Below are 243793 nucleotides of genomic sequence, written 5' to 3' on the forward strand. Positions count from 1 at the left end.
CAGCTGCTGGTGAGATTCAAGCAGCGGGAAGCGGGGAGAGCCAAATGTTATGGATCCCTCAACCGCTGTTATTTGTCCCCATGTGCATTGCTGGTATTTTGCATTAAAATATATGTTGTTAAATTTATGCCTTTATATATATATATATGTGTAATATGGCTGAGTTACGGTTGCTGTGGGAACTATAACTTTCTTTTTTCCAAGAGGCTGTTATATGTCTTATTATGTTGTATCATCTGGAGGTTGGCTGGAAACAAGATTGCTGCTGTTAATCCTTCAGCTTGGAGGGCTGATTAAACCCAGCCGTCCCCTCCTCGGGTCTGTAGCTGCACGTAGGGTCTGTAGCTGCATGTGGGCAGTCCTTGTATCACAGACTCTAATTAGACTGCTCGTTTGGGGCAGAGTCCGGGCTCCGGAGAACAGCATGGCTTAAAGCATCGGTGTGAGCTGGCTTTTACGGGGCGCGGGCGGTTGGCTGGGGACAAGTCCAGCCACGGGTAAACAGGGTCAAGCTCCTGCTTCCCCCGTAGTGGCCGGGGCTTGGGCAGGATTTGGGCTGGGTCCCATCCCTGCCAGCCTGAGCCTCTCCGTCAGGGAGCTGGGAAGCCAGGAGAAGGGCAGATCCAAAACCCCATGGGATACAGCCCCATGAAACTGCCCACTCCTGCCCGCCCTCCGTCACTTCCCGTTGCCATCAATGGGACATACCCAAGCCCCACGCCATGGGGTTTGCTCCCGGGGGAGAAACATGTCCATGGCCTCTTCCATACCTGGTGCAGCGCAGCTCTGCAGGGGACGTGCCCTCCCACCTCGCCGGGTGAGTGCTTCGGGAGCATCTTCATCCCCGCACGCAGAGTCAGGGCAGCACTCGGAGGCACCGGGACGCTGCTGGGACCCCCATCGCACCAAACCCCCGCTGAAAGCAGGATTCGCTCCCGAAAGCCCGGCGCTGGGTCCTCCTAACGCCGTGGCAGGGTTTGTTTGTGTTTCGGCTGCTGCGAGTCACCGAGGTGGCTGATTAAAGGCTTTAATGGGCCATGGAGCGGGTTGATTTGCTGGGAGGCTGCTGTAAAAAGATAGGAAGGCTGCTTAGTGCCTCGGTCACTGGAGGTATAAAAAAAGGATGGATTTTGCTAGCACATGTCCACTCTCCTCGTAATGAAACGCAAATTGCTCGCCAAGAAACTGCTCCGGGATATAGATGTTTGTGAGAGGCTAAATGGGCTTCTTACCGTTTAAATATTTATTCCTTTCCTTGCGCTTTTTTTTTTTAATTTGCAGAAGGCACTGGTGTATAAAAGCTTCAGTGCACAACATTTAAAGGGAAGGGAAGTAATTTCTATCTGTTAAATGCTGTCCCACCGGACCCCTTCCGTGGCTGGTGTAACAGCTGCATCTCCTATGGTGCCCTAAAGAGCAACACATTTGGGCACTGAGGGACCCGTGGGGATGAAACTCCTGGCACTGAGAGGCAACGCTGACTCCAAACTCCAGCGGAGACCCGAGCAGCAGCCCCCGAACGGCATGCAGTGGGGGGGACCCAGCAGCGCTGGCCCCGGAGGGATCCTTCAGCATGTTCACACGCCCCTGAGCCCAAGCAGGGCTGAGAGCTGCCAGCCCCCAAACCCACCTCTAACCTGGGTTTGGGGCTCCGGGAAGCCTGGCAGCGCGAGAGGCTTTTCCTTTAGAGCATCGATCCCAGGCAGGCTCAGCCCCGGTGCCCGAGACCCCGGACCCAAGGGCTGGCCCAGGCCGTTTCCAGCCCAGAGCCACCCCGTCACATCTCCCCATGGAGGGCAACGTCCCCCATGCCGAGGTGTTCTCCAGAGCATCGTGGCCTCCCATCACTCTCCTGCTGGGGACGATTTATGCCAGACATAAATAATCCTCCAACTGAAGCTGCAGGAAGGAGTTATGTACAGAGGAGGGATGAATCCCGCTGCAGGGTGATGTTCCCCGCATGACTAATGGCTTTGGTAGCACTATTTTGAGTCTGTCCCCGCTGTGAGGAGGTCGAGAGGCAGGGGATGGGGACAGGACAGTTTTGGGGTGTCCTTGACCCCGAGCCCCCAGGAAGAGGCTGGTGAAAGAGTAGGAAGAAAATGGACCTTGGGCTGTGTCTGTATCGGTTCAGATCTCTCCCAGGTGACTTCTCAGCTTTCACGCTGCCACTCAGCCTTCAAGAGCAAAGATTTCCTGATGAAATTAAAAGGAAAAACTGGTATAGTTGCTGCTTCGAGCCAGGGCCTCATTAAAGCCCGAATTCCCTCTCACCGGTGGGGTGAAGGTTTCTCCCCATCTCGCTACAGGGTGATCGTCAAAATTAACCCAGCACAAACCCAAACGCAAAAGGTCGGATGAAGTTGTTGGAAGATGAAGCCATGCCCTCCCCGGCTGCCCCGGTTGCACACAAACAGCCTGGCCCTACCTGTGCAAGCCCTGCTTTGCTCCTGCCCGCACATCCCTCCCTGCCCAGCCGCAAAACACGGGGCAGGCAGCGCGTGGCGTTGATGGAAAAGTACTGCAGTGAAATGACAGAGATTTCCCTGCCACAATACTGATATTTTAAAGTTATTTATGTACTAAATGTACCAGGGTTGCTATTGTCTCCGCAGCTCCATTTATTGTAAGGCATGCAGCATGAATTTAACATCGAGGGCTTTGTGCTGGGGAGGGCTGCCTGCGCGGCACGAGCATTGCGAGAAGGAGCGGTTGGGGCCAGCTGCCCTTCCCACCCCCCCAGCGCTGCCTGACCTTGGGCCAGGTGCTTACTGATGCTTTCACTAGGGCAAATGCAGAAATCAAGGTTTGCTCTATAATTTGCTTTTCAGGTGTAGTAAAAGGCAAGCGGAGGTTTGGAGGAGAGCCGAGGGAGCGGGGTGGCAGGGACGCAGTGACGTTAGGGCTGCAGCTGGGCGATGCTCCCACTCCCATCCTGGCCTCGGGATGACAGCAGGGTTGGGAGAACATCAAGGAGGGCACCTGAAAGCAGGAACGTGTCGTGCTGCCTGCCCTCCCCGTGACTCGGTTTCCCCATCTGCAGAACGGGGCGGCTGAGCTCCCTTGGGTGGCTGCAGCAAGCGTGGGTGCGGTGTTTGGCAGCCCCATGGCAAAGGCACCTCGCAAGCCCCATCCTGGGAGTCAAGCCCCAGCATGCACGGAGCCAGCTCCCTGTTCCCAGCGCTCGTCCCAGCTCTGCTTTCTTTGTCACTAAGCGTCGATCCACCTCAAACAGCTGCATTTCCAGGAGCCCTGGCTGTTTGCGCTCGGCGTGACATCACTCTGCTTTGCAGTTTACCTTCTGCTCTTCAGACGAGTTTATTCCTGCCCTTGAATCCCCGTTTGGCTTGCAAGTCACTCCCAGCCCGTTGTGCCTCCGTGTGGCCCCAGCTCTGCTCTGGGCAGCGTCGCACTGCCGTGGGTCTGCCTCGCATCGCTCATCACCTCCTCTGGGTTTTTTTCCTGGTGACTGGCTGGTGTTGGGATTTGCACCACCTGGTTTGATGCCCCTCGCCTCTGCCAGTCGCCTGCGTTTCCTTCTGCCTGTTCCACATTATTAGTCCTTTTCTTCTCCCCCCCTCTCCAATCCCCCTTAGGTTATTTGTTGCAGTTTCGTTTTCTGACGTTCTGTTGTGTTTTATTTTTCTCGGCATCACATCTTCGGGGATTTCACTCACATCATTTCAGCCTGAATTTGCATTGACATCATTATGTTTCTTCTTTTCATCCCGCTTGATTTTTCTTTGGAGCCAGCGCTGTTTCAATGTTCCCTGACATGGTTTGGGGACCTCTTCGGCCTTATTCTGGAGAGTTTGCCTTTCGTGGCATGCAATTTCTCACGAGCGTGCGCTTGGCCTCAGGCAAGCGCAGGCAGAGCCTGTTGTAGCGTTTCTGGGCTGAGCTGGGGAAACGTTCCCGAGTCTGCAACAGAGGCGGCTGCCGGCTGCAGGGGCCGTGTCCCGGCTGGGAGCAGGAGAGCTGCTTGCAGCCTTGCACCAGCCCCTACCGAGTCAGCACCTTCTCTCTGCCCCATTTACCTGTCGCCAATGCCGAGATAACAGTGCCTGTCCGCTCTGGCATCCGAGGAGGTAAAAGACTGTCACTGTTATTGAAGTTGAGTGCTACGAGACAGGAGCGATTGCCATCATCACAAGGAGAGATCCAAATTCCCACGTGATACTTCTTTGGGTTAAAGCCGAGTTGGTCGGGGTGCCCCACGCAGGCAGGGGTCACTGGTGCTCCCCCCTGCCCCACACACCGGGGCACCCACCCCTTCCACGGCCATGTGGTGGTTCATGTGCCGTGATCCTCTGGCACGACCTGGCTGCTCGCCTCCGGGTAGGTACCAGGGCTGGTGAGACGAGGATGGGTGGGCAGGGATGCCACCTGAAGGCTCCAGGGTGTCTGTCCTTCTGGTCCTCACCTGCTGCTTGCGCTTAGGAAGCCCGATGAGCTCCCTGGCGTCAGGTCCTTCCTTGCTAATCTTAATATCCAGCCCTGGAAAGACACCACAGTTATACACAGCACAAATTGTCTGGGCAGGGACACGCGGGGATGTGACAAACCAGAGTGAGAGGGAGACATCAGCAGTAATGCAGGTATCAGGTCAGTGCTCAAGTGGGGAAAGAGCACGTAGGTTCCCCAAATCCCTGCCCGGTGCATCGTCTGCCCAATTAACAGTCCTCATCAGGGACTATTCCCTTGCTAGTGACCTCCTGGGGATGGACAGACTGACCACCGCCTGGGACACACCAGCCATCACGTAAAGCCTGGGAACATCCTGAGGTGAGGGGAAGAGGGACCTTGGTGGCAAGAGCATGAGCTCCTGGTGCCACCACCCAAGCTGCAGCCCTGCAAGAGCCTCCGAAAAGCAGCAGCAAGACCCCCCGTCACATCACCCCAGTGCACGTGGGTTGATGGGGTGTCATGGGGGTGTGAACACGGGGGTTGCGTGGCCACTGCTGTCTGCAGGGAAGGACCATCGCCACATAACCCTGTGCCGGGCTTTGCTCCGGGGCCAGGTGCCCACCGGCTGGGAGCAGGCTGAGCCTTGGTGTTGTGCTGGTGGTGGTGCTGTGCACAACTAGGTGCTGTGCCTGGAGGTGGAGGCTCTCAAGAAGGAGAGCTCCACCACCATGCTGTGTAATCCCGACTGCCAAGCGCATCCTCCCAGCCTGAGCCCCCCGCAAGCCTGCCAAACGGAGCTGGAGCCTCGTCCTACCCCAGATCCTGGCGCTTCTGAGCTTGGCTGGAGACGCCAGATTTTACCCTCAGTCAAAAAAAAAAAAAAAAAAAAAAAAAAAGAAAAAGATGGAGGATGCACGGAGGGAGCCAACAGGAAAAACATGATCAGACATCCTGAATCACAGAAAAAAACTACAGCATGGCATGTCTGAGCAGAACAGCATGTCGTTGCTAGCAGCCCGTGTACTTCAGCTACGGCTAAGAAGGAGAGGGATCTCGGCACAGCGGCTAACGGGGGAACTGCGAGTCCCAACTTCGTCAAGTACATCCGAGATCCACATTTAGACTCTCTGGGAAATGCTGGCTGAAAGGAAGCTGGCATGAAATTTCCGTTTGCAGTCGCAGGGGCTTGGGGAAATCAATCTCTTTAGAGTCCTTTGGAAACCTCAGTCTGATGGCTTTAAATATTTACTGTACTCCTGCACACCAGATCCCAAAATTGCAGGGCACAGTCTCCCAGGCAGCCAGTTGGTTTAGATGCTGCAAGCCTCCAAAACAGTCTGTGCAGGTACTGATGAAAAACAATCCTTAATATGATTGTGATTTGCAGTTGCAAAACTGTGAGAAGCTTTTGAATTTGGGGAAAAACCAGAAATAATTCTTGTGACTACAGAGCATTAGCGTCCTTCCCGCGCTGGGCTGGCGATGAGAGCAGGACAAGGAAAGCCCACCCCTCAGCCAGCTGCGCCCACCGTCTCCCGCTGCAGGGATCAGCAACAGAAACACCCGCCCAGGATCATCTCCTGGTGCTTCTGTGGTTTTGGATGACTCGGATGGGGAAACTGGAAAGCAGAGATAATGCTTGTCCTGCTGTGTAGCTAATGACATCGCCATCTTGGAGGCTTTAAAGTGGCCAGAGTGAGCATTAGGCGTCTTTGGGATCCACCGTTTTTTCTCTTAAGCATAACAGCAGGTAACATCTATTCTTCCCCTTTTGAAGATGCCTCTGATGTCCCTGCCTTCTTCAGGGAGAGCCCTTGTTCAAACCTTAAAAATTCAACAAGACACTGGAAAGGAAGCTTTTGTCACCTTGTTATGGCCTCTCCCAAAGTGACCAGCCCATTTGCCCACTCCCTCACCCTGCCAGCACAGGGAGCGAGGGCAGGACAGGAGGCTGCTCTGCTCTCCAGGCCACCAAAATCCATCACGATTGCTATGATCTGCTTCACCTACACCTGGAGCCCAAATGCCGCAGCTCATCGCAGCTCTGAGCCACCAGCAGCCCCCAGAGCCAGATGCCCATCGGAGGCAGCTGCTTTGGTGAGAGGCACAAAGAGAGACATCAGGGACCTGCAGATCCACGGCTGATGGCAAAAACATTGTACTCCAGCTACAGCATGTTGGATCAGGCTGTCAGGAGCATATCTGGATGGAAGCGTCTAAAGGGGACTTGCAAGGAAAGCCTGGAGACAGAGCAGAGCACAGCAAGAGGGTGTCCAGCATCTATCTGTGCCGGCCAGGCTGCAGAGGAGGTGGCACAGGGATGTCCTGGTCTCAGTCTCTCAGCCAGACTGCCATAGGTCTGTCAACGAAGAACACATCTTCATGTGTTTCAGAGGCACATGATGATAGCGGAGGGTTTGGGCGCCCTTATTCTTCCAGTCCAGAGAGGTCCTGAGAACAGCCAGAAGATACTTCAGTGGCTCATGAGGGATGTCCCACTGAAGTCCTGCTGTTAACGTGCAGCCTTCATCCTCCCTGAAGTGGGTCCCGTCCCAGCAGACAGCTCCAGCGGATCCCCTGTGCTGCCCTGCACCACAGCAGAGACTCCGACCAACTTGGGGGTCTCCAACTTTTGAGATCACTCTGAAATCAGCAGCAAAACAGCTGCAGGACACTCAGCAAGGAGTGCAACATAGCAGCTGGTCAGCGGGATTGTGGGTTAACCCCTTTGTTAGAGGGAGGATGCTGCTGTTTCACTGCTCTGTCCAGCACCTGCCTCCCCTGCACCGAGCAGCTGAAGGCAGCACCCCAGAGCAAGGGGTTCGGGTCGGCCAGGCTCAGCCCCTGCAGCCCGTCTCAGCCTTCAGCAGGATATCCCAGGCCGACTGTAAGAAATGAAGTTATTTTAGCAAGAACATGCAGACCTGAAAGTGAGATAAATTCTGGAGTGAATTCATTCATCATCTCTGGAGAGCTGACAAGTGCGCTGGCGGGCCTGCCTGGCAGGGAGAGGACTGTGCCGGGATTGCTCCCTAAACAAATGGGGCTGACCGGTAAGCTCTGGGCATTGTCCTGGGCACACGAGGTCCCAGCGAGGGCATGACCTAATGCAGGTGATGCTGTGATGTCCCCTGTCCTCCTCCCCAGGGGAAAGCCCCCAGCAAAACACCCTGCCAGGACTCAGGGCAGCAAAGCCCGCGGGGCACTACTCGGACCGATCTGCACTGCTGGAAAGTAAAGGCAACAAATCTCACCTGGTGCTCGGTGGGCTGAAGTTTGGCTCTGCATGAAGCCAGCAGGCAGGGTCTTGCTTCAAATGTCCCTCGCCATGTGGCCTGGAGCCTGGCTGCAGCCAGGGTGTGCTGCCTGCCCTGAGGTGCACGAGCATTGCTGCAGAGCATGGAGAAAGTGCAGAGATTTAAATAAAAAAAAAAAAAAAATAGAGAGAGAAGGATGGTTTTGTGAAGGAGGTCTGGACTGGATTCAGCTGTTTATTTAGCCAGGCCAACACGGCATCAACTGCTGCCTGAGCAAACAATCTGCTTAACGTGTCCTGAGGGGAAAGGGCTGAAATGTCCTTAAGGCTCACCCCGGCATTTTACCAAAATGTTTATTCCTGGTCATTATAAATCTGCTGGTTGTGCTGCTGGGCAGGCTCTAGCAGGTCATCACCATTGTTCTGAACAACCAGCAGCTCCATGAAACAGCAAGCTCTTCAGTCTCACCCCCCCTGTGCTGGATGCACCCCCAGGGCCATCGCCACCCGAATCGCAGGATCAATACCCCTGTTCTGCAACCACACGGAGCCCCAGACAGCTGGTGGCACAGGGACGGACACAGCCGCCGATGGAGAGGGCCCATGGACCAGTGACTGCTTTGCATCTCCGCAGAGTCACTTACACCAACATGGCTCACGCTTGGGGGTAACTTACCCCACTTTGCCTTGGTGTAAATATCTGCCTATGGGAGAGGTCAGGCACGAAGTGCAGCCCCGGCCAACCCACCTCCGCCGGCGGTCCAGGGAGACAAACGCTTTTGGTGGCAGTGGCTGACTGCAAGCGTTCAATAATGACCATCCAGCTCCCCCCAGAAATGAGGGTCTCGAACATCAGAAGGGTTAAGCCTAAATAAATGCTGGGTCTCATTCACCAGCCCTGAACCCCAGGGAGGTCACACTGCCAGGATTTTCCCCTTAATTTTAGGGGCTAGCAATGGTTTGCAGATTTTTTTTTTCCCCTCCAATGCCAACTGAGATTATCACATCGAGATCCACAAAGGTACATTGCTGCTTTCCAGACCATGATTTACAGGAGATGCACATGGGAAGCACCAAGCCCACAACGCCTTTAGGGTTTGACTCGTTTGCCTGAAGGTCCCACAGACGTGGAGATGCGCCCCGCACTTGTAGGGTGCCCTGGGTCCCCCCAACAGCCGGCTGCACACCCCAGGGTGCATGTTCAATGCCACTCCTCAGCTGTGTCCACAAATACAGCCTGAGCTTTACCTGAGCCAAAATACCAGAACCATGAAATCCACAGCAAAACCATTGTCGATGCTGCTATTGATTTCAATGAGCATCTCCAACATGTTTGAAAGCTAGAAGACAAGGAACAGCCAGAATATAACATATACAGCCAGAATCTAACACCCTTTCTGGTAAATACACCGGGATGTAGGCTCAGTTGTACAAAACGCAGGACTGTATGTGTCTGACAGCTATTGCGGTCACTGAGAAGCCCCGAAGAAACCAGCTGGGAAACTCACCGCCTCTGTTTCAAAGTTGGCTTATTGATAAAAAAGGAAAAAGGAAGAAGCCTTAAAAAAACCTCAACAGTAAAACCCCAGCCTCGTTCAGCCTGGCTCTTTCACCAGCACTAAAAAAGGGGAAGCAAAGGAAGGTGAAATAAAACCAGAGCACTGCTGGAGCCCTGCCTGTCCCCAAAGCCGCCTCACCCATCACTTTCCTTTCCCATGGCTCTTGCTGCCACTTGCCTCCCAGCCAGCGGTAATCTTGATTTTAAGGCTGAAACCCCAAACAAAGGGGCAGGTGAAAAAACACATTGGCAAAGAAGACAGAAACACAAGGGATGGCTTCAAGCATTTACTTTTTACAGAGATCTCACCCTGCTTGGATGTGCCTCCTCTGCAGAGCTAATGGCACACGGTGCTCCCCGGCGTGCACCGCCCCGGCACATCCACAGGGATTTCCCAGACACGCGCGGCAATTCGGGGAGGGCAGCAAAGACCCAGCCTCTCAAGGGCTTGAACCATGTGCTTGCCACGGCATGGGGACAGAACACGGGGCCGTGCATCCCCAGCACTGTGCATCCCCAGCAAAGGCAGAGCAAATCTTGTACCGAGGATCAGAGTGAGCCCTGCTCTGCAGTCAGAGCCCTTGGGTCCAGAGAGCCAGGAAAAAACAGGCTTATCAAAGACTAATTAGGGGCCATCCTAACTCCTCTATCGTCAATAAAGTTTTGCTATTAACTGCTATCAGGGCTAGATTTTACCCAAGGAGATTTCCTGTTAAAAACCAGCTTAATTAAACAGGTAGAAAGTCCTTGTAGGTCTCCCTACTCCCATGCCAGCAACCCAGGCAGTCAGGTTACAAACACGCTGCCTTACAAACCTGCAACGGGGATCGAGGGGAGATAAAAGGGACAGAGAGAGCCCAGGGGCTCCAGCTTACACACAGGAGCAGGGAGGTGGCTCCCTCATGCAGAGCCAGCGATCCCAGAGCATAACACCATCCCACACCTCTTCCCTAACCCATACCCACCCCCCCTCAGCCTATTCTTTTCTGCTCTACCCAAGCATCCCCCACCCATAAAAGCCCTTCCAGCTCCTGTCCTCGCCCTCCTCCAGTCCTTAACCACCTGGCCTCCTCCAGCAGCCCTTCATTTCTTTAATTGATTTTCCTTCCTGTGGATATTTTAAGCACCTGCTGTACCCAGATTGTTTGCTGTCTGATGGAAGCAGGCAGCTTCGCTCTTATCTGCCAGGGTAGACGCAAGCCAAAGCCAGCAGGGTATAGGCCAGCTCTCTTAAAGCTGGGTAATAGCTTTATGTAACTGGAACAAAAAAAGCCAAATTCAAGAAAGCTCCTTTTATCCTTGCCCTGCCACAGACTGGAGGGTTTGGATGTGCCAAGAGCTCTGCTTACGCTGCGGTTCCCCGGCTGGCAGCAGCCCTGGGGTTTCAGGCTTGTGGGATGCACAGCCCACCCCGGGTGCTGAGTGGGTTGAGCGCTTCTCTCCCTCCGGACCAGAGAAAACCGTGCTTTGCCTGCAGCCTGGGAAAGCACGAACTCCCAAGGCTTACGTTGGCACGGGGGGTTGCTGCAAAGCTCCAGTTGGGATGTTTGAATTCAGGATCTGGAGGACATATTTTGCATTAATCAAATAAATGCATCATGTGAGGCATTTTCCATTTAAATATCTGAAACAGATGCTAACTAAATGATCAGTATGACACGAGCAACGTGGTCTGGGTCTAGAGGATACGGGAAGCAGTGCAGAGACTCCCAGGCTGCGAGCTGTGTGCTCGGCCCATGTGCCAAGCAACCCGCCGAGGACAGAGCCTTGACTAAGTGCCGATTAATCCACAGATGTAGAAAAAGTAATTCTTCAAACTTGCTGCCCAGACTGAAGAGTAGGAAGGGAGCTCTTCTTTGCAAGACCCCCAAATCCACTGTACAACACATAGTCATCTCTTACAAAGAGCCAGAAATAATTAATCCAGCTCTAACTTTTCACATCAACCAAGAGTTTTTTCGGTGCTGTGGTGCTGCTTGCTTTCCCCTGTTTGCATTCATAGAGGAGCCTTCCCTGCAAACTTTCCTAGTGCAATGAAGTTAAGCCGCGAGGACTTACGCTCCTGAATGCAATAAATAAGGGTAGCTTGAATTGGTAGCTGAGCTGCTTATTGCCTGTGTGGCAGCCAGATACCCAGGGAGAGGTGATAAAATAGTTCATTCGGGATAAGCATCCAGCAGGACAGGAGTTCAGCTAATCCTCCCCCGCACTTGCTGCTTCTGCAAGGAAAAGTAGGAACGTGGCGAGAGCAGGATTTCTTGTAGCAGTGTTGGGTCTTTCCAGGAAATATTCAGAAAATACAGTTTCCTAAGCTGATCTGGGAGGTCGGAGAGACTTGGAAATACAAAATAATTGCTGGAAAGGAATCTGAAAATGATAGCTCCTTTTTCTGCATATTGTTACACTTCACTTCTCCTGATGGAGAGTTCAAGAGCCAGCTCTTTTTCCTCTTTTCATTAACTCCTATGACTACATATATTTGAGAAAAGCTTCCATTAGTCACAGTTGCTTTCCTACTCATCCTTCATGCCTTTCAGCTACAACATCAGGCTAACCAGTACCCGTATAAAAATAGATTTCTCGATGACAAGTATTTCCCTAAGTCCAGCTATGATCTGAACATCGTTATGTCTGCATAGCGTTACCTCTTTCCGAGAAGTCACGATTAGTGCAAATGCAGAAAATAATGATTTGGGACGGATACCTAATACCAAACAAATCCTCGCTCCGACTCCTACCATCTCCAGTTGCCAGTGAAGAGCACCAAGCCATGAACGAGCACCCTTCCAATTATCTGGAAAGTAAAAGGTCTGGCAGAGGGTATCTGCACACTGGGAAACTCAAGTCTCCCCCAAAATAGCATCAGCCATCTCTGCCACCCCTTCTGATCTCGAACTGCCCTAGCCGTGGGCAGGCGGCTGCTCTCGGCACGAGGACCCGAGCAACTTTCCCATCAAGGCTTACATTTTAAAGGTAGTGGTTTCCATACTTGCTTCCTAGCGAAGACCACGTTTTAGTGCAAAGCCTGTACGAAGGGCAATGAATCCGCCTTCTGCGACTGCAGGGACTACCTTTCCCAGGCATGAAAAACTCACGGTGAAAGTGAATACTAGGAATGGACAGCTTAGCAGCTGGAGAGGAGGGAGGAAAAGCACTGGGAACATCTGACGAGCCAGCTTTTGGCAAAAACTGCCTGAGAAGCTCTGCTCCAATGAGTTATCACTTGCCCTTGGTCCTGAAAAGCGAACAACATATTTTTCCCTTCCCAGCTCTCCGCCCACGTGCAGAAATGCAGGCGTGGAGGCAACCGGACAGAAGAGCGGCACCGCTGAGGCGCGTGCCAGGGGTGTAGTGCCCGCGAGCCGCTCCAGATGCACGCTCTGCAGTGAAGCGAGCTGCCCAAAGTTGGCACTGTTTGCAAACAGGAGGATCTGTTGGCTCTCCGTGTTGTGCAGGCTGTTCCCCTCCACACTTGTTTAGCTGGCACCTCAGCCGTGTTACTGGCGTTCCACCCTCGTGGGCACAGTGCCACTCCGGCAGATGGGCGTCGTTGCCGATCTACAAGAGGAACAGCGTGCACATCAGTTGTCGGTGTGTTAGAGGGAGGATTTATGTTCAGGAATGTTAAAACAGCAGCTCACGCAGTGCCCCGACCCCTCCGGCAAAGGAGCTGAGCTGCTGAACCCCCCGGGCGGGATGAACGCTGCGAAGCCACCGTCAGCTCCTCGTGCCACTGCAGGGCACTTGGGGGGCACGGCGGGGTCTGGGAGCCGAATGGGAGCACAGGTATTGCCACGCATCTCTGTGCTCCTGGCTCTCTGCTAGAGAAATCACTGCACGAAGCCTTGTAGCTCTTTCCCAAGAGCCCAGTCCTCCTCTGGAAGCAGCCACAGGCGCTCCCACGGCTTCCATGTCAAGGGAGTATGAGCATCCTTCTCTGCTCCAGCAGAGCTTTTCATAGATGGCTACAGCCCATCCTGACGCTGTGCGGAACACGTTCGGCGTTGGCCTCTTCAATTATTGTAGCTGTAGCAGCTGGATCCGAGGAGTGACCTCAGAATAACAATAGGCACATGCTGTGAAATTCCTATATTAAACAACAATAAAAGAAATCTTTATTGCTGTTACTAGAAGTACTAACAGCAGCACTTGGTTCAAGCTGAGTTTTAAGGCCAGGATTTTAAAGCGTGCCTGGGGGCATACGTGCCAGTCATGCATGGCAGTGCAGCTCCATGAGACTCCTCTGAAAATACCGGCCCCAAAATCTTAGGAACTGCCCAGTGTTTGGTCTCCTTCTGCACTTTTTATGTCACTCTTGATTTGTGCAATGAAAAAAAAAAAATTCTAATTTTCATGCACCGTTACACCAGGGAATGGAGGGGCAGATGCAATCCAAAAGCCAGGACACCTCTCAAAGGTTACACATGACTCTTTTAGGAAAAAAATTCTTTTTTCTTAGTGTCATGATAGCTTAGAGTCCAACTCGCGCCATGGAACCGGCATCGTGGTCATCCATCAGCCAGGAATGCCCTGCAAAGGTAGCAAAGCACATGAGAACGAGGCGCTGGAAAGGGTCTTGGCTTCGAGGTGGATGTAATCAAGGACCTTGTGAAATCATGGTGCTTCTCTGATAGCTGAATCAAAACAGCCCTGGAGCGGTCCTATCATGCCCGCAGAAAATGAACGTGCCCTGCAGCTACACTCAACACTGAAGACCCAATATGCCATGACCCTAAAATAGTATAACCAGGGGATTTTCACATCTTCTAGGAAATCATCAGCACCTATTCTGTTAATACAATTATTGCTGACTTTTCTTAAAAACAGACCCAGTATTATCTTGCTTTTTAAGGCACAATTGCCGAAATCATCCCTTCAGTAACACTTACATGGGCAAAAGCTGATGAGCTCACCCTGGTATTTGCTTCTGGATGCTGCACTGAACCGATCCCTGTGCCGTTTTGGTTTGGTTCCTCCAACCCACCGGCGAAGGAGGCCTGCTCTGTGCAGCGTTAGTGCTCGGGCATTTGGCTGAAGGGGCTTGTAGGCTTTCTACAGCTTTATGTGTCCTCACGGAAAGCTTGAGAAGACGAACGGATCATTTCTCTTGCAAGTGCTTATTAAAAATATGAAATGCATGATGATTGCCTGCCAACCATCCAATTACTATTTCTGCCCGCGACACAGAGGGATGGCAAGAGTATCTCCCAGCCAGGCACAGCGCAAATCAAAGAAGCACAAATTCTCTTATTTCTGCGGGCTCAGAGCTTCTGGCCGAGGACTAGCGGTGCTGGATGGACTTGTTCTCCTCCAACACGAGTAACTGGCACAAGGGATTGTCAGCACTCAGAAGCTGAATAAATGAGCAAATTTAGATTGGAAAAGGAAGGGGAAGCCTGTTAGATCTTGAATATAGATATCATAGTGTCTTGGTAGATACTATGTGAGTTTTAGCTGCCTTTCCTTAATGAAGAAGCTGTACCCGAGCCAGGAGGAGCCCTGCCGTGCCCTCCGCTTGTGGATGGAGGGTAGCTGGGTTTTTGTAATTTGTCTCTGCCCTAGGGATTCTCCGTTTCTTTGGCCAGGCCTCACTCACCATAATGTTACAGCTCGGGAGGTCGCTGCTGTGCTGGGGGAGGGCACTGGTTTACCAAGTGAGTGTCCGGTCCTGGGCAATGGTCCACCCTGGCTCCTGAGAAGTGCAGGTCTCCATCGGCGCATGTGGCAGCTGTGCAAGGCTTTCCTCGAAGCGGGAAGAGGCGATTAACTTGGGCCCTGGAGCATGGTCTTTGATTGCTTCTGTAATGTCGTTAGTCTGCAAAACCGCAGATGTTACAGGTTGCTGGGGGGCAGTGCAAGCTTGCAGGAACAGAAGCGACAGAGAGGTGTCCAAACCCACACACGGGCTCAGCAGCAGAGACAGGGTTAGAGCAGAAATCTCCCCCATTTTTTTCTCATTCTGTTATCCTACAAATGCTAATAGTGACAGGGGAAGAGGAAAACATCCGAAAGCCAGTTACAGGATGCAGTCGGTGCCCATTGCCATGTGCATACTGGGCACTGCTCATGGGACTCGCCACCCCCCAACAGCCCCCCCACATCCCACCAAAGGCCTGTCGGCATTTTGAGATGGGAGGGGTTCAGTACATTTCCTAACGCCACCACTACCAGCAGACAAAGTTATTTCCAGTCAGCAGAAGTTCCACAAGCAGGTCAAGCTCAGATCATCTCTCAGATGGGGCTGGCTGGGGAGCAGGAGCTGTGGAACACAGGCATCATAAGGACAAAGCTGTCCTCCCCCACATCCACCCCAAACACCACTGAGTCAACCCACGACTTTGCTGGGTTCTAAGGAAGCAGAAAGAACAAGCTACGATGTGCCTAGCCTTGACTTTCACCCATGACATGTAGGAGCAGAGCCAGCACAGATGCTGTGGTCCCCTCAGGTCCATCCTTGGGACCGCGGAGCTGTTTGAATGGGGGACACAGCCTTTACCATGCAACAGGCTTGCGAAGGGGGTTGGAGGAGCTGTGGCTTGGGGCTGGTGTTTCTTGGCTGTTTTCCCAAGGCAATGGCAATGCAGCAGGGCTGTCCTTCCCTCTGTCCTTTCCTACCCATTGTAACTGCATCATGTCAACCCAACAAGAAAGAGCCTCCCTCCAAGCGGGGGGGGCTCTGGTCATCTTAAGGGGAGGCTGCAGCCCAAAGCGCTGGAGGTGGTCTGGTTTTAAACACTGTGTGGAGACCGTCACAGTGTCACTGCTGCTGGGAAGGGCCCCGGTTCCACACACCGTCCTCTCCGATGGAGCTGGGGGGATGCAGGTCTGACGTTTCAGTTGAACGTCGCCCAGGATGGCCCATCTGCCTCTCTCTCTCTATCTGACCATGCATGCCCCAAAGTTTCAGGCACTTTTCCCCGGTCTGCTAACAGTTCTTGGCAAAGGGCTGGCTCCCACCGCCGGCTCGCTGCAGTTTTTACATCTGCATATTTCTGTTTTTACAGCCTCGCAGACATCGCACTGTGCTGCACTTGTATCAATTCTGGAGGTAGTCATTAGTTGCAGTTGCTTGGGGAAGGCTGCTGAGCTCAGCGCTATTAGATTTATTATATGGTCAATCTCATAAAGCAAGCTCTAAACTCAGATACCTTAACTCGGGTCCTCCATTTGTCAGACGGTTAAATCTATGCAGAGATTGCGGTCCTCCACCATGTAACAGCGCAGTCAATCCTGCCGGGGAGCCAGGGATGGATGGAGCGACCCCTCCACCTGCAGCGCTTAATGGCCTTCTTCAGTCAAAATCCTCCTCCTCAACAGTCCTAGAAACTCTTTTTTTTTGGCTGGCAAGTAGGTACTAAGGTCCTCACACGGGAATAACCCTACAGGAGATCATGAAGGAGTTGCCAAGCAGTGAAAACAGCTGGGTATACCTGAGAGCTCAGCTGCATTGGTGCATACATGGGGAAGATGCAGCCCTGTGAATAAAGGCTTCTACCATTAAATATTCTCGTTTCTATTTGCATTGTTTGGGCCTGAAGCCCTTTGCTTCTCTGCCATGCTCCTATTCCCATCCCCATCAGACATGGTGGGCTCCGTACATGTAAGGCACTGAGCTCCAGCACACATTTTTGCTCTTGCGTGGTGATGGCAAATATCTCACTGTACCTGCCCGAGAAGTGCAGCCCTGTGACCCAGCCAGTTTGGGGTTGCCAAGCATCTTCAGTAATTAGCCACACCAGTTTCAGGAGTTTTCCGGCCTTGTCTGGCTTTGGACATATTTTAGCTTTAATAATTTTTGCAAAAATTATTTAAGAAACTTTTGCTATAACTGCAACTTTCTCTAGGATCAGATGACTCGCGCAGCTTGTCTGAGCTGTAAAGCAGTCAGATGTCTCTTGTCTACCCTGTTGCTTTGGGTTTATTTTAGTTATATTATTACCGACTTCTTTTAGCTTAAGTTTTGCTTAGCTTTGTGCAATTGCATGATTTTCCCCTCCATTAAAGAACTCATCTCATACAGGGAGAAGTTCAAACAAACCATAATAATCATGGCACAACTAATTGCATAGACCAATGGGAGAGGGGAGAGTGTAACCCACAAACAGGCATGAACTAGAAATGTATAAAAATAACCCCGAATGAACCCAAAACCGAAGGGGGACGGCTCCCACTGTGCTCCTCCAGGCAAAGCCTGTGGGAACCTGACGGCGCACCATGACACCACGTTGGAAGGGTGGGAATTAACACCGGGGAAAGGGATGGACACGTGGGACCGGGGTTTCATTACCCTTTTCTTTTGCTTTGTACTTCCAAAGCAGAAGAGACATCACCGCCAATAAAGCAGCTCGGTGAGGGACAGTTTGTGGTAGGCTTCACTGGTGCCAGAGTTAATCATTTTTATTTCTTTGAGCCTAAAATTAAGAGAAAAATGACCAAAATCCATTAGTTTGGGAAAAAAACCCCACCCACCCAACCAGATGGGTCTGTTTTTAGTTTATAATTAAACTCACCCTCTTGGATGGGAGTGAGAGCACACTTTTTAATTGGAGAGGGAGCAGGAGGTCCTTTCCAGGCTGTTTGCCGGCAAGGAGGAGTTTTGCTCCAGTCATGAGCAACTGAAGAAAGGCAGAGGCATTCGCAGTCCTCCCGGCACGCTCCATTATCCTGACAGCTGGAAATGGCCTCATTTTAAACACGGTTAGCTTTTTTTTTTGTCCTAAGGAGCATAAATCTCTGTGACGATGATGCCATCTGTCCCTCTGAGTACGTATGCAGTGATGTGTCTCTCTGTCTATCCCTCCCCACGGTGATTTTGGACAGAGGGGGAGAGCGCTATCACAAATGTACACGGTGACAGCAGACCTGAATGGGCAAGAAATATTCCCAGATCAAAAGGTTTTCCCAGGACAGGGTAACATAACCATCACTGGCGTACAAGGACTGCTGGAAGAGCTGCAGTGCCATCTCCCAGGAGGCTGCCATGCCCTCGGGGATGAGGCACAGCCACCGCAGAGGTGCCGTCAGAGCCCCGGCTTTGCGTGCATGCTGCATGGAAAGCCCCTGGTACGTGGGATGTCTGAAACAAAAAGAGGAAAGGGAAAAAGGAAAAGGGGAAAAAAAAGGAAAAGGGAAAATAAAAAATAAAATAAAATAAAATAAAGTAAAATAAAATAAAATAAAATAAAATAGAAGGCCCAGCAAAGCAAGATTAGCTGATTAGCATCCGTCTCCCCCTGAGTACCTAACTAAAGCCATAGCTGGAGGGATTGCTGCTTGCAGGATGTGGCATGGTGAGCAGCGTCTGCCTGGGCACGGGAGCGATCCGGTGCTCAGCCCCCTTGAGACCGGCTTTCTATGGACTGGGCGTTTGCAAACAGACACACAGACCCGTACTGCTGTCCGGCGCAGACCAGCTAAGGAAGTGCTTTGGGAAGTGAGTCCAAAGTGAGCGGCTTTGCACGCTGGACGTGTCAGCCTGGTCCTTGGCTGGGCGATGCTGCTGTGCTCTGGGGACCGGCGCTCAAAAATTGCGCCCCATAAGCCCAAAACTCCTGAATGAGAGCAAGAAAACTAGATTTACCTCCTGGCTACAAAGGCTCAGCCACCAACTCGTCTTCCCAAGGCTTGCTTGAAAACCCAAGGGGACAAGAGCGCCTTTGGCGAGAGACTGCCTGAAATGAGTGGAGGGTCTTTTTTTTTTAATTAGAAACATGACTTTTTAATTCTAAATGGGACATCCAGAGTCTCCTTCCACCTGATGAATGGCAGGTGCTGCGTCTTACTCCACTGGCTCGGCTTTTCATTTAAATATTTCTCACGGAGGACATACTTGGGTTAAAAAGACTAAATGATTCAGATGCACATCTGTCTTTCTGCTCCTGGACAAGCTGCACCCAGGACGCCCGAAACCACTGCTGGTGATTTGAGTGGTGGGACTGGAGAATTCATCACACCTCCTCATCCCGGTGCTCCTGGGCAGAGGACGCTGCTGGTGTCTCCCACCCCGCGAAATGATAACGCAGAGCATCCCTAAGGCAATTACTGCCCGGAGATAACACGTAATTTGCAATGTTGCCTTAAATTGGCAGCTTCGTGTGAAACAAGATAACAGCTTGTACTAATGAACGTGTGATTTATAAACTGATGGGTCTAACAGTGTTTTTAATGTGACATAAGACCTGTGTAAAGGCACATTAGGGGTACATGTTACCTGGGGCTGATCTCATGTCACGTCTGCCCGCGCCGCAGCAGAAACCACTTGGCTGTGGGTTATCGCCATTGGTAGGAGAGACAGGGTTGCATTGAATTGACTGTATCTGATAAGTTTAAGTCAATCTCTGAATTCCTAATTAGGGGATTAGCTGGAGAAAGGATTTCCTTGCAGAACACTTAATTGTTGTTTTGCTAATTGTCAAGAACCAGTAGTAAGGACTTGCAGTTGCATATTAGTAGCAGCATTAGATGCTAGCGCAGCTGGTTTAACAAAGATGTTATCGCTCTCCTAAAATAATTGACATGAAAAAGCCCCAATATTTTCATTTTTTCATGAAATGCAATGTTCCGTTTCCCCAGGTTTTGTTTTCAAAATCTGAAACATTTTCATAATTTCTGAAATGCAATATAACAACGGAACAATTTCCTTTAAAACAAAAGCTGGATCTCTTCCAAGTCATTTAAGTTCCAAAAGTTTGAATTCTTCAGTTTAAAAAAAGATACAAAAATTCAGTCCAAGCACTTCTAACGAGAGTATCACAATTATACTTAGCCTGCCACTCGGGATTTCTCTTTACAGTGGCTTGATTCATGGGGGAAATTAACTTGTTTAAAAGTAACAGTTTTTAATAGAAATGTTCTGCTGACTGTTCTCCTTGCACGTTAGCTGGGATCTGTTTTGGCACAACGTCAGGTCCTGGAGGCTGGGACGAGCTCCTTGCTCTGCGCCCGCCTCGTGCCTGCCGAGCGGATCCTGCCCACAGCCTGCTACAGCAACACAACTCATACCGAGAAGGCTACTGTAATTGTTTCTTTAAAAAAAAACCATTTAGAGTCTTGAAAACTTCCAAAGTCAGCACTTGAAGAAACATGAAATGCAATGAATTAATGAGAAACAGAGAATGAATCATTAAAATTGCATCACCGCGACGTGTTCCTGATCGCATCTCCCTTAATGTTCTCACAGTCTGAACAATTGATTAAGAAAAACACTGCAGTACACTAAAAATTGGAAACAGTTAAGAAGAAACAGGATTAGCAAAGTCTTACAGCAAAGGTCAATTATTTCTCCCAATTTATTGCTAACCTGACATCTGTAAACAAATCACTAGAGGAACTCCCTGAAGACTACACTCCGTCCGACAAGACATCCTAATTAATGAGGACGCGCTATGCAAACACAAACAGAAGCAAGGAGAGATAATATCTAAACCGAGCCTTAAAAAGATACAGTGGAAACGGTTACCCAGGAGGTTGCGGGGGATCAATAAACGAGAAGAAGGTTCAGGAGAGTCAGAATTTGCCGTGGGGTAAAGGCGAATAATCTTTGTGGTTATCAGAGCTAAGATGGCAAAATGAATTAAATGAGTTCAGAGAGGACTTAGTGAGACTGGCTTAAAAATGAAAGAGGGTTGCAATCATCCATTGCGCTTCGCGGCAGCTGAGGCCTCAGCCAGGGTTTTCGGGTGCCCTGCCTGCATGGCTTTAGATGCTCTTGGGCTTCGTCAGCATCTCGCTGACCTTCAGCATCTCTGAAGGCCAAGTCATTGTGCTTGGAGAGCGCTCCAAGGAGGTGCCCGATCCCGCCGTTGTTCCAGCCGAGTTTCCAGACCCAAAGGTTGTGTTTTTTCTCCTCTCTGGCTGCCGGCCGGCGGCCGTGCCTTGAGAGCCGCACGCACGGCAGCATCCTCTCCACCAGCCAAATCCACCGGCGGACGGGCACGGCGCCCGCCCCAGAGCCCTCCGTGAGCAAAGCTGGATCGTGGCAGCTAATATTAAAGATTCCTCTTCATCAGCATCCCAACGATTAAATATGTATAGAAGCATCTGAGATCTAATTTATTTCTTTTGTGTTGTAAATTCCTTTTCTCATTGGCTTTTTTTGAGCTGCTTATAATTAAGACCTTCAGACAGAGCTCAGCGTGGCTAGGAACCAGCCATGGTGGCCTTATATGTGACCCGTTTAAAGTGCATCCCCCTCCCCCTCTCCTAGTGAACCAAGAGATTCTGCTTTATTAATTCCGGTAATGATTTGATTTCCTTCTTTCTTAATGAACAGAGTGACACTGCATTGAGTCACTGATGTGCAACTTGCTGTTTTTTCCCTCCCTTTGGAAAGTTTTCAAAATATTTATAAATTTTAAAGGGAGCAGAGAAAGAAAGAAAATAAAGTTGCATTGTGCTTATTTGGCTAGTGCTTCCTCTTCTCTTTCTCATCTGCGGGAACTGTAATTCATCCTATTGTCTGGGCTGCCACGGGGCTGCCTTCGGCAGGCGGATGGATGCCCAGTGTTACCTCTCCCCTCCGCTCACCCCTCCTTGCTGAGCAGCGCTGCCGCGGGGCCGGGCAGGGACGCAGCCAAGCGTGAGGTGCTATGCTGGGCTAAGGGAGCCCGCCTGAGCGTAAGGGCCACCACACCAAGGATCAGAGGTCCGTGTGCCCACTGACCCACACCTCAGGGGTCGTCTTTAAAAAGGGTTATTGTGACTGTGTTGCTTCGGGAAGTGCTTTGAGGTCTTTGGGCAGACATGAATCCAACCCAACGCACATACAGCCCAAAGGAGCTGCTGGAAATCCCCATACCAGAGAATCCCCCATAGCGATGGCATGGGCAGCGTTCCTCCGTAGGGTCCTCTGCTCCCCTCCCAGCCCCTCGCTACCCCAAAATGCCAGGGAGGAGCAGTCTTTTCCTCTCGCCTGACACAGTCGGATGTGAATAACCAAGAAAGCTTTAGGAGCTATAGAAATGCCCAGAAAGTGTCTGCATCCAGACACTGGTGGGTCCTGTGGAACTTCTGCTGTAGCGTCAGGGTTAGGAGCTGCTGGTTTGCACCGTGTCCCCGGGACAATGCTGCACCTGGGATCCAAGCCCAGCCAGGAGGAAACCACACGAAGGATTTAAAGAGCCGTCACCTACATGGGGGAAAAACGCAGGTACTGAAGCGACTGTGGGAGGAGATGGCATCAAACATGCTCAGCAAGGGATGCACCAGGCTTGCGCAGAAAGTCATTACCCAGCTGGATGCTGCAGCTGCAGCTGAGAGGTGATGAACTTTCCAGTCTTGTCAGTCCAGAAAGTCAGCAGAATAGCAAGGATGGCAGGTAAAGACTGCCAGACACAGTGCCAGCAGAGATGAGACTCTGCAAGAAGCACTTGGAGGCGAACGAATGCCCTGCGGGTTCAAAGCAGACTTACCAGGGGACTGCTCCAAGGCAGAGAAGTCTAAGGAGGGTGATGTCTTTGGCAAGCTGAATCATGCTCCTGGGGACCGTGGATGGATCGGATGGACCTTCGGGTGTGATCCGGCTCTTCCCATGTGACATGAGAGACTCTCTGAGTACCCGGAGCAGACCTGAATCCTCAACCCTCAAATGCAAACCCCAAAGCTCAGGTCTTCAGCGGGGCTAGGGGCACGCAGGGAGTGTGGCGTTGGGGCAGCATGACCCAAACAGTAGATGGAGACCCCCAGCATGCTGTCAGCCCGGGGCTTCTCAGAAAGGGGTTTTCCATCTCTGTTCCTACCTAAGACAAGCAGTGAGAAGCTATTCCCGTTCCCCTGTGCCCAGGGCTGGGAGTGAAAGGGGGAGACCAACACACCAGCTGGCTCCTGACAACCCCAGGACACTCCGAACCCCAACATCCTCCACCTCCCGGCTCTGCCCGGGCTGAGTCGGGGCTCTCGGCTCCCGCCCAGCGCGGTGCCTCCAGCTCCCTCCACGCCAGCTCCTGCAAAATCTGCCGGCAGAAGCATCGCTCCCTCCTACAGCCACGGTGCGCTCTGCAGCGAGGAGTGACTCTCCCTCCAGATGGCTGTAAAGGTTAACAAGGAATTTTTTCAGAGTTACATACAAATCAGATTGTCTTTTTTTTTCTGAGAGGGAACAAAAACAACCACATAATTTCAAGCCCACACAGGCAGCGCAGCCTTCCAAGGTGGTTCAGTTGCTATAGACGACCGCAGGCAGCCGAGCTGTCACGCTGAGCCCCGCGGCATCGCGGGGACCCACCATGAGTCAAGGGATGGGGGTGAGCCGTGCTTCCGTCCCCTCCGCGCTGCCTCCCACTTGGCACCCGGCTCCAGCCCGGCTCCTCACCTCCCTCCCGGGATGTACCGTGGAGGGGGACGAGCTGGCTGCCCAGGCTGCCTTCCTACGGTGTTAGGAGGAGCTGCGCTTCTGGAGAGCGGTGTCCGGCCCCATCTGGCTGTGCCTGGTGGAGATAGGTGGCCCAAGGTGACACCTGATTAAGTGGATGGGGTGGGTTCCTCCGCAGGGTGCTGAAAAATGGAGGAACTGGAGATTTGGGGCAGAATCTGAAATCTGATGGTGTTTTTGTCATCCACCATGGACACTCAGCTTGGAGCTGCTCTGTCGCCGTTGCTCTGCTCCACCTCCCCCCAGGCACCTTTCCTCCCCACCACATGGGAACCCCACTTGGCTTGTGGCCAAGCCAGTCCCCACAGAAACTCATCATCCCACCTGCAAAACGTTGCCCATGGCCGGCCACGGGGCGGCTCCTCGGGGCGCTCTGACCACCCCACTAGCCGATGGCTCATGCCTCAGCTCTTGGGGACCAGAACCACCAAACCCCTTCAGTTTGGTCTGCAAATCACCCAGCACATCTCTGGGCTCCAAGTGGAAAGGGGTAGATGCAGAGATACCTGATTTTTTATTGCCCTTCGGGGCTGACACTAACAGAGCACCGGGTCTGTGATGCTGCAGAGGTCCGTAGCAGATGGGGACTGCTGTGAACGTGGAAAGAAGGGAGATGTTTGTGTGTGAGAACTCCAGGGGAAACACCACACGAGCTACAAGAACCGCCTGTATCGATAACCCAAGGACACAACCGGCAGCGACGACGCTGGGAACCCCCGAGGAGTGGTTTGCACCAAGACCTGGCTGCGGACAGCTCGTCAGCGAAGATGAGCAGCCTGCTCCAGCGCTGGATCTCCCTGGGGAATGGTACTACAGCGGTTCTCGAGGAAGGCACAGCCTGGTGGCAACGGGACTAACATGGGCTTTCCCGGTGGTGACAGACCATCTGCATTTCAGGCAGCGATCTCCCAGGTCCCCCAGGGACATGAATTTCAGACGTAGATGGAGTCGTTTTACCAGCCTGATAAACCTCCCCAAAATCTTCAATAAAATAAATTTTTAGAAGTTTCAGATAGAATTGGGGTCAGATATGGAAAGGTCACTGAAGATATTACTAGCCACGCGAAAAAATGTTGCACTCGAATGAGACCAACGCAGTCATAAAGGATCGCGGGACACGCTGGCGCGTCTCAATCATTTCGTACTGCTTCACTCCCAGCAGACACAACACTAAGGGTTGGCCAGATGTACAAAACTTGCCAGTTTTTTTGCCCAGGGTTGCGCTGCTGGCCCTGCTGAAGTGGGCTGTCGGAGCAGTGACGTGCCCCTCATCATTTTACATGGACAGAAATGCAGAGGGCACAGAGGCTGGATTTGGGGGCAGGGAGGAAGAGGAAGAACATTTCTTCCTCCCCTCTGTCGTGGTTTAATCTCAGTCGGCAACTAAGCACCACGCAGCCGCTTGCTCACTCCCCCCTCTCCCCGGTGGGATGGGGGAGAGAATTGGAAAAGCACAAGTGAGAAAAACTCGTGGGTTGAGATAAAAACAGTTTAATAATTGAAACAAAATGATAATAATAATATAATAACAATAATAATAATAATACACAAAGCAAGTGATGCACAGTGCAATTGCTCACCACCCGCCGACCGATGCCCAGCCAGTCCCCGAGCAGTGGCCCCCCCGGCCAGCTTTCCCCAGTGTATGTACTGAGCATGACGTCCCATGGTATGGAATGTCCCTGTGGCCAGTTGGGGTCAGCTGTCCTGGCTGTGCCCCCTCCCAGCTTCTTGTGCACCCCCAGCCTTCTCAGTCGGTAGAGCATGGGAAACTAAAAAGTCCTTGGCTAGTGTAAGCACTACCAGAGAAAAGGTGATTTATCACCAGGTTCCAGTGATTCCTCTGGACTTATTACAGGGGATAAAGAGGAACAGAGAGGTTTGATTTTGGTTTGCAGAAGGAAAACACACACTCTCAGCTCTGCAGGGGCTCGAAGCATCATCTGACGTTTTTTAAGAGAAGTACTTCTGGACAGATTGAATCCTGCCATTCTTGCCACACAGCCTTATTGATCAAATAAAGCTGATGCCTAGGCTGCTTGGATGGAAGATGCTTCTCCAGCCCTCCCTTTTGGATGCCAATATAGGAAAGGAATGGGTTCATCGCATTCCAGCCTGGACACAACTGCTCTGCAATGTAAGCCTTGCGAGTTCAAGGCAGACCCTCAAAATAACCAATATGTTCACCCGGAAATTTTTTAAGCTGTTTAACAGAACCTGGATCACATGTTTTCACTGGCCTGTTAAACCCCACAGTTGAACGGGGAAAAGCAGGAAGAAGGGCTAAAGGAGAAGATATAGTTAGTTATTATTAATAATAAGAACAAGCAGACCACGTGCCACATTAGGGATATGCTTATAAAATGTGTTCCTTCGCTGTACATTCGCAACGTGTGTGTCTTCTTTTTTACCATTGATGTGCAGCATAATCCAAAATCTGGCACTGTGGGTTTTTTCCCCCAAAGCCTGTCCTGTTACCCAAATCGCTTTGGCTTAAAACATTAGTTCCCTTGGGCGTCTGTTATTCGCAGACCTCGTGATGCCAACTGAACAGCTTCCAGGAGCTCTGATGTCTCTCTTTTTGTTTTATTTTTTTAATACTGTGAATCACTTTATTCCATCCACCTTCTGGAACAATTCCCTGGAGAGTATTGATTCTGCCGAGCATCTGCTCGTGCAGGAAAACCATGGCTGTTCCTCCACTGGAAGTTTTCACTCCTTACAGTCATTAAAGGCCCTTCAATCCCATTTCCCAATAAATCCTGGGGGCTATGTATCAAAACAAGTTGTCCTTGCAGATATCTGTTGCTTGGATTGCCTGAGCCCGTCCCCACTGCTCCCAGATGCTTGATGCCCACCGGGACCATGGGCAGCCGCAGGAGCTCTTCTCTCCCATCCCTTTCCATGGGTCACAGTTTTCCCGTGGGTCCACGGGTTTCCCCAAAATTTCTCCTAGACCCTACACGGAGGCTCACCAGAACAGGAGAGGACGGGAGTGAAAAGTGAAATGACAGCTTTTACTGATGCTCCCAAATTATTTAGGATATTAAGGACAAGGGCTGACTGTGAGGAATTGCAGAAGGACCTTGTGACGAGTGACTGGCCAAGAAAATGACAGGAGAAATTCAGTGTGGATAAATAGTGGTGCACGTGGGAGAAACCATTCTCAACTTCAGAAGTAAAATGATGGGCTCTGAGCTGACTATTAACTCTCAGGAACAAGATCTCAGGGTTATAATAGATAGTTCTCTGAAAACATCAGCTCATTGCTCAGCAGAGCTCGGAAAAAAAAAAAAAGCATCTTGAATGTTAGGAATTACTCAGAGAAGAAGAGAGAGCAAAACAGAAAAAATCACGCTGTCGCTGTATAAATCCCCTGTGCACCTACACGTTGACCGCTGCGCAGGTGAAACGGGATGTAGTAGAGCGGGGAAGGCTTCGAAGAAAGGTGGGAAGGATGGTTAAACATGCTGAACAGCTTTTGGGCAGGGAATGAGGACACAGGTGGGGAGCTCCAAGGCTGGAGCTCCACCATGGTCTTCCACCCATGATGACAAGCCTTTCCCACCTGCTGGGAGACAGCCGGTGGCCACGGCGCAGCCCCTGACTCAGTGGCTCCTCATCAGAGGGTGATTCAATCCACACAGGTGCTTCCCCTGGGTTTCGCGTTGGTATTTCTGCCGCCCCCTCCTCTGGCCGCGGAGGAGCTGATGGCCGTCACGCACGGCACCGTGCTCCATGGGCGCCGCATATCCCCCGCGCTGGGCAGGCAGCGTGGGCACTGGGGAAAAGGAATTGGAGCGGCTTGGCAAAAGAGCAAGGGATGGGTGCCAAAAAAAATAAAATAAAAATAAAGGAGGAAGATCTAGCTTCACCTTCTGTTCCTGTAATTCTTCTGTGCTAGCAAATCTGGTGGGAGGAGGAAAAGGAAAAAAGGCAGAAAATCCAGCCCACTGATGGAGAAAGGATTATTGCGCTGGAAAGGGGGAAAAAAAAAAGCAAAAGAGTGTGGAGCTAAACCCATCCACCACCATTTGAAATGCTCAAGTCCAAATTCCTCTTCCCAGCCCTAACTCTTGGGTACGCCAGACGCTGGGGGAAGTTTTCATCTTTATAGAGAGGGGGGATGAGACCCAACACCAAACACCTTCTGGCATTTGGGATTAGGGCAACAGACGGCTGAAAAGAGAGGGAGAGATGCGGAAAGACAGAATGATGAGAGCAAGGGAACGCTTGTGCAAAGGGAACACTTGTGCAAAGCGGCACTAACGAGGACAAGGACACGCAGGATGCACCCTGGGGACTTGTCACCAGCCGGGGTGGCACTGGCGAGGAGCATCACTGCCGGCTCGTACGTGCACAGCGCCTTGCACTGCTCCCGCCAGCGCGCCGCCGCGCTGCCACGAAGCAGCTGCTCGTGGGAGTGCGTTAACGTGGAGCGAAACCACCGCCGTTGCGGCAGATGGAGCACCAGGCGGGAGCGAGGAGCGGATTTGGGCCAGTGAGATGTTAACAAAACTGTTGCTTCTGCTAACAGTTATCTGCAACTGGCTGGCTCCGCTGCGTGATGTTGTCTCTGCCCTTCTACCTGGAGGGCTGGCATGCTTTTCGCAGACAGGCTCTGATGTCTAAATACAGCCACTCCCAACTATTTCTGCATTATCCATGAACACAGGTTCCCTTTGCAAAGGGAGGAAAATAATTGAGCGTGAACACGTATATAAGCGAACAGCTCAAAAACAGCGTTTTTGCAGGATTCGGCTTATCTGCTGCTGGCAGGTTGGCGTGTTGCCATCAGGAAGGATTGCAGGGGAGCGGGAACCAGGGGCCTCCACAGAGCCAGGCTCCCCTTCTGCTGGGTGTGACACAAGGAACGAGACCGTCTTCGCCTTGACAGCTTGTGCATAAATAGAGAAAGCAGGTCTTGGAGGGAAAAAAAGAGATGCAGGAGTGGAGAGACATGCCCAAGAACGTACACCGATCAGTGGCACGGGCAGTCCCACCCTAGCGAGCTGCTGTTTCCCAGCCTTTGAATGATGCATCCCCTGAGGTCCTCCTTTCTAAGCTCAGGCACTCCACAGGGTCCTCCTGACAAGGACAGAACAATCCTGGTAGGGAACAGTGGATGATATTTGCAGCTCTTGAGGACTGGGTATAATGTATATCTTCATTTGGTATGCATGGTTTAACTAGGGATATTTATTGCTGGGGCGACTGTCTGATCCCAGCACGGAGCTTGTACGTTCATGGGGCAGCAGACGCCGTGCGTAGCAGGAGGACGAGGGCTGCTCACTCTGCCCTTCACAGGGGCATCTTCATCCATTCCCATTATTTCTTCTTCGGGTCTCCTCCGGCACCCCCGGTGCTGCCGAGGAGGAATCGCGGCTCACAAGAAATTATGAGGAAGTCACTTCATCCCCGTATAAATTATTAATTTTAATCACATGAAGAAATAATAGACTCTGCTGCACACTAGCCTTTGCCCATCAGACAGAGTGTCCTTGCGATGCAATGACTAGATTCACCCTCCTTGGAGATATTTGCAGTATTTTGCTGTGTTCTGGAGCGGGGAAGGAATTTCAACCCACTGCTGGATATTTCTAATTTCCTGCCAAAAAAAGTTTCTTGTGCCTGGAGTGAATTATTTCCCCTTGGTCTCCTCCTGTCAAAGTCCTGCCCTGAAATCAGGGAAACCGCCTTTAGGAGAAGATGTTACTCACTGCGTGGAAGCCTGCGAGAAAGCCTTTAAAATTTGCTTTGCTGTTTCAGATTGGTCCACACGTGAGCTTTAGAGAGCAAACCACCAAGCAAAACCTTGCATCAGCGCAGCCGATGGTCCCGCTCCCGCCTGCTCCGCGGGGGCCGCCTGTGCACCCTGTATTGCACGAGGGTGCCGTGCAATAACACGCTCCCGGTGTGAAGCTGTGGACGAGCTGTCCTCGAGCTGAAGTTCATCGAAGCGGGATGCAAACCCGGCGTGTTGATGGAGGCAGACAGAGTGCCTTGCGGCGGTACGGCTCGCTTGGGTCAGTTCAGTCGGACACTCCAAACTAAAATCAGGCACCTAAAATCACCCGAAGCCTGTAAAAAGCCTTCGCTGTCCACATCCCCAGAGCAAGCTTGGATATCTGTTCACCATCTTCCTAGCTTGCTTCCAGCGAGCGGGCAATACGTATTTACTGCTTTAATCAAATCTGCGAGGTCAGCACGAGACGAGAGGCAGCTCTCTCTGTTTCATGCCTGGAGTGCAGAAGGAGGGAGGAAGCATAAGCCCGCTCAGCGTGACCAAAGGATTTCCTTTTTTCCAAAAGGGAAATCCAGACGTCCTCTTCCGAGCTGTCCTGCCCTGCGGCCACGCTTCCCATCGCTGCTTCTCCTGCCCACGCAGCACACAGGGACCCAGGACCATCTTCTCTCCCTCTCCTTTTGCAGAGCTCCCTTAATTGCCGGGGTTGCAAAGGGTCCTTTTACAGAACCATTCCACTTCGCTCTTCCGTTTCTCCATACATCAATTTTTTTTTTTTTTTTTGTTTCTCTGTGGTTTCACAGGGATGTATATGGGATTATGAATAAGGCATTGTGAGCTGAGCTGAATGTGTTATTTAATGAACTGTATGAAATATTAAACCATGCCTGATATGAAGCATGGTGAATTCTGTAAGAAATAATATATTACACTTGGGGAGGACTGAAGATAATCAAATATAATGAATGAATTTAGAATCAGGACACACAGAGCTTAGAGAAGTTAAGTTTTGTTCATTGTGAGCCTGAATTATATGTGACGACCGTTCAAGGCAGGTTCTTCCACCACATGTTTTCTCCTGTTGTGAATGACATTATTGTATTTTTCCATTTAACATAAATCTATTTTTCGGAAGGCTGCTTCCACCCGAATGGCATCAGCAGATCCCATTAATCATGGTGCTCTCAATCACTCAGAATTATTTAGAGCCTCTTTTGTGTGTCTCTGGCTCCTTCCCGATTTCTGATTAATCTTAAACTAAACCAACTAAATAAATAAAACTGCAGGGATCCAAAGAGCATCCCTGTGAAGATCTTATTTAAGTGAGACACGTGTTGGCAGCTTAAGAGCTGATCCCATGCGGGTTGGGAAATTTCTGCTCCTGGAGGTTTCAGGAGGAGGAAAGAAGCTTTTTGGTCCAAAGCAGGAGGCTCTGCTTGGAAAGGAGCTGAAGTCTTGACCTCAGGAGGGCTCAGCCTTCTCCATTTTGGGATCTTTTCCCTTGGGTGTAGCCCATCCCATTTGATCCTGAGCCTGTTCTACTCTACAAGAGACACCTGATGGGCCATGGTGGCCATCTGCCGCAGGGTGGCTTGTGCCATCCACGTGCTGTGGCCAACTGCAAGGATAAGGCATGGAGGTGGGCCTACTTTTGGGCTCTACTCTGGGTTTCCACGCCAGGGCTGGATGCCAAACTGAGCCAACCTACTCAAGAAATGTGAGAGAATACCGCTGCTCTGACATTTCCATACCTCTCCGTTTCCCAGGTGACAATTGCTATAGCAATGCCACCCCCTGCCACCTGCGAGGAGCCAGCTACGCCCCAGCAAAGCCAGCCCTCCAGGTGCTTCTCCAGCAAAAACCCAGCAAATCTCCAGCCGGACGCTTGCGTGTGCAAAGGTGCTGCTGTTTCTACGGCTAGAGCAGTGACGGTGAAAAGGTGACGGATTTTAAAGCCAGAAGATTTAGCACACCTATGGGCCGTGCACCAAGCACACTGCAAGCAGAGCCAAACTCCTACCCGATACCTCCTGGCAGAGACATACCTGGAGTTGAAGAGAATTGGAAATAGTCGTTTAATTCCTGGTGTCATGGCCAGGGTATGCTGCAGTAAGCAAGATGAATATAGCGTTCGCATGGTAGAGTCTTTCCTTGACGGAAATCCCAGGATGCTTGATGAAGCATTCCAATAGCGCATATCCATATGTTAATCCGAGTCCTACATCTGTATATTAGTGATATATTTTTATTGCTGTTATTCACATCCGTATTTGGGGCTTAGAAATATCATATACGTCAGTCACAGACATCACAGACATCACAGACATCAAGGCCTCCCTTCTGTTAGAGTTACATGGCACGCCCAGTGCACTGCCGTACGTGAGGACGCTGTGTGCTGCTGCAGGGCTGTCCAAGGAGCCAGCTCAGCCTCAGCAAGCAGCAGAGGTTAAGTTATGTACTTGCCAGGTTTGGGGTATTAGGGCTAAAACAAAGATACGGTGTTGGGCAAAACCACAAGGATTTCTTTAAATGTGTATCGTGGGGGCCGATCTCTGACGAAGGGTGGCTGCTCTGCCTCCTCTCCGAGGGTGCAACGTCCCTTTGCTGTTCAGCCGGCTTTGGCTCTTGCTAATAAACTAATTGATTCAGCTTGGCTATCCGGAGTTCTGAGTAATTTCGGTATTGAACCTCAGCTGTAATTAATTCAGTCAATACAGTCAACACAGACCATGGGCAATGCAGGGATGCCGGTGCCGTGCCGGGCAGCTCGAGTCCCCCGTGCCCGGGCTGAGCGCAGAGAGGGGGACACTGGGCAGAGCTCCCAGGTGGGGCAAACACCCCAGGAAAACTTGGCCGGGACACCAGGGACTCCTATCTACTCAAAAAACATCCACAAGACCTCGAAAGATCCAGCACAGATCCAGCAGCCAGCTTCATCTGAGATACCCATGCAGCCCAGGTCGAACAATGAACGCATGCTTTGTTTGGAGTAGTAATTTTAGAGTTTGGAGGCAAAATAATTTTGAATGCAAGAGCTTAATAGCCCTGAAATTGGGGCAAAAGGCAAGTGCTCTTGTGGGGACCCCACCCAGCCGTACCCCAGTTGCCATGCTTTCCCTCGCCGGGTGCAGGGAGTTGTCCCAGGCTGCCTGCAGCCGGAGCACGAGGCCACCACGGGCATCCAGGAAGGCAGGACAGGAGCCGAACGAGTGCCTGTCATGCCCGGAATGTAACTCCTGAGCCACGAGATGGGTTTTCTGGAGCCTTGCGAAATCCTGGGTGACAGGGCCTGTGGAGTGACAGCATTGTGCCTTGTTCAGAGGAACCCAGCAAGGAAGCCAGGGAGGAGGAAGGACTTTTTTTGCCTGGAGACATAAAGGCTGCTAATAAATAATAGAGGGCAGTGTTATTACTTTTTTATCTTACGAAGTCAGACCAGCTTATGAAACCCAGACTGGAGCAGAATGCTAATCGGCGAGACTTGGCAAGATGAAGTTACCGCTCCTGACCCACACAAGAGTTAACTCGAGCCAAAAGGAGAAGAGCTTCCCTCCCCCAGTGTTTTCTGTGCACAGAGCCTGTCTCTCTACAAATGACTCTGCTCCTACCCTGGAGCACGCCTGGCCGCCAGGCAGAGCCTCCTCCCAGTTCCTTCCTTGATTATTGCTCCTCTGATAAATACCAAGGACACAAGGCGAGCCTTGAGACGCCGGGGACCGCTGGCTGGGGCTGAGCGTGGCACACGTGCTGAACCGGACACGGTCCTTGTCCCGCAGCGTGAAACCACCGTGGGAATAGTCAGCAGCCGGGGACTGGGAATCCATCTGTCCGTTATTTAGCCATCATGCTTTATCTCTTTGCCCTCTTTACCAAACAGGACGAATGGTTTCTGGAGGCCAAGGATGATGCTCATCATCGCTGGAGGTGGTGATGACTGCCCTGCCTGCGCTAACGTGCGCTGCATGGAGCCCTGCGCTTTCCGCACGCCTGTGCTGGGGTGCCAGCTCTGGGAGATTCCTGGAATCTCCAACAAGTGCCGTGCACTCCAGCAATTAACGCTTCGTTAGCTTTCTTAGACATAGAGGGGCAAACAGGTCAACAGAGGAAGCGCAACAGAACAGCCGCGAGGAAAGGTAGTGCAGTTCAGCAGGAAGGGGCAAGCGAGGTTGAGAAGCAGAAATAAAGCAAACGAGCTATTTGGGATGAGAATGTTTCAAAGTTTGATTATCCAGAGGTAAAATATCAGCTCGCTTGCTAAAACCTCCCGATTACTTTGTTGATCACATGCAAAGTGTGCAGAGCTGTGGGTTACAGCCCATTACTGTGCCCGGCACTGTAACGTCAGGGGCTCGGGGGTGTTTTGCTCAGAGTCTGGGTAGCAGAACAGCAGCAAAGCGCTGCAAATGTGTTTTGACTTCAATACTGCAGTTATTTTTCAGCTCTCAGACTCCTGTGCAGGATGTGGCCCTCCAGCTCACATGCCTTTCATCACGCAAGCTGATTTCAGATAATTCCCCAAGACTTGTTTTTGATAAACTGCTATTTAAGTGTGCTATTTACAGATGGTAGAAGGTGCTATATTAGGAATCTGTGGAAAGCAAAATATTCTATTTATTCACATAGGAGGCACATCTGATCCTCGGCAACGTCACCTTTGCCGCTGTGCCGGCACTGGCTGTGGGGACGGTCCTTTCACAGCAGGACGAGCCTCGCCCTACACGCTCGGAGATGTGGCACCAGCTATTTTCACGGCAGCATCTCCCTGCCGGTGCAAACAGGAGCTGCGGGTGATGCTGGCAGAGGCGAGTGCGCGGCGCGGCCGCTCTCTGTCGGGATCATGTATAGGCTTGTAATGTCACCGCAGCTAGCCCAGGGGACTGGTACCCACGCCACAGCGCTGGCCTCGTGGTCCTGTCTATGGCAGTCCTATCTTCACAAAAGTCCTTTCCTGGCCCTGCACATGCTCCAGGGACACCCCAGGCTCCCGGCGCTGATGCTCTCCGCTCTCTCCCTTGAGACACAGACTAATGCCAGCTGCAGGGAGACTTGTCTGTCTGCCCAGAGAAATTACAGGGCGAGTATTGAAGCACTGTCATCCTCTGAATGATTTTGCCTCCTTCCTTTGTAAGCACGGCACACACAAGCCGGCAGGACTATTTTTCTAATTATTAGATTTTACTGGAAATCGATAAGCAAATAAGATGATTTTTCGGTCCTAATACCTCCATAGCTCTTCTTGCAGGGCCCAGGTATTGCAAAACCCGCTCCAAGACTCTGACAGCGTTGTGATGGATAGTCCATGTCTAACTCTGCTCAGGATGTTTGCTGGCAGGTGGGGTTGGATTAAGTCATGAGTATGAGATGGGGTTAACCGTGACGTGAAGATGAAGCCCGAGGTAATTATCCACTAAGTTCTGCAGGAGTTTGGGATACTGGATTCCCTACAAGCCCCGCTGCCTCCTCAGAAGGACTTGCGTGCATCTCTCGCTCTGAGAGCCGCCTGAATTGCCTCTTAATTTGAGTCTTGTCAACACAAGAGCTAAATGAAGAGCCATTTTCTATTTGAAGGAGAGCTATAAGAGAGAGGTAGGCCCTTCTCAGCGTGCGGAGCCAGGCAGCTCATTAGCGGGGCCAGCGTGCTTTGCAGCCATTGCAGCTCTGCTGGCAAGCTGGTGCATCCACGGGCTACGGCCCTGCACCGCCGGCGCGTCCCGGCACCTCTCGGTGCACAGCGGTGCTGAGCCAGGGAGAGGAGATGAAGGGCAATTCCCACTCCTCCAGCAGGATTGTTTTTCTAAGTACTAGACTTCCTGGAGATCAATAAGTATATAAGATCATTCTTCATCTTACTGTAAAGAACAGCTGTTCTCCAGAAATTCTCAATATATATTAGAAAAAAAATATATATATTAAAAAAAAATATATGTTAACGCTGCAAGGGGGTCTGTTTCAGAAGTCTAGCTTATCTTTTTGCTGAAGCAGTAGAAGAAAACAGTAAAATAGAAGTAATTAGGGAAGGAGGCAAGTCATGAGCAGCGCTCAGCACAGTGAAACCCACGCGAAGGCGCTTGCCCTGCTGTTTACGGTCCCCTAGGGCTTGCTCCCGCTCACCCCGGCTACCTGGGGAGTGTCAAGTCCTTGGATTAGGAACACAGTTTACGAAGAGACCTTGTGAAGAAAAGAAAAAAAAAAAAAGAAAAAAGGCTGGGCTGATTTAAACAAACCTGGAGTGAATAAATTAGTGGGGGAGCGGAAACGAGTAGATGGAATTACACAGGAGCATTACATAAAAGCAGCTGACGTCTGACTCTTGCAATTAATTCAAATTGGGCTGAGCCTGGGCTTTGGGGAAGAATAACTGGTGGGTGGCAGTGAAAGCGAAGAATAAGCAGTTGTGTACCGAGCTGGAGGGTGGTGTGTGGCCGTGGTCCCTATTAGGGCTGGGTTTAATCAACAGTCTTGTTCAGTACCTGTAAGAATATATCAGTGAAACTCCCCAGTTTTAGGGGCAGCTGGGGGGGCTGGAGAAATAAAGAGAGGGGGCACAGGCAGAGCGGAGACACAGAGAGGGAGGCATGCTTGCACCTCTCTGCTGGCTCCTTGGCTTACACACAGCCTTTTCTCTGTTTCCCCTAAATCTGGAACAGGGACTGCCTGAGGGTGACCTCAGGATTTGGCCAGCAGGGACATAGGGACTCTGGGCTGGAAGGGACCTCCCGGGTCACCAAGCCCATCCCCTGCTCTTGCAGCCCTGGCATCTCACAGGCATCATCTCTGTTAGTGGCTCAGCTCCTCCTGGTGGAAAGCGGTCCAGCATCCCGGCTGCCGGCGATGCACGTGGGGCACTGAGATATGGGAACAGGGAGGTGACCCTCAGCTGCATCTCCTATAACCTGGAAAAGAGGGACAGTGCCGTGATCGCCTGTGAGAGGCCATTACATGTCGCAGCTCGGAGCCAAGTGCAGTGATAAAACCCACCTCGGGCAAGATACCAGCGAGCCCTCCTCAGCCTCTGAGCACTAACACCCGTGATGGCATTGCTACTCGTTATCTCCGGGGCTTAGGAAAGAGGCTCAAGGGCAGAGCAGTGTCCTCCCACCAGCAAAAGCATCCCCTTGGATCTCAGGCACACAGGGGCTCCCCGTCTACGACAGCCCCTCGGGGTTTGCCATCACGCTGCTGGGCTTCCCCCCGGCGACTGCCTGTTCTGCTAAAGGCACTTGATCCACGCGCACGAGACAGCTCCCACCGATGTCAAACCTAATGCCGCTAATCCTATTAGTTTCTGTTCAACCTGCCTGAAGTGTCCTGTTTAATCCCAATCTCCAGTCCTTCAAGTGCTCTAACCTTTAGATGGCTTCTGCTCCACATAGCACACCCGGGCATAAAACCTGCCCGTTCCTGTGAGCCGGAGATAGAAACAGGGACAAGATAATTCTGATGACCAAGAAGCTTTGTGCAGAGATGGCTAAATTTGGGGTGAACCCAAAGCTTATGAGCAAGAGTCCCATGGACTCAGCCAGCCTTTGGGCTGGTGCTTCAGCCCAGCTCTGAATTCAGGACAGCACTCCTGTGATCTAACACGTTGAAGCAATCTTCTCCTGCAGACTTTATATTTGATAATCTCAGATCTGTGGGAGTCTCTACTTCATAATCCATATATCTTGTGACCCTCTGGAAGCCTGACAACTATTTCATGCTCGGATGGCTCCTTGCTCATCTTTGTCCGTGCAAGAAGAGTGTGTCCTGACTGGCACAGGAGTAACTTGTATTTCCATCACGCCAAGACAGTGATTAAATGCCTTCAGGCAAGCACAAGGCGACTTCAACTGGGTTTGTTCTTTGGGGACTGGGAGGACTGGGAATGAGGCCAGAGAAAGCCGCGGAAGATCCTGGCCGGGCAGAGGCTGGAAAATGATGCTTAGAGGTAGGTTTGGCACCTTCGGCAAATTTCACTGGAGTCTGTTGGAAAACTGAGCTTGTCTGAAAACCAGGACTGCTCCCTGCTCTGGTGAGCAGCCCCAGGTGTCCCCAGGGTCCCCTGGGCTGGCGAGGTGCCTCCTGGGTGGCCATGCCAGGGCATGGGGCCTCCGAGCCTCTTGTGCCCCTCCTCAACCTGCGATGCCCCCGGGGGAGGGGGGGGAAATGGGATGGGGAAACTGAGGCACTGCTGGACCCAGTTGCTCTCCTTGACCTGTTCTTGGTATGGCTGTGCGATGTGAAGCTTCCTATGGCTCAACCCCTGCTCCTGGCACTATAATCTGGCAGAACCTCAGCGGTCGCACCGTCCGGCACTACCCAGCCGGGTACAGCAGCTCTCCCCGGCCTCGGCGCAGGGGCTTGGAGCAGTGCCCAGGCAGGATGGTTTAGGAGCAAAGACGGGTTTTGCTCTGCGAGTACAAAGCTCCCAGCCGCAAATAAAACCCACTAATAGAAAAACAGTACAAAGGGAGCCAGGCTCTCGGGGCCAGGCTGGAAGTGAGAGCAGTAAATTGGAGGATAAAACAGAGTTGCCGTAGCTGCTGGTCAGCCCATATTTCACCATTTTAAGTTGCAGTAAAGAGGAACCATTTTTTTCACAGTTTCATGCTATCATCGCTAAACCTTGCATATGTAAAGAGTGAGCGTCTTTTATATCCTCACGGGCTTTTCAGTCAATTGAATGCTTTTAATACGCTCCCTACCCCGCTTTCCTTGCTCGCGATGCTAATGTGCACGCTTCCCCGTGCTCGGGAGTCAGGCACGCTGCCACTGAGATGTCTGCTTGGGCCTCCGACACCCATCAAATGCGATGGAAATCAAGCATTTAAAGCGAAGTTATGGCTCTGGGCCCCCTTTTACTTCTGATTTCCTAATGTTAACCTAGGTATTTCTCCTTCGGGGACTGTTGCCATCCCAGGGTGCCTGTATCAGATGCATAGCCCAAGAGGAGAGATGGGCATTTCCCCAGGACGCCGGCTGCGGGGAGCAGAGAAACCTCAGCACATCATTCGGAAACAGCCAGGAAAGCTTTGGTTGCGCACAGTGCTCTGCAAACGTGACCTGTGCAGTCAGCAGTGCCAGACCAGGAGATAAAAAATAGATCATATTTCAATATTCTCACAATTTTGAAGCCAGTCCCTTGAATGCCAGGGACAGACTCAGGGTTTCTGAACTCTGTCCCTCTCCATGCTGCTCTTTATAAACATCAATAAGCCTCCCGGCGCTCCCCAGACAGACATATTATCCCATTTGTAGCTGCTGCAGATTAAGACCCAGCGGTAAGTGCTTTTCCAGGGGCTGTAACAAGGACGGTTGGCATAGCTGCCGTAAGAGGTCAGGATTTTCTACGTACCTCCCAACTCCACCTTCCTGCAGCACTGCACAGCTCCACCACCACAGCCCTGCTTCTGCAGCCAGCCTGGGGTCACCGCCAGCTTAGCTGGGGGAGTTAAACAAGGGGATGTGCTGCAGGGGGATCCCAGCAACACCCCAGCAGGAAAAATTCATTTTCCCAGCAGCGGCATACAGTCGCAATAGCCCAAGCTTGGACTCGTGGGAGTAGAGATGAACACGTCCCAGATTCTGCTGCCACAATCCCAAACCCCACGGCCACCTGCACCGGCTCCGGACGTGCTTGCAAAGCCAAGGCAAATCAAAGGAGGGGAACGCCAGTAATATACTTGTACAGGAATTAAAGGAGAGACCTGGCCATCGGCCATGCCATAATACAGAGGATCTTGTTGCTACCTGTTTTTTTATTTTCCATGTCAAACCCCTGGCTAGCAGCGGCAGGCCTGATTAGCTCCAAAATGTCAGCAGCAAGCTCCCATGAGCGTGCAGCCGCTTGCTGGCCTCCAGCCCTCGCTTTTCGGCTGCGAGGCTCTAATGAGGACATCAGTGACGCTCTTTATTAAAACAAATGACTGAAGGCAGCGTGCCGCTGCCCAGCCCATGCTGTGCTTGCTGGCGAGTGAACAGTGACCCCGAGTCCCGGCAGAGAGCGGCGCCAGGGCGGTGGGTGCCATAACGGGGGCTCTCCGTCTGCAACTGTCCTCGTGAAGATGCGGGATTGCTCCGCAGATCGATCCCTCCCTCCCCCCCCTTTCGTCCCACCTGCCAGCTCTGCTCTTAAATTCTGTTGACTTTGGTATTTCACCTAATTTCCTTGCTCTTATGAGAATAACATGGCGAAGTTTAGTCTGAGGTGCCCTCTGAGGGCTCCTCTTGGGTGTCTACAGGAGGCTGGAATCTCTTCTGGTAGAGATATCTGACATCATCCTGGTGCGGGAGATGGAGATGAGACTCCATAGCACTTACTGTTCCTCCTTTGTCCATCCACCTCCTCCACCCAGACCTTCCCAACCTCCTTCCCAACCTCCCTCCCAGACCCTCCAACCTCCTTCCCAGACCTTCCCAACCTCCTTCCCCAGAGGCCAAAGGTTGTCCAAGGACTTTGGTGTTGACCATTGGCCTCGGAGGAGCTGTTTCCCCAGGAAAATAAAGCATCACGTTGGCTTCATACGTATGTCTGGTAGAACTATGAAATATTATAAAAGATTTAGATTTATCAGTCCGGACAGATTGGCCTCTTTCGTTGTGCCTATAAAAGCTCTGAATGATGCCATCCATCAACGGGCAGACAGCATCGGCTCTGACTGAGGACCAGGCAATTTTGCGTCACTGGGGCCAAGTGCCAATTCCTTAAGTAATCCCAGGTTTCATTAAAGAGGCAGCCGGAGGAGGGCATCGCTTTGAATTTTTTTTAAGTCAGCTGCAGGACACTTACAAATTACTGTGGAATTGATGGTGGGTGACTCGTTAAAATTAATTATGGCCATAATTAGGAATATTCAGGAAGAAAACCACAGGAAAAATGGTCCATAGAAGGATATTTTCTATAGTCGTATTTTAAAATGAAGCAAAAATTTGCAGCTGCTTTATTAATTTAAATAATAAGATATGGCTTTTCTTGCATAGCTTCAGAGGGTTCCTAATGGAGGGGGGCTGCTAGATGAGGCATTTCAGAGGAAATCAAATAGCCTTATAAATAAATGAGTTTTCTTTTTTCAGGGCATAACTGTTTTCATTCTTACAATATTCATAGAGCATCACATTACAGGGGAAAAGAGTCAGGAGGAGCCTCCAGGCTGCTTCTGCATCCTAAGGACAAACTTGTTCTCCAAGCTGCCGGCTCCTTGACACAAACCCATCCTGCCTGCGCTTGCAGCAGGGCAGCTCCGCGCAAAACCACGCCGTGCTGTAGTCCTTCGGTCTGCGCCTGCAGCCAGCGAGCAGGATGGGGAGACGAGGCTGTGCCTGCGGGTACGTGGCTGCTCCTCACCCTCCTGCAGCATCCCCCCACCCCGAGCGGAGATCTCCAGCAGTGCCGTGTGCCCGCTCCAGTGGAAACTGGTGGCAAATCAATGCCACCCTGGGGTCATGAGAGCCACAGGTTATGGCTCTTTCAATGGAGAGGCAAGGTGAAAAGCAGACCCTGGGTACCAGCATCCCCACCTGCAGGTTACCGGGAATTAGGAAAACCACATCACTACTGCGTCCCGCTCGCCCCGGTGATGGGGTGGCCACTGCAGGCAGCAAATGTCATGGGGGTTGCGTAGGAACGGGCACAACGTGTCCCCCAGCGCTCGCTGGCAGACCCAGCCCTGGCAGGAGCACTGTGGGCCAGCAGAGCTGCAGTAGCCAGCTCCTTTGCAAACCTTCTTTGCTAGCCACAACCCCCACCAGCCAAACCCCCGCTGTCACCATGCATCCCACTGCACGTCCCACCGCTCTGCGGGCTCGTAGGTGGCCGCACAGCCCGGCCTTTGGTTTAACGGCCGTGCTAATTGAGAGGGAGCACTGTGGCATCCAGCTCTGGGTAACACCACAGCCGCCAGCAGCTTCAGCACGACTTACTCTGCTCCAACTTTGAAACGCTCCAGGGTGAGGAGGACCCGGGCAGTCCATTTCAACAGAAATGTTGCCCTTTATGTCCAGACATGAGCTGGTAGCAAAGGCATCACACCTGCTCACGGTGGGGTCAGCGCTCACGGCACAGGCAGAGCAAAATGAGTGCAAACAGAGCCAGACACACGATTGTGGGGTCCACCTCAACCTTCCCACCGCAGCAGCAAATCCCGCACCCGCTAATGGCATCCCCAGCAGGGCAGGGGTCTGGATTCACCATTTGCTCAGTTGTCTTCTGCATCGAGCTATGGAGATTCTCTTACTGCTTGAACTGGTTTATGGGTCCTTTGTACCAGTGAGGTACCACAAACACCTGCTCTGTGAGCACCTACATGGCAAAGCCATCACTAGGCACGTGGCATCTCTCATGGCTATTTACTGATCACACCGTCCCTGCTAAATTTGGATTGTGGAGTCACAAGCAGGAAAATTAGACCTTTGAAGTGATTCGAAAGCACTAGACCTACAATAAATACAAAAGGCGGCTCAGACTCCTGAGGGATCTTCCTTTAACCAACTACCGTCTCGGTCCAAAGCACACAAAGCCTATATGACCTCAACACCAAGAAACCAGCTAATGGCTGAGGACCTTTTCTTCCTGTGAGACCAGGAGATTTACGCACATAACAGAGATAACCACAGCACTACTATCATTTGGTTTTGGGATATGTACCTCGTTGATGAGTCCAAGACACGCTCCTGGGAATGGTGAGAATCCCTGCAAGGCCACTCCAGATTTCCTCCATTGGGACACCAATCTCTGGGGAAAAAAACAAAATTAAATCAGCACAGAAAATTAGAGTGGAGGAAAACAGCCCCGCGCCCCAGCGTTCGTACCTTTTCCGGATACCAGGCCAGCGTCTGTGAGCGCTCCTCCCCACCGGACCCCCAGGGACAGTGTGCAGGGCAGAGGCTTCTGCCTACCACTGATTGCAAACCGCTGGAAAATTTATACCAAGAAATCGCTCTCCAAAATTTCCTCAGGGACACGTGGCTTTTCGACAGCGAGTGGAGCGCAGTGCCTGGGAGCTGTGAGCCCTCGACTCAGGGATGCTGCCACCCGAGTGCGTGTGTGTCACGGATCTGTTAGCCTGGGGATAAAGGTCTTGGGGATGCCCCATGCGAAGAAAAGCCCAGGCTGTGCTCCTGCACATCCCGGCATGGCAGTGGTTTCCAGACCTGACTCCCTCCACACTGCTGCACTGAGCTGGAACAGGTCTCTGCCCCCACGCCCCACCACCCCTCCGCAGAGCAGGGATGCACCCACTGCTGCCTCGAGTGCCTGAGGAGAATTACAGACACAAAGATGGCAAACTACAGCTCCCAGGGGATCCACGCCAAAAGGTTAAGGAATTTTAGCTTTATTTGGATTTTTCACTGGTGGATTTTCAACAGAAAGAGCCTGCTTTTCTATTCTGCGCGTTCCTCCATTCAACAGCCCAATCTCCTCCTGACAAAGAAATTCATTAGGACACTTTCAAGCTGATCCCAACCATGGCAGCTAGTTGAAATTGCTCAAATCCTCTCCAGAAAACCTTCTCCAGCTCCCTTTGCATCCCCCTGGTAACTGATTCGAACTTGTAATGACCTATGAGCCTCCTGCCTGCTTAGTCCAGCTCTGGCACTCCCCGTACCTGTCACGGCAGAAATATATTCTCACAAATTTATTTCCAAGCAGTATTTCTGTACCGAGGTTGTTTCTCTCAGCCACTCTCTTTCATGCAATAATTGTAGGAGAATTTGCAAAGCTGCAAAAACTTTTCCCCATTGATTGCTCTTCCCATGCGAAGCAGGCAGGCGTAGGAAAGAAGGGATTTGAGCAGAAAGCATCCGCTGCTATGGGGGGTCAGGTGATGTGCCAGACCCATCAGGGCACGGAACAGCAGTGGGAGATCCAGCATGGCCATGAGGATTAGGAGATGTAACTGGCCACGCTCAAACCATGGTCCCCAAAGGAATGCGGGGTGGCTCATTAGCCACAGAAGAAAGGGCTAATTTTAGATTGGGTGGCAATTAAAAAGCATTGTATTATCCTTCCTGTGCTAAAACAGGCTGTCAAAATCTTTGGGTAAAACAGTAGTTAAATGAGGGGCTGATGGAGAGTTACAATAAGGAAAGACAATGGCATCATTATATTTGGATTTATCTTCCTGAGACAGGATTGTCCTCATTATTCAGGAGCGGTGTACCCAAAAGCCACTAATAAGGCTCCCTCCCAGGATGGAGATAAATCCCAAACCTTTTGAAGACTTTTGAATGTAAATGCTCTGCAGCATTCAAAGTGCCCTTTGATTTCGCCGCACGCATTGCTCGTGCCAGCACTGCCAGTCCTGCTGGAGGTTAAACGGGCTTCAGGGACTTCATGGTCCAGGCCAGCTGGGACCAACGTCTCGCTGGGACAAGGGGGCCAGGTTCCTACATTGGATGGACATTTGGATCAGCCCGGGAGGGAGCTGGGGAGTCCCACCTGCACGGGACCCGGCCACCCGAATTGCCGTGGATGCGGTGGCTGTGGCGAGGATTGAATGCCCACGCGTGACAGGATCAGCTCTGTGTGACGTGGAGGCTCTCGATTCAGGGCAGATCAAGGGCATTTGGCAAACCATCTTCTAAAGTGCAATGATAAAGAAAATTGGAGGCATCCAGGCAGGGGGAGAGAAGTTTGTAGGGTGATGTCGAACTGGCCGGTGCGCCCCCGTCCTCCCCAGCGAGCTGAGGGGGGTGGGAGGCAGGGGAGGGCAGCTCAGCTCTTCAGAATGCTTTGTAGCATAATTAAATCGCATTGACCAAAAAAACCCTCCTTCCCATTCATCATGCAGAAAAATCTATGCTTCAAAGTAGGACGCTTCCTTTTTTAATGTTATAAAATAACAGGGTAAGTATTATATTCAGTCCATAGATGGGAGGTGCTGTGTTGTTTCAACCGCTATGCTTTCCCCTTTAGCCTGCTCAAAAAAAAAAAAAAATCCCGATAAAAGCCTTAGGTGTCGATATAGATTTGGAAAGGCAGATCAGCTTGGCTGCCTGCAGCAAGGTGGAAAACATGAGTTTTTCTTTCCGCATTTAAAAGGGCTCGGGGGGTGCAAACAGCACGGGGCTGGCTCCTGCCTCGCCAGTGCTGGAGCTGCTGGTGTCCCCCAGCCCGACACCAGCCTGCTTTTCTACGTGTTCAGCCGGGCTGGGATGTAACTCAGAAGCTCCTCCTAGCAGAAAGGATGCGGTGTCCATTTTCCAACCTCCTGGTGGAAACCAAATTCCTTCAACAGCACCAAAGGTGGCAAATCCCAATGCCGAGGCACAGCCCGTTTCACCCACGTAGGTCTGCTGCCCGTTGGAGCTGCTGTTACAGGAAAGCTGGAGGAGGACGGGAGCCTGTAAACATCTTTTTCTAAGAGGTAGAGAAACCACGAAAGACTTTTTAATGCGGGGAACAGAGAACTTTTAAGATGGGAACGTCCTGCCCTGCCACCAAGAAGGCAAACCCAGAGTACACGCAGGGTGGGAAACACCAGCAAATCTCTCTCATCTAGCCAAGGTCAGGGTAATTTTTAGTAAGAAAAAATACATCTACTGAGGGCTTCAAGATGACTGCCGTGATGGATCCACAGGAGGCATGCGGGGTGAGATCGGGGAGATGAATTAGAGGAGGATATTGATGAATTGTTTTCACTGATGGAGCCTTTGTGGAGAGCAGAGCTGCCCATACAGCCCGATGCTGATGAAGGTGTTTCGCTTGCAGTAGCTGGACTTGGGGCATTTTTCTGGGCCTTGAGAGTCCAGAGTGCAGCAGATTTGGTGATAAAACCCCCTAACCAGTATCCCTGCTTCTTCCTCCTGTGGCAAACCATGGCCACCACGCTGTGCCCACGGCGCGCCGGGTCCCCACGTCAGCTCACAGAGATCTCACAGCTCCTCTGGGCTCAGCATCACCCAACACCATATTAATCCGGTAACAAAACCCTGTGGTTAATTTATCTGACTCTGCCTCGGGATCTTCCCTGGAGCAGTGCGGGAGCATGCAGCATCCAGACCCAGCCCCCTCATCCCGCTGCCCAGTCCCCTGAGCCACGCACCATGGTGCTCTGTCCTCCAGACTGTTTATCTTAACAAAACCATTTAATCTTTGCCGTTTTCTATTTTGCCATTCAGGAATGAAAACCTTTTAAATAAATATTTAATGACTCCTCGTGGGTGCTGGGATGATAATGGGGCTGGTAGGCATGCGGAGCCACGCACCCGCAGATAAAACCTGCAGCAAAATGAGGTCTCTTGTTTTATTGTTCCCAATGTTATAAAGATTGACTCTGCTATTAGAGCTTCCTGGAGGATTTCTCCAGGATAAAATCTCCGACTAGCAGAATTTAATCAGTTAGTGATGAAAAATAAATTTCAAGTGGCAGCAGCTTTTAAATATGTGTAACTTTCTTTCTGAAAACATGGTATCTGCTCTGCTAATAAACCATCCTGCAGACACGACCTGCCCAAACCCGCACTACGCGCAGCAGGCATGGCATCCCTCGTTACCAGCCCAGAGGGGTTGCGAGTGCTCTGGTCTATCATTCCATTCCCTATGGACAAGCCAGAGCATACCTCAGCAAAGTGGTCCAGCCCAGGGACAGCAGAGCAAATTAACAAGGAACTAATTAACAGTAGCCTGGCACTATGCAGGCTTTAGGTGTAGCATGCTTGGACAAGAGAAAAGCCTTATTTAAGGGCAAAACCAGTAGGGCTGGTTTTTGTTGGGGGTGGGTTTGCTCCATCCTCAGCTCTAGGATTTGGGGGGGGGGCACAGCCCCTCTCCACCCCCCCTGCCACCAGAGAGAGCTTTTGTGCTTGGTGCGATTCGAAAAGCACAACCCCAGAAGACAATGTCGGGAAGGGAAGGAGGAGAGCTTAAGCCACGTAGAGGAGCAGATTGAGGCTGGCGGAGCAAGCGGCCCCGGCAGCGCCAGATGCTCCCACAGGCTGGGAAGCATTTTAGCTGCTGGCCTCCAAACACAGCAGCTTTGAGCTAACGGCCCTGGCAGCCTCCCGCGAGGAGGAGAGGCTCCATCTGCACCCGGGCCAGACCAAGGACTCTTGCAGCGGCAGATGAGCCGTGCGAGGGTGGGGGTCTCTGCCCGGGGGAGGCTGTCCCAGCTGGGGGCTGAGGTGCTCCCCTCCTCCTGTCTTTCTCCACTCCATCCCTGGCTTGACCAAGTGAAGTTCAGCTATTACACAGTGTCAGGAGATGAATTACATGAAATTATAATTACATTACCCTTGCCTGCTCTGGGCAAAATGCAAAAGGTCATCTTCCCTCCCCTTGCTGCCTGATCTTTAATATGTTAGGCCACTTATAGACACTGCCATGACATTTACAATAGGTCCAGAGAGAGATACTGCACGGGCACTTGCACGTTTTTCCTCTTCCGAGGGACTTGATTTGGTTGGGGAGAGCCAGGGCTGCACTGAGTCCCGCTGCTCTCGGAGACGGGGTTTGCTGGAGGGTGCTCAGCACCTCGCTGGCACGCTGAAGCCAGATAGGTAAGCCATTTCCTAAACCAGAGGGACTGCAGGGTTTTCTGGGGGCAGTCACCCCAGCTCACAGCAGCTTTCTCATCTCTCATCTTGGAAACTGCTATGACTTTAGGAGCAGCAACGCCTGGGTGGGTGCGCAGCACTGCCGGCGAGGCCGGTTTGCAGCACAGGAGAGCCCAGAACTGCGCAGAACATAGGGCTGCACATGGCTATGCACCCGAGAGACCTCTGCAGAGGCTTTCACCACTCCTTCACCCTCCCAAGATATATCCCTGAGGATAACTGCACTGTTGAAAGACTTCAGGTACCTTTCAAAGATACGTATGAGCTGACACTAAGGTTGCTGACTGGTGTCTTGATATGAGGTGCAGCACTGACCACCTGAGGCAGGTTTTGCAGCCAGCGCCAAGCACACGCTGCCGTGTAGCCTCAAGCCAGCATTGGAGGTTACTTCAGGCGTGCCTGGGAGACCTGAACTCGTAGCCACATCGACCAAGACAAGACACCGACGTCATGGGTTTGGGGGTAAAGCCACCCCACGGTGCAGGGCACCCGTGCTGCAGCGAGTGCAGGGCTGGGGTCCCTCCGGGGGAGGCGCAGCTCCCGGGCGCGCAGCCCACTCCCGCTCTCGTAAGGTGAGAAGCCAATTTCCTGCTTTTCACAGCAATTTTCTTCAACTCCAATGGCTACAAGCTGCTCTGCTGATTGTAAATAAATACAAGGGGAGCTTGGCCCAAAATAGAAAGCAGAGAAACCTCCCTAGCTCAATAAACTATAATAAGCACTTGCAGGCAGAGAAACTGTAATTCGCAGGGCCAGCTCTCCCTGTGGGATGCAGGCTTGGCCAGGCTCCGGCTCGCTTCCCTTCATCACGGTCCATCAAGGATGAGAAGAGGGGGGCCTGGCCCCAAAGCGGCTGTCTCGGGCTGCCCTGCTCCTTGCCCCACCGATGCTGCGGGCTGGAGGCTGGTCCTTGCCCGGGGCTGTGCTGGGAGGCAGGGCTGAGCACCGCCGCGCCCCCGGGGGTCTCCTCCGCCATGTGTGTCCCTGCCCAAAGCCAAGGGCACATCCGATTTACAGCTCCCCACACCAGAGACACCCATCCATAGTGCAGCCCTTGCAGAGGGCTCAGTCACAGTTGTTTCTTTAGGCACCATAAAAAAATAAACAAATCTAGGTGAAACACGTGCCCACATGCACATCCCTTCTCCTTCCCCCCTCCTGCCATGTCCTCTAAGGCCAGGGCTCCTCCTCCACCTCCTCCCCATACCAGGAGTCCCCTCACTCCCTGCCCTGCAGTAAGCAGGATCCCCCCTCTGCTGGGACGCACCGGTGAGTGGGTCACCGTCCCCCATGTCCCTCACGCCCCCCAGGACCTGCAGGCAGCTCTGGCCCGGGGCGCTGGCGGTGCGGAGAGCAGCGGGGAGGGACAGTAGGACACTGCCTGCACAGTTTGTTTACCCCGTCAGCAATGCCACACCGAGAGGTTTAGTGACACGGCTCCCGGCAGGGCGAGCATCCCCACGGCGGCTGTCACCCCGGGAAGGGCTCTGGCTCGCCAGCCACTGGGTCCTCTCTCCCTTCGGTGCCTAAAGCAGCTCTCAGAGGTGCGCGGCTTTCCATGCACGGAGGCTCCTGCGGGAAGTTAAGAGTACAGGCAGGGATTTTCCAAAGCAGCCAGTGAGTGCAGGCAGGGATTTTCCAAAGCAGCCGACAGATTTGTGTGACACACCGTTTTAAAAACGAATGAGACAAACTCAAGCAGCCTCCGAGCTCTCAGTTATCCTGGCTAAGGAGGAGAGGAGATGCTGGCTGGGCCAAGGGCTGGTGCTGCCGTTCCTCTGTGAGGACACGGACCCAGCTCCTGCACGGACTAATGCAAAGAGAAGTTTTAAGACGCAAACTCCAACCCAAAACAAAGACAATTTTAGACGGCAGGGCGTGATTAGCCACGGGAATAAGTCACCAAGAGGTGGTGGGATTCACCATCTCTTTATTTTCCATCAAGTCCCAGTGTCTTTGTCAGCCAGGACCTACTTTAGCCAAGCACATGTTGAGCTACTGGTCCTTCCTGGGAAAAATCTATGAATCTCCGAAAAACCAGCTGCAACCTAATGGCTCATGAGTCTCTGGAGGGGTCTGCGGATCTGATTCCTGCTTTGTCACTGCTGTGCCTGTCTGCAAACAGCCACTTCCCCTTCAAAATGGATGGGACTCTTTTATGGGGACTCTTAAAAAGCCTGGAAATCATAAAAGAGCTCTGCCAGCCCTGTCCCAGCGAACCTTTGCTAACAGCCCTCCAGCTCCTGAACGCGTGAGCCGTCACGCAGTGGGGGCCAGCTGGCTCCCGCCAGCCCCCGGCAGTACCATGCTGAAGGTACGATGCTCGAGCAGGGCTCGTGTGGATCAGCACAAACTGCTGGGGCACAGAGGAGCTCTCCTTCTCATCGGAGATGCACTCAGGAAGAAAGCTGAGCCAGGCGGGCAGGAGAGTGAGACCTGTCCGAGGGGTGGCCTTTCCCACCACCTCACCACAGCTGCGCCGGGCAGGGATGTGGGGGGCTGATGGGGGTAGCGATCTTGGGGGCTAAACCGAAACCCTTTGGTGGGGAGATGCATTCTCAGCTTGAGCATCATGGGTCATGATTTCTCATTTAAAGGGTGATGCAGATTGCACGGAAGAAGGTGTCCCCTGCTGAGCACATGCCCTGCCTGCATAGACATTTACTCTGCGGCTGCCCAAAGACCCAGAAAGCAAAGGCGCATGACTCCCACAGACGAGGACAGCTGATCCCCTCCAAAGATCCCTACCTAGAAAGCCCTTTTTTTGTGGCTCGGAGATGCTTCCCAGCTTCAGGGCACTGGGGGCTTGGAGTGGGCAATGCCACTCACCCAGCAGTAAGAGGCAGGTCCCAGGCAGCACGGGCAGCCTCCCGGCTGAGAGCTGGCACCCCATGGCACACACTGCCTTTGCAATGACCTCGACCTTCAGGAAGGAGATGGTCCCCAAGGGACACCCGGCCCTAGCAGACAGGAGGGAGGCCCAGTTCAGGCAGCACTGCCAGACCCACGGGATGTCTCACAGGGCTGCCACCAGCAGGGAGGCAACAGCAAAATATCCCCATCGCAGGCTCTGGAGAGACAAACACGAGCCGGCGAGCGACTTGCCTCTCACAGGCAGCCTCAGGGGTGAACCAGAGAGTTGAACGTCCACCATGGTGCTCCATGCACAGCTTCACAAGAGCACCTCGCCACCACGATGCTCCATGCAAGGCCTCACAAGAGCATCTCACCGGCCTCTCCCTGCTTTTGGTGCTCATCACATTCAGGGGAAATAACATTCTTTCATCTTCTGTGGCTCTCTGTGGTCCTGCCACGGTCCCAAGAGATTTTGTGGCCCCACCAGCTTGGGACCAGTGAGGCCACCATGCCTTCTGGCCACCTCCATCGCTGGCAGCTCTGTGCTAGCCTGGTATGATATTTTTAGCTGTTTGACTGTAGCAAGTTCCTTCAAGCTTGTGTTTGCTATTGTCGCTCTCCTTTAATAACTTGTAATAGGTTTTTCTCCTCTAAGATAAGACCTTAGCAGCAGCGGTTTGCCATCATATCAACAGTATCAGGCATTCTCCTCTGCTGTAGGTACACTGAGATAAAGATTTCAGTCTCCTTTGAGCTACGACGTAGACCTTTCCACAATAGTAAATGGTGATATTTCCATTCAGTAATGTATTTATATCTTCCCAGTGAGGTCAATAACAGAGTATCCCTTGAGCTGGGAAAAATGATGAGTGATGTCTAGTAATTACAGGGACCATAAGGCAACAGTGAATCTAATTTTGACATTAAAAGTATGATGAGCACCTCCATTGCCTATTTTATTTGCTGGTTTGGACGGTGAGGTCCACCGCTGTGCAAGGAACGGATGTCTGTACCCAGGGCACGTTTTGGGGTTGTTGGAATCTAAAGCAATTAACTGCTTTTGCCTCTATCAGTTTCCTGGCTTTGTGCCTGACCTTGCATACGATTCATCTTCCTCATTTGTGTTAGATGTTTGCAAGTCATCTTGCTTTGAGCAATGTAGGCTGCAGTGGGGATTGAAATGTCTGATATTACCGTCCTTCCCCTCTTCCTTACCACTGAGCCAGCCGGAGCACTTTCAGAAAGCATGGTTTATAGCTGCACATTGCGAACAAGCAGTAAGACTGTACTCTGAAGATGAATTGCACAAAACAACTCTCCAATGAGGTGCATTTTGCATTTCAAACACCATCACTCCAAATGCCCAGCTGCCTTTGCCAGAGGAGTCGATGAAAAAATTTTTTTCATTCCCGTTTCATACAAATACCCTTGTTCGTATTTCAGTGTTAGAAATCCAACGCTTTTCCACAGCGGTAAGACCTTACCACCCAGGCTTTCCAAATGCAGGGCGGAGGAAGCCAGCAAGAGCTCCAGCAGATCTGCAGACAACGAGGCTTAAAAGCCAGGCTACTCGATTTCTGCCACTTGTTTGGAGAACTGGGTTAATATATTGAGATTTTGGTAAATAAAAGCATGAGGCTTTATTTCTAAAGTCGTCACACATTTTCAGCTTTTTGTGGTATTTTTCATACTTTTCCCTAGAAGTCATAGAAGACATGCCGCTGCTTTTGGAATGATGCAGAATCACAGAAAATAGGCTGGAAAGGACCTCAGGCGTTGGCCCTGCCTCAGGGTAGGGTTAGATCTGTATTATTCCTGAGAGATGTTTCTCCAAACTCTTCTTAAACACTTCTAATGATAGAAACTCCATAGCCTCCCCAGGCAAAACATCCCAGCACCTAATTGTCCTTACTGTTACAAGATTAGAAATCTCCTTCTCTGCAATTGCAGCACTAATTCCCATCTTGAACCTCTGCAGGTTGAACAGAGAATATTCCATCATTTAGATCGTTAGGGAAAATACCAACTCCTATTAGATCAAGGACAGATTCCTGCAGAAAGTCACTCAATCCATCCTTTCGTTTGACAGCAAATCATTGACTTCTCTTGTCTGGTTTCCAACCATGTTTTGCACCTCTCCCATGGTAGTTTTATGGAGACCTGCTTACCAACCTTGTTAAAAGGAATATTACATGAAACACAGCAAAATCCTAGCAAAGCCAAGACATCTGACATCTCTGGCTTCTTCTCAATCCAAAACATTTAGTCTCATCACACAGGGACATGAGATTGACTTGACACGCGTGTGTTTTTTCTTTTTGGGGGGATTCTCCTTTTACCCCTCTGTAAATACAGATGTTACCTTTGCCTCTGCCAATCTCCTGGAGCATTGTAACAGCCCTGAGATGGCTTCTGCCAGTCCCTTCGCTAACTGAGAATGAAGTTCTGGCCTTCGTCAGTTTGAAAATACTTTACTTAACTGCAACTGATCCTTATTACCCTTTATAATCCCTGTTTATTGCACAGCATTTCACACCCTGAGCTGTCTGCTTTTGTCCCTGCCTGCTCATGCCACCCAACTTGCTGTTGGGAACATGACCCAGCTTTTAGTCCTTGCAGTCTTTCCTCCTCTCCCCCAGGTCAGTGATGAGCTAGAGCTGACCTGAGACAGCCCCTGCTCCATTTCCCATCCTTCTGTTTCCTAAGGTTTGGATGGTTCTGCTATCTGCCCACAAAAAGACTTGCTTCACCTTAAGGCTGAGGTCAGCAGCCTCACAATATGCGACCGTATTTACTAATCACTCATAGTTTTTCAGTAGGTCCCACATCCCTTTCTTCTCCAGCGCTTGCAGCAAGCATGCGCATCCTTAATACATATAGCAAAACCATCTCCCTTTTCCTCTGTTTCTTCTTCCAAGACAAGTTGCTCCTTGTTCTAGCACCATCCCATGCACAAGAATTATTTGGCCTCGGTCACGGGCTACCCAACTGTGCTGTTAAAGAGCTTTCCTGGAGATCTCTTTGTCTGTATCTGTTTGGCTGCTCTTTCAAAGTCTCTGGGGAAGTGGACTGACATTACTTCATCAGTCTTACGGGTGAAAAGCTAAGCCACAGAGTGAAAAACTGGTTGGCCAAATCCAAGAGCACAACCCCAAAGTCCTCATTTCCTTAGACTTGCTGTCCTCAGGTGGTTAATGCCACCTTAGGAATGCTGAACAAAGCCCCAACACATGGATTTTGGTTGTAACCTCCTCCTTCACTCCTTACCAGGCAAGAAAATGCCACTAGATGGAAAAGCGTGGTACACATTCGCAGCTCAGTTGCTGTGGTCCTTCTTCTGCCAAGCCAGTCAAACCAACAAACCGCTGTCAAATATATCTTCTTCCAGTGGCTGGTCACATTGACACGTGCAGAAGATATTAATTCCAAGCAGCTCATCATCCATTTCAGTCAGGAGAGATCAAAAATAGTGTTTGCTACAGGAAGTTCGTGGCTGTGACAGGCTTTTGCTTGATGAGTTAAGAATAGGTGCTCGCAGGATGGAGAGAGAAGGAAGAACAGCTGAAATCTGGGGGCCTTGTGCAGCTGCACGTGAAATCCAGCACAAGCTATCGCTGAAGCACACTGTACCAGGGGACGTAGACAGCTGGGACGTAGCACTAGGATCGTATATTACAGCTGGCAACATTACAAACAACTAAAGGACAATTGTCCTGACATTTTCTTATGGCACATATAGTTCTTTTTAATAAGCGTTTCTTTCATAATTGCATCTGTTCCCCAAAGGATTTACTGCGGATTAGGAATCCCATGCGAACACAGGGAAGCAAACTGTGATTAATTATGCTCAACTTGCTCAAGGTGTGTTGTGGGTAGACACACGGAGGCTAAAGATGAAAAAAAAAAGGGAAAACAAAGTAACTGGGCTGTTTTTTTCCAGTGACGAAGCTCTGAGTAGGGAGAAATCCTTCAAAACTGCAGTCTTCCCAGGCAGTTCAGACAACTGGTGTGGCTTCCTGCCCCGCAGCATCCAAACATCTTTGGTTTGGATAGACCAGCCAAGTTCAGCAGGACTGCTGCCTGCTTAAAACCAAGCATTGGAGTGCTTTGCTAGAGCTGGGTTTAGACTGGGTGGACACGGAAAAGAGAGACATGGGAAAGCAGAGGGTCTGACTGCCAAGAGGTAACCTGCAAAGGTGGTCCTGCTGCATATCGGAGGTTGCCACCGATAGTCCCTGGAAGCCAGGGGGTCGCCTGCTTACGAGGACAGTGACATGTCCCTGTTTAGCAAGCCCCAAAAAGGAGCCAGAGAGAGAAGCAGGACAAGGCTCCCCTAAGCTCTGCTACATGGCATTCTCTATTTTGCAGGACCCGTGGCCACAGGAGGAAGAGGCCACACTTGGCCAAGTCCCCCCGCCTCTCCCCAGCAGCGCCCGCAGAGAGCAGCTGGCAGAACAGGCGCTGTTCGTTAGTGGTGCAATCCCCGCATGCACCTCTGCTAGCTAATCAATAAACCATTTTTCTACTCAACCGAGAGCCATTTGTCACCGACATGATGAAAAATACCCTGCTCATCGGAAGACGGTGCCCCCAGTCACCAACAAACAGTCAGAGCAGACCAAGATTTCTGAAGTCTCTAGCCCCATCCATGGTGGCCTCATCCTCCTCCTCCCAGGCAGCACCTGCTTCTCTCCCTCTCCTTCCCGCATTGCCAGAAATAGATGCCACAGGAATATTTTATCAGAAAACAGGGGGGATCCCCTCCTCTCAAGGCCCCTTACCTTCAGGCTTAGCTGGGAGGTGGCCCCTCCGCAGGCAACTTGGTCTTAGGAGCTATGAACCATTGTGCAATTACCACCACATTGAGAAGAAGCTATGAACCATTGCGCGATTACCACCACGTTGAGGTCCATAAGAGCTCAGAGATACCTTCAGCCCACTCTGCAGAGTCCCCTTAGCTGGACTCGGACACCCGCCCGTGTCCCCTAGCAGCCCAGTCGAGCTCAGGATGTCTGCATACAGATGGCAATACCCTAATTACAACTTCATGGTCATTAGTTGAGGAGCACAGGCAGATCTCTGGTCTTTGGGGAGAAGGGTGCTAGTCCTTGTGGCTTCCTGCTCTTGCAAAAATGGCACAGCTCACTCTGAAGTTGCTCCAATTTTGTTTTCCGAGCACTGCCTCAGTCTGCTTCTCAGTCATCTGCTGCGGCTGCTTTCTGCGTTCCCAGGTGTCACCTTTTCTGAGAGGAACACTCCATCCCACACGGTGTGTGATGAAACAGCATGTGGGAAGCAATGAAAGGGTTAAACACGGAGTTGGAGTTTGAAAACTATTTGATCCGAGCAAGAACATTATTTTAGGATGGGGAATTTCTCCCTCTAATAAATATATACGGGAAGGAAAAACCGCTGCCAGTAGAATTACTCATAATGTTATAAACGAAAATGGATTTGGGGATGCTGGGTTTTTTTGCACAGCAAGAAAGACTTTTAGACCATTAAGCTAGAGACATTCATTACTTTCTCTCCATACGGCACAAAACAAGGATTCTTAGGTCTGAATGCTCAAGAAGGCTACACAGTGGTTTTTTGAAAGTTATGAAGGACACAGCTTTAAATTAAATGAAAAGCAAGAGAATGATGAAAATATATAGAGACTCTCACTCCCTGGCTGTTGCATTTCACGTGAGTTTGGCAGTGCTCAACTGGGGCGTGCTCACAGGAGAGGCTGAACTGCTCTCGGCAGTCTCAGTGTACAGCTGGAAGGTGATGCCCGTATTGTACCCAAAGAATAAAAAAGTATGATGAGCGCGACTGCAATTATTGCTAATAAACACCACCACCGCTTAATGGTAACTAGGTGGACCCCACCAATTTTCAAGCACGGAAAACCAGTGCTCACCAGTGCTAAGAACCCAGGGACATCACCAGGCACTCATGCAGGTAGAAAAGCCAAAAATACAAGTGAGAAACTGGGGGGAACAAATTTACACCCCCGGAAAGGTGGCCCTGGTCTGGCCAGGGCTGCCCAGCGTGCTGCGAGGCCGGCAGCCGCGGTGCATGTAGCACTGGAAGGATGGAGGACTGGATGTTGTTTTCAAGATCTGTCAGCTGGGCACTACATTGCAGTAGAAAAAAAGAAATGAAAGAGCAAGGCAAACAGTTTAAATGAACCCAAGAGGCACATCCAAATTACAGAGCAGGGAAGAGGACAGTCATTCTGGAGACCATGCGCTGAAAACATTAAGCAATAAAAATAACGTAAAAACTCCCCCGTTTCTTTGTAGCATCGAGTGTCAGTGAGCAGGGAGGAGCTGGCTGCCGGGTACGTGCACTGGTGCCGCTGAGCCAAAATGTTCTGTACCGTGCTCTGATACAGTAATATTCACAGGGGGAAAAGTTGGCATTTGCTGCAGGAGGTCGTACTTAACGAAAAGTGGGATCAGTCTGTGAGAGGGACCGAGGCAGAGATGCCATCCATCATTTGAAGCTGGAGGGATGGCTGGGGGCAGCTCCGAGCAGAGGTGAGACGCCGCTGATAAGCACAGTGGCTTCCCAAAGCTCTCACCCTGCCGAGGCCAGCCAGCTTTCCCGGAGGCTTTGGCGACAAAGGGCATCAGCGAGGCGGGAGGGAGCTGGGTGAACCACCGCGTCGGGGGCAGCCCCGCGGTGGGCTCAGCCCACGCTGCTGCAGTGACGAGGGCCACGAGCGGAGGCGGTGGGAGGCTGAAGGAGCTGGCTGGGGCCGCTCTGGGCCACCCACAGGCATCCAGAGAGGTTAGCAACTCTCTGCCAGGTGACCCGTGGCAGCCCCATGGACCATGCAATTATATGCTCAAGGCTGAGAAAGAGGAGATACGGAAAAGCCTAAGAGGGATGCAGGGCTCATAGCTTCGTAGGTAGGACCAGTCTGAACTCCTCTGAAGCGTTTCCCCGAATTAATGCTTTTTGAACGTGACCACATCATTTGAAAAAGCATCCAATCTTAATTTTAAAATCATCAGTGAAGGAGAATCCATCACAAGCCTCGGCAAATTGTTCCAATTGCTGATCACCCGTCCTGTTACCCTGGATTTGTCTAGCTTCACCTTTCAACCATCAAATCTTTGCATGCTAAATTGAAAAGCCCTCTGTCAACAATTTGCATCCTTTAACCTTCCCCCGGAGAGCTGCAGTCACTGCAGCATGAGGAGTTTGCTCTAACCTTGAAACTGCCTCTGAAATTACAGCACGAAGAAACTCAGTAAGAGAAGTTAAGAGGGGCAAGCAGGAGATTTGAGGTCTTAATAGACAAATACTAAAAACTGATATGGAAAAAGGCTTTCTGAAAGAAACCTTTCCTTGCACTGGACTGGTGGGCTCATGGGCACAAAGCCTGGGGACATGGTGCGGACACCAACAGCTCTTAAAATCATAGAATTATTTTGGTTGGAAAAGACCTTTAAGATCATCAAGTCCAACCGTTAACCTAGCACTGCCAAGTCCACCACTAAACCATGTCCCTAAGCACCACATCTACACGTCTTTTAAATACTTCCAGGGATGGGGACTCAACCACTTCCCTGGGCAGCCTGTTCCAATGCTTGACAACCCTTTCAGTGAAGAAATTTTTCCTCATGTCCAACCTAAACCTCCCCTGGCACAACTTGAGGCCATTTCCTCTCATCCTATCGCTTGTTACTTGGGAGAAGAGACCGACCCCCACCTCGCTACAACCTCCTTTCAGGGCGTTGTAGAGAGCGATGAGGTCTCCCCTCAGCCTCCTTTTCTCCAGGCTAAACAACCCCAGTTCCCTCAGCCGCTCCTCATCAGACTTGTTCTCCAGACCCCTCACCAGCCTCGTTGCTCTTCTCTGGACACGCTCCAGCCCCTCGACGTCCTTCTTGTAGTGAGAGGCCCAAAACTGAACACAGTATTCGAGGTGCGGCCTCACCAGTGCCGAGTACAGGGGCACGATCACTTCCCTGCTCCTGCTGGCCACACTATTTCTGATACAGGCCAGGATGCCATTGGCCTTCTTGGCCGCCTGGGCACACTGCCGGCTCATGTTCAGCCGGCTGTCGACCAGCACCCCCAGGTCCTTTTCTGCCAGGCAGCTTTCCAGCCACTCTTCCCCAAGCCTGTAGTGCTGTGTGGGGTTGTTGTGGCCCAAGTGCAGGACCCGGCACTTGGCCTTGTTGAACCTCATACAGTTGGCCTCGGCCCATCGATCCAGCCTGTCCAGGTCCCTCTGCAGAGCCTTCCTACCCTCGAGCAGATCAACACTCCCGCCCAACTTGGTGTCGTCTGCAAACTGACTGAGGGTGCACTCGATCCCCTCATCAGATCATTGATAAAGATATTGAACAAGACTGGCCCCAAAACTGAGCCCTGGGGAACACCGCTCGTGACCAGCCGCCAACTGGATTTAACTCCATTCACCACAACTCTCTGGGCCCGGCCGTCCAGCCAGTTTTTGACCCAGCGCAGAGTCCACCTGTCCAAGCCATGAACAGCCCGTTTCTTCAGGAGAATGCTGTGGAAATGGTGTCAAAGGCTTTACTGAAGTCCAGGTAGACCACATCCACAGCCTTTCCCTCATCCACTAAGCGGGTCACCTGGTCATAGAAGGAGATTAGGTTAGTCAAGCAGGACCTGCCTTTCATAAACCCATGGGGCTTTCCCTCCCAGAAACTGCAGATGACCTGAAGAGGCTGGTATTTGCATGCACCTCGCCCCACTGCTGAGGCTTCAAGATTTTGGTTGCATGGCTGATGGCGCAGCAGGCTCCCGGGGCTGGCTGGTGGCCGTAGGGACATGAGCCCAGCCACATCCCAGTACAGCGGCTCTGGGAATGAGACCCGCGGTGCACGGTACAGCTGCTGCAGGGGGATCGTTTGTTATTTTCTCATGGTGTGTGGCATCACCCACTGCACATCTTGACCAAAACTGGCTCTGGGTCCCTTCTTTGGTGCAACACGCTGGGCTGGACCCAGCAGGGAGGGATGAGGTGGCCTTCGGGCTGCTCTGGTGGCTCCCCCAGCTCCCTGCCCAGGTGAGCTGTTGCATGACAAGGTGACAACAGGGCTGGGGCCATTGGGGTCCCCATCCTTCCTTGCTTCTCCCTAGGCAGTGCCAGGAATTCACTTTGAGGGAAGCTGCTGGGCTGTTTTCTGGCTAGGTCCAACTTTACCCTGAGTCATCTCCCCCTGGGCAGCTGGTCCTGCTGCAGAGACCTGCATGGCAGGGTGCTTTTTGGGGATGGCTCCTGTTGTTTAACACCAGCTCCTTGTTTCCATGACGATGACTAACACGGTGGCTGACATCATGGAAAGGCCCGGCACGGTGACAGCATCTGCTAGCACGTTACGGTTGTTTCCCCTCTCCGTGCGAGCGAGATGCTCGTTTGGGGGCGAGCATCACCCACGGCAGGGATGCGGCAGGTGCCATCCTGCTTTCATGCTGGAGCCGATCTTAAGAAGATCCCAAACTACGGGAGTTTGGTACCTTTGCAGGCTTGGTGGAAAGGTCCCAAACCCAGCCCTCTGCCATCCGGGTAACACAAGTGCTGCACAAGTATCGTGACTATATTGCAATAATTTACACAGCACCTTTCAGAGCACCCAGACCGCAGAAGGGAGGCAGGGAGCATGGCAGTTTGAAACCAGACAAATCAACACATGCATCTATTGGACCAAGAGGGATTAATCGTAACAGGAAAAGCAAAATGCTCCTTGTTGAACCCGAGATCGAGCCGTGGTTGGGGCAGCCCTTCCAGCACAGACCCAGTACACTTGCACCCAGGCAGCCCCAAGACCCCTAGTACCTGCCACGGAGCCTGGCTGGGGCTGAGAGCAGAGCTCAGGTGCAGGGTAAGTTAGTCAGGCAATGCCCAGGATGGGAGGGCTGCCCTTTTGGTACCCTTTTTTCAGTGGAGAATGAGATCTGATGTCTGAATTCAAGGACTGAGAGCTCAGCTCCTGACTGCGGTGCTTTAAGCTGAAAGCAGTTAGATCTGGAGGCAATTACAGGCGTCATGAGTGTCCTTGGTGCTCTGTGGTCTCAAGGGATGTCTGGAGGGTCCTATAAAGAGCGAAGGGGATAAGTGAAAGGCTTGGCTGTGGATCGCAACCGTCATCCGCTCCCCACGTGGGGGGGGTCAGCGCAGAGAGCAGAGCTGGGGTTAGCACTGCATGATGAAAGGGCCCGGGGGGGGACGCTTGGGGCGCAACGCCTTCATTTAGACTCCGACCACAAATTTCCAAGGCCTCCCTTCTCCCTATTTTGCTGTTAGTGCTTGATAAAATTGCTCACCTGGGTGCGATCCCTCTGTCCTTGCGATCTCCCACCCTGTGCTGATCCCCGCACGGAGCTCCCTGCGCGTGGTACCCCGGTCCCCGCAGACCCCCCCATTCTCCCCTTTGCCAACAATTTTGGGATACAATCTCCATGTATGTGCCAGGGCAGGTGTTGGCCTCAGGCAGCGACATTTGAAAGACAGGAAAAGACTTGAGGCACCGATTTGGTGAAGCTGCAATCAACTGCAAATCCTTGCCATGGGGGCTTGCAGAGGTGCTCTCCTCCAGGATACCCCAAATACCTTGGGAGCTTGTGTAAAGCTTTCTGCCAAGACTTACGTCTCAGGAGAGCTTAGGGACATCCCCAAGGGAGGTGATTTTGGGAACCAGCAGCACACACTGTGCTTGAGGACGTATTTCAGCCACTACTGTTGCTTGCCAGTGGCTGGGGGGCAGGATGGTCAGGGACCCTAATGCGACGTGCCAGGGAGGCACTGACTTGCTGGGTCCAACGGAGGGGGAACAGCACATGGTGGGCTGTCATCCAGCCAGGGATGAGGATGAAATCCAGACAGAGTGCTACGAAGGAGGTTTTACAGTGTAAATCCTTTGGGGTTCCTGCTGGTGAAGCCTGGCCCTGGGCTGAACTCCACAGTGAGCTGCTGGTTCAGCTGCTGCAATGGGAAGGGCCAATTTTGCCAATTTTGCCAATTTTTGCCCATCTTTGCAGAGATGCCAAGTGACGATGAGCAGCACCGAGGGGAACAAGGCCACCCGAGCAGCCCGGTGGCAGGTCCTGCCACAGCCCCGAGTCTCTGTCCGCATACCGCAGCATGTCCCACGGGGCAGGCAGGAGGAGATGCTCTGCCCTGGGTATTTCTAGCTGCTTTACTCAAGCCTTCCCAAAGCTGCCCGCAGGCAAGGGGATGCCTGTACGGGACAGCACCCAGCAAACCCCGCTCTCGGGGGGTGCGGGGCTCGCTCTCCAGCTGGCACACTCCACAATTACCCTTTGGGGGACTTCTCCGATGCCATGGCTGCGGTTTATGCTACACTGAGTCATTGCCAACTTGGTTGTTAATTCGTATTAGGGCCGATGTGAACACTGGCGTGATATTTTCCGGGATGATTTCAGACTGTTTACCACTGCCGTGTTACCATGGTGATTAATGCAGTGCCGCTTGATGCAATAGTCCTATTAAACACCTACATGCGGGGCTGTTTCCACTGGGGATGAGCTCCCCAAGCCCTCGGGAGCCTTTGCCCATCTCCCCCTGCCCATGCCACAGCTTATCCCTGCGCCCTGTGCTCAACTGCATCCCCTCCTGCCCATCCCTTGCCCCCAGAGTACCACAGTGACCGCTGGAGGGACTTGTTCTATTTTCCCATGCAGCGACTTGACATCCCCAGGGAGTTTCCCAAAATCCCTGGAACACACAGAGGCTGGCGGGAGGGTGAACGCAAGGGCAGATCCGACCCTGCGTGCTGGTCCTCGCAGCTACAGGCTTGCACGGCGGGTGTAAGGAGGCGAGATGCCCACAAGCCTCGGGCCAGCAGTGAGCATCACCTTCAGCTTGCACTTTAAAACTCCAGCCTGACACTGTTAAACACCGTTCTGTAACCTCGGCGTGGCCATGGCAAAGCGTAACCCGCCTGCGTGCAGCCCTCGCTGTGGGGCTGCTCCCTGGGACGGGCCGCACTCCTGTGGTGGCCCCGTGGCTCTGCCTCACTTGTACGACATGAAGTACCTCGCCATGTCGTACATGCAACTTCTTTTAGGATCCCTTTCCTCCCGGCAGCCCTGATTCAGTATTTATGAGGCTAATGCCGCCGCTAGTCCCTGCTCCCAGTGCTGGGTGTTTCCTGGGGGATGCGGAGGCAGGAGGGGACCGCACGCAGGATTGCCCCCGGTACAAGCCTGTGAGCATTTGTCAGCAAGAAATGACATGGTTTCTGTGCAACCCACAGGAGAAATAGCTGCAGAGCCCAGGGTAGCTCCTCGACTCCCTTTCCCAGCCTGAACACGTGGAGTCGCCAGCCCCTGGGGCTCACAGCTCCCGGGGGCTTGCAGGAGCAGCCCGGGGGAGTTGTCACTGCAGGGGTCACCTACACGCAGCAGGGTTTGAACACCTTGGGCAAACTGTGAAAGGAAAAGAGCCAGGAGGAGAAAACTACCATTTTCCCCATCCTCCCCAGAAAGCAGGCTCTCTGCAAGCACCCACCGAGCGAGCACAGAGGGCGTCGTCCCCCGCTCCCCTCTTCACCCCGTGCCTCTCAGTGACTCCTTGTTTCAAGCAGAGCACCCCACAGCCCCGGCCACGCTCTGCAGAGATGCCCAGTGCAGCAGAGGACCTGCAGCAGATACTGTTTTGCCAACTTCTGGGACAACTTCTGCAAGGAGTTGCGTCTACAGGGCTGTTGTAGGATGCTGGACCACGACAGCGGTCCACTATAGGCTACAGTGTATCTTGGGAACACGCCAAGGGAGCTGCTGCTCTTCATTCTGCAGCCTGGACTTGCTCCTACCCGGGCAAACCACGAGCATCCAAATCTACACACCATAAAGAGCGGATTTTTACAGCAGACAAAACCCAGCTGCAAGGCACTCTGCTGATGTGGGATGGCCGAGCCCTGCCATCCTGGAGGGATGCAAAGGCCATCTCCTCTGCCTGCCCTGGCCAAGCCCTTGCAAGGTGAAACCTTCGTCAGAGGATGAGCGCCTTCCTCCAGGCCAAGCCCTGGCGTGGGGCAGCGGGCACCCTGCCTGGCACGGCTGGCCAGGGCCACAGCCCACCCTGGGGGGGACAACCTCTGGCAAACCCCTCAGCCTTGTGAATATTAATCTGCATCCCAAGGAGGCATCTATTTCATCTCCAACTATTATGTTTTTCTGACGTATTTATGAGTCCTCTGTCTCATTAATCTGGCGAGTATTCATAAGACTTTCCTTTCATATTAGAATAGCTAAGGGCAAAGACCTCTATTTATCTATTCGGTGCCGAGGAACCTTTCTCAAGAGTCAACTGGATGAAAGGTTTTCACCTTTTAAAATCCTTAATAGAGTTTTCCCAGCAATGTGTCTTACGTGTTTTAGGAAAAAGGCAACTTCCTCTTTATGGCATGCCTCGGGTTCATTTCTTTTATTACCTTGACAAGATAACATTCACCTCCTCTCTCAAAGCCTGCCTTTCTTTCCCCAGCCCACATCACCCTCACACGGCATTCCAGCTGAATAGTGATCTGTCACGGCAACAGCCTTATGGGAGAGTCTTTAAAATAAAAAAATCAAAACAAAACATGCCACAAAAGGTTGCCTAAGTGGCTTCGTGCTCAAATTGCCTTTGGTAGGATTAACCTGGATGCCCTGTTCTCAGCAGGTACGTTCCTGACCTCCCGCAGGCTGGGACCCGCTGTGCTCTGCCAAAGCCAAGGCTTTACCAAGTGGTTCGGGGCTCATTTGGGGTGCAAACGCTGCTCCAGGCGTGCAGAGGAGCGGTACGGGCAGCCTTCCTCCGGGAGTTGGACATGGACAGGTCCCTGTCTGCGGGCGCTGGGCGAACACCTGGGTGTTTTATTGATGGAAACAGCCTGCCCATCTATAACTCTTCATGCCAGGCTGGCCAAGTGCTTGTTTCCAGGGCTCCATAAATAATAATAACTGCTGAGGTCTGGGCTGATTCCCCACGTGAGGCTCCTTTCCATTAAAGCACTCTCTAGTAATTGCTTTTCATTTACTTTTTTCAGGGGTCTTCTTAACATTGTATCTAAATCAATATTGTAATTAAAACAAAAATATTTCAGAAAAGCCACAGAGCAGTAAAAACAGGGAAGCAATTACAGGAAACCTTCAAGCATTAGCACCAAAGAGGAAATAAAAGAATAAAAGCTTTCAAACCCCTGTTTGAAACATTTACAAAAATATTGCAGTGCAGCAAATGGCCTTTTAAAGCGTTCCCTTCTGGTTGGGCCACGGAGTTTGTATTTCACGCTATTTTGGTGTACGCTGGACCGAAGCACGTCCGGATTATTTCTCCAGGGTTTCTGCCCTTGCTTTCTCCCTCCAAGCGCGTGTCCGTGCAACCTGTGTACCCACGCACAGAGATTTGGGCTCATACCTTCTTTCAGCAAAGATTCAAACCAAGCCCAACCGCTTCCCTCGCCCCTCGCATCATTTGCCTAATTACCTCCCACCTCGGCTCTCAGAGCAAACCCAAGAGCTGACACCAGCCGTCTCGCCGTGGCTTTGCTGCTACCATCTCCTTGCAGTGTGCTCCCACTCCGGCTTCGTAGCCAGCCTCAATTAGAGCCACAACATTGTATTTCCCCTCCCGACACGCTGCAACTGCCCAAATAAAGGAAAGTGCCGCTCAGTGAAGCCCTACCCGATTATCTGATCAAGCAAAGAGAGAGGGAGCAAATGCGCAGGGAACAGATGGGGCCCGTGATGGCTTGAGAAGTCAATCTGTTTGTCTACTAATTATTTAATGTAGGAGACAATTTCAATACTTAACCCCCTTGATCCCGGGAGTTGCTTTGCTGTTAAGTATGGGAGTCAGGCAACACATTTCTCATTAGCATTTAGCACTGGGAGCTCCGGATTAGCCAGTGTTGAAGTTTTGAATAAAAAATGAACAGGAATCAGACAGCTTATTCATCATCCATGAGGAAGGTGTCAAGTTTGGATACCCCAGCCATTATCATAATTGCCAGTGATATCCATCCATAAATGCACATCCAGCAGCACCAGTCTCCTTTTGCCGCTGCCCGAGCGGTTGGCTCTGCCCACCTGCCCCTTCTCCTTGCGAAGGTCCCAGCTGTTTTGGGAAAGACCTGGTGCTGAGTCCCACCTTGATGCACAGGTATTGCTGGCCATGGGGAGGGCCCCGATGTCCCCTGCACCACGCATGGGTGCTCACAGCCAACGCGTGCACGGACGGGAATGGATATAAAGGGGCCGTCTGCTCCGCACGTGATGTTATCCAGCATGTCTGATGATCCCACTCAAAGTGGACAGAGGTCTTAGATTAAGTAATAGAGCACGGTCTGAGATCAAGTGATAAGCAGGGCACGCTATAAATTAAAGTTGCTCTGTATAAAGGACACGAGCGAGGTGCAATAGCTCCGGAGTGAAGCAGCCATGACTGGAAAGGGGCCGTCCCCGCAGCCCAGCAGCTCTGCCCTGCGGGCAGCTGCCCTCGCCCTGCCTCCAGCTTTCAGTCCTATCGCCACCCCAGAGTAAACATTATGTGGACTCTAATGGGATCTGAAAGGCAGGATCAGGACACAAGCCTTCGGAGATTCACGGGCACCTTCTTTCCCTGGCAGCACTAAGAAGAAATGTGAGGTTTAAATAAAACATGAAAAAAGGCTGGGAGCGAGCGCGCTGGCTGACTCGCTTTGCAAGGTGCTAATACAGCCCAGCCGTTAATAACCCAGCCCTGGCTCACGAGTCGAGGGGGATCACAGGCATCCCTTCCCTGGCACCCTACCACCCTGGGTGCCTACACCCAGCTTGGCCACACTGACAGCATTTGGCTCGGCCCACAGCTGCTTTGGGCAGTGCTCAGGGCCGGACTCCGCCACGGGAGCACTGGTCCCTGCGTGCTGACATCTCTGCAACCAGCCGCACCGCTCCCCTTGTCTTCAGCTGGGGCGGAGGGCAGGCGGGCGCCTACGCTGCTCCTTGCACCATTCAGCCCCTTCCTCTGCTCCCTCTCCTTGTCCCGGGGCTGTCTCCCCACCCGTGATCCCCTCTAACAGATACCAGTTTGGCCACGCACCCTTCCCTGGCGGCTCACAGCCAGGATGAAGCAACATCGGTCTCGGAGTGGACGTGAGCTCGAGCAGCACCCTCCCCCGCCAGGAGTTCAGCAGCAGCGTGGAAGGGGCTGCTTTTACGATGCCCCATAATTTTCGAGTGGCCCAGCGCTAACTCTTCCCCTTAGCTTTATAGCTGCAGGGTCATGTAAATCTCTGGTACGTTATTTATCACCCCGCCCACGTTTTGCTGCCTACGTGGAGCGCTTCGCAGGCTGGCACCTGCGACAGCAACAGGCTGTGCTGAATGCTGCGTTACGGGCAGCGCAGAGCTAGACTCTGACACCCCATCTGCATACGGGGGAAACCACCGGCACTGCAAACCCGGCTTGCTGGGGGTCCGGGGCAGGCACATAGACATCCCGAGCAATTCTTCCCCAATTACTTGCCCTCGCTGAGCAGAGCTGTGGGCAATGCCGTTAAAGCATCTTGGGCTCTCGGACCCTGGGTGAAATCCCGGGTCCTGAAGTCAGGTGATGGCCAAATCGCACCTTGCATTGAAACAAAAAATATTTCTCCTGCATATACAGTTGTCTGCTGCTCGAACCGCCTGCCCAATTCACATCTCCCCTACATCCAGATGAGCTGTAACGTGTTGAAAGCCAGCATCACCCCGCCATGCAAACCGGATCCAGCCACCAGTATCGCCTCCTCCTGAGTGCCGAGAGGGGTCCCAGATCTCCCTGGGTTTGGAGGGATGGATTAGGCTCCTATTTGGCAGCATATATGAAGTCATTGTTTCCCTTCTCTGTTTTATTAAATTCAGCATGTGGTTTTTATGAGAAAAGATAATTACAGAAGAAAAGGTCACCGTTATCTTTGCTCTGTTGTCAGGGGTCACCCAAGTTGTTTATTGCATCATGTCTCGGCTGATCAAAACCCAGGCAGCTCGGGAACAGGCTCAGGGATGCCACGAGCACGTGAAAAGCATTTGGGCTGTCCTTGACCAAACGCTGCCTGGGACTCTGCTTACACATTTCACAAGTATTTCATCCCTATGACTCCCAAAGACCACAAAGCAATGTCCTGCCGGCCTGGGCACGGAGGTGTGTTTGCTAACCCTCCCGACTGTTCTTAGCTGGTGCCCTCCCGCACGCTGGCGTGGAGGGATGCCGCAAGGAGGCTTTTTGCTTGTTTTGTTGTAACTTTAGCAGCTGAAGGTAAAAAAAAGCTCATTCCTCTGATTTATGACTCCAGGACTCCGCAGGGTCCCCAGCAAGGCTTGCTGGAGAGGAAGGTTAGCACGGGAGCATGGGGCCAGCCAAGGCCTCGGAAAGAGGCACTGGGTGCCTTGTTCTGCCATGGATTTTGTCGACGAGGGCACCTCAGCTCAATGGGTTCAAGGCAGTGAAGAGACACTATGAACCCCCACGCAGAGCAGCCATCTGGCTTATGTCAAGCTCTGGGTCTCCACTGAAGCCCACGGGGATGGCAGTGCTCCGTGTGAGCTCTGCCCCAGAGGCAGGGCAGGTTTATGCGGGCTCTTTCCCCATACAGCACTCGGATCTCCTGCCACCACTGCCCTGCAACATCTTCTGTCTGCCAGGAGCTGGTGAGTCCTTCCCCGCTGCCGTGACCCCATGTGCCAGACCTACATGCACCCCACGGTCACAGCTCTCCATCTCCCCGGGCAGCATTAGGGAAAAAACATTCCTGGCACAACATGGGGGCATTTTTGGGAGACAAGTGCTCCTGCAACAAGGCAAACAGGGAATGCTGCAAGAGTTAAGGAGCCTGCTGCATCACCCCAAGACAGCAGCCAGCATCCAGGGACAAAGCGGGGTACCACGCTCACAGGGTGAAGGCAGAGATGCCGAGGGCCCATCCTCATCCCAAGAGCATTGGCAGCACCCGAATCCCAAAGCTGGGCTGAGAGCTCCCTCCTACCATGCCCTTCAAGGCTCCCCACAGAGCCCCCAGGCTCCAGCTGGCCCTGCTCCAGGTGCCATGCCACAGCAACACAACATTTGCTGATCGTCCAGAAAAGGGTGGGTTTCTGCACAGGAGCAAGGCTGAGGATTCGGGTACCACTGCAGGGGGCAGGGAGGGAAGGGCTGCAGGTCTCCCCCGGTCCTGGCAGCACCTCTCACCCCTTGCTTGCCCACAAGCTCCCAGCGTACCATAGATGTTGTCCCCAGCCCCATAGCTGTCCATGCCACAGGGGTCAGAAGGTGCCCCAAGCATCGTGGAGATGCTGTGCTGCAGGAGGGTGTCCTACAGCCACCTCCGTGGGGCGATACCCTCACTCATTGGCATTTTTTGGGTCAGTTGTTGGCTCCTGGGAGCACCGAGCAACCTCAGCCTCCACCCACCAGCAAAACACCCCCAGAGAGGGCACGTTTTGGGCACCTTTCCTGCCTCTCCTTCAGGATCTCACCCTGATGTAAATGATGCAGCAGGGAGCGGCTTGTTCTTTTCCGCCCATGCTTTTCTCTTGCTGCTCAGTGGCTGGGGATTCATGCCAGGACCTATCTTTCCTCTCTTCCTCCCCGGCTCTGGCTGTTCCTCTCTTCTGCCACTCGGGAGAGGGCTGCAGCCAAATCCTGATGGCTGGCTGGTGTAGGGGAGGCTCTTTCCTCAGCCCTTTCTCCCCCGCACACTCCCTTTTCTCCTCTGAACTGGCAGCGCAGGCTTCAGGCAGGTGAAAATTGATTTGCAATGAACCGGTGCCCTGCCAGCGCCTGACTCATCCATTCACTCCGCATACATCCCCCCCACCGCTCATAAACCATCGTGCCACCGAGCAGAGAGGGAGTGCTGCAAGAGCACAGACATCCAGGAGTTTTAAAAGGGTTTGAGAAAACACTAACACAAACCCAAGCCGCACAGCAGGACTGATGAGGAGTCACAGCACGCAGAGACAATGTCAAGGATTTACACAGCAGAAGGCAGGCAGCAAAAGGTGAAAATTGGGAACCAAAACCCGCCGAGCAAGAGAAGATGGTGAGAGCATGGCTGGGGAGGGCAAGGTGCTCAATTGATCCACACCGAGAAGCATGGTACATGGAAAGATGGAAAGCCGCAGCCACAGGGGCTCGTGCACAGCTCACGCTCCAGCTGTGTCTCCTTGTTAACCCAGGATCATGTCCTGAATGCTGTGCATGGCCGACACGCTGGTGGGCTGGGAACAGCAGGTCTGGAGGAGTCTATGTGGGAGTCTAACTCACACGAGCCAGTTCCTTGCTCATGGAGGGGGCACCGATTTGCCTCCCAGGGCGAGAAAGTGTCTAGGGCTGGAGCTGCCATTAATCGGCACCAACCTTCAGACCCCGCTCCTCCCACTGTTGGCTGCAAAGGTTTATCATCCCCTCGCGCCAGCTGCCTTTCCCTGCTCTCGGCATGCAGGATTTGATGGCACTGTTTTATTGCCACTGATGGATGTGGGATTGCCGGAACTCTCCAAGCCACATCCCTGAGTTTATCCCAGTGCTCCTGCCCAGCACGTGCCTGCCCATCCGCCAGCTGGGACCCCCGTGGGATGGCGGGGAGCAGTCGTCCTCCAGAGCCACGCTCACCCACCTGCCCTCAAGCTCAGCTAAGGACACCCCGAATCTAAGAAATTGGCATCAAAGCACCCTCAGAGCCAGCACAGGGGTGCAAGATCCGCTGGGGATTTACACTAAGAGCGTCCCTCGGCTGCTGAGGGTGGGAGCTGGCGCAGCTGGAGCCCAGAAGCCAGAGGGCCTGAGCCTTGGGGACGGGATGGAGGACGATGGTCTGGAGGGAGGCAAGAGATGGGAACCAAATAACCCATCGCAGCACAGCTCCTCCGGCCCACTCAGAGGATGGAGCAGCCCCCATCCCTGCTCCCTGGCTCTCCATCAATGCAGTGCAGCTATATTTTCACAAATCTTAGATAATTAAAGTCAAGCAAAAAAAATCTGACTCTGAATAGTTAATAAAGCCACGCTGCTCTGCAAAAAAATACAGTCCCTCAACAGGCCTGTTCCAAATAATAATTCAAGTTCTTTAGAAAGCAGGTCAGCAGCACTGAGTAATAAGTTCATTATAATCTAATAAAGTTCATTAGTCCTTGAAAAGTCTAAAATGCAAAAGCAGTATTACCGACAAAATCGCCCTCTGGTGGGATCATTTCTGGGTGGGGAGAAAAAAGGATTTGAGATAAAAGGAAATAAAATAGGCAGCAAGAATTTGAAATAGGAGAAGACATTGCTGGGAGAATTGGAAACACCTAAAGTACATCCAAAGAGCTTCTTCTCGCCTGCGATAAAAGTGCTGGGCCTCACAGATGAAAGAGAAAAGCAGCTATTAATAGCGGGGCAGTCGGGATGGCAGCTCGCTCGTACACGGCTGCACAGCTACTGCTCTGTGGAGAACAGTCGGAAAAAGAAAAATCCCTGCACAAGTGATAATAAAAGCCCTTAATTCAATGTCAGCGGGGTCCGAGTTTGAAGGAAAAAAAAAAAGGAGGCAATGCATGATTCAGCTCCCAGCCGTTCGGGGACATCCGTATTCAGGTCCCCTGCGTGCACATATCACTCCTGCAAAGTCAACAAGAGGAAAGAAGGAAAGCAAACAAATACCGGGGAGGCTCCTGGCACTGCCGGCACGGCCAGCCCTGCCGCCCGGCTCTGCACATCGGAGCCAGCGATAACCTTGTGCACGTGTATCCACTGAGAAGTCATCATACGGATGCGCTCGCAGGATGGGACCTGCAGTTGTAAAAGCTTTGGGGCAGCATCTGTGCGGTGCAATAAAACAGGAAAGCAGCAAACGCTGGTCCCAGCCGCAGGCGAGGTTGTGAGCACCCACGGGTTTGCACCTGAACGCAGCTACCGAATAAGTGTTGCTTGCTGTCCTGCTTTTGCTGGATCCAAATTAAGTAGGGAACAGGGAATCAGCTGCAAATCTGATTTCTTACCCAGCCGGGAAGCTGCTCTGAGGCAGCTCCCTGGGAGGGTAGGGGTCCCGGGGATGGAGCTGACACGCTGGCACCCACCGCTGCCCACCCCACTGTAAAGGGCAGGGGCAGCACGGGCTGCCCGCAGCGTGGGCAGGTAACCCACCGAGCCAGCTGCAGGAATAAATCCCCACTAATGAGAGCCGGGGACAGCACCGATGAGGGCCAGCACACAAATAAGAGAGCCGGGAGGATGTGTCCTTTACTGCAGGCTTTGTGGTTGATCCACTGGGATTTTGTAATCTGCAGAAAAATTACTAGTTTGTCTGAATTTTGACATTTCAGCAGAGGCACCAAATCAGAGGTGGTTTTGGCAGCCAAATGGGGAGCAACGCTGTTCCCCTAGGATGGAGAGAGGGGACCGAGAGCAGAGATCTGTCCCAGGGGCAGCCAGCCCCTGCCCCCAGGGACCCCCAGGGCTTTCGGTGCCCTGGTTCCCAAATGCTCTTTGCACATCCCTGTGCGGGTGGAGCGCTGGGGGGAGAGACCAGTGCTGCTGCCGCCCCACCGGGACCGGGACCGGGGCCTCTGCAGGCAGCAAAATGGGTCAGACCAGGCAGCCGCTGCCGCTCCTTCCCCTGCTCTGCCTGTTCCGGTCTTTGTCCTCGGGGAAACGGGATCAGACACCGAGAAGAAGAACAGCAGCAATTTCTCCAGCATATATTGACTAATTTTTTCTCTTTCCACCCCCAAAAAGACAGTTATTGCCATCCTTAATGCCATCTAGACAGTGGCCAAACAAGGTTATAAAAGCTCACTTTGCTTAAAAGGAACAGGGATAAGGGGGTGGTGTTAAAATAAATACTTTACTTGAGACTTCATGTTTCAAGCCTTTAAACTGATTTTTCTTCTTTTTCTGTATCTCCAGTGAAGGGCCAACACATTTTAAAAAAAAATAATTGTTTGTGGTTACGGACAGTTTTTCACTGGACGCTTAACTTGACCCACGGACTTGTCCCTCACCTGCTGCCACAGCCATGGGACACGAGATGCTCCCCAGCCCTGGGACAAACCAGAGGACTGCGATAAAAAGCCGCGACTACAACAGCAAGCTTCAGACCTGCAGCCACCTCCGCAGCCCTACCATCAGGAAAACAAAAATAACACCCATAGGGCAGCAGCATCACGACCCACAGCCGCCTCCCAGGCAGGACGGAGCGCTGCGGGGTGAAGAGCAACAAGGTTCCCAGGAGTGGTAAAGGTACAGTCAAATTTTGGGCCAAAACAGTTAGTTTGAGCCTTTATAAATAAAAAAAATATCGATATGTGACATCTGGAATTATTGAAGAGTTTGCCTGAATACAAACAGAGCCTCGTGCAGCGTTACTACCCACCAGGGATGCCAAGGCATGAACAAAAGCTTCAGCTTTTACAGGTAGTGCTCGGCGTCGAGAGGTGATTTATAGCCAGCATGCAGGAGGGAAAGCTCTTTCCATATACAGCCCTGTTTGCTGCACAGCTATAATTATATATTACACTGAACTGCTCTTGCTACACACTGAAGGGCAGAGGAAATGAAAAGCCGTATCACATTTTTCTGACATTGCCCATCTCTTACATTGCACCGATGCCACGTCAGACCCACGTGCTGCAGCGTCTGCACCGTGCTGGGAAGCCCAGGAGCTCTTACAGATCAAACTGACCCATGACAGGTAACGTCTCCTGGTTTGCTTTGCCGACGGGATCACACCACGCCGATTAGATAAAGCACGTCGCCGCAGGGATGCAGATATGTCTGGCTTCTTGCGGGTGGAAGAAGATGGTGAAGCAGGAGACAGCCCCGGCTCAGATCCTTGCTGAAGCCCTGTGCGCAAGAGAGTAGGCAGGGAGGGATGTCTTCATGCCAGCTCTGGAGCCTGGGGTTCCAGCAATCGCTTATGAACACACCGTGGTGGTTTTTTGCAGGAAAAACTGCAAATTCCTGTGCAAACCCAGCTGCGGAGGTGGGTTTGCTGGTGGCCCCTCCAAGGCTGGCTGGCGGCAGGACCCTGGTGCATTGAGCGCCCGCGGAGGAATGCTCTGCATCACTTGTTTCCTGGGCCCGCCTTAGGGTTTCAGCATCACAACTGCAGAAATGCCGACTCCCTCGTGGAGCTGCAGTGAGAAACTCCACAATATCATTACCAGACATCTTCAGCGAGCAATGCTTCAGAGGGCACATTTTTGTCAGGGCCGCTTTGTGCTCACTGGAGCCAGCGCTGGTGACGTTCAGCGCTGAGGACGCAGCGTCAGGCTTGTTCCTCACCACGGGGCAATTTGTCTCAATCAGTCACAGAGGAGAAAAATAAAGATCTGAAGGAAGAACACCACAATCTATTCAAACTACAGGAGAACATATTGGGAAAGAGCTTGAGGTAATGACCTTAAAGATTGATTCTCTTAACTGACGTTGTGATGGGCTGCAAATTAAAGCTAGAGGGACGGGGAAAAGGCTACAATTATCAGAATATTGTGAAGCTGAGAGAAAATATGAAGTGGCAGAGAAAAACTTCATTATAATTACAGATAGTTTTTCAGATTCTAATTTCAGTGACACTGTGTAAATTCAAAATAGTTCCAGAGGAACAAGCTGTATTTCCTCAGAGGCATCCCAGCATCCCTGGCTGGCTCACAGGTATCTTCGGGATACAAGGGGGAAAAGGAGAATGCATTTCTTGGTTGTTTCCTAGAGCCTAGATACAGCACTGCTGGCCAGAAAAATTCAGAGCTAAACAGTTTTCTGGTAGAAATTAGTGATTTGTTAAAAGTGGGAAGTTCCACGGAGATTTTGATCGAGTTCGGCTGGAAACAGGCAGGGTTGGGACTGCCCTTGAAACAGATTCCTCGGGCTCCAATGGTCTGTAGGGCCAGGGCAGAACTTTGTGCCTCTCCAGGCAGATAAATATCATGTTTTGCCACATCAGAACAAATCTAAAATCCAGAAGAAAAAACCCCTGAGGGCACAGATGCCTTCAGACACATCTGCTCTCAGAGCAGATCCCTATAGGAAGCACATCCGACAGCACCTACGCATGACACAGCTCTTTGACAAGTGATGCAAAACCCAGCTTAAAATTGCTCATCAAATGATGCTAGGGGGCAAACACAGCCTATTCCAACCCAAATATAGCTCCAGACCGTACGAATCATCTAGAATTAAAAGAGAAGGATATCTAAAGTTCCAGGAGCAGGATCTGAGGAGGAAGGGATGGGAGATGCAGGCTCAGTGTGAAACCCTCCCGCCTTTGAAGTCAACAGGAGTTTAGTCTTTGACTTCAGCAGAGTGAGGATTTCACAGGTGTCTATAAACAGATCTGAAGCAGCTCTTCAGGGGAGTGCGGCCAACACAGGCTGTATCCTGGTTTCACCCCAGGGAGCTGGGCGGTGGCGTTTGAGGCCAGCGGGCAGGAGCTGGACCCGTGTCTGAGCCGGCCAACGCAGCTCATACATTTACATCCCAGTGCAGTGCAAGTCACAGTCACTGCCCACGACCCATTTGGGCTGCTTCTAGTGTTTTGCCTTGTCCAAGGATCCTGTTTAAGGTGCAGGTTTTCCACCTCCATTTAACAGCAAGGATCCCCCAGCCACGTTACACCTCTCAGCCCAGGGATGCCACGCCGGCAGCAAACCTGCATGGAGGGCAGCACCCTGCCCCGGGAGGGGGAACTATCCCCCAGAGATGCTCAGCAGTAAGTTTGCAGCACTGAAATTGCTCAGCTATGAGATAAAGAGGGACTAAGGCCAGAGCAGAGCTGGGGGACTAAATGCTTTCAGATTTGTCTGCAGATGGACAGCACAACATCCCTAGGTCCACGGGTAGGTGCATGTATTGCTGCGGGGAGGCAGTGCCTCACAGGGGCTGCCCGACCACGCTTGGAGACAGTATTTCCAAGCCCAGGATGAGATGCTTTCCTACCACAGCCAGCCTGCAAGAGAAAGAGGTTTCTTTAAACTGGGCTTCTTGAGGAAGTATGCACTCCAATTTTGCATCGATCATTCAAACCGGAGAGGTTTGGCCAAGTTCACATTAGGATCATTTGCTTGTCCTGTAATAACAGGTGTGTGTGCAGAAGCAGATTTCCATGTGACATTATGATACTGGCAGAAATCCTTACGCATTTAGCGCAGCAAAAAGTGCTTCCAGCTTATGTCTCGGAGAGAACTGGCATAAGCCCTGGAACAAAAGTACCTCCAGCTGGTGTGAGGTAAGTCTATGCCAGGAGGGCTTGCAGGTCTAGCACTACCTCGTCTAGCATGGTCCACGCTTACGCTGCGAGCGGGACAGATGTGGCACGTCACATCAGATTAGTGTGAAGCTAAAACACTCGTAACGTGCCTGCATGAGCAGTGACTTGCAACAAGACTGTGTGGAGGGCTCCCAGCAGTGGGAACTACTCTAGAAATGGTCCCACTGCTGCCTGCTTGAAGGTTAGCACGGTGACAGGGTGCAACAGCATTTAAATCACGTACCTCCTGGAGCTGTTGCTTTCCTGGAGCTGTTTTGTTTCCCAGAGCAGCACATGCATTTCCCCTGCACCTTGGCTGGTACAATCTTTTCCTAACCCAGTTCCCAGGCACCCTGCATACTTGAGCTGGTATTTATTCCCCCAAAACTTTGCCAATACCAAGGGAGTTAAAATAATGAGAGATAATCTTTCCATGGCTCTGCGATTCTGGATGATGGAGGAACAGACATTTACTACTTGGATTGATAATTCAAGATGAAAGGAAAAAATATCACAACACCAAAATATGGGACTGTATTCCAGTTTCTGCAGAGATCCCGTGCAGACAGTAAGAAGCATGATCCAGCAGCAACGGCACCAGCCTTGGGCTCCCGAGACCTGGCTCTGCTGATGACCAATTTGAAGGTTGAAAGCAGCAGCTTTTCTAGCGTATTTGTTGCTGGGATTGACCTTGCCTGTTGGTGGGCAGGAGTGACTCTGCTTGGAGGTAGTGGCCATGGACCAGGCAGGTAGTGCTATATAGTAGGACTATCCCGGGCTATAATCGGAGCTCTGCTGAGGAATTTCAAGCAGGTGCCACTCGCCAGGTCTGAACACGAAGGACAGAAACAGGAGGGAAAGAAGAGCTGGTCCCAGCACGGGGTAGTTTGGATGGGGACCCTGCCCCAGCCTTGCTCCCGGGACAAGGGGCAAATCAAGGTCCTGGCTTGCAGCAAGGTCAGGAGCATTTTGTTTGGGCAGCGAGTCTCTCCTCACACAGCGCTGTATAAAATAGTCCCTTGCTTTATAACCCCTGGCACACAGGCAACACTTGGCCTCAGAGCTCCTTTTAAATTCCTCACACTCTTCAATTTCCTGCTTTCCATGTTCAGGGCCAAAATTGACTTCATGCATTATAACCCTCTGGTTTATGCTACTGAGGAGCACCTTCCCAAACTCACTGCTCTACCTGGCTGCATTTATTTAAAATATTTCTTTTGATCTGGGTTTTTCAAAGAGTAATGCAAGTTTCTCAAGTACTAACACTGATTCGAGACCAATGGAGCAGTATTTGTAGTAGACAGGTTGTTCTAGAGATGGGTTCCTGCGATGAAAAGCAGGGCTTTGCTGGCACTGGGTAACTGGGGACCCAGCTGTTGGCACTCCAGTTGTCCACCCTCAGTGCAGGATCTCAGTGTTTCCCGCTCATTACACATCACAATACCCCTCCGTGCTGCCTTCATGGGTGGTTTCACAGGGGTGCAGGGAGATCAACCAGCTGGTCAGAGGCTGCTGCCAAGGTGGGGCTGAGGGTAGGTGCCCCGGCTTGCCACATGTTGTGCTGACCACTAGATCCCACGGTTTGCGTCACACCTCCGTCCCCCAACCTCGGTTTATCACCCCGTACATCCTAGTTTGCACTCAGCTTTTTACAGGGTTGAAAACAATGAAGAAAAACAGCGAGCACTGAAAGTAGAAGAGAGTGTGGGAGTTTGATTTGAAGTCAGGAACGGTGTCAGCATTCACGACTGCTGTAATTGCAGAACAACATCGTCTCTCTGAAGAGCAAACGCCAGCAGTGCTCCGGCCCCGATCAAGCCACGCGCCGCCCGAAGGGCTTCTGTGCTTTGAGCTGGACCAGGGAGCCCGCTGGGCTTTGCTGTGCTGCAGAGGCTTCCCACAGCACACACACGGGGTGCAGATTTTCCAGGGGTGTGGAGCATCCCAGGGGCACAAGCGCTGGCAGCTCCCTCACCCACTGCAAGCTTTGCACACCGGCAAGCATCACCTCAGCGGCTGACACCACCTCAGCAAACCGAGGAACAAAAATCAGTCTGCTGGCCTGAGTGACATCCTACAAATAAATCACTTGCCTTTGCAAAAAAAATCACTGGAATACGAGGCTGAGCCAGACCATAGCCAGCCACCCCCACGGGCTTTGCTGCAGTGGGCTCCAGCTGTTTCTGAGGAGCTTCCCACAGAGCCCAGGAAACATTCACATAGACATTGACCCACAGAGCCTACATCTCAGCATTGCTCCTGTGTGGGACAGGTGCTGGCTGCAAGACTGCCTCGGAGCAGCTCCGGACAGCGGTGGAGGAACCACACTGCTGGTCCAACAGCCCCCGTGCTGCATGGGATGGAGCAAAGAGCATCTGTTTGTCAGCCAGCGTCCCCACTCCAAATCACTTCCTGAACAAGCCAAACTCCAGGCTCCAGCCTGATATTTTGGCAGGTGCTTATAGCTTCTGCACAGAGTCACTGGCTCCCTCCTCTCCCCCGCTCTCTGCAGCGCAGCCTGGAGAGCCCCTCTCGCTTGCTGTGAAGGTTCACCCCAGATCTGACCTGCTCATGGCCAGCCAGGGCAACACCAAGGCGGCTAGCACAGCTCAGGTCCCCAGGAGCCCTTGGGACCTCTGAAACCACCCATGGCACTTAGATCCAACACACAGGGACTAAGCAGACACACCACTCAGATCTGCATCTGATGGGTTAAAGCCCCAGCAGGCTGGAAGCAAAGGAGCACACTACATCAGCTGTGACAATGAAATACCCTGGCCACCACATCCACGTGCCCTTCAGAGGGATGGTGGTGGGTTAGCCATGGCTGTGGATTTGGCTTTGGAGGCATGGAGACCTTCACCAGGACTTCCCCCTGCATGAGTGGGCACGGTGCAAGTGTCCACACCACGGACGGGTGTAGGCTCTGGCAGCAAGGTTTATTAACCACTCGGCTCTGGAGTTTGTTTCCCCAATAGAAAATGCTACATACAAATATACTGACTTTCTTTAATCCCTACTAAATGCGACAGAAGCGGCCACTGAGTTTCCGCTGCGCCGTACTAACACAGTGCACACCAGAGGCAAACTGCAGCTCCTCCCGGGGAGGCTGGAGGCACGCAAGAAGGACGCAGAGACCTGGCCTCTGCTCGCAGGGAGGGAAAGGGCACTCGAGCCGGCAGGCTCCTGCCTGCTGCACCAGTCCTGACAGAACTGATCCATAGTCTCCTTCTCCAGGTAACCCGATTGCCCTTGACTGATGTAGAGCGTGGGAGAATCACAGTGTTGCTATGAGAAAGGTGTTAAAGGTAACTTGGCTACTAGAAAGGGCAGGATGGAGTATTTGGATGGATACAGAACAAACCGATTTGTTTTGTGCTCCCCCCACCACCATCCCCTCTGCAGGACGCCAACCCCACCACCTCATGGATGAGCTTCCTATGCCGTGGATATGCCCTTCCTCTGCCCTTCGCCCCGACTTCATCTCCTTGCAGAGTCCAGCCAAGCGATCTTGTAATCTCCTAATGGATGGCTCAGCATAAGTGCTTTTGAAAACACAACGTGAAGCAGAAACAGGAGGCAGATTCGTATTCCAGGCCTGTGCCAGCGTGATAACAACCACCCTGCAGCGTGGTGACAGGGCTGCACATCCCACCCTGCCTCAGCCTGGTAGCCGCTGCCTCGGCAAGCTCCGGGCTTGGGCTACACTCGCTGGTGCGTGAAAGCAGATTTCATCAGCAATTGGGAGCTCAGTTACCCCACTCCAATTAACGTAAGATTTTGCAGATACCTTTTGCAGCACTGACAAATGGAGCTGAGGTTAAGGGGATACAGGGCACCAGTGCTGGCCCTGGTTATACCCGCACCACCTTACCCAGCTCTTCTGAATGCGGAGGGAGAAAGGATGGACCAGATTAGCAGCTGTGAATATGTAGCGTGAACGCAATGAACCTGCTCCTGTCAAGCTTGGCACTTTGAGATGATATTAGAAGATAATCATTTCACTTGGCATTGTCTGGAGGCGAACAGAGCCAGGCTTCTGCAAAGTCTGTGAAAATATGAGCACTAGAGGCAGGACTTTCCAAAACACCCATGTGATGTACGGGCAAGCCCCCCACGATTTTTCAAGATACCCCTAAATGCTCTCCGATCCCCAGCCCGTGATCTGCAGATGCACAAGCGATCACCTGGCATGCAAAGCAATGGAAATCCAGCCTCCTGCTGCTTACCGCATCAGACCCCTGCTTGAGCAAGGGCTGCCTTTTCCGCCGAGCAGCGCCCTACTCCATCCCCAGCCTCACCCTTCACCACCACCCAGGCTTCAGGGCTGCCCCCAAAATTATCATTTTCTCTATAATATGCACCCTGCCCCACATTATTGAAATACACGCCCGTGAACCTCAGGATGTGGCAGAGGACGCCGAGGCGGTGACACGCAGGGGGGAGGCTGCCAGCTCGTCAATACAGAGCCCAGGTCGTTATTTATGTGCGCTCACTCCAGGGCCTCCTCAGACACCACCTGAATCCTAATGCCACAGCCGGGGACACAGCCCTCCTTAGAGTGGCTTTGCTATGTTGCAAAGACAAACTCCCTCAGATGACAGGGGAGTGGGGTTTGTTGCTAAATGAGAGCTTTTTATGATCGCAACGTGCCAAGATAAGGAACCAGCAACAGCCACACGTGTAGGGGGAGCGGACCCAGCGAGCAAAAATCAGTGCCCGGTCTAGGGCACACGTACCAGCACGTAGCTCAGATCTCCAGCCCTTTGCCTGCAAGACGTACTGCCATGGCGAGGACAGAGAAATAGCTGCTGGGCTCACTTGGGCAGAAGCACCCAACAGCGTGCTTATATTTTCCTGGCCGCCTTTCAGTCTCACTTTGCTTCACTCTTTCTGATTTAAAAAGTGATTTGCAGCTTCAAGCAGATATTTGAAGCAAGCTGAGTGCTGTTCTCAATGAAAAAAGACATCCCAAAGCCTTCTACTCTGGAAAAATGACAGGTTTGCTTTTATTAGGTTGGAATTGCACTTTGGACTTGCTTCTATGTCATGTTTTATGTTTTCCAAGCACTGCATAGGATTAGCTAGTTAATTAATACTTAGTATTATCCTCACAGATGGAGAGAGCTTCTAAGAACTTAAGGTAAAATATTTTAGCAATACAGATTTGTGCCAACCTAAATTTATACTCCTAAGCATAATGAGATTAGTAACAGGGAAAAAACCAAAATGAGAGTAATAAAATACAGATCCTTTTTATGCACATGCTGGTCTTTTTGCCTTTAGAAGTCCCATTCTCACCCTACACGGTGAGAAGCGGTTTAAACTCCTTCTTTCATTTTTAATCAAAGTAGAGATTACCAGCCAGGGCGCAAGGACCTTGCAGGAGCTGCAGAACAGCAAGTGGCACTGCAAGGGATGGGTGACCCGCTGCAACGCTCTGCAGGGGGGACTGGGGCAAGGCACCACCAGCCCAAATGACAGCGGCGAGGGTCTGGCTGCGCACACCTCCCACTCCCCAGCCCCAACGTCTGCCGTAGCCCATCCCCATCGCTGTGCGGGTCCGGACAGGGCTGAGCTGAGCCTGTGGCGATGCTCAATATTGTCATCCAGCTACTGTGTCTGCTGCAGATCTGCAGGATTTGTGGCCGATTGTGCCGCTGTCCCCAGACCAGCCGCTGCCCCACGGCTACCAAAAGGGCTCAGCACAGCAAAAGCATCCCATGTGGGAGTGCAAGATAGAGCTGGCTCAGCCACAGCTCTTTCCCACCTCCAGACCTGAAGATTTTAGAATATTTTCCTGCTCTAAGTCAGATAGGAAAAAATAAAATAAAAATCACTAAAAGGAATCCAGATGAGGTCACTAAACATTTTCTTTTGAAATACTTCTTTTCATGCCAACCTTTCCAGCTACTTTCAAAAAAGTTTCCGTTAAACTGTTTTGACAGAGATTTTGAAGGTTGTTTCAAGATGAAAAATTCAGAATTGCACTGAAAAATGTAAAAATAAGGTATAAATTCAAAGCTGGATCTAGCTCAGGTTGGGTTTGCTTTTGGGGGGAGGGACAGAACAGATGATCTCCACAGCTCCTTCCAGCCTAAGCTTTTCCACATTTCCACGCAAGTTATTTTAAAATGCTTTCAAATATTTTGTCAGGAAGAGCCTTCCCAAAAAATAGCCTTTTTGTCAACAGTTGAATCTTAGCAGTAAAAGAGCATTTCACTTGAAAAACGCCATTGGACTCGGTGGGCTCTGTAACTGCATATGCTCCCAGCTCGAATCAAACTCGGCTCTGACTTGCTCCCAGTTTGGCTGCTCTTCCCCCCAAATTACATGGCCCTCTGCTTAGGTCATTTAGGAAGAGAAAATCCTGAGCAATTAGACAGGGCTGATTTTTATCTTCTGTTTCATGCGAAGCTTGCCTAGCACGGGCTAGAAAGGCAGATACAGTGGGGATGGCATCACACTGAGCAGGCTTAGGGTCTGGCCGAGTCCCTGGAGATGCTTTTCAGGTGTACACAGGCTGCCCACAGGCTGCTCTGGTATTCGGGGTATTTGCAGCATCTGGCACTCCTGTTTCCCAGCCTCCATCCCCAAGCACCCTGCACTGAGCCAGCCTCTGAATCACAATTCTCCCAGCCCCAGATCTCCTACACCTGCAGAGCAGCTTGGAGCTCCCGACACCGAGCCCATCCCACTCAGCACACACAGTATCACCATTTCCCAGCCACACAGGTACATGAGTCACCCCATCCTTTTAGGCTCTATTGTTGGCTCCCGACACGCACAACAGGATTAATAGCTGATGTGTCAACATCCCCTTTTATTTTATCTTCCCCAGAACAGCGTCCCGTCCATCTGGGGGTGAGGACATGCCCATTGTGTCGGTGCCACAGCTCACCGCTCGCAGGCTGCCGGGGCTGTTTGCTCCCCAAGCATTTCACTTATGGGGAGATGGGTCTGGTATGATTTAGGGGGTCGGAGCTAAGAGTTGGTGGCGTTGGAGGGAGAGTTGCACATCTCCCATTGCTTGGGCATGGCCAGCTCCAAGGACAACATGCCAGCGTCTCACCTGGAGTTAGGGCAGCTGAGTTTGCATTGCTCCTGCTCCCTGATGTTATCACAGGAAGCAGCAATTATTGGCAATCTGGTAAGAGGAAAAACCCCTGATTCTCTGGGGACTTGACCAGAGAATTAGGAATAACTAAGCAAGGGCAACAAAAGGCCTCCTCGCTGGAGCACTGCTCTCCAGCCTGGGATGAGAGCAACCCGTGCAAGGGCTCCTCTCCCTAGTCTTCTGCTCCTGTTACATGGGAGGACAGGGAGCATCCCTAGGGCAGCCTGCAAGTCCCAGTTTCTCCACAGGGGAAAGCAAGCAGCTCCTGCCTCGGCCAGGGGACAACAATGCTTCTCCCTGCTGAGGACAACCTGGCCAGGTAGACATGGCCTTCCCCTGGGTGTTCCCAGCAAAGATTAGCTGCTCCTTTGATTCCAGGCAAGGAAAGATGATCCTTTGAGCAGAAGCTTCCTGCAGCCTTCCCAGCTGTGCAGGATTATCATCTCAGTTACACCTTAAAATAGACCAGAGCATTTGCCTCATTCACTTTGTGTGGAGACAGCAATAATTAGAACAAAGAGGAGCCTGAACTTTGCAGTGATGGGAACTTCAGTGGGGAGAGATCACAGTGGCAGGAAAATCAATCCACTGCAAAAAGGGAAAAGAAAAACCAAGCCACAAGGCCAGAGCTGCTTCAATAAGCCTAAGAGCATGTTCAGCCAAAGTAGGGGCCCCAAATTAGACAGCTCAGATTAAGCAAAGACTGGCAGAAGATCTGCCTGGAAGAAAAAAATCTGACCTAAATAAGACATTTTCGAAGATGAGATCAGTGTGGAGAGCAACTGTGGTCCAGAGCAACACATCCATCCTCAGCCGGGTCTAGGTCCGAACCGAGAGGGTCCCATCCTGCTCTCACTGGCCACAGCAGCACCGGTCCCAGTGGAGGGAGGGCCAGGCTTGCAGAGGAGGCACAGCACCCAAGTGAGACATCCCAGAAGGGGTTAACACACCGCACGCTGCAGGAATATTAATTCATGCCTCTTGTTTGTAGTCTTAAGGATTTAATTTTAGAAGTTACAGCTCATCAGGAATTACTCATTGAACCTGGAAACAACAGACTGAAAGGAAGAAGTACAAACACTCCTGCCAGCCACTTCTCAAAAATAACAGGACACAGGAGCCAGCCTGGAGACAGAGCAGAGCCACCGCCTCCAGGGCCATCCAACACCCGGACCAGGAGCAGCACTGCCGGACAGTCTGGGAAACTCTAGGAACATGAAGAGCACTGGTGCAAAGTGCTGAAGAGGTGATAGAGAAGGTCCCACTGGTGTGGGGTCACAGCTGTCAGCCCTGCTCGCCCCGTGGCTGGGGGTCTCTGCTGCAGGGTGCAGCATCCCACACCAGCAACCAAGGGTCTGCCCCCCGCTCCTTCTCCAGCAGGAGAAAGGTTACGCCTGCCCAAACCGCACAAGAGCCTGAAGCCAGGCTGAGACAGGCACAGCAACCCCAAAACCCATGCCATACGCTGAGCCCCTGCTACAGACAAGGTTGGGGATCACTGCAGGATAATTTGTGGTTTGGGGTCTGTGATGGGTCTTTTTCTGCTTCTGAGCACCACTTGTCTCTGCTGCATGCACAGGGCTTGGGCAGCACAGCCCCATCTCCCTCAAATCATCCTGCCAGCGTGTGGGAGTCGGGAGCTTTAAGAAATGATCAGTGGCGAGCAGCTAGCTGGGAAACAAGAGCACAAGGGCGCTGTGATTTAGGAGAAAGCCGTGTAGGCGCCTCTCAGCCCCCTGTCATACCGCAGTGCTCCAGCAGCTGCGGCACAAACCTCTTCAGGGCCCGGACATGTCAGCAGTGCAAACAGGGCTGGATTCAGGGCTGGTGTAAGCCAGCATCATCCTTGCTGTTTGCAGCAGTCCTCTGCCAGGGCAGGGGTCAGGGAGCCCAGCAAAGCCCCTCCATGAGGCAGTGCAGCTTGCCCAGCACTTGCAAGCAGGCTTCTGCAAGACAGCAATGCTGAGTGTCAAGCTGGGGGGGTGTGCAGGGGGGCAGGGATGTGTTTAAGGTGCCCCTGCTCATCTCACAGGGGTGTGTTGCTGTACGTCCCCCTACGTCCTGCCCCAGGCTCCTGCTGGTCTCTGCTAGGGATGGAGACCGACCCGGTGCTGTCACCTCTGTATCCCAGTGGTGACCTTTGGGAAGAGAGGCTGGATGGGCTCTTGGATCAGCAGCCCGGGAGGGGACCACGGCTAGGACAGGCAGTGGGGTCCCCAGGGACCCTGCCGTCACTCCCAGCCCCGCTCCTGCAGCTGTAGCACACACAGATTTGTAACATTCCTGCGGGGTCCAGAAATGGAAAGCTCCAAGTGCTATATTTAGCCTCTTGTTTATGGAAATACATCATTTGGTTTCATAATGGATTTTGTAGACTATTCAATTCATTTGTGGCGTTTGGAGAGGACAGAAGTTATCCCAGACTCGGCAGCCCCCCTTGCCCCGTGCCGGCACGCTGCTGTGGGGCCAGCCGGCATCGCGCTCCCAGGTCACGCTCCACCTTTCTTCATGCCTTTGGCATCCTCAGGAAATTATACGGCGTTATTAAACAACCTTGCTCTGACCCAGCCATCCAATTCTGGGGCAACAGTGGCCACACACACAACACTCACTTTAACAAATAATTATGTTTTCCCTCAATATTACCTCCACCCTTGCTGGGAGCCTGGACCCCCCCCAGCTCGGCAGCCCCCCACCTCTGAACCAGAACCACAACCCCAGCACCGCAGGCTGCAGCCTGCACTCCCAATCTGAAATTCAATTAAAACAAACATTATTTTGCTGTCACCCAGTCAGAAAGCATTACAACACATGGCACATCAGATGCAGTTGGAGGCAAAACAATTCCCATTGAGAGGGAGGGTCTCCCTAGGCGTTCACTCTAAATGACACCCACTTTCAAGTCAGCATTTAGGTTAAACCCAGAGCGTTATTTAAATAATCGGCTAAATGTCACTGCTTAGCCTCTGAGGCCTCCAGAAGTTCACCAGAAGGTAAAGCCTCATGAGTCAGATAAGCTGATAGGAAGAAGAGACCCAGCTGGTGGCTGATACCAGCCCAGGACCACCCCGATGCTCAGCCCCCCACTCCTGGGAGTGGGGGACAGTACGGGGGGACCCCCACAGAAGCTGGACCAGCGCCCGCCTCCCCCTCCCTCGCCTCCAACCCGCGGCCCCGCTTTACACTCTAATTTCTGCAAAAACGATAAGTTTAATTTGAAAGGGCATAATTCTTAATTTATGTGTTGTCATGAACAAAGACAGCAAAAGTAGGTCATTTCATTATCTGCTGCCGGAGTATTTTGCCAAGGAGCCAAGACATAAAGCTAAACAAAATCATCACCCAAGGTTCGGGATTCGTTTGTGAAAAAAAATATTATGGTTATTTTTCTACTTGCTTGATTTGCACATCTTGGATTGCAGAGCATATTTAGTTTGGCTTTATAGCATGCATTTATTGTGGCTGTCATATTCGATAATGCTGCCTATAGTCAAAGAGCAATCTTTCATGGATACAGTGTCTCAATTTATAATTCAATATCGCAGCTTTGAGAACTTTTACAATAAGTCAGCCAACAACAAAAAAGCCTAAAATGTCTCTATGCAAATAAACATGCCGGTGCGTGAATGAACACCTTCCAAGAAAGGGACTGCCAGCTTCCCTCCTCGCTTCATACCTCTGCAGCCAGCTGAAGGACGTGGGGGTTGGAGAAGGCCAACCTGTGGGAGCTGTGCCCGGGTCCTGCCAGCCTCCCTTACGATTTTGGGAGATGCTGCCAGGGCGGGGAGAACAGCTCAAGGGGGACAGGGACTGCACCGTCTGCTTTGTGACTCCACAAAGGAGCCCTCACTTGCAGGCTCACCACATCACGACAGGTGCCTCACCACCTCCGAGCATCACCCAGGAGGACCTGGCCACCTTGAGGCCCCACCGAGGCTTGGCTTTTCCTCAGTACGCAGAGGAAGGCACCCCGTCGCACACACCCTTGGGACAGACACAGCCATGCCTGGAAGAGGAGCAACGACTCAATGAGAGCTACCTGTGCCCTAGGTCCTACTGCACCCTGGGTGCACCACCTGGGGCCCCCCCAGCCCTCTGCCCACAGGTAGGAGCCCCACTGAAGCCCAAACACTCACCCCAGCTGAGGCCATACTGCTGTCCTGTCTGTGTTCGGTCCCATCCTCTGCTGTCCTGGCTTATTGACTGGTCTCCTGGGGGACTGCAGACGTGTGCTGTGGGTGGCTTTGTCCCCTGCATGGTTTCAGACTGGTGGTGTAGCCTTGCTTTCAGCTGTTCCCGATGTTATTTCACTGTGCCTGGGGCTATTGATGAACCTGTTGTCACCCCCACTCTGCTCAGCCCCACGCGACGGTGCCTGTGGTGGTGAGGACACTGCTGGGGCCACCCCTGCAGAACAGCCCACCTCCTGCTGCTCCCTGGGAGCTGGCTCAGGCTGAGAGGTGGAGGGGGAAGGGCTGAAGCTTATATAGAGCTGGGTCCCAGGTGGGGCTGGTCAGGGCAATAAAGACCAGTAACAAAAACAGGGCCTAGTACATCTTCCCTGGTCAGAGTGGTTCCCTTGCTGTAAGTAGAGGCCATGTACCACTGTGTGTGCTGCTGGGGCAGGGGGGAAGTGGCTGTGGTCCTTAGGAGCTGGAGGGACTTTGGCTGGAGCTACTACTGTCACAACTCCTGGTCCCAGCACCTCTTGGTGTGCCTGAGGTAGGTGCAGCAGCCTGGCCCCAACTGGTAGGGCTGTGCCCCCGCTAGAGCAGCCTTTCTCTGAGCCTTGTGGAGCACAGTGCTAGGGGACAGAAGGGGGAGCAGGTCCAAGTGTAGCCTAGGCTGGGGTCAGGATGTGCTGGGTGCTGCAGCCGGAGTCTGGAAGTATGCCCAGCTCTGCCTGCTGACATACAGCTTTGGACGTGTCCTCTGAGCCTTTGCTTGCTGGTAGCATCTCATCTGCAGGGGGTGTGAAACTGTCCCCACCCTGAGCAGAGCTGCCAGTAGGTTCTGGAGCTAGGTGATGTGGGGAGCATGGCTGTGGCTGACCACAAAACTTGACAATATAGAACCTTTAAAAGCCTTAGATGAGCAGAAAAGGCAAATAGCAGCTTTTGTATCCATCTTCAAGCCAACTTTGTGATTATTTGGGCCTGCATTCATGTATACTAAGCTGACAACCCTTGTGTGCTTTCCCAGGGCAGCGTGTTTTGGGAGTGAGCATCCAGTGGGGATGGAGGAGTGGACCCCAGGGACCCCAAAACTGTGGGGGGTGAATCACAGGTGGCACCGCTGCCCTGAGAGCACAGTCCTGGCTCAGCTGCTTGGGAGAGAGACCCTCCTTGTCCCTGTGCCAGGATTAGAGCTCTGCTTTAAAGCAGCCCTGTGTATGGGGGGGAGCTAGGCTTTACCTTTGATTAATTTCAGGATGGTGGAAACAAGCCCAGTCCCTGTGTGTGGTGCTGGAGGAGTGACAGAGCCCTGGGCTAAAGGGCTGTCATGAGATGTTTAGCATCTACAGGTGGTGCTAAGGATGGGAAGCTCCTCTGCCTGGTTCTGTGCCCGCTGTTGCAGCAGAGGAGAGCTCTTCCCCCTTCTCTACCTGCACAGGTTTCTGTGGCCAACAGCAGATGCACGCATGGCAAACGGGGTCGTTGCGTGGTGATGGCTCCCCGAGCTGCTAACAGCATCCCTGGCGCTGCAGAGGTTAACGGATCAGCCGACCCGACCGGACCCTCTGCACATGCAATTAATTTGCACCAGTGAGACAAGTGAAAATTAAACTCTGCACCCAGGCGATTGGTCTGGCAGCCGCACGGCCTCCAGCAAAGGGCTGCCCTGGGGAAATGCCTTGCAGATGGGGAGGGAGGGGGGTTTGCTGGGAGACCCCCACCCAGCTCAGAAACCCTCACAGGTCCTTGAGAGCAAAGCTGCACCATTGGCATGAGCATCCACTGCTAATTCTGCCTCCGGAGCGTGGCATGCTCCAGCAGACTGTGGCAGATTGTTTGCAATCAGTCAGCAAAGGGGGGGGGGGAACTTAACATATTGAGTAATTTCAGCTCCCAAGCACAACTGAGGAAATTACGACATTGTCAGACAAAAAGAGGCTCAATTCTTTGAGGATGCTGTGAATTACTGCTGTAGCCTGATGCGAGGCAGCCGCCCGGCCATCTCCTCCCATTGCCAAGGGCCAATTTCTGCTCTACGTTGTGGTTTTTGCTTCTCCGGCGCTTGTTGCTTCATCTGTTGTTGCTGGTGGAAAGGTCCCCATCGACTCTGAAGCCCCAAGCCACTAGCATCTCATTGTTAATCCCCAGTTCTAGGAACCCTCTGAGCAGGCACGGCATGACCCAGCTCACCCCGAGGAGCCCCAGAGATAATCTGTGCCTTCCACTCGGTCCTTGTTAGACCTGTATTCCCCAACTCCCCTGAGGGTTTGGATGAGGTTTCATAGACCTTCACTTAAGTCCAATGGTTAGCAGAGGACAGCCAGCTATCCTTTTTAAGCCAGGGTGACGATCTGGCAGAGCAGAAGACCCAACTGCACAGAGCCCTAAAGGATAACCTGCGGTCATTCTGCCTCCCGTAAGACGTGAATTTCATTTCCAGAGGGCTGGATCCTGAACGATGCTGAGCACTTGCATTTTTTTTTTATAGCAGATAGACTGATCTATAGACATTAAATAAGACTGAACAGTTTTCCTTTTGCCTGCTGACATATTAAATGGGTTTGCGTGAGGATTAGGGAGCAGAGGTGGGAAACAACTTTATCTATTAATGATCCTGTGAATTATACATGTTTAGTATTCAGGCATCTGAAGAAGAGGCAAACATAGCCATTTTCTGTGGAATGACCTTTACCAGCAGCCAATACATTTACATTTAATTTAGAATTACAATTATTAGGCCAACTTGGAATCAAGTGGAACTTACATTTATTGAGAAGAGAGAAAAATTGGTGTTCCTGCCTTCATCCAGTAAAACACTGGTTTTCTCTTAAATAAACCACTCAGACATGATCTCTAGCAGGGAGTCAGGCAGCATCCCAGATGCATTTGAGCAGCATCGCTTGTGTGTTTTGGCTGGATGAAGTCTGGGGACTGTGAGTTTGATCCAGTGCCCATGGAAGCACGGCACGGGCTTTGGTGAGCATCGATCAAGGGGCTTCCATCACCCACTGCTGCACGTTGGATGAAGCCAGAGGCAGGACCGTATGGCTGAGGGGCAGCATCTCCATTTGGACACCGAGGTTATAGCCTTGGCTCTGGACTGTCCTTCTGGAGCAAAGCATCTGCATCTCTGCCTGTTTAGGCAGCGATTTTGCTGGGGCCAGCATGGCTCCTGTGTGCGGCAGCAGCATTACGTGCACTGAGGGGTTGGGTTTGGGGTTTTCACCGTCTGGAGGAGGTGGCCCTGGCTGGAGGGGGACCCAGCGGGACTGAGGGCATCACGCTGTCCCTGCCCCAGGTTTTGCCGTGCCCTTGGCAAACCTCTTCACTTGACACCAGCCTGGGTGCTTCCCAAGGTCAGTTCCTTTGGGGATGGAACCCTCCTCCATCGGGAAATGCAGGCTTGTTTGGCTTCTCGGCTCTCCTTCTACCAAAATGCAGGTGGCAAATCACCAACGCATCACCCAGGGATGAGTGAGCGGGATTGAATGGGGCTGAAGGGGAAGGAGTCGGGTGCGTAAGCTGGGGGGGAGTGGATTCTCTTCTCTCGTATGCAGCCTTGTTCATCCCTGTCTCTCAAACCCACGCTCTCTTCCAGCAGCCTCAGGGCTCAGACCCCCCGGCTGAGGTTGCACAGGGTCAGGCAGGGCACCCTGCTCCCCCTTGCCCGCATCCCTGCTGCCAGCCTGGACCGGGGTCCCTGGCATGACCTGCTGCGGGCTGCGCAAGGCCTGTCGGTTCGCTGAGAAAGTAGCTCCTAAGGTACTAAATCTGAGCCCTGGGGACCAAACCTTGACCAAAGCCACACTGCGATGGGAGCAAGTGCCCAGCTGTGACCTGGAGCACATCCTGTGCCTGCTGCATGCCGGCCCCACAGAGCCCAGGAAGAAAGAGACCCCAGGAAAAACAGCATACAGTCCTTACGCTACATCTACCTGTCCTTTGTACGGGTGCCCCTTTTGCAAGCATCTTCTTTTCCAGCCCAGCTCTCATCCTCCCTCTTCTGCTAAACCCCTACGAATGCCCAGAGAGACAAGGCAGGACCTGTCCTACTGTGGCGCAGGAGACTTCAGGCTGGATTAAATACTCTGTCCCGTACCGATTAGAGGGGACCGACAGCACTAACCCACACCAGCGGTGCCCATCACAGCAAACACGAGGGGACACAAGTCACAGCCTCCGAGAGGCAGAGCCACAGAGCGAACTGCAGCAGGTGATGCTGTTCAGGGGAAAGGGTAACACAGACAAATCACCCCAGTTATTACCTGCAGCACAGAGATAATTAAGCAGGGAGCTGTGGAAAGAGCATCGGCAGCCTGGTAGGGCAATTCAAGGATGCAGGCAGAGGCATCCAGCCTGGGCGCATCCCCCCTGACTGTGGGGGAAGCCCTTATCCCCCCCATCTCTTTGCCACCTTTGCGCATGTGGGCACAGCTTGTCCCAGGAATTCCCTCGTGGACAGACCACCTGCTTTGGGACAAGGCTGTCGCGCGTCACCCCTGCTCCGCAGGCGGCAGTGGGGCTCCCGGCTCAGCACAGATGAAACTATTGGGGTCTTCCTGCCACCCCCCTCTCGCCGGTAACCCTTTCTGTGCGTCCAGCCAGGCTTGTCTCACTCACAACTACAGAGAAGGTCACCTGCGGTTTATGAGGGTAACCTCCCCGAAGGGTTCGGAGGTGCCTGTAATAATTTATGAGCTCTGCGTCTTGACCGGGTTATTGCAAGTATTTCTGCATGCACTGGCCCATCGCAGCTGGCAACGGTTTTTGGTAGCACAGCGGGACGCCATGGGGTGTTTGGAGAGGGTTGGGGATAGTGGCAGCATCAGCGTGTCATGGCAGCCAGCTTCAGGCACTGCAAAACTGATGCGCTGTCCCTAAAAGTGATGCTGAGGATGCTCTGTGCTCGCCCACGGGCACGGTGAGCTCCTGGGAGGAGAGGGGAGGTGCAGCTCTAGCAAAGGAGTTTACTGGAGTGCAGGGGAAAAGGAGCAAACAAGCTACACCAGGCAATAACGTGGCACCCCCTGACCCCAAATTAGCAGGCAGAAAGAATTGCATTTTGGCTGATATTTAATTTGCACGCAAAAGGCGCAAAGCCCGTGCCTGCCGCAGCCCAGCAGCCTGGCAAGACAAAACACCCCTGACAGATTAGCAGCCCCCTCACGCCGTAAACCTAAAAAATCATCTCTTGTATTTATTTCTAAGCCCTGTAATGTGTCAGCAGAGTATGTTACACTGTAGCTCAATAATCACAAAGCACTACACACGCATTAACAAGCAATTTCTCATTAAAGTCACTGTGTGTGCCATGGATGGGAGCACAGGAGCATCCCCCGGGCCCCTTCGCCTCCCTCGGCTCCAGGCTCTGGCTGCTCCGATGGCTGCCGCCGTGCTGCTTGACTCCGTTCAGGCGCATACTGGCATTTAGGGGCTTCTCCAAGCTCTTTCACCTCCAGCTCTGCAGATGTTTGTGGAGCTCAACAGGCTGCAAGGAAACATTGAGTTCCTGCAAGGCTGGAATCCCCTGGAACCGGCAGGGAAATGGGGGCTGTCCCCAAATGCTGTCCCAGTGCAGGCTTGCAAGAGGAGCATCACCACTCTGCTAGGTCCTCAGAGCCCCCAGGTGTCCCATGGGATGGCCTTCTCCGGGATGGTGAAATGCCCTCCGGCATTGCCGCCGCCCCTGTGGCCACGCAGCCGGCACGGGGGTAACCCAGCCCCGCGGCTGGGCTGCGCACTGGCCACGGCCGGCTTCTGCCTTGTGGTCATCAAGGGCAGGTGAGATGTCCCATAATGTCCCCGTTCCTGGGAGGACCTCGTGCTGGCTGGGGTAGGGATGCCATGGGTATGATGTATGAGGGATGGGTTTGATGAGGATGGGGTAGGATGCCAGCCCCCCCAAAACCCATGGTCCCAGGTGCATGCCAAGAAACGTGGTGATGACCCTGGTGAGAGAGCTGGGCACGCGGCAAGCTCAGGGTGGGCAGCAGGAGCGGGTACAGCACACGTGCCCCTGGAACTGGAAGGGGTGGCAAGGGGCTCTAAGTCATATCGTGGTAAACAGTACGAATTTTTTCTATATATAGATTGTATAGAAATATAATCTTCCTTTTATATAGAAATATATATAGATATCTATCTGTATTTATATAGAAAAATATATAGAGATTATATAGAAATATAATCTTTCTTTTATATAGAAATTTATATAAAATACTCTATTTTTCAGTGAGTTTCTGAGCGGGTCTGTCTTGGTCCTTCTTGTCATTTACAGGGGGGGAAATAGTGATTTCTTTTCTCCCCAGGCCCCCTTAGGGAAACACGGAGGGGCTCCCGGCAGCCCTGGAGAGGTGCCGAGGCTCGTGCTGTGGTCTAAGCGCAGGCGCCGCCGCTGTGGCTGAACACCGCTGGTTTACCTTGGCCAGAGACCCTGGGGGGAGACAAAAATCTCAGCCCGCCGGTATTAATTTCCCTTGGCACAAGCAGCATTTCACCTCTCCTGACATCCTCCATGTGGGTCCCCCATCCTCAGCGGTACCCATCGGGGCTGCGCCTGTGGTGGGGCAACGGTCCTCAGAGCACCCTGGCATCACCGCGGGATGGGGGCCGTGGGGTGAGGGAGGGTCTTTGCTTGCTGCAAGAGGTTCCCCCTCTCCACATTCCCACTAGAATCCCCTTTTGTTGATTTGGGGAAAAACACAAGCCCCAGATGTTCCTGGTTTGGGGAATTTCCCCTGATTCCCTTCGGTGGGTGGAGTGAAATCCTGGCCATTTCCTTGCCAAGATCTTCAAATGTATCCCTCAGGAGAGCGGCTGTCGAGGTGGGAATGGGCAGGGTTGTAAGGATATCTGCAGGCGGACGGGGACGCCGAAGCCATGGAGGGGAGGACATCCCTGCCAGCCCTGCCTGCCTGCGGCTCCGGCTGCCTGCGGGCCACGTCCCTCCCAGGGGACTGCAGCCTCGCTGTGCCCCGCAGTCCCCGCGGCCCTTCAAATGCCAGAATAAGGCTGTGATGGGGGGAAAAAGCAATTTATGTATATATGTACACATATATATGTGTATCTCTATATATATGGCCACCCAGCGTGGGGAAGGGGCCGGGGGCCTCTGTGAACCCTCCGCCGGTGGGCGGGCGGGTGGCGGGAGGGGGTGATGTGCCGGGAGGCCGCGGCTCTGAGCCGTGCCCATGTGTTTAAGCCCATCAGAGACTCCTGACCAAACCTTTAACAAGGAGTTCCCAACAAGGAGTTGGGTGAGCATCTCATTTGGGAGAGCAGCTTTTAAGAGGCAAATAAGCTATTTTTATGACTTCCTTGGCTCCCAGCGCAGCCTTGCACTGGGCGTGCGTCTCCACTCGGAGCATCCTTTTGGAGAGCGGCAGTCTCGGGCTCGTGGTCTCCTCTGCTAATTGGGAGAAGAAGGCGGCAGGCTGGGATGCTCCATCCCAGCTCGCTCTCCTCGGCTGTGTCCTTGCCAGACAGGCTGCCAGCACCTCGTAGCTGGTGCCCAGCTGTGCCGTTGAATATCCATGCTGGGATGAATCATCAGAGTGGGATGGCAGCCGCTTGGGCACTGATGTGTGGATGCAACGTGCCCTCCCAAGCCTGGCACACCGCTGCGGGCCCTCCTCACACGAACGTCGAAGCGTTTCCCAAGGTCCCGGTGCATCCAACCGGTCCGTGCATGGAAGGCACAGCATGCCCCGGAACGTCGCTCCTGGCTCCTCTTCCTCACCTTTCCTCTTCCTCCGCTGTGGTCAGGCTCTGTCCCTGCCCTTTTCCCAAGCGTGCACCCCACAGAAGATGGAAGCCGGGAGGCATTGGCACCGACACGCAGCAAAGCTGCTTTTCCCCACCCCGGTCCCTTGACGTGGTTGGTGGCGGCCGTCTGCGGTTGCCCCAATTAGCCAGCAAGTGGGGAGCATGCACCCCGAGTGGGGACCATGCACCGCTTGCACCGAGGGGCTGCAAGGCGCCTGGCCGCTGGCCAGGGCTCCCCTGAGGGTCCCGGGGGGCTCCCCCCGCCGCCCCCAGGCCAGCTCTCCGCCGTGCTCCCGGCCCACCTGGCGTGGGGCCAGCGTGTTTCATCTTGGCTCTTTCATTCCCGCCTCAGCGGGAGCAGACGAACCTGTGCTGGAGCTAACCGAAAGCCACATCAGAGCGAGGGACGGGGACCTGAAGGCAGCACACCACTATTTCGTCATCCGGCCTGACAAAGACACGCTAGCTTAAATCCATTGCTGGAATTTTATTTTCAAGCCCGTCGCAGGGCTGAAAAGGTTATTGAAGCTGTTTGGACACAGTCCCGCGGGGGAATTCAGCTGAAGAGCTACTTTCTCTAAGCCAGCACCTTCATCTCGCAGGCTCTGTGACCAGATCAGCGCCACAGCGCAGACAAAGTTTGTTGTTGTGCCGCCAAAAGCCGCCTCGCAGGATGGCCAAACCGAGCGCCGGCGGCTCTGGTCCCTGCACAGGACTCTCCTCCGTGGGCAGGATGGGTGGCTGTTCCCACCATGTGCAACCACCTCCAGGAATCCTCGGTGGCATTGCAGAGGCAGGCTCTTGCCATCAAACTAAACCTTGCTCTCGTTTATATGGGTCTAAATTCAGAGCCCCTTTGGATTTTGGCCCAGTGTTAAGAGCCATAAGCACGGCTCTGAAACATTCACCCTCTCCACGATGCTTGGAGAGATGGTTTCTCCAAGCAAATGTCCAACAGCCTCCTGCAAAGCACATCAAAGCTGACTTCAGTGTATTGCTGGCCAACCACCCTGTGCCTCGGTCACCCATTGCCACCCGGGCATGAGACCAAGCTCTCCTGCTGCAGAGAGCTGGTGGTTTCCACTAAAGTGCCCAAGAAAGGAATTGCCGTGAGTTTATCAGGGTTGATGAGGAGATGTTGCAGGAGGAGAGAGGTCTGGGTGAGATAAGAGGAGAAGGAATGCCAGCCTGGAGACCAGGGTCAGGTGTCCAGGCTGGTGAGAGGCTCTCCTCCAGATGAGAGGAGAGCAGGAGCACCTCTATCTTACGAATAACCTCCCGATGTGTTTAAGAAATGGCAGAATATCACATAATCCATAGACTGACCTAGACGTAGCAGGGCCCAAATGAAAAGGCTAATTATCACTTTGGCTCTCCAACAGTGCAGCTTCCTCCCCTATGTGGAGGCACAGAGCTGGTAGGAAGCCATGAAGGGGTCTAAAAACCTCTTGCAGGGTTCATCGCAGGCAGTGGGAAGAATCCTGACGTCCACAAGGGACTCTGGATCCAGCTGCAAGTGCAAGGACCTCTAAACACCTGCTCAAAGGGCCATCCCTCACTGAAGTCCCACTCCAGGCAACCTGTGCCAGAGGTGGCCCCCACAGAGGGTCACATGCCGGTGGGTCTCTGCCCGGCAGGGAAAGTCTTTGTTTCCCTGGGGGCAAACCATGGAGCAGGACCATAGAATCATAGAATCATGGAATCATTAAGGTTGGAAAAAACCTCTAAGATCGTCGAGTCCAACCGTTGACCCAACACCACCATGCCCACTAAACCATGTCCCTAAGTGCCGCATCTACACGTCTTTTAAATACTTCCAGGGATGGGGACTCAACCACTTCCCTGGGCAGCCTCTTCCAATGTTTCACCACTCTTTCAGTAAAGACATTTTTCCTCACGTCCAATCTAAACCTCCCCTGCCGCAACTTGAGGCCATTTCCTCTTGTCCTATCGCTTGTTACTTGGGAGAAGAGACCGACCCCCACCTCGCTACAACCTCCTTTCAGGGAGTTGTAGAGAGCGATGAGGTCTCCCCTCAGCCTCCTTTTCTCCAGGCTAAACAACCCCAGTTCCCTCAGCCGCTCCTCATCAGACTTGTTCTCCAGACCCCTCACCAGCCTCGTTGCCCTTCTCTGGACACGCTCCAGCCCCTCGACGTCCTTCTTGTAGTGAGAGGCCCAAAACTGAACACAGTATTCGAGGTGTGGCCTCACCAGTGCCGAGTACAGGGGCACGATCACTTCCCTGCTCCTGCTGGCCACACTATTTCTGATACAGGCCAGGATGCCATTGGCCTTCTTGGCCGCCTGGGCACACTGCCGGCTCATGTTCAGCCGGCTGTCGACCAACACCCCCAGGTCCTTTTCCGCCAGGCAGCTTTCCAGCCACTCTTCCCCAAGCCTGTAGTGCTGCATGAGGTGGTTGTGGCCCAAGTGCAGGACCCGGCACTTGGCCTTGTTGAACCTCATACAGTTGGCCTTGGCCCATCGATCCAGCCTGTCCAGGTCCCTCTGCAGAGACTTCCTACCCTCGAGCAGATCAACGCTCCCGCCCAACTTGGTGTCGTCTGCAAACTTACTGAGGGTGCACTTGATCCCCTCATCCAGATCATTGATAAAGATATTGAACAAGACTGGCCCCAAAAATCTGGCGGCTCCTCGGCTGCTGCGCATCATGCTAGGCTCAGAGGAGCAAGCCCTCTTGCCAGCACGTCCATGACCAGGTCCACCTTCAGCATCTTCTGGCCTTCTCCTCCCACCCAGGCATGGGTCCTGCCAGCAGAACCCGTCTCCTTCCCCATGGGAGGGACTGAGAGAGCAGGTAAATAGCACAAATCTATTTAAAAGCATTTAAAGCCGAAGCAGAGCCCCAAACTATCCATTTCCGTAAACAGGCTGGTTGGAAGAGCTCCAGCTGGGCCATTAGCTCAGGTAAGTTCTCCACCATCCAGCCATGGCGCCTTTCTGCCTCATAAAAAGAAATACATTAAAAATACGTATTTACTCCTGAAATTGGCTTCAGCAGTGCTGAGCATCCCTGGAGTGATGAGTTTCGCTCCACGCACCCAGACACTTCCTGTGAAAAAAGCTTATTTTAAATTAAGAAAATAAACCCGAGCAGGGATTTGGCTGCGCCGTTAACCCTTGCGTACCACGGCGCACCCGACGCCGGCAGCTGAGGAAATACCCCTGTGTGTATTAAATCCTGGGCTTGGCGGCGACGATGCCCCCAAAGAGATCTTCAAGGGCTGTGTGCTCTCCTACCTAAAAGGATTTCTTCAGGTTGCAGAGACAAACAGAGCCAAGCCGAGAGCTGCCAAGATGAGGATGGCGTGCGGCAGGATCCAGCCCTTCACGCACATCGCTCTGCCTGCATGCCGCAAGGACTGGCCGTGAAGGATGCAGGGCAGCGAGCATCACTTTGGTACCCAGGTTTTGCACTTCTCGGTGGAGCCGAGGGTATTGATTTCTGCCCGGGCTGCCACGTGGCGCTCATCATTAGTCTCTGAGCGCTTCTCAAACAACCCATCTATTTTCCCAGCTCCCTTGACATGTACTGAGATATTTTCATCTCTATTTTGCAAGCAGGGAATTGAGGCAGGGCGGCTCAGGGGGAAAGCGGCCGCTCATTTCGCATGCCCCATTGGAGCTCCCTGAGGATGTAGCACTCCCCAGCACTTTGTGTGTTCAAAGCGGGGCTCCAGGTGTGGCTGTACCTGCACGCCGGGCTCCGGGCTCATTTTCACCCCATAGCACAGGCAGCGCTGGGGCTCTGCCAAAAGCCATGGAGGCAAGATGCAGCCCCGGGAGCCGGCGGTATCTCACTGAGCCAGCAAAATAAATCACACCTCCCGACTCACGCTGCTGGGGCTTGAAACAGCAATGCTCTCCCCGGGGGTGACGCAGGGACGGCAGCTTCTCAGTGACTCCCCGGGCTGGAGGAGGTTTGCAGCTGGGGGCTGCGGTGCGGCTGTGCTCTTTGCTGCTCCTGCTGCAGCCATCCCTCCTCCTCGGTGGAGGATTCCTGCCTGGATCACCCGTGAAGCAGGGCTGTTTGCCCTCGCCCTGCTGAGGACATGGAGGCCGGGGGAACATTGCCCGCAGCATCTCCTCATCGCTCAGGGCACCAGGAGCATCATTAAGGGCACATCACGAGTGAGAAAAACTAGAGCTCTGAGTCCAACATGCAGAGCGTGTGTGTGCACGTATGTGTGTGCGCACGTGTGTGTGCACATGCATGTGCATGTGTCTGTGCATGTGGGGACCATGCACAGAGCAGCCCGGGCTGCAGGAGCAGCTTTGGCCTCTCCCGCTGCAATTGTTTTAACACTCCCTGAAGCTCTGCAGTGACCCCGCGTCACCCAGGATCAGGTTTTGCCCCCCTGGGGCTGTGGCATGGTGGGTACGAGGCTTTTCGGTGCCGCTTGCTTCCCGTCGCATACTGGGCTGGGGACCGGTCGCCCGGAGCTGCAGGGATTTCCAGAAGAGGCAGTTTTCCCAAGCCTGGCATCATTTCAGCACATTTGAAACAAGCAGCAGAGATCTTCCAGGGAGCCCAGGAAGCATAAGAGATGCTCGTCAGCTCAACAAGACTGAGATCTGATAAAGGTGAGGGATCAGACCGATAAAGACCCAAGTTAACTAGCTAAAAAGATACGATTAGTAACCAACTGTGTGCAGGCAAAAAGCACCGTGCAGAAAAGAAATAATCTTCTTATGATGTGAGCGTAACCACCATTTCAGGCTTCCTGAAAGAAGCTAGAGATTCAAAGGAGAGTCACTCTGGCAGGGCTTATTTTGGCTTCATGCCTTAACTAGGAAGAGAGATGTCTTCTCCGGAGAAGTGTCTGCATAGCCCGGCCCAGGCATCCCCTCCTGCCCTGCCCTGGCTCCTACCCCTCTGTGCCCTCAAACAGAGGAACAAGCAAGAGCCCATTCCCAATGAAATGATAAACCCGGGAGCAGCAGTGACTCATGCGCTGGGGGTGACTCATGAAATCATACTAAGCCGCAGCTTTTTTTGGCGTGGGGACAGAGGCAAAGGCCATTTCTGGCCATGAAGGGGCTTGTGGCCCTTCCCAGTGTCATGCCCCGGGACAGCCTTTCCCAGTCTGGGCACTGGTTCAGCCCTCTCTGCAGGGATGCCCAAAGTTGAGCTTTGCCTTGTTTTGCCGGTTATGAGACGACCCTTTTTCATGGAAAAATACTTTTTAAAGGGTGGAGGTAATGTGGCCAAACATGACAGGGATGCCTGCAAGCATGCACGACGTCTCCTTGGCCATCAAAGCAGGTGGCTGGCTCAGAGCATCCCCTTTTCTCTAGCAGAGACACTGGAAGGGGAGACAATTTAAGTGGAGGGAACGCGTGCGATGTGATCAAACGCCCCTCTCCTCTGGATTAACGAAGGAGGCCACGGAGCAGATTTTGGCTGCTGGTGGAAATGAATAGGAGACAGAGCAAGAGCAAACATCCCAGACCCCACGTGGCGGTGGGAATCCCTAGGGCAGCAGAGATAAGCTCCATCAACAAGCTCTGCGCGGTGACACAGCCAGAGCCACCGACGCCGGCTTGGAGGGATGCGGGGTGAAAGGGACCCCCGCTTCAGCATCACCCTGCAGTTCAGCCCCTGTCTGTGCCATCAAAACCGTCACTGGTGGCTCATGGAGGCCAAGCCCCAGCCCGGATGGGCAGTGATGGAGATATAGGGGTTTTCCAAGTTTGCATCGGATTTTTCCAACCCTTTCCCGGAAGAGACTTCACCGCCAATTCAAAAATATCGTTTACAACCAAGAAACTCTTCAACTTGCCTTTGGGCATGAATTTTTCTTTCTGCTTGGATTAGCCCACTGAGCACCCAGGGTTATTTCACATCATCTCTTGGTGGCACAGCGACTAATTTCCTTCCAAGGACATGGTGCACTGCCACGACGAGGGCAGGCTTCAGGTGGACTTTTCTTCCTCTTCCCTTTGCGTGATGGATCATCTTCTTGATATGTGGAGACTAACGATGAATTCCTGGCGGGACGCAGCGGTTAGTCCAGGGGGGACCGTGATGAAGCAGTTGAGGAGCTTCCTGGACAGAGGAAGCTGCAGCTGCGCTGGAGAACAACGAGAGCATCCGCTTGTTTAGAAAAGGTATTAAAATCTTTTGCCCTGCGTTTAGTCTGATAGCTGCACGGTGGATTAAGCAAAGACATTTACACCTTTCGTTTAATAAGGGCATATCTGAGCATCTGACTGTCCATCATTATTAAATACCAGGCTTTTGGTAGAAGATAAAAAAAGGAAAAATAATTTTTCTTTTGTTTTAGCATCTACTTTCTTTCCTCCTGGGTACATCGTCCTGCCCTGATATCAGGGGTTGCTGGAGGACACATGGTGTGGGAGCATCTTCATCCACTGCCACCAAAGGACCGTAACGCAGGAGACCCCTCTTCTGCAAATGGCAAATTTCTAGTTTTGCCACAAAATTAATCACAAAATCACCCATTTCCCCCAAAAACCTGTGAAACCTTGTGAAAGGAAAGCTAAGCCAAGCTTGTTCAGAAACGGCTCCCCTTGCCAGTGCCGTCCCCAGGGCAGGTCCCAGGGTGCCAGGAGGGGTTTGCAGACCCCAGCCAGCGGGGACGGCTCTCCCCCTCAACACTCACCCCAAAACTGCACCGTCTCTTTTCCTGGCTGCTCCCCTGATTGATTGCATTTTGCTTTGAACTCTGCTGGAAGCGGCTCCCATCGGGACAGCCGGAGCTGCAGTCCAACTTGGTGGGACACGGCTGAGCTGCTCGGCCAACACCCCCGGCCACCCATCGGGGCTCGTGCCGCTGTCCCCTCTTGTGCAGCAGTGTGAAAAGCGCTGGGCCAGCGTTGCTATTCAGCACCAGCTATTTATATCCCGAGAGGGAGATGAGGACCAGCCGCACAGCTGAGCCAGCCCATGCGAGCGGGGGATATTTTTAAGCACGGGTTTTGAAAAGGTTGGTAATGAACCCACAGCTTTGCTCAGCAGCAGCTGCGCCCGCTCCCCAGCCGGCTGCCCCCAGCCGCCACCACCCCTGCCCGGAGGGGCCGGGGCTGGGCCCCCATCTTGGCCTGGGGAGATGCTCCATGGGAAGAGCATTTGTGTCCTGGGCTCTGAGCGGGGTGGTCAGGGCGCAGCGTGACGAGCTGGCACGGCCCCGGTGGCTGCAAACCCGCTGCCTGGCTCAGCGCTGGGCTCTCCGTGCCGGCCAGCCCGGCTTTATCATCCCGACAGCCTGAGACATTACAGTTGGGGCAATTACAGCCCACTTTTAATTGCATGCAAGTTACCAGGTGCCATTTGGGCAAACCAAGCATGATGCATAAGCCCTTTGGCCAACAGGTCCAGCAGCTCTGCTGTGAAAAATCTCCCGTTGCAGCAGCCCTCAGTGTCTGGCCGGTCCCATTGCCTGCTTGCGTCCTCGTGCGTGGCCATGGTGGGATGGGTGCCCCGTGCCCTTGCCTGGCCGGGCCCCTGGGGTATGCTGGTGACATTGGAGCTGACTCAGTCAGGAAAAGCCTCACCTGTCCCCGGGACCTATGCTGGTGCTGACACCCTCCCGGCACATGGGGAACTCGCTGTGCAGGGGCTGCACGGTGCTCCTGCTGCGGCCCCGATCCCGGCAGCATCCCCCAGTTGGGCAGCTTGTCCTGCCAGCCCGGCGCTGCACAGACGGAGAGGGGATTAACACAGATACTGCGCTCGGTCTGGGCCCCTCAACTGCCGGGGACCAGTTGATGCTGCACTCAGCGCAGCTCCGCAGCTCTCTCTCCATTATACATCACAGCCACCGTGCTGCTGAAAGCTTCATCAAAGCCCCGTTTGCGCTCCCTGGGCACGGCCGGGCTGTGGCCGGTCTCCCCACGAGACCCTCGCCTGGGACACCCCTGCAGCAGGCAGACGCAGTCCCTGCCTCTCCCTGAGCCCGGCACCATGAGTGCCAGCATCACCCCTTCCCTCTTGCTCCTCCGTACCCACTGCCGGGCACCCCAGCAGGTCCCAGGTCCCACATCCTTGGGGCTGCACATGGAGATTCATTTGGACCCTTTTCGGGGCTCCCAGGCAATAGGAGATCAGCCCCAAGCGGTGCAGGGAGGACCCCATCACCCAAAGGGCTCCCAAAGCAGAAGGGAAAAAGGTGGGAGATGGGGATGCTGGGGACACCTCTGTGCCGGGGCTCCCCAGAGCTGAGCCCGCGGATGCACCCAGCGCCCCCCTGGGAGGGTCCCCGCAGCATCCCCATGCTCAGGGATGCTGGGGGGGATTTATGGGGAAATTTGAAATGTCCCTTCTGGTTATCCCCCGTCCTCAGCCTGGCCGGCTCGAGCAGCCCTGGGAGCCAGCCCCAGCCGTGGGGTGGCTGCGTCCCCGCTGGGGCAGGAGGAGCTGCCCCCAGGGCTGGCAGGGAGCTGGCTCGGTGCATACATGGCTTTTTCTGCTCTAAGGGGACACTTGCAGCCATGCAAAGAGGCGGCAGCTCCGTGAGCGACGCTTCGGGCTTCAGCAAGTGGAAATCAATGCAAACAATGGGAGCAATTTGGGGAGGAAAATACTGAGTCATTTTCAGCCTGAGTTCTGGAAAAGAAAGTTTCCCTGAATACTAAAACAAATCAAATGCTCCAGGTTCCCCTTTTTCTTTTCCATTTTTCTCCAGAGAAAACAAAGTCCCCAGCTCAAATCTAAGCTTTCACCTAATTTCATCGGAAATCAGCAAGATTATGAAGTAATTACAGCTGAGTTCCCAGGTTGAAGATGGGTCCTTGTCTGGAGCAGGGGGTGTACGGGCGCAGGAGCCGGCCCTGGTTCCTGCTGGGCCCTGGTTCCTGCTGAGCCCCTGGGCCAGGACGACTTTGGGGACCGCCATCCACCTTGGGGACAGCCCGCAGCTGTGGCCACGCCGGCTGCTTCCCAAACAGCCCTGCAATGCCCCAGCTGAGGCTTCCTCACCTGCGAAGGGGAAGGAAGGGGATGCTTAGTGCCTGCGAGTCTGAATCCGTCCCTTGTGCTTGGGGAACCCCCCAGACAAGAGGAATGGGACAGGGAGCAGCACCCTAAACATGCCAGACCTCAGCCATTTCATCTCCCCGTCCCCTCGCGGGGCAGGTTTTTATCCTCTCTGGGGCTAATCCAGCTGGCATTATAACCAAGTGAAAAACTCCTGCTGATCCCAGCCGGGCAAGTTGGGACTCTGGGCAGGGTGGTGGAAAGCAAGCCAGGAACCCCGTTTGGGGATGGACACCTTTACCCCCCGCAATAAGACACGGGACATGCTGGCAGGGCAAAGTAGGGACCCACTAAAGCAGAGCCTTCCCCCCCAGACACTTTGCAATCCGTATGATTTGTTTTCATTTTCCTGACTTTTTTTCTCCAAAGCCAGGTGGGTTTGAGTATCTGGGTCAGGGAAGAGCCAGGGCCGGGGGCTGCCGCGGCTCTTCTCTCTCCATTAGCTCTCTTATTGAGTTGTCTCTCGCACCGTCACGGCAGCGATATCTGCTACAGGCATATTAAGGATTCTCCATGCAAAACTGCTAAGCTGAAGCCTCATTATTATCCCGCAAAGTGATTATCTTTCCTTGATGAAGTTTCATATTTGCCCAATTTCAGATGGAAACCTTCCCCTTTTCAATTTGAGACTAATTCATTTCTTGACTCCTGGTTACAGTGCAGGATACCACAAACACTCCCAGCCTCGGCTGGCTCTGATTTATATCGTTAAGAATCATTTACTTGCAATTAAAATGAGCCTTCAGGGCTTTTGCAAACAAGCCGGATTAGCTAACAGTAAAACATTTGCTTTTCGTAAACAGTGACTTCAGGCTATGAAACCATCTGGGAGGGGATCGAACCAGCCGGAGCTGCCCCGGGGCTGCGGGCGGAGGAGAACCAGAAGGGACATTTCAAATTTCCCCATAAATCCCCCCCAGCATCCCTGAGCATGGGGATGCTGCGGGGACCCTCCCAGGGGGGCGCTGGGTGCATCCGCGGGCTCAGCTCTGGGGAGCCCCGGCACAGAGGTGCCCCCAGCATCCCCATCTCCCACCTCTTTCCCTCCTGATTTGGGGAGCCCTTTGGGTGATGGGGTCCTCCCTGCACCGCTTGGGGCTGATCTCCTATTGCCTGGGAGCCCCGAAAAGGGTCCGGACGAGTCTCCGTGCACAGCTCCGGGGATTCGGGACCTGCATGCTGCAGCACAGGCCTCAGGTGGAGATGTCACCTAGCAGTGTATCCTTCATAATTAAGATAATTAACAAGAGGATCATGTAATTGGCAAGCCCTCCTGCTCTTGGCTCCTCTTTCACAGCTGCTCCAGGCTCTAAGCAACAAGAGGACAACCCCACCCCGTACACATTACCAGATCATTCCAACAACCCCCTTAAAACGTTAACTTGGCCCAATCCTGAGGATTTAGAATGCAAGTACCCCAAATCCCTAGAGGGAGACCCAGCACCCCGGGCATTTCAGAGAACCAATGAGGAGGAGCAGAGTCGGGCTAGGGGAGATGCCGGGCAGCCCCCTTCGGCTCCCTGCAGCCGGGTACCCAAGGGGCTTGGCATCAGCTGGTGGAGGGACTTCGGAGCTCAACCACTTGGAGAGCAACCAAGAAGAGGGTCTTAAAATCACCGAGTGTAAATATAGCACAAACCCAGCGCTGGGATCTTTGGGAAAAGCTCCAGCCATGCTTAAAACTGGAGATACACTCTAGCAGGATGGTTTCATGGAGTTGGACGTTTCTGCTTTGGTAAAAGCCGGAGGGATTTTGTGGTGTGCCCCACAGAGGCGTGGGGGGACAGGGGGTCACACCCAGGGAGCGGGCCAGCTTTCACGCAGGAGGCAGGACTCTTGTGGCACTTTGCAAGTATCTGCTTGGGTGTCTGGGTGCAATTCAGCAAGAAATGGGGGTTTCAGAAAGAAACCATGATTGCTCTGGGCTTCTCCGGCCCCGGTGTAGGTGGGGGTATGCAGGCGGGGGGCTACGCAGGCGCCAGCAGCGATAAAATGATAATAAAAGTCTGGATGCTCCATCCCTGCCTGTCTTTGTACAGTAGCTGAGGGATTTAAATCGTTGCTAATTTTCAAATAGTGTATTGGGAGGGGGATTGGGGCTTTTTTTTTTTTGTTAGGAAATGGAATGTACGTAAATTGAATGTAAAATTGAATTCAATTTTAGGAAATTGGTTGGCACGCTGGCATTTCCCAGCCCGTCGCCTGGCAGGATGGATGGTCGCGGCAGGGGGAGGACACTGCCGCTGCCGAGGAGTCCCAGTGTTATGACTATGCCCCAAGCTTTTAAAAGAGCAGTAACTCTGCAGATGAAGCAGCCTGCAGTTCTTTATGTCTTTAAGGTGAGATTTCCCCATCTCAGGAATGGGAAAGGGCAGGGGAGGGCTGGGCTGGCCACCCCCGTCACTGCAAACTGCTCCTGGGGGGGATTTTTCAGCCCACCTGGGTCTGAGCTTTGAACGAGGGGTTTCTTCCAGGCCTGTGCCTGGCATGCATCTATCAAATGCCTTGAACAGCAGAAAGGGCAACTGCCCTTTGGTACTGAAGGGCAAAACTCACACATGCCACGAGCAAATCACCTATACATTTAATTTACAAAAGCGATTAAGCTTACTTTCTCCCCTGGTTGCTGAAGCCGGGACAAGCGATGGGTATTTTTCTACTGTTGTGCACCCACAACAGCTTTGTTGCCTCTAACCGCATCGCTTCCTTTTCTTATTTGTCAAAACAAATTGCTTTTTGCATGGAGGTTGTAATCTCCAGGCTTTGCCAAGCAGGTCAGTCCCCAGCCTCAGCCGCGCAGCGGGACACGGCCCCTCGCCAGCCCTTTCGGAGCATCCCCGGCTGGCTGCTGGAGCCTGGCCACAGTGCAGAGGTGCAGCAGAGGATGGCCGGCCGTATTCAGCTCCAGGGATGGACTCTGCCGGCTGGAAGAAATGCATCTCCATGGGAAGCACAGAGACCTCCCCAGCCTGGAGCTGCCGTCTGCCCATGATGAGATAAAATCCAGATAATGCATCTTTTTGAGCAGCTCCCTGGCAGCAGGTGGTGGTTATCCCCGGGTGCTGCTCGCCCACAGCTGATGTTCACCACATCCCATTTTAAGGGACCAAAGGCAGCTGCCCCTTGCTGAGGCGCAGGGGATGGCAGAGCTGGTTGTTGTCCCCAGCTGGTGGCTACAGTGAGAAACCTCCTGTACGTGCTCACCTACAAATGGCTTAGAGAGGGAGCAGCCAGCCCGCAGTAAAGACGCAGAGTGGGGTGATTTATGCTCCCAGGCAAGGAGAGCACATACTTTGCTTGCCTGGCCCCAACACCCTGCCCGCAGCCAGCAAAGCTGTGCGGAACCAAGTGGTGCAGGATGCTGTAGTTGTGCTCCTGCCCGTCCTCCCTCCTGTGGGTGCTGTGAGGTCTCTGTGCCCGCCACAACCCAGCCTGGTGTGGCTGTGGGCTGGTGGGAGGTGGATGGGATGGGACGGGATGAAGGGTGTAAGGGGAGCTGAAAGAGCCAGTGGGGTGTGCATGGGCTGCGGCTGTGCACGCAAGGTGAGTACATCAGCAAGCGCTGGCTCCGGTGGCTCCAGCTGAGCTATTATGTCTCCTTTTGAAGCCTGTTTGTTTGGTGCTTCGGTAACAGGACAGAAACCTCACAACCTGTGTCAAAGGTGTTTATGTCTGCTCTAATTAAGAAGCTTGAGGATGCTGCAAAGCTGCTGTGAGCATGTCAGTGCTGTCCCCCCTCCAGGCTGCCGGGCTGGAAGGAAACCCAGAAGAAAAGGGCTGGCCTGGAGAAAAAATAAATCATCTCCTGGACATTGCCATGAGAATGACCCAGGCGAATCTGCCGGCAAAGCAGCTCCTCCGCAGGCACGGTGGCCGTGCCCCGGCTGCTCAGCGGTGCCGGGGGTGGCAGGATTAGGGCCGCTCAGGGGGATGTGGGTTTCTGTGAGCCGAGGTGCTCGGTGACGTGGGTTTCTGCATCTTTTTGCTCGGAGACCTGACTGTTGTGGCTTTCCGTGGCATTGATTTGTGGCTTATTGTACTGCTCGGGGAGCTGCTGTTACAGCTTAGGAGCATCTTCCCAAAGGTGAAAGCCTGTTTGGGGGAGGAGGGGATGTGGTCCCCCGAGCCACGACAGCTCCCTGGGTGTTGATGATGGATATCGGTGTGGAGCTGAGCTCTGCAGCCGCAGTACCCAACAGAGAGGGTCCTGCTGCCTGCCAGGCCCTCTTGTGTGTCCCTACCCTATGCCTGTCCCTCCGTCAGTGCAAGCAGCTAAATGCTAGTTTTACAACAGATTTATCTTTTTTTTGTTAATAATACAAAATTAAAAAATCATTAAAGAAGAAGTTCATGGGAAAGCCCTGCCAGGCTGATGCAGAGGACTCCTCTGGGTGTGCATCCATGGTCATGCCTGTTCTCCGTCTGCCAGGAGGAGAAACAGAAGAGTCCCAGGGCCGGGGCAGGCAGCTGCCTGCGCGGGCAGCCGCTCATGCCTTCTGGTCTGTGCCAGCCCACTAGCCTCGCAGAGGCAGTCGCAAACACTTGCAGGTTTTATGCAGGATTTTATGTTCTCTTTATCTAAATTTGGATGCAATTCTGATGTAAAGGATGTGGTGTCGGGCCAAAGCCCCCCCGCAGTGTGGCAGCCCCTGGGGAGGCTGAGGGGGCAATCGAGGGTCTCTGTCACCTGTAACTGAGGGGCTGAAGGTTTCTAGAGCTGGGGCTGCATTGGAGCCCTGTTCTCAGTGAGCATTACTGAAGCTTTTCTTTCCCTGAACTTGTCTAATCCCTTCTGAGCCCACTGATGGGTTTTGGCTTCCAGAGATCTTGCGTCCATGAGGTCCACAATTTGGCAGTACTTGGAAAAGGTCCTTCTTTTGCTCACAGCCCCCTCCCTGATGGTTTGGTTGCTTGAGCGGAAGGGGAAGGTTTTTCCCCCCGCAAAGGGTCTGTCTTTCACAGCCCACCCAGGCAGGTTCCCCTCCTTACACTAAAAATCACTTGGGCTTATCCGCCCGCCACAGCAGCTTCCCCGAAAGCTTTGCCAAAACCCTCTTTTGCAAGCTGAGTGCCAACCACGTTTCCTGCTCTTCTGCATCAAAGCAAAACCTGAGAAATGGCTTTATAGCAGAAAGCGGAGTGAGAGGCGGCAGAAGCCAGCCAAGGTGCCATGAAAGCTGCCGGGACGCCGGGGGCTGTGCTGGGGTCTCTGCCTCGCTGAGCGCAGGGTAAGCCCAGCCTGCAGCCGAGCTGCCTGCAGCCGAGCCGCGCTGGCCTCCCCGCGGGCGCTGTGGTGGCCGTAGGCGAGCAGGCAGCTGGGAATTACGCCCTGGCTCCACCACGCAGCTGAAGCTGCTGGTGCTTGTTGTGGTACAACCCAGAAGTGATTAGAGCGCTGTGAAAATCACCATCCTTGCCTACAGTAAGGTGCCTTCTTCAGGCGCTGTTTTAAGGATGCTCTGCTGGTCTGGGTGATGGATGTGTGGCAGAGCAATCCTGCCGGATCCTGACCTTCACGGCTGTGCGTGGTGTGGCAGGGTCCCACCGAGCTGCTGCAGTGCCCTGCTCCAGCACCATACACTGCAAGCATGAACTGGCCTGGGAAACTTTTCATTAACTTCAGGCTCCTAAAGAGGCAATCGGTTTTTACATTTTAGGTTAAAAGCTATCAGAACACTTTTAGAAACCCATATTTAATTGCCTGATTCTTTCTTGGTATTAAAAAAACCCAAAAAATCAACAACCACCCCACAAATTGGGATATTTTAAGAAAATTTCAAAGCATTAAAATGGCCAAAAGGGAGAAATGGCGGCCTGGAAAGAGAAGAGGGACAGATCTCTGCTGGTGGGTGGTGGCTCTTGCCCCGATTACCTGGGAGGTGGGGATCGAGGGGCTCTCGCTCATCCTGAGTCCACTCGATTCCCTTTAAAGGAGCAACTTGAGCTCGTATAGACACTCAAGCCTTAGGAAGAGGGTCTCCTCGATAGCAAGGTTAACACGCTGTCTCGGTGAGCTGAGGTCACTGCTCAAAAGGTAGCTCTTGCCTCCCGAAGACCTCTGAGCGGGACACTAATTCCCTCTAGTTAACAGCCACGGCTTCCTCTGATTACATGCGGTATTTATTTGGTGACTGGATAATTTGAACTTATAGAGTTATTAATAATGACCTTAATCTGATCATTGCTTTGTTCCATTTTTAATTAGCTTAGTAAAACTGAAGTCATTTAACTTGGTAATATACTTGCTTAAGTGCACGTCTGATTGCATATCCTTTTTATATCCATCAGAAGCACTCGGGACTGGCTCACTCCATCAAACTGCAACCTGGGGCATGAACTCTGAGCAAGCCTTAAGTAATATTAAGTTTACAGGTAGGCCGCTCTGCTCCCAAGCAGCTGAGTAGCCCCCTATACCTGTGTTATAGCTGGCAGCAGGAGCCAGGGTGTGGATAATACGCCCTGGTGCCAGGCAGTGGGGGAGAAAATGGGGATTTGAACCCCAGCGACTGTGCAATTAAGAATCGGCCTTTTTCTGATCCGCACGAGGGACCGTTTCAGCTGGACACGAGGTTTAGAAGAGCACAAACCCAGGTGCTTCAGTGGGCACCGCACCGCTACTCCTGAACGGAGGGAGCTCAGTCTGTGCACGCTCTCGTGGCTATTGGTCAGTGGAGACTTGCAAGCAGATGGATGGTTTGGAGTTATCTGCTCTCAACAATATTAGTGATGCTCACAGGAAGCTTTTATCCTGGTCTCTTGGAAGGAAACCGAAGCTGCTAGCAGAAGGGCATGGGGCTGGGCAGTCCTGACTGCATCTCGGACCTGCCAGCATTAAGACATCCCCGATCGCACAGGCCAGCTGGGCGGCAGGGCTCAGATTTTATAGCCTTTGACGCTGACATCTGATGACTCCTTTATGGTCCAAGGGCTGAGATTTCCCTAATCTGGGATCTTCTGCATTCCCAGCTCTCCTGGGTTACACGGGGCAAATAATTTCCCTGGTTTCCCCATCTGTAAAGAGGGAATAATGGTGCTGGCCGCCACTGCTGAGCCCTTCGAGAGCCATGGATTTGAAGTGCGCTCACTGGAAGAGGCTTACAATTGCTCTTCCCAACTTCCCTACTTCCAGACTTGCACAGGGTTTCGGATGGCTTCTGCAAATGTAAGGAGATACTGCGGGGCTCTGCCTGCCCTAAATATATGTGCTGCTGCTCTGCACCGTAACGTATCCGTTGCACTATCCCCCAGGGCTGCATCCATGCCCGGTGGTAACTGCTAAGCTACGGTGGTTTAGAGGAGGTGCTGGAGGTGAACATGTGGCACGGATGAGATTTTTAAAGAGTAGTAGCACAAAAAAGTGGCAGTAGTTTAATGTGGCAGTAGTCATGTTTTGCCCTTTTTCTCCCCCCCCGATTGCGTTGCCGGCCCTTGCACGAGCACTTGTGCCCAGCTTTGGCTGAGCTGCAGCAGAACTGGGGCGGCAGAGGATTGCGGCACGGCTGTGGCAAGCTGAGACCAGAGTCTCCGCAGGTTTACCAAAATCACATTGCAATCACACCTTAAGTGGGCAGAGGCGCTGGGATCGTTAGGCACAAGAGTGCTAATGAAACAGAACCACTTCTGCGCCATGTTTTCTACTTTATCCCACTTTATTGCTTAATTCACAGCAGGGCAGTTCTACATCCATCCTCTCGGGATTGAATTTAAGCAGAACTGTATTTAATCACCTGTCTCATTAATCCCTAATATTCCGTGTGCAGACCTCGCTAACGGAGCTGTGCAGGAAGGCAGTGCTGAGGTGGGAAGGAATTAAACAGCTTTATCCTAATAGAAAGCCAAACCACCAGTTCCTCAGCTGCCAAATGCTGTAACCCTTACTGGTTTCACTGGAGGACGTGGCCTAAAATCTCCCGAGCGCCCAAGCATCATGATGTGAAAGAAGGACGGATGCTGCAGAGCCGGAGCAGGGCGATGCTCCCCAGGGACAGGGCGATGCTTGTCTCAGAACTGGACCGAAAGGGCTTGTTGCTGGCATTTGCACCGGGCAGCTTCTGTTATGGCACGGTTGTCCCTAACCCCTGGACCACCTCCAAGTTATCCGGGGTGAGTGTTCCCTTCGGGTTGCAGCTTTTTCCCTGGAAAATGCAGGTGACAGGACCAGCCCCCACCAGCCCCCATGGGGGCAAGGGATGGCCCCCATGTTTGCCAGCCCCGGGGCTGCAGCGGGTAAGAACGTGGCTGCAGAGGATTGCCATGGTTACAGGCACTTTCCTCATCTTCCTTGTGGTTTGTAACGACTGCTCAGGGCGATGCACCACAAAGCAGCCGAGCAAAAGGTGCTGGGATTTCAGACCCCACCCGATGTCCATGTTCCCCAGGACGGGGAGGATGGAGTCTGTTCCCCAGGAGGGAGTAGGGGACCCTGGTTGGAGGTTCCCTTCTTCTGGCCTAAATTAGGCAAGTGAAGGTACTTCACTTGGCTTCAAACCATCCCCCCACGTCGTTCTCCCCATGCCACTGCCTGTCCATGAGCACTAGGCAAAAACAGTGGGGAATTCCGTAAGGGAGAGAGGCTCTGCACAGCCATAATTATTAATTTATGTCCAGAATCCACGCAAAATTCTTCCAGCCACTGTCTAGCAGTCATGTGATGCTTGTTGCCTTTCCATCCTCTGGTCTCTCATCTTTGCTCTCCCTTTCATGTCTTCTTGTTCCTCCTCATGTCATGCATTACCTTGGATTATGGTCCCTTCCTTCACCGGGCAGAGACCTGTGATGCTCGCTCCCTATGCTGGGCCCCTGGCAAGTGGCAGCTCTTCCAAAACACAGGGGGAAAAAAAAAGGCAAGTTTAGGCAGACGATCCTCCTCTGGAGGAACTCCCACAGGTTCCCTTCTAAAAGCTGTTAAATCTCCAAAGCATCCCTTTGACACAACATCTGCGGGTCTACAAAACCTGCCCTTTCTCCCTGATCTGCCAGAAGCAGCCTGTACTTAAGGAACCACCCACCCCACCTAATTGGTGATAATTAACACCCAGGCACGAAAGCAACAGCTGGCACACCTCAGGGTTGTGAAAATTTGGGTTTGACCATGTCCCTGTGTGAACTGGCTCTGCTTTGGGGTGCTTGCACTCTGCTTTTGGGCACTACTCCTTCCTCCTTGTTCCTCACTACCCTGTCCAGATCTCATTACTCTCGGGCGTTGTGCAAGCAGTGGGTGATGGGGACCGGCATGCTCTGCTCCAGCAGGACAAATGAGGTTGGTTTTTTTCCCCAGCATTTCAGCTATAAATAATTGAGCATTTTAAAACTCCATTTCTGCCACAAGACTCTAGAGGAAAGGGTTTGGATCTGATATACAGATATATTTTTAAGCAGTGAGAGATTGATTTGTGCTGCTCCTGCCCAGCTGACACCTGCATTCGGTCACCTCGGAAAGGCTCAGCCTGCTCCTGCAAAGAGGAAAAACTGCTGGCTCCCGAGCCGCCCTGCTGCAATACTTGTGCTGGAGGACACAGCGGTGTCCCAAGCCCTGGCAGTGGCACCTGGGAGATTTGCTGCTCCAGACAGGGCACAGCATCAAGCCATCTGCTCGGGGCATCCCATGGCAGAGCAAAGCAAATGCTGAGGGCAGCCAAAGCCAGGGCAGTGAGGTAGCCCTCTGCAGGGACCTGCCCATGGGAACAGGCCCACGTCCCCTGGCATGGGCATGGAGCAGACCTCCCCCACGGTTCAGGGTGTTCCTGTGTCTTATGTGGCTGGTTTCCAGGGAGGAATAACAGCTCAGAGCCTCAAGGCCTTTTAACTGGCTCTTCCTGTTGTTGCTTTCTGAAAATAACAATAGTGGGAGGTTTATGTTCCTCCTCTTTTTTCTTAATTCAATCTTTTCAGTGATGTTACAATCGCTTAAGTGGAGCTTTCCCTGATGTGATGTCAGGGTAAACTGTGTGGCAAAATTACAGCCAGCTGGATTAGCACTATGTTTTCTGCTGCTCTCCAGCATTTGCAACAATTATTAGCTTTCTAGTGCCTAAGCGGGTAGAGTGTGATCCTGCCACCAGCTCCCAACTCTCCAGGTCTCTCCATGCTCTGGATGGTACCAAGACCTGTCCAAAGTGCAGCGCAGGATCTTGGGGGTGATTTGAAGTGCCTGACATCATGCCTGCCGTGCCCTCTCCACAGCAATGCCACCTACGGGTACTGCCAACAAGCTGGTGAGCAGAAATATGCTAAAGTTGCCAATACTTTCCTGGAAAGATCCAGAACTAAGCAAGTACCTTTATATACACTATCTCCTTTTCTTGCTCTAATACAGCTACACACATGAGATGGGTGAGACCCTTTATTTTCTGAGAAGCTGCACAGACAGCCCTTTGGCACCTCATGCCCTGCGAGCCCGACTCGGGAGAGTCCATCCATTCTGCCCATGCTTTAAAGCCATGTAACTAACCCAAGGTAGCTCCTCATCTCAAAACTAGAATTTCTCTGAATTTGCTTAAACCATTGGACAAAGCGGGTTGAGATAAGTAGGGCAAGGCCAGGAGAAGAAACATGTATGTTCTCAAATGAGAAAGCCAGGACAAGGATGTTGCTCTTCTCATGGGCGACTGCACACAGGCTGGATGGATCCAGATGGATAGGTGAGGCTTGAGCTTCGCATTTCTACCTCTGTGCCAAGTGTGCAGAAACATATCCTATGCAGTGACCAAGTTTCTGGTGCCGGGAGCAATCATTCAGAGGCATGGGAAAGCCCCAGACATACCACACAGGAGACATCATTGAACCCAGCAGGATGCTTTGTAAGTCAGTGTTACCTTTTCCTTCCTCATGTAAGAAAGAGCAGAGATCACCAGAAAAAATTGCTGTGTGTGATGCTCATCCTCTTGCTACAATACCACAGGAGGTGGGAAACCCTACTAATTTTTCTCCTGGTTAAAAAGGATTCTGGTAAAAGGACTTATTCAACTCGTTAGAAAATGCTGCCCCATTCTCCCCCCACCCCAGGGTACAGACATGCAGCATGGCCGCTTACCCATGCGGACAAGCTCAAAGGTGGGGAGGAAATGTGATTTTTCCCTGATAACTTTCCTCCCAGGAATCTTAGTTGCTATTTGTAACAGCAGCAGATACCGCATCCTCAGACAAAATCTGCTTTTCAAGTGATGATGTCCCTTTTTATAATAAATGCTGCCAACTCCCAGAAGTGATAGCTCACAAACAATCAGCGAGAGGACAACGGGAACGCTCTTTGAGATGCTGTGCAGAATAGATCATCCACTGTACAGCAACAAATCAAATTTAGGGAGAAAGAATTTGAAAACAAATTACCAGCAAGATATTTCAAGCTGACAGCAATTTGGAGCAACTTAGGTCTGTCTGGTAAGAACTGTATTCCTTTTATTTCGCTGTCAATAGCAGCTACCTTATAAGATTGGTTTCTCGTTGATAATTCTCTTGTCTGGAACAGAAACTCCTGAGTACACTTAAGTTGATAACTCTCTCTCTGATCACATTTCAGTAGCAATGCTTTTCACCCTGATGACAGGATTTCTCTCTTTGGATGAAGTTTCAATGCCTAAAAAGCCATGTGGTTATGGGATTTCCAGCCTCAGGGCCTTCTGGTGCAGTGCAGGCAGAGTGGTCCTGGGCTTGGACTCGGGGCTGGGAATGGTGAGGATAGGAACTGGGGGCGGGAGCTGTGGGGATATGAGCACTAACCTGCTCTGCCTCAGTTTCCCTGCTACTACAACAGTATAAAAACTGCTCGTATGTATTTCTCTCTTCATGGGAGAGGGATAATTAACATCTGCTCGTAATACCTTCCCCTCGGAAATGCTGAAACATGAAGGATTAAGGGTGCTCCTCCGCGCCAGCCTGCAGCGTGAGAGGTGGGGACATCACCTCTTTGTGTGCCTAGAGGAGTGATGTGGAGCTTCGCATGGCACGTGCGAATTAGCAGGAGCACACAGGGAAGGGAATATCAGATATGGTGCAGCCGCAGACTTAATGTACGCACACAGCCCTGCCCTTGCTCTGGGTTAACATAGCAGGTGGAGCTCAAGTGCAGTGTGGCCAAAAGAGACGCTTGGGTGGAGGTGGAAGTCGGGAGTGATCCCACACCGCATGCATGGGATGTGCATTTCTCCAGCATCCCGTTGACATAGCACTGAGGATTCATCTTGTGCTGAATGTGGTGCTAGATGTGTTAATTAGGAAGGCAGGTCATTCGTTAATGTCTGTCAGTAAGCACAGAGAAGAAGCGGCAGGGAGAAACGTGTTGGGGGTAGAAGGGAACGCAGCAGTGCTGACATACCCCAAGCAGGAGAGACATAAAAACGGTGCGCTAGTCTGTAATTTGCCTGCATTTCTCCTCGGGAAGCAATGAAAGTTTACAACTAGCTGTGGCAATGCCCGTGTATCTCTTCCAGAAAGTGGCAGATAAAAATAGGCTGTAATTGCACTAAGAAAAAGAGAATTTTGACATTCCTTTGAAAACTCTTTGCGGCCAAGTGCTCCCAGCCTATTTTGTCCAAGTACTTAGTAGGAGGGATGCCAGCTGTGGCTGACAGTCTTTTCGGCCGCCCTCGGTTTAGCGCAAGCCAGGCCCTGCTCATCGGCAGAAATAAGTCTCTGCTGAGGGAAGTCATCCAAGCAGGACGATTCAACTAGTTTAATCTTTTGAAATAGAAACAAAGGGATTCATGCCAGTTTAGCAAAGCCCTAGCTCCCCTCGGGGGTCATGTCAGCCTTGGGACAGGAGGACTGTTTCCACATTGTTTTCTCAACTGCCCCACTTGGTGCTTGGGGCCAGCTTTTACCTTGCTGAAGGCTCGTGCAATGCTGCTGAGCTTCCAGGGAGCGCGAAAGGGAGTTTGGTGCTCCGAGTGTAGGGTCAGGTGCTGTCAGCATGGGATTTGTTTCCTCCACTGGCTTCTGCTTTGTGTCTAGCATTTGGGAATAACTTACTCATCAGGAGGGAGGAAAGCCTTGATCCAATGAGATGGTTTAAATTTGTAGCTTAAGTTGTGGTCCTTTAACACCCTAAATTAAAATCACCCAGTACTTGTTTTGCACTGCATCCCCCCTGGATAAAGAAAGCAATCTACAATGCCTATTTATTCAAGCGGTGCCTTAGAAACGAAAATCTTATTGTCTATTCTCCATGGATGTGAAATACTCAGTGATGTAACAGAGGCTCCATTTAAAATTAAGAATTTTTTTCCCTAGTGCCCTTGGCTAAGCTTTCCTTCCCTGCACAGTCCCACCTCTCTGGGAACCACATTTCAATGGTGCTGTACACCCTTAGTCTTCACAGCATTTTAGGATCTTTCCAGATGGAAAGTGCCATAGAAATGTAAAACCTTATTAATTAAAGGCTGAAATAGATGCAGTGTGTGGAGGTCAGTGACTCATGCAGTAGGATTCTCAGGCTTCTGCTATGCATTGCCTCAGGGTGCTTTTTTGAATGTTCCCTTCTCTGGGGCTATGACAGTTTATTACACAAAGGCTGTGTGAACCGGAGGTGAATGTAAACTACTCTGGCTAGGCTGCTCCCTAGTTGGCAGAGCAGCAACCAGTGAACCCAGTTCATGCTGAGCTTTTTGGGACAGCATAATTTCTCTTCATTACGGTTTCTGCCTTTTTTTTTTCAGGACGCCTGTGCTGAAGTGGTGTGTGCGTGGAGGGATGCTGCTCGGTGCCGGCAGCCCCTGCGCTCGTGGTCATGCTGGCGTTATGGATTGCTTCTGGGTTTCTCTTCCCAAAGGCTCCAGGAGCACTCGGCAATGGAGGAAGAGACAGTGTTTTGGTTAGGATCCAGTGGCTTCCTGAGTATGAACCAGGGCATGTTTCTAGTAGACAGTTTTTCCTGGAGAGGGTGGGCAGTGATGGTGAACACAGCAGTCTTAAGCCCCGGAGCAGTGAGCACCCGTGGCTGTAGCTCTGGCTGGCACAGCCTGTGCTGACCTCGGAGGCATTGCAGCATTGATCAGGGCAGCAAGGTCTGATCCTTGGGCAGCCAGTGGTGCCAGAAGGAGCCCCAGCATAGAGGCAGATGTACTGGTAAATCCGTTCTCCTCCTGACTGAGGTTCGTTTAATCGAGGTGGGTGTTTTAGTTATTCTGCTGTGACGTACAGCTTAGGTGGCGTAGCTGCAGTCCCACCAAAAGCACCACCTACATGCTTTTCCACCCTGCTAACGTAGTCCTGAGGCATGCATGGCCCCGGGACATTGGGATTTGCTTCCTGGCTGTGTGGATGTTGATTCCTAACTGGATCTTGGGAGACAATCTTACTTCTTTATGTATCTGAGCCCTGAAGAGGAATGGTGATGCCTCCCAGCTGCATGGGAATGCTGAGGCCAATACCGGGGAGCCCCCAGGACTTGATGCCGTAGCATGTATGAGATCACATTTGTGCCAGACCCTCAATTTTGTCACTTTGCTACGTTGCTGGTTTCATCACCAGTCCTCAGAGGATGCTGCGTTTTGAGGCAACCCCCATAGTGAAGCTCACCCAGCTTGCGAGGTCCCTACCCTGCTCCTGGCCCCCTCGCTGGCAGACCAGGGATGGGCACCTCTGCAGAGACAGCAGAGGTGACAAGGCTGCACCACGTAACTGCTCTCCAGTCAGCGCAGCTGGTGGCACAGCGCGACTGCCCTCGGGCTGTCCTCGCTGTACAGCATGACATCAGCTTGCAGATAGCCTCAACCCTCTGGTATTTGGACCCTGAGATCCTTTTATCGTATTTTTAATTTTTGCTCTTTCTATTGGTTGACTGCTGCCCATTCAGCCTCTCCTGCAGCGACTTCCGCCCATCATTACACCGCTCTACATCTTCTCCACTTTTCCTCATTCCTTTTATTTCCTTCCCTCTCTCATTCCCTCTTAATTCCCCCATTACCATCTCCCGCCCCAGCAGTCCTGTCTTTGCATGCCTCACTTCTCTTTCAACACTCACTTCTCACAAATAACAAAACTAAACCGCTCTTTTTAAAAAACACAAAGATCAAACACATATTTTGAAACAGCCATGAACGGACGCATGGAGCAACTACTTCATTTTAGCAATGTTGTCACAGAAATAGAAAGTTCCAGCTGAAGCATATAATTTAGACCCCGTGTATGCTGGGACTAGCAGGCAACGTAGTTACACCAGGTGCTGCCTAAGCAAGACCCTTCCTTGCTTGGCACACAAACCTACCGCAGGATTTAACAGCAACAGGGCAGCTTTCCTGCTGCGACTATGCCCACACGGGTGTCTTCAGGTGGCACTAGTCAGGGATTGCCCTTGTGCACATACCTGACTAATGCGGTTACGCTGCCAGGAGTGCATAATTGCCAACCACGTTCTGCTCTTACATGCTACATCTCGAATTGCCCTGACAGAGGTGAGACTGAAAGTGTTTGTTTATTTTATGCACTTAGCAACCTACCCGCAGTATCGCTGCGGCGGCCTCTCCTCCTCGCCTGTCCTCTCCCCTGGCTTACATTTCGTTTTCACCTAGCGAAAAGGGGCGAGAGAAACATTAAAAAAAGAACCAGGAAAATGGGATTACAAAACCACAAACACTGTTAAGAGGGAGATTTGGGGTCAAGCAGAAAAATTCTAACTCATTTCAGAAAATGGATTGGATTTCAAGCTGCTGGCACAGCCTGATGCTGTCTTAATGACATTTACTGGATGGGAAGTGTTAGCTATTGTTCCTGGGTGCCTGTCTAAACAACACCCTGCATTTTAGTCTCGTTGACAGAGCCTGCCACCATGTTCCAGAGAGAGCTGTTAATTAAAAGACAAAGTCCAATCTCAACCTAGCTGGCTGTATTTTTACATAATTTTATTTTTTGTTTGCTCAGTCTTGCTCCACGAACCAACAGAGCTGCCAGCTGATCTACTTTTTGCTTCGCTCTTCAGTGGTGCAGCGCAGAACATGTGATTCTCCACAACTCCAGGCCTTTTACCTTTGAGTTTGTAGTTTTAAAAGGGATTTTTTTTTAAATCTGACATTTCGTCCTGAAAGAATGTGAGACATGCAGAACCGCCGAATGTGGAAGCCACCACAGGAGGCCAAGACATGATATTAAAAGGAGTAATGAAAGAAAGAAAGCTATTGAAGTGTAAACTCAATTTTACTGAGAGTATGCTACAGATCAGAAATGAGTAGTTTGAATCCCTGGTGCAACCGACACCAAAATATTAATGGTTAGGTACAAGCAGGAAATACAAAGAGCTTAAAAAATGTGTTTTCTCTGTGTTTCCAGAGGAGAGCCTGTTTGTTAAGGCACTGAAGACCCTATATTATTTTAATAACATGTATCTCAGTCAGTATCATAATTACAGATCTCACTTTCTTTCGATTAACTTCACTCACTGACAGGGTTGGACTCTTGATCCCTATTTTCTTTCTGGATTGTAAAACAACAGTACTCCGTTTATTTCCTTGCCTTGGATCCCTTTCTTGGATTAAACCTGCAGGAAGGAAAAATGCAATCTAAATCACTGCAGGACACCATCTGCCTTCCTGCAGGAAAGGCTTGTAGGAGTACGGCAAAAATAGGAAACGCGGCCCTGCTAATGCCATCGAACCAGGACCTGGAGGAAAGTGACAGTCCTGAAGCATGGTGTGCCTTTGCCGTGACACTGACCTGGGGGCCGGCCCCCTCTGGAATCCTCACGGACTGCCCGTCTCCCTCGGCTAAATGAACCTACCTTAAACGAACCTACCTGCCTGGTACGTTGCCCAATCTCTCTCTATTTGCTTAATATCAAAGGATGGAGCGAGTAGATTCAGGTATCTTAGAAGTGCTGACAAATGAGTCATGAAATGTATTAAATTTACTCAATTGTTTTTACAATCCAGTACAAGTGTAAGTTCTGTAGAGACATTTTTATTAAAAACCATCTCAAAACACACCACGAAAGATCCCAGAGTAATTCGTCGTAGGATAAAAACGGTTCCTCTCACACAAGAGGCTCACTGAGACTTTTCAAAGAAACCTTTGAAACAAATTACCACTGAAAGACAATTCTCCCCATCCAGAAACCTACCTCTCTGGATTGAGGTTGGGTCCTTAAAACCTCCCTCTCTTCTGAGAGGGGCTCTGGTGGCCCTGCTTGTACCTCTGGGATTTCTTCTCTCCTATGTTCCTGTTGTTAGAGACGTTTGCATGAAAAACGAGACTTTTCCTAAGCTCTCAAGAAGGTTAAGATAATTAGGTTTTCAAAACAAAACACCAATTTACAAAACCCGAGAGGAACCGAGCTGTAATTTTTCCTCCACCTCCCTCAAAACCCAGTATCCGTCACCTCCTAGTTCTCCGCAGACCTTCCGCGTCTTGGGCTACCTCAGGAAGACAGAGCCAGGTTTTGACCTAAAATTTTTTTTTTTTTTTTTTTTTTTTTTTTTTAATTTTACTTCGAAAAACGACGTCCACCCCGGCTTAAGAGAGCCTGAGCTGAGGGGTGAGGGTCGGGGGGAACCTCCCTTTTCACCTGAGGGGCCGAAGTCCGCCCGCCGCCGCTCTGTGGAGGGGCTGGAGGCGGGCGGGAGCCCCGCGGGGCGCCCCATGGGGCGCCCCGCGGGGCTCCCGCCCGCCTCCAGCCCTCACCTGTCGGCGGGCGGTGCCGGGAAGGGCGCGGGGGCGGCGCGGCGGGCGGTGCCGGGAAGAGCGGCCGGGCCGGGCCGGGGAACGCGGGGCGGGGAGGCGCCCGGAAGAGCCGATTTCCTCAGCGGGACGGGAGCGGCGTCGAGAGAGAGAGAGAGAGACAGACAAAGCGGCCGAGGGCCGGACCGAAGCGAGAGGCGGCGGTGAGGCGATCCTCCTGCTCCCCGGTAAAGTTGTGGGGGGTCCTCGGGTGCGGGTCCCGCCGCCCCGTTTCTCTCACTTGGAAACTTTTGCGCCGTAAGGCGGGCTGGGCCCTGCCGGCCGCCGGTTCTCTGTGAGGGGAGGCTGGGAGGCGGGAGGGGGGAGCGGAGGGCGGCCCGGCGCTGCGGAGAGGAGCGGGCCGCGCCGCCGCCGCCGTCTGCGGGGCCTGGGCCCGGGCCGGCCGCGCTCGGAGGCCGCGCTGGGCCAGGCCGGTGTGGGGTGGTGGCGGGGAGGGGGCTGGAGGGCGGCTGGGAGGGGGGGCAGCCGGCTGTGTTTTGGGTTGATGAGCGTTATTTTCCGGAGGAAAAGCGCCGGACAAGCTCGGTTCCTGGAGAAGTTTCGGTGGCAGAGGGGCTGTGGGGAGAGGCTCCTCCCCGCGCAGCCGGGCACAGCCCGGCGGGGCCGCCCCGGCGCCGCTCTCCCGCGGCGGGCCCGGGCAGGGCGGCTGCGGGCAGGGCCGCCTGCCCGGCTAGCGACACCGAGTTGGTCTTGGCCCTGGTGTGCGCCTCCTTCTCCTTGCGACCCCCCGAGTTCCTCCTGGCGGTGCGGCTGAAGTGAGCATCCTCCCTCTCGCCCGAGTTGGTGTTTCTGTTTCAGCACACAAACCAGCCTCTCTTCACCGGGAACACCCCCCTCTTCTTAGCTTGGCTCTGCCGCGTTTTTTGACGCCCACCTCTAATCTGCTAGCATGCAGCAAGGCGAGTGCTTCTCCTTCGCTGACAAGAAGGTTTCGTGCTACTTTTTACAGCCAAAGAGTAGGGAGAGCTGGCGGCTGAGCGTATCAACTCTCAGCCGCCAGTTTATGCATGACCTTTGTCCCTCTGCTCATGGGGTCCCTGGGCAGTATGTGTCAGCTGGCTTTTATTCATTACTCACACTAGTTCAGACCATGTGAAATCTTTCAGAGTGAAAGCTTGCGGGAAAGTGTGTGGTGCACTTACATTTAGTGAAGAATTGGATGTGGTCAAGGTGCACTTACCTGTGCCTGTCTGCCCTTGGCCTGCCTGCCCTGCGCAGGAGGCGACGGGTGTATTCTGGCAAGGGTGATCCATCGCTTACTCGCCCAGTCTGGGGTATGAGCCTCCATGACCGTGTCCTCGTTCCAGCTTTCGGAGTTATGACTCAAGGCATGTCTGGTTTATCTGTATTGAACTAGTCTAGGAGCTCTTTGCTCCCCCCCCCCCCCCCCCCCTTTTTTTTTTTCCTTTGTCTTTTGTTTTTTGAGGTGGGGGTTGTGTGAAAGGTATTCTTGGTGCTTCAGTTACTTGTTTCCTGCGTTTTTCCTGCACTGTGAGTGGGGAAGCAGGGGAGGTGGGAGAGGCTCTGTTAGCTGCACTCTTGTGCTAATGCACGTCCTCAGTCCTGCTGGCTACGCCAGCCTTTGAGTACTTTCAAGCCCAGCTAAAGGCTGTAGTTTGTTTTGTTTTCTTTCAGCTCCTGGGTTAGTTTGTAGGCAGGTTTGTGTTTAAATGGAGGTGAAAGCCCAGCTTACTTTACAATATGTGTGGTCTTTTAGGTACCCTTTGGTCTGTCTTGGGGTGCTAAGGCCGCGTTAAGTATTTAGTAGGATGTGTTTCTTCCTGCTGAATTGAAACTTTTTGTTTAAAAAGGGCATAATTTTATGTTGAGTCACTAACTTTTTTATTTAGAGAAACAGTTTTTAAAACATCAAGGAAATGTTTTGTTGACATTTCTCAGGAGAAACAGACAAAGGCTTATTAGGTTTTGTTTTAAAAAGGCTTTGCCCTAACCTTTTCCATAATAAACAACATGCCTTCAGTCTCTGGTTTTTTTTCAGCCAGCTCTAATAATAGGCCTCTGCATCAGAGATTAAAAGTTTACGCAAGGTGGCAGGGGGGAGCACAACGGGCAGAGATTAGAAATCCCATGCGCAAACTGATGATTTAAAATACCAGCGTAAATATTTACCTCACAATACATTTTCAAGCTTTGTGAAATATCAGCATTTCTGTGCTGGCATATGTAATGGCAGATGTTAATATGCAGCTTCTTCATAGGGCTTCCATTGGTCTGATAAAGTTAGCTGAAAGATGTACTAAAAAGTAATTTGTGGTTTTTCAGCAGTATGAATATCTTTCTTCTGCAGCTGTAAGATGGAGAAACTGATCTTGCAAAGGAATCCACATGAGTAGAAATGTTTGAGCTGGAAATACACTCTAGTGGGAATTCAGCCCTGCCTTGAAATTATATGTACTGTTACTATTTGATTTCTAAATTACCTTTCTTATGCAGAGAATTAGTTAAGCTCACAAAAATATTTAGTGGCAAAACTAGTCTACTCATCATAGGTGAGGCTAGTCTAGAGTGAGTACCTGTGTGGCCATGACATTTCTGTTAAAGGACTTGCTGTATTCAGTTTTACTGGCATCTCTTGGCTTTGCTGGACGCTAAAGGAAACATGATGAATAAAAGAGGATTGAGTATTGTTTTGTTAGGACAGTGCCATATTGAGACAGTCATCCAACATGGTGATGAATGCCTGTTATTTTCTACTATCGTGCCTTAACTGGAAATCACTCAAATTCTTGTGCTGTGGAACTTTAATGTATATAACCTTGAGGATTTGGATCCTTTACTACTCTGGGAATTCACCCTAATTTAGTTTTATAGCTAATCTGGAATAGCTCTATTCAGCGAGTTTATAGCTCATGCGTTGGTTAAACAGAGTTGCAGCTTTAGAGAAAGTGCAGATGTTTGATAATTACTACTTTTAACTCCATACTATTTTAGTCCGGCGTATGAGACTTAAAATAGAGCCTACCCACAAAATTGTATACCAGCACCCTTACTGGAGGAGCTATGCTGAAAAGACGAGCATTGAGATTGATCTGCTGTGCTGCAAAGCAGAACTGGGTGCAAATAGATTTATTGAAGTAAAGGAGTCGCAGGAGGAATGCGGTCACGTCACGGCAATTGTAAGTGGGATCTTTCTCCTTGAATGACTGAGACTCGTTATCTTCCGGTCAGGGTGAGAATGGGTGTTAACTCCAGTTTCTGGTGTGCAATGGGTTAGTATAGACTCTTCTATTGGCAAACTGTAAATATGATTCATAATTCCTCCTTGACTTTTTTATTTAAAGAGCCAGCTACCTTTTCTCTAAACATGATTACATATTTTTGTTTGTTTATCCCAGATGTACTACGGAAAACATCTGCTCGTCCTTTGACATGTGTTTATAAATAGCTCTGGTGGAATCAGAGAGGAGTAACCTTTTTCCCCTGTGCTTTATAAAGTGATAGAAATTATTAAATTTGCAGATCTAAACTAACACAGTTTGCAAAGGGAAATTATCTCCCAATCTATTGACATTCTCTTCTGTTATAATTTTTCTAACTTACAAGACAGCAACTTGATTAATCACTTAGACTCACGAGAAACTCTTTTGAAAGGCTTTAAGTTCAGGCATCTATGGATGGAAAAAGCAAATTTGAGGCCAGCTATAGCTAAAGGGATAACAGTTACCAAGGTAGAGAGTGGAACAGTACTGAGAACATGAAACCAAGCTGGATGCCAGTCGGTTCCCCAGTAGATCTGTTTTAATACATTGAATGACACAAGGAGGGAGGAGTGTTGATGTACGTTACAGTCTACGAGTGAGTTAAACTCCCGTAATGTTTCTAAGGCAGTGAGGGGGTTGAGAGCAAATAAGCTAAAGAACTAGCAGCAGTGTGGCAGGTAGGATTTCACTGCTGATAATGAGATACAACTTAAGCTCAGGGTGTGCCTTTTTGCCAAATACCACCCAGTTTTCTAAGCTGTCTGTGCCCTATTATGGAACAGATATGTGTATGACTGTATATACTTCAGAAGAATTTCTGTGTGGAGCTGATGTCGGGGAGCAAATGAGAGGTTAGTGGAAGTTAGGGTAGAAGAGGCCGTAAGCCCATTAGTGCACCTTGTTCTGGAGTAGCCTTCAACAGCTACTTTAAGAAAGAGACTGAAACCAGTGATCTTGTGGATAGCTGATGAAGGACCAGGGGAGAAAGATTTCTTAATTTGTCTTTTCCTGGAGGTTAACTGAAGGAAATGAGGAGGGAGCGTAGGCCATACACTTCTGTCCTTGCTGTTGTTCAGCACAAGATCGTGCTGATCATTTAGGTGAATACTAAATTTGCTTCTTTTCAGTTAGTAAGAAGTCAGTAAGAATTAATGTTATCAGGAGATTGTGGCCTTGATGGCATGTGTGGTGTCTTTTTTTTTTTTTTTTACCTTCTCCTTTCCACTGCCTTTCCCACTCTCCCAAGGGTTCAGAGAGTTTTCATTCACTGTTTTATTCTGGGTACTTTTATAGGTGATACCTATGCAGATCTAAGGCTCTAAGGGGGAGATTCTTCTTTCCATATCTTTTTCTGGATGATACAAACTCAGCACAGAAGATCCACTTAACTAAATGGTCTGCACAAGGGCTGCGCTAACAATGTAGCTTTACATAGCCAAAAGGGTCAGTTTAATTTTTCATGTAAACAAGGCTGAGCTGTATGCCTATAAAATGGTGTTTAACCTGCATAACACCGAGCAGGTCAGTATTCATCTTTGCAAAGTGCTCTTGAGATCTTCAGCTGAACCTGTAGATGGGTAAATGGTTTTTTTAATTGACTAGAATAACAAATTCAGAAACAGCGTTGTTGAATAGCAGAGGACAGAACTGGTGGTATGCTGAGAAGCAAGAATGTGCAAGTGGGTGTTCTTCTGTGTAAATGCAACTAATCAAGATGCACAAGCTGCCTGTTCTTTACCCACTTTCTTGCAAGCATGTCCTTGTAACGTATACTTGTAAAACTGATTTCCTTTAGCATGACTTAAAGACCTAGCGAGTCTCATTGCTCGATGTTGAAGAGTTGCTCAAGGTCTTGGATAATTCATGATGGACTGCGGACATGTATGCAAGTGACAAGTCTCGTATAAACCTCATGTACAATTTACCATAAAGTTCATTTCAACCCGTACCTGATGTCCAGGTGTTTCAGAGTCTAACCATCTTAAGACTTAAATTATTTTTTCATTTAAAGGATGAGGAGTTGAACAATGAACTGGAAGTCGCGCATGGGGGACTTGCTGTGGTCTGATTACTATAGCTGAGAGGTCCATCCAGCCTAGTGTCCTGTCTCCATGACCCTCGTCATGACCCTTTTTATTAGTCTAACCCTTGTCTGAGGTCCTAAATTACAAGCCCTCCGCCTGGCCGTGGCCAAGCTGGCTGTTAACAACACCAGAAGGAGGGAATAAAATGGGAACTCCGGAGGTTGTTTCCATTCCCATTGCTTGTCACGCTGTTGAGCAGTATCCTCTTGGCTCCTTTGATGCCTCTGAGGAGTGATGGACTGGGCGGTGTCTGGTGTCACCCTCTGGTTCCCTGATCATAATTTTTGACCCTTGCCACCTTTCTTTTTATTGACCCCCACAATCATTTGGCTTCCCTTCCCTGCATTTTCCCCCCACCTTTTTCTTGGGCGGTGGCAGTGTATAAAGCAATCCCTAAAAGGGAAAGCAGCAGACAAGCAATAAATGAGAAGAGGGCAGCTGAGTGGCATTGCTTCCCTAAGGTGCTGTGCCAGGCTCCGGCAGCGTAGGAGCTTCCCGAGCCAGGAGTTCTAGCCTGGGCTGACTTCTGTTCTGCAGATTTGTCCAGCGGCTCTCATGGCTGGTGCCCAGTGCTGGCGGGAGCGCTGCTCAGCTTCTGACGCTGGCGGGCTCGTCTGCAGGTGCAGACCGTCTGTCCCTTCGTTGTATTCAGTAGGCTCAGTTCAATGACTTAATTTCTTTTAAATTTAGAAACCTGCTTGAGAGTTGAAAGGCTTCATACAAGGTACAAGTAAAATGAAAGACGTGACATATTTTTTGAGAGAGTAAAAAGCAAGGATCTGGTTTGGCTGTATGAAAAGCTCTGGAGTGGTTTAAGTTTCTGTACAAAGTATGGCTTTGTAGTTACTGCCGCTTCCACTTTTTGGAAGATGTGTTTAATTACAAACCACTGCCGTTACAGCTGGAAATGCATTTCCTGACTAACATTAAACAATGCATCCTGAAAGCAGAGATGTGGGGAAGGCTTTTAGAAAAGTGAGCATATCCCTTATTTGTTACGCCACAGCACTTCCACTGCTGGTGGAGTCCTTTCAATCACAATACTCTTCTTTTGTACTGGTACAATGAAGAGTGCAGTACGACTGTGTGGGTGGGTTTTTTCCCCCTCTCCTAGCTGGGGCTAGGGAGAAAAAATAATGACATAAGATGCAATAAACAGTAGCAAAAAAAAAAAAGCTAGAAGGTTTATTTGTAGCAAAACAGAATAATGCAAATAAATTGTGCAGGGTTAAAAGCTTATAACCTCAGGAAAAAAGTTAATTTCTGGTCTGTATGCATCAGTACTTTAGCATCAGGTGTTTTAAGCTGTTTTACTTAGTTTGCAGGAATTGGTTAAGACAATTTGATTATGTTTAACAGAATATTATCATGGGCCTAGGGAAAAGTCAATGGTTATCAGTGAAAGACGCAGCGTTCAGCAGAACCAGAGGCAAAGCGCTGGTGCAAAGCCAATTGAACAGGATTTCTTAGCTCATCTGTTTTTTGTTCGGTAGCTTTGTCTTGTTTCCTGTTCCTGGGGGTGAGGAGAAGGGGTGGGGAGAGAAAAATGTGTCTTTAATCAGATATAAGTTGGTTTCCACTCAGTAAATGGCTGTGTTACTAGTTTAAAAACACTTTTTTTCCAGCAAGACCAGCCAAGCAATGATTCCTTCCTCTCAAACCTTCTGGTTCCTTCCTGTTGCTTTTATAAATGCGGGTGGGTCAGTGACATTTGTGGTGGTGTGTGTTGTTTTTTTTTTTAAATAAAAGTTGCTTTAATTGGTCATCCATATGCTAAGGCAGTGACTGGAAAGGATTCCTGTCCAGGCAGATCATTGTTAGCTCTGATTCTCATGCACCGCTGTGCACCCTTAGCGAGTTTGTACTTGACAGAAGGTGGTTATGGCTTTGCAGGTAACTCCGGTAAGCATCCAAAAATTAATTGCGCCAGTGTGGTTTTTATTATTACTTGCTTTGCTCTTGTGGAGAAGCTGCAAAGTTCTCATCAGTCGGTGCCCTCTGCATTCTCAGTGTCCGCAGCCGTGTTGACGATTTGCAAGGAGAGGAGATGGTGTGTGTTAGAGCATCCTACCTTACATATTCTTCCAGATAACTGCATTCATTTAGAAGATGCTTAACTCATCCAAACAATGCCTGTGCATTACCTTCATGTTCGCTCTTCTTCCTGGGGTTTGTTTTTGTGTGGTTTTTTTTTTATCCTTCCCTTCCTAACTCACGGCATGTGTTGGTGGAGCTGTAAGTCGAGAGTTGTCTGGGGGCATGCAGTGATGGTGCAATTCTTCGCATGAAACTAATTCATTGTTCATAGCTAAGAAATGATGTTAAGGTTGCCAAGAGTGTAAAGTGAAAGTCTTGGCCTTATCAGTTGTGGATTTTGTTATTTCTTTTTTTTCTTTAAAAAATAATTGCTTTGTTATTTTTAGATAAGACTGACAGTGTTCCTGAATCAAAGTGAAGGACTGAAAAAGGAATTCTAAACAACTTTTTCTAGAAAAACTTTAGAAGACATTTTACTTTGAAGAATCTTTATGCTCCTGTTCTCCTTTGCTTCAGTGGGTGCTCTTCTTTTAGTAGCTTTTGCAAATGGAGAAAACCATGGAAAACTTTTTTCACTCTTGTAGCGCTATGAATTTTTGTTACATAGTCTTTAGTTGCTACTATGCTGGGCATGCAATTGAGAAAGAATATGGTATTTAGTCTCTGTTAATACAAGACTGTCCATTTCCTCTATGTTTAAGTAAATTGTCTCTTATGAAACCTCTAATTATAGGAGTCTCATTTTTTCAAAACATGCGTGTCAGCTCAAACAACTCCAGTATTTGTATACTTCTGACTGTTTTAAAATTGTTAATGACGGTTTAGATCTAGCAGATGTGGTTAGCTAAAAGCACTGAAGGGTATTGCATAAAAACATATCAATTTAGGAATGAAAGTGTGGTTTGAGTGGGGTCAGATTTTGGTTATTTCTGACTCTATAGCTTAAATGGCACTTTTTATTGCCAATTGAGCGCTGAAGAAGATCAGAGCAAAAATACCCAGGTTTTCTTTTCCTTTTATTGCCAGCCATCAGTGGGTTTTTTGCAAGCTAAGCAAGGATTAATTTTGCAGCACTGGCAAATTCTTGTGCCAACTGATAAAGTAGGCTAACTTATAACAAACTTTTTTTCTTATTTGAGGAATACTTGTGGCAAAAAATAATTTGTTAAAAGGTTGCCCCTTCTTGCATTCATTGCTAACTTAAGGTTGGTAATTGTAATCTGTGCTAGCCTAGTTTGGGGTTTGAAGAGCCATGCTCTGTAGCCACAGCCTAGTTGTTATATCTTCACTGACTGTGTATTCCTAGGGTCTGAAATGCATACTGTGGTTCTGAGAGTGGCAGTAAGCTGTTCTTCCATTCTTTCCCAATGATTTTCGGGAAGCTTAACAGAGCTTTACACCACTTCAAGGGTGGAAACAGACACTGTGAGGTTGGAAGGGCTCTCAGTAGTTGAATCAAAGTGGTCCAGCAGACATACAAGTCTCACCTGGGCTCTACTCTCCCTCTCTCCAGGCTGAGTCCCCTTGTTTTGTTTGAAAGCGCTATCCGTATAGGCTTAAACGTGAGTAATGTGGCTGAGAGAGGGTGGGGGTTTGGGAGTTTGAAGTTACCATCGCTGCAGGGATAAGTCAATTGAAAGTTGTTGCTTTTTGCTTAAAATGCAAGTGTGTTGCCCTTCTGCATGGCCAGAGTGTCACAGTCCTGATCCAAAGAGCACACAGCTAAAATAGAGCAGTTAAAAATCTAGTGATTACTTGCTCTGATTTTGGAAGTTATCTTTCATGGTGTCAGTATTGCAGGTCTTCAGCACAAAATGCACCAACATTATTGTGAAGACTGAATGAGTGGTTATTATTAATAGTAATAGCTTACTGCTTATGACACTTTTTTTAGAAAAAGCATGTGTTTTTCAGAAAACACATGTTTAGAAGAAGCATCAGTTTTCTTTATGTAGTTGGAATCCTGCTTGAGTTTTGGAAACTGAAAACCGTGCAGAAATAAATTGGACGCTTGTTGGGACATACCGGGATATCCATCTGGACAGTTAAATGGGTATAAGCATGAATTTGGTTTTTGCATTCTTTTAGGATGTCATCCATGAACTGGAGCCTTAGTATGGCATAAATAAGCCACTAATTGCCTGTGCTTGCTGTGAATTGGCTTGCCATGCACCTTCTTTCTAGTTCCTTTGAGGCAAAACAATCCTGGCAAAAATAAAATGATCGGAGCCTAACGCTTATGTAACTGAAGGCAAGAGGCTGTTAGCACTGGTGTCTCCGAAAAACGGTTTATTTGTAGTTGTGAAATCACTGCTGTGGTCCCAGGAATACCACAATGAAGCCGCTTGTGCAGAGTGTGCCTTCCATCCTCTTGATGATAGCTAGACCAAAATGAAGGCGTGAAAACCTGTTGTTATGGAGTGCATTCCTGGTTTTGGAATGAAAATAAGTTACTTGAATCCACGGTACCATAGCAGTTGGGAAGCTGTTAGGAGACGGCACATACTGCTTTGGCAAGTGTGTTGCATCTTAATCTGGTGATATGCCCCATGCCTGCTTTCATGTGACGGTGTGTGGTATAGGGCAGGCTGTGCTTCCAGAGGGGAAAAGGTGACAGGCTCTCTATGGCACGCTGCTGGCTTTGGTAACAAGGCAGCAGGCAGGAGATAACACCCATGTAGAAGAGAAAATAAGAGTTATAAACTTCATTGACTTTTGTAGGGACACCAGATTAGGTTGTGTCTCTTAACTCAGTTAACAAGGTCTAAAGATTTGCTAAACAAATGGAGAAGTAGAGAAGCATTTGTTTGTTACTGGCTGTGCAAGGCTTTCTGATGAGTGGTTTCAGATGCCTCTCTAGGCCCTCTCCACAAGAGCAACAGAGAGAAAAACCCATGAAAACAGATTATGAGAGCTGGATCTGGAATAGTACTGGTGAGAAATAGGCTTATCTGAACCGGAATTTCTTCTTTTTACTTGGCTGGTTACTACAGTCTGTGGAAAAAATGTGGGGCAAAGTTGAATATACTCAAATGATAGAAATGTTTTGATGATCAAAGAATATAGTCAATGCAACATCTGAGTTTGTATTCATATTTCATATTGTGAAATTCTAATAGTAAGGATTTCTAAGGAGGTATACCTTCATGGCATTTATGGTGAACGAGAAGATTTGGTAGCTGAGCAGATGAAATCTAAGGTTGAAGGCTATGTTAGAAGAGGATGACTGTCTGGTTTTAGTGGTGTGTACTTGGTGTTAAATAAAAACAGCTTAAATCAAACCTCCTTAAATTCTTCTTGAAAAGCATCACGTATACCAAACATCCTTGACTAGCAGCTATTGAGCTGCTGAGAGGAGTAGCGTGTTGTTTGTGGAATGGGGCAGACACACTCATTTGGAGACTGTGAAGGGAAAGAGGAAAGAATTAAACATTTTTCTTTTTTTCTGGATACTCTTAATTATATGGAAAACAGTTTTGAACTGTCAGTGGGGCATGATGAAACCCCTGCATATGAGCTGGGTTTAATATGAAGTGTGCCTTAACCTTTTTCAAACCAAAAATGGTCATAAGATTTGTGTTAATGGTGTATGTTAGATACCTAATTCCCACAGATCTGCTCTGTCTTGTCTTTCACCTTCAGCAGGGGTAAAGGATTCCTGGTGGTTATCAGATGGGTCAGGTACTTAGGCCACAAACCAAAAGGATTCCCTTGGGAACAGGGAAGCTGGTTCACTTTCTGGCTGGAAGATGAAGCTGGGTCATTGTGTCGTGAATCCCACCATGTTCCATGCTCATGACTGGGGTGATGGAATAAGAGCTATTCTCATTACGTTGCACAGAATATCCAAAGGCAGTCTGCAAGCATGGTAGAGGACAGGATTATAATTCAAAATGACTGTGACTACTTAAAGAAATATGAGAGAAAGAAATAAGCTGCAAAATAATGCAATCAAGTATATATTACTGTGTCTGGGCACAATCAGCTGCACAAAATGAGGAACAACTAGGTAGGTAGCAGAAAGGGTGTTAAAATGGAGAATGTCCTCCCAGGTATAAAATGTTCTTGTGCTGTACTCTCGTTAGGTTTTTTGGATAGCATAATGCTTGAATTCAGCATGCTGCCTATTGTGCTTGGCCCAGGTTAGCCCCCCCGCTGTGCTAGTGAGACCACACTGTCTCACTAGCAGTTTGAATACTGTCTTCCCTAAGAAAAACCAAAAGAGAATGGTGAATGTAGTTAAAAGCTTTTAGAAGGCAGCCTGTCAGGATAGTTAAAATTTGAAGACTGATAGAAGGTGGCATCTAAAAGACTCTTCAGGTAGCACAAGGTGGTGGGACTTAAGTTGCAGCACAGGAGATGGGCAGTTAAATCTTCTGCTGTGTAACCAAAAGAGATTTGCTGTGGTCCAGAGGCCGGGAGGCTGCAGGATCTCCTGGTACAGAGCAGGCTGAACATACCAGCTCAGTAGTGTCTTTGGGTGCGTGTGGGAGTGCAACCTGGAAAAACAGGACCACGAGCACTAGGCCTTTCTGTGATTCTGTTGGTGTGCAGAGCCCGCTGTTGAAATAGTGCTCCTTCATGGGCATTTTGAAAAGCCTTGGGTGCCTTCGGGATACTTCTGCAAAGAAGCTGCAGAGCTACATTCCTATGCTTGCCGAAGTCTAGAAATTATTTGCATGCCAGTATTCTGGAAGTAGGTATCTGAAGTTATTCTTTAAAACCTTGAATTACCAGTTTTTGAAAACACTACGACCTTTAGTTGTGGCTTTTGGAAAGAGCACTGTACGCATATCACCTTCAGCGCGTTCATAGCAGGCCAGCTTGTTCGACGTGGTATGTAAATGCAGCCCCAGCAGTTTTAATACATCCTTCTGCTCAGGTCTCTGCCCTCACCTCTCCCGAGCAGGGCTGGGACCTGCCCTTGGGTGCAGTTCGGGGGCAGAGCTCATCTCAGTGCTGCTGCTGTCCTGTCCTCTTCCCTGTGCAGACCCACCTCCTCCTTCAGAACAGTAAGCTGGCAAGGTAGTTTTTATAGCTACTGGCTTACTCTGAGACCATTTTAGCTCCCTGAAGTGGCTCACCGCATCAGGTGGGTGCCCGTTTGTGGCAGGGAAAGGAGCAGTAGGACTGTGGCAGCGTTTGTGTAAAGTAGTGTAAAGTGTAACGGAAACCTCTTCTTAAGCTTTAGCTGTTGCAGAGATCTTGATTCTTTGTATAAAGCACGGGGCAAGTTGTCCTGGGATGGCTCTGCTTGCAGAGCTGCTCCTTGGCTGGAAATTGTGTGAAGTTTCTGGAGGCAACAGGGAAGTCTGGAAGTGGCTTCTTTAAACTCCTATTCTTTCCCCACCGTCATGTCCTTGCAAGCACACTAAATCCCAGTAAGATATAATTGCATTACTCTTGAACCATCTATGACAATAATGAGCACCATCACGACCAGTGTAATAACCTGAAGGGTTTACAGTTAACATGCTGGGCTGTGAGCATGGTTTAAGGTTGGAGCTTCACGTGTGTGAGGATTAGATGTGTTGGGAGGGCGTTCCTGCTCTCTGCAATGGCTCTGCTTGATGCTCTGTTTTCAGTGGCACCTGGTTCAGCTTGGCTGTGATATCCAATTTTGCCCCGTGTTTCCACTTGAAGGGCTTTGCCAATGGTGCCAGCTGATGTAGCCGTCTTCTCCTGCCATCGCCGGTTCTGCTCGCAGTGGTATCTGTGGTGGCACGGTGAACCAGATGGGGATCTCAGCCCACCCTGCAAAAAATGATTTCTTTCCCTCCAGCCAAATCAGTTCTTCCCCATCTGGTTAATCGCTCAGCCGTGGGGAAAGCTGTGCCAGTACAGAGGGGGTGTGATGTGAAGAGGAGATTGAGTTCCTAGAGGGGTGTGGGAGGATGAACGTTGGTTTTTAAGCAGCTTTCCTGCTGCTTATGAAACCACAGGCTGGGCAACCGCAACTCCTTGTGCGGTGGTGTCTTTCTATATATTCCAGCACTTCAGATTCAGCGTCGCTTGCTCTCTTCCGCTATGTGGTCTGTGCTGCTTTGTCCTTGAAATTCCTGCTTTGAGTGCATGCGCTGCTGCATGTCCCGTGCATCGTGGGTCTGTGGCGTGGAGAACCCTTTTCCATATCAGCTGGGTCATCCCAGCTGCCTGAAACCAGTGCTACACTGGCCTGTGGTTGGGTCCATCTTCCAGAGGATATCTTCTTTCTTTAAGAGATGTTGCAGTTATTGCAGGCATCGTGGGAATCATGGTGTGCTCTCCAAGAGCAAACAATTAAGCACTCTGCTACAATATCCTCTGACTTGGTTTACTACCTGTTACCACATTTGAATTCCATGAAAAGAGCTTGCGCAGTTGTAGGGACAAGACAGGTTCCAGAGAATTAGAGCGTTCTCGTGGCGGGAGCGTAGCCCTGCTTTAACATGGTCCTGGCAGTTGTCTTTTTATCCCCTAAACCCACTCCATTCACACATGCGTTTGTAAGCTATAACCTGTTACTGTATTCTTCAGAAGTATTTAATTGAAGAAACATATTTACTACAATGTACAAATGATACCCAAGTCATTGCTACCAAACCATGTATTTGATATCAACCTATGCTTTTCAGATAAATTTCAATAAAGTTTGTACTAAGTGGTTTTATAGACCATTGCTTTGGGCCAATTCGTGAGTTATCGTACTAACGTGTTTTCAGATGAATTGCCTTCATTATCCTACTAACACAATTGATGTATCTTCTCATGGTTACCTTGTCCTGCACTTTGTCTCTGTGAGAGGCATAACAGCATTAAATACATAGAAACAGCTTTTACCTAGAAACCTAATGGGCTTTCCAGAGCCCTGGGTGTGTTTCTCAGAAACCATAAAGGCTTTCAGTGTATTTTTCTTGACTTCTTACGTAAGAAGCATTCATGCCGAGCTAATCAGGAGGGAATAAAACAGTGAAATTCCTCATTGAGGAGAGGATGTTACCAGGGGGTGAAGGGCATTTCACAGCTTGCCCTGTGCCAGCATCTGGGTCGTGGCACAAGCCAGTGCAAAGCTGGACCAGCAAAAGAAAAAGGGGGTGACTGGGAGAGGAGGATAGTTAGTGAGTTCACAGGACTTAGTGATAAGTGTCAGAGGTAGGGCGAGGAGGAAGAAGTGGCCATTGTCCACCCTCCTGCAGCCAGCTCACTGGGGGTCTCTGGAGCTGCAGCCTGGCATGCCTTCTGCTGTGGGAGCTGGGAGCCTTTGTCTGCACCTTCAAGCACTTTGATTTAAAACTGTCAGAAATGTTGTATGTATGCTAGCATGGATCGGTCTCTTCCTATTCTCTGGGGTTGGTTTTTTTTTTTTTAAAGCTTTCAGCTTTTTAAGTTTTCTTTCTCTCCAGCAGTGTAGGCACTTGGAGCGTGGGCATAAGTGGAAAGCTGAATGCAGGTTAGGTCAAGACTCCTGCTTTGCACCTTGCAAAGTTGTACTTTAGTGTATGCCAGCATGTAGGCTCTTCAGGGCAAAGCTGTGTTTTCAGTAGTGTAGTGAGTACTTAATCTACTGGATTGTGTCCGTGGTGTGAGAAAGCCTATGTAGTGTCTCAGGGTCAGCCTGCCATGGAGGTGCTGTTGACTGAAGCCAGGTGATGCTAAGCCCTGCCTTCTTTACGCCTTAGGCTGGGCTTCTCGAGTGCCCGAGAGATTTTATTCTTCGACGGGAAACAAGCAGCCACGTCTGTGCTGTTTCTGCATGTTTAACTGTCAGTGTCGGTATAAAATGGTTGGTTGTTGGTATGTGTTGCAAACATCATTGGTTACCAAAATTAGTGCCTTGCCTCCTGCTTCTTAAAAATAATGGGACGTTGTGCTCGTCTGGCAGCTCGGGGACATCTGGTGCTGTCAGAGCAATCTGTCTGCTGAGATGCTATGCAGACAATGCCCTGTCCAGAGTAAGATTTAAAAATATCGGCTAATAAGCTTTAAAACAACTTCAATAGTAGGTGCTTAGGAAAAGGGGTGGAAGGAGACTTTGGAAATGTATTTCTCTTCCTGACTTTTTTAAAAATAAAAAGTTACAAATGTGGGTTTAGTCTAATCTTGAATTTTGAGGGCAACCCAAAGCAGGAAGAGCTAGAATCTATTAAGTCTGAAGTGGTATGAACTGGTTTTATGGACCTGTAAATACTTTAAATCCATTTTTTATGGAAATTATGGTTCTGGTTATTCCCTTGTTGTGCTGTACAGCATCACAGTGTTAATCTAGTGATCTGTTGTAGCTCATTATTTTTATTTTTTTAGACTACTGTTTTCAAAAGCAGAGCTATTTTAGTAGTTGCACTAAACTTTTCCCATAATCATATTTGCTGTTCCATTGGGATGTTGATATAAAACTGTAACGGGAAGGAACGGCTCAGTGACAGATGTCTTCATGCAAATCTGCTTTTCCCTCCTACATAAGTGTTAAGGGGAAGTGTAGTAGATACCTAAGCTGTTAAATATGAACCAACTGGATTTTCTGGCTTTGTAAGGCTTATATTCACTATTTTACCTGAGGTACTTCCAAAAGGTGAATTGTATGAACAGGTAGGTTGAATGAGTTGAGTTAGAACCTGGCTCCTGGTTTGACAAAGCGTTTGGGGTAGTGACTCACGGTGGAGCTGAGAAAATGGGCAGCTTTCTGGTGTGTTGAAGCCGAGGTGTTTCCTTCTGCTCCCCCAGGACCTTGGGCTGCGTCTCAAAGCCGGTCTGGGAGCACAGGACAGTCGGTCCTGGAGGGAGGCAGCAGAAATTGGGAAGGGGCTATTTGCTTAGCCTCCAGCTTTGTGGGTAGAGTGCCCTCATTACCTGTGAGGTCCTTTTTCATTGCTTGCGGACCAAACGTTGCCTATCTTGTCATTGCTCTGATAAAATATTGTGGCTTTTGAATAGGTTTTGGTGTGGTTTTGCTTGTTTGTTGTTTGTTTTTATTTTCTAACCAAAACATACAGGTAATGTCTGTATATTGTCATAACAAGCAATTTTTTAAACTATGACCAGTTGAACCAAAACTGGTATTTCCGGAGACAGTATAACCTTAACTTGCACCGAATGGACGTGTTGTGTGTTTAATAGCCTCGATTTTAATTTATTTTTAAAATACGTGCCAATAGCATTAATAATTAAAAAAAAATTGTATTCATGTAGCTCTTTTTTCTTCTAGAAATGACTGCTGTTACTGCAGGCAGCGTTAACTTCAAATGGGACCCCAAAAGCTTGGAGATAAGAACACTGGCGGTTGAAAGACTACTTGAGCCTCTTGTTACACAGGTAGGAAAAAAAGGGGGCCAAAAAAACCTTTGTAGGGATGATTACATGTTTTGATGTATTATTTCAATTAAGTAACTTTCGAAGCTTAAATTTCAGACGTAAAAATGCTACAAAACTAAAGATGGAAAAGAGTGTACAAGTAACATCTTTGTTCAGTTTTATTGTAACAGTTATTGGGCATGAGTCTAGAAAGACTGTGCTTCTTCAGCACCTGGTAAGACACAGTATTTAAATTAGAAGTGCAGAAATGCATGTTAGTAACTAATGTTCCATTGCTGCTGTGCTGTTTCTGACCTGTATTTTGGGTGGTATGCTGCTTATTTGTTGAGTCTTTAAAAAGCTGTGCTATGTATCATTTAGAAACTGGTATTCAGGAATGACAAAAGTCCCTTGCAACGAAGCCATTAGTGCTTGCCAGAAGTAGGGTCTCATAAGTTTTTTTTTTTCTTTGAGATTACCTGTGTTTAGAGTTCCCTTTGGAAGGAGGTTCAGGTAAACGGTGAAATGTGTGGTGGGGGATGTTGGCAACCTGTCTAGCACTGCCTTGTGTTGTAAACAGATTACTGACCCCTCCTAACCAAGTTCTACCCATGAAGTATGCTTTTATGGCATTTGTTACTGTTTCAGTATCTCTTTTATAAGATAGGCATGATTTCTCTTAATTTCTGCCTACGCTTTATGCTGGATTTGTGAATAAAAGCTTATTTCTGCATGGTGTATATTGCCCAGTGAAATGCACTGAAGAATATGGGAAAGCTAGAGTAAGTCTTGTAAATATAAGTTATGCATATTGGGCATTTTGAAGGTTCTTGGAAGAGACATTCTAGGAGGTCTGGAAGAGAAGGTGCACTGGAGACAGTTAACTCATCTTCTTTAGCATTGTTTTCCTGAAATGTGAAATTTTTAAAATGACAGTATGAACTGGACACAACTGCTAAGCACAAACTGCAACGATTAAGTTCTGTTTCCAGTATTAACATTCCTTTAATCGCCAAGCTGCTGTCTGTACCTGCCAGTTGTTCCCTGCAGATATTCAGATGGACAGTTGGATGATCTACTATATAGCTTTTTAGCCAGAGTTACTGATGGAGTCTTTCCTGAAGAGAAATTGTCCTAATTTGGCAAACTTAACTGAGTAAACTTGCTTATAGGACCTTTTTGTCCAAGTTCAGTGTCTGTAACTTATTCCTCAAGTAGCACAATAGGCTGTACTGGCAATCCCAAATTTTGTGAATGATGTGACTGGCAAAATACAGAGAGGAAAGTGGAGTAAGTTGCCTTGTTGCAACTTGTTCTTTATTTGTAGTACATGATAAACTGAGACTACCCAGTACAAATGTTCCCCGTTAACCGACTGCGATATTCCCAATTGATGGCTTTGCCTCTCTGAATCAACCTCCTGAGAAGATGGATTCAGCTCTGAGGATCTTTATGTCAGCAGTCCTTGGACTTTCCAGAGTAGTAATATTTTTAGTGTTGTAATTTATTGTCTCTCTGAAGTAGCTTTGTATGCATTTTCCTAGACTTAACAAAAAGAGAAGGCGGGTGGGGGTGGAAAGGCAAATCAAAAAGTGTGTGTGGATTTTGTGACATCTATTTGCATTTGATTGAAGGGACTGGATCCTGATCCTGAGCTAATGGAGTACCTGGTGGTCATCTGGCCACTGGTGACCAGCTCCTAGCAGGGTTTCAGTCTAAAACATAAAACTTGGAAGTATTTCTTGATTGCAGGAAGATCGTGAGAGTTCAGTTTTGGTTGTTTTAGGGAAATAATGAGCTCTAGGAAGTCCTTTGCTCTGCATTTAGTCCATTGGCTGTAGTACTGTTTTGGACACAAAAGATACTGTGTTGCTAGATTTCTGTAGATAATGGCTTCAACCTTGTTTGGGGTCTTTTATGCCTGGAGAGCTATCCCAATCTAATTATCCCCAACTTCGTTTCTTTTTATGTGATGCCAAATAGCTCTGGCCTGTTACTGAGATTGCAGTTGATCAAAAATACAAATAGATCTCAATTCTTAATCAAATTTTCAGGTCTGCTGCTGATAAGACAAATCTCTAAGCAGTTTAGCTGAATTTATAATGCTCATCTGAGGAATCAAGAAGCATGGTAATGTTTAGAGATGTGAAAAACACTTGTGTTTGAGTTTAACTTTTGGAGCTGACAATAGTGCAGGTATTAGCAATATGCTGTCTAGAAAAGAAAAATACACGTGGCCTTGCTGTCAAATTGATAAAACTTCTAATTTGTTTCATGTTTTTGTTTTTTCCTCTCCATCTATGCCTTTAGGTAACAACACTGGTTAACACTAGCAACAAGGGCCCCTCTAATAAAAAGCGAGGGCGTTCTAAAAAGGCCCATGTTTTGGCTGCTTCAGTTGAACAAGCAACAGAGAATTTCCTGGAGAAAGGAGACAAAATTGCGAAAGAGAGCCAGTTCCTTAAAGAGGAGCTGGTAGCAGCTGTGGAGGATGTTCGTAAGCAAGGTAAGAGCTATGTATCTGATCTCTGAAAAACCACAGTTTTACAAGCTTAAGTAGAACTGTTCCCGTTTTTCCTTTTGCTGTTATTTCTAATGACTCTGCGCCTCTCCGCTTGCGTAGATTCTCGGCTTGTCTTGCTGGCTTCCTTGAGGAATAATATGAACTGGGCAGATTTGGAAATTGGATGTCCCAGGTAGAGATCGAGAAGAGAGGTAGAATGGCTGATTCTTTGAAGAGTATTTAAAACTCAGTTTAGGCTAAAAAGTAAACTTCCCACCCTGCCTGTAAATGTTGTGGAACTACGTCTCAAATGTGTCAATAACTTCTTCAATATTTGAATGTATACAAACCAGCATTGTAGGAGGAAGAGCTGGGTGTCTTGAATATGCAAAATGTAAACAGCAACAAACGGAATGTGAGGACCTTGATTAAATATTCCAGGCTTCCTCCCCCACATCTAGTGTTGATTTTTATCATTTTCTTTTTTACTTTCTTGGAGAAGACCTGCAAGAAAAGCCTATGGAGCTGGCTGACTCTAAAATATGCACTAGTAAATATTGTTGCTCATAAATCATTTATCATTCTTCTAGTCATGAGCCTTTTCTATGCTTCAGTGAAACCCAGTCAACTGGTATTAATGGTGGTTGCTGCTGCAGCATAAAAAGGAAAACTCATTAGCATTAATTGTTTGTAGCTGAAGTTGTGCAGTGATGAAATATTAGTTGAAAATGGTTCGAAGTTCTGGATGAGCCTGGTTGACAGACCAAAGAAAGATCAACATAAGAAGGCTGCAATATAAGGGGCTAATTGAGTTGGCTTAATTTAACAACAACAAACAACAGCAAAAGAGACACCTTTGTCTTGAAGTCTTTAGTTCTTGGTGCTTGCTTGATTGCTGCTCAGAATTGAGAGTCAGAGCTCATCTGTGAGTACCTTCAAATGACTCTTAGTGATGTTAGTGAGCGAGGGAGCTGTACTCAGTCCTCGGGATTGAGAATTTCCATTAGCTGAATTTGTAGTTGCAGTGAGAAGCTGGTAGGAAGGAGAGACTGATACAGAAACCTTCAGGATGACCCTTTCACTTGTTTCTTGGCCTCTGCTTGATTTTGAGACTACACATAAACTTGATGCCAAAACCTCCCTGCTCTGATCTCTGACAGAGGAGGTGGAGCTCATAGCTGAGAGGTGCTGGAGTGAAATAACTTCCCGCCTTAATGTCCTTTCACTACTTCTTCCCTTTTTACTGTTCGCAGCTTGCATGAAATCTGGTGCATAGAGAGGATAGCTGTATCTGTTTTCTGAAGCTGGGTGGATGATGATTAGACTTGAGTGATTTGCCTGAATACGACTGGTGCCCGCCGCTGTTTGTGGGGATGCAGTCGCAGCAGGGCTGGGCTGCTGGGGCAGCACGACCAGGGATAAAAGCCTGTGCCCCGTCACGGTGCCAGTGTTCGGTCAAGTTTAGCAGAGCAGCTCCTTCTAAGGAAATTAAAAAACAAACCTTTGAGGAAATTAGAAGCAAATGGTGGAAAATGAGATGCAACAGAGGGAAGGCTTATTGCTGCCAGTGCCCAGGGGAGGATTGCAGTTCTCAGTAGTGCTAATAGCAGCAAGAAGATACAAACTTTCAAGGTACATGTTTACGTACAGTGCACTTCAGAAGTGTTTCCAGTATTGTGGTAGACCAGTTGAATTCATGAACTGGAGAAATGAGGGCAGTGTAATGCAAAGCCTGTGCGTGTGCTTAGCAAAACTTCCAGGTGTCGGTGCCTTTATCTGCTTTTTGCAATGGGGGGCAAAAGTGGAGAGGAGAATTTGGGTGTCTTGGTCAGCAGTAGGGTGATTGTGAACTGGCAGCATCTGTGTGTCTGACGACAGCAGTGGGATTATAGATGTATAGCACAATTTATCTTCAGCAGAAGACAGGAAAATAGAATTAATAATGCCTTTATTTAGAGCGGGGAGCAGTTTAGTTACCATAATAAAAAAAGATGAATGAATGTAGACAGAGGTTATGAAGAAGATTAGGACAATAGATAACTTGTCTCATCAGAGAAAATTAAAATTTTTTTTTTTTAGCCCAGCGAGAAGAAGATTGAGAGGGTACATGATTTTAGTGAGCATGCTTGTTCATAAAATCCCAGTTGTTGGGGGTAAAAACAAAGAAGTGAAAAGAGCTATTTAGAATGAATGATAGTATGGTTACATACTAAATCAATACAAGTGGATCTTCAAAGTCTTCCTGACTCTTACAACGGAAGAATAAATTACAATTTGCTTTAAATATTAAATAAGTTCATGAAATATCCTTAAGTAAGATTCCTGGCCCTTTAAAGCTTTGGACTTTTGACTTCTTTTAAAGTAGTGAAACTTCTTAAAATAAAATTTTGAATAGAATAGTGGAGACAAAGAACCCAAGTGTTTTTCAGAATAGATCCTGCTGTGGTTATAGAAAAGACTTAGTACTGGGAAAACATCTGATGTGAATGTCTTGGATTTCAGTGTCCTTACAGTGTTTGTTACATTGATTTCTGTCACTGGAGTTTTGCTGAGTAATAGAAGGGGCAATATTGGTCTTGCCCAGTCTTACTCCCCCCACTGAGCTCTTTGTAGGGTTTTACCTTCTTGGGAAGCATTGAAGACTGATTGTACGTTGAAATGGTCAGCTCTTCTGGTGCTGTTGGGAGGTGTGTTGGAACTGAACCAGTTTCTTACCCAGGTGCTTGACACTGAGACAGGTTGCAGACTCTGGGGTCAAGAAGGAAATTTCTTTTGGGTCAGGTTGACCAGGCTATTCCTGTTTTCCTGGAGTACCGATGACCATAGTTCACCGCCTCTATGTATCTGTATGCTAGTGTGAGGATCCAGGGTATTAGCTATGCTTCTACTGTTGTGTTTCTTCCTACGGTAATTTTGCATAGAAGACCAAAAATTAAAGCTTAAAATTAAAACGCTTAAGCCTGTGCATAGGGTTTGAGGTAAGAGAGTGGATGAATGGTCTTGTGAATCCTGTGGACTCTGATCATGTGCCATGGTTGCAAATGCAGGGGAGTGAACCTACTGATTGTGTGGTGTCTTTCCGCCCTGTGTTTCTTAGTGAAGCTTTCTGCAAAACTAAACAGTGAGGCAAACTATGAAAGGGTAAAATGTTTTTTCAACTGTACTTCACACAAGATGCATGGCTTAAGGATTTCCAAGGAACAGGAGGAGGCCAGTTGCAGAATAACTTGAAGTTAAGCACTGAATTCTTCTTGGAAACCTCAACTTTAAAGTTCTGTTGTGACCAGTTAGCTTAATTTCTTGGAAGAGTGCAAAGAGTTCTCAGTTGTTTTCCTGCAAGAAAAATGTTTTAGGAGTGTACCACTTGTATTAGAAGTAATCCTCCAGCCAGGGACTCGAGATCTTTGAAAAGCCGTAACCTAAGAGAGCTCTGAGACAGCTCTTAGCAAACTGTAGGAGGAGTGTTGTAGGCAGTATATGGATTTAACTGAAGACAAGATTAAAGAATTAACAGAAGCTTTTGTTGCCATAAGTATCAACTCCCATGTTGATATGGCATAAAGGGGATACGGGGCCTTGTCCTTTATTGTAGAAAGCAAGGGCAGCCTGTTGTGACGCTCATGGTGGACACTGAAGGTGGCATTAGTGGTAAGATAAGACTTCAGTATCCAGAATAGTAGAGTCTTGAAACTCTGATTTCATGCTTGAGTTCATTTGGTGGGGAATAGGCAACCTCTAGGGAACTGTGATAGGGTGTTATGAGCAGGTAGAGGTATGGCCTGAGGGCACTCTTGTATTTCTAATACTGCTGGCAAAGCAGCCTGGCGACGGGCTTTGAACTGGAAGGTGCTGAAGGGTACAAGGTGATGTGTGGGCATGAATTTCTAGCTTGGGGAAAAAGGCATCAGTGCCTGTATGTGTCCTAGGTCTTCCTTGCTTTGCCTGTCTTCTCTGCCGCTTTCCCATTCCGTCAGTGCTGGTATAAAGAAAGCCCTCTCTGTCATGGTCATCATGTACCGCGCTGCTGAGGAAGATTAATAGTGCTGTCTGAAAGTGCTGTCAGACCCTGTGGGCATGGTGGGAATGAGACTAGAAAATGGTAATTTTCTTTTGATGGACTAAAATCTTACTATTTCTGAAATGGGCTTTGTCCCATTAGATTTAATTGAATTCTTAGTGCTTTATTGACAAGATCATAGTATGGCTACCGTTGCCTCTTCTTTTCTCAACTCTGTTTTATTATCTTTCCCTTGTAATATCTAGTGAAAATCTAAGGTTATATTGGAAAAACAGATTACTCATATAAGAATTCGTACCGGCTGTATAATCTGAGTCTCCTAGTCTGACTTTTCTGCAGTGTATTTCTTTTAATTCTTGAAATCCTGCTTTCAAACTTGCTGTGTTACCTCTGGTTCAAATTTGAAAATGAGAAGATTACGCTGGATCCAATTTGAACTGGTAATGCGCACACATAATGTAGTAACTGCATACTTAGGCCAGGGCAGAGTTCCCTCTTACCCTTTGAATCTAGCTAAAATAACTACTCCATGTTGCTTTTCCTTTAGAAAAGAAGTCTGAAAGCTAGCTTTCTTTAATTTGCAGAAAAATATATATATGCAGCAACTTTAAATATAATCTTCCTTTAATTCTGGGAAGCTGGTTATCTTTTGACACCCTGACAAGCTGTTTGAAACTCACTAAATCTTTTAAAGTCTCTTGTTAAAATAAAAAGGAATAGCATTTTATTTCAGGACTGGCTTGTAAGGTTGCAATTTAAGAGATGGGTAGAGGATAATTTTGGTTTTTAACCTCAGCAGTTTCTGAGATTCAGGTGAAATTAGCGGCCACCTCTCTAAATTGTTTTGAAAACAACATTCCTCTCTTTTGGGAGTTGGAAATGTGGGAATTTTACATATTTCCTCCCTTATTTATTTATATTTGTAGTGAATTTTGGTTCTGGCATATATCCTTAAATCCTGAGATTGTTAATAGATTTCATACTTGTGGTGGTGACATTAATTTCACTATTATTAGCCTCTTCCAGAAGGAATAAAGAAAGGATCATGTCAGCTATGTTGGGGTTTTAGAATCTCATGGCTGATTGCAGTTTTTCAGCATTGGAGATGCATCATCATTCACCCATCTGGAAATCTGAGGCTCTTAACACTTGTTAAAATAACGAATTGTGTTCCTCAAAAAGTTGGGTAAGGGATATGATATTTATAGCTGGTCTGTACTTGGACAGAAGCTTTTTTTCATATGTCATGGTACTGAAGTAGCATATTTTTTTATCTTAAAATGTTGTATGCCACTCTTCGTTGTATTATTTAAGATGATGGAAGGGTGTTACATAGGAGGGAGCATTTGAACAAAATTGAGTATCTTGATGTAGTTGCTTGGACAGGCTGGCAGCTGTGTTTGGGCTGTATTTAGCTATGAAGGCGTAGAGTGCTTGGGTGCTAGAAACTCTTCCAGGGCAAGATATTAATTGCTTAATAGTAAGTATGCGGATGTTTAACCCCAGGCTCTCCAGTTGTAGGTATTTTGAGTAGTTAAAATAGTAGTTTAAAAAAAGTCAGTAAAACTGAAACACTTCCCATACTGGGGATATGCTGCACTGATTGCCTAGCTGTGGGAGCAGGCAAGCCGTTGGCAGGATGATGCCACTGCATCATCTTGAGATTTCGGTGCACGTCTCGCCCAGCCCCATTTGGTAGTGGGCTCGATGGGAGTCACTGTCAGCTTTCACTTGTGAAGCACCATTTGAGGTTCTTTTCTTCTTGTCTGAGACGTGCTATTTTTGTTTCGGCATTTGGCCACATGGATGCTTTTTCATACAGGTTTGGGAAGCCTCTGACACAGCAGTTAGTTATAACACAGTTCACCTGCTTTCTGGTCATCTCTAGCTGCCTGCAAATCTTTGGCCTTGAATACCTAGCGTTTTCTAAACTAAACCCTAGCTGTTCACCAAATGTTTCTGAAATGCAAAGAGATCCAAGAATAATAGTGTGGATTCCAAAACTTGCTGCTGTGTAGGAACTGTGGTAATGGAAGCAAAATGCTGCCCCAGAAAGGAGGGGGGGAAGCCCAAAATTTACTCCTCTGACTATACGCAGACATTATTTTTATGCTTTGTGAATGCCTTCTGGAGCAATTTCTCTAGCTGTGTAAAGTGGCCTTTGCTTTTCATAGTTACCAATTGCATTGTTACCATCTGAAACCCAACTTCTTTCCTCCTGCACCAGATGCAGACCCACAGGCTATGAAACGTTGAAGCGTTTTACTAAGCGGTGCCTTGCACTGAATGCAAACCAGGGCATATCTAGCCAGGTCATCGCTCCGAGTTGTTTACAGTCCCATGAGCTGTGGTGTTTCCTTGTGTGTTTACAGTACTTTGCTGCTGCTTTCTGCTTAACTCCTACACGCACATAAATCAAAGCTTTTGCTTAAGCTTTGAAAACATTGTAGTTTGTGAAATAACTCCAGTCCTGCTTGTAATGGTGAAGGCATGCTGAATTTGCCTTTCCAGAGGATTCTGGCATATTAAAACACCTGTACAATTGGAAATAAGGACCAAAGTTGTTGTTTCCCAGCCCTTTCTCCTTGCACAAGCCCCTCTACCCTGATACCATGTGGTAACCATACCTAGAAGTAACTACATGCAATCTTAGTTGCTGGCTGTATTTAAGTAAACGCATTTTGTTTTCAAGACTTAGATTGGCTTGCCCAGGAATCCTTACAGCCCCTTAAGAAATGCTGTGTGGTGTTAAAGTCAGACCATCTTCTCCCCTTGTGCAGGCGACTTGATGAAGAGCGCTTCGGGGGAGTTTGCAGATGACCCCTGCTCCTCTGTGAAACGAGGGAACATGGTCCGAGCGGCACGCGCCCTCCTCTCTGCCGTTACTCGACTGCTGATTTTGGCTGACATGGCAGATGTCTACAAGCTGCTTGTTCAACTTAAAGTAGTAAGTGTAGTTCTTTGCTGTGATTCACTTTGCTGTGCCTGGCATGCCAGGCGTGCTCTGTCAAGTGGCTTAGTTTCACGCATGTGTGCTGGCCCCGGTGCGTGCACTGTCAGCGGCTCGCTTCTGGAGCTGGGAGGTTTTTAGGGTTTTTCCTCTGAGCGAAACGTGTGCAATGGATGTTTGTCAGCTGTTTTTACACTCATTGTCAGTAGCTTTTGACATTGTGTTGCACTTTATTCTGAACTTTTAGTATTGAAACTAAATGCACTATGGTCTGCAACTGCAGGTGATAACCAGCTTTTTTCATCTGAAAGAAATAATTTGGCTTTCTTATAACCCATACTCCCTTGTAGCTACTAGGGATGAGTAGCTTTGGTAGACTAAATAAAATGAATGTGGAATATTTGAGGAAGCCTTTTCTTCCCACGAGCAAGAGGGTGGGTGGGTGGTTTGTACAGCATTTGAAATGAAATGAGATTCGATACCGGGCCTGCTTTTGTGGCAGGGCTTTGAGGACTCTCCTTGTGCCCTTCGACAGCCACTGCTGCAGCTCTGCCAGGGCCCTGGGCTCCTTCATACTCTTTCAAATGTGTGTACTTGGCTGTCTCTGGTAGCTGATGACTATGAAGTAGTAGCTAAGCCTTGACTACTATTAGCCTTTGAAGTATCTCTCTCCAAAAAATAAAAGGGGGCAGAGGAAGATTGCTTTCTCTGTCTGCTATGAAGTACATTCTGAATTACTTCTTGAACTGTGGACTGTATTACTTGGAAAAAATTGTGAATATATATTCTTTCAGGTGGAAGAAGGTATCCTGAAACTAAGAAATGCTGGCACAGAGCAGGATTTGGGTATCCAGTACAAAGCCCTCAAACCAGAAGTGGATAAGCTTAACATAATGGCAGCCAAAAGACAACAGGTATAGTGATGGCAGCTTTTTCTTCTGTATATTATTTCTTCTTTTTTGTTTTCAAAATAAGAAAATAAGGCAGCCTTGCTGCTCTTGGACAGTACCCATTGCTACTAATACTTCTTTTTTTTTTACTTTGTTGCTGAGTACTTTTTGTTGCACTCTGCCCTGTTTAGGAAATCTGAGCTTGCTTGGTAAGCAGAAAGTCTGCTCAGCTGTAGTTTACTGCTTCTGACAGAATTTGTTCTAGTAGCATGTGTTTATATTAATGCTTTCGTACCTTAATGAAATGCTGCTTCTCAAGACTTGCACTTCCCATTTTGAAGCAGTGCAGGTGTGGGTAAGGAAAGAGAATTGAGGTGTGACTCGGTGCCTGGTGCACTCGCCACTAGACCACACTGCCTTTGTGGTTCGCACAGACGGACTGAACGTGTCCATTTAAACAGGGAGCAAAAGTCACGGCTGGGCACACAGTTACAACTCTTTCCAAGAGAGTGAGTGGTGATGCTGGTTAGTCTTGCACTGAAATGCCCATTTGAGAAGGGGTTTAAAATCCTGTTTGTTATGTGTATGTTCTGTGTTCGGATAGCTTGTGCTTAACCTTAAACTGTGTGTAAAATTTACTTTGTTCAACAGCACTGTTGTGACTCATTCTTGTGTAGGTAAGTTGTCAAAAGAAAGCAGAGGTGTGGGCATTTATCAGAAATAGCATAATTCTTGGGGTTTTTTGTTTTTGTTCTGCTGATATGTACAAACCAAAACTGCTATGCACCCCTGACACTGCTTGTTTTTTTTGCACAGATTCATCTTTGAAAATAAACTGGGTACAGTCTAAAATGGATTGCCAGTTGGTTATGTATCTAAAATCTGATTGCAGTAAATGGGAGTAGGGTTGTGATGGCAATGCAATAAATGTTCTTAAATTGCTTTGTGATGGATTGTTCCACACTATGGGAAGTGGTGGTACTAAATCTGTAAGCCTGCTTGGAGTGCCCTCCCTGCTTAGTGTGCAGCTTAGAGGTTGCATATTACCCATTCATTTTGAAGAGTCTATCAGATTTTTTTTTCCTTTTCTCAGTAAGGCAGCCCACTTCTTCATTTTCATCACCTCTTCATAAGATTTGAGAGGTAACTTTAAAATGTTCATACTGCTAATAACTGTGTTCATTCTTCCTTTTATAAAGTTACTGCTCGTTCATGCTGGACTCGGAAGCTTTATCTATTCATAGTGCTTCTATTTCAAAACAGAGGTGATGGGGTTTTAGAGAATTGCAGCAGTGAGTGTTTGGAAAAGACCTATGGACTCGTTCACTAATCTTAAATTAGTGGTAATTATAGTCATTGGATTAATTTCGTCTCATTGGAGATGAACAAGAAGTTGAATGAGATGATACACGTGTTCTTCTAAAATTAAGTACCCGAGTCTCTTGAGGAGAGTAAACTCCATCTTCTAGGTGTGATTAAAGAAAACATTCTGGTTGTGAGTCTTGGAGTTTAAATTAAAGATGATCTTGTTTCTCATGTGCACCTACAAGACAGGATTGCAGGGGAAGCCTCTTGTTCATTTGATAGTTACAAATTAGCTCGGTTCTTAAGTTATCTAAAAATGTAAGGTATTCTGTTTTGAGGATTTAGGTTTCTTTGTGATTCTGCAGATGTAATGCAAACTGGAAGGAGTGGGGAGAAAAATGTGTGCTTGTAACTTCTGTGTCCACCTGATTTACAGGTGTTACCAGCTTTCAAAATGCTGGTCCTCTACTGTGGTGAGGTGCAATAATCCAACCTCAGATTTTGAATTGTGGAGTTGTGGCTTGCCCTACAGTACTTTTTTTATTTTTGTCTTTATGAAGCTGTTGTGTTTTGAAATTAGTTGAGCCCTTAAGAATAGGGATACTCAATCAGAAGATAGTTAGATTTGAGCATACTAGGCAAAGAACCTGCTTTTTTTTTTTTTTTGAAGATGTGGTGAGACAGTGTATGGATGTTAAATGTGGAGAATGTTCTCCAATGCTTTTTTCTTTAATTTTCCTAACAGGAATTGAAAGATGTGGGTCACCGTGATCAAATGGCAGCAGCCAGAGGAATTCTGCAGAAGAATGTTCCCATTCTTTATACGGCATCCCAGGCCTGCCTGCAGCACCCAGATGTAGCTGCTTACAAAGCTAACAGGGACTTGATCTACAAACAGCTTCAGCAGGCGGTCACGGGCATCTCAAATGCAGCTCAAGCAACTGCATCAGATGATGCTGCCCAGCAGCAGGGTGGAGGTGGAGAGCTGGCTTATGCTCTGAACAACTTTGATGTAAGTTTTGAACCCTTTATGTGTTTAAAAAAAAAAAAAAAGTGGTAACTCCAACTCTTGTGTTCATTCACCTGATTTACTAGCAACAGTTCGATTTTATTTATATTGCCTGAAAGATAATTTTCTACTGAAGTACAGCAAGTCCCAGGTGAGGTAGGCTTTTATTTTTTTAAAAAGTCTTTTTCCAAACTAGGATTGATGGAATATAGAAAGCTATATATGCAGTTCTTGGTGATTGAAGGCTGTCAAGTTAAACTAGCTCTGAAATAGCAGTTAGCCTACTGCTACATTAGATTTAAGCCCTTGGTTTATTTGAAATTGATTATTTCATAATATATTTATGTAATGTATTCTTGTAGGTGACAGAAATGGCTTATTAAAAGTGAATAATGTATTTGGAATTGCCAAACTACCTATTGAGAGGAACATGAGGTGGGAAGTTTAATACTTTGGTTGGGAATTAAGTCATTTCACAACGTTGTACTGATCTGTCATACTCTTTATCTTGCATTCAGTAGGTTACTGAGGATAGCCATGCATTTTTACTGAGAATGCTTTCCTTTTGAAGCCAGTATTTTGTGTCTACCACTGATTCAGCCTCTGAATTTTAAATACCTTGGCACTAACTTACCTCTAAAACTTTATTTAATATTGCAAAGCCATCATTCAAAAGGTGTTTAATACTTCTGGTTTTGCCAGATGTTGCTCACCTTCTCCTTTTTGCTCTTACCACTCTTGCTCCTCCCCTACATTACTTTCTCTGCCATGTTTCTTTTACAAGGATAAAGTACTGTTTGAGTTCTCCCTGTGCTCGGTGTGAAGCCTTTCTATGTGATGTCTTGGGTAACAAGAGGATGTCATGGTTGTCTTGATCTTTGTGACTATGATTTCTGTTTTAAGTCTGCTTTTCTTAAATTCCATCAGTTGTATGTTCAGCTATGTAAGTCTTAAGAATGTGCCTCAGGCTAGTGCCCAAGGGATTGCAGGTTTGAGCAGGTATCCATGGGAGGGGAAGGCAGGTCCTGTAACAGCACACAAATGTTGAGGACTGACTTGGGTATGTAGAATTGAAGTAACTCTGTTCAGATTCATGGATTGGCTAGTCTAGCTCAAACCATTTAATATGATTTCTGATATATATATATATGGCCGTATTTTACTACATGAACTCTCTAATGTATGGCTGGAGATTTTTTTGAGTGTTGCGGTTCACATGGAGCTTTTGAGCTTTTAGTTCTGCTTTGTGAGGCTGATAGCAGCAGAGCTTGTTCAGCAGGCCAGCTTCAATGCGCGTTGTGTGCGATTAGCTTTGTCATCTCATTCCTGCCAAAGGAGACTGACAAAACAAATGTGTTCAGGTTCTTGGCAGATGTTATCCCTGCACTTCATTTCCTGCTAACGTTTGAGTGTTATTGCGCTCTTGTAATAGAGGCTTTGCACACTCCCCCCCCCCCCCCCCCCCCCCCCCAATACTCAGTGTTCTTACTGTGATGGTAAAATATTAAATGGCTACCAGAAAATGACAAGATAATCCTTATCTCTGTTTTTGATGGTGCGGTTCTGGAGTTGTAGCATACTACCATTGTATTATCTGCACAGCTAAAAGTTTCAGGAAAAGTGAGGAGCATGTTGGAGAACACGTGCCATGTTCTAATCCTGCCACAAAGGCTGTGTGGTTACTCCGTAGGGAGACAAGATGTGCTGGCTGGCAGCAGAAGTAGTCGTTGTGATGTTGAAGTTGGCTGGCATACCAACTGATTGCAAAAACTCCCATTTCAAAAAACTTTGGGGCTTCTTTTATAAAGAGTTAGCATCTTCCCCTCCTGCCCCCATAGTGGGAAGAAAACACACCCAAACCCTAAACAAACCACCAAACCTTGAAATGGCCAAATAATTTTTCCTTAATAAATTGCAAACCTCTTTAAATAAACCACCTGAAAGTACTCACAGGTGATAAATACTACACTGCTGCTTCCTGGTGAACTTCTGTGGGTGGTGGTATTGACCCCTTGAAAAGCAGATATATCGGTACTGCTGTTTCAGCTGTAAGTCTCTCAGTGTAAGCTGTGCTTAGTTATGCTCTGTCAAGATAAAACTGTGATAGTTTTCTGCCCTAAAGAAACAGATTTCTGTGCTGTTTGAAACATTTGTGTTGATGATTCACTTTGAGAGTTTTTGAGAATACTGTTGTATTTACCTGCATAATGGTGAAGAGAAGGAAGACTGGATAAACTAGGACAACAGAGCAATATATATAGGGCTAATTTTGGACGTTTGTTTTCCTTGTTTTTTTTGTTCATGATGGGATAATTATATCTGACAAGTTAACTAGTGAAGGCATGTCCGGATTGACATGTAGTTAAGAAGAGTTCTGTACTTTGAACCTTATTTGTGCTGGCACGTTTGATTTTTTGCCATTCATGTAATGAGGCTTCCTGTGGCCAAGTTTTGTTTAGCTGTCAAAGCAGCACAAGAAATGACTAGCAATGTAATCTGCTGCGGAACCTTTTAGTAATTCTATGAAACTACTTGTGAAAATCATCCTCGGTGCCAAAGTTGTGTGGTGTTCGCCTTTTATGCCTGATCAGGGTTTTGATGTAAATGTTGGTTGTCTTGATGACTTAACAGTAACTTACTGCTTGCTCTGATTACTAATTTCTAAAACCTTTATTTTATTAGAAACAAATTATTGTAGATCCATCGACCTTCAGTGAAGAACGTTTCAGGCCTTCCCTGGAAGAGCGCCTGGAGAGCATCATTAGCGGAGCAGCCCTGATGGCTGATTCATCCTGCACACGTGATGACCGACGGGAACGTATAGTTGCTGAGTGTAATGCAGTGCGACAGGCCTTGCAGGATCTACTTTCAGAATACATGGGGAATGTGAGTATTTTCTGTTCTGTTTGTGTGGTTTTTAACTCCATGTGATTATCTGAAATGTGGAATTGAAGCTGTGTGTCTTGAAGCTGGTTTGTTCTGTTCCGGAACAGAATTTGAACAGTAACCAGTAGTCCTGAAAGGTCTGTCAGGAGGCAGGATCAAACATACTTAAATCATCAATGGCGCTTATCTTAAAATTGATCTCTAGTCTTCCAAGTGACTATTATCATCGTAAAGTGTTAACCCTTTGGCACTGTTTTTATTTTATGACTGTTAATATGTGTTTGTGTAGAAATTCAATTGAACTAGTCTGTTTCCGCCTCAGTTTACATAAGGTAACTTGGCTTATGGAAAAAGTAGTACTGCTTCACTTCTGTTGAAGCTTGGAAAGTTTAACTGTCATCTTTTTAGCTAAAGGCATAGATTCTCAGAATCAAGTTAATTACTGTTGCTACTCAGTTTGAGTAGAGGTGATGTACGAAGTTAAATATTTAGTAAGAAATCCTGAGAACAGCTTGGTGTAAATATTGGACTCTGAGCAGTTTTCTTCCGGTGTTTAGGCATTTAATGTGCACACAGTATTTGAACCTTTGAGAGTGTTTCTACGGTTGGAGTAAGTGTCATGTCAGGCGGATGAGCTGCTGTGTTTGAGGGCATCGTGATATAATATTGGACTTCACTCCCCTCCGTTACCTCTTTGTTCTTATCCCAGTGGCTTTTAATCTGAACAGCTCTTGCTGTGTTGAGAGATGAGGTTGGGATATCATAAGATTTAGACATGTCTAGTCATTAAACTTAAATACTGTTAAAGTTGATTTCAGATTAGAAGTTGCAGAAATGGCAACAACTTAAGCCAACTTTGTGGCTTGTAGCACTGTGGCAAATAAAATTGGCTGAAGAAATCTTAATGGGATGAAGCGAAGCCTTATTTATGCTTTTGAGGGATGTTTGAGGTAAAACTTAGTTCAAAGATACCTTTTTTTGGGGGAGGGTGCCAGTATAGAATTTATTTAGGAACATTGCTGTGTTACGTACCTTACCTTCAAATCTTTCGGCGAAAACTACTTCAGTGTAGAGTAAAACTGGTCCAAAGGCTGCCATGTGCGGATTAGGGTGGTATAATTTGGAGAACAGATGCAGTGTGTGGTAGAGAGAAAGTAAAACAAGGATTTCTGTTTACTAAAGACAAGGACAAAGTAATTGAACAAAACTGAAAGCCAAGTCTTATATAGCCTGCGGGCTGAGCTAGGTACTTCATGTAGTCTGTTTTAATTGCTTGTGAAAGTAGCTTGCGCTCAGCATTGACATTATGTAGAACTTAAGACTGCAGCTGGGAAGCAAGCTGCTAAGTTCTGCCATTTAAAATTTCTTTCAGAGCAGGGTGTTTTTATTAGTGTATGATGCATCTGTAATAACCCCTCAAACAAATGTGCTGCTGGATTGGATGAAGACCTATCGGCATGATTCAGAATAAACATCAACCAAATGCTAATTAAAAATGTGGAAGAGGTAAATGCTTGGTCTTGCACATAAGAGTTGGTGGCATTTCTCTCACTGAAAGTTGGTCGATACCTGTGTAAGATTGCAGAGCTCGACTTCCTTTTGCAGAAATGCCTGTCCTCCTCCTCGGCTGTGTACTGTTGTCTCTGATATGCAAGTTAAAGTAATCAGGCTGAGATGGAAAGAATGTATTCCCTGTGTTATCTCTTTTAACACATTGTGAAATTAGTGGAGCATACTGAATTTTTTAAAGTCACTGCTATGTTATGATTGTAGACAGTGTAGTTGGGGAAATGAGATTAGAAATTCAGTGAAATGGAGTGGAAAAAGCAATTGATAAATTGTGGTGAAAATGTGGGACGGTGTGTAAAAATCCATACTGAGGGTGGAAAAAACCCCCTCAATGGTTAAGCTGAAGAATGAATAATAGTTGGGAATCTAAACAGTGAAAAAGGTTTGATACATCTACAGCATGAGTAGGGATCTGCTGACTTACAGTAGTGGTAGAGGAAATGTCATATCATGTATATGTATGATATACCCACAGCTACAGTACCCAGCCATGTCCTGTTGTGCTTTTCTCCAGTCTCCCTTTGAAGAAGGAGATGAATCAGGCATTAAATCTGTTAATTGCACAGCACTTGCAGTGCATCATAAATCATCTGAGTGCTAGAATAAGAGGTATTTATTGGCTAAGTGTAAAAATTCAGAGAGAAGATTGCATGAGGAATACACTGGAAAGGTTGAAGCAGGGGAATGTCTTGAGGCAGATTCCCTTTTGCTTTTAAATGCCTTCTGTTTTAGTGACTTCCTCTAGCTTTTGGGTTTTCTTTCAGATCTCTGGCAATAAAAAGGCTGTTTCCTAGATAGTTTATAACTCAAAGCTTAGTGTTTTGGACCTATAGTTTAACTGTCCCTCTGGGCCTGTCCCCAAGGGTCTGTAAGTCTGCAAGCATTGCAGGTTGTGTTACGATGTGTGGCAGAAGTTTCTATCTGAAGAACAGTTTTCAGTAATAAACTAAATTGTAGGATCTCCTGACCCCTGCTGCATCTGCTGGCATGGTGATGAAGCCTGTGATTGTGCCCCAAAAAGAAGGGCAAGATTTGCTTGTTCAGTAGTTTGTTACAGAAGTTTGTATCCCCTTTTCTTAGATTGGTGTGCGTTTTATTTCCTTTTCCATCTGGCACACCTGTCCTGCCATTTTCAAGAGTAGCCTGACTTGGTCACGCTAAATTTTGTACATCAAGGCCAGTATCCTGTCTCAACAGTGGTCAATAGTGGATGCCTACAAGGAAGAGGACAGTAACAGGGGAGGTGTGTAGTTTTACTTGCCCAAAGTATCCTCCAAGTGCTAGCAGCCTGCAGCTCAGATACTTCCAGAGCTAGCATTGCTGACTGCGTTTAATGGCTCTTGATGGACTTTTCCCCAATGAATCTGTATAGTTTCTTTCTGAACCCTTATAAACTTAGAGCATCCATAATCTTCGTTAGCAAGGAGTTCTCATGCTTAAATAGGTGCTGTGTGAAGAAACATCTTTTGTTTTGAAGCAGAACGACCTTCTACCTGTTCTGTTGGATGTTTCCTCCATCTCATTCAGGAAAAGACCCTGAGCAGTTACTCCTTGCTCATCCTTTTCTATGCCACTTGATGTTGTTTCAGAGCCATATCGTGTAGGAGACTTCGGTCTTATCTTCCCCAGAATGAAGTGTCCTAGTTTTATTAGGTGCTTGCCATAAATGAGATATTCAACACCACCTCTCAGCTTTGGCTGTGCCCTCATTATCAAACAGCATGGTGGATTAGGATGGGATTCGTAGAGCGAATTAGGACTCGATGCCTGTGCTTATCTGCATTTCACAGAAGTTTGCATCAGCTGATTTTAGCCTAGTCCTGTGGACTGGGTGCTAGGTAGCATTTGGTGTGGTAGTAGCTGTCTCCTTGTTTAGATTCACTCAGAGAATCCAGCTCACATGGCCCAAGAAGGCTCTGAGATGAGAATCACAGTGCACGAAGCGGCTGTGATTGGGAGATGAGTTTCAAAAGTGCACTTCTGATCTGAGCCAAAATGCTGGTATAGACACATTCCGTGATCTCCTCCTGGGCCTTGTCTGGATCTTCAGATTCCCTTTGAGATCTGGGGACCAGAACTGCATCTGCCGTTCAGGATTCAGGCAGTGTCATGGTCTCTTCTGGTTTTGTTCTTTAGTCCTGTACTAACAATGTCTAACACTTGATTTGCTTTCTCATAGCTGCTGAGCACTGAGGTGGTATCTCGATGAAATGGCTACCATCAAGATTTAGCTTCTGAGTCATAGTGGTAGGAGCCTGTTTCTGTGAATGTTAAGTTCACAGAAAACTTATTTTTATTACCTATGTCCACTGAACTTCATCTGCCATTTTATTACCCAGCTTCTTGGTTTATAAGCCACATTCCTTAAAATGCCAGCTGTTCATCTCTTAGTTGTGGCATCTGATTCTCTAGCTTTTTTCCCCCCTCATCTTCCACTTCGCCTAGGGACAGCTGGTTTCCATTATGGCTTTTGCTCGCTTCTCACGGCTCCAACAGAAAATAGTTTTCCTTTTTAAACTTGCAGTGGAGATCCCTCCTGGATTGAAATAGCAAACATGAATGTCTATATGCGTTTGGTTTTTATTACTTGGAGTAAGCTTGATTCTTACTGCTAGTGCTGAATGGCAGAGCAAGAATGGGAAGGCCTAAAAAAATTCATTATTGATTCTGACTAGCGTTGTAAAAGTAGAGTAGTCCAAGGTCTAGGATCTGGGATCAACTGCCTGGAATGCAATAAATTGACCACATCACTTGTAGCTAAGTTTGTAATGTAACTAATTGATGGCAAGATCCAGATCTTTGTGTGATCTGTTGCAGTCAGGCCTTCGTGGTGTGTATTTTATTAATGAAATGAAAAAATTTCAAAGCATATTTGAGTTTATATGGACATTGATACCGGACTTAGGCAGGGGAAGAGGACAGAACAAAGCATCTACTTGAATGATGTTCAAGATTAACAGTACACCAATGAAGAAGTTAGTAAGAAAGCTAGGATCCTGAGGGCAGCAATATAACAAATTACAACAGAAACAGTCTTTTGTGTCTAACTCCATAATCTTGTGCAGCTAGACAGTGTCCGGTTGCAGTTTGCTCCAAATAAAAAGTACGAAGAGAATATTTTTTTGACGCTACCACCAATTTATCGCAGTGTTGCCTTTGCGCTAGCAGCTGGTGTGATACCTCTCCCAGAGTAGAGAGCAGGTACAATTCTTGTCAACGTCTCTGCTTTTCTGTACTGTACTAGTCAACTCTGCCTCAAACTTATATCTGTAGTTTTCATTGCAGTTATTATCTAAACTACTTAAAGTAAATGTGTAAGAACAGTGGGCTGGTAGAGCTGAAATATTTCTGCATTTCTGAGAAGCTGGTATGTAGAATGGAGATGGAAAGAAAATGTGTCTACAGACACAAAAATCCACAAACTTTAAGTCCATGACAGGGTACGTGCTCTGTACTGTAACTCTCCATGGGTGGTGTTAGCACAGAACTTGGGCGGCTTGCCTTGATTTTAGCTGCTGTGTTAAATACGGTAAACATAGGAGATCGTGGGTTTTGAGGTTGGGGTTTTGAAGTTGGGGTTTAGCGGGTTAGAAATTTAACCAGAAGTTTCCAGTCTGCTCTCAGTTTGACTATGTTGAACTTGCAGAAGACATCAGTTACCCGATTGACATGTAAGACTGGAAATAAAAACTTCCTTAAGCTTTTGACAGTCCATTTTTATTGCTTGATGCGAGTGCCCTGAGGGATGGGGACAGTTCGGCTTCTTTCCATAAGCACTGTTTTAGAGCCATTCAGCAGCAGTAGCGATCAGAGGTGTCCATTTAGTATGCACAGAAATGTGCAGAGAGCTCTCATTTTAAGTCTCTTCTGTACCCCATCAATTTCTAATGCATATAGCTACCCTTTCATACACACACCAGTAACTCGGACATGTACTAGCATAAACTTTGTCAGAAATTCTAGTTTGGCTAGTGTGGAATGCGAACCCAGAGCCCCATTGTGTACAACATGCTCTTGTACAATAAAATCCCTTGTTACTACATTTGGAAACAATAAATCATGTTACATAAAGTAGCTTGACAGGGCCTATTTCAATGGGAATTTTAATGCTTTCATATTAACATTCTGACTGTGTCCTTGACTGTCTGGATTGCACTAGAGGTGCTTGGCAGCAAGTGGAGAAAAACCATTGGGGGCTAGTTTCAGAGCAGGCATTCCAGGCACGGATTATTTCAGCTGATGTTGTTTTGGTCCGTCCCCCCCCCAGTTTCCATCTTCTGTTTGGCCTCAAGTGGTTGAGTACCATAGCTGGGTGTGTTTGGGGGTGGGGGTTGTATTTCTTTTAATGTTAGATTTTAATCTAATTTACCTTCAAGTTGTGCTATACAATTATAAGTGAGGTGGTTTAGCCCCAGGTTGCTGCACTACACTACCTACTCTTGCATGCTGGCCAGTGTGGTTTGGCTCTCAGGATATCTGAAGTACGTCTCAACGCTTCTGGTTTTAGGCTTGGTGGCCTCATAACTTGCTAAATGCTTGTTTTGCACCCTGTTTCTGTGTTTAGTGCACTTATGGAAATGTACTACTCCAAACAAGTACTGTTTCCTCGATCTTGATTGCACTATTTTGCTTTTCTTCCCTAAGCTTCTTTGAGCATCTCTGATGCTTGAAAATGAATGGGTAAGAAAGTGCCTAGCTTATCTATTCAATATCTTTTGGGAGAAATAATTTTGTCTTCAGAACTACCAGCAAAGGATATTTCTACTCCTGACACACTCGTGATTTACAGAATGGAGATGTGTTTTCATTATGAATTTGCTTATTAATAATGCTGATCCACAGCTTTGTATTCCCATCAAGCATCCAAGCTTGGAAAGGAATGTGTGTGAGTTTTCACATGACTGTAAAACTTATTTACAGCAGGTATTTATATATTTGAAAGGGCTCTTGCATAGCCTTTTTAATGAAAGGAACTGTTTCTGTGGAAATAGATGTGAATTAAAATGGCAGACTGATCCATATTTATGGTAAAGATGCTGATAAAAATTCTGCCTTGAGAAAATCTACACTTTCTTTTTTAATATTGCTTCTGTCAGTTTAAGATGCTTGAGTGCTGACGTGATGGACATGGTTTGAAAGCCTGGATGGATTTTCCTGTTGTGGACTTTGCTGTTCAGTAGAGAGAACGATGCTGTTATGCTGGGCACTAATTTCCATAGACATTACCAGTTTGACAAAGATGCTGCTTTTAAAAGCAAAACATTTATGAAGTCATACAGATTTTAAGTTTAATGCTTACAGGCTGACATAGAGTAAATAATTCAGCATACTTGGAGTGAAGCCTGATGCAGATGATGAGAATTTCACACTGCATCAGTTGGGCATTTTTGGACCAGGGAAACGAGCTTCCAGGTTGCTTAGCCAACATCATCCTGGTTTGGGACTTAGCATGGGGTTTGTTTTCAGAAGACATTCTGGGAACTTTTATTTCTTAGGTAGTAATAATACAAGGGCCTATGGAAATAAATAGAAGCCAGCTTATGCAAAGCTTTATCAGCCTTGTGAGCTCTGGGTTTTAAAGCTCTTCAGAGCTCCCTGTCATCCCAGCAGTTACTCTGAGCTCATCCTGATGCATGTGTGGAATTGCTGGTTTAGAGATCCCAAACAACAGCTGCGATGAGGGTGCTCAGCCTCAGAGGGGAGGGAGGGCAGCACATCTGGCTCCAGTTGTTTGTCATGGCTGGTGGTAGAGGTCAGTGCAGCCAGCCTCTGCTGAGGCTACCAATTCTTTTATGCAAGTGGCACAACTCGAAAGTCCTGAATACTTTTTCGGGCCCAAGGCAGCGTTCGTGCTATGCAGTGAGAAAGCATTTCTTAAAGAAGCATATGGCTGGCTTAATGCCTACTTAGAAACCCAACAAAGCCCAACACTCATATCTGAAGTCTAGTTCCAGCACAAGCTTAGCAGCCTATCGAAATCTTAAATCACTGCTTGTTTGGTGCAAAATTGCTAGTAATAACTCTTAAATTGAATAGATTTGACAGTAGCTGGGACTTAGTCTAAACCGTCTTGTACAGCAGTCTTTCCAATGCTTTTCAGCATTTTTGTTGTAGACTCTTAATACATGTAAGAAGGAAGGTTGCTGCCCTCACTTACAATGCTTACTCCATGTGTGCAGCAGAATTGAAGTCTAATGCCATCTCTAAACTTGAGAATTGAGTCCTGTAAATACCTTGTGTGGCAGTGAAGGCTTCCATCCTACACAATCCCTCCCTTCCTCCCCCACCCCTTTAGGTTCGTATTGATGAAACATTGATTTTTTCCTTTCTTGTTAGACGTATGTCTATTTCCAATGTTAACACGTATATAATATCTTCTAATATTATAAATCCAGACCTTTCTTAATCTAATGTTGATCAAATAACATTTAAAATTGGTGGAAGGAAGACCTCAAATAATGTGTGCGCACTTGTTTGTGATATGGTGGTTGGCATTTAGTGGCATTTTACTTTTGTTGAGCTGTAAACAATTTTACATAAATATGCTATAATGCTATGCATGAATTCTGCTTTAAAATTCTGTGTCTTGTGAGTTAATTCATTTGAATTCTACCATTTTGTAGGAAAATATTTGAACTCTATCTGCCTGTGTAAGATTAAATATATAGTCACCCCTAATGAAGCTCCATTTGGTGATACTTGAGTGTTCTAAGCCAAAATTGAGGAGTATAGATGGAACAGAGCATATAAGTTTGCACAGTGACTACTGATCTGTGGATAAACAGTCTTTTAGCCTCCAGCGGGATCATGTTCTCAGTGTGCAGAAGTATTACACACACAACTGGGCTTTTGAATTTCTCTTGTTGGAGGAAAGGGATGATGGAATTCTTATGAAGCTGGAATACTACAGTTCTTGTATTACAACAAAATACTTGCATTTCAAGTCCTGGACTTCCCCTTTTTTCTTTAGCCTTGATCTAATACAAACTCTGGATTAAGTTCCTATCTTTCTGCAAGACAGGATTTGAAGGATAATGAAGTGAGCGAATGGGGACAGTTGCTGTCCGTGTACACATGTATCTGTGTTATTGTCTGGTACCACTTATATCCTCTCCAGTTCTCTGGTGATATGAAAAACCTGTTGTGCTCTTATTTTTTTTGCTTTCCAATATCTCTTCACCTTTTTTATAGATCCGGATGCAAGCAGTAGTGGTCTTGATGGGAACTCAGAATTTCTATTCTAGATGTGGTGTTTAACGTCTAGACTGTGCTCTTTGCTTAACCTGTTTTATCCTGTGTAAGAAAGCTGATGTTCTGTAATGTTCATAGCGTGTCCTGGAGCTTTAGACCTACTTTGTCCTAGAAAGTCAACTGAATCAATACAGAATAACTAGCATTTGTGGCTTATCCAAGTAGTGGCAGCCCTCCTGAATGTAAACAGAGGTGGAAGAGCGAGTTAATCCTTCTCATGTCTGAGGAAAGGATGAGGGTTAAGCTGTATCTTGGAAAGCTGTTGAAATAGAAAACTCTGGCTGCTTCTGGTCTGCACAGGGACATGTTTCTTCAGCGGGAGGGACAGGAGTTAGAGGCAAATGGGCAGAGGAGAAACAGGGCAGAGACAACTTGTATATGCCAGGGTTAAAAATCTTCTGCTCAAAGCTATTTGAAAAGACTTACTTCGTGACTTTGGAGACTGTACACTCAAAAATTATTCTTGCTGAATTGGTACTCTAAAAGGCTGGTTTCTTTACAATAACAGCAACGAACCTATGGGCTCTCAGACCAAGACCTTCCTTGCAAAGGTGTGCTAAAAGATGCATTTTCCTCGGTACCAATTTAAAAAAAGGTTTCCCTGGGCATTAGGCCGTAAGGGGAAGACCAGGGCATTTGCAAAATTAGCACTAGTCAGTGAAAAGGCAGTTGCATGGTTCTGAGCTTGCTTTCATAAATAACTATGCCTTTTATAAATTGAGTGTGTTTTTCTTTAATGTCTGTATGTTTCAGATTGAATGCAAATGTTGCATGATGTGCAGCTGTTCATGGATTATTGACTCATGCTGCATATATGTTAACCTCTGACTGTCAAGAAAAAAGGTTTTTGCCATTCGTCGGGTGCTCTACTGCTGCCATATGTGGCCAGAAAAAAAAAAATGCTTCTCAGCTCAGAATCTCTTCTGTACGCCTGAGGTGCTGTCATGTGTGGTTTACAGAATATGATAACTTGAATTGACGTTATCAGTTACTTTATGAACCTGTGGAAGAACTTGGAAAATGAAGCCTGGTAGTGCGCGCGCGTGTGCTCGCTCGCGCTCGCTCTCTCTGCTTTGAAAACAAAAGGTTCTTGGTTTAGGAACTGTTGAACTTTGTAGGTATGGTATCTTGAGAGCTAAGTATCTCTGTGGAGCACAGGAACGTGGGTGATATGGAATAACTGGAGAGAGATGAGGTACAATTCTTGTGGATGCAAACAAGTCAGTCTTGGTGGTTGCAGACTGATTTACTACCTCTGCTAGGCTAAGGTGTTTAGGCAGCAGGCGGGTGCCCTTGCTGGGCGCTTCTCCAGCCACCTAGCCATCTCTGCTTCTTGCCTGCTCCAGATTTTACTTCTAGCTTGCCTTCTATCTGCTGCCTTTTAGGGAATACATTTTGGTCTCGTATTTAAAAGATGAACTCCTTTTTAAAAAAAAAGTACTTTTTATTGCCTTTGTGTTAAGCTGATTGAATTTTGGACTAAGGTTCCCACCTACAAGCAAGGTAGGCACCTTTTTGGTTTTGTGGTGTTTTTTTGGTTTTGGGTTTGTTTTTTTTTTAATAATGACAGATTAAGATTTGTCCATGCAGTGTGAGGCTGCACGTAGGGGCAGTTTGGGGGAGTCAGGGCATTTACTACCTTAAACTATTCAAGACTTCAAATAATTCTGATAATGTTAAATTTTTTATGTTGTCTTGATGTATGAATGTAGGTAATTTCTCTCAAAATTAAAAGGAATACACACGGAAATATTAAGGAATGCTGGAGATCCTGAAGTATCTTCCTGCAACTTCTTTGAGACACCCCTCATTATGTGCTTGAGACTTACTATATTTTGACGTTTCTTTTCTTTCCTGATATCAACTTGTGACCATTTGTATCGACAAGTTTCAGGTTCATTCCAGATGTTAATTAGCGACATTGGTATATGATGCTTTTAAAAAAAAAAAAAATCCTGTTTCCTGAGTAGGAAGATAGCCCTGGGACTCGTTTGTAGCACACATAGTCTGTCCTGTATCTAGTGTTGGAAGGTCTTGATGGATGTTTCTCCTTTTCAAGCTTCCCAGCAGTTGACAGCTGTGAAATGTCAGTGGTGTCCCAAGTCATATACCTTCATTTACATGCTATCCGCACGTTTTTTAACCTAATACTGTGCATTGCTTTTAAGTATGCATTACTTTTATTCAAAACATCTTAACTAAACCCCAGCAATTAATTCTACTTATGTAGAGGTTGAGCAACTGGCTATTGCCCAGGTGGCTTCTGTGTCTGTGGCTTCAATTTCATTTCCCTTTTTTCAAAGGGTTCATGTGTGTATCTTCCCCACCTAAAGGGTCAGCTTCTTGGACTGTGTAGGGGAAAATTTGTAATATGGGGCTTGCTTGCTCTTCTCTGCTATGCCTTTGAACCTCTCCTTTGAGGACTGTCATTATTGAGTCATTTCTGGGGAAGAAGGTGACAAGAGAGCTCTGATGTCAAGTACAAAATAAGACTACAGCTATATCATTTGATACTGTTCCCCTTAAATGCCAAATTGTGAATTTCCTTAGAGGCAGAATGAGTTTTTGGGCACCTCTCCAGGAGTCAAAGAATCCTAATTCTAGAGGTCACTGGACTGAAAAAGGCCAAGAAAATGAGAAGTTAATGCAGAAATAACTGAAATGTTTAAAAAAGAAAAAAGTTTAAAGCCCTTCTGTCTTGCACCTGAGCAGTTGACCCCTTTGGAGCTATGGCCTACAAGATGGTCACATTTCTTCCTGCGGGCTCTTTTAATTGAGGAAGGCAGGGTCTTCACACACTTAAGTTTGTTCTTCATGTTGCAAGAGCTGGTTTGAAGCAGGCTTGGCTGTCTTGTAGCTGTGGGCAAGGTTGCTGCCCAGGCTTGCCTGGGTACGGTGGTGCCCTGCTCATCTCCCACTTCTGTTGTCATACACAGCTTTTCTCACCCCGAAAGGCTGCTCCTGTATATGCAGATGCTGTGGGACTCTACTACGGGAACTGCAACTAAAATGAGTGAGGACATCCTATGAGGAATACGTGTGTAGAGGAAAAGGTAGTAATTAAGCAGCAGATCTTCATGTCCTGATACTCCCCCATGCGCTATCATGAAGACTTTTTCACAGAGAATGTAAAACTGGCTTTTTGGTGATAGGTGCTGAAATCTCCAAACTTCCTCTAAATTTTTATCCTCAATCAGTTTTGTAGTGCTGGGGATATGTCTCCGCACCCCCCCCCCCCCACCCCCCCCCCACCCCCCAAAAAAATCATGGGTACTCTCAGCTGGAGTTTAGGCAGTCTTTTTGATGTACTTCTGCTCTTTCAAGTACACAGGGAGCTCGTATCTCCTGGGAGTATTCCTGGTGTCATTTCCAGTAGATGGATTAATTTATTTTATGCATTTTATAAACTTGCTCTATGACTTTGGTTATATTACCCACTTCTGGAGCAGTGCCTATATAAAGGGAAGGATGCTTTCAGTACTAGACTGCAGTGAAGTGTATATTCAATTAAAGCTTATTTCTTGGTGTAAAACTGAATTTAACCAGTTGGGTTTTTCAGATCACTGTCAGCTTAAGTACATTCAATTTCCCTGTTTTTCTGTGCCAGATTGTACAGTTCTGTACATTAATTCTGTTTGTTTGAATAGCTGCTGCTTTATCATCTATCTAATGCTAATTTAAGTCATCTATCTAATGATTTCTTTACAAGTAGAGGCTGATACAATAAAAATGCGAAATACCTCTGCATCCCATAGCTCTCTGCTTTGCTTTACTCCTTTTTTTTTTTCTGAACGCTTACCGTAGGTGATGCTACTTTCCTGCTCCACCTCAGATGTGCTGACTGTTCCTAAATGGTTTATTTCCTTTGACATCCGTTTTCTTTTGAAGAAGGGCAGCCACTTTGTATGTGTCAGGCTTGTGCTGGAATTTCAAATACTTTAATGCATTCTCATTATCTGCAAGGGTGGCTGGCTAATTAGTTAGCTTAGTAAATAATGGCTTGATAGTGTCTCTGTAAAGGATGACGTTATGCATGCCATGTTTTTAGTGCCTTTTTAATCCTGCACGGTTCCTCGGTGAGTCACTTGCTTTAAGTAAATGGAGGTGATGCAAATAAGGTTGCTGGCTTTCTTTAACTGCAACCAGTGGTGTCAACCTCGCGGTCAGTGAGGATGTTCTGTTTCAAGCAATTTTGTCTTCTGCGGAGGCAAGTGAAGTTACCGAGATGTACGTGTGGGAGGGAGAGGAGATACTTCTGCTTTTTGGTGCTGGTAAGGCTAGAGGTGCTCGGTAGCTAGTCCCTCGACAGTCAGCTTTTCGATGCTATTTCCAGTTTTTAATGCCTTTTGCTTCCTGTCGAAGGCAACTTCATATCTAGGTTTTCTGTTCCTGTACTGCAGGTTAAGGCTGCTGAATCCTTTCCTACAGGAAATACTTAAAAATCTGTCACAAACTAAAGCTATTTATATTTCTAATAATGAATAAAGGATACATTAATTCTAGCTTTGAATGTCTTATGACTGTATTGGTAGGATTGTTTTATTATCTGTTTCTCCGAGCTGTCTTGCCAGGAGTTAGGTGGCTTTATTCCCAGACTTATAATGCATTCTCTTCCTCTTGGAAAGGGCATATGCTGTCTTGGCTCACTCTTTTTAATTTGAGTTTTGCAGGGGTCTGTGTTGTTCCAATTTTAGTTGTTCTATTTCTAAAGCCTTTCACATGCATGTAAAATATGATAAAACCTAAAATATTTCAAGGCTCTTACAATTAACTGCAGGTGTAAACTTCAGCCTGCTCTTCATATTTCTGGATATATCTGTTAGTTCATGTAACTTGCAAAGGAAAAACTTGAGATATTCTTTAGATAAGGTTACTAATTTGCAGCCTTCATTTTTCATTTTGATGTTAAGGCGGCTCCGTAGTAGCGGATTACTCACCAGCCTCAGCAGCTGTCTCATGGCTCCTGCAGAAGAGTTTTGTCCCTCTGATTTGGTATTCTGAGACATTCCCCCATCCATCCTGCTACTCCCATCTACCCAGCCATACTGTAAGTGAGATGAATTGACCTGTAGCTAAGCTTAACTAGTTGTCATTCAACAAAATAGCTTGTGAGGAAACAGCTGTAAGTATTGACAAAATATTGTGCTGCCCTCCTTGAGCTCCTTGGTTTTCATTCATGAGCAGCCTGGATTAGGCCTCACCTGGTTGCATAGCAATCGGGGGGGATCCGGTGTCGTTTTCACCTGCATGCCGCATGAAAAAACACTGTAGGTTTGAAACAGCTTTTATAAGCAATTCTGATGCATCTCTAGGGTCTGCATAGACCCACATCGTAAGACTGCCGATGCTGTTTGTTGCAGCATGGTGCCGACTTGCTGCTTTTCCACTGCATGTTTTCTTCTGCTCTCTGCTGGGTTAGGTGAGAGCTGGGGCTTGGGGCTGTGGTCCAGGATGGCCCAGGAGGAGACACCTGCCTAGTCAGCTGCAGCAGAGGCAGGCTGCAGAGGCACAACCAGCCACAGCAGAGCGGGCTGGAACTGGGTTGCTGGAGTCCTGAGCCCCAGCTCCGGCACGTACCCTGCCTGCTCATGGTGGGGAGGGAAGAGAAGAGGAATACAAGCTTGCAAACTCCTGAGGGAGTAGGATGCCAGACCCACTGCAAAATAGTCTCTTTATATCTGGAGCTGTGTAAAATAAAGCCTAGGTACTCTTCTGTCTCCCATCTGTTGACTAGGCATGAACTGCCATGTCATGGAGGCCTCTGGGGAGGAAGTGTGCTGCTTGAAGGGTGGGTGGGGACCTGGCAAACTTAACCAGGTGCAAGTTAGAACCCTTCAACCTGGCTCTCAGAGCTCAACTGGAAAACATGTTCAAGGTAACAAGAAACATAAACCTCTTACCTGAAATCTTTTGCAAAACGTGTCTTTGCTTTGTTAATGCTGGGTCCAAGTCTGGCTTGTAGAGTCCTAACTTTGCCCCAGCATCATGATTTAATGGAAACTAGGCAAACTCAGTTCAATGAAAACTCAGTGTTAGCATATGATGTATTATTGCCAATTTCAGTTTTCCTTTGAGCTCTTAAGGAAAAGATGCATGTTGTTGCAGGATGATTTTCTTGGCACCCTGGCACTTTCCTACCATTACTTATCTGTATGAATAGATATTTTTGCCTCGGTGGAAATGTGTTGCAAAGTATAGAACCTGTGTGCTCTATATCATAAAAACCTATGCTGTTAACTTCTTTAGATATAAGAATAAGCCTTAAGAGAACACTGGTAGCTCCATTACCTGTTAGTGGTACAAAAGTAGTACAAAACATTTGAGAATCTGTTGTTTTCCAGACCAGACAGACATCTGTCTTCATCCCTTTCCCTCCTTCTCCACATCACAGGTGAAAATAATAGTTAAAAAAAAAAAATTACTTTGTGCTGTTGCAATACCACTTTTCCCCCTTCAAGAAATAATACATTGATAGCACTAGACAGTAATTTTAAAGGTTTGATTTCACCATTGCTTAAAAGAGGACTTGCTCAGTTACTGTTGCCCGTGGAGATATTTGAATGACATTGCTAGTTACCCCTGCAGCTGGAGCGCCAGGGGTGTGTGGATGTATGTATGTATATACAAGTTAGTAACTAGGTTCCTGCATGGGCTGGGGATGAAATTTATTACTTCATATGATCGAGATTCGATTGTCCTTAAGACGTGAACTGCTTACAAACTAGCCCCAGCATCTGCTAACCAGACCCAGCATTTTCTGCTGCTCCCAGCATTGCCCATGAGTGGGAATTCTGGAGGAAGTTACGGGGATTAGGAATGGGTTTTAGCCTGGAGTAGTCCTGAAGATTTTGGCCAGCTGCCATTAAAGTTAAAAGATGTTATGAAGTTTGGAAGAAGACTAACTTGTGTGTTCTCCTGATGTTCCTTTTTTGTTAGGGAATAGACTCTGCAAGAGTGAAGTTGCCAATTATAGCTCTCATATAAGGAAGTAAGACTTTTGGAGTTTTTTTTTTTATATTAATGAAGATACTGGAAGTATGTTAATTGAAATATCTGTTTCAAAGGCAGTGGAATGCTTTTTGATAACATACTGGTAAAACAGGCCTTTCCTGATTATAACTGCATTACATAAAAAAAGAAATAACCAAACCACTTGTCAAAACAGAAATCAGGCTGTGTAATGGCCTTGGTAGAAGCTGTTTTAATAATCACAAAGTCCTCTTTTCTGCTCAGAATGGTGTGGTTTTTTTTTTATCCTGGCTCAGATCACTGAAACCTGTTCTTGTTCTTTACCATATTTTGCACCTTGTGTCTGTGAGCAATCTGCGTCAAGAATGTGGACTTGTCATTTAGTCCTAATTCTTTCAGTAGTTTAAAACATATGTCTTGCATAAGCAAATGTAGGAAATGGTATAGTAATTATTCAACCCCCCACCCAGGATTAAAGTTAGTAATATTCTTAGCATAGTTTACCCATTTAAATCAATTTATGGCAACTGAGCAATACTTAGACTAGCTGGAGGTTTAGATGACCAAGAAATACCCGAAGTGCAAGACGGATGACCTGCAGCTGGTAATGGGTAAAAAGCTCAGAAAGAGGCAGTTGTAAAGTAGTAGGCACACAATTTTAACAGACATAGGTTTAGGGTAAGATGATATGGTCAGAGCTGATGTACTTTTATATAGATAAAGATAACATTAAGTTATTGACTAACATAGTAACAGGAGTCTGGTACTAAGATAATATCTATATCCTTGAAACTGTCTCTGTGCAGAAATTCCCATCTGCAGAGGCCCAAACCCTTCTTGAAACTGAATTTTTAAAAGTTTTTCTGCCCTCCATAGGTAAACTTCCCCATTAGTGGGTTGGGGTTTTTTTTGAGATTTAATTTAGATTTTTAAATATTGTTTTCAGTTAGTAGCCCAGGATCACTGGTTGCATATATTTCATTTTGCTTCAGGTGGATTTACTGTGTCACATCTCTTTTTTTATATTTTTTTTTATTCATTGCATATGTGTGCATAATTAATGTTTTAGAGGAATGGGGCGGTTAGGTTGTTTTGTTATTTACGTAACCTCATCTTTCTAGAGTGGTTTCCTTCTATTTTCATGGCTCCCAGTGGGTGTCTGATGGTCACTGAGTACAGACTAAATTTTGCTCTTGACTGTTACAGCACGGGTTGAAGTCAGAGGAGCTGCAGTGAACAGAATGTGCTGCAATGTAGCTAGGTTTGCATAAACAATTGAAACTGTTTTTTAAAGCTGATGATCACTTACTGATTTGCCTGATGAAGATTACTATTTTTGAATAAATGGACAGTAAAAGTAGGTGTCGGAAAGTTCCTATTTTGATGATGCAGCTTTACTGTGGTATATTCAAATGATCGAGTGCCCACAAGAAGAAGAAAGCAGTCTGCAGTCTAGTAGCATCACCTCATTTGAATGTAGTATAAAACTTTTTTTATGTGTCTCTGGACACTCTCATTGGCATGCTTTGTCAAGTTAATTGTTGTCCATAGACAGTTGTAGATATGAAGGGGTAATATCCCTGAAATTTATCTGTGTGGTGCACTGGAGTCATTCTCCACTTTATCAGTGCTTTCATTTGTCCGCCGTGTTTTACGGCGTGCTGTCAGCTGTTAGTCACGGGAAGATCCCGGAGTAGTCTTGAGCTGCGTTAGAGGAGGGTGCCGAGCACTTCCACGTTCCAGGTCTCCGTGTAATGTTACTGCTTTTGTGCAAGTGCTTTTTGCACAAGAACCTCGCTGCATGTCAGGTGGTGTTTACTGTCCCGGTCCCTGCTGGTAAGGGTACATCTCTGCAGCATGGGAGCAAGAGCTTTGAATTCATTTCATAAACACTTCTCAGATTTGGAACAAAGTGGTGGTTTTCTCCAAGTTTCGGATTTGTCAACAAATACCTACATCACTGACAAATCCAAAACTTGGAGTGGAAGACGCATTGCAACGTGTTCAGCAGTTCCCAGCACTGAAGGTATATTGAAGTTGCACGCGTGGTCTGTAAATATCTGAAATGCCTTAGTCCTGACATCACTGTTACATTAAGTTACGTGGTGGACTATGCGGGTGTTTAATTATTTTAACTATGGGCAGCAGATATCCCTCATCGAAAGGACTGACGTATTTTAGCTGGTCTAGAGACTCGCTCTCCACTCACAGGCAGAGAGTAATACCTGGCAAAAGCTCATTACACATGGGACATTGAGCATGCTACTTTCTAGTTTCAGTAAAGGATGTACAGACATCTCCTAAAAGTTAACTGTCACTATAGACTATAGTAACTTTTCGAAGGTATCTGTTTTTATTTTGCTCAGGAGCACAGTGTCATGTTAGAGATGTAGTACCTGCCAAAGCTTACTGTATTTTTTTCTGTAGTTCAACCTAATCAAATGGCTAAGCTTAGCCTTTTTTGAAGTTTCTGGTGTCTTAGGACTGGATGCTAATTGCAGGCAAAAGGCATCTGTCATGTAGTCAAAGCTCTCTTATTTCCAAGTTCCACAGCTGCCATGGTGCTAATAGATGTCCCAGAGCTAAACCGGTCATCCATAGAGAAGAATATAAATTAGAGATGGCTTTCTCTTCCTGCCTGCCCTGTGGCTGTTAAATTCTTGAAGGCCTGAACCCTAAAGATATACACTTGATACCTATAGAGCCTCCAGCTGTCATTAGGAGTTACCAAACTTGGCTGCCTATGCTCCGGGTCTGCCTTGCAGTGGTCTGCTGCTGCCCCGGGTGCTGAGCTAGGTGTCTGTCCTACCTGGAAGCAGTGACACAGCTACTTCCATCTTAAGGACTATCTGGAAGGATTGAGGAGGAATTCTTTAACCTTTAAATTGTTCAACCAGAATTTCAAGCATGGAGTTAATCCTAAGTCTTTGTAGACCTTGGTACAACAGATGTTGCTGGCTGTTTGGGGATGGCATGCTTCAGGGCTAGATTCGATCAATAAGTAGTTCCATGTCTTTACTGAAGCCTGCTGTCTTATCCCGAGGACAATAAAGATGATGCTTTAATATCTCTTGCTCTTTAAATGAAGTGTGAAGTTAGACCTGGGGGCTTGCAGAGTGGCCCGCTGTGTGGTTTTCCCAACTTAGTAGTTTGTTCCTGGCTCGCATCCTTTGATAGGTGCGTGCTGAGGATGTTCAGTGTGGCTCCCTTCTGGGTCAGGTGAGTTGGCTTGGGTAGCTAAAATCTGACTTACTCAAAGCAGAGATTGTTAACAAAGCTTCTGAAAGTGTCTGCGGTGCAGGGGAATGCACACGTGTGTTCCCCTTGTTGTGTGGTGCCTTTAGAGATGGAAACTCACTTGTAGTCTGTGTCCCTGTCCCCTTCCCATGTTGTCACTGCTAACAGATTGTGTCATTATTAACTTTACTAAGAGCTCTATTAATTTTACAGTTTTTTCTTCTCTGAAAGATTAAAAACTTAGGGTGGTATCAGGGTTGAAGCAATCTATTTGAGGGCAGAAATTGATAGTCCCAGCTAACGTGATGGATTATTTAGGAGTTTGTTAAAGGGAAGAGAGCAAATGCATCCTAATAAGAATACTTGCTGTAGGGTTCGGCTGGATTCTGCATTAACACTCTTCTCAATATTTTTAGCTCTTTGCAAACATATAAGTGAAACTACTTTTTGCAATAAGCTTTTCTGCAGTATTTTGTACACTTCATAAAGGATATTTCCAGAATTTTTGTAGCTATACAGTTGAGAAGTATCTTGGAAAGACCTTTCTACTTGAAATGCATTTCCTGTATCTAGTGCTGTCTTTAATCTCATGCGGTCTCGCAAAACCCGTTCTACCTATTAAATATGCACTAAAGCTGTTCTGTTTGGTAGAAGATTGTATGTTTAAACAGCAGAAGTCCTCATTGCTCTTGTATTTTAAGATTAAAAATTCAGCTGCAACACTGCCTTCAGATTCAGAGCCATTGGAATGGATTTTTCAGATTTATTTTCCTGATTATAATACAGAAAATTAATTGCTTTTGACTGCAAAGAATTATGACCCATTCATTATTTAAGAACCTTCTTGATGGATGAACCTTTTCCACTTACTTACTTCAAGACTTTTCGTGACATAAGGCTGCTTTTTTAAACTGGTATAAAGCATAATGCACCTATATTGCCAGCAAAACCTATATGCACCATAATGCACCTATATTGCCAGCAAAACCGCAACCATGGACTTCCGGAGGGCAGACTTTGGCCTGTTCAGGACGCTGGTTGAGAGAGTCCCTTGGGAAACAGTCCTGAAGGGCAAAGGGGTCCAGGAAGGCTGGATGATCTTCAAGAAGGAAGTCTTAAAGGCTCAGGAGCAGGCTGTCCCCATACGCTGTAAGAAGAACAGGCGGGGAAGACAACCGGCCTGGCTGAACGGGGAGCTCTTGCTGGGACTCAGGAAAAAAGGAGAGTTTACCGCTTGTGGAAGAAGGGGCAGGCGACTCAAGAAGAGTGCAGGGATCTCATTAGGTCGTGCAGAGAGGAAATGAGAAAGGCAAAAGCCCGGCTAGAACACAATCTGGCCGCTGTCGTTAGAGACGACAAAAAATGTTTCTACAACTATATTAATGACAAGAAGAGAGCCAAGGAAAATCTCCATCCTTTATTGGATGCGGGGGGGAACATTGTCACCAAGGATGAGGAAAAGGCTGAGGTACTTAATGCCTTCTTTGCCTTAGTCTTTAACAGGCAGACCAGTTATCCTCAGGGTATTCAGCCCCCTGAGCTGGAAGACAGGGATGGCGAGCAGGATAAATCCCTCTTCCAAGAGGAAGCAGTTAACGACTCGCTACACCACCTGGACGCTGACATGTCTATGGGGTCGGATGGGATCCACCTGAGGGAGCTGGTGGAGGAGCTCACCAAGCCACTCTCCATCATTTATCAGCAGTCCCGGTTAACAGGGGGGGTCCCAGACGACTGGAGGCTTGCCAATGTGACGCCCATCTACAAGAAGGGCCGGAAGGAGGATCCGGGGAACTACAGGCCTGTCAGCCTGACCTCGGTGCCGGGGAAGATTATGGAGCGGTTCATCTTGAGGGCGCTCACAAGGCACGTGCAGGACAACCAGGGGATCAGGCCCAACCAGCACGGATTCATGAGAGGCAGGTCCTGCTTGACCAACCTGATCTCCTTCTATGACCAGGTGACCCGCCTAGTGGATGAGGGAAAGGCTGTGGATGTGGTCTACCTGGACTTCAGTAAGGCCTTTGACACCGTCTCCCACAGCATTCTCCTAGAGAAGCTGGCGGCTCACGGCTTAGACAGGTGGACTCTGCGCTGGGTCAAAAACTGGCTGGACGGCCGGGCCCAGAGAGTTGTGGTGAATGGAGTTCAATCCAGTTGGCGGCTGGTCACGAGCGGTGTTCCCCAGGGCTCAGTTTTGGGGTCAGTTCTGTTCAATATCTTTATCGATGATCTGGATGAGGGGATCGAGTGCACCCTCAGTAAGTTTGCAGACGACACCAAGTTGGGCGGGAGTGTTGATCTGCTCGAGGGTAGGAAGGCTCTGCAGAGGGACCTGGACAGGCTGGATCGATGGGCCAAGGCCAACTGTATGAGGTTCAACAAGGCCAAGTGCCGGGTCCTGCACTTGGGCCACAACAACCCCACACAGCACTACAGGCTTGGGGAAGAGTGGCTGGAAAGCTGCCTGGCGGAAAAGGACCTGGGGGTGCTGGTCGACAGCCGGCTGAACATGAGCCGGCAGTGTGCCCAGGCGGCCAAGAAGGCCAATGGCATCCTGGCCTGTATCAGCAATAGTGTGGCCAGCAGGAGCAGGGAAGCGATCGTGCCCCTGTACTCGGCACTGGTGAGGCCGCACCTCGAATACTGTGTTCAGTTTTGGGCCTCTCACTACAAGAAGGACGTCGAGGGGCTGGTGCGTGTCCAGAGAAGGGCAACGAGGCTGGTGAGGGGTCTGGAGAACAAGTCTGATGAGGAGCGGCTGAGGGAACTGGGACTGTTCAGCCTGGAGAAGAGGAGGCTGAGGGTAGACCTCATCGCTCTCTACAACTCCCTGAAAGGAGGTTGTAGCGAGGTGGGTGTTGGTCTTTTCTCCGAAGTAACAAGCGATAGGACGAGAGGAAATGGCCTCAAGTTGCGGCAGGGGAGGTTTAGATTGGATGTAAGGAAAAATGTCTTTACTGAAAGAGTGGTGAAACATTGGAACAGGCTGCCCAGGGAAGTGGTTGAGTCCCCATCCCTGGAAGTATTTAAAAGACGTGTAGATGCGGCGCTTAGGGACATGGTTTAGTGGGCATGGGGGTGTTGGGTTGACGGTTGGACTCGACGATCTTAGAGGTGTTTTCCAACCTTAATGATTCTTTATCAAACATTGGAGGCACTGCACACTCTTCAGGGGTAAGGATTAGTGGAAAAGAAAACCAGCGCTTTCTCTGTGTCTAGTTTGCTTGAGTATTCAACACACAATTAGTAGAGCCTGCTGGGAGAAAATGGGGGTAAGTTACTTGAACAGCATTTAAAAGAAATACTTTGTTTTTTTTAAAAGGAAGATTTATTAGTTTCTTAAAATGTCCTGGTAGTAGAGAATACCGCTTTAGTTTTGCTTGTGTGTGTATTGGAAGTGTTTGTGTTACGTACTGGGGAGAAGACCTTGTATTTAACTCAAGATATATTCCCCTCTGGTCACTGTTCAGCTAGCTGCTGTTTCTTATGCTGCGAAATCAGAAGGTCTCAAATGATTTCTGTGTATACTTAAGTCTTTGGTCTTGTCCTTTTAGCAGACTAAGAACGAAGAAAGTCAAATTTCTTAGACCTTGTTGATTAAAATAGTGTTTTGGTTACCTCTCAGCCCAGAAATGTTTGCTGAATGCCCTTAGTAGCCAAACCTCTTTAGTCATGCATCACAGAAATAAACATGAAATTTTGTTAATGAGGGAATTGCAGTAATTTTTTTTTGTTTCCTAGAATCATAGTATGGCTTGGGTTGGAAGGTACCTTTTAAAGTTCATCTAGTCCAACCCCCCCTGCAATGAGCAGGGCCATCTTCAACTAGATCAGGTTGCTCAGAGCCCCGTCCAACCTGACCTTGAATGTTTCCAGGGATGGGGCATCCACCACCTCTCTGGGCAACCTGGGCCAGTGCTTCACCACCCTCAGCATAAAACATTTCTTCCAAAATAACTGCCAGAGCACGTGGTTCCTGATGTCAAATATGACAGATAGAGCTTTAATTATAGTACAATTGTTTTCCTAGTATCTTCATGGTGGTGAAATTGTTGATTAGGTAACGATGGTTTCATAAGGCTTTTTTCCTTAAGAACGGGTTACAGTAAATATTCACATTAGGGTTTTTATGGTGGATGAACACTTGCACTGAATTCTGTCCCTTAGCCTGTACACTCACCAGAGGAGGGAGTTGGCACTTCCCCAGATGTGCTGCAATTTTCAGTTCATTTGTGCAGTCCTCTCCAGTCAGATTCTTGAGTCTCAATTTTTTTGCAGTTGTCTTAACACAGCCTGCATCTAAAAGTAAGTTGCTAGTGATGTTGACATTTCCTTGTTACTAATTGGATTTAAAGGTTTTGCATAGTATATTCAGAATACTTTCTTCTGTTATGTATCTTACCTTTGCTTGCGAAAACAACTGGTTTTGCATGAGAGATGCTTTTTATCTTAAAATTAGTGTCTTTGAGAGTTTTAAGAAAATAGATTTATCATGTGCTTCTTTGAAGTATTAGAAGGATTTGAGAGGCAGTTAGCCAACTGACATTTAAAACCCTTGAGAACTTGTTCCAGCCAAACCTTTTGCAAAAAAGTAAATGCAGCTAAGGCTTACTTACTAAAATGATTTTAGCTGGCAGTTCGGTGCATGCAATCCTCTTGGAACATCCTGGAACTTGTTCTTTTGTTCAGCTGTTGTATCAAGGCTTTTGGGTTGTGTCCGTGAACTTGTCACTTCTCTAAATCAGAAATCTTTCTCATGTTATTGAAGCACTGTGATTTTTTTTGAACATCACGTTCATTGCGGTAGCCCATATAAAGAACACTTTTTGTACAGGGAATGTATTTCTGACACTTTCTAGGTGGCTGTAATTCAGAGCCGAAGTGATGTCTTGCTAGTTTGACATCTCTAAATGATATGGATTGTTTGTCTTTGCTAAATTCTTGGCAAGGTGGTCCTGTTGGAAACACCACGCTCCTGGCTGGCACCATGACCAACGGTTGGTCTACCAGGCGACCCAAGGGGAACACCCAGGGTTAGAGCCAGGTCTCTGCAGGCAGCCTCTGCCGGGGCGTGCCGAGGCTCACGCTGGAGAGGATGCTACTGCCTGTGCTGTTTCTGATGCAGGTACTCACAGGGGTTCAGTCTCAAGGGCTGAGAGTTTGATTTTCACTCTCATCTTGCTTATACAAACAATTTTTGCTAGTCAAGAGACATCATGTTTGAGAAGAACCCGTGCAGACCAGCTCATTTATTGTAGTAAAACAGAAAGTGCCATATTTGATACCATTATGCAAATGGACTGGCCCAAACCTGACTCGTCTGCTTTGGGTAGTGCTGATGCGCTCTTAAACTGCAGAGGATGTAGACTGGTCTTCACATATTGTGAAAGAATGAGCTTTTGACACCTCTGTTTGAAAAGGGAGGAAGAAAGAGGCAAATTCAGTTTTACAGTATACACAATTTTAATAACAAAATTTTTCTGTACACTGCACTTTGTTTCACTCCATTACTTACGCCCCCTCCCACCAGAAAGTGGCTCTTTAAACACAATTTAAATACAATGCATCTAAGACTCCTTCTTTTCGATCTCTGGTTGCTAAGCTGGTAGAATAGTTCACTCACTAATGTTTTCATGATGGTAAAAAGAAAAATGGGGTGGGTTTTGTTTGTTTGTTTACAAAGGAGTGGCTGAAGGATAGCAGGTGCAGCTTTTCATTGCTTACACCAGAGGTGCACAAGCTGCATGGTGTTTTGCCCTTAGATAGCGCAAGTTTTGCCCTGTCTGAGGCTTGATGATATCCATCAAAGCTTCCGTTACCTTTCCCTAGATACCTCTCAAAAGGTTTTTATACAAGGTGTGAAATGCTGAATTTCCAGATGACTCTGAAATGATCTTTAAGCATCCTGCTAGTGTGATGGCTTAAAAGCAAAGCCTGGCACCAGTTCTAGTGTACAGGACTCTGCAATGGAGAAAGGTGGGGGGAGGGAGGAGCTGCTGCTGTGTAACTGCCTTTGATTTTTCTTGTTTCCTTGCTTGTTCCTTTTTTTGGGGGAGGAGAAATACTGTATCCCCCTCTGAACTTTTATTTTCTATGGAAAATGTCATAAGAAAGATGAAATTCAGCTTCTGGGTGGATTTCATAGGTCTGAACAGATGGATTTTGATAGCTACGCAGATCACAAAATTAAATCAGCTTTATTTTCATTAAAGTAGTACAGAAATTAACTTAGACACATTAAAAATAAGTGTGAAGTGCAGATTTCTGGTTTAAAGCCACTGGATACTTCTGATTTTACATGTTAGCAATAGGCCACTGTCTTCGAAGGGGGGTAATGGGACATAAGCTCAGATGCTTAGATTTGCATGCAGGCTAGGCTTATCACTGAAAAATCAGATAATTTCTGCTTGGGGGAAAAGCAAACAAAAACAAACATTGATACAGCGGCATTAATTATGTTTCCATCTGATAGAAAATGGGAGCTCTGTGCAGAGGAACACTTCAGCCGGAGACTGAACGCTAACCCATTTTACTCTTTATTGAGTAATTTTTAGTTGTGTGCATTTAAACGATGATCTAATGCAGAGCGACTAACGAGAGGGGAACTGAAAGCATTAATTCAGACCTGTTCCAGTATGATGACTCAAAAATTGAACTTGTGCTGCGAGGTTTGCATTTCACTGATGCAAGGGTGGGGAGGAGGAAAAGCTGGCTGGAGATCAGTGAGGCTGGAGGAGATCTTTGGATGGGATGAGGATCTCAAGAGCAGTAGAAAAAATTTTCATTTTTAAGAAGCCCTGAACACTTGCATGAGGCTGTGCCCAGAGGTGGTGAAGCACCTATAATGCCATTTAGTATCTGTAGGAACTGAGGCTGTGCAACAGAGATGATATTTGGAGAGACCAAGTTAACAACCTCTTGGCATCAGCCAGTGCTCATACTGAAATATGATGAATTTAAACCAAATCATCGTGGTTCTTGTTCCGTAAACAAAATAAATCAGACTGCCGAGTGATGCAATTATTACAATGCCCTCCTTGCCTAGAAGAGTCACAAGCAATTGAGAATGGAAGACAGTAACTTTTTAAAAAAAAAAAAAAAAACAAAAAACAAAAAAACAAAAATTAACAGCCTCTGGTCGTGTCCTTGTGTAGAGTGATGGCTTTGCCTGCTGTTTGCTGTCCCTCCTAAGGGAATTCAAGTTGACTTCACTGTTAATGTCTGACATTCTGTGAGTTTTATGATACCTGTTACCCTAAATGTAATGTTTGCAGAATTGCTTTGCCTACGCCTGGAACCTGGCAACAAATGGTTTTGGAAATGGCAGGCATAAAGCACGGCATTTGGGAGATTGGCTGTGTATTAGTGTGTAGTACAGAGCATCAAAGTAAAATTGAACAGTGCCATGGTAGGCTGTGTCTGCTGGCCTCCTGCTTCGTGGTCTGCAAACCAAGGCAGCACTGCAGGACCAGTGGAAACTGGGGATACTGGTGGGGGAGAGAAGTTGGGCGCCTGGGTGTGTTTGCTTTGAGAGACACTGGAACAGTGCTTTAATGCTTGGAAAACTGGTATGAGTGGCTGGGGTGGAGAAGAGGATTAAATCCAGCATTGCTGGAACATCTGTCTTTACTCTTCTTGGGCATAATTATAAGCTAATAAAGATGGAGTGGGCTTCTGCGCAGAGCTGGGGTATTGGGAAAGCACCTCCTCGGGAGGAACCTCAGCGCTTCAGTCAGGCGGCCACTTCTCGTTACTGTGCAGAAGGCTGTCGTGGTACCTTTTGAACTGTCTTGCAGCAAGGGTTTCTGCTGGGCGTGGAGGAGAAAGGTGGAATTCCTTCTTGCAAATGCAGCTGAGGACACCAGAGTTCTGTATTGACATCTGATGGTTGATGATAGTGTAGCAAGATTATTGGCTGCCAGTATAATTAATGAGTTCGGTTATAACTTTGTCTCTGCTGGTACCCCACAGCTGTACATGAAAATCATTCCCAAAAGCGTCTGCTTTCCAGTTCCACCCGGTGCAGACCATCGTGTTAGTTAACACAAGGTAAGGGAGGTGCACAGGCAGGGGCAGGTTGCTGCTGAGACAGTGATGCACGCTCGCCTGCCCAGAGGAGAGCAAAAGCCTGGACATAAGGGAAGAGCTGTGAGCACTTACTCGTGATAAGGAATGAAGCAAGTCTTTCTACAAGCAGCTAAATACCCTTAGATACCAGTACATTTTTGTACTTATTAGCTTAGGTCTGGCCTTCTGCCTTACGTGGGATTTAATCATACAGAATATTTGCTCTTTGTCCACCTGTCCTGCAGGATTTATTGTATTCAGTTAAAAGCAGTAATTGATTTCCTAGAATAGGTGTAAATGGCTCATCGTAGTATAAACAGTTACGAGGGTTCAAAGTTATCTCTATGGAAAACTATTAGGCTTCACTGAATCTCTTCCATTAACGTACAGAGTCACAGGAAGTAAACAAAATACTTGTATTATAATAAGGGCACTGTATGTAAAAGTAAAATGATGCAAATTAATATCTTCAAAACCAGTAATTGAAAAATCTTTATGTAAAATCTTAACAGAAGTCACACTTATCTTGCTATAATTGCCTTGGACGAATTCATTTCACAATAAAACATCGAACTTGTATAATTGCACCCTAAATACCTCACTAAGTGGTAATACAGATATATAAAAGCAGAGTGAAATAGCAAACAGATTTTTATGCAGTGATTTTTCTGTTTAAAAAGTTTGCGGAATAGTTTAGTACAACACAATTAGCATACTGTAATTACCGATTTGTTCAAGGTATGTCAACACTGTGAGGAATTTCTTTTCTTCATCTGTGTGTGCTGGTAATTGTTTAACACTGCAGCATTGGACACAACACTTTTTTTTTTTAGTTACACATACGTGTGTGTGTGTGTATATATATATAAAAAAAATTTCCATCCCTCTGGTCCTTTTAGCTTTGGTTAGAACGTTTACAATATTTGAGCAGTTGACTTAAAAATAATGTAATCCTTTGCAGACCCCCCCACCCCGCCCCCGTGGCATCTGAGTACCACTGTCGCTGCATAGATCTGCAAATATTTACATATAATTTCATAATACAGTATAAATAGCAATATGGTACTTCTGGCTAAAGAAATCAAATTACTCCTTAAGAATGAGGTGCGTGTGTATATATATATTTATATATGATTTTTTTAAATGGCATACTAGTTTAGATTCTGTCCCATATCAAGTAAGAAACAAAACATTTTTCAGTGAACTATTCTATAAACTAATTATTTTCCTAACTTATCAGAAGATACGGGTTTGGTTTTTTTTAACTGGTAATTACCTTGAATTTTGGAAGAGGTGGATAAGTGAGAGCTTATATTACAGGGGCTAATTCTGTCTCCAGAGAAACCAGTGGAGTTAGTGCGTGAAAATAGCTTCCAGGCGAGAGGAAGCCTCAGCTGGGGGGGCAGCGGGGGGACAAAGAGAGGCTTCTTCCTTCCTTCCTTCCCTCTTCTCCTTAACCTCGCGGTTGATATTTACTTTTAATTAAGAAAAACTCGCATTAAGGGTATTTACACATGAAAAGGTGTTGAAATGCTATTTATTCATAGTCTTAAGTAATTAGCCTGAATTCATGAAAAGCATCATCAAGTCAAACCAGAGAGCTGATAAGAATTGAATGCGCTTAATATTTAGAATTGATCCTGTCGTACTGAGCCTTCCTAAATGAGCTACGCTGCCTACTTTGTAAGCGCCTGGAGAGTCGTCCTGCTAATTTGTGATCGTCCTGCTAATTTGTGACCGTGTGAACTGCTCCTTTCTGTATCCATTGTGAGCTTTAGCGAGGACTGTTTAAGCAAGCCCAACTGTGAATGCAGATAGGAAAACTGTATTTAAAATAAATTCACCGGTCCCCAATGCACTTAAATCCCCACCTGGACCTTCGTTGCTCTTTTTTTGTTTCCCCTCCCCTTTTTTACTGGAGTGAAATTATCAGAGGAGGAAAATTTTCCTCCACGGCTGCCTTTAAAGTGAATGGAACAGCTGGAGTGTTTGGGATCCTACAGCTGCAGTGGAACAAACGGAGCGTATGCCCCCCTGCAGATCTCTGTACAGATATCCAGTATCCTTCCCCTCATACTGTTTTCATTAGAAAAAGTAGAATATGGAGACTTGGGTAGAAATGTTTACACACAGTCATATAATTACGTAACATGAAACACTTTACATAGTTTGAGGTGAGCATCTTTTTAGACTTTTAAACATTAGGAGTGCAAGTTTAATGTAATCATTGCTTCTTTAACACTGAAAATATTATGGATTTATTTTTTAAAAAACTTAAAAATACTGCACCACTCCATAAACAATGTTTCCATTAAGTAGCTTGGAAAATTAGGCTTTATGTCAACGTTTGTAAAAATTAGAATCTGATGTAGGTCCCCTACAATTTTAAAATAGGTTACTTATCTGATTTAATTTTTGATGGCATGTAGGTATTATACTTCACATTCTTTATATGGCAGCTGCTGACACTTGCACTGTCCATAGCCGTTGATGATGATGAAGGGTCCTTCGTGGGTGGGTTCGTATTCGTTATAGGGTCCTTGGTCTGACATATTTGCCATATGCAGCCGTGTTTGGGATCGGAGCTGCCTGTGGTTTTGAATCATTGAGCACTGCCTAATTCTTCTTAATGTGGGAGGGCAGCACTTCCTGGAGATGAACACTATAAAAATGATAAAAAAGAAAGAAAACAATAAAGCCATTGTTCCTGTAATTACCCTCTGAGTGAAGATGGCATTGTTTGGCTCGGGGAAATGTTCTTCGGTGGTAACGACCATGCCTGCTGTAGTTGGAATCTCTTTGTCTCCCATATGGAAATGAGAAGAGCTTATTCTTTTCGTGTACTCGGTAGTCGGAACTGCGTACGTCGTAGCCACGGGCGTAACAACAGTTGATAAATTCCAGCAAAGCTGAAAACCATAGACTGCATCCAGAATATCCTCTCCCTGGGTGTGGTCGGGGCTGTGGCAGAGGATGGAGTGCTCCCACCGACCTTGGAAGCCACTCAACCATGTGGCCAAGGCGCAGATCTTTGGGCTGCATTCCCACAGATTGCCGGAGAGGCCCACGGTGGTGAGGGATGTCAGTGAACTTAGGATCTTGGAATCCAGAGTGGTGAGCTTGTTGTTATCCATTAGGAGGGTTTTAAGGTTAGGCATAGTTTCAAAGACGGTTAGGTCGATGGCTTTGATTTCGTTTCCAGTCAAATCGAGCTTTTCTAAGGTGCCCCAGGTCCACTCCATCCCACATGTCAAGTTGCTAATTTTGTTCCACTGCAAGAAGAGAGTGTGCAGGCTGCTCAGCCGGAGGAAGTGAGCAAAATTAATCTTTGTCAGCTGGTTGTGCTCTAGGTGAAGCTCTCTCAGCTTGATTAATCCCGCAAATCCATTGCGAGCCAAACTTCGCAAGCGGTTTGTGCTCAAATCCAGGAACTCCAGGCTACGACAGTCCCAGAACAGGCGGACTGGGATGGTCCGCAGGGAGTTGGAACGCAAGTGCAAGGTCTGTAGCTTGCGAAGGCCGTAGAAGAGCTCGGGGTGCAGAGAGGATAACTGATTAAAAGAGAGGTCCAAATTCTGCAGGTTAAGCAGCTGGCTAAAAGTTGTGTTTGGCAAATGAAAGATTTTGTTGGAACTTAAGACTAATTCCTTAAGTTTATACAGTCCTTGAAAAGAATCTTCTCTGACTGTTGCAATTTGATTATGATCTAAGTGAAGCCAAGTAAGTTGACTGAAGCTTGCAAATTGATCCCTTTCAAGTTCAGAAATATAATTGTGCCTCAGTGACAAACCTAGCGAGCCCTTTTCAGTGGTGTTTGGCACTGAGTGAAACCCCTGAGAGTCACAGTAAAAGAGCAGCTTCTCACAGCGACATTTTGGTGGACAAGCCATGCCCAAGGCAGGCAGCATTTTTAAAACCATACTCATTGCATATAGTGCTGCCAGCATACGAGCCCCTAATGGCCACTTGAAATGTAAGCCTGCAGAATATAATTTAGGAAAACAACAAGATAGGATAGCCTTATCAGTATACTTTGAACATCACGATGGAAGATTTCACTGCAGATAACATTGCCATGCATTTCCGACAAGCTAATTCTAAATGCAAGAAAAAACTTACTACGAAACACAGAATACTTGGATATTACACTTAGGATGAGTCTTTATCTCTATTACGGAGGATTACAGTGTCACAATTGGAAAACATTTTTTTTTCATAAGGTTCAGTGCAGAAAAATTTGCTTTAGCACCTAACTGCTGCTTTAAAGCATAGCCGGTCATTCATTATACAAGGTATATAGAAACGCAGGAACTTACCCATTCTTTTGAGTACATTGGAGGTTGCATTCAGTCGTAGTTTTAGACTCAACGCGGTGAGTCTGTAAAAGGCTCTAATGTAAAGTAGCCTTTGAATAATTTACTGTGTTTAGTGTCCTTTGATATTAGTGCAAAACTGAATCCACGATGCTCTCTTGGAATATTCCTTTTGAAATCACTGGCTTGATCTCCTCTGACAGGTCTGCAATTTTTAAATCAACGCTTAATACAAGTTTTCATCCTCTGTGGCTGCTCAGCTGTTTAATTGAAGCTCACGTTTTCTTTTTCCGCAGCTGTGGCTTCCTTTAGTCCTAACTTGTTGATGGCAGATGGGTGGCTTATTGCTGAGAGAAGCTCCTGTAGTAGCATGAGTGCATTTACTGAAAAGCTTTTCAGGGAAGCGGTACAAGAATGGATTTGCTTATGCGCTGCGACCACACAGGGCTGTATATAGGCTGACGTCACCTGGTGACGTTCCTTTTGTTTGGGTTTTCCAGAAGCTTTGCTGTTTTAAAGCATTGTGGTGCATACTGTGATCGTGTTAAAGACCACTGATTGGGGGGGGGGGGGAATAAACGGTAGGAGTCCTTCGTCCCCACGATAGAAGGAATAGGAAAGACTTGCACCACCCCGCTCCCCCCTCCTACATCTGTACTGGCTGTATTCAGCTGGCATTAAAAGCAGCGCAGAGCTGCGGTTGGAAGTGCCTCAGTGCTAGCTGCTGCCAGTTTTCTGTTAAATATCGCTGCATAAAAGGAACTTTCAGATGCGAAGTATGCACAGTTTGAACAGAGGATGCTGGTTAGCACCAGCTTTTCACGGAGGTGAGAGGGATTTAGCAGCTTAAAGCTCCGTGTAACAACTATGTGACTGTGGTCCCTGCAAAAGTGGTAAAGGGAGAGAACAGTCATTTAGATGAAGGTGGTGTGTCAAAAAGTACAGCGCATAGCCCGGGAGAAAAGGACAGGAGCAAACACTTCAAGCAATGAGAAATTTCTGGAAAAAGCAAAGCTTGCGTTAGGGCACAGGAAAAATCTCATTGGAATCCAGCTTGACAGCATGCAGTTATGAAACTAGAAAATCTATTTTTTCCCCCCCAAACAGTGGCTTTTGTACTTGCTTTTTCCTGGGGACTGGAGCGCAAGAGAAGTCGTGAGGTTGACATTTATCATCAGAGCAGTTTGAGGGCTTCCTTGTGGTAACCGATTACATTCTAGTGTTATATGGCCCCTGTGAAAGGGGGAACATTACTTCCGTTAGCATCTCACTGCGGGGTAGGTCCATAACAGTTATCCCGTGTGTTTTAGAGTTGCAGAAATTTGCATTTGCAGAAATGGTGACCCTGCAAAGCTGTCCGCGCTGTTACGGCTGAGCCTGCCTCTGGCCGGAGCGTGCACGCACAGCGTGGAGGAGGCAAATGTGCTGTCATGGCTGCTTGCTTTAAAAGTTCATTGCCCTTTTATCTAGAGCAAACTGTCCTCTGGGAGAGCTGGTACTGAAAGGTAGATGAACAGACTTGATTTAAATTTGTTTTTAGGATTTTTGCATGCATGTGCAGGAGAGCTTTCGGAGGAGCTGCTCTGGCCTTGACTCGATGTGGATGAGGCAGGGGGGCGTTAGCTTCCTGCTCCAAGCAACTTGGATAAGCTTTTTTTATTTTCACCTTGAAATATAAAGCAATAATGTAGTAGAAGACACTTGAAAATGTTTGCTCTGTAGAGGAGAGGTATCACTTACAACCTCAAGATATGGGATGAGCTGAGAATAACAAACTTCCTGTGCTGATGGAGGAAGATGATGAATTGTGTCAAAAGAAGATTTTGAAATAAAATGGCTGTTTACCCTTGTTATTAAGCTTTGGTTCCTTAGAGGTACTTATTTAAACTAAGACTTGCTGTTTTCTTCCTGCTTCTCCCTTCACTGTCCCATGGCGTAATTGTAATACTGACTGCGGTACTTCCTTTTTGTGGTGGGCTGTCCTTCCCAGAGCAGACTGCAGGGAAGTGCTAAGTGGGAAGTAAAGGGATGGAGAAGGTGAACTCTTCAAAAACACACAAACGAAAAGAAAACCTCAAACCCACCCAAAAAACAAAGCAAAACAACCCCACCCATCAGGAAAGTAACTATCTGTAATGATAAAGCAAATTAGGAAATGCTAGATAAATGTCTTCAATTGCTATGCCATAGTAAATATTTTCACATTTGCTCTAGAGTGAAAGAAATACATGCAAAAAAAATACATAAACCTATTTAAAAAGTTTTTTCACATTTAATGTTCAATGTACGAAAAGAACCGAAGCTGAAATCCAGCCTTAGCTGTCAGTTGCCAGCTGTCTGGAACTACTGCACCAAAGTACCTGTGGTTGTGCTTCCCATAGCAGCTCATCCAGTGCAAAATCCTGATTTGAAGTATTGATTTGAATTTTAATAACATTTAAATACAATAACATGACATTTAAAAATAACATTCCAAAGGGTGTAATTAATGAAATGACAACGGCTATAAGGTCAAATGTTACTCCTCTCCTGGGCTACCTCTTTTTGCTATTAGCAGGAGGCTGAATTTAGGTATCTTTTGGAAGCGTTTTGCTTTTCTGCATCAGTATCTGTTGGTAGGTTCCTCCCACATTAAGATTGTGTAATTTGGCACAGAGTTAAGAGTTAATGTTCAAACATGGTAAGTTGCTTCCTTTCTAAAGCTCTCCATTCTTTGGCCTGTAACCAAACAAGGGCTATTTAGCACCTTGCCAGAGAGTTTCCTGTTTGGGAAACTGTTAATGTGAACTTTATGGGTGCTTTTCTTAGGGAAACATGTTTTTTTATGTGCACTTGTCGTGAAATAACAGATATTACCAAAAGCGTACATCTGATTCTCGTAAGTCTAGAACTCTGCGGTAATAGTCACGTTGTTCCTTGGGAGCTGTCTGGGGTGTTGAGGTGTAATAGGCTGGGAATAAATCCCAGCTGCCTGCAAAATTCACGTGGTTGCATTTCTCCCGAGACTGAAAGCTCGCTTGCATGCTGAGGAAAACCACATACGAGTGCCATTTGGGGACTTCTGCCAGAAAGGGTGCTTTGAAGTAACGGCCCAAATTGTCACGTGCAACACGGAGAGGGACAATGGCATGTCTGCCTCAGGAATAAGCTGGCTAGGACCAAATAACCCTCTTGGGGGCTTCTCACTTACCCCACTCCTTGAGCAGCAGCAGAACTGGTTTTCCTGCTAAACGCATGCACTGGAAAAGTAGAATTGCACCCTGAGGCTAGCGTTGTCATTTAGTTAGGCTGACATCTTGTGGAAGCCTTCCTAGTGTATTAAGAACAACAAATAAGCTAATTTTACTTGATGTAGATGTGGGCTGCCTGACTTTCTTGTGCTGGGAGCTTGGAGGATGGCAAGCCGTGGAGATGCAGGTGAGGCTGGGGCACCTGGGATTTGCAGCCAGGCGCATGGCACCATGCGAACAGACAGCTCGCCCTTCTGCCTGAAGAAATGAATGTGTTAATTTTTGCTGGATGTCAGCACATTGGGGATCACGGGAGTATTTGCTGCTTTTTTTGCTACAAGATAGCCTTCATGCTGTGTCAATAAGGCTGTGAGGTGAAGGAGACGAGCACAGACGTGTGGCTGTAGCATTACTGTGCATGTACTGTCACTTGGGATGTGCTACCATGGAGCTGGGTTAGCGGTGAGCCCCGAGAAGTGGACACACAAGAAAAAGGCACGTCCAAGGCGATGTACTTTCAACAGATGCGTCCAGCTCTTCAGGCTAGCTGCAGAGCTCCTTCGTGTGACGGTGGTGGGAGGGATGGGACAGGGCACCATAGGTTGGGTGTCAATTGTCTTCCTGGGAGCAAAGGACACACGTATGCTGCAGCGTGGCGTGGTGACTGTCGCCTCCCTGACTGGCAGCTCTCTGCCCCTGGCACTGGTTGCACATTTTGATTACTCTTTGCCCCTGCAGAAGCACAGGAGCCAGCCTTCCCCTCTCCATCAGTGCTGAGGGGAGCGTGGGGCCACCGTGGCTGCAGCCCGGCAGTGGGGAGGGACGTTGGGGTGGGAGCAGCACAGCGCAGCAGGCTGTGCCAGAGGGGGAGTCCAGGCGTCTTTATTCTGATTAAGGTTCTTGCTGAATCCTAGACGATGCCATGCAGCCTCCATGCTTTGGTGAGCTATGGGCTTGCCATGGGAGATTCCTTCCTGCAACAAACCAGTGTATAGTCCTGCTTCCTCAACCAGCAGACCTCAGATATGAAAACACTGCTGAAATTCAGGTGTGTCATACTTCGCTGCTTACCCTTCCTGGTCTTGAATCAGCACTATTATATCTGGAATTTGTTTGCAGCCCTAATATCATGGTAATGGAGGGGTATGGCTGGTTATCCTTTGTAGACATGCAATTAGGCTAGGTGTCAAGGCAAGAATGAAACATGTGACAAACTGAATCTGAGCACTAAATCTCCTGCCTCCCCATGAAGCACGGCTCAGCAGTGGCGCGCTGACGTACAGCTGCCTTTGCCACTGCCTGCCCAGAGGAAGGTATGCCAAACACTCATTTTTCACTTAGTAAATCACCATCATTAACCACGATGCTGCCTGTTGTACAAACAGCTCAGAAGACAATTCACAGATTACCTGAAGCAGAAACCTCTCTGCGAACCATCTTTTTCAGATAACTGCGTGGTGGGTGGCAGGCAGGGCAGTGGTGGCTCTCGGTCATGCAGCAGTGGCACATCTGGCTCACATCTGGGTGCTGATTTGGGGAGGATGGATGCTGGGCTCTGCAGGGGTGGGTGTGCTGTGAGGGCCGGTGCTGGGCAGGAGGCACCATTTCTCTCGATAGCTCTGTGGTCTTAGCTTAACCTAAACTGATGATGAACTGTTGAGATTAACAATGAAAGTTTTTGATGTTTAGCTATAAAAACATGGCTTTGTGAGTAACTCATTGTAACACGTGCACTGCTGATCCTGGTGGCTTTAAGACAGCATTCGTGCACTGCCACCATTGTGCTCTGTTACCTTTAGAAATCAGTTGGGGTTAGATTTTTAACATCAGTAGCTGTAGGAAAAACTCGGTTTGGGGTTTGTTTTTTTGTTGTTGTTGTTGTTGTTTTAATTCAGATGGCAGGCCTACAAAGGGAACGCTTTGTGACAGAGATGGTGATTCCACTTGCCTCCCTGTATACAAATCCCCTTTCTTTGCTTTAAGCCATTAAAACAAACCCTAGTGGGGATAGCTGTGTGAGCTGGAACAGCAAGATGCGACAGTGACTGCTTGTATTGCTTTCCAAGCAGGGTAGCAATGATGGTGGAAGAGCAGAGATTATGGGAGGTGGGGGAAATGAGCAATTTTTAACACCAATTCTAGCCTCTCTGATAAGGATCTGATTTAATTTAAAGTAAATTTGCACTGTGGCTGAACTTATTATCCCTGATACTGGACAGAGCTCTGGTATCATACTGCAAAATGACTGACATGGTCAACATGACCCTATTAAATCTACTGAATCTATTAGCTGCTTACTGACTGCAGAGTGTGTGATTCCCTCAGCAGTTTTGTGCTGAATATCTAAAAATCCTATTAGTAATCTGAATATTCAGCCTTCGTTATTGTGAGTCCTCCTAATCCCATGGATAAGAGAAGCTGATAGCTGGGATGTGTTGTGCTGCCAGGTCATTAGTTGGTTTCTCAGTGAAAGTTTACTAAAAAATTGGTCCTTATTTCTAGTCTAGTAAGGGTAATTTGTTCCAGTAACCAATTACCCAGAGGTGGTAAACTGTCACTTGGGGCCTTTAAAACACGATTTATAACTTGAGAGAGAGAGACTAGCTCAAACAGGACTTGTTGAGCTGTAGAGTGGAACCAATGGGTAAAATTCATGGGGCGCGTGGGAGCCTGGACAAAGTGACTGTTGTGGTCAAGGATCATCTTCAATGTTTTTATGTGCCCTGGAGGGTTCGTGCAGCCGCAGGCTGTATGGCTCTTCATGTGCTCCAGCGACCACTGTCCCACTAGCTGCCTCCACTTGGACCTAATTGGCCCCACAGTTAGTGTTTTATGTTTCATTTTATGCAAAAAGGTCAAGAAACTGCAGATGGGTAGAACTTGACATCCTTGTCTCCGGGCCAGGACCTTGGTTAGAACTGGCTGTGATGATTTAAGATGTTGATGACAACAGGGGCTCTGTAGCCACAGAGGTGCGAGCGTCTGTCATGTTTGTCCTGTTCCGCCCCGCTGCACCAGCCCTAACGAAGGAACCTGGCACTTAATATGTGCTAAATTGTTAAATTACCGCAGCTAAATTAGCAGGGCGGTTTATGTTGGAACCTTCAGAAGGAAATTCTGTTAATATTTTTGACGAGCTTCTGTACTAAAATTTCTGAATGCCGACAAGGTGGAAATAAACTGGAGCTGCCTTGCTAAAATCTAATGGGTTTAGATTCTACAGCTCTTTCTGTGCTAATACGTGGTGTAGCTTAAGAGGAACGGATCAACAGTATGAAATTGGTGCTGCTTAGGCTCTAATGTATGCATTGCGTGCTTTTCAGGGCGTTTTACGTAGGACTGCCTGTGGTCTGGTCTCATGAACTGAGTGGTCATTAGTGGAAGCCATCTCTCAGTTTTCCTCTCATCCAAAAGGCATCTGGTCCTCGTGCACCGAGGCTGTTCTGGGCTGTGAAGCCAGGGACAGCAAAGTGGAAGTGATGGGTGGACTCGCTTCAAAAGAGTGCTCCTGCTTCGCATTAAAATGGTAATGTAGGGGCACCCAGGCAGAAGTAAAATAGTACTTCTTGGAATAGCTGAATGTTTGGCTTTCTGCATAATAGATGAGTATATGTCTTAGATCCAAAGATGTTCCTGGAAAAAAATGCCCGTGTGTACAGGGGGGTGCCATGGGTTCAGTAAAATGGTCACGTTGCAATAGGTAAACTGGTGTGAAAGCATCAGAAAGAGCATGCAGCTGCAATTGCAGGTTTATGTCTCACAGCAGGCATTTTGTTCGTGCAGTGCCAGTTGGCAGGTTTCAGATTTTCGGGTGAATCACCCGCTGCGAGGAGCCCGCTGCCCGCCGCGGGGTGCAGGCAGTGCCCACCGCCACCAGCGCGCTTGGAGCTGTGGCTTGGGACAAAGTGATCATGTTCAGTGCAAGCTGAATGGGGACTTTCTAGCCTGACTTGCATTTTGGTTTTCATATCCACCAAGCATGGGAACAGCAAAGTGTTCAATAAGTAAGTAGCATTAATCTTCACTTTATTTAGAGACTTCGGCTTTGATTTTTGAATGTGGAATGAAGAATGGGCCAACACCAGGTCTGCTGAAGGCTGTGGCATAGTCAGAATGAGCTCCTGGTTTTAATTTCAGTCACTTTTCAGTTACCTTTAGTGCTAAGAATCAAATTACTTGATCAGGGAGGTGACAAATCTTCAATAATTCATTAAACTATAATGACATCACAACATCCTAATCTTCCCCCCCATTTTGTTTAATTTTTATTTCTGCTGTAGAGTGGACTCCATATTTTAGATTCAAGGCTGCTCATCCAGGTATTTCAAACCAGCCTGTCACTTGGACAATTGATAACTGGCATACCCTCACTTTAGTGCCACTAAATGGTCTTTCTTCTCAACAGGATAATTATATTGATAGTGGCTTAGAACTTCAGAAATTGGACTGTGGTTGCGTAAAGTGTGTTTCAAAACTCTAATACAAGCTATATTATGCAGGAAAAAAAACTCCCAGCAAAACCAGACCACCACCATTGTTTTATCTAACACTCCCAATTTGATACAAATTAGGATATTTTCGACTTAGTGCCTGCTGAAGAAGAGAGAGGCTGTCACTGCTTCTTGGCCCCTTGCCCTCTCTTTAACAACAGGGCTAATGCGAAACTTGCTGTATCAAACCTTGGTGAAATCCAGCTCTCAGCGGGTGGGCCTGGATACTTACTTGGAAATGTTGGACTTCATCCCCGACAAATGTTTTATAAGGATTTTCCCTTTAAGATAATTGGGTTTTGGCTTTTGACTGCCTGCTCAAGAGCAGCCTTCTGTGGTAGTTGGGTATGAAGGTGTTAAGGGAGCGCTGTTGTATTGGATGTGCAGCCCTGTGGACCGCTTGCATGGTGCTCATGCCTGCAGGTTGAAGGCAGCGTGTGAGATGTTTGCCTTGGGCGATCTCAACAGCCGAGGCCATAGAAGGTTGAGGATTGAAGCAGGGCTGTTCTGGGCTCGATGCAGTGCCAGCCGTGGCGTGGTTGACTGAGCTGGCAGAAAAGAGAAATCTAAAACTCGGAGGTTGAATATGGTCTCCAGCTGATAGGGAGCAAAAAGATGTCTAGATTTATGAAACCATTCTTTTCTTCTGAAAGAAAGCTGAAGAGTGTTAAAGGTAAAATCTTAAGATGTCAGATGTTTCTGTACTGCCCAAACTGGCCAGGAAGAGAGTGCTTTAGCAGGGAGGTGGAGACTTTACTTCTAGTGTGCATAATCACTTAACCAAAAAAACCCCCAAAAACAAACAAACAAAGATGCTGACAGTGTACTTGAATATATTGGTGTTACTTTGAGACCCTGAATACCCATTTACCTCTTTGTCTCTTGTTTTTCAGGCTGGACGCAAAGAAAGAAGTGATGCACTGAACTCTGCAATTGATAAAATGACCAAAAAGACCAGAGACTTGCGCAGACAGGTAATTAATATATAAAGTTGATACTGTTGAGACAAACGAGTGCATTCCTGCATGTTTGCCCTCTTAGAAATATGTTATCTGTTGGTTTGTTTCCAGTGGGCAGTGGGCTTGCCCGCTTGTATTTAGCGAATTAAAAGCTAGAAGCTTCCAGTGCCTGGTTCACAGGGAAGCATGGGGTGGAAATGTAATCCCCCATTAACTGTGTAATAAAGATGTTGGATTCTTAATCATCCTTGTGGCAAGAGAGAGATAAAAAAAACCCCCACCAAACAAAAACTACTCACATTTTATGGATTTTGAACATAATCAGGTATGTTTTATCATTCTGATGGTATTCATGTCAGAGAGCTTATTTTCTTTGAGGACTGTATTTATGTAACAACAATCTTTTGTCTGTTTGGTTTTTAAAGCAATATATTCCCCTTTCAAGTAAATGTGAATATGGATCAAGTTTGCTGAAAAATGTTTTTATTCTAGTAGAAAAATAAAAAAGTTAAATCAGCATGTTGTTTAATCAGCTGAGGGAAAGCAGCAAATTTACTCAGACAAAACCAATATGAGCTGCTAAATCAATGTTTGTGGCCAAACTGGTGACTTGCACTTATATAACTAATCCAGTTTTTAAAGGAGATTTAATTTAAATTGAAGCAAAAAGTGTATAGACAAGACTTAGTGCAGGGAAAGCCTTGACCACACAAAGGAAAAAGGATCAATGACAAAAGTACTTAAGCTTTACGTATTAATACAGTAAAAGGAAAACGGCAGTGGAACACTACTGAAAAATATCTCATTCTTTTCTTTTTCTTTTAGCTCCGCAAAGCTGTTATGGACCATGTATCAGACTCTTTTCTGGAAACAAATGTTCCGCTTTTAGTATTGATTGAAGCTGCCAAGAATGGGAATGAAAAAGAAGTTAAAGAATATGCCCAAGTTTTCCGTGAACATGCCAATAAATTGATTGAGGTAAGATGGTACAAATAAAAATTAAATTATCACTAGTTAAATTAAGGCAAAACTAGGCAAAACACATTTTTCAATTCTGTTGAAACAAATAGCAAATTCTGTAATAAATTTGCTTTTTAAATTTTATTTTAATGAAGTTAAATACAATTTAATATTTAAATATTAAAAAATATATGCTTATCAAAAAGCAGCAGCTACTGTTACATAGCCCATGTAGTTTTAGATGTTATACAACGTGTGTATATTACGCTGTTACCTTTACTTGATTTGTCAATTGGAGATGGTGATATGAAGTAAGGGAGACTGTGACATGACTCTCCTGCCTGTACAATTTGACCCGTTCCTTGAAGCCTGGAGGTTTTTTCTTTTCAGTACAATACTAGTGAATATAAACAGGCCTTTTATGTGAAGACTTGTAGAATGAAAACCTGCTTGTGTGTTTAAAGAACAAACAATGGACAAAGAGAAAACTCGCAATAACAACAAAACTGATCCCTGCCACCTTTTTCTAATAAAAACCCAAAGGCTCTAAAACGGATGTTACTCCAGACTGGAGCTAATCTGTGCGAAGATCAGCTTAAATGGGACCGACCTGTCTTAACTAAAATACATTGAAGATCATTAGTCTACTATTAAATGTAATAGTTTTCCAACAGGCAGCGCATTCACAAAGAGCAACATATGTTCATACCCTGTATTCATAGATACATCTCGGTAACCTTGTCCTCTTGCCGTTGTTTTCGCATGAGAGTTTTGTGCCTGCTGATGCTAAATGCCAAGGAGTAAACATCTATAGGTATTGTTGAAGAAACATGCCACTAAGAATAAACTTCACAAACTCCTCCTGTGCACTTCAGTACGCTTTGAGGCATCAGCTGGCTCATGTGCTTAACCTCAGCAGCTACCTGGGAACAGTCAGATACTGGTTTATGTATTTTTGCTCTCTTGGTATCACTGTGTTTGATAACTGAGTCCGTGTCGCCCAGGCTCATCAGGAATACATTCAACACCGCTTGACAGAATTAATTTACTCAAGAATAAGGCTTATCGAACATCAGTAACAGTAGTTTCTGACTCTTGCTCAATATATTTTTCTCACTTTTTTAAAGCCTTAGGGGCTGTGAGCGTGGTGTGCAACTGCCCGTAGTCTGGGATGCGTCAAGCTAGTCCAGCTCTTCAGAGTTGCTGTCTAAGCAATGAAAATCCTTAATTCTTTGAAAGTATCCGTTCTTCACTTTTGGTCTGCTGCGTTTCAGTGTAAATGCCATCCTCATATAGTTTCAAAGTTATTTTATTCTAAATTTTAAGTAAGTAACATTGTTTGACAAAACAGCAGGCGGAAGACAGTGCTGCTGTGCCCCTGTCTAGGCAGCAGGATACAGCCGTGCCATGTGCAGTAGTGGGAACACTTTGAAGCAAGTTCTGTCTAAAGCTTCCCTTCTTCATGTTGCAAGCCTAATTTATCTAGAAAGTTATTTTTAGGGCTTCTTTACAGGAGAGGTTGACTGGCGTAACAATAGCAGTGCCTATTCTGCCATAGTTCTGCCACCTCTTCAGTGAATGTGTGGTGTCCACACATGGAGTTTATTGGCATAATTACAAAGGAATAATTGTGCTGCTCTCTCCGCGAGCTTCCCTCCTGCCCTTGCCAGGTGAGCCCTTACTCCCTGCCTCTTCAGAATATGTGTACCGTCTGAAAAGCTGAACGGGTGGCTGGCCTCACTGGCATTAAGAGCAGTTTTTACTGACCTTACCTTGTGTGCAAAATGCCAAGCTGCAAATGAGTTTTACAGAACCTGTATTCAGCCAAACAGTCTGTCTTTCCAGAAAGACTATTCCCCTGAAAGTATGCATTAAACAATATTTCTGACTGGCATCAAAAGGTTCTGCTAAAATGATATGCTGCTGCAACAACTTTTTTGAAGGCTTGCTTATTGCTTTTGCTGTCTAAAATGTAACTATAGCTATAGAGTAGCATGATCTAGATGGCTTATAAACCTCTTCCATGAATGTAGATGGATTAATATATACGCTTAGCTTCAACAGAAGGGGAATATTACTCCTGCAGAGCCCTTGTCTCAAGGGGATAGAGTGCCACCGCGGAGTCGTATGCGATGTCAAATTTACTGTGAAGGAAGATGGGTTGGGGTGGGTTGCACTTACAATGTCTCAGTGTGTCTCTGCCAGAATGGAGAAGGATGTTTGTGAGTTCCCATATGATTCTGCTCTCGGGCAGAAAACTCAACTGCAGGTATCCAGAGAAACAATAAAAGATTGTGTAAGAGCAGAACAGAAGATGTTCCACTTGGTGAGATGAGAAGTGATTGCTTCCACCTGTTTTCAGTGGAAGATAAGTGTGCTGGGGAGCTTATCGTAACTACCCTCAGAAGTGCTGCTGAGTGACTCAAGACATCAAATGTGACAAAACAGCTGCAGCGCAGAATGGAGCTGTGTTGTGTATCACGCCGTGATTGACAGGCTCCTGTGTTTTAGATGTAGAAGAGAATGTGTCCTTTCCTTTAATACTAGGCGATGGGAAGAAACGCACTTAAGAGACCTGCTCTGCACTTGCCAGATCCCCATCTGAATTAGTGAGAAGTTTTACACCTTGGATTTAATACCCCTTTGTCCTGTGACCTGGAGGAGTCAGTGCTGCTCTCCTGGTGAACCAGCCACTAGAGGGGACTGTAATTTTTGTTTTGGTTTTTTTTTGACACTAAACTGTTGCAGGTGTTGGCTAGATGGGAGGAGTGGCAGTGCTGGTTCTGCCCTGGATTACCATAGGGAGTTCTTGCTCCTGCAGTGCAGAGGTGTTTATGGGCCCTCCGAGTAGCTGTAAAGAGATGCAAGCACATGATTTGGGTAATTTTATTTTGAAACATTCCCTTCCTGGCAGCAGAGCACTGTCTGCTTTGTGGTTCCTAAAGTCCAGGCAGCCAAATTTGACTAAAAGGTGCAATAACCACAAAAATCTGATTTGCCTGCTGGGTCTGTATCTTCTAGAGAAACCGTACCAAAGCCGTGTCCCAAAGGGCTTCCATCTAATTTGTTTCTCACGTAGTAAAATAATAACCCCCTTATCCTGCCTTTTGAAAACTGAGTAATGGTAAAATAGTAAAATGAGACTTGTCTCAGTTGAATAATACGTTTCAAAGATAGCTTTCAAAATTGCTCTGTACTAACAGTCCATTAACTAGCTAGCACTCTGCCTGAATTTTGTTAAAGGAGTTTAATTCAGGAATTGAGAAACCAATTTACATGCAGCACACAAGAATAACAGAAGAGACAGCATTTCGGGAACCAGTGTAGGAAAAAGTTAAATTCACTTCTGAACTATGAAAGTCTTCCTAATTTACGGATTGTAAAGTATTTACTTGCGTTCCAGTGATTTTTATGATGGTAGGTAAAGTAGCCTTGGGTCTCCAACCTGTAACTTTGCTCTTGAGGAAAGACAGCTTGGCATTGGCATCCTTAGATTTAATGTTCCTCCCTAGAAGAAACTAGGCTGTCCTGCAACTTGGTGCTCAATTTTAATGATGTCACTTAGCACCACACTGACTTTTTGTTCGTCCCAGTCTTTGAAGTGTGCTTGTGCACAAGTTGCCTTTGTACTGCTCCCTGTAGTCACTGCAGTGACTTCTGGCTGTTCTCTGAAAAGTGAAAAAGCCGTAAACGTTAAGAAGAAACTTTTGCTACACTATTGAATGCTTTGACAACCTAACTTTTATTTTTCTAATTTGTCACTGTTTTATACTGTGTAGTTTTAATGGAAAAGTTTTTCAGACCTTAAGAAATTAGGTAGTTAAAAGTTAGATGAGGACAGTGTCCAGGTTAAAATCTTCCAGTAGCTCTTTGTTTGCTGAAGAATATTTTGGAAAGGGAGAGTTTCTAATTCCTTAAAACCAGCAAATAATCTTATCTTGTTCTGGAACCCAGTACCCGTGTGTCAAATGTTTTTCTCAAATTTTATTTTTAAGTCTCTTTCTCAGAGAAACTTTGGTAAGACCAGGGAGGCAAAAGCTCTCAATATTTCATAAGCATCAATTTTTTTCCAATTGCTTTAATTTATCTCAAAAGACTGCTCTGTGCCTTTTTTTATGCTCTGGGTTGTATCTTGCATATGGAGAGATGATTTTCTCATCTTCAGTGAAAACCCATGAACAGATGCAGACTGCAAATTTATTTGCTTGGAAAGAATCACATTTGGGCACTTGCAACTCCATAAGCTATCCGTAGCCTCTCGCACTGACACTTTCCCCTTCTGTTGCCCTAACTGTCTAGCCCGACGTCCTAGAGTAATTCTTCAGACCTCAGTCGAAAAATACCACTCTCTAAAAGCCCAAAGCCTTGCACGCTTGCAACATTTTTATTGCAATTTATCCTGACTTGCCCATACTTGCAGCCTATATATTCTTCAGAGAGTCTAACAGCTGCAGGTTTTTTTTACATGTGAAAGGCTGTTAAAAAAAATCTGAAGTGGGTAAAACATAGCTTCGGTTTAAAATAATAGCTAGCTTTTGGACTTCAGACACAGCAAGGGTTTTGAAAAACTGAGGCTTGCCTGAACTCTGTTCATGAGAGAGAACTTACCCGGGCATAGCTAGTTACCTTTGTGATAAAGGTATGCACTCAGTGTTTGTGCATTTTATACATTTATTAAAAATGAAGCATGGAATTGAAGTATCCAGCAGATCTAGAAATAAATCTGGTCTCACAAGATTATCCTTTGTGTCTATTAGCCACCTGATTTCCAAAGTTTGTACAAAGTTTATAAAACTAGCATCTTTGGAGGTGGGAGTGGACCGGCTTTGCTCATTCTTGAAATATTCTTTCGTCATGCTTGCCATCAAAGGTATGTATCAGTACTGAAAGACAGAGATGATGTATCTTGGGTGAAAAGTGCAGACAAACATAGCACTTGACACCCAAATCAAATATTGACTTGGAATGTTTTTCTGAACCTTTGGGTATATTAATCTCTCAAAACTTGGCATTTTCCAGGCTGGGTCATTTATCAGTCATTACCGTGGTATCTGAGCACTTATTTTTCCTGTTCAGTGAGCTAATTCACAGGGGGGGAAAAGACCTGCAAACTCAAGGTTGTCTTTTACTTGCTTTTAATTTTAAGGTAATTGTGTATAGCAACGGAAATGTCCTTGCGCTATGGTCTGGAGAAAAGAGGCAGGGTTAGTCCAACTCGAGACTAATTTCCCATTTTAAGATGGAGAGCAAAATGTCTTTTCCAAAGAACAAGCACTTTTTCTGTAATTTGTCTATAGATAACCTTGGCAGCAATTTAAAACAAATGTCTTCAGAAAATGACCAGTATAACTCTAATGTGCCCTCTAAAGTCTGACACTCTTCAAGAACCAATGCACTTTCCTTGTAAGTTCATTTTATTAGTCAACTAATTCATAAATAAATTAAATTCTACTTGTAGAACATGCTTTCCTTACATTCATAATCAGTAAAGTAGGAAAGCCTCAGCAGAAAAAAAATTCTTCCATTTTCCAGCAAAACTGGATATACAAATTTAATACATCATACATAAGTAAAGGCAAGTGACCTTTTAATTGGATAACTTTTGTTCTTGTAAGGCTTTTTGTGAGGCCAATCTTCTAATGCCACACCAAATTATGTATGAAAGGGTCTGTAGAATGCTGGTAGAGATTAAAAATCATGTTGGAAGAGGAATAAGAGACTCCAGGATAATCCTTCTATCCAGATTTCATTATAAGTACACATGGGACAAGCAAGATAATCGGTAACCTGACAGTGAAACTGATGGGAGAGATGAAGTGATTGAAGATGAGTTTGCAACCCTCGCATATCTGGACAGCGATCGGGGTGTTCGGAGGCATTCTTCTATTTGAAAGTCATCCTGGTTAGCTGCTGCTGCATGGAGGAGGGGCATTTCTGCCATACCTTTTCCATAGGGGCACTCATTATGTTGGATGATTGTTAAGAGTGTGGGGCTTGGTCTTTAAACACTTGGGCCAAGGGAGATGTGAAGGGTGTAGAAGTTGGAAGTGAATGAGGTTGTGGTTTGAAAAAATGCGTTAATGTCCTTTTACCCCACGAGAAACAGCCCTGTATTTACTCTGTTCCTTTTTCCTTTGGAAACAGAGAGAAGCATTTGGGGAAGGGGGAGTCTCTAAAAGAGGTCAGGAAGTATAAGCCCGGTTGAGTATAGGTGCTGTTGACATGACGTCTTCAGAGGGAGGTAAAAAGCAATAGAGTCCTGGCCTATTTCATTTTTCCAGATATTTGAGTCTTAATTCCAACAGCATTTTAAAGTAGCTTTTTAGGTACAGCTTTTATAGATGTGGCATAAATGTTTTAATTCTTGATATATATAAAAGCCTCGATACATGTCTGGATTTTCATCATCTTAGTCATTAGCAATATTGGAATATTAGTCATGTACTGTCATCAAGGAGTTGCCTGAAGTGTGTGTAGAGCTCATTCCTCTTACTATTTTGTCACCTTCTTCAAGAGCATAATGTACTTACAATTGCCATTAAACTTGCCACGAACAGTTGTCTGAATCGCCAAAAACTGGTTTAAACAGCTAATGATAGGCACCAAGTTGGAAGCCTTTAGTAAGACCATAATGCAGCATGCTCTGAGTGATAAGCAAAATGAGATCGGAAAGAATTATGATTTCTGCTTTGATAAACAGAGAGGCTTTTTTGGATAAGGATAATTATTCAGGTACTGTCCAAATATCACTACTAGAAACACTTTATTTTAAAGAAAAACATTTGTGTTGCTAAGAAGCAGCTAAGGTGAGGATTCGCTTTGAAAGTTTTAGCTTAAGATCAGATCTGCATTACGTACCAGTGGTGTGATTTCTGTCATGGTAGCTCAGATCGACTTGTGTAACTAATGTGTTTTGTGCTTATAACAACATTTTATCACTTTAGCTTGTTTGTCTGAGGAAGGAATAGTTCCCGTGCCAATAGTTACATCTGCTGCTACAGCTGCATCTATGAGGGGCACGGTGCCCACGTAGCACACTGGTATTCCTTTACCAGCTCTGCTCTCTGTCAGGTCTATAGAAAGGATAATTTACCAGTCTGGAAATAAAGGTATTCCTGTACTGCTAGCATTTTACTACCGTGGATATGTTTTATGCTATAGATGTATTGGTTCCCTTCAAACACCTCTTCCCCCTCTTTGATGGAAAAACTTTCCTGTTGGCAAGAGGGAGAAGTGCTCTCCCTTCTGCACTTGCTGCTCAGTAAATGGAGCCCAGTTCAGTTTGTCGAGATGCACAAATTCTGGGTTTGCCCAACAGTGTGAAAAATTCCCCTTCTTCATGAAACCTTGACAACAGGTGGAGTTGCACTCTGTTGGAGAAGGACATTTCCTCCGGGTATGGAAGGCGCTCGCCAGTGTTGAACAGAGCTTTTGTGGGACAGCTGTACCTAGAATGGCACCAGGTAGCTGGAGAGGTAGTTGGAGACAGCTCGTTTAGGCTGAGAGCCAGATGCAAAGCTGTATTCTTTAGCTAGATTTTTAGACACACAGACACAACTTAAAAGGTGCAAGTTTTGAGATTTGATCCCAAAAGAAAGGTGGTTACCCATGAAAATATTAAGCAATTGCCTCAATATTATAGGGAGCAGAAAGCACACAATATATTGTCTCTGATCCCCTTCCTCTTTCAAGCAGTTGCCAGCCTGTTGAAATAAAAAACCTGAACCCCCCGTTTCTCATTGTCTAAAACTTTTGAATCAAAAATGGAAACATTTTGCTTGCCAGTTTTGTTCCATCTAGCTGAAATTTCCCCTCCATGTGTTTATAACCAGACTTGAAATTAAAATTGCTCTCGTGTTCTGCATGAGGTTGCAGAACTCTGGAAATAGCAGTTAGCTCAATTTTAGTCCATCAATCCCCTCAGTGCTTTACGTCTGGAGTTTTTCTTTGTGGCTTGTTTTAAAGATTTTTACTATTTTAAGTTAATACATTGGGGTTCTGTTGCCCACAACAAGCTCTTGCAAGGTACATTCTGTGGAGCTGCAGCCACTTGCAACTACTTAAGTCATATAAAATCAGAGTAATTGACAGCGTGACTCCCGGTAGCTTGCTCCAGAGTCCCTATGGACTTGAACCAAAATTCTCCTGCTGTCCCTACATGCATTAAAAAAGTGAAACTGTTTTCTGTAATTCATAATTGGCTATGCCTCTGCAAAACTAGTGAGTTTATAGGATTACAGCTACAATGCAGACTTCTCCCTCATGCAGTACCTATTAGGACTGGACATTAAAATGCTCACATTTGTCTTTAATATTGTAGTGTATGAGTGAATTAATAAACGTATGGACTTACTGAATAATAAAAGCCTTTTTTGAGGGATGGAAATTACATAATTGACACATCTCTTCTGAGAGTCCTCAGTTGCCACTTAGTTTTGCCAGAACAGTTGTTTCTGCACATAAAGTAATTTCCTGGGCTTTGACCGTCACAAAGTGAATCTGGAGTGTTTTCTTAATGTGGGGGAGGAAGAAATTAGATGTGTTGTTATTGAATTTTGTGAGAATATCAGATACACTTTCCTTTAGCAGGTCCTCAAGAGGAAAATGTTGAATTGACTGCCTGTCCATTCTTTTTTTTTTTTTTTTGGGGGGGGGGGATTTAAAATGGGGGATTTTAAGCTGCTTAAAAGTGGTAATTTGCATTCCCAGAGAAATTATAAAATAAAAATAAATAGAACAAGAAGTTGAAATTTTGAAGTTTAATCAGAAATTAAAATGCCAGGAACACCTTTGAAAAGCTTTGTTTCCATGCTGTTTAAATTCCCAAATTTTCTGTGTATAAATGAGTATGTGTGTCATTTTTGCACAGGGGCTTGTGAGCATCAGTTATGAGAGGATACTGGTTAATGTTAAACTGAAAAGTTGAGTTTTTCAATAGGAAGACCGTGTGAAAGCTCTTACTTCTGCAATGCTATTTTTACAGCTGCAGTTGCAAATGAGAGTAGTCAGACTCTTAGAATTCAATTTGTGGATGTTTGTCTCCTGCATAGCGATACATAATCCTTATTTATAACAATGCTGTGTGGCAGAGACAGCTCTGACAATTTTAAATTATGCAATAATAAACACATTACAGACCCTTCCTTGGATTACACCATTGCTGGATGATTGCATTCAGCACCCGTTTAGGAGGGCTTTGTGTATTTGACTTTCTGAAGAAGCTGTCCTAAAAACATGACCTGTAAACAAGGAGGAAAAACTTGGTGTCGCTTCTCTGAAGTCAATCCAGGTGCACGAAGCAAAGACTTTAATACAACCCTTCTGGGTCAGCCTTTGAAATCCTTGAAAAAGAAGATGTAATGAGTTAGAGAGTATAGTTCCTTTTTTCTCGTGTTTTTTGTGTCTCTTACTGAGAAAGCAATTTTCAATCCTTTAATAAACAGTTCCATGTAAAGTAACCCCTCTACCTAAGCTAGGATGTCAGTGCAAAGAGAAAGTTTAACAAGTACAAAGCTGTAGCAGTATGTCTCGATTATTTTCAACAGTGTGATTTAAGATGATTAGCGATGACCCCAATCTCATGTAGTTGAGGCTGCTCTAGTCTTTGAATTGCTGGAAGATGTGGCTCCTTAGTCATTATCTGAACAAATTTCAAGTTAAAAAAAAGAAAATAATAAAAACGCATTTCAGGTGAAAAAGGTAAAAACTGTGTCTTGTCAAAGGCGGCAGTTGTCTACAACAGCTGACAACACAAACAGACTGACAAATTGTCACTAATGGAGGAAAAAACTGCTTTAGAAATGTCAAGATTTTTCCTGATTTAAAATTAGTAAATTCTGACGAATCAAAATAACTAGAGTTTGAGATGGAACCACTCTGTGACAGATGGCACAATATTTTTTTATATTGGAATTATACTTTCCTGTTAACGTAGTCTCGATTGACCCTTTGCACTGAGATGGTGCCTACCTCTAGAAGGAACCATTAAGTAATGCCTCCTCCAAAGGCACCATCTCATCTTGCGGAACTCTGATGTCATCGTTAATACCAATCAGATTTGAGTTTCAAAAACTGATCAGTGCATGAAACCCACTTTCCAGATCAGTTCGTCCAGCTTTGAGTTTTACTGGGCACCAGCTCATTAGTTCAGTTTGTAGAAACGTCTGTGTCTGTGCACTTCTCGCTACTGCTCGGTGCATTTGTCACTGGGGGTAAATTTGAGCTCATTCATCTAAACATCAGCAGCTGCTTTGGGTCCGTCCTGCCTTTTGGGATACATGAAGCCATCTCTGGGAGATGGTTGTATACTTTATGAACTATGAGAGCCTTGATACTGCATCAAAAAGATGCTTTTAAATTGGCCTGTCAGTGCTGCAAGAGGTCTCTCTGAACCGTGTCAGTCTAATTTCTCTAGTCTGTCTTCATTCCCTATGTATTTTAAACTTTTTTCAAGAGATTGCTTGTTATGGCTGATTACATTATTTGCGATTTTTTGTCTCCTTTGCCTGTGCCAGTGGTGCTTATGTGAAGGGGCTTGATGATATTGAATGGTAAGAATGAACAAATGCAGCGGGAATTCAATTGCTATTTTGCTCTCAAGCACAAGTGTTCTTTCTAAATTAAGTCTGACCGCTTACTATGTCAGTCAGCTACGTTGTTGGAGACAGAGAAACGATTTAAGGGAAATTTTTGTTTGCTTGAGGTGCTCTATTTTATTTGGAAGTTTTAGAAATGTATGGTTTTGAAGTGCTCTGCATGCTTTAAAACAAATTTGGCCGTAGTTGATCTTCATCTCAGCTGCAAAATCCTAGGTGTTATGTGTACCTGTCAAGTAACTGGCCAGCAGTACCCTATCCTCTCTACAGACAGGGAGTTTGGAGTTATTTGTCAAATATCACACAGGAATTATTGATGATTCAATAATCATTGATGGGTTGATTATTGAACCATATGGTTCAATATCGTTGAATAATGGGTTCTTTCAGGTACTCTTAAAATTAAATTTCTTCATCATACAACCATCCACCTCAGCTGGTACATGCAATTTTAGAATTCATGCTGTAGAGCATCTGATAATTAATGACAATTTAAAATACCTCATTGTAATGTCATTTACAACTTGATTAATTAGTTGACATAGCTCTTCTTAAATTTCAAATTTAAGAGGTTTGTGAATGTTTTCCAATAGTTTGAGAGAGTCTTCCCATGGATGCAGTAAATGCTGGATTGCTGTGAATTTAGGGCCATGTCCTGCAGCGCTCTAAAGTTGTCTCCGCTGCTGCCACATCCCTGCTTTGCTCTGATGTTCAGCAAATAGTTTGCTGGGAAGTTTGTGTGCTAATCTGGCAGAGAAGCTAATCCACCAAAGCGAATAGCTTTCTTTTGGACAAGCATGCTGAAATGAAGTGTTGAGATTTGGAGACGCAGCAGTAGGATGGGATGTGGCAGCCAACAGTTGGATTGTCTTAAACTGCCAAAGACCCTCAGTCAGGGAAGCACACACGCTTCTTTCATAAGGGTTGGCAGTCCCAGTCAGGCAATTTCTAAAGAAGAATTGCCATCAGTGAGGTATTCAGAAGAAAAATTACTGTTCAAAAATGACTGTGCAAAAAAGCAAAATTTCATCGTACCATGGCAGGGACACTCAATTACAAACTTCTTTGCCTCTCTGTATTCAGACAGAGCGGGGTTTCTGTGCGCTTGATTCATCACACTTGGCTTGAGAGAGAGCACAACATCTCCAGATATCGGAGAGGCTGATTCTGTAGTGCTTCAATGTCGCTTTTATTCAGCCCCTACTCAATAGAGCTTTGTGTTCTTCTCGCTCCTAGAGATTGTAACTGCTGCTGCGGAGGCAGAAATGATGTGGAAATATGGACCATAAAAAATATTGGCAAACTGGTGTTCCTCAAAAATATGACCTGTGCTTAAAACAACAGCAAAATCTTTATTTGACTTTTAAATCATGGCATCTTATTGTCTTTTGATTTTTTTGAGCCTCTAAACGAAAGCATAATATACTGCAGCTCGCTGTGAACTAGGGATTTAAGATATGGCAAATCTACAGGGGAAAAAACCCTATGTTCAAAATAAAATCCCTTTCTGATAGGGCGTTACAGAGAGTATAGCTGTTTGGCGGCAGTGCTGTGCAGAGAGGAACTGAGCTGGAGGCTGTAGCAAATGTGGTAACAGAAGGGAGGGAGAAGAGAGCCTTGGCTAAGCTGGGTGCAAGCTGCATGACCTTGCAAGGAGCTGAAGACTTACTGCAACTCCACCTCTTAATGTGTAGGCCTTGTCTACGAAGACTAGTGGAAAAGAAAGTTGAGGAGTTGGACGCTAATATTCCTGAAAGCTGGCAGAGTTTTCTATGTTGTGTTGATGCTGCCTGGTCTTTCTCTCAACTTCAGTTTGTTTTCATCTAAATATATGCCGTTGCATCTGTTTACTTGGTGGTTCAGTGTTGGAAACATACCTCTCTTCTTGACAGCGCATGACTTTGTCTTTTGCAACTTGATTTGGAACTGGAGAGAGGAAGAGGCTGAGCGCTTTGCAATGGGAACTTGCTTTTTGGTCCCAAAATTAATAATGGGATTGATGAAAAACACCGTTCAAGTATGTTGGCATGTGGTTGACGGTTTGTGGGACAGTAATGTATTCTGTGTGGGAACATCTGTCATAAGGGAATGGCTTGGGGAGGGGGAAAAGCACACGATGTAGCTGCAGATACTACTTCAAAATGACTTGTATACGAATGCACGGGATAGTTTAATTAAAGGGAGAATGGAATTTCCCCAGCTTATGGAGAAAAGTACATGGAGAAATCTGGTTCACTGGTGTTACTGAGCATCTGCTGGCTTGTGATGATGCTTTTACAGCACATTTACTGGGGGGTTTTGCAGGTTGCTCTGTCTCTGAAAGGACAGTACTCGCTGTTCATCTCGGTTCACTTTGTGCTATTTTTACACCTTTCTGTGTTCAAATGGCTCAGAATAACATGCTTGTCATTCACCTGTCAACTAAGAAATGTAACTTACTTCCCCTGAGAGTAGCTCCAATATGAGGAATATCTTCAATTACCAAAAAAATCTGTGCTGTCCCCTTCCTGTGTGCTCTTAAAAAGCAGGTGTTTACAAAAGGTCCTCTGTTTCAAGATGACCTAGTTAAGGGTGCTGCTGTGCAGCAGGTCAAGGTTTTGGAGTAAAGTTTTTAGCATCACGAGATGCTATTCAGATTTTGGAGAAATCAGCAAGTGGTTTTATTCGATGAATCACGGCATAAATGGAGGGCTGGAGGAACACGTGCCTGATACCAGAGTCTTTGACTAGATAAGAAGTACATCAAGTAGTTTAAGCCGATGCATTCAAATACCTGTATCCTGTCGCAGAGGTGCACTCTGTGCAACACCAGCAAAACAGCTTGAGCTTTCCGACACCACTGCACCGCTTGGCTTGATGAGCCTCCAAGTCCTTTTGCATTAACACGCAGCAGGATATAGAAATGTTTCAAGAAAAAGGGAGCATCCCTATGCTTACAGACATGAGAAGACTTAATCCTCTGCATGGGAGCTGGACTGGTTTTTTAATTGTGTGATTGCTGCTGTCTCACTTGAGTGGGAATGGGCTTTTTAACTGTAACTTCAAGTGCTGCCAATGATGCTCTTGTACATTTTACTGGAGAGAACTTAACCGAATCAGTGGTAAAAATGATCTGTCTGTCCTGTTTGACTGTGCTTTTATGATCTGATGTGTTACTATTTTATGGCCAGAGAAGGAACAGATGTCATTAGTGGTTTCAAAATTGGTTAGAACTGAACAAATGTGGATGCTTTGTATTTCATGATGACTTACTGCTGGTCACTGGGGGCATGTAAAAAGTTTCCTACAGAGGGAAATAAAACCCAATTCTAACAGTTGTGTTTTGTTTTCTCCCACCTCTGACACAGGTTGCCAACTTGGCCTGTTCCATCTCAAACAACGAAGAAGGTGTGAAATTGGTTCGCATGTCAGCCAGCCAGCTTGAAGCCCTGTGCCCCCAGGTAATGAAGAGCGTAAGAACATAAGACACACCCTAATAAGTTGGGCAACTGGTCCTGCTTAGTATGTGTTCTGGCCTCTTGGTGTCTGTCTACAGACTTGCTGCAGGACTTTTTCTTTAATATATGTAGAGAATGAAATGCAGTGTAGGCATCAAGACTTAGACACTTTAAAATATATGACAAAGTAATTAGTGATACGAATGGGTCTTTTTTACATAACAGCTCTAATTTTGTTTGGGCAGGGTGTTCTAGTGACCTGCGAGACAGTAAACTGGTGAAGCTTCAGTGGTTTACTGTACGCATTCATGTTGCAGGAAGATGTCTTGTGAAGGCACTACCACTGCTCCTGTGCATGCTGTAAGATGAATTATAGATACATCATCTTTTTCCTGAGTAGAATATGAATATGCCAAAAACATCTTCTTGATAGAGTAGGATCAGAGGAAGCTTGCTATGCGTGAAGAGTTTGAACCTGGCTGAGACTACCTTTTAATTAATAACTTTTTAATGGAAACAAGGAAATTAAGTTTCTATAAGCACTAGATTATCCTCTTCCATTTTGACAGCCCTGATGTTTTAAATGTCAACAACTAGATACTTGGATGAACTCCTGAAGACTACAGTGCACTGTCAATTCTTGTCGTTTACATTTTTTAAAGCAACAGGAAATTCAGATCTAAAACATACAAATAAGCTGGTTTTGGTAACGAGGAGCTAATGGAAATAAGTACTCAAAAAATTGGTCAAATGGCATTTTATGAAAATAAGGTGTATTGTCCCAGGATTATTTGGAATTTGTTCAGGTTTTCTCATATATATTGGTCCTTTTAAAACCAGTCGAAAGGAAGAGAGAGATGTACACCTGTACCCGCCTCAGCAGGAGGGGAATTTTGAGGGAATAGGTGAAGATAGTGTGAAGAGCAGGACTATTTTACCTTTTCTATTACCTTTAAGTAATAGTGCTATTAAATAGGTGAAGATAGGCACCTGAACATAAAACATTAAATACTATCTAGGAGGCCTTTTGGCATCCTGGGGTGAACTTCTGTGGTTCCCACTCCTGGATCAGACCCTGGGGCTGGTGCATCAGCTGCATTGGCTGTGCAGTTCTTTGCCTCCCACGTCTGGGGCCAGTGGTGTGTATGGCTTGTTAAAACCGAAGGTCAATTTTTACAGTTGGAATAAAGTATGTGGAAGAAAAAGCTTTTAAAAATACGTCTTATCTGGTATAAGGGCTTGCTCTTTCCTAAAGTAACCAACTAGGCTGGACGTAATTTTTTTTCTGTTATCTCCAAGAATGAGTGTCTAATGCATGTTGCTCCAAACAAACGCTGATGCTTTTGAAAATAATCATCTTAAAGTTAGGTTTTCTTTGAATCTAAATGTTTCTGGTAGTTGTCCAAGTCTGTGGGGGTGTGTTTTTCCCCTCCCCATTGCTGAAATTGTGTGTATTTCAAACTTCTATCTTTGCTTTTCCAACAACTGCTTATTTAAATAAATTTACTCCTTTATAAAATAAACACCATGATAGTCAACATGAAGCAATTAACAAACTATAGTCAATGGTCACCAAATTGTAGTCACATATACTGAAGTGCAGTTGTTAACCTTTGAGTTCAGGGATTATGGATAATATGTTTAACACGTATTGGAAGCTTTGATTATCTATGAATGGACAAGGGCTGTAACTGATGGATTTTGGCTTTACAAAGGTCACATATCTGAACTTCCAAGCCTGCAGTTTAGATGCTCCACTGCACAGTCTTGCCTTAATTTCAGGGTCGTCACCAAGAGATTGGTAAATGACACTATAGATGTTCATAGTACTTGTAAGAGTGCTTTTCTGTTACATTACATGTTCTCTGGTTGATTCTTTAATGCTCTAAATGTTTTAAATGTCTAAACTGTTTTAAAAATGGCATCTGTGTTTTCTCCTAACAATACAGAAGTTTGTCTTACGCCAGTCTAAGCGACGCAGCAAACTATCGTCCTCCTCAACTGCATTACTGAACAGTCCCCAAACTTTGATTATTCTGTATAATCTCTAAATGCTTCTAGATATAAAGAACAGCATAGTAGGATTTTGTTTCCTTTTTTAGACAATTATCTGTTTATTTTGCAGTTTATTCCTGATGAGATTCGCAGCTGCTTCTTGAATCCTTTTAGGTGGCTGTGCTGAACAAACGTGTGAATTAGGCATAAAATACAGATTTAATCCAACATTATCTGCTTTTTTTTTTGCTTAAATGGTATTTTTCCAGAAAGATGCTGGATTCGGAACGAGTCAAGTCAATCAGTAACTACAATGGTCTTTGAAACTCAAGTGAATATATCAATATCACACAGAAATATGATGTATGAAATTTAATTCAAGATATTGCTGTGGTTGAAAGGATGAAACTGAAATTTAATGCACTTGAGTCCCAGGTAACCTCTTAAATAGCTTAGCTGAGTAGAGGCCATTCTGAGAGTAGGGAACTCCTGGTTAAAGAATGTTTTCTGCAGAAATCAATCTGTAGAGTTAATTATAAAAGCTGTATATCAAATAGAAGCAGTTACTCGGTCCCTTGCCATAACTAGCCTTTTTGAGCCGGCAGCAGGAGTAAGGAACATGCAACAATTCAAACTGGTTAGGGAAAACTTGGAAGTTTTGTCGGTACGGACAAGAAGTCAGTCATTGTCAGTGTCACCTACGGGTTCATACATTCTCAGGTTTGAAATTTAATTCTTTGAGGAAAAAGAAGAGGTGGAAAATTTTTCCTCTGAAAAGTCTCTACAAAAGCAAGCAGTTAAATTTGTTTACTGTGGCTATGTTACTGGAAATCAGCTCTTCCTCAAGAGTAACATCATCCTTCCCGTTTGTGAGTCCCCAGCCAATTAACAGAAGTTAATGCAAAGTTGAAGACTTAATGTGATATTTAGAGCTCCCTTTTGATGGTGCAGAAGGAAATCTTAGGAAGAGCTGTGCGTGCTCCGTAGTAGCCAGCTGGGTGACTTGTGTTAGTCTGGGTTTACAGGGGAGAAATAAGGCAGCATTAGGAGGTCACTGGTGTTTATCTTCATGAAGCCTTGACTTACAAGCCTGCCTGAATTCTTTTTTTTGAGGACATACATTGCTGAAAGTCTGTATATCGAAGTGAAACAACTTTGTCCAGCATCTCACAGGAGTTACCTGCAGTCCTGCAGCTTCATGCCTTGCTAGGTGGTGGGGGAAACAAGGCCAGTCTATGGTGGGTTAAGATGAAGGAACAAAAGTCCTCCATCACTACAGTTAAATGTCTTTAAAAAAAATGCTTAAAATGTCTTTCATAATGGAAATGGAAAAGTACTGCTGTGAAAAGCTTGGAATAGTTGTTCATGCTTCCATTTGCCTAGCAGAGCGCTGGGGGAAGTTTTCTTTGCCTTCTTGGTAAACACAGAGCTTGCCAATGGTAAATTAGCGAAAGATTCTGTTTATCTTGACTCGCAAACCTGGATCCTCACTTGTAACTCTGGCTTCTGAATTTTGTTTCCGAGAAGTACTTGCTTTGGGAGCCTGCAAAAGCTGTTCTGTAACAGCATTTTGCATTAAAGATGTCTGAGAAGAGAGCTTAACCATAGGAGTGTTTCTGATGATATAAGCTGTAGGTGTTTAGAAAGCAACAGTGAAAATGCCCCAGTAGAGCTCTTGAAAGGAAAGAGCGTTGCTCCAGCCTTTTGATGTGACAGTCTGCTGTCACTTGCAGCTGCTTTTACTAGCTATATATTGACTTTCTCGTTCTTTAAAGCCTCCATGAAGTTAATCTATAGACTTCTAACCAAATTGCAGTCAGGCTGAGAGTTTTAGAAAATAATTATGGATTAGAATTTCCATCAGGTGGGTGTTTGCTTCTGCCAGCAAAAGCTGGAGCCATTGCCCTTGAGACTGATCATCTTCTGGGAAGTGGGTTGCAGGAGCAGGGTAGACCTGCACCTCCCTGGTGTGGACACGCAGGACCTGTTCTCCCATCTGTAAGGCAGGGCTCGCTGTGCGCCAGTTGGCTGGTTGCCTTTCTCCTCTGCTGCCCAAATAGCACACCCTCCTTAGAAACATTGGGAAGGCACCAGGCAGTGTCTCTGCCTGTCCTTTCCGTGCTCCCTTTATACCTACCTTAGCACAGACAGCATGTTTGGCGTAGCTCGCTGTCCCCTGCACAGTCAAGTGAGTGTTGCCTATTAAACAGACTCCAGATAATTCTTGGATTAAGTTACATTTTTTATAAAAATAAATTGGCTCTTCTCATATTAACATCTTGTTTTAATAATTGCTGTTCCACATCCTTACATTCCAATTTTGAAATGCTTGAAAAGCAATTTGCTGCTTATAGATTTCTGATGAGGCAGATGGTTACATATACTGATCACACCTACTGACACAGATAGACAAAATACCAAAGCATAAGGAATCCCATGTAGAGGTTCCAAATAGCATGAAAACTTTTGTTTAAAAGTTGCAGCATCTTAGAGAAAAAAAAAAAAAACTTCCAATCCACCCCCTCAAATCAACCAAACCCAAATGTGACCGGCAGACTTTCTCTCCTCGAGTCCCCAATTACTGCCAGTTCCCTGGTGGCAGTTGGAGAGGAGGTAACTTCCTTTTTCTTGCAGTAAAGACTTAACATCGAACAACTGTCCCCTTTTTTCTTCTCTTTGAAAGACTGTCAGATTTTTTTTTTAATGTACTAACTAGCAGATCTATCTCCAGACTGTTTAATTACAGGTGCTTGAAGCATTTTACTGACATTGAGTAGAAATACTTATATTAAAAACTTAACACTCGGGTTGCAGTTTTGTATCATGCGGCCACCACAGGACAGGAGTGGCCATCAAAGAAACAATATGAGAAACTCGAGCAGTTACTGATGCATAAAAAGAAGCAAAGATAGGAGAAAGGGATTCAATTCTGTAGAAAGATGTATGTTTGTGCGTAAGGACCCTATGTTTTCATCACAGGCACAGTACGATCTGTGGAGTGCAGTAGTAGAACAGCTTCCAGAAAAGAGACAGAGTCCCTGAAACCCTCAAAGCGTCAGCACTTGAAGTCAGTCAAATGCAAAATGAAGCAACACAAATGGAAACCAAAACAAATGGCACCAAAATTCTTGCAGCTTCTACATTGACTGGTACTATAATATCAGTCCTCAGCTGCCAATGAAAATGCTTCTTCCATATATGGGGAAGTTGATAAGATAATTATCTAGACACAATATGTGACTTGTAAATACTTTGACAGTAGTATATGCTAAACTGGAAGAGGTCATGTTATTCCAGTAAAAGTGTGTATCTGTGGGTCATTATAGCACTGCAACAACGGGAGTAAATCTCTCTGCAGAGGTGCCTGCAGTCACTCTCTGCATAACTTGCAGGAAAGGAAAGTGCTCAGAGTACCTTTTATGCATTGGAACAAAGTATTGGAAATCAAAGCAAACTTTTCCTTCTTTTGGTGCATCGGCCTCTGTACACTTGCTGGTCACTGCCATTATAGCTAGAGAAAGTGCAAAACAATCTTCTGTCTGTTTTGCTTCCAGGCATTTCGGCTCATCAGATTCTGCAGAGTGCTTTTTGCTGTATTGAAGCACGTAGAGAGTTAGCACACGTAGACATGTGGATGCAAACCTGGGGTTGGATGTAACTGGAAGCGACTTAAATGTCCTGCTTACGAATCTTTTTACCCACTCAGAGCAAAATGCAATTAGGAGCAGGGAAGGAGACATGAGTAGGTTGAATGCTGGAGGTAACTTTGGCATCTAGCATATGTAAAATTAAATTATGAGCATCTTCTTACAAACTGCCAGTAAGCAAGCTATGCTTTCTTTAATATAGAAAAATGCAGGTGTTAAAATCCACCTGAGCAAGGGGAGTCCTGGCTGGGCTCAGCTGGTGTGGCAGCTTTGGGGGCAAGGTCATGAATTCATTCGTTGACCATTTGGAAAGCTGCAATCTGAGAATTGTGCTTTTGCTTCTACCTTACAACTAGCTCTCTGTATCACAGGAGCGCTCTGAGCGGCAGCAATAAAATAGAGCAAATGAGGGGCACTGCATGGTGCAATTACCAGTTTTGGCAGGTTGAATAAGAGACTTCTTCCACTCAGCCTTGCACTGAGGTTGCTCTAAAAGCCAAAGCTCAGATCACTGCTTCTACCCTTGCTCACTCTCGGATCTTCTTCCCAAAGCAAACTTGATCCTGCTGTCTGCTTGACAAGTTCCCTTTCACCCACTCCAGAATAAAACTGATTTTTCACATCCCAGCTGGGGCTTGATTTGTGCATGTCCCTTTTTTTTCTCTGCCCCCGAAATCATAGCTGATGGGTGGGTGCTTGTGTTTTTAGCTTTTTTTTTTTTACAAATGCAAAGTAAGTTTGAAGGTTTGAAGGTCGTGGAGCTACTTTCCAACTCATTCCCCAAATGCCACAAGAAAGCTGGTAAATTAAGATCTTTATTTAAAAACAAAAAAGAAGTGAGTTACTTAGGAACAGCAGATATTTTGGTTGTAAAGAAAAGGTGTGTCATGAGGAGAGGGGAGAGGACTGGGCGTTTGTTTTAGAGCTTTTGAAACTGAAAATCTCCTCCTTGTCGTGGCACAGTAGCATCCTAAAACCAATACGACAAGAAACAGGGCAAAGTTAAACCAGCTGCACAAAGAACAGTCTCCTGTAAAGAGCAAAAAGTCCCTATCAGAAAGACTGAGGCAAAAAAGGAAAAGTGCTTATAGCCATTGAAATGGAGAGTTACGTGGCTTACAGACATTGCGTGCACTGAGACTATATTAAGCTATAACGGGTAGGGATTGCAATGCAAAATAAGTAGGTGATAGTTTTCTTCTCCCAAGTGATGCTTCTTCCTTTGGCCATGCCAGCCAAGTGTTCAAAACTGTTCTTTGTAGGAGCACCACCACGTATAAGAGCTTTCTTCTAGCCTCTCTCAGTCTTTCAGATGGAGTGCTATAAAGGTGAGGCTGGAAGCCATCCTAAGTTAAACCTAAAAGAATTAATTCTGTGTGACCCAGTGTCTTTAATTTACCCACAAGTGTATCTAAGGTTAAGGTGTTTTCTGTCCTGGAATAGCTGTGCTTTTTAAGAGAGCTTCTGGGCAAAGTAGCCGCAGTCTTGTAACCCAGGTAGAAGTCACTCTTCAGGGAACCTTGGGGAGTCCTGCCCTGCAAAGGTATAAATCTATAAATTCAGTCTGACATCTTTAGTTCCAATAGGGAAAATTTAAAAAAAAGCGGCAGGTTCTTCCCATGAAAGACACGAGAAGAGGATCTGAGGTACAGATTGAGACATCAATTGCAAATCTTTTGAATCCTAAGCCTCCCCGATCTTGGGGTGTCTGTTGCCAAGTCCTGGCTGCTGCCGCGGGAAGCTGCGAGGCGGAGCAGAGCAACTCCAAGTAACTTGCTGGAACCACGTTATCGAGCATTGGGCTGTCTGACTTGAACATTGCAATTGCAACATGAAACAAAGCACCGATAAAAATAGTGTGTTTTCTTGCCATGCTTCATTTCCTTCTGGATAGTCTCAAAATGTCCCTGTTTGATTCTTTTCTTTGTACGACTTCAGTGAGTCATTGTGATCACAGTGCTCTGGCAGCATTTTGAAAAGCTCTGAAATACAGAATATTTCCCTGAAATTGCCAAATGTTTTACATGGAAGCTGCTACATTTCAGGTAGTCTGGCCATGTTCTTCCAATTTTTTGAACTATATATCTCTCTCTCTTCTTCCTGTAAGTTACTCATATTTTAAATTAATTGCCCAATGCTTGATGTTTTTTGGAGAAGCAATAGTGTACTTTAATCAGTCCCTTCCCCCTCCCCCCAAGTGTTCATTTTTAGATAATAAAGGAATCGTAGTCCTGCTACACACACAGATTATTTAATATCCAGCATCCCTGTACTTTTTCCATGACTATCTAAGCATCTGTTGGAAAATAAATCAGTCGCTCTGTACTGGATACCAGGCATCATGTAAGAGCATATTTACTGGAAGAGATAATTTGCAGGGTTTTGTCAGTAATCCCTGGGACATTACCCCAAGCAGACCTGTGAGACGTGTCCGGGGTAACTTGCCTGCGTAAATGCGAAGCTGTACATACTTGGCAGAGTGAAGGGTCTGATCACCCCTGCTAAAACAGAAAGTTGGAACCACTTTGCTCACGGAGATAGAGTATGTGCTACAAAAAAGGGCTGTTGAGCTGCATCTGCTGTCTTCAATTTCTTCCTGAGCGCACACACACCTGCGTGGGTGTCCTAAGCTGTAGTTTGTCTTTAGTTCCACAGTGACACTCGATAGCCTTCGATTTCCCCACCAGGTTGTCCTCATCTCTGGTGCTGCTGGCTGCTTTCTAAATGCAAGACATGTCTGCTTGTAAGGGAGATCTTACATGCTGGTTTTGCTTGGCCATTTTTTTAAAATAGGTTTGCCTTGGCCATGCGTTTTTGCTGTTGTACAAAAAAATTTCCTTTTTTCAGTTGGACAAGCTGCCTGTTGGGAGGACAATGGTGCAGCTTGTGCCTCCTGCATTTGGATTTAGTGACGACGCCCTGTTTGAGTTTCTTGAGTGCTTTGCAGAGCCCTCTATCTATGACAGCTCTTCCATTACGTGTGAAGAGTTGCTTAAGGTGGGCATCTGGGGTTGGACACATGCTGTTGACAAAGATTAATTGTTCAGACAGCTGCTGCTGTCCAGACATACATCACGCAGGTACACAGGCCATATGTTCCTTCAGCATTAATGCTGACCTGTCTCAGTGCTTAAAGGATGTTTTCATATCTGATATTAGCCACGGTAGCTAGAAGAGAGCAGGAGAAAATGTCCTGACCTTTGGTATTACCGTCTTCTCTGTCTCAGTAGTTAGTTACTAGCAGGATAAAAGCTGAGAGCAGATTTCTGGAGCATTGTCTGTTTTACGCTTGTTATTTGGATTCACCTTCATAAAACTTCGGATATCTAGATTTTGATTGACAGGTGGATAATTCATTACATCAGTCAGACTGGGGCAAGAAATGGTGTCAGCTAGACTTAAGAAGCAGGGCTCTTGAGCAGAGGACCTCTATTTCTGTTTGATTTTAAATTTTTAAACATCATTTTCTCAGGTGTTGCAAGGTGTTTTTCGGGGCTTCCAGGACTTGAGAACCATATTCTTAATGGGCAGTGTGAGGGTAGCAGAGCAGCGTGCACCGTGGCTGGCAGCAGGTCTCTCTTGAAGGGACATCCTGATTACTGCAGCTGCCTACACAGAAGATGTGACTTCAATGTCTGGTTTGAGGAAGGGGAAACAGCACAGGACCCCATGTTCTTCATGAAGGACGGGGACACTGTCATTATTGCCAGGGTTCAAAGGCGTGTTTCATGCCCGGGGGTCTCCTGAACAGATTGCAGCTCGTGCCAAATTGTTTCTCGCATTTGTCTGTGTTATCAAACCCATCGAGCTCGTTTTGATTTGTGACCCAGACTTGCAGCCTCCATCTCCAGAGGCAGGATGGTAGCATGGAGAGCAGTATAGCTTTTCTGTGGATTTTCCTCAGTCACTGCTAATTTCTAGCATCCCTCGGGTGAATCAGCCTCCTTCTCCTGCCTGATTCATTCAGTGCCATCGTGATATCTTTGACATCACCATCGTTTCCATGTTTAGTGAGTTGTATATTTTTTTAAATGCTTTGTGACACTTTTAAATGAAGCAGGTAGAGAAAGTAGATTTTGGAAAGGAAAACCAGGAACATCTGGTGCTTGCGTGTTTTGTCCGGCAACTTTGTGAAATTAATACGGTCCTAAAGTAGAGAAGAAAAATTACACATTAGATTTATAAGTTAATTAGCTCTAACTCTCAGGTGCCTGAAAACAAGGTTAGGAGTGTCATGCCGGTCTGACTGCGGATGGTTTCTCATGCCTGGCACGTTTCCAGGTCATTCTGCTGGAGCGTAGTGCAGCAAGAACAGGAGCAGGCTTTTGAGATTGCTTTCTTCCCACACCCAAAGAGGCGGTTTTGGTCATTTAACTGATCAATGAGTTGGCACAGCTTAAACTTTGTTACCTAGCAGTATGTGTAGCATTTGTTCTGCGTAGAAAAACAAGGATCTGGAGTAAATTAGAGCCTTGGGGTTAGAAGAAAATTAGTAGGGGGGTGTTCAGGAGGAGCATCAAATAGTATCCTCTCCTCCTGTTCCCTGGCTAATCTAGCTCTTCTACAGCCATAACAGAAATCTTAAGGTACTATAGCAATTACTGGTAAGGTATAGAGTAAAGCTTTAAGGAAAAGAAGATAAATTTTGTCTTTGCATATTGTTTCTACTTCAGACTGTGTAAGATTAATCCTTTTTTGACCTTTTTTCTCAGGTTCCAGCGAGTAGCTTAGGAAATGCAGCCTCCAGTGTACTAAATGTCATCTTGTCTAAAATATTTAACAACACAACTTGTGCTCAGAGAGCAACACCTTTTTAACATGAGCTGTTAAAGAAAGGTGAAGCTAGCTCGTATGAATACTTGCCAAGTGTTTTTGCTTCTAATAACTAACCATAATAAATGTGGAAGCAAGTATGAGTTGGATGTGAGAGCAACAGAATAAACACTTTTGTGTTTAAACATCAAGTTCCTGAAAACTTATTAAACTTGCTTTGTTTGCTGTTGAGTTCATTGGATAAACATATGGAAACTAATTGTTTCGTTAAGGGTATGTTTTAAAAATCCAGAGGTGTTTTACAGGTCATTAATGCTGCACTGGCTCTGGCTGCTAAACCCCAAAGCAAGCTGGCTCAAGAAAACATGGACCTCTTCAAAGAGCAGTGGGAGAAGCAAGTCCGCGTGCTGACGGATGCTGTCGATGACATCACTTCCATTGATGACTTCCTGGCTGTATCAGGTAATCAGGGGTTCGATCTCAGAAATAATCTTTCTCATAACTGAGCTTATTCCTGGAAACGGGTGGTTTCTACACATGTTCTGGAGTCTTCTCGGGTTTTTGGAAGGGATGGTGTTGGTACACTTCACCTGGCAAGCATCATCTTCTACCGAGCGAGATGTGAAAATAGAGCATGAGATCTTGGCACAAGAAGAAGTATTTTTATAGCATGAAAACAGCGATAGTTTAGTTCAGCAGGTACTGTAGAAACCTGTCATTGCACTTACGGCGTGTGCATGCATAAATGTATATATTTACATGTCAGTAGACAGATCAGCTTAAACATAGCAAAAGACACTTTATGTCTCAAGATTTTGAATTGCTAGCTGAACTACCAATGAATTACTATCTAACTACTGTAAACAGACATCACCGGTAACACTGGGGGAAATAGAATACGTTTATGTTCAAGTTATGAACTAGCAAAAAGACGATCCCTCAATTCACCTTAGACTCTTCTTATGTAAACAAAAATGAATGTCAAACCATGGTCGTACAAGTTAATTAAAATAAAACTGTTCCTATAGAAAATGTTCTGTGAATCTTTTTAACCATGTCAGCTTTAGTAAAGTTTTTAAAGTTTTTAAAAAATACAGATAATTATAATAGATTAATAATTCCATTTGGCAAAGTGCTTGCCAAGATAATATGTTTTATCAGCATCATTGTTAAAGACTCACTATTAGCTGCTGTGACCTAGAAATAAGGGGGGCATTTTTATTTCCAAATCCTCTAATTCTGCTCTAGTCAGAAGACACGGTGATATAACCACGTGAATTGTGTCTGCAATAGTGTTCACAAATTACCACTACAAACTGAGGGTCTAATTTTCCTGGTGCAAACAGGCTTGGGCATCTCAAGTGACCTAAAAACTCTGATTGTAAAGAGAGATTTCACAGGAAGATGTGTGGCATCAGAAGTACCGGGTGAACATATCTAGGAAATGTAGACAAAAACTTGCAGGCCTGAAGTAAAATACCATCTTTTTTTTTTTTTTTTTAAATATTTAAAAAAAAAAAACAAACCCAAAACCAAAAAAACCCGAAGTAATGTTTCTACAGTGAGTCACCTGTATTATCATACATATTGTATTGTGGTTCCCTGGGTTCTGAATAAAAATTTTCTTTGCAATGAGTTAGCATAAACTTATTAGGCAATTGAATGTCCTCATTCTTTGTATCTGTCTGCGTGCTTGTCGTTGCAGCAGTAGTTGAAATTGCACAGCTGCAAGGAGCCTATTTCTGGGGAAATATATTTAGAGAGAATTGTGTGCTGAAGTTCACGGCTCCACTTGGCGTTTGCCCACAAGTGTACAAAACATTTTAAAGAGAAAAAGCTGTTAGTCTGTGAAAACGTGGTCTGTATAAAGCTGCCTTACTGTATTTCACTTACAGGTGTGGCTCAAAATGGGTTGAGCCACTGGAACTGAGTGGTCTCCATCCTCGTATAGGTCATTCGAGGAGATGGGTACTCTGCTTTTGAGGGGAGAGGTTATGGTGTTGGCCCACTGCTGAGTTGCTCTGAAGAGTTTCAAGAGCTTGGCAATAAGCAGGGAACGCTTCTTTTCTGAGGCAGTGACAGGCTGACTCAGGAGAGAGTTCACCTCGAGTGTGTGCTTGCCACCCAAAATGATGCCATGGAAATGCTGTAGTTTGAGACTACTTCAGACGCAATTATTTGTATGTGCTGCGTTATCAAAGAGATGTTAGAAAAATATTAAAGCAATAAATACTGCTTTAAATATTATTTGTTTGAACTGTGATAAATGTTTTCCATATAAATGCCACAACTCCAATTCGTCTGCTAAAAGTCTAAACATCTCTTCAGATAAAATCATGACGAGTATGATTTATACCAGGTTCTGTTTGGGGTTATTAGGATGTTTGTGCATAGTAGGGTTTTATCAGTTACCAACTGGGATGTAAGCAGACTTAAAAAGTGTCCTTGTGGGTCTCTGTGTGTGTGTGTGTGTATAATAGCACATTCCTACAACGTGTTGTGCTGTCCATCATGAAGTGTATGCTTCATTGTTCAGCTTATGCCACAGAATTGTGTTAATTATGCACAAGTAAAGGCTTGATGAAAGAGATGTTGGGTTTAGATAATAGCAGAATATCGTACAAGAATAAGGATACTTAAATGCACAGTGTTGCAGATAAGCTTGCAGATTACAACATTTTATGAAGGGCGTAGCATGAGAAAGGCCCTGTTGAGTTAGGACAACGGTCTGGCAGTGGCTAATTGTCAGTGCATGGGAGATTAATAGCAGAGGAGTCCTGTAGACTGAAGATCTTTCGTATATGCTCCCAACCATGAGTGATTTGCAGCTCAGGGAGCTCCAGCATCAGAGGTGCTATCTACTGAACAGTCCTTGACAGATTTTTCTCATTCAAGCTTGTGTTAGTTGCTCTTCCGACCATTATAAACCACTGGCATTCCCATCATCCTGTGCAAAATTCACAGCTTAACTGTGCTCTGTGTGAACCACCTCCTCGTTTTTGCAGTGTTGCCAATTTGCTTCATTTGATGCCCCTAGTTGTAGCAGAAGATAGTGAAGAGGTTTTTTCCCTCCTCGCTTTCTTCATGCTGTTTGTAAATGTACAGACTTCTGTTGTACACTTAGCCAGTCACCTCTTTCTTGACTGCTGAGTCTTTGCCTGTTTCATTATTTCTCACGTCAAAGCTCTTCTCTACCTTCTGTAATTCTTATCCCTCTTGTCAGTGCCTTCCCTAAGCACTCTGGGTGTGTTTGTGTGCCCACTATCTCTGCTCTTTAGAGCAGTTGCTGATAGGACTGTGTAATTGTCAAATTCAGTGTTCTGAAATTACCTGGATCTCCCTTGAAACCCTCTAAAAAAATCATTCAATTTGCTGCCTTCTGTTCCTCTGCTGCTGACAGAGGTTTACACGAGAGACTGCCCATCACAGCGGAGCTATTTTGTCTTAAGAGCCTCCGGATGCATATTGCCTGGGCCCGATGATTGTCCTTCTTCATTACAAGTTGAATACTGTATTTACAAGTGTATGAACACTCAAGTATTTGTTCCATAACCATGTCTACTGACACTGCTGCTTGACCTGGTTCCTCCAGTGTCCCTCGTCAAGAGAGGGTCCAGCATGGAAATTGTTCTAAGACTTTCCACAGGGGACACAGCAGAGAAGCAGAGTTATATTTATGCATCTGTGGCTTTATCTCCTGACTGTTGCTCTTAGGTTGTGATCTCCTGTAGCCCCCAGACTCCCTCGCAGACTTCTTAGGATGTTTGGAAAAGGATTTCTTAATCCCTTTAATGGGGAGGTGGGTGGAGGTGGAAGGTGTTTGGTGGGGGTGGATTGAGGATTGACAGCTGTGGGGGACTTTTAATTCTGTTACCTTTTCACAGTTTTATGTATTTCCTTGTTTGCTCTAAAAATCATTTTTATTGGAAAAAATGGCTTTCCTCTTACCTTGTTGCCAAACCATGCCATACTTTCCCTGTAGTTATTTTGGTAGGACAAGATCCCTTTGACGTTGCCTGCGTTATACTCCATGTTATATTCTATTGCTGTGAGATTTTTCTCCAGCTCAGCAGCAGGAAGGCTGTTATCTTTGATGCAGGACGGCGTTACCACGTCCCCAAAGGTACTGGTGGTGAACCCGTGCATCACCATTTCTTGGGCTCTGCCACCCCGGCCTCAGCAGATGGAGTTTTGTGCCAGACACTTGTGGTCCGTATGCCTGTAGGACAGGTAGCAGTGTGTGTATATACAAGCACACAGAACAGTGTCAAATCTGATTTGTTATCATCCAGCTGGAGAGTATAACCAGAGTAGATGCACCTGGCAGTCCTGTACTTCCCCAGGGCCCCTTGCAGGCTGCCCCGTGAGGGATTATCTTTCCATAGAAGCATCTTTCTGGCAACTTTGCATCTACAAAAGACATTAAATGATCAGCAGGCTTTTAAATATTCATCCTCATTTTGTCCATGCCTTTTATTAAAGTTCATATAATCCAAAGAGGCTTTTAAATGGTCTGTGGCTTAATTTATTCATTAAGGAATTCAAGCAATAAACAGTCTGTGTTTTGGCCTGACGCCGATGCTTTTTCTTTTTACTGTTGCAACTTGCAACAGTAAACTTGCTTTAAATACCAAAACTCTGCGTGCTCCTTGCTGCAGCTCTTGTACCTTGGCTGCCTGCTCACTGGCTTGTCAAATCACTAATGAACCTGCGCTTCTCTCTTAGGGCCATATTCTGCCCTCAGCTGAACTTGTTCAGGCTGAGTTGCTTCAGAGGTGTTTCACAAGTTAATTTTTGTCCAGGTTGCTTACAGAAGTCTCGCAATATTGCACCTGGCTCTGTTAATTTTATGTAAATTAAGCGTAACTCTTCCAGCAGCAATCCTTTCAGCCAGTTTATACAAATCCCTATCAGTCAACTCTATGTGTTTCTTGTCTCTACAAACTCTTGCAAAATGGCTCTTTTACTACCTGCGTAGGGAATAAAAGCCACTTCAGTGGCATGGATTGGCAGTGTAGCATGATTAAGTCAATGGTAAGTAACTCTGGTTTTAAGTGACAGAGCAGAAATGTTTCCAAGTTGGTTTCTTACCAAGCAGCACAAATGCTGATGTCGGATAGCAATGTCAAAGCGATGGTACCGATATATTAAAGAGGTCTCTAACAGTGTTTGGAAGACCTTTTGGGTAGGTTTCCCCAAATGAGGATCCCAACCTCTTTAGGCATCTTCAGAAATCTCTTAGGGGTTTTTACACGTTTTGGGCCTCTTGGACTTGATAAATGGGGGAAAATATCTCTGGGTAAGAAAGAAAACGTATATTCTAAAAGTAAATTACAGACAGAGGTCCTGGCTTTATTTTCTGTTTTCTTAGGAGGCAATGAGTACTCTGTCGCTGGAACGCTTTCTGCATAAATCACTGCATATGTTGTATGTCTTAAATTTGATGGAGGACTAATAGTTTAATATTCTCTGGTGGTATGTGTGTGGTTGTCGGAAAACACTATGTAGGAAGCTAGGAACGTGCAACAAGCGCCCCAGTCTATTAGAGGGCTGAGTGGATTAGGTGTGGCACTGGGGAGGGTGCCTCATCACCCCACGCACGTGGAATGACGGGGGAGTGGCTTGCAAATATTTGCAATAAGGGCTTTGGCAGTCCAGGGGAGGAATATGGAAAGAAACACGTTAGGGGAGAATGCAGCTGAACTGAGCTTTTCTCTTGGTCAAATCGAGTACAAACAGGGGCAAGAAGTGTGGATGCCAGTAGGTGAATGGACTGATGGGGTTTTTTGACACCTGGTTGGGAAGGTCAGCTGTTCACTGGTCATAGCAAGCTTAAAAATTAATGCTTTACAGCATCTCACTGGAGGTTCATAGAGCAGGTTGCAAACTGAGAAATTGCAATGCTGATGACTGCAACAGAAAAGAAGATATTACCATCTAAATCCTCCTTCTTTTACCACCAGAGAATCATATTTTAGAAGATGTAAACAAATGTGTGATTGCTCTCCAAGAAAAAGATGTTGATGGTTTAGACCGCACAGCTGGTGCAATCCGAGGACGTGCTGCTAGAGTCATTCATGTTGTCACTTCTGAAATGGATAACTACGAACCTGGAGTCTACACTGAGAAGGTGTTGGAAGCAACTAAGTTACTGTCCAACACAGGTAAGAGTTGGTTACTCCCAAGATCCCTGAATTCATACTGCTTACAAGCGCACGGGCAACTGGATAGTAATGTACCTGTGAAATCTATTAAAGGCTCCATTTACATACTATAATGAAAATTAGTGGGAGTTATTTGCAGAGCTGTTGCAAAATGAGAAATGTAATTTTGCTGTGTTGACTGGCTTAAAACTCAGCAGTGCGCAAGGTCTCCCTGAATGTGCTTGCTGTCATTGACTGAGCTGTAGAAAGCTAAAACACCGGGGAACGAGTCCCAAACAGTGAGACAGGGCTTGAAAGTTATGCTGGTCATCTTGCAGTATTGTACCAGCCTCTGTCAGTGCTCAGGTTCCAGAAAGGATTTCTGCCTATTGGCCCAGTAGAGTAAATTCTGGGTAATAGTATTAGGGAAAATTTTGTAAAATATCTTCAACAGTTAAAGAAACATTGTAGGCTGTAGTCAGCCACCCCTAAACGAGAAATTAGGGTGTTTCCTGTGAGCTAGCTGGTAACATCCATATAGGGTAAGGAATGATTCTGCTTGCTTCAATGAGTGCTGTGCCAACTATTAGTTGTTGGGTTTGCTTTAATTACAACTGTGATGAAGAATCAAGGGTGACACTGAAGAAGCAAACAGACTGTAAATGGTTCTGTGATGTTCTTCCTGGGGTGCAGTGAGTCACTGAAGTACAGCAGTGCAACCTGCCTGCTTCCAGTGCCTTGTTAAACTTGAGCTTTGTCGTGGTAATAGTATTTTTTTCCCCCAAAATGGTGTACATCTACAGGGAATAGTAAACAAATGCTTAATATTTTATCCCATAGATTCTAACTGCTTCCCCAGGTGTTTTCTCCTTGTCCACTAGAAGGGTGTGATAAACTTTTCACTGGCTAAGGGGGAAAAAACCAAATAGCAGTAGAGTAAACAGAAATTGAAGTGAACGTAAGACTTGAGCTACAGTATTGGTGTCCTTCTATAACAAAGGTTTTGAATTTAAATGGAACCACTGCAGAGTTTCCAGTGATAGTTAACAACGAGGCGCACACACACACACAGAAAATGGCATTGGGGTGGGGACTGACTCTTATTTTGTGTTCTTAATTCAGTTATGCCGCGGTTTACTGAGCAAGTAGAAGCTGCTGTGGAAGCACTGAGTTCAGACCCTGCTCAGCCAATGGATGAAAACGAATTTATCGATGCTTCGCGACTGGTGTATGACGGAATACGAGATATCAGGAAAGCCGTACTGATGATCCGGGTGAGCATAACTTACTTAAACAGCTTTCTGTTTTTCTGCTCACTTTCCCCCACCTCTATTGAACTGACATGCATCAGTTTTATTGAGAGCAGGCAGCGTAAGATTTTTGTTTAGCTCATATTAACATTCTGTCTTAAAAACTGCTAATCGCTCTGTGGAGTACTTCAGAAGTATGTTTTGATTCAAATTCATTAAACAGATCTGAGCATCAATGATAGCCAGAGTTGTGATGCTAAATACCCTTCACGCATCTTTTGTAATATCATGTTAATGCCTTGCTTGTTAATGTGCTAAAATCAGTGACCTTTGATTTAACAACAGCAAGTGGATTCTTAACTGTAGATGCTTTTTGATGGTTTGAGAGCTTAGAAATAAAACCTGATGGCTCTTTATTAAGTAAATTTGGGGAATTAATGCTAGTTAGTCAAAAACAGGTTTAGATGAGTTCAGTGTATAGTTCCTAGAGCATGTAATTCGTTAATTGGCTAGCCTCAGTAAACAGGGACCGGTTCACAGAGGCTTTATCTCTTCTGTGCTTGCATGTTTCAGGTGCAGTGAGTGTGACTTGGAATTCCTAATTTCTGGTAGGTCAGGCAGCGTTAGACTGGTAGGCGTGTGGGGAAGATGCAGAAGGGCTCCTGCAGTTGATTGAAGGGATGCAGAAAAGAAAGTTATGGTTGAAGCTGACCTGTGGGCATATTCCTTGAATCTTAGTGTGGTAAAAATGGGCAGGAGCCAGACACAGCAAAAACAAATTACTTTATTACTTTTTTTTCTTTTTTCCTTGTACCCCTCTGACTCAACGCCTTGCGGAGAAACTGTCTTCATCTTTCAGAACGGTAACCATGGCAGATACATTTTGGTGATAAGTAAATTGAGGACGTACAGCCCCAGAATATATGTGATTATAGTAACCATTGCAACAGTGTCTTCCATGTTTGCTGCTTAAAGCAAAGAATCAGATGGAAAATCAGAAGAAAAGCTGACAACCACATATGTGCTCTCCATATAATTTTTTTCAAACTTAAGCTCAGGATTTATAGACAAGCAATGTTAGATGAAGATATCAGTGCTTTCCTGCTATGCAGACAAACTAAATTGATTCACCCCCCGCTAAAGTCCTTGTTATTCAGGATATGAAAGTATGACTGCCAATTCCACGTCGTCAGTAATTAGCCGAGCTGGCGATGCCAGGAATCCTGACGTTTCTCCTTGCGCCGTGTCTCTGATGTCAGAGTGCCACGGCTTTATCGCAGCTGCCAGTAGCTAACGGCAGCTCACTGGTGACATACCAGTGACCTATAAAAAAGTTAAAATGTTAGTATTTGTTGTCCAAAGGGCTGTAAGGTCTAGAATGTATTTAGGATAAGAGAGTCATCCAAATGGAGATGCCAGGCCATCACTTCTCCAGGGCATTGTCTCAAACTGGACCACAGGAGTAACCACGCTTGCAGGGGGCTGCTGCTAAGCTCGGCTGGGGCAAACAAGCTGTTTCACTTGAAACTTTGTCCGGTGGCACTTGTTTTTTACAGGAACCAGAAGGAAAAGTCACTCAAACACCCTAATTTTTGCGTTTATGCAGTGTATTTTCAAAACTAAAATCTTACTCTATCTGTAGGTTATTGAAGTAAAGCTTTTTCCTCCCTGATCCCCAGGCAATCTCTCATCACCCCCCGAGAGGAGTTTTTGCTCTTGATGACAGGTTGAAAGGCAGAATTACACTTTGTATACTCCAGGTTGTTTGGGCTTCGGGATGGATGGGAAGAGAAGGGGGCTTGAGAATCATAAACAGTTTCTAAAGATGCAGCAGAACTGTTTTCTTTAATTTTTTTAAATTTTTTAAATATTGATACGCTGAGCTACTTATTAGTATATGTCCTTATGCTGATTTTGTGAATATACTCTGTTCTTCAAGGCATGGAGAGGAGATGGTGGCTGAAATACCCTAGTTCTTGATTGTCAGCATACTCACCTTTGCTTTTTGGCAACTATTTTGCATATCCATCTTTATTTTCACTGTATCTCAAGGTGTCTGTATTGGAAAACAAGTTTGTAAAATTCCAATCATAAGAAAGAAATATGAAGAACAGGGACTTTATTTGCATCTTGTCTGTTAATCACAATTTATTGCATTTATCAGTGAAGTTCTTTGTTGATCCAGCTCTGCAAAATAGTCATGAAGTGCCACTCTAGGCAAAGATGTAGTATTTTGACAAACATGCTGTTTAAACTTGATAAGCTTTATAAAAAGTTTGCCAGCTACAGACTGGCAGTAGCAAAAATAAATCCTAGGCAAGCAGGAACTAGGTCAGATGTGTTTAGCCTACAGCATAAATGCTGGCCCTTACTAGCTAAAAATTTCCAGCTTTTCCTGGGGGATAAGAATAAATTTTGATATGTTTTATCTGTTGTTAATTTAGTCGATGCTTTGATTCATAATTGTGCTAAAGACGACGTCTGTGGTTTTGAACCAGGCCTTAAAGCTGTGTGTAATTTTAGCTTCAGAATCTCAAGTGAAGCTTTTACATTTAACCAAGTTGCAAAAAAATTGTTCATTTTTCAAAAACTTTTTTCTGTGTTTCAAATCCTGAGTGTGTTAGTGTCCTGACAAATCTCAGATGTTTAGTTACTGGTATGAAATTTTGAGGATCCCTATGGTGTTTAAAATGAGCAGTCAAGCATATATTATCACACGTGTTCACAAGCTGGATACAGTCCTTATATTTACCTTTTTGTTGAAAACATGGAATAATTTTTACCTTCATTTATTTCCATTCTCTCTGCTTGAAAAACAATATTCTTGTTGATTTTTAGAGCCATGAAATCTATTGTTTGACTCTGACTGAATTACTCTTTCCTCAGACTCCTGAAGAGTTGGATGATTCTGACTTTGAGACTGAGGATTTCGACGTCCGAAGCAGAACAAGTATTCAGACTGAAGATGATCAGCTCATTGCTGGACAAAGTGCGAGGGTAAGGAAGAAATCTGAGCATTATAAAACCGTGACCTGCCTTCAAGAAACAGTTCAACTTGCTTTGAAAATCCAGGTTAAATTTTTTGGGGGTGGTGGTGAAAACGTTGGATCAGAAAACTGGCGTTCTTTTGTTTCCAGTTTTCTTCTGAAAAGGAGGCTAAGCGAAATGCGGCATGTGCTGGTCTGATGGACATCAGAAACGTCTGTGTTTTATTTTGGATGTTCTGAAAGATCAAGATCCTTTTAATACCGATGAACTACTTTATACTTTGACATCGCAGACGTAGGCACTGCCGTTTAATTAGCTGAGCTCCTGCAGGGAGATACGGGGCAAATCATTCCATTGTACTAATGTTATTTTCAACACGCAAATACTAAGTTTGTGGGCAAGAAATAGATAGCTCTGCAGTTCAGACATTTTTTACAAAATGTCTTCTCACGCACATGTTGGTGTGTGTTTGGCCGCTGAGCATTTAATCAAGACAATGTTGAGAGGAGCTCAAAAATGAAATCATTTCATAGGAAATGCATTTCCTATGACTGTTAAAAATGAAAGCATTGATAGGCAATATATAATCATTAATAGATGAAACCTTAAAATCAGTATGTTGAACGAAAAACAGGCCTTACGTATTGTTTTTAGTTGACACGTCCCCTTCTGGATCGATAACAATTTATACTCTTGGGAAAGTGCCACGAAAGATTTTTTTGTGAAGGAGCTTCTAGCCTGAAACCAGGCAAGAAGTAGCTAGGCCCTATTTATCAAACTTCTGCCATGTTGGCTTTTACTAACTGAGAGTATTTTTTATGCTCTCCTTCCTTGTACAGGCACTCTCTATTCCTGTATCCCTCTCTCCCCTTTTATTTAAATGCAGACATTTCTAATCTACCTTTTAGCATGGCTGCTGCCAGAGGCTTCTTTTTGTACTGAAGACTCCTTTTCACCTGCTTCTGGAGGCATGAATGCTCCTAATATTTATGAAGGCAAGGGTATTGAGCCTCATATAGGCTGTGAACGTAGTCTAATAGATTTTATTCAGGAGTAAGCACATACTCTTTATTTTCACTTACTTTTTCCTCAGTATGCGTGTTTCAAAATAGTACATCTAGCTTTTTGCAGGAAAGGGACTCATAGTATTTCTTCTGTGCATTGCAACACTGAAAGATACCCAAGTGGAACTTCCTTTTAAAACTCCTAAATTTTGTAGAAAAGGCAAGTCCCTCCTCTTCATGCAGTTTTTCTTTGATGGATGGTAATATGTGGCAAACTTGTTCGGTGTCTAACAATTTTATCGTGCGAATGCCCGCCTTTCAGACGTCAGTTTGTCTTTCTGGGCACCCTTTCTTAAGAAAGACCATAAACTTTGGCTCAAAATGGAAGGAAATGGTTCTGTAAAGCTGAGGATTGCTATTAAAGCTTTATCCCTCATCTACATGACTTAAATCAGTTACTAGTGAAATGTTCCAAAAAGCCTTCTACAAGCGGCGGCATAAGGCAATGTTAAGGAAACTCTCTCTTTCAGGCTATCATGGCTCAGCTCCCTCAAGAGCAAAAAGCTAAGATTGCTGAGCAGGTCGCAAGCTTCCAGGAAGAAAAGAGTAAATTGGATGCTGAAGTATCAAAATGGGATGACAGCGGTAATGACATAATTGTTCTGGCAAAACAAATGTGTATGATTATGATGGAAATGACAGACTTCACCAGGTGAGTCTTTTTAATTTGTGCACACAACACCTTCTCTCAGAACTGGCTGGGATGCTGACCTTTCAATGAAATATTTTGCAAGTACTCTTAAGAGTCTTACTTCTTACAATTTCCTTTAAATGTTACCCTATTAAAGAGCCTGTGTATTAACTTGGGAGATGCATTACTATGCAGTGACTGGGAGGTAGTAACTGTTTAAATTGATCTATAGGTACACAGCAGTTGTTGCCTGCCTGTCTTTCTTAAGGGTGATTTTTGTCCCAAGGAATATATATATATATATATAAAAATGTGTATATATATATATATTTACTCAGTTCCTTACAACATTAAATTCTATGGGCTTGCTGTACTGCAGAAATAGTTCCTAGTACAGTTATTTGCAAAAGAAAGAGAGGGGTTTTGATGCCTTTTGAAATTCATTTACCAGATTTTATACACCACTATTTTTTTAAACTTGCTGTTGCATTCCATGAAAATTGCAAATCTGTCTTCTAAAATGTTATCTCTTATCATCATTAGGTTGCTTAAAAAAGTAAAATTTAAGATGTTTTTATTCCTAGATTTAATCTAAATATGGGGAGGGGCTGGAAGGGGGAAAATGTCTTGAAAATGAAGGCGCTGTAATGGTTACACCTGCCTATTTCTGTGCAACCTTATTCACGCAGTTTGGGTGAGGAATCACTTCCAGTATTATATGGAACAGGATGAGTAAAGCAATATATAGTTCACTCTTCCAGTTTTCTGGTGCTAAAAGGTAGACTCTGTTCTGTTTTGCAGAGGTAAAGGTCCACTGAAAAATACGTCAGATGTGATTAGTGCAGCCAAGAAGATTGCAGAGGCTGGGTCAAGGATGGACAAGCTGGGACGGACTATTGCTGACCATGTAAGTCACAATTCATTTTCATAAGCCTCCAGCACAAATGAGCAATAGGAGATCTTTTAGTACTGCAGACGCAATGAACAGAAGAAAATGTGTTTAGTTTTGAGGTTTGAGGGGTTTTTTAACTGATTTTCCAGATTTGCTGCTGGAAAATTCTAGCCTGTTCTTTCTAGTTGCTCTTCTGCCACCCTAAGCAGTGTAAGCAGCTAAATATGTCCAGCAGTAACACTAGCAGCTCCTTGGCTTAAATCGGGCACCTGCCATTTTAAGGTAGCAATATGCCAACACTGCTTCATGTCACATAGTATCTAGGCCAGTTTCTCAAACTGAACAGGACTGAAACTGAATTCCTGTCGCTTCTGTCATGCTCAGAATATGCCCAATACTTTCCAAAGCAATGACGAGACTGCATAGGCCACACCATAATTATTGCACACGGCCTATTGCACAACCTTTAATATTATTTTTGAGGCAGCTTTTTAATAGTAACGATTTTCAAATGCCGCATAGACTGAATGGTGAGTTTGTCAAAACTCTCTAGTATTTTTTTTGTTGTCTTGTCAGAGTTGATGAAGACTTTGAGCAAGGCACGTAGTGACCCGAGCATTTTCTACGCTGTCCCAGGCTGTTGTGCATGTTGTTGTGCTATATGTACAAAGGTATTTGAAAATAATTCTATAGGATTGAACAAGTATGGGCTTGTTCAGTGCAATGGGGTTTTATGCAATGCATCCACCTGTCCTGAGCCACTTCAGAAACTGGGTTGGGCCAAGCAAAAGCACCTTTGGTCTCGGTCCACACCCAAATTGCAGAGAAACATCAGCCTTAGTAATAATATTCTGCCTTCAAGAGAGACCCTGAAATGCAGGTAGGTTAAGTCTGAGATCATGGACTAAAGTTTATTTTGTACAGCTGTCGCTTGCTTTTCAGTCCTTCTCTGGATGTAAATTCATAATGCAAGGCTTTAAATAAAACTGTGTCACTTTGGAAGTAAATCTTTGTAATGCAGATCTCTCTTTAAATGTTGCATCCAGAGGATGTTGTCTTCACCCTAATTTATTAATGGTGCAGTGAGAAATGTTCGATGGGAAGATAAAGTTGAAAAGTGCTTTTTAAAATGGGTCTCCTTGCTATAGCATTTTGACAGCCGTGTTTCTGGAAGAATCAGGTGCGCTGCTGCTGTAGGTAAATGAAGCAAGGAGCAGTTTGTGTTACAGATCTCGGGGGATCTTGGGCTGAAGGTTTACAATGCTTTTTTTTCTTTAATTCACATGTTTTATGCAAACTTGGTATACAGTTTTCTGCACTGAGCCATTTCAAAATATAGAAGAAAACTAAATGGCTCCTTTTAGTAGAAGTAAGGGCCTTAAAAATGTAAAAGATTAAACACATGTTTGAAGATAAATATGAGCAGGACTGTACAGTTAGTCATTTTGACAAGAATATAGATTTTTTTTTTTCTGATTCCGTACTCTACTAATACTTTCAGCTTACATATTTCATTAGATATGCTTACATATTCTTTAGAAACTTGTAGTGATCTGTTAATGTAGAACGATCTGACAGTTACAGAGGACGTACAATGCAACCATTTCAGTGGAGCACTAATACCTTCCTATGCCTAATACGGGCTTTTAACAAATGGATGGGTTTTTATGTCCTGTTCACCATGTGACACTGGATGAATCATGACCCCTCGTGTTAGTGTGTCAGGAACTCCTAACTCCTGCCGTCAGGCAGTTTTACAGCACATTTCCTTTGAAACCATAAAAGCTATTATCCAAGGTATTTTACGTCTGTTGAAAAGTGTCTAGCCATCAGCCAGCAGATTTTCCCAAAGGTGTTCCATCTTTCACTCAAAGCAGCAGCCTGCTTGTTTTGAATGGGGGAGTATGAAGAAGTTATGAGTACAACACAAATGAAAATGATTTGCAGCTAGAACAATGATTCTCCATATTATTTTTTTTAATGTTGAAATACTTACAAAGCAAAAGAAAAATTCTGTTACTTTTTCTCTTTGATAGTGGTGGGAGGTTGTATCAGTATCCAGTCATTAAATTGGAAGGAGCTGGGGGGAAGCGTAGGGATTGCCCCGCTTCCCAGAAAAAGGCTCCGGCAGGCTTTTGCTGTCGAGACTGGTCCATGCGCTGTGGAGGCTGGTCCAGGGCTGCGCTCCGGGCACAGGCTCACGGCTGTCCTGGGTGACAGCTGCTGGCACGCCTTGCCACGTGCCTGTCCTGCCGTGGTAACTGCTTCCCCTAAATGCCTGCTTTCAGCTTCTCTAACCAAACAGTGCCGAGCCCAGCTGTTACATAGGGCTGGCAGGGGCATTTTATTGTGAATTACTGTTACCCTAAACTGGAGGTACAGTGGGAGGAAGAAAAGTCTCTGCAGTTGCTTGCTTACACCTCCCAGACGCGTGGGGATGGGGACTGTGTGCTTGTCTTAATCAGCACACTGCATGAGAGCTCTTCTGTCTTTCCCTGCTCCTGTTCTTTGCAAAAAGGGAGAAAAAGGTGATTCTGCTTCTCCGCAGGCGCAGCTGGGGTGGTGGGAAGCGAATGTGCATGCGTGTTGGCTCTGTCCGGGATGGATCCTGGATTTGACTTGGAGCAGCCAGCTTAGCTTTTGCCAACAACCACCATTGAGTCTGTGGCAGCATCTCATTTTGGGGGGTTTGGGGAGGTGGGGGTGTCCCCCAACACACATTTGTTTCTGTCTACAGTGCAGCTATCTGCTGTGACCATGTTGTGGGAATCCTCCCAAGCTAGCTCTGCAGACAGTTGTTTTTTGCGTCTATGGCTGTTGGAGGTTAATACAATAATGTAATCTTTCTTAATCAGTGTTGAAATTGTTGCCTTTTGGGTTCTTTGGTTTTTATCTGAGTGTTCCTGCATAGGAAAGAACCGGGCTCATACAGGCATCCACAGTGCCTTTTGTTGATGTTCTTTTTTATCTTGTGTTACATCTCTATTCAAACTTCATCTGTCTTTGAACTGAATTCTCTATTCTGCTCACAGAAATAGCACACACAGTATAGGACATGGTTTTCCAACTCATGTCATACTGATATATACAACTGAATCATGTTTCCTATTCCACTGCTTCCCCCACTGTTTTGCTGCCTCCTTCAGCCATTGGTAAACATGCAGCAGCCTCTTTCCTTGAGTGTCTTTCCTTAAATGGTTTCCATAAACTCACAACCCATAAAGTACCTTGAATTGTTTAGCAGTCCTTCTGATGTGCCGTATTGTGCATTTGTCAACATTCAATTCAATCTGCCGCTGTGCTGCTCGTTCACTTTGTTAGATGAGCTGTTTGGGAGATGGAGAGCATTTTCCAAAATGGTAATTTCAGCTTTTCATTAGCTCTTTGGCCGACGCTATTTGTGGACTTTCTCTAAAACATCTTGTACTGCTGACTAATATTGATTAGCTTAAAAAATTAACCTGCAAGCTTCGCTGCTTTGTTATTCACGGTTTTTAGTTCACGGATGGAAGCAACATGTCTACGTAAGAGTTGCAGATACTTCAGATGTTTTTATGAGCTTTCCTTGGGAATCGGAAGGTGATTTCTGTTAGTTGGTGGACACACAGGGTCAGATGCCCGTAAAGCCATCCAAATTTCCGTAGCCTGTCTTGCACAGCCTGATCTGCTTGTCCCAGCTTGCCAGAAATCCTGGTGTAGCGCATTGTGTGTATGTGTGTGTGCTGCCTTAGATCACAGCTCAGCAGCCTGCCATACAGAGGCATCTCTATATGCAACATATAGTACAGCTGCGTTCTCTCTGCTGTGCTGAAATACCACATTGGCTTAATAAACCCACTTGTTCTGGCCCTGGAAAAAACAAATGTATTTATTAGCTACACTCACAATCCTTTCAGAGTCAAATGGCTGTTATGGAAGATCAGTTACTGGTGTAGGAAGCAAATGCACCGTGTGAATGTGACCCCCTGTTTGCACACCACTGCTTGTGTGACACGACAGCCTGTTCTGGTGCAGTCTCCTTTTGTGCCCTTTATATACAGGGTAACTTTGGTTCCTGCTTCCATCTTGTACAGCTAGAACTGTAGCTGAGGAGAGAAGGTCTGCAGTGAGATTTAGGGCTTGGACCCTACTGCTGACACCCAAGAGGGGATTTTTACCTTGCTTGGAAAGGAGAGGAGAGGCTGTGTGGCCGTAAGCAATAAGCTTGAGCTCCAGTGAAGCTTAAAGTAGTAAATTGGTGCTACATTTAAGGTTATTCTTCCAAGCGTACTGTGTCTATTATGAATCTTCATTTGGTAGTCTGCTGTACAGGATCAGGGTACTAGATGAGATGGGATTTTGCTGTGAACAGGGGTGTGTGGAGAGGAGCTCTCGCAGACTGTGCAGCTCTCTGAATCTCAGCAGGGTCTGGTCAGTGGAAAGAGCAAGCAGGTGCTGGGTGAAGAGAAGCGAATGCTGCTTAGAGCAAGACTCTTCTCTCCTTCTCACGTCTAACACTGGTAAACCACTGCAGTCCTCGTGGTTTCTGTGGAGTTTTTGGTGCTCGCCTGGAGGCAGCTGGTGCCAGGCTTCTCCGGGACAAGCGGCTGGTCGGGCAGACCTGCAGCTAATGCACTGCCTGGAGGGGAGAAGCAGAGGGTGGTGTGCCCTGCTTGCCATCGAGTCAAGCTAAGCTGTGGGGCCAGGGAAAAGCATTTGGATTTTGTACATGAGTGTGTGTGTGTATGGGGTGATGGGAAGCCTGCATTTAGTGATCGGGGATTGTGTGCCAGGACCCTGGGTGATGGAGCTTTAAGGAGTTTCTGGATGGGGTACAGCCGTCTAGGAGGGATGGGGGATCACTGCGGGGTCTGCCTTTAGTCCTGTCCCTGGTTAATGCCAGTTGAATTCCTGATTTGCTGGTACGGTGCTAGAGGTGAAATAATGCTGGGTACAATGTTGCCTGCCTTAGAGCAGAAAAGTAAGAATCGTTGTGAGTCTGATACTGGCTTTGTCCAGGAGACCTGTGAACACTTGGCGGGACGATGAGAAGATGAATTGCAAAGTGGCCATTTCAGAGGAGGAAATAGCACTGGAGCTTGCAGCGCAGTACAACTAGTCATGCTTGCTCTGGGGTTCAGATCAGGGTTTAAGCGACAGTGCGTTTGACACAATGCAGTGTAAAAGCACGTGGCCTTGAAATTCAGGGTGTTCCGTGTATGCACGTAGCACCCAGCTCTAAACTTCCTGCTTTGGTCAGAAACGTACATGCTGTCAGCGTGGTGTCCTCACCTGCAGGCACCAGAACATGACCTGTCGGACCGTAATACCCCCTGCATCCCTATTGCAATAGCTTCTGGCATCATGAATGTATCCAGACTGGTTTAAAATCTGTCGTCTCGGGCACTTCTTGCAGCACTGCCAGCGACGTCTGGAGGTCAGAGCCTGCCCGAGTATTTACCCAGTCGCGAGATGTTTGGTGCCCCACGCTGGGGTGCAGGCAGCTGGAGGTGCCCCGCTAGCGCTGTATGCACGGGGCAGGAGCGTGGCACACATGCCCTTGGGTTTATTCATCAGCAGCGTGAGAGGCTGGCGAGCAAAGGGTTTGTGGAGTTCAGTGCGTGCCAGCTGCTTTATTCACTCGTCTTCATACAGCCAGAGCGTGCCAGTAGATCTGAGATGGCCCGTTACTCTTTGGAGAAGCGATGAGGACCACCATGCTTGCTGCCGTTTTTAAAGATAACTGCAGGACTGGCATGGGTGGTGAAAGGCTTCCCGTAGCCTTTTTGTCTTATACTTGCAGATCCCGTTTTGGACTGTGGCTGCCCCTCAGCAGGGCTCCTCTTGTTTTGAAATCCAGCGTGAGACTGGCTCGTTAATCATCTCACCGCTTGGCTCTGCAAAGCAAGGAATGGCCCTTCGTTTCTGTCCGAGAAAACAGCTTTCTGAACTGCACTGCAGTCTCTGGTACCTACGTAGTCTTTCAATTGCAAAGCTGAAAAAGTTACTTTTATCTTACGGATGAGTGCTTCAGCAAGCACTTTAAAAATTTTATTTCATGCCTGGTGAGGAACCTAGTTTCCACACTGCTAAGAAATGGGAGCAGAAGTCAGGAAAATATCTACTTTGCTGGAAATAATTGAGTAACTGTCGGGTTTATCATTTCCTAGCTTAAAATACTTAAGATTGGAAATTGAGGCTGGATTTGGTAACATCTGCTAGTCGCAACTTGAGATCTTGGATGTCAAATCATTGCTGCTGTGTCCTGTACAGTGTACAGGAAGGATGTTTTGTAGTTAACAGACCTGCTCTGGAAAGGTGACGTAGCCCTCCTCCTCCTCCTCGCAGGGAGTTCAAGGGCAGCCGTGCAGCTGAAAGGATCCCGGTTATTTTGTCCAGCGGCTGCCCCTGTGTTCTGATAGCCCGTGTTTATTGCTTCGGGTTTTTTATATGTATTTAGTGATGCCCATGTATTGCTCACTTGTCTTTTGAAAACCAAAGCTCAGCAGAAGGTGGAATAATCTCTGGAGCACATTTACTATTTCAGAATGGAGTTGTCTGGTTTCTCCCTAAATGATTTCTGTTCCAGTTTTCGTGATTGCAAAGTAAAACTTGACCTTTGTTTTTCCAGTGCCCCGATTCTGCGTGCAAGCAGGACCTCCTAGCCTACCTGCAGCGCATCGCACTGTATTGCCATCAGCTGAATATCTGTAGCAAAGTGAAGGCTGAAGTTCAAAACCTCGGAGGGGAGCTGGTTGTGTCTGGGGTATGTATGAGCTATGACAAGTCCACTTCATGCGGTTTTTCTTCCAGGGGTAACAATTATTCCAAGCTAAGCTTTTATTCTAAACAATACAGAATTTAGACAAGAGATTTTGGAGCATTCAGTCAAAGTTTTAATGTATGCAGAGTTTATAATACTGCCTGCACTGCCTCGTTGTTCTCGGAGGAAACACTGTTTGAAAGGGGGGAAAATGCAAATACAGACTTCACTTTTCCTTACTCAACTGTGTTCGTAGACAGAGTCGCTTTACCTTGGTGTAATCTACTGTTTTTCCAGACTGTTTTTCACTCTTAGTGAGGTTAAACCACTTTAATCAGCATAGCTAAACCTACCCCATGTCTCTGCACAGCCTTGGAACATGCTGGGGTCCTGCAATGCTCCAGAGATGTTACTATTTCAAAATAGCTGTGCCCTGAAGAGTGCAGGGATTTTTAGTGACTGCTCTGTTTTATGACAGCTGAAAGCTGCCGTAGGCCAGCCTGCTTCCTTATTCTAGCTATTACTTAGCAAATAATTTTTTCACAGTAGTTCAAGAAATGCTTCCTCCTAAAAGGAATCTATATGATGGATATTTGGGGGGCGGGAAGTAGAACTAAATTCTTAATTTCTTCTGGCATATTCCTCCTTGCCCTAGATGGGTACGTTTGATCACTGGTGCTCTTGTCCATCCATGTCGTGACTGAGGTAGGAGGTTTGAAGAAGGGACAGAAGTGGCCGATAGTCCAATATTGCTATCTGAATCCTTAAAAGCAAATGGAAAAAAACTTACCACCTCCTGCCATGTAGATACTTCAAATGCTTAAACTTCTTAGCACGTTTTTTCCCCCGCAAACAAGCTAGAATTGTAGAATGAGTGCTTCGGGACAGCAGCAGCTGAGGGAGGTCTGCAGCAACCTGCTGCAGAAGCAGTGGTGGTGGTGGACCACACTTGCATAAGCTTAGCACCTTTGCAGGGGAGACGGGCTTCTCTGCTGCACCTCCTACTGCTGCCAGTCCCACACGCTCAGATTTCCAGCGCGGCGGAGCCGAGTGATGAGATGTAATGAAACATGTATTGCTGTGTGTCTCTGTTGCATGCCTGATGGCCTATTAGCTGGAAGGCTGAAGGCATCGTGCTGTCAAAGAAGTAGATGTGTCATTATGCAATAATACGTACTCCAGGGTTTTACTGCAGTTATTCAGTGTCTTCAGAATTTACATACCCTTCTGCCATAAATTAGTTATATGAACAGGCTGGCATCTGTAGTCTAATCTCCTGGCTTTATCTGTTCTCCACGAGTCTGTCCATTGGGACTAAATATTGCCAGTAGTAGTGTTAAGCTTCTATCAGATGAAGACCTCTGCCAGTCCAGGGACTTCACCTGTCTAAAAGTAGAAATCTCTTCAACGTTAATGTCCTCTCCCATCCATATACCGCAGAAATTTTGTGAAAGCAGAGCTATAACCAAGGCAGTAAGAGCTTGCACCCTAAGCAATCTGACAATTCATTTAGAAAAGTACCTCCTTGCTTTCACTGCATTTAATACGATTCTTCCTGCTGTGAAGATTCATGGAAATAGTCAAATGCAATGAAAGTGTTTCCCAGCGTGCTGACTGGGGCGAGGAAAGCAGACGACACTGATTTGCTGGAGGGCACAGATCAGATCTGCAGTTGTGGTGCTCAAAACACCGCGTGATGGAAAGGAAGGTACCAGCACCATAACAAAAGCAACCGACCTCCTGCTCAATTTATTTTGCTGCTAGATAAGCAATGGCTTCAAGGTCTTTCCCAAAACCTACCTTAGATGTCTACAACGCTGGAATTTAAGTGTGTAGAGGTAGCTGAGCTTTTGCAGTAGCTTAGCAGAGATGCAGAAATCCTGCCCAAGGACGAAACCCTGCCCAGACCGTTCAGCATTCACAAGCCAGAGGTCCCACCCAGAGCAGGGCACTGGCACCCGGAGGAGTGGGGTCCCAGCTGAGGTCACCTCAGTGGTCCTCCCCTCTCTCTTCCACCCTGCCCCATTTTTGTCTCTTCATCTCTGCCATGCGCTAAACCTTTGGCAAATGCGCTTTTTTTCCTCATTTTAATGCTCTTGTAAATCAGGAACCACCTGGGAAGGGGCTCCAGGCCCGGCTGAAGATGCAGTTGTGTTCCTTCCTTTCCAATACAACTTAATATTCTAGGGCGATTTAAATATTTATTATCAGTGATTAAGATATTACTACAGCTTTATTAATTTCACTAGAGAATAAGCTACTGTTAAAGCTTAGTCACAAAAGCAAACAGGAGCATACGAGTCTCTTCGATTGCCATTAATATGGAAGAGGCACAGCTCGTGGGCAAACATTGCGCTTTTTTTTTGGTGGCACAAGTCAGGTTTTTACCACTTAGTGTCTGAAGAAAAATACCGCCTTGAATTTGGAACCTCAGATTTCACAAGAAAACCCAGAAAAATCAGTTTTTGAGTGCTTTTACACCCCAGGACTATCGTGTTTTCTGGAATACTGTATTTGTGTGGGGTTTACGGCGTATAACGCTCGCGTCTTACCGTTTGGCAGGTGGACAGTGCCATGTCTCTTATCCAAGCAGCCAAGAACCTGATGAACGCGGTGGTGCAAACCGTGAAGGCTTCCTACGTGGCATCGACCAAGTACCAGAAGTCCCAGGGCATGGCTTCGCTCAATCTTCCCGCCGTCTCTTGGAAGATGAAGGCTCCGGAGAAGAAACCCCTGGTCAAGAGGGAGAAACAAGACGAAACCCAGACTAAAATCAAGAGGGCGTCCCAGAAGAAACACGTTAACCCGGTGCAGGCTCTCAGTGAATTCAAGGCAATGGAGAGTATTTAACGAGAGGTCTCTGTCTTGGTTATTTTTTTTCTCTAGCCCACTACTGCTACTTCCAGAACTCTACTTTTAATATTCCAAGGATTTTTCAAAAGTTTACTATTCCTCAAAATGTATTTACTTAATATAATTTTGATAACTTTGTTTAGATTACGTGGGGAAATACTCAAATTTCTAAGTCCTATCAAAATAGCTTCAGCCTGCGGAAGTGTGTTAATTTAGATTGCTTTTAGATTTCAGGGGTGTATTTCTAGCGGAAAATTATTTTGTATAATCTTGCTTTAAATAAAATGTCCTATAACCAAAGAGGATTTTACAGTAACACTAACGGTTAACACTAATAGTTGAATCATGCTACTCGGAGACTGCAGTTTTTCATTGTGATCAAGAGAGGAAAGTTAGGTCTTTTCACTCTAAAAAAAATGAATTAAGGTATGGTATGTATTAGTGTGTTCCCGCTGTTGGGGCGGAGAGGGAACAAACTTTGTACGCTCAAAGGAGTGTGAAAATACAGCAGGCGCTAGCCGCGCTGCCGCAACAGCGTGACCACAGCTGGAAAACATCTGGAAAAACTATCCACCCTTGCCTGGGTTGGGTTTTGCTGGGGGCCGCCTTTGGAGACGTGCTTGGTGGTGCGTGGCTGGGCGATGCCGCTTTCCCTGGGCTGCCTTCAAGCTGTTCGCCAGACGGGTGGTTTCCACGCGTGCCCGGCGTGCGGGGCACCCGCCGGTTACCTCGCTGCCGGCCTTCCGCTCACGGGCGTCTCTGCTGGGGGAGCACCCAGGGCAAAGCCAGTAAAACATGCAGTCACGGAGGCGGCCGATTACTTCTGTATGGCACCGGACGGGAATTTTAATGCCTGGTTACAAATTACTAATGTATTTTGCTGCGGGACACTAATAAAGTTGCTTTTACCAGCCGGTGTATTGTGGTGCTGTGAATGGAGCGGGCTCCCGGCCCGCCCCCGCTCCCCCTCCCCGGCATTCAGATGCAAATCGGCTTTGTACTCATTTCTCATAATTGCTCTGCATCCCGCCTTGGGCTTCCAAAGGCACCCAGCAAACAGTGTTTGCTCAGGCTGCAATTTAGACTATACGTTATTTGTGATAACTACAGCTACGAGGTATAATTTCGCTGTCTTATTTAAATTTTACGAATTTCAGTGTGTTTTACACGTACCGATAAAGTCCAGTATTGGAGAAGAAGCGCTTGCGCAGGTCAAAGTCGCGTTTGCTGTTTCTGTAAAGCTTCCATTAAAATGGAAAGCAGCCTGTTCTGTAGTTAATGTCTTAAACTGCATCTAAATTTTAGAGCCAATCCTTGGCAGTGTTACGTTATAATTTTATTTATCTTGATCAGCTTATAATTTACTATATCAAGGTTATTGCTGTCATGTGACCAAAATGCTGATCAGAATTAAGCTAAATAGTTCTTGGGATATTTTTGCCAAATTTATTACGTTTTCAAGCATTTTAGCCTCTTGAGTATGGATAATAAACAGCTGAATGATATACTAGTTTCATACGCCTTTAACGTCTAAACAGGCATCTGCTGGGAGGGTAAGCTAAGGTGCTCGTCCCACTGACGCTTAAGAGTTAATGAAATAGATAAGCTGTAGATCTTCTTGTCTTGTAAGTAATTAGTAACTGCTTTTATATAATACGATTTTTTTCCTCTCCTGGTATTAATATAATTGTCTTAAAGGCTCCATTCCCTGGGCTGCTCAGCGGCTCTGTTCAGAATGCATGCATTACTCCCCCCAAGATGCCATCTATTAATGAGCTTTAAAAAACAACCCATATATTAAGACGTACAGACAAATTTGTATGTCTTGAGCTTTTAAATAAACGTTAGTTTATTTTATGCTACAAACTTCGAGCATCAAGTCGGCAACAAATGAAAATACGGTTCCACCTGATGGAAGCTGGTTTGAAAACCCCGCGGGGAAGCAGAGGCGGCCGGAGGGAAGCTCGCGAGGCAGCGACGGGGTACGGGAGGCCAAAAGCCCCAACTCGCCCATCTCTTTTTTTTTAATCCGAGAATCGCTCCTCCTCTGAGAATTGCACTGGGTTTGCAGAGGAGGGGCGCGTCGAGGTAAATGGTTAATAGCTGCAGCTTATTTAATTGCTCTGTTCAGGAATGCATTGGCAGCTGCCGGGGGAAGGAAAACCCTGTCTCCCCAAAGCAGAGGGAGGGTTTAGTGTCACGTTAAATCCGATTTTCAGTTTCTGTGCTGCAGTACAAATACCTGGGTATGTGGTGGTCGATGCTTGTGCTTCTGCTGCTCACCAGGACGAGCCTTGGCTGCGCGCGGGTGCTCGGGAGGTTGGCTTAGCAAAGACCCGCTCTTAAACCCGGGGTGAATTCCTGCGTTGCCTCTTTATAAATGGGCTCCGTCAGTCAGGCGGGTGAACTTGGTTAAATGGGTAGAGTGCCCTGCTGCAAGGAAGTTCTAATTGCAGACATCAGGGGACGGATGGCGCTTTTTAAACTGGTGCGTGTGACTTGTATGCCTAGACGAAAGCCTGATCTTGCAGGCCTGGAGGAGGGCTGGTAAGCGCAATTTGTTATTTCGGAGCGAACCCAGACCCCCCAGTAGCTCAGAAGGAGCCCGGCACAGGAGCAGCACCAGCTCCAACTCGTGTTGCCCCGAGCGAAGCAGCAACGGGGCCTCCGGCTTGTTCTGCGCCGGACCCAAGACCCTGCGAGGGGGTGGCTCAGTGGTTTGAAAAAAAAAAGAAAAGTAAACACGCTGATCCCGATGTGTCAGATAATTTCAGTCTCAGTCAAAGCCTCCCGTGTGAAAGCGGCAGCGTCACTTCAGGGCAGCAGTGCTGCGCTGCACGGTGAGGGGGGTCCAGAGGCAAGTGAAGCTGTAACTTTA

General features: G+C 47.2%; 2 protein-coding genes across 3 annotated transcripts; one reads left to right on the forward strand and one right to left on the reverse strand.

The window, feature by feature from the left end:
- Positions 1-120710: 120710 nt before the first annotated feature.
- CTNNA1 (catenin alpha 1) lies at positions 120711-241826 on the forward strand. Its single transcript, XM_076349644.1, has 18 exons — positions 120711-120854; positions 137211-137317; positions 139607-139802; positions 146598-146764; positions 147562-147681; positions 149708-149974; positions 152654-152857; positions 192880-192960; positions 193771-193923; positions 207848-207940; positions 218658-218814; positions 224316-224516; positions 225618-225769; positions 228632-228742; positions 230268-230449; positions 231230-231335; positions 237931-238065; positions 240625-241826. Exons 2-18 carry the CDS (start codon positions 137213-137215, stop codon positions 240910-240912), a joined length of 2718 nt encoding a protein of 905 aa, XP_076205759.1. The 5' UTR covers positions 120711-120854; positions 137211-137212; the 3' UTR covers positions 240913-241826.
- LRRTM2 (leucine rich repeat transmembrane neuronal 2) lies at positions 181818-184707 on the reverse strand. Of its 2 annotated transcripts, none has more exons than XM_076349647.1 (2): positions 184270-184707; positions 181818-183504 (listed from the first exon to the last, which is right to left on the reverse strand). In XM_076349647.1, the coding sequence occupies exons 1-2, from the start codon at positions 184297-184299 to the stop codon at positions 182386-182388; spliced, it is 1149 nt and encodes a 382-aa protein (XP_076205762.1). In that variant the 5' UTR covers positions 184300-184707; the 3' UTR covers positions 181818-182385. The 2 variants fall into 2 exon arrangements, with proteins under 2 accessions (XP_076205762.1, XP_076205761.1); XM_076349646.1 differs by having other exon boundaries at positions 181818-183932.
- Positions 241827-243793: the final 1967 nt, after the last annotated feature.

Source organism: Aptenodytes patagonicus, chromosome 12 (assembly GCF_965638725.1).
Source record: "Aptenodytes patagonicus chromosome 12, bAptPat1.pri.cur, whole genome shotgun sequence".
Classification (NCBI taxonomy): Eukaryota; Metazoa; Chordata; class Aves; order Sphenisciformes; family Spheniscidae; genus Aptenodytes; species Aptenodytes patagonicus.

What these genes read in the sequence shown, in the direction of transcription:
- CTNNA1 (XM_076349644.1), top strand. Translation starts at nt 137,213, where the DNA reads ATGACTGCTGTTACTGCAGGCAGCGTTAACTTCAAATGGGACCCCAAA. An exon ending in TTGAAGCCCTGTGCCCCCAG is followed by an intron (nt 207,941 to 218,657) that starts GTAATGAAGAGC and finishes GGTGTTTTACAG; the next exon opens with GTCATTAATGCTGCACTGGC. An exon ending in TAAGTTACTGTCCAACACAG is followed by an intron (nt 224,517 to 225,617) that starts GTAAGAGTTGGT and finishes TTCTTAATTCAG; the next exon opens with TTATGCCGCGGTTTACTGAG.